General features: G+C 45.5%; 24 protein-coding genes and 1 long non-coding RNA gene across 48 annotated transcripts; 12 read left to right on the top strand and 13 right to left on the bottom strand.

The window, feature by feature from the left end:
* Positions 1-4,291: 4,291 nt before the first annotated feature.
* On the bottom strand, positions 4,292-15,375 carry LOC147234746 (sterol 26-hydroxylase, mitochondrial-like). 2 transcript variants are annotated; one of them, XM_086145378.1, is made up of 9 exons: positions 15,021-15,375; positions 12,414-12,595; positions 9,950-10,149; positions 8,729-8,926; positions 7,691-7,854; positions 7,420-7,598; positions 7,276-7,357; positions 5,930-6,130; positions 4,292-5,395 (listed from the first exon to the last, which is right to left on the bottom strand). In XM_086145378.1, the coding sequence occupies exons 1-9, from the start codon at positions 15,252-15,254 to the stop codon at positions 5,267-5,269; spliced, it is 1,569 nt and encodes a 522-aa protein (XP_086001504.1). In that variant the 5' UTR covers positions 15,255-15,375; the 3' UTR covers positions 4,292-5,266. The 2 variants fall into 2 exon arrangements, with proteins under 2 accessions (XP_086001504.1, XP_086001505.1); XM_086145379.1 differs by having other exon boundaries at positions 7,432-7,598.
* Positions 15,376-15,773: 398 nt separating this feature from the next.
* On the bottom strand, positions 15,774-20,459 carry bcs1l (BCS1 ubiquinol-cytochrome c reductase complex chaperone). Of its 2 annotated transcripts, XM_086144595.1 has the most exons (8): positions 20,289-20,459; positions 19,852-20,158; positions 19,616-19,755; positions 19,330-19,524; positions 18,032-18,095; positions 17,780-17,952; positions 17,063-17,180; positions 15,774-16,088 (listed from the first exon to the last, which is right to left on the bottom strand). In XM_086144595.1, exons 2-8 carry the CDS (start codon positions 20,052-20,054, stop codon positions 15,836-15,838), a joined length of 1,146 nt encoding a protein of 381 aa, XP_086000721.1. In that variant the 5' UTR covers positions 20,055-20,158; positions 20,289-20,459; the 3' UTR covers positions 15,774-15,835. The 2 variants fall into 2 exon arrangements, with proteins under 2 accessions (XP_086000721.1, XP_086000719.1); XM_086144593.1 differs by having other exon boundaries at positions 19,852-20,459.
* Positions 20,460-20,787: 328 nt separating this feature from the next.
* Positions 20,788-29,147, top strand: znf142 (zinc finger protein 142). Of its 4 annotated transcripts, XM_086145374.1 has the most exons (9): positions 20,788-21,014; positions 21,104-21,155; positions 21,581-21,983; positions 23,273-23,458; positions 23,542-24,375; positions 24,771-24,948; positions 25,029-27,723; positions 28,460-28,565; positions 28,666-29,147. In XM_086145374.1, exons 3-9 carry the CDS (start codon positions 21,590-21,592, stop codon positions 29,112-29,114), a joined length of 4,842 nt encoding a protein of 1,613 aa, XP_086001500.1. In that variant the 5' UTR covers positions 20,788-21,014; positions 21,104-21,155; positions 21,581-21,589; the 3' UTR covers positions 29,115-29,147. The 4 variants fall into 4 exon arrangements, with proteins under 4 accessions (XP_086001500.1, XP_086001499.1, XP_086001501.1 ...); XM_086145373.1 differs by having other exon boundaries at positions 20,788-21,155; XM_086145375.1 differs by lacking the exons at positions 20,788-21,014; positions 21,104-21,155 and adding an exon at positions 21,030-21,048.
* Positions 29,148-29,176: 29 nt separating this feature from the next.
* On the bottom strand, positions 29,177-40,247 carry LOC147234743 (1-phosphatidylinositol 4,5-bisphosphate phosphodiesterase delta-4-like). Of its 2 annotated transcripts, XM_086145376.1 has the most exons (15): positions 40,164-40,247; positions 39,433-39,588; positions 39,005-39,233; positions 38,640-38,769; positions 37,938-38,169; positions 37,257-37,458; positions 36,138-36,282; positions 35,695-35,850; positions 35,348-35,512; positions 33,450-33,606; positions 32,439-32,555; positions 31,126-31,310; positions 30,414-30,546; positions 29,979-30,128; positions 29,177-29,858 (listed from the first exon to the last, which is right to left on the bottom strand). In XM_086145376.1, exons 1-15 carry the CDS (start codon positions 40,180-40,182, stop codon positions 29,755-29,757), a joined length of 2,280 nt encoding a protein of 759 aa, XP_086001502.1. In that variant the 5' UTR covers positions 40,183-40,247; the 3' UTR covers positions 29,177-29,754. The 2 variants fall into 2 exon arrangements, with proteins under 2 accessions (XP_086001502.1, XP_086001503.1); XM_086145377.1 differs by lacking the exon at positions 39,005-39,233 and having other exon boundaries at positions 38,640-38,696; positions 39,536-39,588; positions 40,164-40,203.
* A 4,049-nt stretch (positions 40,248-44,296) lies between these two features.
* Positions 44,297-50,479, bottom strand: cnot9 (CCR4-NOT transcription complex subunit 9). Of its 2 annotated transcripts, XM_086145368.1 has the most exons (9): positions 50,421-50,479; positions 50,035-50,106; positions 48,522-48,707; positions 48,327-48,442; positions 47,722-47,831; positions 47,509-47,618; positions 47,250-47,348; positions 45,935-46,026; positions 44,297-45,258 (listed from the first exon to the last, which is right to left on the bottom strand). In XM_086145368.1, the coding sequence occupies exons 2-9, from the start codon at positions 50,035-50,037 to the stop codon at positions 45,090-45,092; spliced, it is 885 nt and encodes a 294-aa protein (XP_086001494.1). In that variant the 5' UTR covers positions 50,038-50,106; positions 50,421-50,479; the 3' UTR covers positions 44,297-45,089. The 2 variants fall into 2 exon arrangements, with proteins under 2 accessions (XP_086001494.1, XP_086001493.1); XM_086145367.1 differs by lacking the exons at positions 50,035-50,106; positions 50,421-50,479 and adding an exon at positions 49,650-50,014.
* Positions 50,061-60,418, top strand: usp37 (ubiquitin specific peptidase 37). The gene is made up of 24 exons (XM_086145365.1): positions 50,061-50,254; positions 51,212-51,444; positions 51,860-52,010; positions 52,652-52,743; positions 52,824-52,951; positions 53,474-53,551; positions 53,635-53,723; positions 53,981-54,074; positions 54,185-54,340; positions 55,178-55,309; positions 55,387-55,510; positions 55,589-55,842; positions 55,925-56,042; positions 56,127-56,206; positions 57,248-57,412; positions 57,506-57,556; positions 57,667-57,808; positions 57,881-58,100; positions 58,177-58,343; positions 58,476-58,536; positions 59,231-59,346; positions 59,438-59,507; positions 59,587-59,725; positions 59,797-60,418. Exons 2-24 carry the CDS (start codon positions 51,271-51,273, stop codon positions 59,882-59,884), a joined length of 2,889 nt encoding a protein of 962 aa, XP_086001491.1. The 5' UTR covers positions 50,061-50,254; positions 51,212-51,270; the 3' UTR covers positions 59,885-60,418.
* A 247-nt stretch (positions 60,419-60,665) lies between these two features.
* On the bottom strand, positions 60,666-63,908 carry ybey (ybeY metalloendoribonuclease). 2 transcript variants are annotated; one of them, XM_086145371.1, is made up of 4 exons: positions 63,294-63,832; positions 62,058-62,189; positions 61,895-61,963; positions 60,666-61,487 (listed from the first exon to the last, which is right to left on the bottom strand). In XM_086145371.1, exons 1-4 carry the CDS (start codon positions 63,501-63,503, stop codon positions 61,392-61,394), a joined length of 507 nt encoding a protein of 168 aa, XP_086001497.1. In that variant the 5' UTR covers positions 63,504-63,832; the 3' UTR covers positions 60,666-61,391. The 2 variants fall into 2 exon arrangements, with proteins under 2 accessions (XP_086001497.1, XP_086001496.1); XM_086145370.1 differs by lacking the exon at positions 60,666-61,487 and having other exon boundaries at positions 61,686-61,963; positions 63,294-63,684; positions 63,770-63,908.
* Positions 63,899-76,074, top strand: mcm3ap (minichromosome maintenance complex component 3 associated protein). Of its 2 annotated transcripts, XM_086145363.1 has the most exons (29): positions 63,899-63,955; positions 64,211-65,685; positions 65,792-66,045; positions 66,129-66,210; positions 66,292-66,439; positions 67,520-67,713; positions 67,800-67,939; positions 68,602-68,799; positions 69,450-69,718; positions 69,806-69,968; positions 70,049-70,203; positions 70,292-70,503; positions 70,729-70,973; positions 71,046-71,146; positions 71,241-71,372; positions 71,457-71,570; positions 71,661-71,813; positions 71,927-72,124; positions 72,239-72,307; positions 72,605-72,739; positions 72,811-72,955; positions 73,056-73,302; positions 73,391-73,488; positions 73,565-73,955; positions 74,031-74,267; positions 74,639-74,771; positions 74,874-75,059; positions 75,165-75,309; positions 75,596-76,074. In XM_086145363.1, exons 1-29 carry the CDS (start codon positions 63,924-63,926, stop codon positions 75,770-75,772), a joined length of 6,228 nt encoding a protein of 2,075 aa, XP_086001489.1. In that variant the 5' UTR covers positions 63,899-63,923; the 3' UTR covers positions 75,773-76,074. The 2 variants fall into 2 exon arrangements, with proteins under 2 accessions (XP_086001489.1, XP_086001490.1); XM_086145364.1 differs by having other exon boundaries at positions 63,911-65,685.
* Positions 76,075-76,494: 420 nt separating this feature from the next.
* lss (lanosterol synthase (2,3-oxidosqualene-lanosterol cyclase)) lies at positions 76,495-86,650 on the top strand. The gene is made up of 22 exons (XM_086145366.1): positions 76,495-76,575; positions 77,559-77,727; positions 77,826-77,964; positions 79,168-79,276; positions 79,535-79,656; positions 79,831-79,927; positions 80,429-80,564; positions 81,075-81,183; positions 81,265-81,383; positions 82,327-82,424; positions 82,521-82,548; positions 83,203-83,259; positions 83,350-83,421; positions 83,504-83,554; positions 83,640-83,789; positions 83,866-83,962; positions 84,058-84,163; positions 84,288-84,353; positions 84,445-84,525; positions 84,619-84,789; positions 85,201-85,279; positions 85,373-86,650. The coding sequence occupies exons 1-22, from the start codon at positions 76,559-76,561 to the stop codon at positions 85,508-85,510; spliced, it is 2,211 nt and encodes a 736-aa protein (XP_086001492.1). The 5' UTR covers positions 76,495-76,558; the 3' UTR covers positions 85,511-86,650.
* Positions 86,651-87,929: 1,279 nt separating this feature from the next.
* Positions 87,930-89,473, top strand: LOC147234737 (uncharacterized). Its single transcript, XR_015106042.1, has 2 exons — positions 87,930-88,131; positions 89,325-89,473. It is a non-coding gene; the product is annotated as an uncharacterized LOC147234737 (long non-coding RNA).
* Positions 89,474-93,107: 3,634 nt separating this feature from the next.
* Positions 93,108-94,671, top strand: LOC147234736 (uncharacterized). 2 transcript variants are annotated; one of them, XM_086144591.1, is made up of 4 exons: positions 93,108-93,214; positions 93,291-93,328; positions 93,417-93,751; positions 94,402-94,671. In XM_086144591.1, the coding sequence occupies exons 2-4, from the start codon at positions 93,310-93,312 to the stop codon at positions 94,435-94,437; spliced, it is 390 nt and encodes a 129-aa protein (XP_086000717.1). In that variant the 5' UTR covers positions 93,108-93,214; positions 93,291-93,309; the 3' UTR covers positions 94,438-94,671. The 2 variants fall into 2 exon arrangements, with proteins under 2 accessions (XP_086000717.1, XP_086000718.1); XM_086144592.1 differs by having other exon boundaries at positions 93,147-93,209.
* Positions 94,672-96,284: 1,613 nt separating this feature from the next.
* hibch (3-hydroxyisobutyryl-CoA hydrolase) lies at positions 96,285-112,243 on the top strand. Of its 2 annotated transcripts, none has more exons than XM_086145362.1 (14): positions 96,285-96,414; positions 97,480-97,522; positions 97,792-97,923; positions 98,721-98,805; positions 98,886-98,966; positions 99,178-99,230; positions 101,368-101,446; positions 107,115-107,260; positions 108,352-108,438; positions 108,518-108,576; positions 108,806-108,887; positions 109,680-109,799; positions 110,443-110,476; positions 111,698-112,243. In XM_086145362.1, the coding sequence occupies exons 1-14, from the start codon at positions 96,383-96,385 to the stop codon at positions 111,811-111,813; spliced, it is 1,149 nt and encodes a 382-aa protein (XP_086001488.1). In that variant the 5' UTR covers positions 96,285-96,382; the 3' UTR covers positions 111,814-112,243. The 2 variants fall into 2 exon arrangements, with proteins under 2 accessions (XP_086001488.1, XP_086001487.1); XM_086145361.1 differs by having other exon boundaries at positions 96,327-96,414; positions 97,477-97,522.
* Positions 112,244-120,014: 7,771 nt separating this feature from the next.
* Positions 120,015-122,296, bottom strand: akap19 (A-kinase anchoring protein 19). Of its 2 annotated transcripts, XM_086145360.1 has the most exons (3): positions 121,974-122,296; positions 121,229-121,273; positions 120,015-121,039 (listed from the first exon to the last, which is right to left on the bottom strand). In XM_086145360.1, the coding sequence occupies exon 3, from the start codon at positions 120,937-120,939 to the stop codon at positions 120,685-120,687; it is 255 nt and encodes an 84-aa protein (XP_086001486.1). In that variant the 5' UTR covers positions 120,940-121,039; positions 121,229-121,273; positions 121,974-122,296; the 3' UTR covers positions 120,015-120,684. The 2 variants fall into 2 exon arrangements, with proteins under 2 accessions (XP_086001486.1, XP_086001485.1); XM_086145359.1 differs by lacking the exon at positions 121,229-121,273.
* A 2,535-nt stretch (positions 122,297-124,831) lies between these two features.
* mstnb (myostatin b) lies at positions 124,832-128,859 on the top strand. Its single transcript, XM_086145358.1, has 3 exons — positions 124,832-125,308; positions 126,199-126,569; positions 128,478-128,859. The coding sequence occupies exons 1-3, from the start codon at positions 124,906-124,908 to the stop codon at positions 128,856-128,858; spliced, it is 1,155 nt and encodes a 384-aa protein (XP_086001484.1). The 5' UTR covers positions 124,832-124,905; the 3' UTR covers position 128,859.
* Positions 128,860-144,404: 15,545 nt separating this feature from the next.
* On the bottom strand, positions 144,405-164,250 carry pms1 (PMS1 homolog 1, mismatch repair system component). Of its 7 annotated transcripts, none has more exons than XM_086145343.1 (13): positions 164,156-164,250; positions 162,262-162,405; positions 161,983-162,165; positions 160,740-160,842; positions 159,592-159,755; positions 155,923-156,039; positions 153,356-153,478; positions 153,128-153,274; positions 152,369-153,051; positions 148,126-148,581; positions 147,890-148,020; positions 145,793-145,941; positions 144,405-144,713 (listed from the first exon to the last, which is right to left on the bottom strand). In XM_086145343.1, exons 2-13 carry the CDS (start codon positions 162,391-162,393, stop codon positions 144,519-144,521), a joined length of 2,583 nt encoding a protein of 860 aa, XP_086001469.1. In that variant the 5' UTR covers positions 162,394-162,405; positions 164,156-164,250; the 3' UTR covers positions 144,405-144,518. The 7 variants fall into 7 exon arrangements, with proteins under 7 accessions (XP_086001469.1, XP_086001466.1, XP_086001470.1 ...); XM_086145340.1 differs by lacking the exon at positions 164,156-164,250 and adding an exon at positions 163,171-163,303; XM_086145344.1 differs by lacking the exon at positions 164,156-164,250 and adding an exon at positions 163,171-163,303 and having other exon boundaries at positions 145,793-145,938.
* ormdl1 (ORMDL sphingolipid biosynthesis regulator 1) lies at positions 163,405-169,528 on the top strand. Its single transcript, XM_086145357.1, has 4 exons — positions 163,405-163,715; positions 164,683-164,862; positions 167,367-167,518; positions 168,562-169,528. The coding sequence occupies exons 2-4, from the start codon at positions 164,689-164,691 to the stop codon at positions 168,695-168,697; spliced, it is 462 nt and encodes a 153-aa protein (XP_086001483.1). The 5' UTR covers positions 163,405-163,715; positions 164,683-164,688; the 3' UTR covers positions 168,698-169,528.
* adat3 (adenosine deaminase tRNA specific 3) lies at positions 168,564-173,683 on the bottom strand. Of its 2 annotated transcripts, none has more exons than XM_086145352.1 (2): positions 173,541-173,683; positions 168,564-170,742 (listed from the first exon to the last, which is right to left on the bottom strand). In XM_086145352.1, the coding sequence occupies exons 1-2, from the start codon at positions 173,574-173,576 to the stop codon at positions 169,717-169,719; spliced, it is 1,062 nt and encodes a 353-aa protein (XP_086001478.1). In that variant the 5' UTR covers positions 173,577-173,683; the 3' UTR covers positions 168,564-169,716. The 2 variants fall into 2 exon arrangements, with proteins under 2 accessions (XP_086001478.1, XP_086001479.1); XM_086145353.1 differs by lacking the exon at positions 173,541-173,683 and adding an exon at positions 172,958-173,051.
* Positions 170,982-173,648, bottom strand: alkbh6 (alkB homolog 6, nucleotide demethylase). Of its 2 annotated transcripts, none has more exons than XM_086145355.1 (2): positions 173,541-173,648; positions 170,982-172,297 (listed from the first exon to the last, which is right to left on the bottom strand). In XM_086145355.1, exon 2 carries the CDS (start codon positions 172,290-172,292, stop codon positions 171,588-171,590), a length of 705 nt encoding a protein of 234 aa, XP_086001481.1. In that variant the 5' UTR covers positions 172,293-172,297; positions 173,541-173,648; the 3' UTR covers positions 170,982-171,587. The 2 variants fall into 2 exon arrangements, with proteins under 2 accessions (XP_086001481.1, XP_086001480.1); XM_086145354.1 differs by lacking the exon at positions 173,541-173,648 and adding an exon at positions 172,958-173,053.
* osgepl1 (O-sialoglycoprotein endopeptidase-like 1) lies at positions 173,274-176,193 on the top strand. Its single transcript, XM_086145351.1, has 8 exons — positions 173,274-173,464; positions 173,501-173,771; positions 174,147-174,534; positions 174,939-175,143; positions 175,442-175,590; positions 175,667-175,797; positions 175,892-175,963; positions 176,055-176,193. Exons 2-8 carry the CDS (start codon positions 173,575-173,577, stop codon positions 176,137-176,139), a joined length of 1,227 nt encoding a protein of 408 aa, XP_086001477.1. The 5' UTR covers positions 173,274-173,464; positions 173,501-173,574; the 3' UTR covers positions 176,140-176,193.
* Positions 176,194-177,315: 1,122 nt separating this feature from the next.
* Positions 177,316-184,678, bottom strand: fkbp7 (FKBP prolyl isomerase 7). Its single transcript, XM_086145356.1, has 5 exons — positions 184,545-184,678; positions 182,547-182,813; positions 181,222-181,373; positions 179,175-179,302; positions 177,316-177,804 (listed from the first exon to the last, which is right to left on the bottom strand). Exons 2-5 carry the CDS (start codon positions 182,750-182,752, stop codon positions 177,643-177,645), a joined length of 648 nt encoding a protein of 215 aa, XP_086001482.1. The 5' UTR covers positions 182,753-182,813; positions 184,545-184,678; the 3' UTR covers positions 177,316-177,642.
* Positions 184,679-184,827: 149 nt separating this feature from the next.
* On the top strand, positions 184,828-215,542 carry LOC147234726 (glutaminase kidney isoform, mitochondrial-like). 3 transcript variants are annotated; one of them, XM_086145348.1, is made up of 18 exons: positions 184,828-185,241; positions 191,849-191,945; positions 193,569-193,690; positions 194,080-194,209; positions 194,735-194,814; positions 195,806-195,969; positions 198,948-199,006; positions 202,517-202,549; positions 203,383-203,441; positions 203,728-203,794; positions 204,229-204,279; positions 204,369-204,545; positions 205,170-205,301; positions 206,255-206,347; positions 211,920-211,981; positions 212,412-212,488; positions 213,311-213,374; positions 214,557-215,542. In XM_086145348.1, the coding sequence occupies exons 1-18, from the start codon at positions 184,937-184,939 to the stop codon at positions 214,702-214,704; spliced, it is 1,920 nt and encodes a 639-aa protein (XP_086001474.1). In that variant the 5' UTR covers positions 184,828-184,936; the 3' UTR covers positions 214,705-215,542. The 3 variants fall into 3 exon arrangements, 2 of the variants coding, with proteins under 2 accessions (XP_086001474.1, XP_086001475.1); XR_015106040.1 differs by lacking the exon at positions 211,920-211,981; XM_086145349.1 differs by lacking the exons at positions 211,920-211,981; positions 212,412-212,488; positions 213,311-213,374; positions 214,557-215,542 and adding an exon at positions 206,745-211,165.
* Positions 215,543-215,683: 141 nt separating this feature from the next.
* Positions 215,684-234,211, bottom strand: LOC147234725 (signal transducer and activator of transcription 1-alpha/beta-like). The gene is made up of 27 exons (XM_086145347.1): positions 234,085-234,211; positions 232,489-232,616; positions 231,958-232,102; positions 230,720-230,815; positions 230,493-230,570; positions 230,311-230,389; positions 230,012-230,100; positions 228,860-229,011; positions 228,162-228,311; positions 227,487-227,579; positions 226,959-227,018; positions 226,816-226,830; positions 226,631-226,721; positions 226,479-226,517; positions 225,235-225,288; positions 225,067-225,108; positions 223,303-223,386; positions 222,750-222,851; positions 221,985-222,126; positions 221,867-221,907; positions 221,661-221,737; positions 221,428-221,567; positions 220,213-220,377; positions 220,030-220,087; positions 219,154-219,232; positions 217,606-217,662; positions 215,684-217,362 (listed from the first exon to the last, which is right to left on the bottom strand). The coding sequence occupies exons 2-27, from the start codon at positions 232,614-232,616 to the stop codon at positions 217,279-217,281; spliced, it is 2,340 nt and encodes a 779-aa protein (XP_086001473.1). The 5' UTR covers positions 234,085-234,211; the 3' UTR covers positions 215,684-217,278.
* A 1,550-nt stretch (positions 234,212-235,761) lies between these two features.
* esyt3 (extended synaptotagmin-like protein 3) lies at positions 235,762-251,122 on the bottom strand. The gene is made up of 23 exons (XM_086145338.1): positions 250,667-251,122; positions 247,795-247,836; positions 246,723-246,857; positions 246,548-246,624; positions 246,408-246,477; positions 245,651-245,740; positions 245,519-245,574; positions 244,981-245,101; positions 243,494-243,670; positions 243,283-243,365; positions 243,126-243,174; positions 242,960-243,049; positions 242,453-242,515; positions 242,303-242,362; positions 241,514-241,582; positions 241,245-241,331; positions 240,623-240,772; positions 239,316-239,647; positions 238,422-238,520; positions 237,471-237,602; positions 237,291-237,396; positions 236,538-236,587; positions 235,762-236,250 (listed from the first exon to the last, which is right to left on the bottom strand). Exons 1-23 carry the CDS (start codon positions 251,000-251,002, stop codon positions 236,211-236,213), a joined length of 2,514 nt encoding a protein of 837 aa, XP_086001464.1. The 5' UTR covers positions 251,003-251,122; the 3' UTR covers positions 235,762-236,210.
* Positions 251,123-252,921: 1,799 nt separating this feature from the next.
* On the top strand, positions 252,922-258,226 carry parp9 (poly(ADP-ribose) polymerase family member 9). 2 transcript variants are annotated; one of them, XM_086144589.1, is made up of 6 exons: positions 252,922-253,032; positions 254,257-255,052; positions 255,298-255,334; positions 255,493-255,926; positions 257,405-257,564; positions 257,672-258,226. In XM_086144589.1, the coding sequence occupies exons 2-6, from the start codon at positions 254,276-254,278 to the stop codon at positions 257,983-257,985; spliced, it is 1,722 nt and encodes a 573-aa protein (XP_086000715.1). In that variant the 5' UTR covers positions 252,922-253,032; positions 254,257-254,275; the 3' UTR covers positions 257,986-258,226. The 2 variants fall into 2 exon arrangements, with proteins under 2 accessions (XP_086000715.1, XP_086000716.1); XM_086144590.1 differs by having other exon boundaries at positions 252,988-253,032; positions 254,271-255,052.
* Positions 258,227-258,669: 443 nt separating this feature from the next.
* LOC147234722 (fas apoptotic inhibitory molecule 1-like) lies at positions 258,670-262,633 on the bottom strand. The gene is made up of 5 exons (XM_086145339.1): positions 262,493-262,633; positions 261,808-261,944; positions 261,467-261,695; positions 259,923-259,972; positions 258,670-259,841 (listed from the first exon to the last, which is right to left on the bottom strand). The coding sequence occupies exons 2-5, from the start codon at positions 261,919-261,921 to the stop codon at positions 259,692-259,694; spliced, it is 543 nt and encodes a 180-aa protein (XP_086001465.1). The 5' UTR covers positions 261,922-261,944; positions 262,493-262,633; the 3' UTR covers positions 258,670-259,691.
* Between the last annotated feature and the right edge of the window lie 6,012 nt (positions 262,634-268,645).

Here is a 268,645-nt window from a genome sequence, read left to right as displayed (position 1 = left end):
CAAACACACACACACACACACACACAGACAGAGGGCCTGTTGTTCCCAGAGTGGTGCAAGGGGTCAGCGGCGGCGGGCCGGAGCCAAATGATAGGCCTCGGCGGGGGCGGCACACAGAGGGCGCACTGTTCCCCCCACATCACCACCGCCACCGCCGGTGGAATGCAACAGGTAACTCTCGGTTCACCACATACCTTTATAAAAAAAAAAAAAATAATAATAATAAAAAAAAGGGCGGGAATTAGAACAGTCTTCATTCGCTCCATCAGGATGCAAAAGATTAAAAGCATAAACATATAAAAGGATGTGGGGAAATAGCAGTCAGAGGATTCATTCATTTATTCATCCATGCATCTTGCACGCAGGGTCACGGGGAGGTGGAGCCAATCAGAGCCAGGAGGCGGGGCTTAACCTGGCCCAGGCAGCTGTCAATCAAATCACAGGGAAAAAATTACAAATAACCAACCATTCAGTCTTCAGTGATGGAGAAGTAGAGGAGAACTCCCCCCCCCATCAGTCCCATGACTTCACCAGTGGATATCGGCCTTTCAGAGATCAATATCAGCGCCACAAGGTCTCCGGGTACTTATTACTGCTTTTGCTAACAGAACTTCATTTTTAGTTCTCTGGAGTGTGTGAGCATCATACCGGAAATTCCTAGAATCATGTCGGATCAATAAGTAATTTATGCCAATCAGTTGAACAATAAAGTTCACAGAAAGTTTTTCTCCAGCAGATGTTTGCATACTGTAACCTCGGGTCGCACCCAGGAGATCCCCCTGCGCATGTACTCACACACAGACACATACACACACACACACACACACACACACACCAACCCCTCCCCTGGTTGAAGGTCTAGGTTGTGTACTGGCTGATTCTTATCACTCCTGAGTGACGCCTAGTCGCTGGGCCACCATGGTGCTTGCTAATAACAGCTGCTAATGTTAGCATCAACACTGTGATCAGCCATGTAAACATTCTCTGACTGTGTGTGTGTGTATGTGTGTGTGAGGGGCCTGCGTATACAAGGCCATCTAGCAACTGCTAGCAAATGCTAGCTAATAGCATTAGCGTTAAACTTGTCTGATAAGTGTTGTCACTAGTATTGTTGTCACTCTCTCCCGCTTTGTGTTCATCCGTGTGTGTGTGTGTGTGTGTGTGTGTGTAGGGGGTGACCATTCCTTCAAAAACCCCGCCTCCAAAGTCAAGGCGCGAACGCTGCCCACTTCACACCCGGTGCCTTCAGCCGTGCCAGACACGCCGGCACCGCCGCTGAGACGGGCACGGCTCGCCATTCTGCCCAACTAAAACCTTCAAAGTACACAGAGTATTACTTTTGAATGCTGTCAAAAATACAAAACAAATACAACCTGCAAAGTACACAAACTAATACCACCATAATATAAAGAGCAGTACTTCTAATACCTCAAAATACACAAACTAATACCTCCAAGCTATACAACCCAATACCTCCTAATATCTTCAAAATACACAAATCAGTACTTTGTAATACCTTCAAAATACACAAAACAGTACTTTGTAATACCTTCAAAATCCACAACCCAGTCCCTCCTAATACCCTGAAAGCACACAGATGTGAATTCAAAAGCTCCAGGCGTTCCCATGGGAACAACTACCACAGGAACACACAGGAAAGCGTGTATTTGCAAGTACAGGTACTCTCTGGCGAGTCATTGACGTCACTTCTGGTGGTTTTCCCGCACACACACACACACACACACACACACACACACACACACACACACACACACACACACACACACACACACACACACACACACTTACCTGCTGCGCTCCGTCCCTCCTCATCCTCTTCCTCCTCTTCCTCCCCTCCTCCTCCTCCTTATCCCGGGGTGCAGCCATCCGTGGGGCGTCCCGGTGGCAGCAGACGAAGCTCACAGTGCAGCCCATCCCGGGGCCCCGGGGCCCCCGCTACCTCCGCCGGGGCCGCCGGTCACGGCAGCGCCATCCACAGAGCCAGAGGCCGAAGGCGGGACGTGTTTTCCCGCGTGGGGAGGACGGACAGGTGGGTCTCTCTCCTTCTCCCTTCACTCTTTCCTTCTCTTTCTCTCTCACATGCAAGTACAAACTCTCCTCCTCCTTTCTCCCTCCCCTCTCTCCTTTTCTATCCCCCAATCACCTTCTCTCTCTCTCTCTCTCTCTCTCTGTCTCCCACGCACTCTTTCTCCTCTTCCTTTCTTTCTCTCACATACACAAGAACAAATTCTCTCTCCTTCTCTATCCCCTGCTTTTTTCTCTCACACTCTCCCCTATCCCTCTATTCACATCTTCTCTCTCCTCACACACACACACACACACACCAAGGGCATGTGTGTCATGAGGTCAAATCTATAATTAACCAATTAATCACTAAATAAGTTAAAATTATGCTTGATTTTAAATCTTAAATAAACCAGAAGCGTTTACATTGTTGTTTTGGATTTTGTTGTTTTTTTTTCCCCTTACAGATTCAAAGACAGAAGTTTGTGAATTTTCCCAAGCAATCAATAAATGCAATCAATTTTATTTTTAGAAATCAATGACAAATTGGTTTTAATAATCCATAATTCCAGTGAGTTTAATTATGTTTTAAGTATATATTTTAAATGTTTAAATGTATTTATTTAACGTTTCCTACGTCCCGGTCTGATGCAGCTAGGTTCGAGGTACGCGGCGATGCTGCCCCCTATCGGCCGGTCGAGGTATTACAGTCCTTTCAACTGCTCCTTAAGACACAAAACATTATTTATAGGCATTTCAAATTCAACACATAACATGTTTGAAGCGTTTGTATATATTTTTTTAAATAATAGAGCGGAAGGAAACCAGTGAAGGTGAGAAAAAAATGACTCTCGAAGTGATGGTTAGAAGATTAAAATTTAAAATGCAAATTTGTTTGTGAACACCGCAAATAACATGAGATAAGATGAACTTTATTGGTCCACATAAGAGAAATTCTTTTGTCACAGCGGATTGTAAATCTAAATAAGAGACAATCAAAATATAGCAAAAGACAACCACAAATAAATAGACAGCAGAGTGAAAAACAACAAGGATAAGAAAAGACAACAGACTGAAAAAAACACAGCAAGGCGTGAGAATAGACAAACAGAATGACAACAACAAGGATAACAACAGAAAAAGAGTGACTATAGCAATGACAAAAAAATAAACATGATGTGAGTGGAGTGACACCAATGAGGATTGAAAAAAATAGACAGTGCGGATGACACGTGTGAATGAGTGAGGTAGTGAGATTGTGGAAGCGGCACAGATGCACCTCCGGTCGGTCAGAGTTGTGCGCTGTTGTGCAGTCTGATGGCCGTGGGCACAATAGAGCGTCTGAAGCCTTGGGTTCTGCACCGGGGTGGGATGAGCCTGAATGAGCTGCTCATCGGCCACAGCTCGTCATGTAGGTGGTGGGAAGGATTGTCCAGGATAGCGATTCAAGATGGTCCGGGTTCAGTCCCACCACTCAGCAGACTTTCCTCACTATCTTGTTGAGCCTGTTGACCTCAGCGGTCCTGGCGCCGCCCCACCAGCACACTATACTGAAGAAGAGTGCACAAGAGTGCGACAGGCGGCAATTGACCTCAGTCTCCTCAGGAAGAACATCACGCTCTGACCCTTCCTGTAAAGTACATAAGTGTTGTGTCCAGACCAGTTTATTGTTAATGTGGATCCCAAGGTACTTGTAGAAGTTCACTATCTCCACCTCCTCATCCCGCACGGTGATTGGCACGTTTCCTCCGATTCTTCCTGAAGTCCACAACTAACTCCTTGGTCTTGGAGATTATGAGTAGAAGGTGGTTCCGGTTGCTCCACTCAACAATACATCGATCCCTCGCTATAACGCGGTTTACTTTTCACGGTTTTGCTACTTCACAGATTTGCATCGTGCATTGTGTTCTGCATTCTGATTGGCTAAAAAGTCACTCCGCTTCTTCTCTACCTATGCGTCAATAACGTTGCAGTTTAATATGTACACGTATGTAAAACAGCTTGCCAAATTTACATTATGCAAATTCTCTTGCAATTTTGAGTTTCTCTAAAACCCATAATGTTGACAAAACGCTCTGGACCGACAAAAGCACCTGCGGCAGGGCCCGAAAGGCAGCGGAAGATGCTATCTATCGCAGATAAAGTTAAACTTCTGGACATGCTAAGGGAAGATAAAAGCTATGCGGCTATAGGTCGGCATCACGGAATTAATGAATCTTCCGTTCGTTCCATAAAGAAGGAAGAAAAAAACATAAGGACGACAGCAGCAATGTATAATAGAGTATTTAATTGTATAATAATTGTAAAAAAAAAATAAAGGTTTCTACCCCACGGATTTTGCCTATCACGGGTTCTTTTTGGAACGTAACCCCCTCGAAAAACAAGGGTATACTGTACTCATAATTGGACCTCTGTACTCCTCCTCTGTGATGCATCCAGCGATGGAAGACTCATCGGAGAACTTCGGAGTTGAACCAGAAGTCGGAGGTTAAGAGGAACGGGGACAGGACAGTACCTTAGGGCAACTCCTGTGCTGCCACGGCCTCAGAAAACACAGCCGTCAACCCTGACATACTGCGAGGTAGTCCAGGATCTAGGCAGTGATGTCAGGGTAAAGTTGCGTACTCAGCAGCTTGTCCTGAAAGAGAGTGGGTTGGACGCTGTTGGAGGCATTGGAGAAGTCAAGGAAAGGTGACTCTCACAGTGCTTCCTGGGATAAATCTTTCCTGCTGAAAGACCCCAATTCCTCTGTCTTAAAACACTTCAAAAAGTCAATTCTATTTATTTTTTTGTGTATTTATCCCATGAGGTACGTCCTCATAGTTCCTGTCACAATCACAAAAGTCGAGTTCCAGTTTGGTCCTTTAAAATAAAAGGACGCAATTGGAATCGTGATCAAAACACAATTCTGAAATGCTCATTATTAGCGGGGCTATTTAGAGAGTGCTTTTTTGGGTATATTTCTGCACAATCCTTGTATTTGCAAAGAAAATCCAAATTAAAGTGCTGAAAAATGTTTAATAACATGTATTTGACCAGTAAAACAGTAGACAGTTCAGTTTTTTTTGTTTTTTTTTTTTTCCTCAAAAAAGCATCCAGAAATAAGATGTTAAACGTGGAAAGAGTTGATTGATAAAAAGGCTGTACCATAATAAGAGTTGAATTATCCCCTGAAAAAGATATTTTTTCTTTATTTAAAATAAAAATAAAAACATCATGCTGCAGAGAGACCAGTCGCGGATCATGAGGCTCCCCGCCGTCTCTCCAGGAAGTGCAGGTTCAGCGGGCGGTCCGGGACCAGTACGATCCGGTTGAGACACTTCACGTCCTCGGCCGACGGGCCTGGTCGGATTTCAAACAGCCGCACCAGCTGGGAGAAAACAAACACAGCGGATGAAAGCCCTCGTCCAGCCTGTCAACAACAATCTGCAAGAGGACCACATGAAAATAAGACCTGGGCCGCGGTAAACGGACGAAGAAGTGACCTGAAATTGAGTGTCAAATCGTAAAAATTTCGAGAAATCATCTAAAAAGGAGAAATAAATGTTTTGTTTGTGGAAATAGTCATCTTATCTGAAAACGAAATGTGAAATCAACGAAACGGAAGCAATTTAAAAAAAAAACAAACTTAAAAACCAACAGAAATTTCATATGAAAGGAATTCGAGACATTTCTTTCAAGAGGTTGGAAATAAAGAAAGTGAGTTATGGGATTATAATACCTTTAGATTAAACTTGAATAAAATGATTCATCATCCATCCCCCTATATTGCTGGAACCTATACCTAACATCATTGGGCGGGAGATGGGGTTCAGCCTGTCCACACGTCATGCAGAGACATAAATGCGGGTGAAATAATAAGCGCCAATGAGTTTCTCATCGCAGCCTTGATTCATGCGCTCACCCGGAACAAGAACGCGTGCATCTCCAGCTCGGCGATCCTACGTCCCACGCAGCCCCTCACGCCGAAGCCGAAGGGGATGGAGCCGAAGGGGTGCGGCCTCCGGCGGCCGTCACGCAGCCACCTCTCCGGCCGGAACACGGACGGCTCAGGGAACGTCCGCTCGTCGTGGCAGACGGCGTAGTGACACAGCGAGAACACCGTCTGAAAGTAAACCGAGCGCTGGTTCGGATATTGCTTTTATAGCTGAAGTTTCTTCCCATATGCAGGAATGTCTCAGAAAATTAGAATATTGTGATAAAGTTCTTTATCTTCTGTAATGCCATTACAAAAACAAAAGTGTCATACATTCTGGATTCATAAATCGACTGAAATATTGCAAGCCTTTTATTATTTTAATATTGGGTGATTATGGCTTACATCTTGAGAAAACTCAAAAATTCTATCTCAAAATATTAGAATATCATGAAAAAGTCTTTTTTGTTTTTTTAATTGCATTACAGAAGATTAAGAACTTTATCACATCATTCTAATTTTCTGAGACAGTCCTGTACAGTAACACCTGGACTTACAAGTTTAATTTGTCCCTCCATTATGCTCATGTATCAATTAAATTTCCCAAATGAAATGAATTAAAACACTATTAATCTGTCCCAGCTGCCCAGTTTTGTGACATGTTTTTAGTAAGAAAAATGCACAAAAAATGACCAACAATTTATGAAAAAATAATACGCAATAAAAGAAGACGTAAAAGAATAAACTGGTTTTATTAAATGTATCGACCTGGAAAATGGGACGGAACTTAATGTCTTCACACTTAATGCTATGATGCATTGCTACATTTAAATCGCACATTTTGCTAAACTTAATCCACCAAAAAATTGAATCCTCTTTTTAAAACGATCAAACCGTTCCCGACCGACTTTGAATGACTGTTCCGATGCCTCGCGTGTTTGCGTTCCCGCCGTCTGCCGCACCAAATCCCCGTAAATATGTCGTGCCTTCTCCCAGACTATACTCTTGATCACGGTATTTCACCGACAACGACTTCTGCATCTCTTCACGGACGAGTCGACAACACGCACGCCTCATTCGTGTTTTTCCATGATTTTCACTGGCCAAGCTAGTGACGACGCTTCCCTCTGTTTTTAAACACCACTTCACTGACACCAAGCCAGATCAGTGTCAAATGCTAATCTCATAGCTGGTAACTAAAATCTTGGCTTGAATTAGAAAGAAGAAAAACGATTAAACCACAGCTCGTATCTCGGAAAACTCCTACGTTGATGCACTTGCAAGTCAAGGTTCCGCGGTGTATTCATTGTTTTTACAAAATCATGCAGACCTACATTCTTTGAGAAGTGGTATCCACCAACAACGACATCCTTCTCAGCAAAGACCCTGGCGTTCAGCGGGACCACTGGATACATCCTAAGAAACAAGGGTTGGTCACACAGTTCCTTGTACGTTGGCGTCACTTGTTTGCAGCTCACTTGGAGTCGCACCTCAGCACCTCCTTGACGACGGCCCTCAGGTACGGCATGGCGGTGACGACCTCAGCGCCGGGGGTCTGGTCGACGGGGACCCCCGCAGAGACCTCCCGGTAGAGCCTGTCCTGGACATCAGGGTTCTTAGAAAGCAGGTGTAATGTCCAGGTGAGGGTGTTGGACGTCTGGACGGGAGTGAGGCGGCGAGTACCGCAGCGTGAAAACAGAGGTTAGCTTAGCTTTCCCTTTGGCGGCAAACGGCAGGTTCAGTCATTACCGTGTCCACGCCGGCTAGCAAGAGTTCCGCGACGCTGCCGTAAACATCTTGAATGCTCATGTTCGTGCTTGAGAGGAGGTATGACAGGTACTCGCCCTCAACCTCACAGTTGTCGTCAACGCGTCGCTGGATGGCCTCCAGTTTCCTGTCGATCAAGGCTTTAGCTGGAGTGGACAAAGAGGTTTCAGGCTGACTGGGACCCGCTGGGAAATTGCGAATTACTCGTTTCTATTTGTCGAACTGCAGTTTCAAATAGATATCTTTAAGACGCAGTTTTCTCTGAGTAATAGTTATCTGTTTTGTATTTGTGTTGCCCACTAGTAGTTTCCAGCCAAGTATTTGTTTTTTTTAAAAATGTAAAACACCGACGATAAGTGGCAATACTGCAGGCGTCGCTATATGCTAATGGTGACCTCATTGTGTATCCATGTGTTCACATTGCGTAACCATCCGCCCTTTGTTTATTCATTGTGGTTTGATTATGGATCCAAAGTGCTTGTTGTTAAACATTTGTTAACTCATCAAGTAACAATTATGCGCATTGTGTTTTAATAGTGTACCCATTGAGTCCATTGTATATTCATTTTTTATCCATAGTATATTTGATTTGTAACCATTACGTATTCATTGTGTATCAATCCTGTATTCATCGTTTCCTATGTATATTAATTGTAGATTCATTGTGTATACATTATGTATCCATTGTGCCAATTGTATATTCTTCATATTTCTTCTGTCCCTATTGTGCAGCCATTTTGAATCCTTTGTATATTTATTGTGGGTCAATTATATCCCTTGCGTGTCGATTTTGCTCTGTTTTGCTAACTTCTGTGGGGGAGGCAGTGCTCTCAGTGTTTGCGGGATTAAGCGAATTCCCACTACCTGGGAAATCCTTCATGAAAGAAAGAGGTGATTCTCGAAGATTATTACAAAAAGGGTTACATTTATAAGGGGAAAAAAGGTTCATGGACACTTTCATGTCATTTACTGGTGAGGTTTCAACGTGACTCCGCCCTCGTGATTCATCGGAGCTCCTACCGAAGCTGAAGATCCCCTCCCAGCCGTCGATGTAGCGTCCCCAGTATGGGAGGAGGCCGCGGCTCCACCGGGGCGTCACCACAACCGCCATGCTGTTGGAGAACATCTGGGCGATGGCGTGGATGAAGCGCTGCGTGCCGGCGGGGATCTCCTCCTCCAGGCACCCGATCCTCGTCTCAAACAGGATGGAGGCGATCCCTGCTCGGAGAGGCCGGAGTTTAGGTGAAAAATGGATAAATGAATGAAAACTAGGGCTGTCAAATGAGCAAACAACCATTCACCCTCTCATGCATCGGTAATACAGAGACCATTCATTCACATCATATTCACCTAACATGTGGAATATTACTGTTCGTTTTCCCTCCACCGTTTACGATGGTTCTCGCACTCCGACTGCGCTATAGTTCGTGTCGGACGACATGTTCCTGTCTGGGCTCACTGGTGAGACGACTACGATGGTTTATCGAGCTATCTGTGGGAGTGTCCAGTAGGCGCCCAGACCTTGACCCCAAGGGACACCATGAAAACAATGTGAGAGACGTATGTTTCTGTGACGTTCCTTTGGTTCATCTTGACAAACAACTTCCTGCGTGAAACTTTAAGAAGCATTCTGATGAGAATATATGTATATCTTCGTGGGTTTGTGGGACGAGCCGCTCTACCGACGAGTCCAGAGACGTTCAGTTGCAGCAGAGGGACCAAACGCATTTAACTCAGCTTTTCTTTGTGCATTTCTTTTTGTAAGTAACGAATTTGGACAGCTTCTGGGATAAGCCCTGTCTGGACAATCCAAGACATCCAAGAAAACACAATGCAAAGCAGAGGCGTAACCTCAACGCGAAATTTTACATTTGGTGCCATGGCCCTAATGCTCAGGAAAGGAATTCCATGCTCTTTCTCTCATGAAGACATCAACTAGAGACTTCCAACCTGGGACCTTCTTGCTATGTGATGGAAGCGCTAACCACTGCTAACAACTGTGAACAGCTGCTAAATACTGTGTTTCCCCAAGCAGATATTACCTAAAAAAACTACTAGAAACTCCCAAAGACCTACAAAAAAATACCTGAGAAGCAGCAAGGAAACCAGCAAAACAAATCAAAAGGGAACTGACTTAATAACAGAAATAACAAACCTTCGGAAACTGAAAAAGTGAACAAGTTAAAACACAGGATATTCGCTGTAGGAATCGGTTCTGGGGCTGGGATGAGTTCCACTCACCCTCCAGGGAGTATCGATACAGCTCATTTGCCAGGTCGTCCACCAGGTCTCCTGTCTGGCTCCGCTCACGGACATGGTAAATCCTCCGGATGAAGTCGGTGACCACGTCGTTGATGACGGCGCCGTACTGGACCGAGTCCTTCGGATGCAGCATTCGCTTGTTGAGCACCGCCCTCAGGTTGTACCACCTCTCCCCTTCCCTGGGGGACACAAACACAGACATACCGTTCCACCAATTAAACATCCAATTCCAACAAAAAATACAGGGACTGATTTCTAAACCTGCGCCACAATCTGATCCGGTCCAACACAACATCCAGCTGCAGCCGATGGTATCGTAATGTCACCGCTCCGTCAAGCACAAAAACCCAGATGTGACCACGGTGAGGGGTTTCCAGCCACCTGGGTTTCGCGCCACGTTAAGCTGGGCGAACACCTTATGATTTACAAAGCTGAAGGTCATGAAGAAATCTTAAGACTCTTACTGGAGTGTCGCTGGAATCGCCGCACACTCCCGGCATCTTGGTCGTCAAGGTGGTAAACCGAGCAGTTTTAGACCAGTCTTTTCCGAGTCTTGGACAATTAAAATGTGTTTGATACTGGGACATAACACAATCAACAACCAAGAGATGAGCACAAAATCGGAAACAAGGAACCTGGTAGACAAACAATCGCCAGAATGGTATTGGCAGCGGAGATAGTGTTTGTTGGTGGTATGGATGAACGGGTCAAAATGGAGCGTCGGGAAAGAGCAGCGGAGGGCTGGGCGGAGGGCAGAACGGCCCGGTTTGGACGTTGTTGACTTGCCAATGTATCACGAGCTAGTGGAGAAGGAAAAGTGATGGCCTGAAATACAAGAGGCTCTGCAAATACCCAGTGGAAATATCGGTAGGTGGGAATCTGTTTGTAGTCTTGGAAATAGTGACTCTGTAAGATTCATAGTCTTTGCAAAAGCTCAAAAAACTAGACTTTAGATGTGAGCAGGTGTGAGATGATTGTCTTTTCCAAAGTCTTTAGATGTATGAGCAATATTAGTTAGCCGACATCATAGCATAAACAAAACTTGAAAGTCTCCCCCCTTTGAATCCATCATCTTGATTCCATCAACTTCCTCTTTAGCTCTGGGCAAATTACACATCCACAAACCATGTAGAATTTTAAAAATATCAACAGCCTGGAAGAAGAAAGGGTCTCTTTAGCACAGCCCTGTGCTTTTAGCGGTAAGACGTAGCGTTAGCTGAGCATGTCTTTAACCAATCAGATGCCTGAGAACAACCGGTGAATGTGAGAAGACGAGAAAATAGCTTGTTAGAAGCAGATGAAAATAGGGCTGTTAAAATGTAGTAATATAGGAATTACATGTATAAGGCGCACTACGCTGCCTGGAGAATAGTGATCAACTAAGATCTTCTACTTTTTTTTCCCCCCTCTTCAACTCGCACTTTGAACGTGAGTTATTGAGCTCCCTGGTCTTGAATTGAAAAAAAGATAAAGCACACTTTAAAACTGATTAAGCAAGATGGTGACCGAGTTTTATCGTCTTGAGAACCGTCTCTGAACAGAGGAGGGGGCCTCAGACACAACCTTTCACAAACATACAACGCCGTACCAAGGCGGATTTGCAGATACGGACCAGGACCATCTACACCCCATAAACAACCAGGAAAGATCCACCACCAGAACAAGCTCCCAGAAACATCCACATATGCCTCAGTTCATGTGATGCAAAAGGTTTCACTCTTTCGTTTCTTTTCCTTTTCACATTCCAATCCAGGTAATCCCACTAAATTGCTCTTTTGTTCCAACGAACGGCACTCATCAGCATAACAACCCCCCCCCACACACACACACACACCTAATTTCTGCAGATCAACTCTTCCACTTACATAACAAGCCACTATAACCTAGACCCATGCCAGAATTATTTTTGTTATTGCCTTTTAGAGTTTTTCCTGTTCATTTAGACAATAAATTTGTTAGCTATACGACTAATTTTTACTAGTCTATTATTTTCATGAGACACCGAAGCCATACCTCTCTCCCGCGCCTAGGAAGATGTTTAGTGCTTACTGGTCCAAGTCGACAAGCGCTATAGTGAGAAGGCAAAAAATAGCTTGTGTTCGACAGAAGCAGAAGCAGACGGACCAGATCTGGATCCAAAATATTGTGAAATGATTTAATTAAATTCAGAAAAGGAAAAAACAACGGGCGCAGTATCATTTATCACTAAAAGTACCGGTGTTTTTTTCTTTGTGTCTTTAAAAAACCCTCTATACAATTAAGTATAGAGGGTATACTTGAATACAATTCTGCAACATTCTAGTAATGATTGCTAAAGATTACACACTACCCACAACAAACATTTGTTTTGTTTCTGGTTTGATGTTTAGTTTGGACAGAATGTTCAGATCCATGGCGGCTCATCACGTCAGACATGAATCTGCATCACTCTCTCAGGACTTACTCCGTGAAGGGCCCGTATCCGAAGCCCCTCATATCACGGTACTCCTTCCAAAAACCCATGTCCCCTCTGGAAGGCAATTTAGCTTCGTTCCTCAGAAGCTCCTCCAGCAGCTCCGGTGTGTTCAAGGACACCGTCTTCAGTCCGTTCCTGAACATCGACCCGTACTTCTTCTTCTCATACAGCTGGAGGCAGAGAAAAACTGGTAAATGTCAGCATTGGTTTTCCTCTGGCTTCTCTAATTTCATCCCAAAGTCCAAAAACATGCAGGAGGTCCAGCTGAGACCCTATATAGCCTAGACGTGTGAATGAGAGGGTGAATGGTTGTATGTCTCTAAGTGTTCATGGTTAAACGTCTCAAAATGATGCTTATATAGTTGTATGTCTCTCTATGTGGCTCTCAGATCAAACCCCCACCTCTCGAATCCCCGTGACCCTGAGTGCAGGATGAGCGCTAGACGATGGATGGATGGATGGATGGATGGATGGATGGATGGATGGATGGATGGATGGATGGATGGATGGGTAGACAGCTAGTCCCTATCCAAGCTAGCTGGGCTAGCTGTCCCTTTCATCTATTTGCCCATTCTTTCAATAGATTGTCATTTGTCCAAAAATACCAATTCTATACATTCATTTTATGATTGGACTATCTTAGCTTTTCTTTTTAATATTTAAATGCCGAAGTTCAAGATTCAAAGCGTTGTCAAAGAAATGTGATTCCCTGTACAGTGAAATTCCTACTTTGCTGTCCACAGTGCATTTGGATATGTGCTGGCAGGAAGAGTGTAAACATTATTATAAATATGATTATAGATATGATTATGAACAGTGCAATAGAACAGTGGCAGTGCAATAAGGCTATGAGTGCAGCTTTGTGTGCAACTCACAAAGTACAGGTACAAGGGTACGTGCTGTTTAAAAGGGCAGTAGACTTTACATATGCAAGAAAAATAAGTGTCAGCTGTTTAAGAGTCTGATAGTAGTCAGGTAAAACTAGTTCTTTTATTGCGTATCTACATTTCCCACTCCTGTACCTCCGGCCAGAGGGTAGGAGTGCAAATAGTCCATGTTGGGCGTGGGTGTGGTCCTTGGCAATAGAGGCAGTTCTCCTGTGGTCTCTGTGTTTGAAGATGCTCTGCAGAGAAGGCAGTGGAGTTCTGGTGATCCTCTCTGAGGTCTTCACCACTCACTGCAGGCGTCTGCGGTCCAGAGCGGTGATTTAGCTGCTCAGGATGCTCTCAACAAGCAACTGTAGAAGTTGCTGAGGATCTTTGGCAGGATCTTCTCAGGAAGTACAGCCACTCTTGAGCCCTCCTGACAGTTTGAGGGGTGTTGAGGGACCAGGCGAGGTCCTCGCTTATGTGGACACCCATGTATTTGAGACATCACACCTTCTAAACCTCAAGACCTTGGAGGAACAGTGGCTGATGAGGTCTCCTCTCTTTCCTCATGTCCACTATCATCTCCTTGAGGGTGAGGTTGTTGTCCTAACACCACTTCTCCAAGACTGGCTACCTCCATCCCGTCAGCCGTTTCATCTTGTCAGTAATGTGTCCAATCACCGCGGTGTCGAACTTCAGGATGATGTTCTCATTGGAGGCAACACAGTCGTTGGTGAACAGGGTGTAGAGGATGGGGCTGAGGACACATCCCTGAGGAGTGCCCGTGTTCATGATGATGCTGGCTGAGGTCCTGTTACCTATCCTGACAGACCGGGTTCTGCCAGTCAGTAAGTCCAGGAGCCAGTCACAGCGGGTGGGGTGCAAGCAAAGGATGGACGTTTTGTTTGTTAGTTTGTGGGGTATGATCGCGTTGAAAGCAGAGCTGTAGTCCACAAAGAGCATCCTGATGTAGGAGTATTTGTTTTGGGACGAGTTAGGAGAGGGAGGAGTGGAGGGTGACAGTTATGGCATCAGAAGTGGACAAGTTGGGCCGGTATGAAAATTGCAGGGGTCTAGGGTTTCTGGGATGTCGCTCTAAATGTAGGCCAGCACCAGTCTCTCAAAGTACTGACCTGTAGTCACTCAGGGAGGTGGACGGGCTCCTCTTGAGGAAGGGACAATGGTTGTGTTCTGTTTTTTTTTCTATTTTAATGCCACATGGTTCTCAGTGAAGTCACCGTAAGACACCTTGTATCTTTATCAAATTGATTTCCATCTTTTATTTGCAATAATATTTCTATTTTTGTCCCATAATTTCCAGGATATTTTTCTGATATACCCATTTAGTTCAGATTCATTTTAATGTACAAGTGGTTTTCTTGTTTTATTTTTGCAGAATGTCTTTTATTTTAATTCATAATTATGCATAATTATATATTCAGCATATTTTTTGATAATTTCTTCATTTATGAGTTCTAAATTGTTGTTCTTTCAAGTGATCTTTTACCAATTTCCAGACAAATGTTTTCTTACTTTTTAGGGAATATTTGTAATTAACATTTATAACGATATTGTAATGATGATATGTAAATGTTATAATCAATTTTTGCTCATTTTACGTCACTCCTTAATTCTTTCCAGTCCAATAGGCATATTTTGAGATCATTTCCACTTTCATTTGTTTGTGTTTTATAGAAATCATAAAACATTAGAAAGACAACTGTACCTGCAACTCATGCAACCGGTTGTAGAAGCCCTGAAAAACCATCCTGTAAAGCATCTCCCAGAGGCTGACGTGAGGGAGGTCCTGCAGGGTCCGAGGCTTTTCCCGTGGAGGTAAGAGGGATCCCGGCCCGGAGACGGACGAGCAGGAGGACTTGGAGGACCGTCCCATCTGGATCCGACTGACGCCGGCGGCCCCGCGCCTCCCCGCCAACCAGCGTGACAGAGGAGCAGACATGACTGCAGAGAAGAGACTACGAGAGGAGCTCCAGGCAGCTGTGTGCCGAGAAGGGAGGGGTTAGGATCGGCCCTCCGAGGTGCCCAGAGGATCCTCGCACAAATGCACGCTTTCACCTTGTCGTGGGTTAACAGCCTGCAGGAAAATATGCGAGTGGATTCCAGGGGCCGCTTCTGGGTTGCGCCAGCCCCTGGTGACTTAACCATTTCAACGGTCTTACATAATAGTTCAGCTGCTGTTCTTGGTGGTCTGGCTTCCTATCACACTCACCAGATGTCATCTTGATGATCTCTGACTTCCTCCCGGCTAATGATTTACCCGCCGCCTCACACGACGTCAGCTGAGGTTCTTCTGGGCAGCCCTGACCCGAGGAGCGGGTCGTGACCTTTGACCCGGTGACATAAACAAATCAAATTTTTTTTTGTCCCGGCTGCTTAAAGACACACGACGGCTTTTTTATTTTTAACGCGGACAAAAACATGACAATAAATAAAACCTCTCCGAACCCCGGAGCAGGAATCTGTGAAAAACATACATTTTTATTTGGTGTGGCGCCCTCACCACCTTCTCCCTCAGTCCCGTCACTGCTTCATCAGCGTGACATTGTCTATGGAGCCTGCCGGGTCCATCTTGTGCAGCAGGAGGTGTCCCTGCACCTGGGCGGCGCTGATGTCACCGTGGGCCGCCAAGGCGCTGGCGGCGAAGCGCTCCGCCTCGGACACGGGCTGGTCAGGGTAGAAGCGTCGGAACATGGCCGCCAACTGAGCGTGGGTGCAGTGTCCGATGTACTGCTTCAGGTCGACGCGACCAGGGCGGATCAGTGCTGCGTCCAGCCTGCGGAGCGTGGGACACCAGGATTTGAGCAAATTACCTAAAACTGACTTAAAATTGCTAAAAATAAGCAGGCGAGCGAGTGGCGTGGTCATCCTTGATTGGATGGCCGCTTTTGCATTTCCTGTAATGGACTAAAAAAAAAGTATTTTAAAAAATTAAAATACCAAAGATGTTATCACACCGCCGATGATGTTCTGAAGCTTCAGACATCAACGTTGCTTGCAACCTTGCATTTGGTTGGTTGGAATTGGTTTGAGCGCTTTGCCCGTTGAGGTCAAAATGTGAATTTTAGGAGTAGCCTCTGGTGTTTGTGAAGAGAACATTACACGGCTAACCAGAGAGAGGTGGCGTGTCGAAGTTTGGGGTCATTTTGAACCTTTACCAACGAAGATAATGAGCTAATTACAGCCTCACAGCAAGAACTAGTTGGATTCCCTCCTGGGGGCTTTTTCAGCATCGAGTCTCAACGTGTCCCACGAGTGCAGGATAAGCAATACAGATAGCGTATGAACTAATAATGCTACAATGGAATTACATTTATACTTTGATTAGTCGGTTGCTACCACTTGACCATTAGATAATAACAACAATTTATCCTTTATTAATCCCTGGTGGCGAAATTTGTTCTGTGCAATGAACCCCTCATGGATGAACGATGAGCAGTAGGCTGCCGTCCATCAGCGTCAGGGGTGCAGTTAGGGGTTCAGGAGCCGGGAATCACCCAGGAATGTTCGGTTCCAAAGACGATTGCTCTACCTCCTGCTCTACACAGCAAGAGATGTCACTCTCGCTTCCCCTGAGGCCCCATAGGCTCACCTACATGTCACTCATCCTCACCGGCTTCAGTTCCTTGAGGACGATGTTTGCAATGTTTTACCCGTAATTAAACGTGCACCTGGGTTTTGTTGTCCGGTTGGACATCTCCAAAAGAGCACAGCGGTGGAAGCGTGGACAGGGGGCCGGGGGTGGGTTACCTGTCGATGAAGTTGGTGGTCATGAAGACGATGCGCGCCTCAGACGAAGCAACTCCGTCCAGAGAGTTCAGCAGGCCGCTGAAGGTCAGCCGGCCCATCCCCTGGTAGGCCATGGGGTCTGAGGTCGAGTCAGACACAAGCTCAGTGTTACGCAAAGGTCATGTTATTGTAAACCCGTCATCTACCTCCACATTCTTCTCTCACACTAACTAAGTTCCTGTCCTCTTTCCCTCCATCCATACGTCTCCTTTCTGGTCTTCTTCTAGAACCTCCTGCCAAAGGGCTCATACCTAAGATGATGCTGGTAAGAGGACATAAGGCGCAAAAAGTAGGGGCTCTAAAATTAACCCCTGTGGAATGCCACAAGTCAAGACGTTGACTTGCAGTGCCTCTCGGATGAGGGGGGGAACGTCTTCCAAGTCAAGAAATTCAAGTCCAGTTGCCACAACAAGAAGATTTCAGCAAGAATCTATCATGACCTGGATGAGTGAGAACCTCCACAGACATGAGGAAGTGAGGACAAATCTCTTTGGTCCTCCTCTAGAACCCCCTGCCTGGCAGCTCCACCCTCAGCATTCTTCTACATCCAAACCATCTCAGACTTTTATCCGCAGAACATCGATCATGTGCCGTCCCTCTAATGTTGTAAACATGCGCCATAATTCAATATATTTCTGCTCCTTCTTCACCCCAGATGTTCCCCCGTGTCCGTCTTACTCTCGGTGGGGAGCAGGTCCCTGCTGACGAAGGCAGCGTCCACGTCCTCCAGCAGGATGATGCTCTGCTGCGGGGCGACGCTCAGCAGGTGGTTGAGACGGTCGTCGGACAGGCTGCGGTCACTAAGGCTCATCAGGCAGATGCTGTAGCCCAGCTCCCCCGCCAGGGCCGTGCTGGAAGAGAGGAAGTGGCGGCGTGAGAGGCGGCGGTGGGAAGGGGGAGGGGCTCCACCAAAATGGGACGTACACTCACATGAAGCTACTCTTCCCGCAGCCCGGGGGTCCGTAGAGCAGGTACCCTCGTCGGTAGGGGATCCCTGGTAAGACGGGAAAACGGCCTCATGTAACACGGCTGCAAAACACGGGCGCCATTTCGTCACCCTCTTAAAATAATCGCCTAAGTCAATTTTTCAGATTTTTCAGGAAACACAAAAAACGGAACCATCTGACACACTCTTGACGTGGGCAATTTCTACTGAAGGGGTAGAATGGCACGATCTGTTTAACTGAGGATGTAGGCAATTTTGCCAGAGGTGGTAAGCATCATGAGGAGATGATTTAGGCAAAAAAGAAAAACATTTTAGTAAAAATATGACTTAGGCGATTATTTTAAGACTGTGACGATTTGTAACTTAACAAACGGCAACAGGAACCGCGGCACGGGCTCGGTCTCGCTTTGACCTCCAGGACACTAGGGGGCGCTGCAGGGTTCTCTGCTTTGGCTTCACTTGCCTGTATTTTACACTCATCGACGGGAACAAATCCAAAGCCTATCCCCATGACCATTTTATTAACTAATTAACTGTTTGTTGTGTTTTTTTTTTAATTCTTCACATTAGCGATTATCAGGCGATCAATTCACAAATTGACAAGCTAAGCAAAAGCAATCAGTGATTTCAGGCGATCTTGTTATGGTGATGGATAACCATGGATTATGTTTGCCAATGACATTGTGAGATGCAGGGAAAGTAAGGAGCAAGTGGAGGAATGACAGTTAGCTGTAGCAAGACAGATTACATGTATTCTGAGCGAGAAGGACCAACATGGAACGACGAGGAGGGGAGGAGGTGGAGGGGTTTAAGCACTTGGATCCAACAGTCCAGCGCAATGGAGAGGGTGAAGAGAAGTGGTGGAGAGACGTTTGCAAGAAGGTTGAACGCGTGGAGGAAAGGGTCAGGGGCGATAGAGGAGAGACAGAAAGGTGTAGAAGACGCAGATGAGAGAGGCCATGTTGTCTGCAGAACCAGAGATGAGGAAGTTCTCTTTGGGAGGAAGAAGGATGGAGAGGATCAAAAAGACAACACAGGTTAGATGCTCTGGCGACAAAGTCACAATGAGATAGTTTGAATATGGACAGAGGGGGATGGAGAAGATCTGGGAAGAAGGATAGTGAGGTTGGAGCTCCCAGGCAGGACGTTCCAGGGAGGAGATGTATGGATGGAGGGAGAGGACAGGAAGTTAGTCAGCGTGCAAGAAGTGTGTTAGATGGAGGCCAATGATCGTCCAGAAGATGTGATTAGAGGTCTAAGTGCAGTCCGAGGAACATCCCACCTCTGTCCGTGTACCACTTGGGGTTCCCGATGAACTCCTTCACGTCGTCCACGATCCTCTCCGCCACGCCGGCCTCCAGCACCACCGAGCCGAGGGGTCTGCGTCGCCTTGGGAACCCAAAGGGCCTCCACTCTGCGCCCATGGCCGTATACATGACGGTGCGCCCCTCCTCCTGCTTCAGGGCCAGCTCCCTAGCTGAGGGATGACAAAAAAAAGGGGACGCCGTTTAGAAACCTGGTGTGGGAGGAGGAGGAGGAGGCAGGAGAAACGCTCCAAGGAAGCCTACCTTCCTGGAGGATGTTGAAGAAGATCTGCCTGTCTCTGCCCAGCGCCGTGAAGGTCACCGACTCCCACGGGGTCCCAGTGTGAAGGTCCACCATCTGCTTCTCCCGGGTCCGCTCCACCCGGATCCACTTCCTGCCGTACCTGTGTCGGTGCAACATCAGTTTTTGGGATCATCTCGAGGAGGCCTTCCAAGAGGCTCAAGAGGAACAACCGTGTGTCGGGTGGAGGCTCTCTGACCAGATGATGTGGTTCCCTGGACTCGGGTGGAAGTCGAACTGCGTGTGCACACGCCCGCTCTCGTGCGCGAGATACGACGTCTCCACGCTCAAGTGTTGCGTGCGCGTTGCGTGCTTGGTGATCCAGCTCAGCAGCCAATGGTAGCTCTTATCCCTGCTGGGTACCTCCAGGGTGATCATATAGTGCCGGCGGAAGAACACCATGCCCACCTGGGCGCTTTTACGGGCCACCGCCAGAGCTGTTCCCACGCCGACCAGTCCGAAGCCCGCGCCAAAGTACGGGTTGTCCTTCAAACCGTCCAAGAAGTCTGACAGCGGCATTTCACGTAGTCAGGAATCACCGATAACCCGTTTGAAAAACAGCGCAGGTCGAAGAACACACTGCGCAAAGTCATCCGCTCATTCGTGTGACATCCCGAACAGACAGGGCTACTTCACCTTTGAAATACACGCCACAGACACAGCCGCGATTTGGAAACCTTCTGCGTGTCTCTTAGTCACCTTGAACGTTTTCCATCTTACTTCGCCTTCTTTACGGGAATAGTTTCTTCTTTCTGCCGGTGACCCATGTGCAGACTGTATGAATGCGTATGTCGCTGGTGAATGGAAAACTTCCTGCTTCGCGACGTTCGAGAGTCGTGATTGGCCGGTCTTCTCTGATCACGTGATTAGAAAAGTCAAATATATATATTTAGAAAAAATATTAGCGTCAAAACCGCAGTGTATTAATTCACCCAGATGATAAGATTTATTTGAATAAATAGCGACGTGAAAAATAAATAACGGTTTTGTATCTCTTGTCGATTTAAAGCGGTCACAGACTGGCCAATCATATCGCCGCGGGGGCGTGTCCATCTCGCAATCGCAAGCTGAAAAGCGAGCGACCTCTACCAAACATCCGGTGTTTGGCAAATACTCTTCCGGCTTGATCCTCGTGCAATAAACATAACGGTTCCGCCGTTTAAATTCGCTACTCATCGTATATTAATGTATATTATTTTATAGTTATGGATTTCCAGACAAAAATACGATCTCATAATAACACAATCAAGTAGCTGCGAAAAAATCATCTCATCCCGGCGAAACGACTCCCTCCAGAGTTTTTATTGCTCTCTAGTCATTAAAAAAGGAAGGATGCTACCGTTAGCTCCGCTAGCAGTGAGGGTATCGCATTATCCAGCTATTTTAAACATTTGAAGTGAGTGATATTTTGGCTTCCGGTGCGCTTAAAACACACCGAATTCTGATTTCAGACCAAACAAAGTGCGGAAACCTTGGGCAGTAGGTCGTGCTTCTGGTTGGAAGGTACAGTATGTAAACAGTGGGATTGCACTTAGTTTTTTTCGGGAGCAGAAATTACTACTCACATGTTATGCCTGCAATGTGTGTGTAACAACTCATTAACAGACATATCTGGGTAATGGAATAATGTTTTGCGTTTATATAGAGCCCACACAGATTGTTTTATTGAATGGTCTTGGACATAAAAAGCTAAATTGAACAAGTTAGTAAAATATAAATGTGAACTGTCAGTCAGGATATGATTGAGGGGCCATTCTCAAACTGAATCAAAGAATTCCTGTAAAATGTTATAACCGTAAAACTATCAATTTTCATTCACCAATTCGAAATGCGCATTAATCATTCAATCAGTGCAATGTCAGATTTGACCGTGTTGACATTTATGCATGAACACAAATGTCATACCTTCCTCTCTCTTTTCCTTCCAGCGGGGGGAAATGGCGCCCCAGAGACGTCCGTCCAGGCGATGCCCACCTGAGGGCTTCAGATGTTCAGGGTGCAGTGAAGTGTTCTCAAAACCAGCCGCCCTGAAACGCCACTTTAAAACCCTGCACGGCGGCCAACATCTCCCCGAGGGCCCGTTCGCCTGTGGTCAGGAAGGGTGTCACTTCACCAGCACAGATCGGAAGGAGTACCAGGCCCACTTGACCTCCACCCACGACCTCTATCTGGTCCCTTGTCCCTTACGCTCATGCACGGCCTCCTTCCTCACTCAGGAAGAGATGCAGAGCCACCGGAGGGGTCACATGCCGTTTGGCTGCTCTCGCTGCCAGTTTGTTTCCCAGAACAGCAAAGAACTGAGCGACCACCTTCTAGAACACAACACTCCAGGTAGATGCCTTGCGACATTCAATGCCTCTGTTTGTTTTTATTTGTGTTGCACTTTCATAGATGCACCTGCAATACTACAGGTGCAGTATTTGCCAAGAAAGAGTAGCAAAGATGCAGTGTTTGCTTTGAGGGTGTCGATAGAGAAATACAGAGAAGGTCAGAGGGAGCTGCATTGCGCTTTTGTGGATTGAGAGGAAGCATACAACAGGGTGCTGTGGTTGTATGAGGAAGTTTGGAGTGGCAGTATGTTATACCGGTGCAGGACATGTATGACAGCTGTGAGAAAGTGTTATGGTGTGATGTAAGTGTGACAGAGTTGAAGGTGGAGACGGGACTACATAAGGGATCAGCTCTGAGCCCCTTCTTGTTCACTATGGTGATGGACAGGATGACAGAGGAGGTTACACAAGAATCTCCAAGTTTGCAGATGACACCGTGATCTTTTGGTAATGCAGGTGAAGGAAAATCCAAAGAGTCAGAGGTATTTCCTGGAAGGGAGAGGTATGAAGGTTAGCCACACCAAGGCAGAATACATTTGTGTGAATGAGAGGGAGCTAAGCGGAACATTGATGCCACTGGAAGTGGAGATAAAGACAGTGAAAGAGTCAAAAGTCCAGAGCCATGAAGAGAGTGGAGAATGTGTGCAAGCAGATTGCTGAAAACATACCTCTTCCCCAAGCACTACCCTACTAATCACACTTTGCCCTCCAACCCCGGAAAAAACAAACCAACAAAAAAGAAAAGATTAAATAATTGTATGTATGTATATGGTTCTGAAATGGCTATTTGGTAGAGAGGTCACTTCTGACTGCCGACTACTGGCACTTCGAATCTTCGGTGACTGAATTGCACTTTTTATAAGTCGCTTTGGATAAAAGCGTCTGCCAACTGACTGTAATGTAATGTAATGGAAGTGGAGGCGAAAGCTGTCAGGGGTGATAATAGAGTACCAGAAAGGTGTAGATGATGGAAATGAGAGCAGCCATGTTGTCTTGTTTAGAGACACTGAGGGAGCGACAGGAGGCAGAGCTGGAGGTGGCAGAGATGAAAATGTTTAGGTTCTCTTTGGGAGTGGGGAGGATAGAGAGGATCAGGTATCTGAGGGATAGTACATGGTTGAAAAAGTCAGACTAAGATGTTTTGGATATGTACAGAGGAGAGATGGTGAAGATCCTTGTAGAAGGATGCTGCGGTTGGAAATGCCAGGCAAGAGAGGAAGTCTAGAAAGGAGGTTTAAAGGCTTTAAATATTCCTTAACTCAAAATTCTGGCGTTATTTTTAATCATCAGGAAGTGAAACGGCGTGCATTGATGGAGACCAGCCTCCCACCTTCACACAGACAGACAGGGAATCACTCAGCCCCTCATCATCATCGCAAAACCTCATGTTGGGGGAACAGCCTACGGGAAGGGGACGGCTGTGGAAGAGGGCCAAGGAGGTGGCCGAAGACGAGGATGAGGCACCATCTCCCAAAGGTATGTCCACCTCAGAGCCAGCGGTCAAACAATGACGAACCAACAAACTTCTGATTCCATTACCCTCATGTTCATATGTCCAGTGGTGGCAGATCATCTGGCCGAGGACGACGAGCTCACATATCGTACGCACACCTGCCCCAAGTGTCGCCGCTGCTTCAAGAAGCGCTCCCACCTGCAGGAGCACCTACACCTTCACTTCCCGGACCCCGCCCTGCAGTGCCCCACCTGTCAGCGCTTCTTCACCAGCAGGAGCAAGCTGCGCATCCACCGGCTCCGGGAGGCCGGCGAGAAGTTGCACCGCTGCCACCTCTGCCAGTACGCCGCCGTTGAGCGGAACGCCGTCCGCCGCCACCTGGTCACCATGCACGCCGACGAGGCTGGGGACGACCCGAGCAGTGGCGGGTACCCCTGTCCCACCTGCGGCCAGCGTTTCTGCCAGAGCAGTTCGCTAAAGGCGCACATGAAGACGCACCGCGTGGTGGCGGGCAGCAGCCCGGTGGCTTGTTTCCAGCAGGGCTGTTCCTTCCGGAGTCCCGTGCACAAGGAGCTGCTCAGGCATGCCACCGAAGTGCACGGGGTCAAGGTGGTAGCGTGCCGGCACCACGCCTGCGCCGCCATCTTCCCCAGCGACCAGGACATGGACGCTCACTACCGCACCCACTTGGCATACCACTGCTCGCAGTGTGACTTCTCCTGCTCCAATAAAGCAGCGTTCCTGCAGCACCGGCGTTTGGGCCACGCCGGCACCACCCGCCTCACCTGCACCTTCTGCACCTTTGTCACCTTCAACCCCGTGGAGTTGGAGCGGCACATCGGGCGCCTGCACGCCAGCGAGAAGACCCACCGCTGTCCGCACTGCAACTACGTGACGGCGCACAAGCGTGGCTTGAAGAGACATATGCTGATGCACAGCGGTGAGGGGCAGAGCTTCGTGGTACATTTCAGTAGCAGACAGGGTTCTTCTTCATGTCATCCTACTTGGTTCCATCCAGGTGCTCCTGCTTAGGTTCTCTCGAAATTCATCTTCCTGGGGTCTCTCCATGTTCTCCTGCCTGGGTTCTCTCTATTTTCTCTGATCAACACAGCAATGGGTCTCTAGAAGACCATGCTGTGAATGTGTAGCGGTATCTATACATGGCCCTGTGATTGACAGCTGACCGATGGGCTTTAGACCCCGCCCCCTTCCCAAAGTCAGCTGGGATTGGCTCCAGCCCCCTTAAGTGACCCTCTAGTGTTAGGTCTTAAACAGGAGACAAGAATCTGCCTCATTACATATTGCAGCCTAATAACAGCGTGCTTCTTCTTGCAGGTGAGAAGCCCCACAAGTGTAGCCTGTGCGAATTCAGGTGTCGAGACGAGTCATACCTGTCCAAGCACATGCTCACGCACTCTGACTGCAAGAACTTCATGTGCGCCGACTGCGGCTACGTCACCAAATGGAAGCACTATCTGAACGTGCACATGAGGAAGCACACCGGCGATCTCAGGTAAATGTAGAACCCGTTGGAAAAAGATGAAGTCGGAAGACAAGGGTCTGATAACCGCCCCACATCCGTCTGTGTGGCAGGTACCAGTGCGACCAGTGCCCGTATCGCTGCCACCGCCTCGACCAGCTCAACAGCCACAAGCTCCGTCACCAGGCCAAGACGCTGATGTGCGAGGTCTGCGCCTACGCCTGCAAGCGCAAATATGAGCTCCACCACCACATGCTGGCCAAACACTCCACCGAAGGTGTGGCGTCCTCTGTCTACCGGTGCAGGTACTGCACCTACACCACTCGCTACCGCCAGGCGCTCCAGAACCACGAGAACTGCAGGCACACCCGGCTGAGGGAGTTCCGTTGCGCCCTCTGCCTCTACACCGCCTTCAGCAGCGTCAGCCTCTTCCTGCACAAGAGGAAGGCACATGGCTACGTACCTGGCGACAAGGCCTGGCTGGAGAACTACGCCGCCAAGGAGAAGGAGAGGAGCTCCACCGGGCTCCTGCAGGGGTTCTACAGTGAGCCCCTCCCTGGGAGCAAGTCGCTTGGTTCAGCCGAAGAGCCTCCGCCGCCCGAGCCTCCTCTCGAGGGAGGCGCCGCTGATGCTCCGCTGTGTCCGGGAGCGAAGGAGGTCACCGTTGTTTGGGATGCGCCATCAGGGAACAGCCCTGAGTACTGCACCCTGGTTCTAACCGCTCTGTCGGCGACTGACTACAAAAAGACAGAGGGAGCGGAGTTTCCAGACCAGGGCGACGCCACTCCGGCTGCAGACCAGAGGGGGGATGACGCCCCATCCGTTCATGAGGAGCGAGAGGGGGAGGTCTTGGAGCCGTCTCGGAGTGACATATGTGGAGCCGCCGAGCCTCAAAAGCCTCAACGGGAACAAGTCGAAGAAGATCAGGCTACAGCCCGTGTGGCGGATGTTCCAGCACCGGAGTCTGGACTCGGTCTGAGCGCCATGAAAAAGCATGACAAGGAGCAGGCGGAGACCATGTTGCTGGAGGGGCGGGTCCAGATGCTGGTGGTGCCCAGCAAGGAAGTGCATTGCCGGCGCAAGCGTGTGTACGCCGCCAGCAGGCCCAGTGCTCAGACGCAACACCGCCCTGCCAGAGAATGCCGTCACAAGTGCCAAGCTTGTGGCACCACATTTCGACAAAAGCGGGGCTTGGACAGCCATCTGGCCAAGAAATGCCCCGCCGTTCCTAGAAAGACCCGGACTTTTGTGGGCTTGCAGGCCTCAGAAGGGTGTGGGGCTACACAGCGAGAACCAGGAGAAGATCAGACAGGAAGCTCAACGGGAGTTTCCGGTGGTTGTCACCATCACGATGCGGAAGTCGGTGCGTCTGATTCTCCCGGGGTTGGGACGACTTCGATACATGGCGACACTCAGATAGCGCCGCCTCTGGAAGATGACGTCAGTAAGACATCACTGAGAAAGCCCCGTTACACCAAAGAAGACGGGGAGTTTAAATGCAGGAGCTGCAGCTTCTCTTCAACCACGATCGCCGCAATCAGGCGCCATATCGCCACTTGCGAAGGTCCAAAATCAGGCGCAGGATATCAGAAGACAGTCGATGTCGACAGAGCAGCTGAGGGACCTCAGATGTTTTCCTGCCCAGACTGTGGGTTTGAGTGCAACCGGAGAAGAGCGCTGGATGTCCACAGAAAGCTTCGCTGCTCCGGATGTCCTTCCAGGTGTACCCCTTCTAGGAGAACAACTCCCTCTGGGGGAAGTCCTTCCAGGACAAGCCCTTCTAGGACGAATCCGACCAAGGAAAATCCTCTTAGAAGAAGTCCTTCTAGAACAAGTTCTTCTAGGGGAAGTCCTTCCAAGAGAAATTCTTCCAAGAAAAGTCCTGTTGGAGGTAAACCCAAACGCCTGAGCTGCAGTAGCTGCGTATTCACCTGCCGGCAGGAGCGCCGCATGACACAACACGTGGCGCTGAAACACAAGGGCGCCCGTCCGCACCGTTGCCCCTACTGTCCCTTCAGCACCACCCGGCGCTACCGGCTGGAGGAGCACCAGTCCCTGCACACGGGGGTCGGCCGCCACGCCTGCGACGACTGTGGCAAGACCTTCGGGGCGGCGGCCAAGCTGCGCCAGCACAAACTTCGCGTCCACGACCGGCAGCCAACACACCTGTGCTCGCTGTGCGACTTCGGTGGCTACACGGCGGACGACGTGCGGCGCCACACGCTGCGCTGCCACACGGGGGAGCTGCGTCACGACTGCGACCGCTGCCCCGCGCGCTTCAGCTCAGAGGCGGCACTGAGGAACCACTGCAGGCGCGCGCACCGGCTCCAGGCTAGCCTCGGCTGCCGCCAGTGCGACTTCACATGCGGCGGGGAGGCGGAACTTAAGGCCCACCGGGAGAGCGTGCATCCTCAGCTCAGGTGCACCACTCGCCAGGAGACGTTCCCCTCGAAGGACGGCCTGGAGCTCCATCAGAGCACCAATCCGGCGCACCGCTGCCCGCTCTGCGCCTTTGCCGCCGGCTCTCGGCGGCTACTAGCGCAGCACCTCGTCAACGAGCACGAGGACGCTTCCGCCCCCGATGGGCCTCTCCGATGCACCAGCTGTCCGTTCGCATGCCGCCACCAGCTGGTGCTGGAGCAGCACCTCCGCTCGCACGGCGGCCGGAGGCTCTACAGGTGCACCGACTGCGCCTACTCCACCCGCAACAGGCAGAAGATCACATGGCACATTCGCACCCACACAGGGGAGAAGCCTTACCACTGCCCGCAGTGCAGCTACGCCTGCAGCGGCCCGTCCAGGCTCAAGGTACCGCCGCTCCACCCGCCATCGCTTTCACGAAATACACACAAATATTGACGAAATCAAATTTAAAGTTTTAAATAGAAGATAAAACATGCGGGCGAATAATTTCACTGACTTCCCTGAGAGAGCACTGGAAGAAGTGTGAAATTCGTCAAATAATTTAAATAATAAAATGAATAATAAAATAATAAATGATTTATATTTATATTTCATTATATTTCTTATTCTTCCTCCTTTCCACTATTATCTATGACTGTTATATTTTTACTTGAAACTCTGGCACAACGATTTCCCTCGGGATTAATAAAGTTGTTCTCATCAAAATTATAGCACTGTTAAAAGTTATATGTTGTAAATGCTTTTATTTTTTTTTTAAAAAATGTATTAAAAAATGGTCATAATATTTATAATAATATAAAAATTATTAAAGATTTATAAAAATTGAAGAAGTCATTACTTCAATTATTTTTTTTCATTTACATGAAAAACGCCATTAAAAAATGTAAGCAAATAATTATCCAAATCAGTTTTTTTTTAGCTAATTTCTTTCATTTCTCCCAAGATTATTATTTTTCCCCAAATTATTCAATGTTAAATATGAAATGAGTAAATTAACCAAATAGTTAGCATCCATGCTACAATGTGGCATCGTTACAAAGCAGTAAAGAGCTCCCCTTTTTGGTGAGCCGTGAACTGCAAATGCGAAACGCGCCTGACATTTAACCTGTTTCCACGGCAGGTGCACATGAGGGTCCACCAGGAGGAGAAGAAGTACCTCTGTCCGGAGTGCGGCTACAAGTGCAAGTGGGCCACCCAGCTCAAGTATCACATGACCAAACACACGGGTATTGATTGGTTTGGGGGTCAGAAGGGTTAATGGACAGGCACATTGATGTGGATATCGGTGAATAACCGATGTAAGATGGTGATATCTGTGTCCCTCAGGCGAGAAGCGTCACGCCTGTGTCGAGTGCGAGTACCGCACCAACCGCGCCGACGCCCTCCGTGCCCACCGGCTGACGCAGCACTGCGACTCGCGGCCCTTCGTTTGCGAAAAGTGCGGCAAGGCCTTCAAGACGGCGTTCATCCTGAAGACGCACCAGCGGCAGCACAGCGACGGCCGGGCGTACGTCTGCGGCACCTGCCACAAGGCCTTCCGCTGGCCGGCAGGCCTGCGACATCACTTCCTGTCGCACACGCAGCAGCGGCCGTTCGGCTGCCGCCACTGCGGCTACCGGGCCAAGCAGAGGTTCCAGGTGGTCAAGCACCTGCAGAGGCACCACCCGCAGGAGGCGGCGGAGGAAGGGGTGGTGCGGGACTCGGACACCGGGGGGTTGACCCTGAAGGAGGCCCTGCGGGGGCTGCCGGAGGACGGAGGCGGCGCAAGAAATTAAAATCTGATGGGCGCCAAAGACTGATCTGATTTGCTCGGGGAAGTAAATAAACAATCTTGTTGTGTTTTCTCATAAATACTTGAATTTATTCTGATAAATCTTTCATTCGCTATCGAGTATAAATATATATTCACAGGCCAAACATTCCCATATTATATGTTCTGCTGAGTAATTGTACAACGGTTACTAGGAAAAAACCCCATGCAGACAGGCACGTCGACTACTTTAAATACTAAGAATTCTGTTTATGCGGCACTTCAGAAGGAAACAGCATCTGAGCTGTATGGCGTTTGGGAGGCATACTACTTATTTCATATTGCTAAGCTAACAAGCAAGGGGCGGTGTTCTGACGCAGTAAAGCGGCAGGATTCACTTTGTCTCGACAAACAGCGACAACAGTGTTTTTCCCGCCATGCTGAAAGAAGATGCTTAACTTCCTGTCTAGACAGGAAGTTTCTCCATGCTGGGAGGCGGAGCGACGAAGAACCAGGCTATTTTTATGCTATTATCATGTTCTAACCAAGCTGGGGATGCGGTTTTCAAGTTCCTCGGGCTGCAGATCAGATCCAAGGCCGCTACCACTGCCATTGTTTTTTTCCCCGAAACTCGTCGCCATAACGACTTTCCGGCGTAGGAGAGCTCAGACCTCGCTGCCCTCCATGGCGCAGATTCTGACATTGACGAAGAGCGACGAGGGAGGGATGGCCATTCCGTCCTTGGAAAGCAGGTGGATGTGACGGTAGCCTGAGGCAGGCAAGCACACACACACACACACACACACACACACACACACACACACCAAAAAGCAGGATTGGGATTAGAACACACCGGTTTGCATTAGTTGGTATTTAATAAATGACTCACCGGTCTGGATGCAGGGGAACGGCAGCGTGAACTGGCCAATGAAGTCGTTCCGGGACGCCGAGTCGTGGTCCTCCACAACGAAGCGGACCAGTGCAAGGGCCGGGACCCGGACCACAAAGTTCAGGGTCTCGTTCCACACCGGGTTGAAGCCTTGCAGGTGCGAATAAATCAAATAAATACTCAGTATTTTTTAAAAGCAATTCTGCCATTGCTTTTCTTTATTATTAACAAAAAAAAAATAAAAAAAAGAATTAAATAATTATATATATTCTTTAATTTTTCCTATTTTAATCATTTACTTTTTCCCTGAAAATTTCTGTAAAATTAACAAATAAATAAAGATTTTTTTCTGCATCGCGTCAGAACTTCATAAACAGGCACTCAAACAACAAAACAATTATCTATTTTGACAACTGGCCTCCCGAGTTGTCCCACCGTTGTTGTTGATGTAGCTAGTCTCTTCCCGGGCCTGATCCTGGGGAACCCCGTAGACCTCCACCCGCACCAGAGGGTCTACGATGGAGCCCTCCTTCTGGTTCACCTTGGGGAGCTGCTGCCCACTGATCACCTGAGGGAGAGTGCAAACACACACACACACACACACAGGATATTAGCCACTGAATCCTGATCATCTGGGAAATATTCGCAAATATTCATGCATGCACTTGCTGCACATACACACACACTATTTGCAACTGACTGCTGAACACCAGGGAAAAAAAAATGCACCCACACACACACAGATTATTCGCTACAGACAGCTGATCACCTGGGAACATATGTATACACACACACACACACACGCACATGCTTTGCACACATGTATGACATTACCCACTGCACAAATAAACATAAATAAAAGACCACACACACTCAAAGGATATTAGGTACAGACAGCTAATTACATGGGGAACTTTTGTACACACACACACACACATTCATAGGCTGATAGCTACTGAAAGCTGATCACCCGAGAAACATGCATACACACTGTACACATGCTCGTGCACAAGCAGACCCGCATGCACACACACACATATGCACACATAGGTTCTTAGATATAGACTGCTGTTCACCTGGGGAATGAAACAAACTCACACACACAGCGTATTAGTCACACACTGCTGAGCGCCTGGAGGTTGTGTACCTGGATGGACAGCCGCAGGGGCTGGACCCCCGGGCCCTCGGGCCCCTCGGGGCCCTCTGGGACGAAACGGGATGCCTCATCTCTCAGGAAGTCGGGTTTGAGGACGAGGCCGCAGCAGCCGTTTTGCCTGAAGAACCCGTCGTTCAGGTCCATCTCCAGCCCGGCTGTCTGGAAGTTCAGGGCCACTGTGGAGGGAGGGCAGACTCAGACTACCGTGACCCTTGACCTCACTGTCGAGGTCAAAGGTCAAGGGCTGAACGGGACAACGTCGCTGATTCACAGTCAGTTATGATAATCACAAATTTCATATTATGGTTCTACTGGCTACATTCAGCCAAGTCCTCCAAATCCCATATAGGCATTAAGTGTGTATGTATGTGATCTATCCATCTATCTATCTATCTATTTACAAATATTTAATTTTTGTTTTCACAATCATTGGATTTTTTTTATTCTAAGTAGAATCAAAATGGTGTAAAAATGATCACAAAAGAAGTCTTAAATATAAATTTATTAATAGATAAAATAGAATAATTAAATTTACAAAGTCTTACTTTGATAAAAACTGAATTTCACTGATAATTAGTGAGACATTTCCAGGAACATTTAAAAAAAAATTACGAGATATAATGAAATAATTAAATTCAAGAAGTCATACTTTAATAAAAAAATGAATTTTACACATAAATACTCATATTTAATTCATATAGTCACAATTTCAAAATGCCCCTTTGAAAAGTAGAATTAAAATGTTTTAAAAATGATCAAGAAAAAGGCTCAAATTATAGATTAACTAATAGATGTAACAAAATAGAATAAAATAACTAAATTAAATAAGTCTTATTTTAATAAAACTCAATTTTACTGATAAGAAGTAAGACGTAACCTGGAAAATAGATATGATGAGATGATAAAAATTAAAGAATATAGTAATACACATACTCAGTTTGTACTTTTACAATTGTTGAAAAGTAGAATAAAAATGGTGTAAAAATGATCAACAAACAGGCTTAATATATGGATTAACTGATAAATAAAATAAAATAACTTAAAGATGCCATATTTTTGCTAACTAGCAAGACCGAAAATTTAAACCAATAGGTTAAAAATAAGTTTGTGCCTTAACAAGGGATGTTAATTTATCACTCACTGTCACCCTTTGCATGGTCACATCAAGATCTCTATCAGATATCAGAATGGGATCGATTGATCGATTGATTGATAACCCCCCCCCCCCCCCCCTTTGGGATCAATATTTATTTTTATTTATTTCCCACCAGTTGTCGCTAAATCCCGGGGCAAGAGGCTCTCACCTATCTGGCAGCCGACGCTCCACATCTCCTGGGGGTTGTAGTTGGAGGAGCCGGTCCTGAGGCCGCTGGGGTAAACCCGGCTCAACTGACGGCTGTTGTACTGGACAAAGTCGTTGCCTGGAGACCGGGAGAAGAGAGCGATCTGATTTTATCCCAGGATTTACACAATTCAGCTTCTCATTCACAGGTAATAGAGAGAAATAAGACCGCCCGGCCTCTCATTCACAAGTTATTTAAAAACATAAATTCACATTCATTGTGAATACATTCATTCACACATCATATAAAGACATTCAATACAATTCCAATTACAATTCATATTGGGACTTGCAACCACCTTCTCACACACTTCACAGAAAAATAGAAGTATTCACCCTCTCATTCACAGATAATATAGAGAAATAAAAACTTACAACCGTTCACTCATTCATTCACCTGTCATTTAGACTTTAAATTGATTCACCCTCTCATTCACGCATCATAAAGAGACACAACCGCTCACCCTTTCATTCAAGTCATAAAGAGACATCCAACAATTCACCCTCTCATTCACAAATCACTGGGAAACATTCAACTATTCACTCATTCAATCACACGTCACATTGAAACATCCAACCATTCACTCTCTCATTGATGCGTCATAAAGACAGATACAACATTCACCCTGTCACTGATACGTCATATAAAAACCTACAACCATTCATTCACTCATTCATTTACCTGTCATATAGAGAAATACAACATTCACTCATTCATTCACATGTTATAGAGATACATCTAACCCTGTCATTCACAAGTTATTTATAAGCATAAAGCATTCACCCCCTCATTCACAGATAATATATAGCAATGCATTAATTCACCCTCTCATTCACAATTCATATAGACATCAAACCATTCACCCTTTCACCGGCACTAAAAAACTATTCACTCATTCATTCACATGTCATAAAGAGACATGATTTATTAAAAATTATTCACCCTTTTCATTCAGGCGTCACCTCCACGCACCTGCTTCCTTGGCGAGCCTCTTGGCCTTGGACTCGGAGAAGGAGGACATCTCGTGGCAGCGGCCGTGGGAACGGGCCTGCTGGAAGCCGGGGAAGTGCACGCTCTTGCAGTAGATCACCAGGTCGGAGAGCTCCCTGGACAGCTTGGACTTGGACTTCTGGAGGCGGGAGATGATGGAGGAGATCAGAATGCCGATCCTTCTCTCACTGAATTCTATTTCCTGTGAGGTATCTGCCGGAAGGTCCCACACTGGAGGTCTTCCTGTGTGGAGTCTCCATGTTCTCCACGTGTCTGCGTGGGGTTCCTCGGGGTTCTCCGGGTTTCTCACACAGTCCAAACCAGGGATGGGCAAACTACGGCCCGCGGGCCACATCCGGCCCGTTGGCCTTTTGAATCCGGCCCGCCAAAGATCGATACTGAATTCATACCTGATGTGAATGATTGAATGATTGGATCAATGAATCTGGGAGCTCAAACAGGAGATAATTTCATTTTTGGAGCTACTTGAGAATTTTCCTGAGCTGAATGTCACAGATTGGCTTTGTGATTTATCCTTTACTGTGGACGAACTGACACACATGAATGAACTGGACATGAAGCTAAAAGGGAAAAACTGGTTTGTGTATGAAATGCAAGTAAACGTCACAGCCTTCAAAACTAAGCTGGTTTTATTTTCAAAGCAAATGTCAAAGTCTGATATGTACTGTTAACTAATGCTCTTTTTTAATTTTTTTTTTTAAATGTATCCTATCTTGTGCTGATCAGGCATGAGTGAATGGTGGAATGTCTGGATGATGTGTGAATGAATGAGTGAAATTTGTCTATATGATGAGTAAATGAGAGGATGAACACTATGCCTCTATATGTCATTTAAATGAATGAGTGTACAGTTTTATTTCTCTACATGAGGGGTGAATGATTGAGTCATTGAATGAATGTTTGAATGTCCAGATGATGTGAATGAACGAGTGAACTAAGAAATGTCTCTAGGCAACGTGTGAGGGATTGTATTTGTCTATATATGACGTGTGAACGTATGACGACTTAAATCCTGTTTGAAGTCTTGTTTCCATGCCGTCACAGCCCTTCCCCCCACCTGTCAATCAACTCCACCACGTCTGCTAGTGATAAAAAAGGTTTGGAATATTGGGATTCTTTTTCTCTCTCTCTCTTTCTCTCTCTCACACACACACACATACACACACACACCCACATACACACACCCACAGAGTGGAAACGAGTGAAAGACCAGATAACCTGATTCTCACGCAGACAGGAACTGCAGCTGGTCCTGTTCTGTGTCTCAGCCAACAGTAGCGACTTTTAAATCCTCATTTCCTGGCATTAGAACACACACACACACACACACACACACACAGACGTCTGGCTCCAGTGCCATCAGTTTCCTGTATTGACGTTTCCTCCATCGAACCTTCGCCCAAATCCCCTGAAGATGTTCGTATAAGAGTAATCTTATGTTTGATAGACTAACTCGAGATGACTCAAAATTAACTCAGTTAACTTTGATTATCTTTTTAAATGGAATAAATCTGAGGTAAACAGTTATTATGCACGCAAACTCACACACATGCACATGCATGACATTCTGGCCCTGTTTCCTGTCTTGAGCCAAATCCCCTGTATGGATTAAATTCTGAAATCTAAAAGTTATCTTATAGATTAACTTGATTAACTTAGATTAATCAGTTTATTTTATTTTTTTAATTAATTTGTATGAGGAAGGTATTACTGTTTTACTACAATGTTTATTACTGTCATGAATGTACCCAATGTGGCACACACACAAACATATGCACACGTGCACGAACACATACCAATTATCTGTTATTAATTCTTTGACATCTCCCATGACAACACATCGCGGCGTAGAGATTCACCTTCTTGTTGTGGCACTGGCCAGGCGGCACCTCAGCAGTCGGGCTCTCGCCATCGCTGTCGCCCACCTCGTCCTCGTCGCTGACATCGCCAGTTGGGGCGTCGTCAGGGCAACCATCTGGCTCGCCAAGCTTCTTCCCCTTCAGCAAGATCTTCCCCTTTAGCTCCTTCAAAATAAAAGCACTTATTCACAATAAACACCTGGAAACATAACATGGATAAACACAACAATAACCTCTTCAAATAATCAATATTCTTATATTTAAATCTATTTTCTATCTATACTTGGGGCTTTTGTGTGTGTGTGTGTGTGTGTGTGTGTGTGTGTGTGTGTGCGTGTCCGCCTCACATTCGGCGAGGGCAGGTGCGTGGAGGTCTTCTCCTCCACCAGGGGGCAGTGTAGCAGCATATCGCCTAGGATGAGGCGGAGATGGTGGGCCATGACCTTCTGCTGCTCCACGCCGCAGTGGTTCTCCAGCGAAAGGATGAGGGGGAAGTCCGACACCTGTGGGACAGCAAGGGAAGGGGGGGTTAAGTCACACAAGCCTGGGATTGGTTGACGTGGGGAGTGGGCGGGGTCATGCAAGCCTGTGATTTGCTGATGTCTTGGCACATGGGGTAGTAGCATCAAAATTGAGAACATCAAGAATGAAATTTAAAAAAAACGTAAAAATTAAAAAAATATTGAATGTATGCAAGACCGCCAACCACGGTCCCACCATTCATTCATTTATTCATCGTCCCCGCATTCAGAACAATGGCCGCCGGGGTCAGAGGTCAAGCTCCGCCCACCTTGAAGGCATACTCTTTCAGGGTTGCCACAACATCCTTGAAGAGGATCTTGGAGGTCAGGGTGTGACCATGATACACCACGGGCTCGCCGTCGCCGCCGTCCCAGCAGTCCACCTCGACGCAGCGACAGCCTCTCTTCAGGGCCCTGCACACACACACACACACACACACACACACATTTTAGTTATCAGAGGCACATATGTACTGTTCCACTTCTCACTGTATTGATTGCAATGGACGGATTAATTTAGTTTTCATATTATGAACAAGAAGTTGTGGAGTCTCCATGTTCTCCACATGCCGGCATTGGTACTCCAGCCTCCCCCAGACAAGTGGATGAGGGTGAACGGTTGGACATCTCCATATTTGGCTTCATGATCGCTAGGCAACCAGTGCTACGGACTCATACTTACACGCTTCTGGCGTGTGTTTGGACCCAGTGGAACCCGGAGAATTGTGGATGGATCATGATTATTATTCTTGTAGAATGAGTTTTTTTACATGTGCACATGCACAGGCCCACGCATGCAAGCACACACAAACACACACACACACACACACACACACACACACACACACACACGGTCCTGTTTTTTGTCTCGACATTTCTTTAATCTGATCTTTGGAGAGCGAAATTACCTCAAGATATTCAGATACAGTTCATCTGTAATTTTGTAATCAAATTAACTCAGTTCACGAGATTAACTTTGATTAATTAATTTTAAATCATTTTACTGGTTATAAGCAGTTATTACTGTTTTACTACAATGTTTATTACCGTCATGAATCTACTCAATTTGTAGTGTGTGTTTTTACGCCCGCACATGCATAAACACACACACTCACACACACACACACACACACACACACACACACACACACACACGCGTTTTGCATGGCTCTCCACCCCTGTTTCCTGTCTGATGTTTGAGAGCCAAATCCCCCGACGATAATAGGATTAAGTTAATGTGTAATTTTGTTTTCAGATTAACTCAGTTTTCAAGATTAACTTTGATTAATTAGTTGATTTCAATAGAATAAGTTGGTAATAAGCAGTTGTTTTACTATTTAACTACAACGTTAATTCCCAGTCCCAGGGATGTGTGTGGCGGCCCTCACTGGATGTAGGCCTCCAGGCTGCTTTGCCCCCGGAGCTGGTCCTCCAGAAGGTAGGTGTTGTGTGAGGATGAGATGAAGTAGTGGCTTAGCGGCCGGTTCATGTCCTGGTGCAGGCTCAGCTTCTCCGGTTTGAAGATGGCGCCGTCCTGGGAGCACAGGTACATCTGGAAGCCGTCCAGGGTCATGACGTCCTGCTTCTTGGCTGCGCCCACCCAGGCCAGGTTGCAGCAGGTGACGCCGCAGAGACGACAACATGGATTTAGAGAAACAAAACGGCTCATGTAGAGTCCCTCAAGGAGCAATGCTGGGGCCTGTGCTGATTCAACCTTTTCCTCACTTCCTGAAACTATAACCGGCTAGAAACATACAGTTTCATGTCACGGTTATCTAGAATATGCGCAAATATATTGAACAGAAACCCATTGCTAAGGAAACGCAACTCTCATTTTCATGAAGTTGTCTTACAGTCCTTTGCATGTTCATGCAAAGAAACCAAATTCCCTTGTCTCACTGTAACTGTTTATGGTGGAGATGCTGGTCCAGACCTCTAAATTCTAATTTCAGCTGTGTTGGATTTTAAAACCAAAGATTTTGTTTAAAGTGTTTCCAAGTTCAATTTAAAAAAAAAATTAAAAAAATAATAAAATACCACACAATATATAGTATATCAAAAGAGGTTACCAGTTTGGGAGGGTTCGTAGAGATGGACCAGCTGGCGGGCGCGCTCTGCACCAGCGCCACCTTCCTCCTGCTCGATCCGCAGGAAGCTCTCCAGCTCGTCCAGCATCAGTCTGTCGCCGTCTCCCGAGTAGTCCTGGAACACCTTCCACACCTCATCCCTCTGAGTCAGCATCTTGTAGAACAGCACGAACTCCTCAATCTCCAAGGAGTCGCTCTCCGACTTGTCAGCCATCTGGGGGCCAGAAGGTCTGGTTCTAATGGAGTGTCCAGTCAAAATATTTCCACCAGAAACCTCTAGCCTGAGGCTTTCCCTCACATCTTCTTTAAGTTGTATTGGGAATTTCGGCATCTTGCATGCTGTAAGTCGCCCCTCTGCTCACCGGCCCGTGGTAAACTTTAATCCGGCCCCATAAAGTTCTCCGGCGTTTCCAGAAACCGCATTGACAAGCGAAGGACTCCTAGCTAACGACACAAAACTGAAAACATGTTTTTTTTTTTTTATTTATTCCAAAAGAGCCATGGATCATGAAGTGAATATTAAAGAGGAACTTAAGCGGTGATGGGTTTTGACGCAACTGCCTACTTCCTCCCTGAAAAACAGTCAGTTCCATTGTACGGCCACGATCCCATCAGCTGTGAATGCGCCATTTTTTTCCAGAGTCAGACCTGAATGCAACACCTTTTTTCCTGCTGTTATCTCACCGTGAAGAGGTGCAGTGTGTACTCCTCGTTCATGTCCACGTTCATCATCTTCAGCAGCTTCCTCACCTCCTTGAAGGTCATCTTGCCATCTTTGTTTTTGTCAGCCTTCTGGAACCAGTCCCGCACCCACCTAGTAGGATCATGGCGTTGAGGGAAAACAGCTAAACTGGGGGAAGAAGACGCTCACACTGTACGCTGACGACACCGTGCTATACGTGGCAAAAGGGTGAAATAACTTTTCCCGGCTGTTTTGAAAGAACCATGGCTCCGGGTCTGGTTTTGAAGTCATGAATGAATTAAACCGTCTGCAAGCTCGGGTACAACCAGGATTGTATTTTTTTTCAGGCGTTGTCAAGGAAGGATACTGGTCCATTCGCTCCTTCTCATCCATGGTCTTGGCCTTGTGAATCAGTTTGCGCACCCCACCTATCCATGCCCGGGCCTCCCCCGGGGTCTCAGCCACGAGGTCCAGGTTGCCCTGGCGACCATGGAACACCAAGGTGAAGCAGAGTTCTGCGGGGAACTCGTCCGCGACGCTCAGCATGACCTCGGACTGGTGGCCCTCGCGCACCGCCTCCACGTCACTGACTGCGACTGAGACACAAACGGTGTTCGTGTGGCGACTAATCACAGCTGTGACGGGCATGATCAATCGATTATGCACCATCTTACATTGTTATTACAGCTTTCATTTAATTAGACGTTGTACAAACAGTTGGTTTGAGTTTTGGAAGGGAAGGAGACGTTCTCAGCCCTTGAATACATCGCAGGCACGCCACCCAAATGGACTTACAGGTGGAGTGGCCCTTCCCCACCCATCTGGACTTGTACCAGATGGTCAGGTTGTCCTCCAGGAGGCGGAAATTCCGCTGCCTCTTCCAAGAGCGGGACTTGACCTTCCTCAGGTTGGAACCAGCCTTCATCACACGGATGTCCTCGTCCTCGACACCTGAGCGGCGTGAATTGACCAGATCGATCAGTCAGTTTGCATAGATTACAAGTGGTCCAATATCTTTGTGAATCTTCTACGCTAAATGCTAACATGCTCAACACTTTTTGCACTCCTCACTCCATTGTGCCACCTGTTTTTCATTTTTATTTTTTATTTTTATTTCTAGCCAGCAAATTCCTTGAACTTGAAAACTACTTGCCAAATACACAATTTCAGGTTCTAATTAAAATCTTTTAGCCATCTAAATAGCTTAAAACTTGATTTAATTAAGAATCATATTTATTTTGTTTTTTTTTGTGGCATTATAATTGTTGCGCTGCTGTGACAAAGGAATTGCCCGTATGGGGATCAATTAAATTTATCTTATCTTATATATACATTACCTATATATGTAAATAACTGTGGATTAAAAAAAAATTAGATTTATATCTAATATCTAATATATTTCAAATATACATATATAAACTGAATACATATGTAAACATTTTTTGATCAAAAGTAGTTTCTGATTTATAGCTACATATGTACATATATATTATATATAAATATGTGTGTGTGCGTGTGTTACTCACGTGGATCCTCAGGCTCCATATTGCCACTGGGGGGGCGGGCCAAGTGTGGTGGGCGGGGCTGCGTATGTGGGGCGGGGCTACATATATGGGGGCGGGGCCATGTGTGGTGGGCGTGGCCACCGGTTGCAGGGGCGGGGCAAATTGGCAGGCTGGAGGCTGAAAACAAATTGTCCAGACTGAATTAATATTGCAGAAAAAGTCAGCCTGGCGAGAGTGGGGCTATTTATGTGAGTGGTTGCTGATTTGCATATTGAGACCACGTGCACACACACACACACACACACACACACACACACACGCACACACACACACACACACACACACACACACACACACACACATACGCACAAGTGTGTTTCCTTGAAGAAGCTGAGCCAGCAGTTCATTAATGGAATTGAACTGAACCGTATCTGGCCCGTTTCCATTTTTTTTTTATTTAAATAATTATTTCTTATTTTCACAATTTTCGGTTCGATTAGCTTCTTCATCTTCATTTCTTTTCCGTCCTCCACCCAGATAGTTTGCCCGCCCGCATTTAAATTGGATTTATTTTGAAAGCTTAACCTTAATTAATTGAGCACATCTTCCGTTTCAATATGGGAGGCTGTAAATGGTCTGGCTCCATTTTCATTCATTATCTCCACTGGATTTCATGCCTTGGTCAGTGGCTTTCTCTCTGCAAGCTAACCACTGCTTGCTCATTATTATTATAATGTATGATTGTATCATTATCATAATAATAATATTATATTATTATTGTTTATAATATAGTTACAATCATGTATAATTTCAGACACACTAGACACAATTTGTTATATACACACACACTCATTGACCGCTTAATTAGATATATCTTTTCAAGTGCTTATGGATGCTAAAGGCAAATCAGCCAATCACACGGCAGCGACTCAACGTATGAGCTTCAAACCAGCATGAGAAGGTGGCGGAGAGGTGACCGAAAGTCTTTGAACATGACTTGGCTGCCGGTCCGATAGTTTCGGGAGGAAACAGGAAGAATGAGAACCCCGCTGTTAGCTAACTCCGGACTTCTCTTTGGTCCAAAATGCTGGTGTTCCTCTGCAAGCCCAGGAGACCCCTCTGAGGAAAAGCAGACCATGAGAGCTCGAACCTACTCACTGACCCTTCTTGCTGCTCCTGTTCATTTTGTCGCAATAAAACAACTGACCAATGACAAATAGGTTTCGATCATGGGTGTGGCTTATGAGGAGCAAGCAACGAAAAACAATGTGCCTCAGAGTAGGAGCTCAGATGGTTCTAGGAGCTGAGGTCCTACTTCCTGGAAAGGTTCCAGGAGGTGCAAGAACTTCCTACATCCTGAAAGCGGCTATGGTTCAAGAAATACAAAGTGCTGAACCGTCTCTTTGTCGCTCCTTTCTTGCTGGTTTTGTCCATCGTGTTGCAAGAAAAGGGCTGACGGGGAACTGAAAAAGGGTTTAAAAAAGGCATACCGCAAGAGGTATTTGGTCATGGGCGTGGCTTATGGGATCCAACCAATCACCAGGCACCTACATGATAGGACCATCACCTGGAACTGGAAAGAGACCCTGCCTGAAGCTGTAGGTCCCTGGTTTCCGCTGCCGTCCCAATACATGACGGATCGGTCTATGTCCAGGAAAGGTTCTCAGAGCTGTAAAGAGTTCCTCCAGTGCTAAAGGGAGTAAAAAAAAAGAGAAGGGGGTGCTGTCCTTCTTCAACGTTGAGCAGAAACGAGCCCCTCGCCCCGGGGTCATGATTGGGTCTGATGACTTTTGACCTCCTGCCATTGAGATACTATGCAGTCGTTGCAGTAATTCATCAGAGATGCAGTCATGGATCTCCCTTTGGCCACCCTCTGTCCATCGGGCAATGGTACCGTCCAGATGAAGAAGAAAACGTAATGGTTTGGACGAAAGTGTGTGTGTGTGTGTGTGTGTGTGTGTGTGTGGGGGGGGGGGGGGGGGGGGGGAGTTACCCATGGAAAAAAAAAACACCGCTGCCAACTGGTCACTTTTCCAAATAAAAACTATTTATCTTTCACAAGAGAAACCGCCTGGTTTTCCAGCCACTCCTTCTCTCTCCTTCTTCTCCTTTCCCCATCAGATCCAAACTTCCTGACCCCGCCCCCCTCACCGACACGGACTTTCATGTAATCCAGCCACGAGACACCACTGACATTTTTTTTTTCTACGCGTCGGGTCGACTCCCTCAGCGCGGTGAGTCACATACGCGGACGCTGCCTCGGGGATTTGACTGACCACACGCACACACACACACACACACACACACACACACATCCGTATCCATGGCGACAGCTGACAGGCAAGAAATGTGAACAACATAGCAAGCTGTTAGGAGTTTATAACACATTTATCAATCCGCTTCTCTTGGAAGGAATTCTATAAACTGGGGAGGAGGCGCCAAGTGGAGGGGTGGGTTAATCACAACCAGACGTCCTCACCATCCGAGCCCCCACCGCAGCGCCAAACTTCCAATTATGGACTACAAACATGCATGTTTAGGAGGAGATGTTCTCACCGGTGCAGGGGGGAGGGGGGTCCTCTCCGCTTGGAGGTGTATTCCAGGACACGTCCACGCAGCGTTTGCCCCGCTCGCCGTCTTCAATCCCTAGGAGTGTCCCGGCAGGGATATGGCTCAGCCTCCTGTCTCCTTGCACTGGAGGAACATGACTCCCCTCCTCCTCTCCCTCCTCTTCCTCCTCGCCAGCCTTCCTTCCTTTGGGCCACTCCCTCCAGCCTCTCCAACCCCTCCCTGCACCAGCCGCCTCTGTCTCCCTCCTCCTCCTCCCGCTGCCTGGCAAAGGATGCTCTGCAGTCCCGCGGCTGACTCTCCTGGGAGAAAAGGGGTCCTGTGTGTGTGTGTGTGTGTGTGTGTGTCTGATTGCAGGGAGTTTATTGCTCACAACGCAACATCTGAACTTCTTGTAAACTCTTAACAAACAGAAATTGAGAACTTTTGTCAACGTTAAGATGCTTGATTCAAATGGGTAGGGGGGGGTTTAAAAAAAAAAAAAAAGGAAAAGGAAGGGGTCAGTTTCCTCTTGACCTGCTGGGGGCATGTCGTCATGGTAACTGACTTTAAAATTGTGGACAAAGTAACAGGAAGTAGGCGGTTTAGAACTCAGCGGGGTTGTAAAAGTGATGATGCTGGGAAAAAAAAAAACAAAACAATGCCATTAACCCTTTCACTTCTGTAATCACACGTCTATCAGCTCCTTTTTCTCAACTTTTTGAACTTACTGAACTTTTATCTTCACGTGGTGTCTGAGGCGGTGGGTGCCACGGGGATTGAGTCTGCCCGGCGCCTCTGCAGCATCCTTGGGAGATAATGGAGGGAGTGGCGTCCTGTTAAATGTTCCGGTGAAAGGAAAGCATTTTAAGTGGTGATGCAGGTAGATTCATCCATCCATTTGAAGCGGCGGGGTCTCAGAGGCCCTCAGCAGGCCAAAATGTTACAACAAAATGCTCACTTTAGTGGATAAGATGCCTATTGCCATGGCAACACATAGATTTTTCACTTGATCTGCCCATAACATACCATCGTTTTTACATAAATGACTACAAATGACCATTTCAATGCATTAACCGAAAAGGGCCATTAGCGCAACCAAATGGTAATTACAGTGTAGTAAATGTGTTTATCTAATGAGTGGTTCATTCACACAGAGCTCCTCCACTGTAAAACCATCTTTCCATCTCTATCCCTGGAGGTGAATACCATTTGTTTAAGAATCGCCTCAAAAACCTTTATTTGTTTACAACTAGTGCTAGGCTAACCCCTAGCTGTTGTAGGCACACTCTGCTGAGGGACATCCCATAATACACCTCTCTTGTTCTGCACTCATCAACAATGAATGACGGCAACCTCCTATCTTCTCCCATCTTGCAGGTTCCTGAGGAGCTGCGGTGTCCACCATTTATATTCCTTTTTTAAATGAATATTAAAGCTATCACTGTGTCATGTCAGCTGTTGGCGCTACTAGTGATATCAGTATGAGAGCACCCATCGGTCTGTGTCTAAACCTGGCTGGTCAAGGCAGAAGTCCTGCCCGATCATCTCGAAGAGCTGTGGTCCAAACCTGCTGTGGTCCAAAAAGTTTGCATGACGTCCGTCAGTTGTCATTACGGTGGTCTTTATTATTCAACGGTAAAATATATTGTTTCACACAATTCTCCGAAACAACGGAGCTCGAAACAACGGAGCTCGAAAAACGGCGAACAACCGACAGGAGGAAAGAAAAAAAAAAGCACATGTAACACCGGCTGATATCCCATAGTTGGATTGAAACAGTTGCCGAGCGTTACAAATGGAAATGGGGGGCGGTGGGGTGAGGTTCATACAGAAGATTCACAAAAATAGGAGTTTGTTAGAAGTTCTCCTGTAGAAAGAACCTTATCTTTTCATTGGACCCAGATTTTCCCAACAATGCCGGGGGCAACAGCGTGGGAATGAAATGGGTCAGAACTACATCTTATCCATAGAAGCAACTGGGATATCTTACATTATAAGGCGCTTGTAGATCTGATTTATTCAAAGTACCAAAGAGAGTATCAGCTGATTCGCCAAAAAACTAGTACTATGGAATACTCGTTCCTCTCTAATGGATGTTGAGAGTATTTTATCCAGTCCTGTCCTGCTGCAGGTCGTCCTCCATGTGAATCTTTGTCCCTGATGCGAACAGGAGGGGGCGGGGTCTCTGGGGGGGGGGGCGGAGCATCCGAGATTGGGGGTGTAGTCAAACAGCAGAGGAGTGAAACGCAGACGTACGAACAGCTATGAAGCCCTTCTCTATGCGGACAGTCTTAGCACCGCGTTTGGTGGGAGTACGAAAAAAAGAACCTAGAGAGCGAGGGGTCCGTCGCCGTGGGATCGCGGATGGCTCCGCCCCCCTACGGCGCCCGCCGCCAGTCACTGCGGCGCCAACGGGATCCCCCGGGCGTCGGTCACCTGGCCCTCCTGCAGGTTCTTCACCAGCTGAGCCAGCCAGCGCTTGGTGGTGGTGTCGTCCTTCAGCACCTGGGCAAAGGTGCTGTCCTTCAGCTGGTCAGGGAGACACTGGCGCAGCGCCTCCCGTGCCCTGAGGGAGCGAGGAGGAAACTTCACGTTAGCAACAGAACGCCTACTTTTACCTCCATTACAACCTTCAGACTGGTCCTTCTGAAGCCTATGGTTTGGGTTTACATCTGCCACAGCTTAACACCCAACTGGGTAGCCTAGCTCAGCTGGAGTAAGGGGGACGGGGTCATTTTGGGAACAGCTGATGGGGAAACAACACAGTACTACCTGGAGACTCTTGGAGAAGAGCTGCCTTGGATTGACAAAGTTCTACGTTATTGGTCTTCGGATTTTATTCATTCATTCATCATCTAAACTGCTCATTCTGCACGGGTTCATGGGGGGGGGGGGTGTTGAAGCCCATCCCAGCTGTCATTGGGCAAAAGGCGGGGGTTCACCATGGATTGATCCTGGGGCTACGTAAAGAGACAAACCGCTCACCTTCCCATTTATACATCACAGACATGCAGCATTCACACGTCATGCTGCGGATTTTATTTATTTCAAATAAAAGTTAACCCCTCCCACACATCCCTAGGACAAGATGCCCTCAAAGCCAGCTCTCGCGGTTGCTCATGCTTCTGGCGCCAGCTTGTGGCGATGAACGGCGATCACACGTCACTGCCTGCCCCGTATCTTTGTCGAGCATCTCAAAAGTCAGGCGACACAGGTGGATTTTTGTATGGGGGGGGGGGTACCTGAGGTTATCTGAGAGGCGGAGGTAGCAGCGGACGACGTGCTTCAGCAGGCGGGCCGAGGGCTCCTTCGACAGCTGCAGTACCATCTTCCCCTGTGGATGGGGGAAAAAAAAAAGACGACATGAAGGTCGCGATCTACTATTCAGTGCCGGGCCATCGGTAAACAGTGGAATCCAAAATTATCCAGAGCCGGCCTGAAAATATGTCAAAAATGATAAGAATCACACAGAAGAGAGGAATGCATTTCAAAGTTATAACTGAAAAGTAGGGCTGCCATGACCAGTTGACAGCCAATTGAAAGTAGGTCAGAGAGAAATGTCTCGCTTTTTCCCCCCAATGCGCTGACGGCACATTAACAGTGGTGGCAAACTACATAATCTGAGTCACTCACAAGACAGATCCGGTTCAGTTGAGCCAGTGTTCTTGGCAACACCCATGCTATGAATCCATGTACACATTGTTAATTTATAGGGGTTTATTTTAAAATTACACTTGCCAAATAAATAAACAGCTCTGACACAAATATGCAAAACAAAAATCCAAAACATGCAAATCAATTAAAGGTGAACCAAAATTAAAAGTGTAAAATGTAGAACAGCAACAAAACAGAACCGTTAAGAAAATGTGCAAAAGTTCTATTTGTTTAATAAATAGGAATCACCTGATCTAGTAATGTTTCTCGTCAAATTTGAGTCAATGAACCGTTGATTTCAGAAAAATCAACTGATTTAGTAGTGTTTCTGTTGAGTCCACTGACTCGAGTTAGTGAACTGATTCAAAAGAATCATCTGTTTCAGCAGTGTCTCCAGTGAATCCGCTGACTATTCGAGTCAGCTAACCCATCCATACAAATCATCTGAATATGTTGTGTTTTTGTTGAGGCCACTTTATCGCCTTGTGCACTTCGCAGCAGTGGATCACAGGACTTGTGACTCAGTACAAAGATTTGAATCGTTAACCAGGGTTATTCAGGAGCTGCGCAGCTCTAACCGGTAAACAGACGTGGATGTACAGGTAGAGGCATTGAGGTGGCTGATGAGGGGCCAACTTTAAAACATATCAAAGTCTGGGAACATCCCTCTGTGTGACCCAGTCAACAAATGTTTATTTTAATTATGATTTGATCTTTGTGCACCCAATTTTCTTATTAAAAGGAGAGAAAATGTATTTTTATTGCTGCAATAAATAAATAAATGCCAGTCTTTTTTCAATGATCACTGGTGAAATAGTCATTTGTTGCTGCCTTGCTGAAATGTCCAAAAAAATTGCATGTCAGTTAAGAGAACGGAAAAAAAGAAAGAAAAGACTGACTCACGAGGATCATGGCAACGTGGGAGAAACGCTCGTACGTCTGGCAGATGTAAGCCAACCCTGTGTCGTCCAGAAGGATCTTCTGAAGTATGAAAGTTGCAACCTGTGGATCAGAAGGGAGGTGTGATATAGGGGTGTTATAATGACAAAGCAAAGGTTAAATAAAAATAAATAAATAAATAAATAAAAAAGCTAAGAAGAATTAGACAGCAGTAATAATGAGAAGATTTTCTGGAACCCTCCTCGACTCAGTGGTCACGTACCGTCTTGGAAAGCTCGCTCCCGGATTCCATGATGCGGAGACACAGCGGGATGATTTCGGTGGTGAGGAGGAAGTTGATCACTTCCTGCTCGTCTGTTTTGACCAAGGCGCCTGTGGCGCGGACAGGAAAAAATACAACAGCTCTGAGAGCGACGTTTCCACAGTGGAGGGTAAAGACGAGGGCAAGGGAACACAGCCAGGAGGGTTTACTCACCGATGACCCCGAGGCTGGTCAGCCGCAGGTACTCGAACGGCCGCGTTTTGCTCACGGTGTGCAGGAACGGGTACAGGAAGAGGGGGATGTGAGCAGCAAGAAATGCCGACCTGGAGGAGGAAAACAAAACACAGCTGACTTTCAATCCACAAATTCACTGATTTTCAAACCCACTCCTTGTGGTCCTCTGTGCATGTCAGTTTGGAGACCTAACGTTGCCACAGTTACTTGAAACATGTCCAAAAGTCATTCCACACCCATCCTGACTGCGGAGTGTTTGGATGTGAAGAAAAATAAAATAAATGCTATGGGCACATCATGTTAATACAAGTCACAACAAAGGTGGGCAGCAATTCTGCAATAATAAAAACGTTGAAAGAATTTATCTACAAAATGTGTGTGTGTGTGTGTGGCATGAAGGTTTCACCACGATGTGTCCTAAACACATGATGTTCCAAAACAACATGTGTACTCTCCCCTGATTGTTGTTGTGCTATTGTTCCACCCCGACAAAATAGTAACAGATGGATTACTTGTTTCTCTCAGAACAAGTGGAACAGCTTCATCATTTAACCCTTCATAGGTGGAGGAGTGGGGGCACTTACCGTGTCTCTGGGTGTGAGGCGACACACTGCAGCAGTGCCAGGGCGTTACACACTCTGTTAGACTGGTGTGCGGTGAGTGTGGGCGGGTTTATAGATGGGTAGATGTTGACAATTTCCTGAAAAGAAGAATATCGAGAGCAGCGTGAGCAAAAACGCAACGGTCCATTCAACATGGGTCGGGGCAAAGCGGCGCACCTGCAGGAGGGCGGCAATGGTGCCACAGGAGTGCCACAGCATGGGGGCCAGATCTGGCACTGACTCGCGCTTCTTGCTGAGCTCCAGCAAGGCGTTTTCTCTGGTCTCGGGGCTGGATAGCTCGTTGATCCATTGGTAAATCTTCTCCCGGTCCACCTGGGCCAGGGCTGTGACGTTTGTTACGGCCTGTGAGGTAGGCAGGGGTCATCACGTGAGGGGGTATCATTTAATCAAAGAATAAAAAAGTGTCAGGAGAGTCAAAATCAGACAGCAATATTGGCTCCCCACACTTGTATCACAAGCGGTGCAGAGAATAAAAAAAGCATGATTCAATAACAATAATTCACTCTGACAATTATAGTTAACAACAAAAGAGTAAATAACAGCTGTTAGAGTCTGTGGCACTAAACATTGATTCATACTGATCTTCTTCCTTTCCTTCAGGAACCTAAGCACCGCCAACTCTCCCTCCTCAGTTTATCCACCAATCCATCCTGGTTGCACATGTTTCATCACCTCTTCTCTGCTTTCTGTTGTTCTCAACTGCTAAACCTAAGTACTGAAAATCCTCCACCTTCTTTAGCTCCACTCCCTGTATCCTCACCATTCATCCTGAGTTCCTCTCGGGTTCCTCTCAAAAACACATGTATTCGATCTTGCCAGGGCTAACCTTCATCCCTCTCCTTTTCAGGCCAAAACCTCCGCCTCCCTAGATTCCCCTCTATCTGCTCTCAATACAGATCATCATTCTGTCATTCCAAATGAGCCTTTAAAAGTGTTATGGTCCACTGTCCCCTATGATTTTTATCATGGTAATTGGCACTTGTAACATGGGAAAAACACTAGGTAAGATTTTTGGACTTCTACCAACCACTGAGCAATAAACACAACGCCAATTTTTAAACGTATGACATGCTTGTCTTTAGTAAAATACGATTAGATGGTTGAAATAGTATATCAAGTCTGGACTGGATGTAAACAACTGTGTCCGGACGCCCTAACGATGGAGACCAATGCAACATGGGGTGTCTGTATGACGGTTGGGTAACTTTGATGCCAATTGAAGGGAAACAAAAGGGGCTAGAGGAATTTTAAAAGGGAACGAAGGGGCTGAAATCGGATACTCACTGCTCCCGTGGCCAGCATCCTCCGACGTCCTTTGTGAAAACTACAGTTTCACCCCGCAAATTCTATGAAGCGTATGTTATTCGGCTGCAACGAGTCAAAGTTTCCGTAGCTAACGCAAGGTTAGCGGCAGCTAGCGCTAGCTAGCGGATAATGACTTGACGGACCCAGCGCGTGCGTGTCATCAGCGTAACAAAACAACAAACCGTCATTAATCTAAAAGGGTTATAAACCGTTATTATTCTCATGCGTGCACGTTTAGGCGCCCTAAACAAGTAAAAACTCAGTATAACCGATCATATCATGATCCAGCGTCGATGCTACGACTGCTAGACTGCAAATTACCCCCAAGTCTCGCGAGAAGTAGTTGGGACGCGCTCCCGCTTACCATTTCCGTGGTGAATTTTCATATTCCCGCCATCATCGCGTAGCGCTGGTGAGGCGTCCGTGTGCGGCTTCACTGTCAACAACACACACACATACATACATACACACACACGGGGAGCAGGTGAATGCCGGCGAAACAAACTTTCGGCCCTCGCAGGACTCACGGAAGCGCCGCTGTGTATTTAAAAAAAAGTTCCGAGACGACCGCGCATCGACCGCAGGTAAGAAGCCCCGACCGAGCGATGCCACCGGTTTCAACCCATCAACCCCCTCCGAAATTACAATCAGGCAAATTAGCCATTTAGCTAGCTCGCCTTAGCTCTTTAGCCGAGCTGCTAATGTCGGCCTCCATCACCATTCAGCGTCTGTAGGTGAAGACGACATTACCCGCATCACACACACCGCCGCTCAAGCGAAAACACCGCTTAACTCCCCCGACGTCGCTCATGTGTCCGCCCGTTCATGTTTATTAGCTTAGCTGTTAGCTACTCGGGTGTAGCTGTAATGACTTCTAGTTCGCAGTGTGTTTCGTCTTTGCTAGCGCGGTACACCGTGGCAATTGGGCTAGTTTTGATAGCTAATACAAACCAACGCTACACGAGCACCGCTAGCAGGCTAACTCAACTAGTGCGACTTTTTGCACTTTATGAAAAAAGAAACACGCACTTTTTGTCGTTTTATTTCACAACATCGGGTTTATGAATGAGCTATAAATGGACCTTTGATGTGTGTTTGTGCTAATACGTGCTAGGTTTCGCTTTACATCATTTCGAGTCGGAAGTTTTGTTGTGTCGAACGGCAACTTCAGTACATTAGCAATTTCTTTCATACATGTAGTTTACATAACGATTAATATTGATGTTTTCAATGCATAGTTCTAGACCGGGGTGTTTGTCAAGGTTTATGAGTGCTGTCAAAGCTGTGAAATCAAAATAAATCTCGGAAAAGATCCAGCTTCCAAGCCTGTGATGTTCCCGGCTTGTGGTGGTGCTAACTCCCTCCTCCATAGACCCAGAATGAACTTTTTATGAGTGAGTGAATTCAGCTGGGTATTTTTAAAGGCTTTTGGGGACATTTGATTGCAGTGGCCGTGATGGAGGTGGTCAGCAGGTGCAACCTTCATCCTCTTACCAACACACCTAATTTAAATGCCCTCCCCCTTTGTTTTTCCTCATCAGCGGGGTTTGATCGACACATCCCGGTGTCCCCCAAAAGTGCACTAACTGGATTGCAAGCCATGGCCACTAAAGTGCCGAAACTCTCCAGTGGCAGCGCTGTGAAGATTCGCCTCACCAGCCTGGACTTGGGCACCACGAGATGGAAAGAAGGAACCTTCGAGATCCTAGAGAAGGACAACAAAGTGAACCTCTGCCTGAGGTTCAGCTGCGGCGGAGCTTCCAAGACCTTCCAGGTACGGTTCGGGTTGACCATGCGTGCAGAGTTGCTCTCAACCCTGCTTTACCTTGATATCGGATCTTCCACACCTTGCATTACACTGCTTCAGTGGTACATTTTCTCTGCTGTTCTGCTGCTTAGAAGCAGATGTTTTGTGACATGTATAAGAGCTTTGGTAGTTCAAAAACAAGCACGCCTTCACCAAAGATTTCTCTCAGTTAGCGTGTTCATGCAGTTTAGCATTATTAATGTCTCAGCTCCTACAACGTACACATTGGGCCCCCTGGCGCAGCAAAATTGTGAAGTAGTTTGTACACGATCATGAAGTGAGTTGTCGAAGTCTAGCTTGGCGTTTTGGCTCTGGAAATTCAGAGGAGAAACAAATGAACGGTTGTTAAATAACTTGTTTTTGGCGTCGCCTGCACTTTTAGCTGAACCAAAATGTGAAGAACGTCAACCAGAACCCACCCCGGATCATCGTGACATTGAAAGACAACAGCGTCATAACCCTGGACAAGATGCCTCTCTCGCTGCTCCAGAAGACTAAAGAATACCTGGACAAGCTGAAGCAGGGGAAGACAAGTAACTATGCTTTGGTTCTTCAATTTGGATTTCTCGAACTATAGCCGCTTTCAGGATGTAGGAAGTTCTTGCAGCTCCTAGAACCTTTCCAGAAAGTAGAACATCAGCTCCGAGAGCCATCTTAGCTTCTACTCCGAGGTGGATTGTTTTTCGGTTTCATAGGAACTAATTTCACATAGGGTATTGGCAGACCTCATAAGCGACCCCCATTATGAGATACTTCTTGCGGAATACAGAATGCATTTTTTAAAAACGTATCACAGTCACTGGTCAGCTGTTTTATTGCGATAAAATGGACAGAAGTAGCAAGGAAGTCCAAGTTCTTCTGCCCTGCCACGCCACAGACAGGTTTCCTGTGACTGTGAGAATACAAAACTAGGAGGCTAATTCCTGGAACCACATTAGACCTGGATACTTCTTGGAAAATTTCGCCTTCAGACTTCTTTGTCTCATTGATGCTAGCTTCTCCGCTTGTGGTTCGTTGCAATTGGTTTCAATTTGTCCCCCCGGGCAATGATTGTTTCATATTACGATGAATAAATCCATTAGCAGCCTTACCAACTGTGTGTTGAGTCCAAGCAGATTAGCGGCGTCGCTGTTTAGTCAAAACAGTGATTTGCTCATGTCTGCTCCCCCTGCAGCTGTCTTGAAATCGTCCCATGGCAGCGCCAACTTCAGCATACTCAGCAGCCGCTCGGTGAAGAGCGAGACCAGCCCTTCTGGGGAGAGACAGGTGAGTGACCCCCCCCCCCCCAAACATTACCTAAGGTTTCTCCTCGTTTTGACTCTCCACTTGAACATCTGCTGCCTCAGAACATCTTCCAGACCACGCCACGGCGGCAGAGCACTGAGGGGCGGGAGGACACCACGCCACGGAAGCCCCTGGGCAGTCCGAGCCGAGCATCGTCCACCCCCACGCGCTCCGGACTCTCTGAGAACAGGTGGGTAGAGCTTTCAAATCAGGTTCTCTTGGCGCCCGTTTGGATTCATTGTAGAATAGTGGATATCAGACATCCTTAAATTTTAGTGACAAAGTGGAACTAGCTATTAGCTGATGTGTTGCTGTTGTGAGACCTACTTCTCCTTTGGGCTTCTCCCTTCAGAGGTCACCACAGCCAGTCTCTCTCCACCTAAGCCTCTTTCCTTGCAGCAAGTAACATCCTATCCTCCATTCCTCCATCAATAAACCTCCTCTCTGGTCTTCCTCTAGTTCTCCTCCAACCTTTGCATCCTTCTACCTACCTTCTTTATTCACCTTCTTTCCTCTATCAATGTCCAAACCATCTCAGTCTGACTTTATCTCCAGAACATCCTCTCTTTCCTTCTCATACTCAATGTCTGCTGCCTCCTGCCCTCTCCTCAGTGTCTCTAGACCAGACTTGTTGTTGCTAGAACATGTTCCACCCCCCACCCCCCACCTCCCCAATTTAAATGATCAATTATGCCTTGTCGTTGAATTCCAGGAGCGAGAAGAGGAAGCGGCTCCTGGCCTCCGAGAGTGACCTGACTGAGGACTACCCCAAGGAGAATGACTCATCGAGGTGACAGCAGTGCCAAGCCAATCATCTTAGGAGGCCGTCTACGTGGTCGTGTAACACACCGTTTTTATTTTATTTTTTGTTAGCAACAACAAGGCAACCTCGGACCCGTCTCGGAAGTTTCTGCTGGGCTGCAAAGACAAGCTGAAGCAGGCGGAAGAGAACAGGAGCTCAGGTAGGTTCCTTTGCTTGGGCAGCGGTCTCCTACCGCCCGTCGTGGATTCTCGTCTTTTCAAACTGTCTTGTTCCCTGATGTTGGCTAACGGAAGCCGGTCCCGAACATCTCTCGTCACCAAAACACATTCTACACTCCCATTTTTTTCCCCGATGTTCTTATTGGGAGATTATCTTATAGATTCTGGGCTTCTTGTCATTGTGGAGTTCTCAATCGTCCTCCTCAGACTTCCTTGTCCCTCTGGACTTTACTCTCAGCTCCCCTCGGCTCGACCCCCCTCCAGCCGTCGTCTTTCTATGGCAGCCGGTCCGTTACAAAAGACTACACCCAGAGCCACTCCTTCCTGGAAAGGTGGGCCTCTCTCACTCTCTCTCACACACACACACACACACACACACACACACACACACACCCTCATACCCGTCTCTGAAAAGTTGAGATGACCTGTTCACACCCGACAGGCCGTCCAGCGCATCGCAGACAACCACGGCGAAGAGGAGCCTGCTCCTGCCCAACCACTCTACGCCCTCGAAGAAGGTGCGCCCCTCCCTGGACTACGGAGGCTGGAACAAACAGAGGCCCTCTGCACTGGCCCAGCCTCAGCCTCCGCTGCAGGGGTAAGCATCCGCCACCCGGGGGCGCTATATTCTGCCGGGCAGCTTGTTTGTGTCATGTTTAGCAAAATAAGAGATGGAAGTAATAACAATCTGAGGTTCCAGAGATATTAACCACTTTTGCGCCGGAGTTGCTATTTGTAGCTGCCTGAGCCCTTCCAGGAACTTGAGAGTTTCCTGGTGCATTTGTACAGCTTAAGAAGCTGAGAGCTTCAGGTCCTGGCACCAATTCAGCTCCTACTCCGAGGCAGGGTCTGTTAGAGGTCATGGAACTACTCGTGATGTAGCTGCTTGGTGATTGGTTGAACTCATAAGCCACACCTATACCAGATACTTCTTGCGGACTAAGAGCATCAACATTTTAGCCAGTGTTGAGTTAGCTAACGGCTAATGATGTTCTTCACACAGTGAAGCAGTGCAGGGCGAAGATAAAAACACTCCAACCCATCTCATATTCCATGGTTATTATTCCAGCTTCCACCTCTTCTTCTTCAGTGGTTTATTTTTGAGCTTGGAGCTTAAGGTGAACATCACACAGGCCCCGATTGTTGTCCCTCACTGCCTACTGGAACACAGAATTAAAAGGTTCATGTTGAGGAGGCTACTTCGTGGAGCCAAAATCGTGCTGGACACTTCTTAGAACTTTTCAGTAACAGATGCTTCATAGCTCCCGCTGCATTTCCAGATCATTTTTGAGACATTTAATGCAAATGCTCGTTTCTTGAATTAGCAGGGACGGTGCGTGCGTGCGTGCGTGCGTGCGTGCGTGCGTGCGTGCGTGCGTGCGTGTGTTGAGGAAGACAGGCACTCATTGTCACTCTCTCCTCTTGCACGTCCCAGATTTTCCAACCTGGGCAACACTTGCTACATGAATGCCATCTTGCAGTCGCTCTTCAGTCTCCCCTCCTTCTCCAGCGACATGCTGAGGCAGAACATTCCCTGGAAGAAGGTGCCCATCAACGCATTGCTCAGGTATCCTGTGCACACATTTTGTGTACGTTGAGATCCCAAAAAATGCTTTATTCAATTTCCAATTTGTCGTCTTCCAGGCGTTTTGCTCACCTCATGGCCAAGAAGGACGTTGGCTGCCCAGAGACTAAGAAAGACCTTCTGAGGAAAGTAAAGAGTGCCATCTCTTCCACCGCAGAGCGATTCTCCGGGAACATGCAGAACGTAAGGTGCCCGTTGATGGGGAGAAAAGTCGAGAGACTCTTCGGGTGTAGTACTCAAATCACATTGCACGTTTCTAAGGATGCCCACGAGTTCCTGAGCCAGTGCCTTGATCAGCTGAAGGAAGATGTGGAGAAAATCAACAGGAGCTTGACGCATGAAGCCACTTCTTCCACCTCTTCTCTAACATTGTGCGACAACGGCCACGAGGCAACCACCCACCCGCTGGCGGCCAGGTCGGAGCCTGGGGAGGAAGCGGACACGTCCCGTGTCTATACTTGTCCCGTGGCCGTCAACATGGAGTTTGAGGTGCAGCACACCATCATCTGCAAAGGGTGAGATCTTGGTGGAATTTACCGGAATCGGGTATGAACAGTAAGGTATTTCAAAAACCAAGTAACTTCCTGTGTGTTGCAGATGTGGCGAGGTGGTGACCAAGCGCGAGCAGTTCAACGACCTGTCCATAGATCTCCCGCGCAGGAAGAAGACCCTCCCACTCCGCTCCATCCAGGACTCCCTAGACCTCTTCTTCAGGGTGCGTCACCAACGGCATACACACACACACACACTCAGCCGTCCCAGGGTTTCAGCTTGTCACAGCAACATGTTTCTCCTACAGATGGAGGAAATCGAGTATTCTTGTGAAAAATGCAACGGGAAGGCTGCGACTGTCACACATAAATTCAGCAAACTACCCAGGTACACACACACACACACACACACATACGGTCCGAAACATCACGCCTTGAAGGAACAGGAGTAACTCATCATGAAAGTATGCGCTTTTCATTTTACAGAGCAATCAGCATGAGCAGAGCATGACAGCGGCGATAATCTGGACTTAACCTCATTGAAAACAAATGGCGATTAAGACAATTTTTTGCATTTAAGCTTATCTGAGTAAAGGTCATAGTAAGCAATAATGGAATTAAGACGTGTTTGGCGTGTTTACTCTTCACCGGCACCAGATTAACAGCATTTTGTGATAATGCGATTTCAAGCAGGGAAAGATGTTGACAGCATCTGATTCTGCTGAGCCAATTCACTCAAATCTTCTGATTCAGTTGAGTTTCCAATAAGTTTCCAATAAGTGTCCTGACCTCATTTGTGAAGTGGTTCCTCCAAATGATCTTGATTCAATAGTGTGTTGGATGATTCCACTGACCCAAGTCATTGAACTGATTCACCCCGATCATCTGATCGTTGAGGCTGCTGACTCTTAACAGTGAACAGGTTCATCAAAATCAACTTGATTCAGTTGTGTTTTACTGTCGATTCCATCGTCCCGAGTCATCTAACCAGTTCAACCGAATCATCTGATTCAGTTTTGTTTACAGTGAGTTCACTCACTTGCGTGAATGGGTTCATCCGAATCACCTGAGTTTACAGCGTTTCCGGCAAGCTCCCAACAGCTACAACAGAAAAGAATATCTGTTGTCGCAGAAGGGGGCAATTAACACCCCTGTTCTCAAGTGATTCCGAGGACTATTTTTGTGCCGGAGCGCTGGTCGGACAGTATAGAGCTAGCATTAAAGCAGTGGAGGGACAGGAGAGGCTGAGAAGGTCCGGCCTGGAGGGCGTCAGATCGGTGCTCAGCTGTTCTAGCTGAGACAAAAAGCGAGTCAGCATACACTTCCTGTTTGTATCTTGGGAATGTTATGACATATAAATCAGTGCAGCAGCTAAGTGTGTCATGGCCATCCTCGACAACTCCAAATTCTTCCTCTTTGCTGCCTTCAGAGTCCTGATCCTGCACCTAAAGAGGTATAGCTTCAATGCCCAGCTATCACTGAACAGCAAGCTGGGCCAGCAGGTGGTGATCCCCCGCTACCTGACCCTGCTCTCCCACTGCACGGATTCCACGCGGCCCCCTGTCTGCCTGGGCTGGAGCTCGCAGGCTTCCCTGTAAGGATAGCTTAAAACCCCCAAAGGAATTATTTAGTCTACTAGTATTTTGTCTGAAGCAGAGATTTACAACCCCTTTTGTTTCCCATGAAGGTCCAGAACTTTGAAATCCTCGCAGTCCATGAATGCCTCAGCACCGCTCCGGTAAGATGGCGTCATGAATGGGACGTTTAGATGCTATGATACAAATGGCGTGCGGTGTTTGATTCCCGACGACCTCTCCCATTCCTTTTTGCCTCGTAAACGCACATAAGGCGTATCGGCGGGAAGGCCATCGCCTCGAGCTGCGCCGCCATCCTGCTCGACTCGGACTGTGAAGACGAGCCCACCAGGAAGGTGTGCCGCAAACGGCGACTCAGCAACTGCCTCCCTGAGGACGAGGAGCGGCCGGAGGAGGTGAGGAGAAGTTTCCGGGAGGGCCTCCAGCTCAGGAGCTATCTGTTTTGATGCGAGTTTATGTGTCCGCAGCGGGGCACAGCCATGGACCCGGCAGACTTCAGCGGCATAAACGATGACGAGATGCTGGACGCCGTGCTGGAGATCAGTCGCCAGGAGGCCGGGCTCTCCGCCGCCCCTCCCGTGGAGGATGAGGCCACCAGCAGCCCGGACACCGGCTTCGGGGACACCGACGCCAATGATCTGGCATATCATGCCGAGCTGATGGACGCCGACAGCAAGCAGCCCGCAGGTTGGGACCGTATCAAGGTGAGATCTGGTACATCTGGCGGGAAATTCTCACTGAATTGTGTGTCCGCCCGGCACAGATGTGCTGGACTCCCTGGACTTGACCATGGATGAGAACAAGGAGAACCAGACCCCAGAGGGGCCACAGCCACAGGGGGAGCTGGACTGGGTTCAGCAGTACAGCCTGGACCAGGAGAGGGAGGAGCAGGAGCTGCAGCAGGCGCTGGCCCAGAGTCTGCAGGAGCATGTAAGTTCAAAGGTCACCATGTTCCCCTTTATCGATGCGGGGCGCGTTTGTGGCCTAATATTGGAATTGCAAGCATGGCGTCGGCTATTCAGTCCAAATCCTTCATGGCTTCATGGTCTCTTCACCTCACAGGAAGCGCAGGAGATGAGAGAGGATGATGATTTGAAGAGAGCTACCGAGCTCAGCCTGCAAGGTACAAAGGAAACAGCTCAATTCATTGTTATGGACTTGGGTTAATCCGAGTCACTCACTGTAGTGATTCGTTTCACCTGAGTAAGTGTTGGTAAAATTTATATTCGTAAGAATAAAATAAGTTTTAGTTCCAAGTATGCAAATTAGAATGTAGACGCAATAATTAAATGTTTTAAATAGTTTAATAAACAAAAACAAACTGAACAAAAATACAAAATGCAAATTGTAAGTCAATTAAAATGCAAAATGTAGAACAGCAAGCGAACAGAACCCAATAATTTCAAAACATTCAGAAGTTCTAGTTGTTAAATTGCTAAGAATCATCAGAGTCGATGGCGTTACCTATGAGTCTGCTGACCTGCGTCAGTGAGCCAATCCGAATTATCTGATTTGTTAATGTTGCCGGTGAGTCTGCTGATTCAAGCCAGTGAGCGGGTTCAAGCCCATTCATTGAAGCCTCCAAATTGCCTGTAGGTGCGGACGATTAGACGTCTCTATATGCTAACCTTGTAATTGACAGGCCCGGGTAAAACCCCGCAGCCAATTAGAGCATCGAAGAAATCCGGCAACGGTCAAAACTTACCGTTAGCTACTTGCTAACTGGGGGATCTCTCGGAACTTTGAGCAGGATCAGAAGTTTTTCATTATTTTATTTTTTTTGTATGATTATTAAGGTATTCATACTTTCCCAACAGAGTTCAACAACTCCCTCCCTGAGCTGCTCTGCTCTGACGATGACTCGGGCAACGAGGACGTGCTGGACATGGAGTACACCGAGGCTGAGGCCGAGAACCTGAAGAGGAACGCAGAGGTGGGTGGGGTGGGGGGGGGCGTGTGTGCGTGTGTGTGTGAGAAACTAGTCTAGGTTGTCATGGCAACGACTAACCCCTCGTCATTCTCAGAGCGGAGACCTGGCCAACTCCTTCCGGCTCATCAGCGTGGTCAGTCACATCGGAAGCAGCTCCTCCTCAGGTCAGCGCCACCCCCACCTCCTTCCCGCCCCGCTGTAGGGCTCTCATTGGCTGACTTAACTGTTGCCCCCTTCCTGCAGGTCACTACATCAGCGACGTGTTTGACATGAAGAAGCAGTCGTGGTTGACCTACAATGACCTGGACGTGTCCCGCACGCAGGAAGCAGCCGTCCAGAGGGACCGTGACCGCAGCGGCTACATCTTCTTCTACATGCACAAGTGAGTTCCTCTCCCTCATGAAATAGACCTGCATGGTAGCCATGTTGCTAACCGGCCCTTGGCCTCCTCAGGGACGTGTTCGAGCAGCTGTCTGAGGTGGAGCGGCTTGGAGCCAGTGGCGCCTCGGAAGTGGGGAGGAATGTCCTGCAGCCCCTCTAACTGCTCCACAAACACACACACATGTTGCAGTAGCCCCGCCCCCTCTACATCAACCCCAGTACTACTGATCAGCTCTTCTGTCAAGTCCTGGCACTTTTTGTCTCCCAAGATGCCAGAAACCCCGTGAAGACGTTCCCGCATCGAATGTTTGTTTGTTCCTTTTTGCCTCTGCGTTCCATTGGGGGTGGGGGTGGGGTGTCTGTCTGTGTGTGCGTGTGTGTGTGGGGGGGGTTCTTTGATTTTATCTAAACTGTTTTTTGTAAAAAAAAAAATTTTTTTTGTTTTTCCCTTTTTTTCCTCCTCGCGCCTGTGACTTTTTGACGCCGGTCACCGAGACTTTAACATATAACACGAAAACATAAACATGGCGGTTGGCCTAATGCCAGACGGACGCCCCACTTCACTTCCCAACCCCCACAGCCATCCACCCACCCAGCAGGACACTTCATCCCATGTAACATTTTGCACCCCCCCCCCCCTTTATTTCCCCATATAAGCTAAATAAAGATATATTCTATGTTGGATTATAAGCTATAATAGAGTTAGAAGGGTCGTGGTATTTAGCGGGTACATTTTGGTGCAATATCTGTGTTCTGGCACAATTCAGCTTCCTGTTCGAGCAGAAACCCCCGACCCCTCCACCCCGCTGCTTGTCTATTGCTCAACATAACCTGGAACCCTTCCTCCTTCTCTTTACTTTGGAGATATGACCTTGTGCCTCCTGAGAGAAACTTTTATAAATGTATGTACAAGCTTTACTTTTAAAGTCGCACAGCCTTTCCTTTGCTTTCGTTGGTTTGCTTGTTTTTCCGGTGGGGGTGGGTCTACTTCACGCAGCGTATGAATTCGGGGTGACTAGGATAGACCGACTGACCGACCGGGGAAATGTTGAAAACGAACAGCAAGCCTAGCTGTAAAAAGAAAAAAAAAATAAACTGCCAGAAACCACCTCACAGCAAGAAGGTCCCTGGTTGGCTTCCCAGGGGAGGGGTCTCCATGCTCTCTCCGGGTTCCTCCAAAAACATGCAACACGTTAATCGGAGACCCTACATCGCCCAGGTGTTTGAATGAGAGGGTAAATGGCTGGATGTCTCTCCAAGCAGCCCTGTGATTGGTCCAGGGTATACCCCGCCGCTCAGCCAATGACAGCCTGCGTAGGCTCCAGCACTGCGACCCAGCTGAGTACAGGACATGCAATGAATAAGTGGATAATTCATAATAAAGGATTCGTTCATTGAATCTGGTCACCAAATGATTCTTTCAAAATGCTCCATTGGATTCTGGAAGGGGTTCAAGATGTATGTCTGAGACCGAAGGGAAAGAACAGCAGTCTGATTTGAGGTTAACACGTGTTCTTAGGGCAGATTTTAATAAAATACAATTGAAGAAAAAAAAGGAAAGGAAATGAAACACTTTTAAATTAGTCATTTAAAAATCAGATATCCCAGTGAGGATCCTGTGGCGAGTCCACTCTGAGGTATGTGTGTGTGTGTGTGTGTGTGCATGGTCATCTGTCCTGAGCACACCGCTTCATCAGCGGTAGCAAGTGGCGCCCCGTCAGCCTGTTGTACTCTGCAAGGATGTAGCTCTCCCTCTGCAGCATCTGCACCAAAACAAAACCTGGTGAACTCCCAACACTCTGAATTCCATTTCTCACCAACACACTTGAACGCATCATCACAATTCAATGTGTATTGTTTCCTGTTCTTTTGTCATCTTTCCAATTGTTGTTGGATAGATTAATCAATTTTATTTAATTGTTTTTATCACCTACATTTGAGAATTTGGCTGATATTTGAGTTATTTTTCACCCATTTCTTTCAGTATTTTCAAGGATTTGTAAACAAATATGACTAGAAAATTCAAATAAATTTAAATTTTTTGCAGGCAGGTTTAGATCAAATTATTTGACTTATACTTTTTAAAGAGGGACAAGATGAGGTTTTCACAGAGATTGTTGGCTTTGCAAGATTTTATATTTTTGGTTGGGGAGGGGTTCCCTGTCCTCACCTCAGCCCACTCCTCTTCCGTCTCGTGCCTGTAACCGAGCAGGTGGCAGATCCCGTGAGTGGTTACAACCTGAAACAGCGGAAAACAAACTTGGCAATCTTGGTCGCAGACATCATGTTAGAAAATTACTTTCTGATTGGGGGTGATGGGGTTGGCGACTCACAGTAAGGGCGCCGTGCAGGTCGCCACCGTCCTCCTGACACTGTCTCATCACGAACTCCACACCCAGGAAAATGTCCCCGAGGTTGAGCTCGTCTCGATGGAGGGGGGAGGGCATCTTCCCAGGACGCAGGTCCTGAACTCAAAAGGTTTGGTTTTCATGAGCCACGGAAGATCATTCATTCACTATCGACTCCACTTGAATGAACCTGTATGTCTACCTGCTGCTGCTGCTGCTGCATAATTGTTGATGCTTCGAGTGAGACATCGACGGTGATGCGCCATGGATAAATATTAAAAAAATAAAGTACTCAATCAGGACCCTCTGGTCCTGAAGAAAATTCTGGCCCAGATGAAGTATGAGTCAGAAGAAAGTAAATCATTGCTAAATCCAAACAGCCACACACCATGGCAGAGATACTACCCGCTAGTGAAATCACCATAGAAGAAATGCTCGGCCCCTGGAGTTGTTAAAGAAATAGCCCAAATCCTGCTCTCAAATAATACAATTTCCAGATGTATTGATGACATGTCTGCACACATTGAAAAGAGTGTTCTGAAAAAGTTGCACAAAGTTGACAACTCTACAGATATTAAATATATTAGATTTCACACTGAGTATGAAAATTGAGACTACAGTTTAATTCTATTTAATTAATAGTGTTTTTGACATTTTTATTAGGTGGTGTGCTGTATGATTTTTCTAATGTTACATATGTGCCGGGGCTCAAAAAAGATTGGGAAATACTTTAGAGAGATACTCTATAGAGAGTATAGAGGGGATACAAGCATGCACCCTCCCACATATCATAGAAACATGTAATCTTTCACATGCGTCAGATAGACATGTAAGCATTCACTCTCTTGTTCAAGAATCATATAGATGGATACGATGATTATCCTTTTATCCACGCATGATAGAAACCATTCACTCCATTCATTTCTTTACTCCTTCACAACCATAAGCTCTATGTGACGTGTGAATGACAGCATGCACAGTTGCATGTCTCTGTATGAGGCCCTCTGATTGGTCCAGGGACCCCACCCCTCGTCCAATGACAGCCTTCCGCGGCTGTCATTGGACGGTTAAGCGGTATAGATAATGAATGACCGAATGAATGAATGTAAATAATAACTATAATCCATGAACCCTGGACATCTCCAAGAGTTGGGGAATGGCGCTGCCAATAATTAAAATGCCCTTATAATAAAGTAATAATAAGGATAATGATGAGTTTACCTCGTAGAATGGAAAGGAGAGGACGTCGGTGGGAACGTTTTTCTTGCGGTAGGTGTTGTTGATGTGCTGAATCCGCCGGTTGTCCACGCATACGATGCCCAAGTCGAACTTCTGGATGCCGAGAATGTGCCGCAGCGTGTCCACGTCGCGGCGCAGCCGGGCGCGGCGGACAGGCACCACCTTCTGGAGGTTCCGCACAACTACACCCATATCCCGGCTCCAAGCGAAGAGCTGTGCGTGTGTGGATCAGTGGACGTGCGGAAAGGGATTGAAAAATAAACAAAAACAAAACCTCAACTCCGGTGCGTGGAAGCCGCCCACCAAAGGGTGGCCGTATTTGAGGCGCTCTTCTCCGGGGCGCATTCAAGGTGACACCGCGGTTAAAGGTTGACTAAGAGACAAAAACAAGAAAAAATATTAACGATATCCGCTGGATTGACAACACCTAGACGTGGATTATATCCGTTGTGATTTACACAGAAAGGCGTAACGTCACGGTTCATCCCTCTCCTCCTCGTCGAGCAAATGAAGTGGTCGCAACGTTGGCGAAAGCGGAACGCCTGTTTAACGGAGGTAGGGGGACACACTTCCGTGTCGGACCGGAACCGGAAGCAATGCCAGCGCCAATAGATGAAAATAAAAGGAACCGTTAGCTATAAAAAGTATGTATTTCTCGCGTCAGAATTGTACGATTTTCAATGATAGAAATGAATGGTTTTGTTGAGTGAGCATGAAACTCGTCAAAACAGTTTTCTAGGAGCACATATATTTTCTTTTAGTGCTTTCTTAGGCGATGTTAGCATTAGCCACCTTTAGCATCGGTTTGTTTTTATACGCGCCTCTGTACATTGTAACAGGGCGCTGAGGGGTGAACTGCGTGATGATTTGGATATAAATTGAAGTCGTATTTTTCCTAGATTGATTTTTACCGACATGAATCCACCCAACCCGTTCGGGAGTCCACAGAGCGGCGCTTTCCAAGCCACGAACAGTACCATCAAAACCGGCTTGTTTGGCCAGTCGTTTGGGCAGCAGAACCCCAGCAGTCTGCCCCCGGCCATGGGCTTCTTCACGCCGTCGGCGTTCGGCCAGCCGGCGTCCCAAGGCGGTGCCATGTTCGGATCGGGGCCCCTCTTCGGGGGGTCCACCAGCTCCTCACTTCCCGGCCAGACTCCAGCCTTCGGACAGCCGCAAGTCGGGGTTGGCAACTCGGGCTTGGGCGGCGACTCTGCGCCCACCTTTGCGCAGATCGGTGGACCCGGCCAGGGTTCAGTGTTCGGACAGAAGCCTGCCTTCGGGCAGCCTTCCGCCTTCGGGCAGGCCTCAGGGTTCGGACAACCACCTCCGGCGTATGGAGAACACTCTGGATTTGGGAAAACGTCGTTGTCTTCTGGCCCGGCCACCACCATGGGTCAGCCTCAGCCGAGGGCTTTCGGGCAACCTCTGTTTGGACAGCCGTCATCTGCTGGCGCCAGCACCGTGTTCAGCTCGTCTTCCACCCAGAGCAAAGACTTCAGCACGGGTTTCGAGTTTAGCTTCAAACCGGCCAACGAAGCACTCTTCAAGCCAATCTTCAACGCCAGTCCTGAGCCCCAGACCACCTCACCTTTCAGCGCCACCAGCGCCCAGACCAAGTCTATCACCATGAGCACCAATACCACCGCCACCAACGCCAGTGGCTTCTCCCTCCCTAAAACGGGATCGCTTGGCTTCAATTTCTCGCAGCCCGCTGCGGTGCCCTCAATCTCTGCCCAAAACAACCCATCCACAACAGGGGATGGCGGTGGCACCGCCACCAGCACTCTGCAGTTCACCTTCTCCCAGCCAGCCACCCTCACCAGCACCACCAAGTCATCCAGCACCCAGCAGCCCACGACCCCATCCACTTTCAGCTTTTCTACCAAAACCCCGCAGACCCAGGCGGCACCTCTCTTTGGGGCAGTTGGCACCGGTACACCAGCAGGTGTCAGTGACGTAAAACCTAAAGAAGAAGAGGAGGGGGCCAAAGGGGACCTCGAGAGCATCGGGGACACCAGCGTGTTCGGACGCTTGGGCAAAGGTACGAAGCGTAAAGAGGACCCGGGGTTCCCCGCCGCCGCAGAGGCTGCTGCAGAGGATGATGAGGTGGCAGAGAGGCAGCCGCCAAAGAGGCCCCTTGTGCGGTCCCGTGGGCCAGCTGGCGCGCCCAGAGGCTTGTTCGGTAAGGCGCTAAGCGACCTGCGTCGGGACATGACCCCCCCGGCTAGGAGGGAGGTGAAGGAGATGGAGGCAGTTCCAGAGCCGGAGGAGGTGCAGGCGGGAGCAGTTGGTGGTCAGGAGGGCCAGCTGACGGCAACGCTTCCCTTAGCTTCAACTCTAGCCCGGGATGGGCCAACAAAAACCGAAGAGTCAGGTGAGCCTTCTGAATCACGTTCGTGTACACACACACACTATATTAGCATTCGCATCCAGTTTTTTCCCCATCCTTCAACAAAAAGTTTACCTCCATCCCTCCATAGAACCAGCACAAACCCTGGAGCCCAAGCTGGAGAACACCGCTACTCCAGCAAAGAGGCGTGATGTCCACAAGGAGAGCACAGAGAGTCTTGGCGGCCTCTCGCCCTCAGACTGCACCGCCATTCAGTGCCGCGACCTCCCACTGGCACTCAACAAGAAGGACATCCTGGACAAGCACTTCTCCCGCTTTGGCAAAGTGCGCCGGGTCTTCTGCCGGCCTGGGAAGAACATGGCCATCGTGCACTTCGACAACCACGTGAGTGGGAAGCGCTCGGGGTCAACTCCACCCGTCTTGCTCAGAAACTCACCTGATCCTCCTCTTGGTGTCCTCTCTTGCAGGTGTCGGCAGCAAAGGCCAAGAAGAGGGGGAAGATGCTGCACAAACACGAGCTCCTCCTCCTGTGGCAGCGAAAGAAGCAAAGTAAACACCGATGTTGTTCGAACAAGTGGAGTCTACGTTGTCGGCATCCGATTAAAACCGCTTCCCCTTCTGGTGCTTCAGGTCCTGGCGACAAAGGCAGCAGGCCCAGGCTGGAGAAGGAGGAGGGGGAGATCGAGGAGGACACCAACACCAAGTCGACATCGTTCCCGCTGAGGAGACCCGCGCTCAGGGTGCCCGCGGCCACCGCCTCATTGGCTTTCAGCCGCAGGTGAACAGTTAGACATTGTCATCACAATGACTCATGGTTAAACATTGGGCTGGTCCCTAATACACAGATGTCTACATCTGGAGTGGGGTGAAGTAACTAAGTAACAGTCAAATCATTGGTAAACTAAAGAGGAATAAATTTAAATGACTGTACAGTGGCTTTATGGGAAAGGGTAGTGGAAAAGGGTAGCAGCAGTATAGTTTCATGCCCAAAAAGAGTATTAATGGTGCAGTGTTTGCCATGAAAGAGTAGCGCAGATGCAGTATGTGCCAAGATAGGGTACTACAGCTGCTGTATTTGCTTTCATGGAGTACTAAAGATGCAGTTCTTGCTTTTAGAGTGTTGAAAGAGAAGTACAGGGGAACTGCAGTGTTCCATTGCGGATCTAGAAGAAGCATACAACAGGGTGCAGAGAGTGGAACAGTGATTTCGTGAGTAATCTGGAGTGGCAGAGAAGTACGTTAGAGTGGTGCAGAACATGTATGACAGCTATGAGAAAGTGGTGAGGTGTGATGGAGGAGACTGTGATTATATGCAGATGATGTTGTGATCCATAGTGAGAGCAGGGAGCAGGTAGAGGAACAGCTAGAGAGGTGGAGGTTGGGTGGTTAGCAGAAGAAGATGGAATACATTTATGTGAATGAGAGGGGCGCAAGTGGAATGGTGAGTGGAGATGAAGAAGGTGGGGGATTTTAAGTACTGAGGGTCAACAGTCCAGGGCAATGGAGAGGGTGGACCAGGTTGGAATGGGTGGAAAAAAGTTGTCAGAGGTGTAGGAGATCCTCTGGGAGTGACGAGGATGGACAGGATCATGAGTGAGTCCATCTGAGGGTCATCACATGTTCTGGAGATAAATTCAGACCGACATGGTTTGGGCATGGGCAGAGGGGGGAGGGTGAAGATTTGGGTAGAAGGATGCTGAGGTTACAGCTGCCCATCAGGAGAACCAGAGAGGAGATGTATGGATGGAGTGAAAGAGGACAGGAAGTTAGTTGGTGTGAGAGGAGAGGGTTAGATGGAGGCAGTCTGAAGGATAAGATTCATGACGACTGAAATGTCATTGCCTTCCATGTCCTTTAGCTCCCCGGTGAAGAAGCAAACTATTGTCAAGAGCCTCCAGTTTGACTCCGACACCCAGAAAGAAGGGCCTGCCGATGCCCAGAGCTCAGAGCACCCCGTCCCATCCTCCCTGCTCCACCTCATCGGACAGGTGGCTGAGACCTCCGAGGACAAGTACCGCTTCTTGGAACAGCGGGACAAGATCCTGCGTCAAGGTAATGTTGGGCGCCGCTTTTCACCAGCACTAGTCCACCTCTGGAATATCACCCTGAATGTAACTCCACCCACTGTCCTCCCTCAGGCAGACCCAAGTGCACAGATTTGGACCTGTCCAAGGTGTTTGTGGGAACTTGTCCCGACATGTGTCCGGAGAAGGAGAGGTACATGAGGGAGACCCAGAACCAGCTCAGCACCTATGAGCTCATCCCAGGAACCGAGAGGGTAAACGAATTTGTCTCATATGATTCTGGACACCGCATCACGTATTACTTCTTGATACATCTTTTTTGTTAAGATGGTACACTAGCTAGCAGCAAGAAGGTCCCTGGTTGGATTCCGACAGGAGGGCGTTCTATGTGGAGCTTACATGATCTTCATGTGTCTGCATGGGTTCTGGTTTCCTACCACGGTCACAAACCGTGCTGGAGGTTCATATTTGAACGGTTGTTTGCTGATGTGATATGTGATTTGTTATCTTTTTATATGACGTGTGAAATGTTGTATGTCTAAAACACGTGAATGAGAGGGTGACCAGAAATATGAGTGTGAATGGTTGTATGTCCCTTCATTTGGCATAGCTTTTGCACATCAAGGCCTTTATTTTAAATTATATGAGTCATTATTTAAGATAATACGATGAAAACACAAATTTTACTCTTAATTCAATTTTGAAATATTATTCTAGTGACATCAATTGTTCTTAAAGTTAATCACATTATATCAAATGTGTGATTCTATTGGTTTGTTTTCATCTGTCACTGCCTATGCTTTCCAATTTTAAAGTTATTTATTTATTTATTATTATTATTATTATTTTTCTTTTTTTTTTTTTTGGTAGTTTTCTGAGCGCCGCATGAACCTTTCTGTTGTCGTTGCCCATCCAGGTGAATCACACGGCCGCCATCAAAGAGTACAGCCGCTCATCGGCCGACCAGGAGGAGCCCCTCCCCCACGAGCTGCGGCCCCTGTTGGTTCTCAGTGTTACCATGGACTACCTGGTCACTCAGATCATGGACCAGGGCCAAGACAACTATCGGGACTGGTACGATTTCGTCTGGAACCGCACCAGAGGGGTCCGCAAGGTAGGCCCCCGCCTGATCGGACCACCTTGCGACATCTGCGAGTTTGGCAAATGGTGTTCGATAGTTTCCTTGTCTCCCGGCTAACCTGGACTGAAGATTAGTTAAACCACTCAGCTGTGAACGCAAGCGAGCCAGGTGACTCGGCAGAAAAGATGGTCAGGCTGACTCAGCAGAATGGTTAGCTGCTAGCTTTTTATGTTTGCAAGATAACATTGCTATCTAGCCACTGTGATCTAGGATAGCTAGCAGTGTCCCCACCGAATGTGCATGTGGGAATGAGTGAATGGAAGCACAGATTTCACCTGGTTGAAGATGAATCAGTCAATTAGTCTGTTTTATCTAGCAATCGGTCTATATCCAGCTATCTCTATCCATCTAGCTATCTATATCTAACTATCTATCTCAGTATATCTATCAGTCTCTGTATGTACAACTGTCCATCTACATATCTATCTATCTGTCTGTCTGTACGTCTATCTGTATCTGTCTAGCTAAGTCAGTCTCTCTGTGCATCAATCTATCGACTTATCTATCTATAATACTATATATATATATATATATATATATATATAAAACATTCCAACTGTTTGCTCTAACTAGCTACAGTGTCGTATCGATCTTCCTGACCTATCCATCCTCTCTCTCTCCAGGACATCACTCAGCAGCGTCTGTGCTGCCCTAGCACTGTGTCGCTCATCGAGAAGTGCACGCGCTTCCACGTGCACTGCGCCCACCATCTCTGCGAGGAGCACATGTCGGTGTTCGACGCCAAGATCAACAACGAGAACATGACCAAGTGCCTGCAGAGCTTGAAGGAGATGTACGAGGATCTGCGCACGCGCCAGATCTACTGCCCGCTGGAGGCCGAGTTCCGCCAGTACAGCGTGCTGCTGAAACTGAACGATAGCGACATCCTGTGGTCAGACGCCGAACGACACCCCATATGAACAGATACTCTGCGCCTCCCCCTAGCCAGGCACTAATGTTCGCATCTCCCACCCCTCAGCGAGGTCCAGCAGTTCCGCGAGGAGGTGCGCAACTCTGCCGAGGTGAAGTTCGCGGTGCAGGCGTTCGCTGCTGTCAACAACAACAACTTTGTGCGCTTCTTCAAGCTGGTGAAGGGAGCCTCTTACCTGGCCGGCTGCTTGCTGCACAGATACTTCAACCAGGTTGGACGCAGCAGGAGTTTTTGTGTTATTTTAAAATGTTTCTTTTTTTAACACTTGGGCGTGTGTGTGTGTGTATGCAGGTTCGTGGCAAGGCCCTGAAGTCCCTGAACATGGCGCACACGGGCCCACGCTCCACTACCTTCCCGGTGGAAGACGTGGTGCGCATGCTGATGTTCCGCGACGCGGCTGAGGCAACAACCTTCATCCAGCAGTACGGCCTCAGCGTGAACGACGGGTGGGTGAATTTTTTGTTTGTTTTTTCTGTGAATGATCTATCACTGAATGTCAAATACTTAAACCCTCACCTCGGTATCCTGTTGTAGCTTGGTTGAGCTGAACCGTGTGGCGTGCCAGGAACCGGACCCGCCGCTGTCGCAGAGGAAGTCAGAGGTGATCATCGCGAAGAAGGCGGTGCTGATCGGCGAAGTGGTGAACGGCGGTTCCCTGCCACGCCCGCCACAGCACACACCCGTCTGCAGCTTCGACAGCCAGCACAAGTACCGAGGCGAAAGTCACCGCCCCGAGCCAGCTAAAAGTGAGTGCGAGTGTGTCTGTCACACCGGCAACGTCCCAGCTGATGTAACTGGTTCTTATTAGATGTTTTATAATTCATAACATAGTGAAACCCTGACTTACGAGTTTTCCGACATACGAGCCATCGCTCTTTTGATTTGTTATTAACAATATTCAAATATAATTTGACTCGAAATATAATAATTAGTAGCTGCCTGTGTTCAAGCTGTTGTCTCTCTTTTCTCAGTCGCCATCACTGAGGTGGCGGTGCGGGTGCTGCCTAGCGCCAAGCCTCTTTCCCAGGCAGGGCCCCCTGTTCTGACTCCGAACCTTCCTGCCGCCGCCGGCTCGGGGTTCTCTGCCGCCGACCCAGCCGAGACCGGGGAGCCGTACGCTGCTCCGGGCCCTGATGGCAAGCCACTTTTCCAGCCGCAGCCTCAGCCTGTCAAGCTGCCGCCAGCGCCCGCACCTCAGCCAGCGTTCAGCGACAAGGTGAAACCCCTCTCACTAATGGCCTGTGCCGCGTTTGTTAGCACGAATGCTAACATATTGGTATCTCCGCAGGACATTATGGCCGAGGTGGACGCCATGATCGACGAGGTGGTGGAGGCAGAGGTGATGGAGGTCGCTGCGGAGGGCGCCAGCTACGCTGCAGCAGCTCTCGAGTACGCACACGTAAACACACATGCACACATACAGTCATACATGCTAGCCTTCCCAACTGACGGGGTTGTGACTTGTCTCCGCCTCCTCGCGTAGGGAAAGCAGCGCGCAGGTGGAGTCTCTGCTGACGGAGGTGACAGGGCGGATGCTGCGGGAGGTGTCCGCTGCTGAGCTCTGCCTGGAGCGGGAGCGCGTCGCCGAGGAAAAACGCAAGCTGGAGGAGGCGAGGTGGGTGGATTTGTAAATATGTTAAGAAGCCAGAGGTTTACTCAGATTCACAATAATAATCTGTTTGCTTCGCTTCTCTGGCAGGAGGAAGCAGGAGCACGAGAACTTCCTGGTCCAGTTCAGCTTCTCGCTGTGCTCCGAGCTTATCAAGGAGGTCCTGGATGAGGCCATCGAGGACACCGCCGCCTCACAGTACCGGTAAAGATTTCACCCGCCATATTTTTTTGCTAGCGTTAGCTAATGGCTTCCGCTGAGCGATGCCCCCTGTTCCCTGCGTCTTTTCTCCAGGGAAGCAGTGGATGAGAAGGCGGAGCGCGTGGCCAGGTGCACGCAGCAGGTTTCGGACGCGCTGTTAGAGGAGACGCTGGCCACAGACATCATGCAGCTGGCGGAGGAGGTCCTGGAAGCGGAGCTGCAGCGGATCCACAAGTACATCAAAAGGTGCAATGGTCATTTTCAGAAGGGTTTTTCGCTCTTCTTTGTTGGCGCTGCACCCGCAGGAAATCCCACACCGTGTGGCCCCCATCCTCAGCTGTAACTCATCTGCCCACCAGGTGGCGCGACGTGGTAGCGGTGCGCCGACAGCTGAAGCGGCAGATGCGGGGCTTCCCGGCCGCCCCTTGCTGCGTGGACCCCCGCTTCAAGCTGAAGGCCCTGGCTCCCAGCGCCCCCACCCGCCACCGCCCGGAACACCTGGCCCGGGGCCTCGTCGACCTGGGGAACGCCGGCACACTGGCGCTGTCAAGCACCAGGTCCTGCCAGGCACACACACACACACACACACACAGAACATCTCTGTCACCCCAGGTGTTCATGCTCACCAAGCACTTCCTGTTTTTTTTTGTTTTTTTTCCATCTCATGATAGGTTGTTGAAAATGAAACAGGAAGTGATTCATCAGATGAGGGTCCACTGCTACTACCAGCAGCTGCTCGAGTGAGTCTCATCAAAACAATTATTTTAAAAATATTATCTATTTATTTTCCACTTTATTGTTTTTAATTTAACTTTTTCCTGTTTATTTTGATTTATTTATTGATTTTATTTTGTCCCTGTTTTCAGTCCCTCCGTCAAACAATCTGGTGTAATTAATTTTCTATAAAATGTTTATATATATATATATATATATATAGATGTATTTCTACTTTTTTTTTTATTATTCTTTATGTATTTTTTTAATTGTAATTTATTTATTTATTTCATTTCCCCCCCAATTTCAATCGCTCCATCAAGCGAGGTGGTGTGGGCACCCCTCGACCTGCCAGCTCTGGTGGCGGAACACCTCCCAGACGCCCCTGAGAGAATCTTCTGGAAGGCCGTCCTCCTTCTTCCCAGCGACGACGAGAGCGTTGCGAGCGTGGCCGACAGGTGGGGGCCGCCGCTGTGTAACAGCCTCTTGAAGACAAGCAAATTTAATTCATCCTTCTAATCTGTCACAGGATCCTGTCTGACTGGCTGGAAGTGAAGTTTGGGGGCGACCCAGGGTCAGAGGCCGCAGGGGATGGTGCGCTGCAGACCCTGGCTGTCTCTAGCGGCCGGCAGGAGAGCAAGCAGTGTTCTCACGCGGTCCATGTCAGCGTCAAGGTTAGACCAGCCAGCAGCCATCTTTAATAAACGCCCCGAGCCCATTTCCCAGTGTTTCGTACCTGTCCGAGCTGCAAATGGACCGCTTACGTTTCCCCAGGCGTCCCGCGGCCCGCTGAGTGAGGACAGCTTGTGCGGGATGGAGGAGCGCTGCGAGCTCCAGGGGACGACGGCCCTGATCATGCTCCTGCCGGCGTTGCGGGCAGGACACGACGAGCACGACGTCCCACTGCTGTCGGCGCTGCTGCAGCTCAAGCAACTACAGCAGGCCAGCGCCTGGCACCACCCGCTACCGCTGGTTGTCTTGGTGCCGGGGCCCGAGGGCGACGACCAGAGACTCTCCGAGGGTGAGGGACTTTTACTTCAATTCACGGGCACGCCATTCCGCCTCAGGTTTGCATTGTGAATACTGAACGGCTGTTCGCCACCCCGCAGACCTGAGGCTACACGCGCTCGTCGACGACGGACTGATCTCTGAGTACTGCTTCCTGTACATCCCCGAGACCACCGGGGACCTGCAGGGCTCCAGACAGGTAACACGCACACTGGCTGTCACTCACACACACAAACACACACACACTCTCACACTGATTGTGTGTGTGTGTCTAGCTGGGCTGTGCTGTGCGCTGGCTGCTGGCCCGGGCGCCACAGTCCTCCTCACTCTGCTGCCGGACGCTGGTGCAGCTGGTGGAAGCGGCCCTGAGCTGCGACTTCAGCCCCAGGATTCTCAGCCAGCGGCAGGAGCGAGCATCCGCTGGCCTCCCGCCACTCAGCCCCGCCCCTGTTATCGGGCTCTACAACGCCATCCTGGCTCGCCTTTCCAATCATGTGGCGTCCTCAGACCTCGCCAATCTCTCCTGGCCGCCTAGCGAGTTCTGCCTGGCCGACACCCGGGAGTCGGTCCCCCCTCTGGGGTGGAACTCGGCACCCCACTTGGCATGGCTGCGCGAGGTCTTCCTCAACCTGCAGCTGCCGCCATGGATTCCGACCTCCCCCACCAGTGGGTGACCCTTCCTCGCAAAAGCATTTTCCCCCGTGGGAAATGCACAGCGATTTACACCTCCCGCTGTTTCAGGCTCTTGGGGCGAGCTCCTCACCGCCGTCCTCAGGTACGCCGGCCAGGTGTCGGTCTCTTGCCAAAGCCGGCCCCTCCTCACGTCACGGCTTGAGAACCTGCTAGAGCGCTGTCGCATTAAGGCACACCGCGCTGGAATGCCGGCTGGCCCCCGCGTTCCCTGGGACGACATCCTGGTGACCTGCATCGATCACAAGCTGAAGGACTGGCAGTTCCCCGGACCTCCTCCCTGTGAAGGTGGGTGGACCCGGTGGTGTGTAGGACTTCTACTGTAACCCAGTCCTACAAATAGTAATTTAAAATAAAAAAAAACTTTTTGGTGGGGCCAGGATTGTAACACAATCATTTTGATTAATTCTAGAAAAATTTGATTAATTAATGATTAATTTGAAACATGGAACAGTGACAGAATGTGCCTCACAATGTTGGATATTTCAAAATATATAATAATAATAATAATAATAATAATACATACGATTTGTATAGCGCTTTTCACGGTACACAAAGACGCTTATACGTTTAAATCCCTTTCTTCCATGACCTGTGATGGTTATTTTCATGTTGAGTTCAAAATCTGATGGAGGCAACTCCCTTGTCGTGATTTGAAGACGCAGTGACGGAGGATGGGGAGATCCTCATCTACTTCCCCACAGAGCCACCCAGTGACTTCCAGCTGCCTGACGAGTGGACCGAGGCTGTGAAGCAAACGCATCAGGAGAGCAAGTGGAAAGACGACGAAGGGTAACGGTCAAATTTATGCTACGTTACAGCTATATCCGTTTGAAACGTTGTTTTTTTATAAGAACTGTTAGAATCAGTGACATGGTACCCCTCTCTTCTCAGGGCCAGTGCAGCCATATCTTTTACAGCCCGCTCCGCCTCCCTGAGACAGCGGCTGTTCCACAGCCTGCTTGAGACCCCCGAGTCCCCCGCTGCCCCACCGGACATCTCCCACAGCCCCTCGGCGGACGAGCGGCTGGTCCACAGGGTCCTCCAGAGCTTGGATGAGGAGAAGGCCAAGAGCAGGAGGTACAATTTGCTGCTTCTCTGGATGGATCTTGTTTATTTACAATGTGGAAACACGTCAAACCAGGGGTTTTGGGTGACATTCACCCTTTCACTGCTCCTCTGCAGGAGCCTGGACCAGCTGCAGCTCTGGCTAGATGGTAACACCCTGGACCACTGGTCCACCTCGCTATTTGTCCCATCGTCCACCCTGCTGTCTGCACCGGGGACTGCCGTCTACTCGCCTGAAGCAGCCGACTCAGCACTCGCAAAGGTGCCAAATGTGTCCCAACAGAAATAATTACTCATTCATTCATTATCCATGATTCTGATTCTGATATCAATCTCGCAAGGGGTGGCACATACTCTTAACATTCGATCACAGGGCCACATATGGTTACATACCACCATTCACCCTCTCATACTGTAGACATACAATGTGAACAGGTGAATGCAATCCACTGTGAAGGGCTTTAAAACGATGTTGTCTCCTGCGGCGACAAAGAAAACTGAAGCCCATTTTCAAGAAAAATTATCAAACCTTAACATTTGCCCTCCAGACTCTTCAGGCAGCAGAGCCCACCGAGGTGCTGGACGTGCCTGGCCGGCCCAGGGCGACCCCCGTATCTCTGGAGAGGCGTCTGAAGGAGCTGGAGCGGCGGATCGCTGCCAGTCGGGAGGAGGAACTCACCTGCCGTCTGAAGCTTAACGGGATGATGAGCATTGTCGACGACTGAGTTGTTGTCGTACAATTAAAAATTTGCTAACTTTGCAAACATTTTAGACACAGGCTGCTTTGGAGCTTATCATGTTTGGATTATGGCCTCATAACGCCAAGCTAGCGTTGACATTTCACAGCATGCTGTGACTCCTTATATATTTGTAAAGAACAAATCTGTGCTGCTTGATTTTATATTTGTATGTTTAGCCTTGAATTTCTTTGAGACAGAAATAGAGTCTAAAAGGGTATAAAAAGCGACTCCAATTTGTACTCAGATTAAATAAGTCTTGAATAAAAAGGTTGAGCTTGTTTTCCATGACTCCTTTGCGTCATATCTCTTTTGATTATTTAAACATCCAATTTATGTTTTGAATTAGATATGGAGTCTATATATGTTTGCTCTTAGCATTTATTTAAAAATGTAAACCATTCAAATTAAGGCAGTATTTCATCGTTAACCAAGTTGCTATTTGAGCATGTTAATCAATGGGTGAGCACATGTGTTGCGTTTATAACTGGACTGTTCTGATTGGTCGGCCTCATTCCGGCACCGTCCACCTTGCCGCCCCCTTGGCACCTAATTGGTCGCCGTGGTCTCTGCTCATGTCTCTCGATGAGGCGCGCTTCTCGTACGGCACGCAAAGAGTGGCTGGGAAATGTAGTTTAAAGATCCCGATAACGCCGGGTCCATTTGATTCAAAAACTACATCTCCCATGAGCCTCGCTTAGTGGGCGTGTCCTCGCGAGCCGCTGAAAAGTTCTCCATCGGGTCAGTGGGCTCCGTTCGAATCTGTCAACCCATATGATGAGTGAGGGCACGTAAGTGTCTTATTTAATTATTTTTGTAAACTTTTCCGTTAAAGAAAACGTCCAAAACTAATGTATGCCTCAAAACAACGTCGTGTCGTGAACCGCGATAAGTTAGCCTGTAACAAATTACTTTTTTTAGTTTAATTTGTTAGCTAGTTGGACACTCCTGACAGTGAGTGTAGTTGCGAATTATCAATTGGTGGTGAAAAATAAACTAAAAGTAAACATTCAGGTCTTTAAACGAACTGTATACTCCTAAAAGATTATTATAATTCACTAATTTGAAGCCAAGGAGCATTATACTATTCTGTTCCATTTTATTTTATTCTTTGTCCATATCTAATGACTTGCCAATGTAAACACATACAATACTTAAAAGTTGGGGAGAAGGTCAGCAAGAAGCAGCCAGAAGGTCCTCGGCTGGATTCCCAGCGGGGGGGACTTTCTGTGTGGAGTCTCCATGTCCACCTTCTGTCTACATGGGGGTTCCTCCAGATTTTTAGGATTTAAAAAAAAAACAACAACCTGTGGCTCGGGAGCACAGGTTGGCCAGGCCAGATCTATACGGTTTATTCTGCAGGCAGGGTTGCTGGATGCTGGATCCTTATCCCAGCTGTCACTGGGCAAGGGGTGGGGCTTGAATTGGATCCATCACATCATAGAGATACAACCATTCACACTTCACATAGAGGCATTCAACTATTCACCCTTTCATTCGCATGTCTGAGAAGTTGGTGTATGTCATATCAATATGACATACACAGTTTTGGACTGTGGGAGGAATCTGTAGGAACCCCATGCAGACACAGGGAGAATATGGAAACTCTTCTTTTTGCTGTGATGAAACAGTGCTAACCAATGTGCCACTTCCTACACAATACTACATGTCCCATACTTTCTGGAAAACAAAACTGTGACTTCTTTGTGAAATTCACTCTAGGTGACAATTAGACTGCGATGATGTTTTATTTTTTATTTGTTTTTAAACTCAGACACCTGCGGAGGCGGGGGGGGCCGTACAGGACGGAAGCTGCCACCGATCTTAGCCGGTGGAGGCTGGCCAATGTGGAGGGCCGGCAGACGTGGAGCTACGTGGAGGACGGCGACGCCCCTGAGCGCGGCCAGACCATGCTGGAGGCTCACTCTCTGGGCTTGGACACGGTGGGGAATGAAACTTCTCCACAGAGAAGGTCCCTCGAGAAGACCTCTGAGTGGGGGCAAATTGATAGTAATAATAATAATAACAATCCCACCTCCAGACCGAGTTCTTCTCAGACTCCCCTCCCGTTCACACGGCAGCGGAGGTGGCTCTGAAGGGAATGCAGTTCTACAGCCACCTCCAGGCCGAGGACGGCCACTGGGCAGGAGACTATGGTGGCCCGCTTTTCCTACTCCCAGGTGAACCTCCGCTTCCTTCTCACCGTGATCCCGTGTTTGCTCCGATCCCTTTCAAAACACTTCTGAGTTTTCCAACGGTGCTTTAAATGTATGTGGTTGCTTTTGAAGGCGGCACGGTCGGCTAACCGCCTCACAGCGAGAAGGTCCCTTTCTGTGTAGGGTCTCCAAGTTCACCATGTGTCTGCGTGAGGTTCCTCCAAGTTCTCTTGGTGCTTCCATCAGTCCAAAAACATGCTGGAGGTGCACTGGGGACACTAAACTGCACAGACGTGTGAATGGGAGGGTAAATGTCTCTAGCAGAGGTCGGCAACCAGCGGCTCTTTGATCCCTCTGATCCTGTTGTACATTCAGAAAATAAAGGCCGGTCCATTCTGTCAATTAGAAAGTGAGTGTTGAATGTCTCCTGTATGGTGTGTGAATGAGAGGATGAATGGTTTTATGTCTCCATGTGTTGCTGTTATTGATTCAAGGTGAACCCTGCCTCTGACTGGGGTAGGCTCAATTCCCTCCGCAACACTGACAGCAGTGTTATTACTAAGTGTTATAAATACTGTAATTTCTGGACTACAAGCAGCTACTATTCACACTTTAATGCTTTTAACACTGCGGCTTAAATAATGATGCGGCTAATTTATGGATTTTTGGGGGGCTGACGAGCTCCATGCTAAGCGAAACATTTTGCCTCGTCATATCGGACCAGTGAAATTACCGTGACATTCTGAGACCATTCAATTACGGCACTGAAGAAGACCGCTTTAATGGTTTTCGTGCACAGGAGGAAAACAAAAATAGCGATCAGCTGGAGTAGGACAAAGCGGGGATAGAAAATGGATGGATAGGCGGACTTTTCATTATGTTATTTATTATCAATCTTTTTCCATCAGCCTTGTTACAGGCATTCAGTGGAATAAGCATTTCCAGTATGTATTTGGGTGTTACCAGTATGTATTTAATACATACCGGAAAAGTCCGGCGCATATATATATATGTGTGTGTGTGTGTGTGTGTGTGTGTGTGTGTGTGTGTGTGTGCATAGACACACACATATCTATATTTATTTTTAGCCGGTGTAGCTTATATTCACATGCGCTCAATAGTCCGGAAGTTATGGTCATGAATGGATTACACAGCCATCACACAGTACATGGTTCACGATGAGGTGTGTGTGTGTGTGTGCTTATTCTGTTCATGTGTGCCTTCTAGGTCTCCTGATCACATGCCATGTGGCGAAGATCCCTCTGCCGGCCGCTTGGAGGAAGGAGATGGTGAGGTACCTGCTCTCCGTCCAGCTGCCAGACGGAGGCTGGGGGCTGTGAGTATTCACCCCTTCCTGCTCAGGGGTCCCAGGTTCTTTAGATGGGAGAGTAAAAGCTTGTTGGGCTCTATATGACTGGTAGTGAAAAGTGAATGGTTGTGTGTCCCTGAGTGACGTCAGATTGAGTCAACACATCCCTGTGATTGACTGGCAACCCTGCGATTGACATGTTTGGCTGAAACCCCGCCTCTTATATGTACCAGCCTACAGTGTGTGTGTGTGTGCGTGCGTGTGCGTGTGCGTGTGCTCACGTAGACACGTGGAGGACAAGTCCACAGTGTTCGGCACAGCCCTGAGCTACACCTCGCTGAGGATCCTGGGTGTGGAGCCGGACCACCCAGACCTGCTGCGCGCCCGGAGCAACCTGCACAGCAAAGGTCTGGAGAAGAACCTCCATGCACACTTTATCATCCAAATAACTTAAATCCAATCAGATTTAACAGTTAATTTTCACTTGTCTTCTTCATTTTATATGTTATTACAATATATTTAATTTTGTTAAATATTAGAGTAGATTTTTAATGGCAAAGCTGTTGTGTATCATCCACCAGGGGGCGCTGTGGGAATTCCCTCCTGGGGTAAATTCTGGCTGGCCGTTCTGAACGTTTACAGTTGGGAGGGGATGAACACGCTCTTCCCAGAGATGTGGTGAGTCTCCTGGCTGGGTTCTCTCTGTGTAGGTTCTCCATGTTCTCTTAACTTTTTTCTCTATCTGAGTTCCCCCAACTCCTGCTGCCCAAGTTCGCTTTCTATGGGTTCTTCTCCTGCCATGGTTCTGTCTGTGTGAGTCCTCTGCCTGGGTTCTTGACATTTTTCCCTCCCTGGATTCTCTCCAGGTTCTCCACCCCACCTCCCCCACAGTCAGCGGGTTCATTGGAGTCTCTAAAGGGTTATACGTGCCTATGTGTGGATCCTGTGATTCACCGGCGGGCAGGCCAGGTTGAGCCCTGCCTTTAACCCCAATATTAGCTGTTTTTGGCTCAAGTCTTGCAGGTTTGGCTCCTGCCAGTGGATCTGAAAACACCTATCCTTCTACAACAAACAAAATAATTAATTAACCCGCTCATCTGTCACCCTCTGCTCATCATGTTGCACAATCCGCCAAACCTGTGTGTTCTTTTGACACTTGTTGTCGTCGCCCATTGCCAGGCTGTTCCCCAGCTGGACGCCCGCCCACCCCTCCACCCTGTGGTGCCACTGCCGCCAGGTCTACCTCCCCATGAGCTACTGCTACGCTGTCCGGCTAGCAGCAGCGGAGGACACCCTGGTGCTCAGCCTCAGACAGGTGCATTTGACACTCCTAGCCACAGGAGGGCGCCAAAACACACTTCCACTATAAAACCCAGAAGCGTTTCACTTCAGTTCCAACTAGAAGTTTTCCAAATACAGGAAATGAATGAATTAATTGAAAAAAACAAAATTACAAATAAACACGAAACGATTAACAAATAAATAAATTTGATTCACAAATACTTATCTTTTAACAAATTAGTTAATGAACTAATACATTGAATTATTCATTGATTAATACATTAATTAATTAATATTCGAGTTGATAAATAAATACATGAATAGATAAATAAAGTAAATGACTGAGGACTCCAGGTCACACAGTAGATAGCCACTCTTAGTAAGTTTTCTTGCCTCTCCCCTTTTCGGGTCGCATTCCAGAGGATCTCGGCAATGAACGTTCCTGTATCTATCATCGGCCTGAAATATGCTGAGGGAGGGGGTGCTCTGCCTCCTGACACCGAGATACTAGATAATCTCGTCTCACTCTTGTGTTTTTCCTCAGGAGCTCTACGTGGAGGACTACCACACCATCGACTGGCTGGCGCAGAGGAACAAAGTGGCGGCCTGTGACATGTACACGCCTCATAGCTCACTGTTGTCCGCCGCCTATTGTTAGTGTTCGCGCCTTTTAAGCTCTGCCCCAAGTCGCGCTATCCGAACCCCCCCTTACCCGCCTCTCCGTCCCACCACAGGGGTGCTGAACCTCTACGAGGCCCATCACAGCACCGCGCTGAGGGGGAAGGCTGTGAAGGAGCTGTACGAGCACATCCAGGCCGACGACCGCTTCACCAAGTGCATCAGTATTGGGCCGGTGAGGGCTTGGGACCGGGAAGAAGGGACAAAATAACGAGAGAACAAAATAACAGAAGCGGGGAAACAGAACGCAGCACATAGCTAAAGGGAGATTTCACCAGGCAAATGTTAACAGTGTCAGCATCACAGACGTGACACAAAAGAGGTCGGAGTCAGTGTGCTCGGGCTGCTTTTCAAGGCCGTTGCGGCTTTATCTATACACTGCTAAATCACAACATTCTCTGATGACAGTTCGGTTAGATTTGAAGAATACTAATACCAACACCACTAACAGTTATGTGCTAATAGCTGTAATCATACATAATAATATTCATTAAAGAAATAAAAGTGATCAACGCCTAGCGAGACATTGCGGTAGATCAAGCTATGCCTCTGGGAACCTGCCCAACGAGGGAAGAAATTAGGCCACTGTTATGCATTTATGATGGGATATGAAAAGTGCATCATAGGATATCCTTCAGCAGAGCTAGCCTTTGGCAGCATTACTAGCAGCGAGCCAGGTGCTAGCTATAACCCTCCTGAAAAAGAACATTTTTAAGCTTGTTGTTAAGCAAAGAGAGGGGGTCCCATATCCACAGGAGAGGAGCTTACGTAATGCTCCGGCTTCCATTCTCCATTGAAGAGGTCTGCCGGGGTCTAGACTCGGTTCACACAAGGGTGTTTTCAGACGTCACGATCAGCCAAACAATCAATCCTTTATTTCAGGACTGAGGTGACCCTATCACTCAGAGAAGCTCTGAGTGACACCTATTATCTCCGCTGTTTATATTTCACTCCAAGCGGAGCACCGGCAAGCTGAAAACAAAAGCATTCACCTTGCGCCTGTTCAACACGCTTGTGCATGCAGAGCACACCCACCTAGTGAATGCAACACTTGTAGCTGAATGGTTTTTTAGTGGGGAAATCTTCCATCAACATGCTCCCTTGGCTCCTTTCCGCAGATCTCAAAGACCATCAACATGCTTGTCCGCTGGTATGTGGACGGACCTTTGTCCCCAGCCTTCCAGGAGCATGTGTCCCGAATCCCGGACTACCTCTGGTCAGTCTCTTGAACACCCAATCACAACTTCTAAAAGGTGGTGATGACGTCTCTCACACACCCACACACACACGATTGACCCTCTCTGTGCTACAGGTTGGGACTGGATGGCATGAAAATGCAGGTGAGTGTTCACTTTCATTAGTAGTGGTAGTGGTAAAAGTCAAAGTGATGTTGAATATTAAGAGTCATCTGATTCTGCTACGTTTCCAATGAGTCCACTGACCTGATTCAGTGAACCGTCCATGGTGTTTCTGATGAGCCTGCTGACATAAGTCAGTGAATTGATTCAAATGAATCGTTTGATTCAGTTTGGATTCTGGTTAGTTCACTGACTCGAGTGGGGGAACCAGTTCAGCCGAATAATCTGACTCATCAGTATTTCCACTGAGTCGTCCGATTTGATTCAGTTAACAGGTTCAGCCAAATCATCTAATTCAGAAGTGTTTCAGTCAGTCTGCCGACTTGAGCAAGCACGTTGGTTCACCCGAATAATCAGATTCTGTACGATATTCAGTGTTTCGGACAATTTGAGGTAACTAACCAGTTCAAACAAATTATTCGAGTCCACGATGTTTCCAATGAGTCTGCTGTCTCGCCTTGTGCAATTAGCAGCAGCCAACCATAGGACTCATTGGATCTGGCCTAATGGAGTCTTCCAACTTGTGATTCAGTACAATGATTTGAAATCTCTGCCCCAGTTATCCAGGAATAGGCCACCTGTAGCATCTACCCTGGATTCCCTTTGTCAGATAATCTTGTCTTGTTTTTTCCGCAGGGCACCAACGGCTCTCAGCTCTGGGACACCTGCTTTGCTGTGCAGGCCTTTTTGGAGGTACCCTCCTTAAAGTAACATCAGAATAAATGAGAAGATACTTCCTGGAAGGCATACTTTACAAAAGTTGTTGATGGTGTTGTTTTTCAGGCTGGAGCCCAGCATCACCCTGACCTTGCTCGGTGCCTCCAGCACGCCCACCGTTTTCTCGCAATCACACAGGTGCGACCCGCCGCCAAGAAACTATTACGATAATAAAGTCTGCTTCCAGCCGATGAGTCAACCGAGCATACAACTCTGCCAGGTGCCCGAGAATCCTCCAGAGTACCAGAAGTTCTACAGGCAGATGAACAAGGTGGAGCCCATTTGCACCCTTCCCTGTTAAAAGATCTAGTAGCCCACCCTATGGGGGTATTCATGGGCGTGTCATTTGCCGACAGGGGGGCTTCCCCTTCAGCACGAGGGACTGCGGTTGGATCGTGGCCGACTGCACGGCCGAGGGCCTGAAGTCAGTGATGCTCCTGCAGGAGCTGTGCACCGCCGTGGGCCAGCCCGTGGCAGCGGAGCGCCTTTACGACGCTGTCAATGTGGTGAGGAAACCTGCATTAGACCAGAACTCATCTGGTCAGAGGAGGTCCGGTCTGAAGCCCCGCCTCCTCCACATAGTTGCTGAGCATGAGGAATGCTGACGGAGGGTTTGCTACGTACGAGACCAAGCGTGGCGGGAGACTCCTGGAGCTGCTCAACCCATCGGAGGTGTTCGGTGAGTTCGCCACCTGCTAGATGCTAACGGGCACCCCTAGCGGTCACCCCCCCACTTTCCCTCCTGATCACCATACGCCGTCTCCTCTGGCGTAGGCGACATCATGATCGACTACACCTACGTGGAGTGCACGTCCGCCGTCATGCAGGCCCTCAAGCACTTCCAGGGGGCCCATCCCGAGCATCGTGCCGAGGAGCTGCGGTACACTTCGCTTATTGTTTTTCAGTTGATGTGCACATTTCCTGGTTTGTAAGGCATCAATTACCCTGTAACAGCATGTGTCTTGTGGTAAAGAGGCTTTTCAGACTGTTTTTTCGCATGGTAGGTCCACCCTGAGGGAGGGGCTCCGGTACTGCAGGAAGGTCCAGCGGCCCGACGGATCCTGGGAAGGGTGAGGCCTGTTTGCGCCTTTTTTTTTTTTTTTCAATTTTTTTTGCCGTCCGGTGCAGCAGAGGCAATAAAACGCCATCTCCCCCGCTCAGCTCCTGGGGTGTGTGTTTCACGTACGGGACATGGTTCGGCCTGGAAGCTTTCGCCTGCATGGGTCACGTCTACAGGGATGGGTGAGAGTGCCGTACACCACGATACTTATTCGTCTCAAAGCACAGCACTGTAAAATGCTTTCTGTGAGTGTATATGTGTGTGTGTGTTATCAGCGTGGCGTGCGAGGAGGTGCAGCGGGCCTGTCGTTTCCTGCTGGATCGCCAGATGCCCGATGGCGGTTGGGGAGAGGACTTTGAGTCGTGTGAGCAGCGCCGCTATGTCCAGAGCGACTCGGCGCAGATCCACAACACCTGCTGGGCTTTGCTGGGCCTCCTCTCCGTCAGGTTTGAGTGGCATGTCTGTAACCCCGACCCCAAGTGTGTGTGTGTTTGTGTGTCCATTTTCTGTCTCCACTTTTTCTCACTCCGGGTGATTGCTATTTTAGTCAGGCTAACAGCCTCAGAATTTCACAGTCATTTCATTGGCCCGACTTGACGAGGCTAAATGTTTTGGCAGCATGAATATCAGTCCAAAAAAATCCATAAATTAGCCGCATCATTGTTTAAGCCACAGTGTTCAAAGCGTGAGAAAAAAGAAGTGCATAGTCTGGAAATACATCTCAAATTAAATTAGATTGAAAATTGCTATCTACATTCTCTAATTTCATGGTTGCTTGCATTTTTTTTTGATCACCCCTCCAGTCCCACCCCCTATAAAATCAGTTTGGTTCAGTCCGCATGCTCTGTCCTCCCCAGGCACCCGGACCATTCAGCCATCGAGAGGGGGGTCCGGCTGCTGATTGACAGGCAACTGCCCAATGGAGACTGGCCTCAGGTGAGAGACACCCAACCTGTCAATCAGACCTGCAACATGGGAGATATTGATATTGATATTGATATTGATATTGATATTGATCTGCCTGTCCAGGAGAACATTGCAGGCGTGTTCAACAAGAGCTGCGCCATCAGCTACACGTCCTACAGGAACGTCTTCCCAATATGGACCCTCGGACGCTTCTCTGCCCTGCACCCTTCCAGCCCACTGGCGGGGAAGCCTAGGCCCTGAGCAGGTCGTGGGGCCGTCACACACACACGCACACACACACACACACACACACACACACACACACACACACACACACAGTCCATGGAAACAGAGGAACGTTCCCATCTGTTCTTTTAGCATTCACGAGAGAAGCTCCATGTCGGGATTCAGCGAAGTAACTTGAGATGATGGCCGCTGCCACCGGGGGTCACGTGATCCAATCAGCACTGGCAGCACCGTTCTTTTCAAAGTTTTAAACTTTAAAAGTTTCTAAAAGTAGGAGCAGGGGCACATTCCTTATTTTTCTTTCAAAATACCACGCCCGCTTTCGATCGTCTGACAAAGATAAGAACGACAATAGTCAACGGGTTCTTCTTGCTACCTGATCTGCCTGTTTCCGTGGATACACCTGATCGGATGATTTGCCACGGAGGTGGAGAAGATGAAGAATCACGATAAAGACCAATAATCTGTCAAACCTGAAGGCCGTGAAGTAACTGAAGCAGAACTGGCTGTGACAAAGGCTGTGTGTGTGTGTGTGTGTGTGTGTGTGTGTGTGTGTGTGACCCCTGGACACACATAAAGGGGTGGGAACAATTTTTTATCGCTTTTCAATCTGTGAATAATCCACGTCATTGGAAAGGCATGCCTGCATACACACAAACAGACAAATGTACACACACACCTGCACACACACACACGCTCATACACACGTACACACTCGAAGAGCATCTGTAGATATACACTTGCACTTACACACCTGAAGATCAATGTTAGAACTGACTATGTAATGACGGGCCCTGTCGTGTGTGTGTGTGTGTGTGTGTGTGTGTGTGTGTGTGTGTGTGTGTGTGTGTGTGTGTGAGAACATGCAGAGTCAATAGAGTTTCACCGGGACCATGGCAAACAAACAGGAGAGACTTTTGTAGCTTTCCATCAGTATTGATCAGTTTTTCATAGATTAACAGTAATCGATCAGCTCCAGGATATGTGTTTTCAATCGTTTCTTGTTTTATCTGTGTAGCTTTATATCATCTGTCTAACGGGGATGGTGTCAAATGAAAGACTCAACCCTACACACACACAAACGCACACACATGGACGTCCTTGTGTTCAAAGATGTTGAAATAAAGCTGTCAACATTTATTCAACAGCCAATTCTTGAGAAGCATTTGGCCCTGGTTCTTGGTGATGGGAGTGTGTTATTGTGTTTGTGTGTTTGTGCTTGTGCGTGCACGCACCGGGCGAGGGGGTGTCGTCACGCCAACAGCCGCCCCATTGTTCCTCCTGAGCAGAACATTCAGCGCCAATTCGTTCAGGTGACGAACTGTCAGCCGTCACCTGTCAGCTCTGACATTCACACACACCCCAGATGACTGAAAACAACAAGGAAAGAGTTAAAATAATCATAATAGTGATGATTATTGTAATAAAACAATGATTATGATATTAACAGCAATAATTATGATGACAATTGTAATTATAAAGAGTTTTTGCAATGATAGTAATAATGATATTATTCAAAGTACTATTATATTAATATTAAAAATAACACCACCAAAATGACACCAATGTTAATGATCCTATAATGACGATAACAATAACGATCTAATAACAGTGATTGTAATGACGATACTGAAAATGACAATATTAATAATGTCAATGTAATCATTCTAATGACAACATTAATTATGGTAATATTGTTATTAAAAGAAATAGAAACAGTAACAAAACTACTATAATGGTGATAAAAATCAATATTAACAAATGTATTGATGTTGATAATAAATGTTTTTAGCATTTGTTATTATTAATATAATAATTGTGATACCACAGTATTATAATAATAATATCTAACAAAATCACAATAATAGTGATTGTCACGAAAACAATTATAACAATGCTATTTATAATGTTTATCATGTTCATTATAACAACAAGAACCATAATCAGCAGGTAATGAATCTATAGAACATCGCAGGATATAAAATCTGTATCAAGATTAATTTAATCTTAATGTATTTCACATTTTATCTGTGCTTAAAAACAATGTATTACTGCAGGGGTTGAAAGCGGTTTGAAAGTGTTCAGTTTAAAGTGGAAATATAGATACAGAGATGTTTTTTGGCATTTGTGAGCATACACCCGCACACACACACACACACACACACCTCCAGCGACGCCCATACCCCTACGACGACACCCTTCCATCGCACATCAGGGACATAAAACCAGCGTATTCTGGGATGGCGGCAGACTCCAGAGCCAGTACACAGCAACTGAGGATGGACAGAGGTAACCTCACACTCTCCCATGCATGTGTGTGAATGTGTGTGTGCAACTCTTGATTGTTTTTTTGTTTTTTTCCATCAACAGGTTGCAAAGACAGGCATGGTCACGGCAAATGTGGCGGCCAAGGGCAGTGCGGCGGCCACGGGCACGGCCACGGGCACTGCGGCGGCCACGGGCACGGGCATTGCGGCGGCCACGGGCATGGGCATTGTGGCGGCCACGGGCACGGGCAATGTGGTGGCCACGGGCACGGGCAATGTGGCCACGGGCATGGACCGTGTCGCAGACGCCGACACAAGCGTGGCCACAAGCACAGGAAGTGTCACAAGAAAGGGCGTGACTGTCACGGGGTAAGACGACACTATTAACGGGTTATTATCATAACACGCTTATTACGCTATTTTGGCCAATGCAAATTAAAGTGTCACTATATTTTTTTATATTGCTACGTAGACATATCAGATATTAATAATTATTTGTCATTAATTATGACCGTTTGATGAATATAATGTGAGGTTAAATTGTGGTTTGCAAAATTTTTCCTGTTTTTTTTTTTTTTAATTTACCCATCTTTTTTAAGTCTTCTTTCACCAAAGTGACTACCAGGGATGATAAAAGTCTCATTAAACATTTATAGACAGCTTATTAATCTTTTTGATGGTGTTGGTTTTATAACGTTGAAAGGTTTATAATCAGATAAATTAAAAGAGTTATATCCCGACAGATACCAAAGCTGAGCTATCACATCATTGTTATTTAGTCATTAGTAGACCTTATTACAACCTTAATGTAGAATTATTACATTCTTGTAATTATATAGCGGTTATTACATCGGGACCTGTCAGAGTTTTGTAACTTTATTGTAACCTTTTTATAACCTTAGTACACCTGTACTACAACCTTAATATAGAGCAGTGCTTATTACAGAGAGACCCTCCGTTTTTTGTAATTTTCTTATAAATTTTATTACAACTTCCTCATAACTTTATTGTAACTTTATTACAGCCTTATTACTATATGAAAGCACTTATTACCAAGAGACCTATCAGGTTTTTGCAACTTTATCATAACCTTATTACAATCTTATTACTATTGAACAGCGCTTACTACATACGGACCTGTGGGGGTTTTTGTCACTTTATTACAACCTCATTACAGCCTTATTAACCACATCACTAACCATATTATGTAAAGACCTATCAAATTTTTTAAAATTTAATACAACCTTTGCTACAGCCTGATTATAATCCTATTACAACTTTATCACACTCTTATTACACCTGTAATACGACCTTATTACTATGTAATAGTACATTACATAAGTTACCTGTTGGGTTTTTTTGTGGATAAAAAAAAAAAAAAACTTAAAAAGCCAAATGTAGCCACGATCTTCCCAACCGTCCCTCCAACCAAAAAGATCATATCCCAAAAGTCGAGTTGTCAAACCAGGCAAGGAGGACGTTGCATGAGTAGCATGCCCGTGTGTGTGTGTGCGTGCGCATGCATGTTGGTGTTCATGCTCCTCTTCTCTCCTCTGCTGCAGTCATCCAGCAGCTCTTGCAGCAGCAGCAGCAGCAGCGACTCAGACTAGGCGTGGAGGCCAGGCGGCTTCCTGTCCCTCACGACCTCGGCGAAGATCACAAGCGTGTGACCTTTGACCCCTGAAAACCAAAATAAACAAACTAAAACTCGGCTCTCTTTCTGGGTGATTGATGGGGCAGAGAGTGATTGACATGAACAGAGCACGAGCCTTGGGAGGAACCTCCTCCAGGAAGGTCTGGAGAAGTGGTGAACCTGGATGTTTTTCTTTAAATCAGGAGTTTAATCCCCTTGATAAAGAAAAAAAAAATGTATTTCTTTCATGTGAGAGCTGGTTGGAGCTCCTTACATAGGCGTCCACATGGGTACAGGCCAGAGAGGTGGAGAACTTGGATGTTATAACATGATAATAACAAATTAATAACAATAATAACAGTAACAACATAGTAATAACACAATATGCTACAATGCAATATGTGAGATGGCGGTGTGAGGGAGTGTTGTGCGAGGAGGATGAAGCTCTCCAGGAAGACTTCCTCTCACCTGCCCTTAGTCTCTAGTACCACCTTGTGGCTGGGTGTGGAGGACACAGTTGTGGCTCTCTGGAGATGAACATGGACCATGGTGTAGATGTTCACATGGACATGCCATGCCTGGACAAGAACAGGGCATGGAGATAACCATGAGCGTAGACATAGACATGGTCGTGGTGATGGACCAGAACTCGGTCATGGACCAAGGTATGATCAAAGACCAGGACATGGTGTTGGTCTTGGTTGGACTGGGGCTTGGAGATGGTCTTGGTCTTTGTCATCATCAAACACACCACAAGGTCCGTTCTCGGTGTCATTCTCCAGCCCTGGCAATAAGGAAGTGAGTTTACAAGACTATTAGCCATTAATGATCACTTTTATTGGGACTTCGGCTTCCGCCCATCGTTCACTATATCAAAGTCCACCGGCCAATCAGGCGCCTCAAGCCAACCGGTGATTGTTCTTCAATATGTAAACTTAAAAGGTACAAACTTAAAACTACCCCTGAAAATATACCAATACATTTACACAGTTTGCATGTTTTATTTTTTCCTGAAATACAATTTTAATAAAAATATATTCATCAGCCCTGCCTCCCCAAGTAAACATCACAAGCTTGGAACCAGGAGGGTTCCTTTCATAATCCAGCTCATGACAAAATTCATCATTTATTTGTTCATTCATCCATTCATTCCGCCATTCACTCTTTTTTTCCATTGATTCGTTCATTCATCCATCTCTCTGTCCATCAATTCATTTAAATCATCCATCCATCCATTATTCCATTCCACTATTCACTCTTTGTTCCATTCAACCATCCATCCATTCATCCAACCATTCATTCATCTGTCCATTCATTCATCTATCCATTCATTTACGAATCCACCCTTTATTCCATTTATTCATTCCTCAATTCACTCATTTATCCATACATCTATCCATTCATTCATCTATCCATGAATCCATTTCATTTTTACATTCATCCATCTATTCATTCACCCATTCCTCCATTCATTCATTCATCCACTCCTCCGTGCATTCATCCATCCATTCATTCATTCTTCCATCCATCCATTCATTCATGATTCAATTAATCATTACGTGCATCCATCCATTCATTCACACATTTCTCGATTCATTCAGTCATTCATCAATCCATCTATTTCTTCATATTTACTTGTAAATCCATTCATTCGTTCGTATAATTATCCATCCATCATTCATTCCACACAATCACATCATTCAGTCCATTAAATTCTTCATCAATCTTCTATTCATTCATCCATTCATCCACTTGCAATCACAGGACCACATGTAGCCTTCCAACCGTTCACCCTCTCCTTGACATATCTGAGCCATTGTTGGGTGTCCAGTGAACCTCCTGCATGTGTTTGAACCCGGAAAACCCTGAGGAACCCCACACATGGAGAACATGGAGGCTCCACACAGGAAGACCTCCTGCAGGAATCCAAGCAGGACCTTCTGGCTGCGAGGCTGAGGTGCTTAATTTCTCTTCTTAATTTATCTTTCTACAATCTATATTTATATTTGCTCTCATCTCAGTGGGAGCCATCATTTAATCCGGAGTGGTGAAGATTTTTTTTGCTGAGATGTTTTGTAACATTCTTACATACACACGCCCTGCAAAACACACACACACACGGTAAAGTAAACCGCATCCTATAAGCTGTGGGATCTTCATCTTCTGTGTGAAGCCTCAGGCCTCGCTGGAGAAGATCTCCGTCACCTGACTTTCCCTCCTCCGCCGGTCCACCATCCCCACAATCGCTGTTTGTCCAGGGTGGAGACCGGGTTGGACTTTGTCCTCAAAGTTGTCCTAGTCACCGGGCGTCGCGTTGCCGGGCAGATAAGCCCGGTCGGGCGTGACCGGGAGCAAAATTCATAAAAACACGCAGACAGTGTTTCCACGTGGAGTAGTTTCACCCAAACATAATGCTATTTCCTGAGTTTAAACCCTCACAGTGAGCGCGACTTGTGAATGCTTGAATGTATCTTTATGCAGTCAGTGAGGGGGTGAATGGTTGTGTCTCTATGATGTGTAAATATGTGAATTATTGCATGTCACTGTAAGATGAGTGAGCGAAAGAGAGAATAGTTGTATGTATTTCTGCAGCGAATGAATGTTTATATGTATCTATATGATATATGAATGTCTGGTTGTATGTCTATATGAGGTTAGAATGAAATGGTGAGTGGTTGTGTGTCTCTTTATCATGTGTGAATTATTATAAGTTAAGTGAGTGAAAGAGTGAATGGCTGCATGTATATATGCAGTGAATGAGAGGGTGAATGTCGTCTGTCTCTTTATGATGTGTGAATAAGTGAATTAGAGCGTGTCATTACAAGACAAGTAAATGAAAGGGTGAATGGCTGCAAGTCTATATGATGTGAATGTGTCTATAAGAAATGTGAATGAGAGGGTGAATTGTTTGTCTATTTATGATGTGTGAATAAGTGCGTTATTGGCTGTCACTATAAGATAAGTGTGTGGAAGAGTGAATGGCAGCATGTATCTTTAAGACGTGTGAATGGGGGGGTGAATGATTGCGTGTATTTCTGCAGTAAATGACAGGGTGAGTGTTGCAGACATTGCAATATGCACACGAAAGGGTGAATGAAAGGGTGAATGGTTGTATCTATATGTGGTGAATGAGAGGGTGAATGGTAGTGTATATGTATGTGAGGCCCTTTGATTGGCCCATGTTGAACCCCACCTCTCGCCCATTTACAGATAGGCTCCAGCCACCCTGACAGCAGGATAACTGTTACGGATCACAAATGAATGAATGAAAAGTGTTTGCAAACACCACCCATAAATGTGCTCTTACAGATATGGCCTTTTTAAAATTAATAATCAACCATCATCTTAACAAAGGTCTTTCCCATAGATCACATTCTTCCAGTGCATGTGAGCCACCTCTGCACTCGGATACATATGTCTTTTCTCTTTTCTCTTCATCTTCTTGTTTTCCTGAATCACATGACCCTCTGGTGAAAACAAAACGCCGCTCCCTGTGACCGACCCATGAACAGCTTTATTGTCGGCGGTCATGTGGACCAACATGTCTGCCGGTCATCGGGTAAAAATAAATCTCCCTTCAATGAGCACCGTTGAGGGGAAGTGTGTTTGCGTATGGGCGTAATGTGTGTGTGTGTTTGTGTTCACTGGCGGAGGCCACAGTGTGATGCGTTTACTGACACGCCCTTGGGGTCAGACGAGGTCTGCGTCCACCCCCCCTCAATGAGCTTGGCATTTCATTGCAGGGGCGTGGTTTTCGGATAAAAAGCAACAACAGCGGGGGGAAGCTGGAGGTACTGCTGGAGATCAGCTCAGAGTAAGGTGTGTGTGAGTGTGTGTGTAAATGTGTGTGTGCAATTCAATGGATTGTGTAAAATACAGTTTCCCTCTCTTTCAGGATCCCCTGAAGCTTTGACATGTACGGCCATAACCAAGGTACATGGTGCCGCCACCGCCGCCTGCCGATGCTCCCGTTTCCGCCGCTGCATTATTATTAACCCAGCTCTTTTCTCTGTTGGTCAAGGAAACCCCGCGTTCCCCCCCGGTTACCCCAACCAACCCGGGGGGTATCCTCAGTGTCCCCCAGGTGGCGTCCCACCTGGTTGCTGCCCTCCCCAGCCTCACGGAGGTCAAGGTCCCTGCCAGGGGCAAGGTCATGGACATGACCACGGACACGGACACGGACACGGACACGGCCACGGCCACGGCCACGGCCACGACCACGGCCACGGCCACGGCGGCCACGGCCACGGCCATGGGTGTGGGCAAGGCCACGGACACGGTCACGGACACAAGCATAAGCACAAGAACGGTCACAAGCACAACAAGTGCCATAAGAAAGGGAAAGACTGCAAAGGGGTGAGTGTCGGCTTTTTTTTTTTCCCTCTGAAAGGGCGGTTTTTAAATCTGACAAATAAATCAAAATTTGTGGGAGAAGACAAAAATGTTCCCTCATTTTCTTTGACCATTGATTCATAAATGTAATTGTTAATCGATAATTTGATGTAATTTAATCATTTATTAATTGAATTTGAATTACAAAACTATCGTATTTTATGAGTAAATCATAAAATTGATGAAATGTAATCATTCTTTAATTTAATTCATGTATTTTTTATTATTATTTTGCTATTGATTCATAAATAATATTGTTAATCATGAATTTAATGTAATTTAATCATTTATTAATTGAATTTACTCGATTCTATTTTATTTTATGAGTAATTCATAAAATGAATGAAATGCAATAATTCTTTAATTTAATTTCATTTTATTTTAATCTACTTTTATGATTTTACCATTAATTCATAAATGTAATTGTTAATAATGAATTTAATGTCATTTGATCATTTATTAATTAAATTGTATTCTATTCTATTTTATTTTATGAGTAATTCATAAAATGAATAATATTAAATCATTCTCTTATTTAATTTAATTTAATTTAATGTAATTTATTCCACATTCTTTGACACCTACAATCTCTGTGACTGTTTTCCTGATTGCAGTCCTCCAGCAGCTCCTGCAGCAGTGACTCCGACTAGACGAAGATCTCCCCAGATGGAGGAAGAGTCCACCTCTATCACTAATACAGATTAGCAGCGCTACATTTATCTCACATTCACATATCTTTCTCACTGCTGCTTTTTGTTTCTACTACTAGTGCACAAATAAATAAGAGGTTGTTGTAGTAACTCCTATCAGGCTTGTTGGAAAAGTTATGACACGCATGATCACCTCCAGCACCCGTAATGAATGAATAAATAAACTGAACGTCACCAATCTGTGGCCTTGGTTTTTGTGCTTCATTATCAGGCGTCTCAAGGTTCGAGACAGAAACAACCTTCTGTAATACGTTTCTGAAAATGTACACATAATTCAGTTTTATTTGTTGCTAACCCGCTTCATGAGCACCAAGCTAACTTCAATAAGAGAAGGTACAACAACGTGCCTTCCCGATGTGGTCCTGGGGGAAGTTGACTGAAAAAGCAGAAACATAACAGCACATCATCAGCAAATAAAGTCAGAGACGAAATTCCCTCTCCCTTCCGGACAAACTATTCTGAACCCTATCTGACCTAACCTCATGTGGACTGAGAACTAACAGAGACAACAAGAACTGGGTAAGTAACTGATACCACTGTTGGTGACCTTTCAAAAAGGCATGAACTTCACTGTCAGACCTGATCACGGACGCAGAAACCAATCGTATCGGCTACTGGGAAGCTGGACAATTGTCTCAGTGCGCCACAACAAGTGGTAACTTTGGTGAGTGATAGCGCCACAAGTGAAAGTATTCATGTGGTTAATAAGAGTTTGTTTTTTCCCCTTGTGTTGTGTAACAAAAGCACTTCCGTGTGAAATCTGAGATTGTCGATACACGACTGCCTAAAACCAACTCAGGCTTCTCAGACACAAAATCTTGAATCGGGAGCCAGCAGATGCAAGACAGGAGCGGTTGAAAACAATTTTGACAAACCGGTTCACTACTAACCATAACCAGGAGAATTGATGCTGTGCATGTACGCACAAACCAAAAGGTTACAAGGAGGTACGTGCTTTGTACATATTCAACTTATACTTGATTGACCCTCATCACTCCCTTGACTACAAACTAGAGGTACATCAGAAGCCTCCAAAGGTGATAGAACAGAGCAGAATGTGTCCGACATGTGGAGAAAGCGCTAAAATCTTGTGCCTACTCTAATTGGCCAAAACAGGATCACCAGGTACCATTACTGCTATTTCGGGAAAAACTCAGAAGAGTTTTCAACAAACACCGAATCCCGCTGCGTTTCAAACTCCACAACTCTCAAAGTGTTGTGGCGTTTGTTTGTTCCCCAAGCAACAACCATACAACGACACCCACATTAGCGTAACAACCTCATTCAACTGAGTTCCTGTAAATCAACTCGCTCTTTATCGAAACGAGGCTTCGATGCACGACCCCAACGTCTCGGATAAGAAGTGAAAACTCTTGAGGAGAAACAAAACTCAAGTCCAGTCACAATCACGACTAACCAGGATGACCAAAACCTCACACTGAAATAGAATTAGTATTATATAAACTAAAAAAAAGAATATAGAGAATAGGATTAGATGTAGAAGGTCGATTCGCTGTGGCGACCCCTGAAGGGAAAAGCTGAAAGGTGAAGAAGATTATGTAAACTAAAAAAATAATAATAAAATTAAAGAAATTAAATTAAATTACCAATAATTAAAATTAATAAATAAACATAAATAAAACATATTTATTTTTATATATTGGAGACACACAGTGATTGCAGTTTTTTTATAAGATACCAGCAGGGGGCAGTGCTGCATCCTTCGGCTGCCTGGACCGGCCTCCCGTGACGTCACAAACACTGTCCAATCGCGAAGAGGCTTGGTGAACCTGACAGGAAGTAAACTCTGAAGTTAGAGAGCGTCCAAAGCCGAGCGAGTGAGGTGAAAGTCAGTGCCAAGAGGACGGCAGTCCCGGGTCGGAAGATGTCCCTCACGCTGCTAATATCCGCTAGCCGGTATGTCTTCACGGACAAAAATATCTCGGACCTCCCCTTTCTATTGTGAGACTAGACTCCGCTTACATTTAGCTTCTGTCAAAAGGCTACTCATGCTAGCGACAAACTGAGCACAGAGCTCGTTGGCGTGCTGATGCTGCGGTGCGTTCACGCAACCCGAAGTGGGCCTATTGTTGAGGATTTTAATTTAAAGTTAAATGAAAGTTAAAACCCCCGAACACCTGTTTAATTTTCAAGCTTTGCGAAAGAATGGCGACAACGCGAAGCCGGCATTGTTTCAGCTGAACTAGCTTTATATTCCCATGCGATAGCCCGTTTTGATGCCCCCCCCCCCCCCCCAGAGTCCCAAAATACAGATATAATTTAGATATTAATAAATACAAACTAAGCTCGATTAGTGATACCTTTCTGATAACGAAGAGAGCATCCCATAATGTCTATAGTACTATAATACAGGCGCTGTCACTGCCTACTCATGAGCGCATCAAAACGGCAAGATAATCCACCCGCGAGGCTCATCGGCGACGCGTTACCATGGCAACGTGGCTCTATTGTGTCACGAATTTAGTTTATTTGGTGTTTTCCTTTTTATTGTAAATGAAATGATCTTGTGCATAAGTACAACTGAAGACCCTAAATTGCCCCTATGTGTAAATGACAGAGTGAATTGTTGCATGTGAATGAGTGAACGGTATTTGTATATGAAACATTGTGTGTCTCTTGATGACGTGTGACAGAGAGGATGAATTGTTGTGTCTCTGTATGAGAGGGTGAATGGTGGGGTTGGTTAGTGTGATGTGGGAATGATTGTATGTCCATATGATCTGTGAATGAGAGGGTGAATGGTTGTATGCTCCCATATGAGGCCCCTGTGATTAATCCAGGCCGAGCCCTCACTTCTCGCCCAGTGACCACTGGATAAGTGGTAAAGTGAGTAATGAATTAATGAATATATCTCTAAAACTCAGAGGAGCTCAATCGGCTTTATTTTCATTCGACGCCATTTGAGTGTTTCATGCGATGGCTTCACGCTTGTTAACATTTGCGTCTTCTCTGTGCCGGCAGGCTGAGGTCCGTCTGCAGGCTGCGGCGAATCCAGGGACACATGGTGGGGGTTTTGGCTTCTTCCTCGCTGATCTTTTACCTCAGCTTAATTCTGAGAACAGTTTTGTCCAAAAGCCGAAGCCATTGAGCGATACTGAAAATAAAAAGTCAATTTCTATTGCAATAGATTTTAAAGACCGGTAGCGGGTGTGAATTCAGTTCCCGTCTCTAATTGGTTAAATATGGCTTTTTAGTTTGTTGTGTTTCCGCACACTGAAATTCTTCAGGATTTATTTCACTGCTGGTGATTCTAAATCCCACTTCAACATCCAGATGTCAAGTCAGGCCGAGGCAGACGTCCTCCTGCAGAAGGTGGGCTCAGCTGGGGTGATCACCATGAACAGACCCAAAGTCCTTAATGCCCTCAACCTCACCATGATCCGGCGGATGTACCCTCAGCTCAAGGTACAATTCGGAGCCACACCGGCTTCGTGGGGGCAAAGGTTGTGGGCCACAGCGGGTTAAGGGTTGTAAAAGCGTCCCACCCTCCTGTCCCCGACCTCAGCTTCCTACCACCGATAGCCTAGCTGGTGATTATGATCACTATGAAACACTTTGACACAGTTACCTGACAGACAGACAGATGGATGGATAGGTCCCATAGTCACAGATTATAAAAGGTAGCATAATTTAAAGTAAACAGAGTTGAACCGGCAAAAGATATATAGTCCAAAAATATGCAGGAGGTTAAATGGAAACCTGGAGTTACCAAGATGAGTAAATGAGAGGAAGAATTTAAATTTAAATTAATGACACTAAATTCAATGACTATTTTTTTTTCCAATTTATGTATGTCTATGACATGTAAATGAGAGAGTGAATGTCTTATGGGTATTTGAGATGATATGTACTATATTGATCCCAGGATTAGGAAATTATAGGGCAGCAGCAGCATTACACGCACAGAACAGACAGTGACCAGTTTAAAATAAAATGAAATGAAATAGAATGAGGTAAAATGAAATAAGAACAGAAATAAAAAGTATAAAAGTATTATCTGTATTAATCAGTATTATAAATGTCAATACATATTTACCTGCTAAAGATGTCTCTCATACGTCGGTGAACACGAGTGAATGTCTAAATGATGTGAATGAGAAAGTGAACAGTTGCATACGATTTTGTCATATGAATGATGGCGGATGAAAGAAATGAAGAAATATATATATACTTTTAGAATTCAGTTATTCTTGTCTCTCCAGGAGTGGGAGGAGGATGGCGAGACGGACCTGGTGATCATCAGAGGGGCGGGCGGGAAAGCCTTCTGTGCCGGCGGAGACATCCGAGGTACGGCGCTTGGCTTGCTTTTCAGGGGCCAAATTCACACCAAACCCGCTGCCTCAGCAGCATTTGTGTTTCCTCCGCAGCTGTGACCGAAGCAGGGAAGACCGGAGACCCGCTCGCACAAGATTTCTTCCGAGAGGAGTACATTTTGAACAATGCCATCGGTGAGTGAGTTTCTTCCTTTTTTTTTTTTTGCTGATTTTTACGTCCATGTCCGATCATCTTCTGTATCTGTAGATTTCTGCTTCAAATCAGAGAAATATTCACTTTAAAAACACTTGAATATTTACGACTTAAATGCGCCGCCGCTCCCATTCAATGTATTTTCCCTACATCACTCTTATTGTTGCAATTAATATCAAGTCATCTTCTCAGGATCGTACAGGAAACCATATATCGCCCTCATCGACGGAATTACAATGGGAGGGGTGAGTATGGCCTTTTTTAATATTTGTAATGCAGGATTTAATCCAGATTCCCTTTCTTTCTTGAAGATTTTCAGGTCATCGCTGATTTTATACAAGTTTTGGTCATACGTTGATTTCAGAGATGATACACTATTATTAACATTTTATTTGAAATGATTTTAACAATAACTGCTACTACTATTAATGCCTGTTTTTAGAATGTGGTGGCTGCCAAGGCTTTTGTTTATTTTACTTTTTCGATCTCCATCAATTGTTATTGCATAATCAGGGATGTGATACCAAAAGCTACCACAGGGGGGCAGCAGAGAGCCGCCCTCCACTGTCACCTGGCTGGATGGTGACGCGGCATCCCATTGGATGACATGCAACATGACATAGCATGTTGCCGCCGCAGCTTCTGGCCTCCAGGGGTCAGAGGCGTCCTTATAGTGAACAAGGACCTTTTAGCTTTTATTTATTTATTTTTAACATACACATTTCCCTCTGAGAAAGTGTGTGTCCCCATTTCTGGTCATGTGACCTTCAGTGTTGCTCCTGAGGCCACTGTCAGTCATGAGTACATGCAGGGTACACGATTATTCATCCTGCATTTGTGTTGTGTGTGTGTGTGTGTGTGTGTGTGTGTGTGTGTGTGTGTGTGTGTGTGTGTGTGTGTGTGTGTGTGTGTGTGTGTGTGTGTGTGTGTGTGTGTATTTTCCCCATGACATGTGATCGGAGTGCAGGGTTTTGCAACTGTGGGTCCGCTATAAAATGTGAGACGAGAAAAAGAATATAATGTCACTGAAAGTGTCTCTGGTCAGTGCCTGCTGTGGGCGCATGTTGTTTCCCCTCTATTTGTTTTGCATCAGAAACATGTTTTAAGATAAGGGACGTGTTGAGATGATTTTTGGCAATAATTTGTGTAACCGTGGCAACCGAATTAGTCACAAACATTTGGAAAAAAATATACATTCCCATAGGAACGAATCCGAATGGAATTGGAATGTGACCCATGTTAGCAAAGAAAACCTCTTGATGGGAAAGGAGCAGATATATACTCTGTAACCTTTCAAGTAACCATGGCGACAGAAATCCCAACCACCACCACCACCCAAAAAAACCTCTCGCGGGACCGAATTGCTGGGACGGCCTTGAAAGCGCTGCGATGCAATGCAGCTGCTTTTGACGTTTCCCTGGGAGTTTTTCAAACTTCTTCTGCCGGAGCTGCAAAAACCAGGGGAGGCAACAAGTCACCATGGCGACACTGGATCCCAATTCTAAGAAGACAAAAAAAAAAAAAATCAATACACATTGAAAAAATGTTTTCACTAACATCAGAAACAAGATACTTGATTTGGTTAAGTGACCTGAAAACTGGAAGGATTAACCTCGCTAGCGAATGCTACTACAAGAGCTAGTATTGCTTTACTGCTAGTAACATTTCCACCAGTACCACATCTCTGCCTGCTGACTGCTTATGTATGAGAATAACAAATAAGTTTTAAATAGTAATTGCAATCAAAACATCTTAATGGGCTCGTGTTTCAGTTGAGAGGCCTGCCCCCTTTGCCAAGCCCGATCCTCAGGTTCGAGGAGAGTGGTGGGGGGGTTCATAGCTCGTATTGCTGAGCGCAGCCTGGCTCTATATATGGAGAAATCCTGGGTCTATGATTGCCTAGGAAGCTAGATCTGCTCTCAGAACTCCCACGATGAGCGAACGCCATGGCGATCCGGCAGTAGTGTATGTGTGTGTGTGTGGATTTCATCTCGTGCACATCACTCTCTGCTCTCGAAGTTTGAAAATCCCTGGAATTAAGACCCGCCATTAATCCGCGTCTGCTCCGCTTTTAGCATTGGACTTGCTTCCCCCTGCGATGTGCTCCGGAGCGCCGGGAATCCAAATATTTACACGAGAGCGGCAGCCGCCCTCCTGAGGTTTATCCGGAGCGGCGTGACGTTTATCTGCTTTCACTCAAAAACAGAGTTTCACTGATGCCTTGGACCTTTACACAAATATACACATTTTATTTGTTAGACAATCAGAATGACATACTGTATTGATTGCCCTTGATGGTGTGTGTTTTATTTCTATATATGTTCCTCTTCATCATTGTCCACAAATACTCTTGCTGACTCCACTTCCGTTCTCTGCCTGCAGGGCGTGGGCCTGTCAGTTCACGGACGCTTCAGAGTGGCCACTGAGAAGACCCTGTTCGCCATGCCCGAGACCGCCATCGGTGAGTCTGCCGCCTGCCCACTTTCCTCTGGATCAGTCGTCCTCAAGGGGAGGTCATTTCTGAAGTCCTTGTCAGGGTTGGGCATGAATCGGTGCACGCTGTGTCCTAATATGGAATGGCAAATATGTGCGAGTCCAGACTGCAGTTCAACCTTGGTCAGGAAATTGTGTCAAACATATCAAAAAACATTTCTGTCATTCCGTGTTTCCAGTTTTATCTCAAAGCATCCCAAATGGTGGATGCCACTGGATGGGGACGGAGTCAAATGTCTGAACGCGGCTGAGCAGCGAAAGCACGATCACTTAACACGACGATCAGTTTGCCATCGAAGTGACCAGCCTTGCACACAGTGCTGTTAACGATATTACAGGGTGGACGAAATGAAGCAAGAATGAATCCCTAATCCAATTCCCAAAGGCGACCAGGTGGTTTATCAGTCCGCCTGTCGTAAACTTTACCACTGTTAGGTCTATCAGGGTTTGCCGAGGCGTAGATCAGAATTTTCACCAGATGCCACCTCCCACTCAGCGTTGCATACGAACTGCAAGAAAACACAATGAAGATAAAAAAAACAACTAACCACATACCAGCCATGTTTTCTCTGGAGTGTCCCTCTGGGACAGATGGTCCTGTCCTGAGGCCCCCTCCGAGGAGATTAGTGACAAATCTCAAAACAACAAACTAATTACAGCTGACATCATGGAATAAACTTGCTCATTGTCACTGTAATCCGATGGCCCGTGACAGCAATGTGATAATCTCAGTGTTTTTGTGCGGCGGGATTGAGCCTGCAAATGAGCCGCCGCTGTCAGCCAAAGGACTTAATCTAGTGTCACATTAGTGTCATTGATGTCAAATGTCCTACTGTTGTGCTTCCGCACTTGTCATTGTTGCTGGGTCTTAATGTTATGGTTTTGTTATTGTTGTTGCAGGGTCGTAATGCTGCAGCTCCATAGCTGTTGCTGTTTTCATAGACTCACTGTTGTGGCGGTGTTGGTACTGTAATGGTTGTTGCAGGATCTACATTTTTTGGTCTTATTGTTGTCAAGGGCTCCTGTTTTTTTACGGAGTGTGAATGCTGTAGTCCTTGTCGTAGATGTTTCAGCGTTTCATATGAATAGAATACAGTTATTTGACAGACGCTTTTTATCCAAAGCAACTTACAGAGAAGTTTCCAGTATTGAACCCAGGACCTCATACATGTGAAGTACTCTACCATTGAGCTACACGTTCACGTTATATTGTTGTTGCAGGGTCTTCATGCTGTCCGTCTAGTTGCTGTTGATGTTATCAGGCATTAATGTTGGGGTTTTATTCTTGTTGTTGCAGGGTTTAATATTGGAGATCTGTAGCTATAGTTTTTGCTGTTGTTGTTATAGGGTGTTGAAGTTGTGTTGTCGTTGTATGCTGTTAATGTTGCGCGTTGTGGCAGGGTCATAATGTTGTAGTTGTTGAGAGATCGTTATTGTTGTTGTCGTCACAGGATGTTAATGTTGTGTTTTTATTATTGTTGTTGTAGCAATTGTTGGTGTTGAAATTGTCATCCTGGCTTAATTGTTGTCATCCTGGGTTGTTTTTACTGTAAAGTCACTTCACAAATGACGGTAAACAAAGTCACACGACACATTAGCTCAGCCACTAATGCGTATCAGAACTGGAAAAAAAGGCTAATGAGTATAATTATGCTAATGTTTTCCTCCATTCGATCTATTTCCGACACGGCAGTGGATAAAGGCACGGTTTTTCAGGCTCGATTGCAGCTTCCACTCCTGCCCCCAGCACAGCCTCCTCTCTATTTATACACCTGATATCTTTATAAAAGGCTTTTTTATTTTTGGAACTGGAGAATGTCTGAAATCCACTTTTCCAGCAAAGCGGGTTTTGGTTTTGCACCAAACACCCCGACTGACCTTGGATTTTTCAAGTTCCTCAGAGTGCCGGAGTCATAAAGTGCCTCACAAATATGATCCCGGAGCTGTGCAGAGACAGGTATGAGTAATTGGTGTACTTTGCCCGTTGGTACCAAGGTGGGTAAACAGTGGGGTGCTGTAAATCTATAATAAATATATCCACGTTTGAGGCTGGCAGGCGTGTCCTAGTTTCTCCTCAGCAGCGGAGCCACTGGGTGAACGTCCTCAGGTGGTGCGTCACGGATTGTCGGAAAGGCAGCTCAGGACGCGGCTCATTAAGAGGCCCGAGTTACCTAGCTATGAGGGGGGAGGCCGTCTGACACCTTTAGGTGGGTCAGTGGGGGGGGATGAAGGTCGTTAGTGTGTTTTATAGAGAAGAAGGTACAGTTAATACCTGATTAGCATTGAGAGACGCAACGATTTCATCTACACCGTTATCAATCCCATGAGATCTGGATTATCTGTCTACCTCTTTGTCCATTTCCTTATTAATCCCTTATCAGTTGTCAGGCGGTGAAAGGCCATCCTGTGTCATTTATGGCGCAATCACACACACTTAACGGCACGACTTGGTTTGGTTGTTTTTCCATTACTTTGTAGTATCTCGTCGTCAAGGCACGGCAGCCAGAAATTGCCACTAAACAATAGAGGACAATGGCTGCTTCTTGTTTCGCAGAGAAGAGCCAGAGAAGTAGAGTTGTGCTAACATGTAGTGGGCCTGTAGGTTTTTTTTTTTTAATCATTTTTTTAAATGGCGGGTTTGATTCTTGTGTCAGGGAAAGTGCTCAGTGATAACACCCTCTTGTCAAGCAGGAGCTAAAAGCCACGCTTGGCTTGATTGGAACCTCACAGGCAAAGGTATCAGAAAAATGCCAGGCACCAGGTAGTATCCCTGCTGGACACCCAAAAACAGCCCAGTGGAGTCCAGCGGAACTGTGTGGTAGAAAATGGCCACCAGTGTCCAAGTCAGACTTTAACAACAACTATTTCCCCCTTCTTTGAGGGCAGGTGACTCAGATGTGTAGTTAGGGATGCATGCAGCCCTGATATCCCCGTGCACATTGCCCATGGCGCGCTTTCATTTTGAAATCATCATTTTGGGAACACTGGAACGAGGCACACTATGGTTTGAGCGTCCAATCACCTCTGTAGATGACTCAGAACAAAATACAAACTACGGCCCAGCCACAGACGGCATACCTGCAGTTCCATGGTTTGGCCACTGTGAAATATTTACCACACTCTTTCTGTATCTAGTTCTCTTTATCAATACATTTATTTGACTCCATTACTTCGTCTGACCATCCAAAGGCCCATTTATTCTCTGCCGCCTCTCCCCGTGTTCATTTCCTGCATAATCCTGTACTTTCTTGGGAAGTTTGTTCATAAGTAACATCCATAAGTAACCTTATGCAACAAGTGGAGCAGCACCATCGGAAGCTTGGAGGGGCAGTGTTGCGTGGTATGCTCACGTGTGACTGGCGAAAGGAACAAAGTAGACGGAGAAAACAGAGAAGAAGAAGACAGCATGGTGCCGGTATAACTAGGGAAAATTCTCCACTCCCATTTACTGCCCTGCCTCTTTGTTAGTGTACATTATCATCAGCTCTTTCGCCATCACCAGGTTTGTTGTACCTGGAACTGGGAAGTGAACTCTGAACTCACTGTCCTCTAGTGGATGCATTGCTCAACCAGGTAAAGCACGCGTAAAAATTACGTCGTTGGTGACGTTTGACATTTGAAATGGAAGTACCTTTAGCGTAAATTACCCTTAAAGGTAATTCTGATACATTGATTGATTGTCTGATCTGGTTCACAACAATAGCATTGGCAGCTCATAACCGCAGCCCGTCGTACACTTTTTGGATTCCCTAAATCTGGTAATCCCTCTGTGTGCAGATTAACAGATTTAACCGCCAACGCTCAGAACAGCAGCCATAATCTGCCGCATTTATGATATTGCGTTTTTCCAGACGTGAATCAGGTCAACTCTTATAATCCACCCCTCCCCCTCCTCGCCATGCCGCAACTCCAGCCAACAACCCCACAGTGAAAGCGTCATCGAAAAACACACTCCACTCTGCGCAGATTAAGGCCGCAGGCTGGGGTGAAATATTTGATTCACATGAGTCTCGAAAAAAAAACGCATGCCTGATGTGTCGCAGTGTGTCTGGAATAATTCTATTTTATATTTTCCAGACGTTTAGTTGAGGTTGTCGTTCGGCGGTGATATTTTGCTCGCCCCTCGTTTTATGAATTACAGAAAAAAGTCAGTTGTCTAGGAATTTCTCACTATTTTAATGGCCTTTATTGGCTCAGTTTGAATTGCATTTTCACCCAACCCCCCCAATTCATATGTAACATCAAGGCACATTTGGAATATAATCATAATTTTACAAATTTTAATTATATATTTTCTTCTTCTTCTCCTGTGGCTTTTCCCTTCAGGGGTCGCCACAGCGAATCGACCTTCTCCATCTAACCCTATTCTCTGTATCCTCCTCTCTCACACCAACTACCTTCATATCCTCCCTCACTACGTCCATAAATCTTCTCTTTGGTCTTCCTCTTGACTCTTCTGCCTGGCAGCTTCAATTCCAGCATCTAGATACCAATACCAATATATTCTCTATCCCTCCTCTGTACATGACCGAATCATCTCAGTCTGGCTTCTCTGACCTTCTCTCCAAAACATCTAACATGTGCTGTCCCTCTGATAGACTCATTCCTGATCCTATCCATCCTGGTCACTCCCAAAGAGAAGCTTAGCATCTTCATCTCAGTGACCTCTAGCTCTGCCTCCTGTCTTTTCGTCATTGGTACTGCTTCTAGGCCACGCAGCATCGCTGGTCTCACCACTGTCTTGTACACTTTTCTCCATTCATTCCAACCTGCTTGAATCCCATCTCTTCACCTCTTTTCCACATTCCCCGCTGCTATGGACTGTTGACCCCAAGTACCTGAAATTCTCCAACTTCTTGATCTTCATTACTTGTAGCCTCACAGTTCCACATGGGTTCCTCTCATTCACACACATATACTCTATCTTGCTGTGGCAAACCTTCAATCCTCTCCTTTCCGGCGCATACCTCCACCTCTTTAGATGTTCCTCAACCCGTTATCTGCTCTCACTATAGATCACAATGTCATTTGCAAATATCATAGTTCATGGAGATTCCGTGTCTAACCTGTCAGCCTGTCCATCACCACTGCAAACACGAAGGGGCTCAGAGCTGATCCCTGATGGAGTCCCACCTCCACCTTGAACTTCTCTGTTACGCCTACAGCACACCTCACCATTGTCTCACAGCTAGCATACATGTCTTGCACCAGGCTAACATACTTCTCTGCTACTCCAGACTTCTTCATACAATACCAGAGTGCCTTTCTTGGTACCCTGTCATATGCTGTCTCTAGGACTACAAAAACACAATGCAGCTCCCTCTGCCCTTCTCTATTAGCATTCTGAAAGCAAACACTGCATCTGTAGTACTCTTTCTAGGCATGAAGCCATACTGCTGTTCACAAATGCTGACTTCTCCTCTCAGTCTAGTTTCCACTACTCTTTCCCATAACTAGTATTTACATGTTACATATTTCTGGTATATTTTTTTACTCCGTTGATTGTCAACAGAGTAAAACAAATGTGTGTGTGTGTTTGTGTGTGCACCCTCACCCTTCTCATCTATGTATATATAAAATACATGTAATTACAAGCACAAAGTGACGTGGCTCTATTTGATTTCCCCCCCTCCCAGGGCTTTTCCCCGACGTTGGGGGAGGATATTTTCTGCCAAGGCTTCAAGGAAAGCTGGGACTCTTCCTGGCCCTGACGGGCTTCCGCCTCAAAGGACGCGACGTGCAGAGAGCCGGCGTGGCCACTCACTTTGTCGAGTCCAAGAAGGTACGGAGAGTTCCAACGTCCCTCCAGTGTAACCGGAAAATGACCAAAAACTACAAAAATGGACACTAGCAGTTTGCAAACAAGCAGCAATGATAAATTGAAATAAAACGATCCCCTCGTTTTGCTGGAGACTCACGGCCTCTGGCACATGACGAGGGCGCAGGGTCAAAGCTGAGTCACCAGCTGCACAGACACACACACACACGCTGGTCCAGAGTGTGTGTATATGTGTGTATGTGTGTGCACACCTTCCTCATCAGTAGCCAGGGGCGACAGATGTTGTTCGACCTTGATTTTTGAGGTTGCAGTCCTTTTTTTAGCTTTTACCAAAGAGTCACAAAAGGTGAAAAAATGAATGAATGAATAAAGGGTGAAATGAATGGCTGAATTCTCAGAGAAGATGCACTGATGCAGCTATCATGATTACCCAGAAGGTGGAATATCCTCTGAGAGGTTATTACCCATTAATTGCATCTGACGGAGGGCTTTGTCCGTGGTTGCCATGGTGACAATGACCACCCATGTGATTCCTCACATTCCTCAGATTCTCAGTCATCCAGGTCATGGTCGATTCTTGTCAAAATCTTCTTCTCGCAGCAAATGGATTTGATTTTCGGAAGAGGCTTTTTCAATCCAACGTCATCAATGGAAGAAAATCAAGTCCAGTTGCTACGAGATGAAAATCTTGAGATGTGCTTCGAACTCTCACTTAAAAGTAAGAGAGTTACATGTGCTAAGTCACTGTTATGCTCGGACCTCTCTGGGTGGGCTCTCCATCTTCTGCCACCTGGGTTCTCCAGGTTTTCCGTCTTCCCCTCTCAGCTCAAACACAGTCAGCAGGTTCATCTAAGATGAATTTGTCCGTTGGTGTGAATAAGAGGAGGTTGACTTGTGATTGACAGGCATCCCGTCGTGCTTAAACTTCGCTTCCTGCCCAGTGTCATCTGTGATTGGTTGTAGTGCCCTGACTGAAGAAACGCTCTTGTTTTTCTTCACGTGCCAACATGAAAAGACTAAATTAAACTGAAAAGGAAGTTCTGTATCTGGACCTTTTTTGAGCACGTGCTCATCAAACTCTATCCTTCAATAAGATCTCCGACCTGGAGAAGCAGCTGATGGACCTGAAGCGACCCTCTGTGGACGACGTCTCCCGGCTGCTGGACTCTTTTCAGGATGAGGTCAGGAACCTGCTCCGTGGAACCAACCTGTTCCATGGAAGTTCTTGGCTCCGCTCAGACATGTGTTTTGTCACTGCAGAGTCGCCTGGATGCCGAGAAGCCCTTTGTCCTGGAGAAGCACATAGCTGACATCAACAGGTGGGTTTGGTCCACACAGCAGGTCCTGCCTTGTCCCATTTGCAGTCATGGAATGAAGGTCAGGGTTGGTTTGAAACCATCAGAGAATGGCTCCTCCGCCGATTCCAGGAGCTTCGACCTCAAACGTCACCCCTTCTGCTTCTGCTCACATCCCCGATGTTGTTGGTAGTACCACCTCGATGTTCTGATGGTGAGATGACAACAAGGTCTTGTCTTTTCCGTCCCTCAGGCTGTTCGGTTCCAGCAGCGTGGAGGAGATCGTGCGCAACCTGAAGGCAGACGACTCAGATTTTGCCAGGAAGCAGGCGGAGGTGCGTATCTCTGGGGAAATATATCCCTATTGCTACGCACTAGCACTGATGCTAACCACTACCCTGCAGCTTCACTGCACTGGAGGAAGATAATCCCAATATTTAGATCTGGATATTTTTTTTCTGAGCCTGAATTAAATCCCCCACCCAAAAAAGTACCTATTTTTGTATTATTTTACGTAAAGTGCCTGGAAAGGTTCTGGAAGCGGGTCAAGGGGTTCCTAAATGTCCTGAAGAAATGTCATGTCAAATTGTCCTTTATTTATACGGCGCCTAATCACAACACAGTTGTTTCCCGTAGCCTTCCATTAGACCTGGTCTGAATCATACACTTTAAAATGATAAAGAAATCCAACGTTCACAGAGGAGCGAGCAGGTTCGGGGATCCAAGCTCAATGTGGGCCGCCTTCTGCCTCAACCACATGTGATAGAAAGAGAGATCTCATACCACCAATACCAGCATCGCTTACGGTTATATGCTGATAACTGAAATTTTATCATAATAGCTTTTAACATTCATAAACAATGGTGGATGAAAAAAAAGTTGTAAATAATTTAATACATCTTTGCATAATCTCTGAATATAAAGATCCCTGAGACGCTGCCCTGGTGAACCCCACCTGCCATGCCGTTAGCAGTTAGCCACTAGGCAAGTTTGGGAACTTAATGGGGTTAGTCTTTTGCTTCTCAGCTGGATGCTCACAGATCCATATCAAACTATATTTATCCTAAAGTGTAAACGTTACTCGAGCATCAGCCTGACCTTTGAAGGTCATCCGTCTCGTCCCCCAGACCCTGTCCCGGATGTCCCCCACCTCCCTGAAGATCACCCTCAAGCAGCTGCAGGCGGGGCAGTCGCTAAGCCTGGAGGAGGTGCTGGTGATGGAGTACCGGCTAAGCCAGGCCTGCATGGTAAAGACCACACACCCTCCAACATCCACTGGAACCACCAACATTTACGAACACCCACCAGGAGCCTCAGACATTCACTTACATCTACCAGAAACCTCCAACATCCACCAGCATCCATCTACACATGTCAACATCTACTGATATTCACTAGCATCCACTCGTAACCTCCAACAATCACTAATATTCACTAACATCCACTAGGAACCTCAAACATTCACAAATTTCCACCAGCATCCATCTACATGTTTCAACATTCACTAATATCCATTCACTAGAAACCTCCAACATCCATTAATATTCAGAGATCCACCAGGTACCCCAATACCCACCAAGAACCTGCAATATCTACTAACATCCTCCAGGAACCTCATCAAGAAAATCCTCCAACATCCACCAGCATGCAGCCATATTTCATATTTTGAACTGTTTTTAATTGAAAAAGAAGTATTAAAATGATTAAAAAAAATAAATTAAATTAAGAAACTTGTTGCACCAAAAAACAACTGGGCAGATGTTTCCTCGCCAGAGGAAGCAGAGCTTGTTTGGAAACCGGGAAGGAGGAGCGAGTGACTGATTGCGGCGAGCGAGATGGCGCTGTGAGCCAGTGACGTCAGCATGTCTGACGGCTGTGTTTGTGTTTCAGCGGGGTCGTGACTTCTACGAAGGCGTCCGAGCTGGTGAGTCTTCTTCTTCTGCATGTCTGGCAGAGGGTCGGAGGGTGGACTTTCAGTCGCATCACAATTAGTTCAGGGGTTTTAAATTCAAATATTTTAGTATTTTTTGTAGATTTTTTTTGCTCAGTCTGGAAAGGTACAATGGAATTCTTGTTGTGCTGCCCGATAAGTAATAAGCATGTTATTGCGACGAGATGTAAACGCGACAGAGAAATGTAAACAGTATTAACAGGATGTGCAAGCTGAAAGGAAGACTGCAAATTGAAATGTAAACAGTTGTCAAGTTGTATTTTTATTCGTACAGCCCTGCATCACAACCCATGGAGAGCTATTCTGGAACGTTCTTTTTTTAAAAAGATCTGCAGAAACCCAGCGTTCCCCCATCAGCAAGCACTTTTTGACATCAGTGAGGACACAACTTCTGCCTTGAGTGTCTGGAGTTAAAAAAAAAAAAGATGTGTGATAGTGATGGAGACAAAGAGAGTAGGAGGCAAAAAGTATCTTACTACTAATACTAGTAGCGCTAATAGTTACATGCTAATAGCTGAAATTATACAATGAATAACTTAATATTCATTAAATAAATAATGATAGACGCCTGGCAAGAAGCTGCAGTACATCAAGCCATGCCCCCTGGAATCTTGCAAGATGTGAAATAAAAGCACTTGGATTGTTTTTTTCTGTTTTGTATTTTTCTCCCTAATTGTTCTTTATTTTTGTCTTTTAACCCCATCATGGTTCTTTTTTTTTTTTACATTAAGCCAGTCTAGATAATTCTTTCCTTTTAGTAATTCAGTTTGACCTGACTTTTAAGTTGCTGTTTTTTTTTTTTTTCTTTTCTAAAGCAATTTTTGGATATTTTTTCTCCCTATTTAAGCATGGCTTTTTCACAATTCTGAAACCCTGCAACTCATTGGTTGTGGATTTTAGGCGTTTAATGTGGCAGTTATTCAGACTTTTTTTTTTTTACATCCAGCCAGTCATTAGATAATTCTTTGCTTTTACTACGTCATTTGACCTGATTTTAAAGTTGTTTTGTTGTTTTTTTCTCAAGACGCTGAAAACATGCAGCTCAATAGGGTGTGGATTTTAGGCATTAAATGTGGCATTTGGACTATTATTGCTGTATTTCTCTGTTATGCAGTACAAAGGGCTGAAGCTGGTTATATCTATTTTCATAGCTCATCCCGTCAGTCAGTCTCTAATGTGTCCTTGTGTTTCCAGTGTTGGTCGACAAGGACCAGAGCCCCAAGTGGAGCCCATCGACCCTCGAGGAAGTGTTGGAGGAGAGCGTGGAGCAGTGCTTCGGCTCCCTGGGGGACAAAGACCTGACGTTCTGACGCCCCCAATGTCAGATGCCAACCCCCAGCAAAGCAGGACAACACACCTGAGCAGAGATCAGGGTGAGAAGGCAAGGTGTTCACGTGTAGGTTAAGATCTTCCTGAAGGAATCTGGGCTTGTTGTCCACCGGACAATAATAAAAATCGGATTCTGTAACACCGTCAAGCTCAAGTGCCTTAGCAGCCGGATTCTTCGTCGCGGTCCTGCAGAGGGTTTTCCACAATGGTTGCAGAAGACAACGAGAAGATGAACCTTGTATTACTGGATTTTCTGCCTGTTATTATTTACATAGACTGAAAATAAACTGTTCTATTAGTAAAATATTCCTCATTAAACTTAGGGGAGCCGGTGGTTATTCACTACTTTCACTCAACATGAAAAAAAGAGGAACTGGAAAGTCTGAATAAAAGATAACCGGTGACATCTAACTAAACTGTGACTCTGTTTTATTAAAGTGTGTGAGGGTAGGATATTTTCTTTTTTCATGGTCAATTTTATAATATTTGTAAAACACAAATCTGTATTAAACAAAGGGATGTGTTCCAAGAAGGTTTGCTCATTGAAGGTCTTTAATTACCATGTATTGCTGCTGTTTCTCCTTACATTTGAAATAATCTACAGTGCTGAAGCTGAGGAAGGATGCAAGGTTTTTGTTTTACTTTTACATTTATTACAGTTTTTGCTGCAAACTGGGTCCGGTGCGGCTCATTGCATAATTAGCAACATGAGCTTCGACTGGTGATAGCATCGACCTGATTTAGCTTAAAAGCTTAGCTAATGTGTGTAAGTCTGCCATTGCTATTGCCTAAGACACTTAGTGACATTTTAACCATCTATTTAGCACTACAGCATCTTAAAAGTTAATTTCTCCGCTAAGTTTTCCCTACTTTGATGGCACTTATGTTACTGTACCATAGCTAAAAACTAGCTTAATCAATTAACCATGCTCTAGCGGGCTACCGCCATAGCCCAAAACACTTAATCGAGGTAATATTAGCGTTCAGTTAGTTAGCGTTCAGTTAGCACATTGTTGGCAGTGAAAAAACACGATTTAAGTTTCGTTAGCCATGTGCTAGCAATCATCTGTAATTGGCTAGGACACTTAGCTAAGGTAGTATAGGGGACTCAAGGATTCAAAGTGTTTGTCATTCATACAGTCAGGAATATGTTTCTGTATACAATGACATTCTTGGTTTTTGCCTCCCACAGTGAAGCCAGATAGCTTAGCCAGTTATTAAGTTACTGTGGAGATTAGTGGCTTAACATTAGCTGTGTGTTAGTATGCTAATGCAGTTAACAGAGACTTGGCTGAGGCAGTGATTACCTGAAACGCCTGGCTTTAACCTCCATTTTCTGGCAGATTATAAAAGTCCCTGTTTTTGCAGTTTTTGATTCTTGCATAGGTTACCTGCTAGTGGAAATGCAGAATAGGGCTTTTCTGTGTAAACTATAAGGGAAAATGCTTGTCTGATATGTTAAAGTCCATCACGAGCCCAAGGAATGTTGTTTAGAAACATCCAGTTATCCATGTTTGGCTTGCCTCGGGTGACACGCATTTCTACGGTGCTAAATTTAGCCGTCTCTATACACAATTTTTTTTTTAAGTTAAAACTACAAGAGGACGTGTTACGACATGCACCAGTGTAACAGTGATCCTAAACCTTGCTTTAACGCTGAACCTGTCACTTAATTGTAAAACCCAAACCCACTCCTAACCTCAAAGCTGAATTTAAGGCTGATTGTAAGCACTTAGCCCTAAATCCTAACCCTAATCCCAAACCTTACCCTTAACGCCAATCCTAATTCTGAAGGTGCTTCGCCTGAAAGAGGAATATTTGTTTCCCCTTTGGAGAAATGTTACCAGCATGAATCCTCAAGGTTTGTTGAAGCAGTGTTTTTTTTTCCTCCTAATCCAGATCCCTTATCACTTCCTGCAGTTTACTGCAGGGCTTTTCCCTTCTCCCCAGCTGCTGTCACTTTTCTGTGAAATGTCAAATAGATAAACTAATACCCCCGTAACTATTTAGATGTGCATTAATATTTAATGTTCCTCCACATGTCCAAACGATGCCTTTTGGATATTAAATCTGGTGAATCAGATCTTCTCTCCAAACATTAGCCCTGAGTGGATCCATTATTTATGAGTGGTAGGGGTTTGGGTGGGGTTGCAGGGCAGATGGCAGTAAAAAGGCTCGTAACGTCAGACAAGGAGAGACGCTTGTACATCTTGTGCATGGTGTCGAAGCACCGGTGGTTTTTATGAGCCGTTTGGAAAGTAAACAAAGTGCTTTCCTTATCAGCATGAAAGTGGAGAGTTTCTGGTCTGAAGCAGGGCTAGTGCAACCGAAACCCCAAGGGCCCGGGGCCAGGCCGCTCCCGCCCTGCCCTATTGAAATAATGTGACTAATTTAAGAAAAAAAAAAAAGAAACAATGAGATGATGAAAGTTCTGCAAATCTAATTTCAGCGCTTTCAGAGAAAACCACATGAAGCATTGCCATAATGTGCATTTAAAGATTAGAAAATGTTATTCCCATGCCACCTTTGAATAATAAATTTTTCAGTCTCTGCTAATTAAAAAATAATTAGCAATTAAAGATTGAATTGTGATTAATTATTCAAAGAATAATAAAAAGTAGTACAAATAGTACATTATTCATAAAAAATACCCAGAGCAATATATTTGTGATTAAATCACCAGTGTATATATATATATATTTATCATCCCATTCTTTGTATATATATACACACACACACGCATATCTATATATATGTGTGCATGTATATAAATACATACGCATATATTTCAATATTAATTAAATTATATATATATGTTTCATACCTTTCCCATTTGGATATATATATATTGATATATCCATATAATTCAGTAATATAATATACAGATTGAGGTGGGACATATATATATTTATACAAAATGGAATGATCATACATACATACATATTTACATATATACATTCACTGAATTATATGGATATATCAGTATATCCAAAAGGGAAAGGGAGTTCATGGGCCAGTGTCTCCCTGAGATGGTTCCACGCCCAGATAAATGCAGAGGATTGCGTCAGGAAAGGCATCTGGTGTAAAACCAAACATGCAAATCAAACCTAATGATCACATACCTGATCGGTCGAGGACCGGGTTAACAACGACCGCCATTGGTACCAATGACCTACAGGGTACCAGTGGAAACTGGGCTGCTGTGGGTAAAAGAAGGAGAGGAGGAAGGCGTGTTTGGAAGCAGAGAGAAAAGAGGAAAGGCAAGAGTCGGGGACTGAGAGTAGAAACTTTGAATATTGAGACTGAAAGGAAAAGATAGAGTTGGTCGACATGATGCAGAGAAGGAAGGTGGTTATACTGGGTGTCCAGGAGACCAGGTGGAAAGGTAGTAATGCTAGGAGTTTAGGAGCAGGCTTTAAGTTGTACTATTATGGTAGTGACAAGAAGAGAAATGGAGTAAGAGTTATCTTGAAGGGGGAGTTTGTTAGGAACGTTCAGGAGGTGAAAAGAATGTCAGATTGACTTATGAGTCTGAAACTGGAAATTGAAGGTGTGATGCTCAATGTTAGTGGCTATGCTGCGCAAGTGGGATGTGAATTTGAGGAGAAGGAGAAGTTCTGGAATGAGGTAGATCAACAGTCGGGAACCTATGGCCCACGAGCCATATATGGCTCTTCTGGTGACGGCATATAGCTCCCAGACAATATTGAGTTTAAAAAAAAAAAAGACATTTGGAACTGATTTTAAAAATACTTGATATTTTTTCATAATATTGTCATTTTAAAGTAAACAGAAATTAGAGTTGAAGATAAATTTCACTTGTTGGTCGGATCGGGAACCAATGGCTTCTGAGCATGTCGGGGTCATTGAAAAGGTGAACAAATGAATTTTATCAGATAGCCAACTAGTTTATCCTTGTAACAGAACAGAAAAGAAAAAGACAATGATTCCCGTGCATTCCGGGCTAGGTGGACAAAGAAATTTGCATTTTGATCTGCGGTATGACTAATATGCAGTGATAAAATTGGATCGATGAAAAAGTCAAATATAAAGCGACACTTCGAACAAAATCCATGCAGGACCAGAAGTCACATTAAAAGTAATACATCTTGAATTTATCATACGTTAAAAATACTATATGGCTCAGTGAAATATATTTCGAAATATCTGGCTTTTATGGCTCTCTCAGTCACAAAGGTTCCTGACCCCTGAGCTAGACGAAGGGATGCAGAATATCCCCAGAGATGAGAGAGAGGGAATCTGTGCAGACTTCAATGGGCATGTTGGTGCAGATAATAGAGGGGGATGAACAAGTGATGGCAAATTTGGTACACAGGATAGAAATGCAGAGGGACAGATGGTGGCAGACTTTGCAAAAGGATGGATATGGCGGTAGCAAACACTTTTTTATAGAAATGGCAGGAACATAGGGTAACTAACAAGAGCGGAGGTTGGAGCACACAGGTAGACTACATCTTGTATAGACGAGGTAACCTGAAAGAGATCAGTGACTGCAAAGTAAGTGAGAGAGTAGCCAGACAGCATAGGATTGTGGTTTGTAGGATGACTCTGGTGACAAGGAAGATCAAGAGGACAAAGGCAGAGCAGAGGACAAAGTGGTGGAAGCTGAAAAAGGAGGAGTTGAGAGAAAGGCAGTGAGGGTGAGCTTCCAGATGACTGGACAACTACAGTTAATGTCATGAGGGAGACAGGACAGAGTACTTGGTGTATCATCTGGAAGGAAAGTAGATAAGGGGAAGTAGCTGTGGAATGAGGAAGTGCAGAGAAAGCGATTAGCAAAGAAGAAGCGGGACACTGAGGGAACAGACAGGAGTACAGGGAGATACAACGTAAGGTAAAGATAGAGGTAGCAAAGTTAAAACAAAGGGTGTACGATGACTTGTATGCTCAGTTGGATAGTAAGGAGGGAGAGAATGATCTATACAGGTTGGAGAAACAGAGAGATAGAAAGGATGTACAACAGGTCTGGGTGACTAAAGGTCGAGACGGAAACATATTGACAGATACTGGAAGAGGGATTGGAAGATGCAAAGAATACTTTTAAGAGTTGAAGAAAATGAAAGAGGCAAGGTTAGAAGAGGTGACTATTGTAGACCACAAAGTAGCACAAATTAATAAGTGAAGTGAGGAAGGCATTGAAGAGGATGAAGAGTGGAAAGGCAGTTGATCCTGATGATATACCTGTGGAGGTGTGGAAGTGTCTAGGAGAGGCAGCAGTAGATTTTCTGACAGGAAACTGTTATTCAACAGGATCGTAGAGTGAGAAGATGCCTGAAGTATGGAGGCGAAGTGTGATGGTGCCTAGTTCTAAGAATAAGTGGGATATGCAGAATTGCAGCAACTATAGAGGGATAAAGTTGATGAGCTTTGTTTGCATTGCGTTTTTGCTTTGCATTGGTACCAACGCAGGGTACCAAGAAAGGTATTGTATGAAGAAGTCTGGAGTGGCGGAGAAGTAAGTTAGTCTGGTGCAGGACATGTATGCTCGCTGAGAGACAGTGGTGTGCTGTAGGAGTAACGGAGAAGTTCAAGGTGGGACTCTAGAGATCAACTCTGAGGTCTGTCTTGTTCGTGATGGACAGGCTGACAGATGAGGTTAAACAGGAATCTCCATGAACCATAAAGACAAGAGGCAGAACTGGAGGTTGCAAAGATGTTAAGGTTCTCTTTGGGAGTGATCAGGATGGATAGGATCAGGAATGAGTTGATCAGAGGAACAGCACATGTTAAATGTTTTGGAGAGAAGGTCAGAGAAGCCAGACTGAGATGGTTTGGTCATGTACAGAAGAGTGACAGTGAATATATTGGTAGACCAAAGAAAAGACTTATGGACTTAACGAGGATATGAAGGTAATTGGTGTGAGAGAGGAGGATACTGTCACGGAGCGGGGGGGCGGACTCTGGCAGGGAACCACACCTCAGAGCAGGGATCTGGGTTGAAAGCGCTTTATTTGGATTGAACGGCAGGTATGGTAGGACGGGTTGCAGGACGGACCCCCAGGCAGGAAGGACTGGGTCTCACCAGGACGGGTCCCAGGCAGGATCTCGGGCTGGGTCAAGGCAGGATGATCCACCAGGGGGTCCCGGTCTACACGCAGGGTCTGGTGGCTCACCTGGGTCAAGGCAGGATCTCGGGCTGGGTCAAGGCAGGATCTCGGGCTGGGTCAAGGCAGGATCTCGGGCTGGGTCAAGGCAGGATCTCGGGCTGGGTCAGGGTCCAATGGTCCACCAGGGGGTCCCGGTCTACACGCAGGATCTGGTGGCTCACCTGGGTCAAGGCAGGATCTCGGGCTGGGTCAGAGTTACACCGGCCGGCTGGGTCCGGTCATGGCATGGGTCAGGTCCTGGCAGGGTAGGGGTCCGGTGCGACAGGGGTCTGGGACATCCTCGATCCTCCGGAGTGTCCCGCTGCCCTCTATAGGGATCTTGATTAGCGGCAGCTGCTGCAGATTGCGAATTAATCTCAGCAGTGTCTCCTCTCGGCAGCCGAGAGGAGATCCTGACAGTACCCCCACCCCCAATGGGCACCTCCTGGCACCCCATGGAGCCGGTCTGGGTTGGCGTGGTTCCCTGAGTCCATGGTGGCCGGAGGATTCTGTCACGGAGCGGGGGGGCGGACTCGGGCAGGGAACCACACCTCAGAGCAGGGATCTGGGTTGAAAGCGCTTTATTTGGATTGAACAGCAGGTATGGTAGGACGGGTTGCAGGACGGACCCCCAGGCAGGGTGATGGCAGGAAGGACTGGGTCTCACCAGGACGGGTCAAGACATGATCAAGGCAGGATCAAGGTCCGATGGTCCACCAGGGGGTCACCTGGGTCAAGGCAGGATCTCGGGCTGGGTCAGTTACATCGGCCAGCTGGGTCCGGTCGCAATGGGGTAGGGGTCTGGTCCTGGTAGGGTAGGGGTCCGGTGCGACAGGGGTCTGGGACATCCTCGATCCTCCGGCGCCAGGCAGAGTGTCCCGCTGCCCTTTATAGGGATCTTGATTAGCGGCAGCTGCTGCAGTTGGCGCCGATTGCAAATTAATCTCAGCCGTGTCTCCTCTCGGCAGCCGAGAGGAGATCCTGACAGATACAGAGAATAGGGTTCGATGGAGAAGGTTGATTCGCTGTGGCGACACCTGAAGGGACCCGTGAAGACGTTATTTAACGTCATATAGACATATAACCATTCACCATTTACATATTTTTTTTTCTTGCTATATTAACATTGACATTGTTTTCCAGACATCAGCCCAACCCTTCCAGACACCAAAGCCGCCTGACAGCTAATACGTCTATTGTGATCAGATCAGTGTGGGCGCGGGGTCTCGGACAAATCTCTAGATAAAATCATATAAATCTGTCACAGTAAAAAAAAAAAAACCTTATATAACCCATTGAAATCCTCTTGGCGTTCGCTGGCGGCGGGCGTGTCTTCATCACCCGCAGACGTGTGACCTCTGTGCAGCGGAGCGGTGGAAACACAGTCGACATGGAAGATAAAGCCGCTCATTTCATTTGCTGTGGCACAAACCCTCGGACGGCTGCATATTAAACCTCCTCTGTGTTTGTGTGTGTGTGTGTGTCTCACTACTGTCAGGGTGTGACCATGTGTGTGTTTCAATGTCCCTATTTTTATTACAGCCCCGGCAGCTAGTCAGAGGTCAAAGGTCACGAGACACAGCTGTTGGGGGGGATTTGACATGAGCGAAATAAGATTGTTTTTTAAATAGGCTCATTATAACAGAGGGTACAGTTATATTTCAAATTTATTTAGTCGAGCAGGCAATTTCATGGGGCAGAGGTTAGTGCTTCCTCGTCGCAGCGAAAAGGTCCCTGTTTGGAGTCCAAAAACATAGAGGAGGTTCATTGGAGACCATAAAGTGATGAACGTCTCTGCACGATGCACGAATGAGTGAATGGTCGTAAGTCTATGGCGTGCGAGTGAGAGAGTGACTGTTTCTAAATGCGGTCCTCTAATGGTTGAACCCAAACTCTCGCCTGCGATCGAAAGCCCAAAAACCGAGCCCAGGGTCAACAGCGTCAATGACGAATGAATGAATATTCAGTCATCCTGAGTAAGACCACTTGGAGGCGGTGTCAATAAAAAGTCATTTTAGGCCACTGAATTTACAACAAAGGACAGTGTTTTACTAAGTATACTAAGAAGAAAATGCTTCCTTTTAAAATCAGATTTTTAATAGACATTTTGGAAAGAGCAACTTTTGTTCGTGTGTGTTTTCCAAATGCTGCCTGAATCCGGAGACGATCACAAGCATTTTCACCCTGACATCAATGATCTGACATTTAAATATCGAATATAATAAATTACAAACAGAACCCCGGACTCTGTCAGCAAAGTCTTTCCTTAATGGACGACATCAAACTTCCAAATTATAGAAAAAGTGAAATAAAAAGAGGGCAGGGAAGTTAAAGCCACGTTCTGATGATTTTTCGATGTTTTTGAGAAAAACGGCGCCGAACACTCTGAACATAGTGGCGGCGTTTCAGCTGAAATGCTTCACGTTGAGTTTCAGTCCAGGAAGTGTGTGTGTGTGAAGATGGTCAATGGTGGGCGGAGCAACAGCGAGGTCACGCCCTCTCGGAGGGAGGAGCCGCCGCCACGACGACAACAAGGCTTCCAAAGTGCTGAGACCTTAGACATCAGTTACGAGAGCGACATCCTAGAATATTCCATGAACGGTTTCCTCTTCCTCCTGGGAACCCCGGGGATAGTTTGAGGGCTCCGTCTTTCCGTCCGCCTCTAACCCGGCTTGCAAGTAGGTCAAAGATGAATTAGCGTGGTGGCACATGGCGGCGTCGTCGTCATGTCGCCGTCACGGCGGGTCACGGCACGTCGCACTCAATGTACGGTATGTCGCAGTAGCGGCGGTCCACCTCCACCCACTGCTGCACGGCGCGGGCCATGATCTCCTCGGAGAGCCGGTGGGCGTACTCCAACAGCGCCGGATTGATGGGCGGCGAGCCGTCGTCCGACGCCACCAGGGGCGCCTTTTCGTCCCGCCCCCTCCCGGCTCCGCCCCCCTTCTCCGTGGAGTTGCGGTCCACCGGGTCGCTCCGCTTGGATTTGACGCAGCCCATCAGGAGGCATCCAGGACTCTCGGGCGGGGGAGGAGGGGGGGCTCAGGGGGCTACGAGGTGCATCTCCTCTGCTGGGTGGTTGGATTCATCCCTTCTTCATCTGCAGGGGATGGAGGAGGGGGTGAAAGAGAGCAGGAGGGGTTCAGTGATTTATGTCCGGTGCTCTGAAAATCCCAGATGGCGGGACGGTGAAAGGATTGAAGGATTTTTTCACCGTCGCCCTGACAACCGTGTGACCCCCCTCCTGGCCCCCCCCCCCCCCAGGAATGACAGCAGGTTAAAGGCTTACCTTCTTCACGGTTGTAAAAACACACATCCAAAGATGGCTCCGCCCCTATGGACAGTTTGCATTGGTTCAATAAACCTCTAGTGGCTGCAGAGAAAACTGCATGTAGGGTCTTCCTGTCACCCACTTCCATGAACCCCAAAATGAAAAAAGAAATCAGAGCTGCCGGCAGGAAAAAAAAAACAACCAGAAAAAACTTTTTGTTTTTAAAAGAAATTAAAAAATTGCAATGAATTTGTTCAAAAAAATAAATCCAGAAAAGACTACTTTTTTTGGCTCAAACATTCATATATTTAAAAAAAAATACAAAAATTAAATTATAGTAGAGAAGGGAATATCTGATTTCCTTGCGAGGGCGGCATTTTAAAAAAATAGAAAATGAAAAGTCCTAATCTCAGATTAAATGTGGGTTCAAATCCGAGGGAGCGTCTTCTCCCTCCGCCGTGTTTATGACTCACTGCTTCGGCCTGCTCTGCAGCTCGACAGGCACGTCCGGTCCGCCAGACATTTTTTTAAATAAATTTATACAAATAAATTAATTTATAGTTAAAAAAATCAGGATTGAAAGGGAAAAGCCGCGCCTTCACTCATTGAGAAAAGACAAGACAAGATTGACAGACGCATGCACACGCACACGCGTTTTTACGTCACTGACCCGTGCACGCGAGGGAAAAAAAAAACAACAAAAAACAACAAAAAAAAAAAAAACAAAAAAAAACCTGCGGAGACACGACGACTTGGGACATACTTTCCAAACCGCGCCGGTCCTCCATCCCCGGGATGCAAATCCATCCGCCGAGCAAAGAAATAAACCCCCGGCGCTCCCTCCGGCCAGGTGATCATCCGGGCATCATCCGCCGGACGTCCGCCGCGGAAGTGTGAGGGAACGCGGGAAACCGCCTCCCGTGTCGCGGCTTCTCGGGACGTGGGGATCCTCCCGGCTCCCCGCCTCACTCACACCGCGCGGACAGGCTGGGGTATCCGGCTGAGAGGCGAGAACCCCCGGGCTCTGAGGACCGGAGCGTCCGCCCTGCTGCCTCCGCGTCGGTCCGGCGACTGGAGCTCCTCTGCCGGCCGCCGGCGGAGGGCTGAGCGCTGAGGAGGCGGTGCTCGCAGCAATGGCGCCATCTAGCGGACATTTGAAGAATTGCAACCGAGGCGGCCCCTGAAGGAAGTGACAACAAAATATGAGAGAGATGAGATGAGAACAACTTTATTAATCCCGAAGGAAATTGTTGTGCCAGAGTTTCAAGTAAAAAACATAACAGTAATAGATAATAGTAGAAAGGAGGAAGAATAAGAAATACAATGAAATATGAATTGTCTTAACTGTTAACTGTAACTACAAAGATTGATTTGAATCTGTAAATACAGGACTGTCTCAGACAATTAGAATATTGTGATAAAGTTCTTTATCTTCTGTAATGCAATTACAAAACAAGAATTACTTTTTCATGATATTCTAATATTTTGTGAAAGCATTTTTGAGTTTTCTTAAGTTGTAAGCCATAATCAGCAATATTAAAATAATAAAAGGCTTGCAATATTTCAGTTGATTTGTAATGAATCCAGAATGTATAACATGTTTGTTTTTGTAATTGCATTACAGAAGATAAAGAACTTCATCACAATATTCTAATTTTCGGAGACAGTCCTGTATTTACAGATTCATTCAATAAAGCAACGACATTCTTACTTTTTTAAAGTTCTACCTGTCCTTGTTATTTTTCTTTCAATTTCTTATCAATAAAAATTAATAAAAAAAAATATTTATTCATTCGCATTTAGCTTCCCGTTTCATTTTCCTGTTTTGAAACTCTTTATGACATGGCAACAAATAAAGAATAAGATAAATAGGACTTTTTTTTACCGCTTTGTCTCTTTTATTGCTTTTCTATTTAATTTTTCCTTAAAATCTATATCTTTGGTTTACGTCTGTATGGTGTCCTTGAGTATCAAGTAAGACGCCGTCAATAAAATTTCTTATTAATGAACAGAAATAAGTTTTACATCTATAGATGCAATCATGGCGCAGAAAAATGAAATGAAATGAAAGAAAATCATCTTAAAAAGCAAACGATATAAAAGAAATAATAGACTTAAGGAAACTAAACTGGGTGAAATTAAAATATTTTTTTTTTTAGTTATGATTACAGGGTTCTGAATTCGGTATTAAGATATGAAAACTTTATTGAGCCCTATAGGGGAGATTCCTTTGTCACAGCAGCGTAACAGTTATAATGTCAAAAAAAAAAGGAAAATAAATATGAATACAAATAGAAATAGAAAGGCATATGACTGATGATAACAAGACCAAAACATTTTCCACAAATAAATAGACCCCAGACAACAACAACATCAGGGATAATAATGGGCAACATCAAGGAACAGTGAAGACGAAAAATATAAACAATATAAATAGTGACAAATATAGGCAGAGTGTGCAGGCTGGGACCAACAAAGATAAGAGAGGCAGCAGTGGGGACCTGATGTGTGAATGGGTGTGTTACTGTTAATAGATGTCTGCAAAACTGACGGGATTTAATCTTAAATGCATTCACGTATATTTTTTTGTTTTCATAACAATTTCTACACACACAAATGAAAGATCCATAATACAAGTAAGTTCCAGATGTGGCCACAAGGTGGCGCCACCGCCACGCCTTCTCCTCAGGCGGGACGTTTTACTCACCTTCGCTGGAACTGTAAAATCTGACCATCTCCAAGCCGAGTTGAATAAAATTAATGAAAATAAGACAATATAAATGATTCAATATAAGAATGAATGAATATAATTCAGTAAAATATAGTAGTTGAGAAACATGACCAAGTGAATAGGGCGTTTGATTAATTTTCCTTGTGAAAAATCAATCAATAAATAAAATCAAGTTCAATTCATGAATACATTATATTCGCAGACTCGAACTTTTACTATGGAATAAGAAAAAGTAAAGAAAAAAACATATGAATATACAAACATGATTAAAAACAAAATAATTGTTGAGACCCAAGAAATAAAAAACACAACCTTTCAATTGGACCATCCTTATGAATAAATAAATCATTCACCTATCAAACAAATGATTAAATAAATAGATACATCCCATTCTCTAGGTTGAATCTTTATTATGTCAGATGAGTTTTTCCTCAGTCCATCCAACCATAAGTGTTTAAAATGAATGATTTTATTATCCTTTCCGATATCCGGGAAAGTTGACCATTTTAAAATTTACGTCCCAGACAAGGAAACAGAAAATAACTTTTATGTGATTATTATCAATAGCAATGTATCACTATATCATCATTCACTCATCCATTCATTTATTTATGACGTGTGAATCCGTTCACTCGCATCCGAGGTTAAATAGAATAAATTAATAGCTACATAAATAAATGAGATAAACGGATGAATGACGCCTTTTACTATGGTTTGGCAAGAGAAGAGGAGGAAGAGGAGGGAAGAAAAAAAAAGAAGTGTATCTGTCAGTCTTCCGGACGTGCTCGCCGCGCGTCAGCCAATCAAAAATCCCGACGCCACCAAACCTGCTAAAGTTGCAGTATAAAAACGCGCGCTAATAAGGCGTGATGCCTGTCAGTGCGGGACTTGAACGCAACACACGCAACGCGGGATCTGTCTTCACTGCGCACACGCACGCACGCACGCACACGCACGCGGAGACATGCATCTGTCTCAGGTCGCGCTGTACCTCAGCTTGCTGCTCGTCCTGGTGGCTCCGGCGGCGCGCAGCGACCAGGACGCGCAGCCCGCAGCCCCCGCGTCCCCCGCAGCCGCCGGCGCCGCGCCGGAGGACGCCGAGCCGCCGTGCGCCACCTGCGAGGTGCGCCAGCACATCAAGACCATGCGTCTGAACGCCATCAAGAGCCAGATCCTGAGCAAGCTGCGGATGAAGGAGGCGCCGAACATCAGCCGCGACGCGGTGAAACAGCTCCTTCCGCGGGCGCCGCCGCTGCAGCAGCTGCTCGACCCGTACGACGTGCTGGGCGACGACAACCGGGACGCGGTGGCGGAGGACGACGACGAGCACGCCGTCACCGAGACGGTGATGATGATGGCGACCGAACGTGAGTCGGTGTTTTTTTTTTTTAAATATATAATTTATTTTGTTCATAAAAAAAAAAAAAAAAAGACAGAGTGCGTCCTGAACGCGCGGTGGGGGACTTTTACGCGCCGGTTCCTGGAGGAACCGGAAACATGTTCATTTTAATTTCAAATTATTTTGAATTTTAAAATGTGTTTTAAAATGTGTTTTTCAATTTCAAAAATGTTTAGCTATTGCATTAAAAAAAAAAAAAAAATCAAGGAGGACAAGGTTCCTGAGGGGACCGGAAACAGGCGTGACGTCATGTTTCATTTTAATTTTTAAAATTGTTTTGAAATTAAAAATGCGTAAAATCGTTTTGAATAAAAAAAAAAAAAAAGCAACAAAAGGGTGGACAGGGTTCCTGGTGGGACCGGAAAAAATTTAATTTGATTGTCTTTTTTAATTGTTTTGAATTTTAAAATGTGTAAACTAGTGTTGAATTGAAAAAAACAAACACAAAAAAACAAACAAGGAGGACAAGGTTCCTGGGGGGACCGGAAACAGGCGTGACGTCAGGTTTCATTTTATTTTCAATTTTTCATAAATTCTTTTGAATTTTAAAATGTGAAAAATAATGTTTAGGTATTGAATTTAAAAAAAAAAACCTCGAGGACAGGGTTGGTTTATCCGCGATTTTTCATTGACTGCAATTTTATCAGTTTGTGTCCCATAATTGACACTTATTATGATGTAATTACATTCTACACTCATGACTTTCGTGTGTTCTCACCAAGCGTGGTGCGTTCTCGCTCCCCACCTGCTCTGCTGAACTTCCGGTTGTGAACCCGTGCACTTGCACGTGCGTGCGTGCGTGTGTGTGCGTCTGTGTGTGTGTGTGTGTGTGTGTGTGTGTGTGTGTGTCCATTGCAGCAGACCCAGCGGTCCAGCAGGACGGGGAGCCAAAGTGCTGCTACTTCTCCTTCCACCAGAAGCTCCAAGCCAACCGGATATTCCGCGCGCAGCTGTGGGTCCACCTGCGCGCCGCCGCCGAGCCAACCACCGTCTTCCTGCAGATCTCCCGCCTGACGCCGGCCGCCGACGGGAGCCGGCACGTCCGCATCCGCTCGTTGAAGATCGACGTGGGCGCGGGCGCCGCCTCATGGCAGAGCATCGACGTGAAGCAGGTCCTGGCCGTGTGGCTGCGGCAGCCCGAGACCAACTGGGGCATCGAGGTCAACGCCTACGACGCGCGGGGCAACGACCTGGCCGTGACCTCCAGGGAGCCCGGAGAGGAAGGACTGGTGAGCGGGTCCGGAGGGTCCTCGGTTCTATTCCCCGTCCGGATGTTCTCCTTGCGTCCCCCTCGGGTTCTTCGGGTTCCTCCCACAGTCCAAGAACGCCCAGGTGTAGCTTGGAGGGTATAAATGGAGAATCCGAAACTGCCCGAGTGTGTGAGCAAGAAGGTGAACGGTTGCACGTCTCTAAAAGTGGCCCTGTGAGGGATCCAGGTTGAACCCCACCTGTCGCCCAATGACTGCCTGGACAGCCTCTATTAAGGGCCTAAAGACCCAAAGTTTTTTAAAAGTTCCAAATGTTGTTTTTAAATGAGACAGACTTGGAGGAAATTACTTAGATGTCAGAAATATAAGAAATCTAAAATCTAAAAAAGTCAGATCATTTCCAATCGATCAGCGTGAAAAAATTATAATTGTGATATAAACATATTTTTAGAAAATACATAAAAATATAAAGTAAGCAAAACTGCAAACAGCAAAGAAAATAACTTTCTGGAAATGAAAAAAAAGACAAAAAAAAACACGGAAATTGTAATATAATCAATTGAGATGATTAAAAAATTCTGAAATTCATTTACTAACTAGAATATACTTCGAGAAATAAAAAAGTTGAAAATATAATAAAGAAATAACAAAAAGCAGGAGTCCCTTCAATCCGAAGCGCAACAACTTCATGAAAATATGATTTGGGCATTAAGGTTTTGAGGCGATCGCACACACTCCGGCAAACATGCATGCGTGATTACACACTACAGTGCGTGCGTGTGTGTGAACACGCACTCTCGGGTCGTCGATTCGTACGATTAACCGGTGCAATCCAAGCCTTTGGTTCCAGACGGGCAGAACTAGGTTTTGCGGTGTCATGCGTTTCCTTGCTGGAAGGACGGGCGGAGGGATGGATGGATGGATGGAGTGACGGGCGGAGGTGGAAGAGGAGTCTTTGAAACACTGACTGCATGAAGGCCCAATGCCCGCCGTGAAGTCCAGCCACACCGGCCTTTGCATAACCTTCCTGCAAGCCCGCATTCCTCTGCATTACTCTGCTAATCAGACTAATTGACTGAACACGCGTTCTCGGGACCGTGCCGCGGCAATGAAGAGATGCCGGCCACGTCGGCATGCCAACGCCAAATGACCCCAAGATACCGGCGGGACGTCTCGCGCTGGGAAATGTCAAAATAAACTTCCCGGCGATCAGGAGGGGAAAAACAAAACACGAGATGAAGTCAGGAAGTGATGTAATAATGAAGGAGCAATCAGGTTCAAATAGATATATATATTTATATATAAAAAATGGATTAAATATACCTGAAAAAAACCTTAATCTAGAATAAGATATACAAAATCTAAGCTAAAAAGAAAATAACTAGAAATGACATAATAGAAAAAAAGATAAAACAAAAACAAACAAATGAAATAAAATATAATTAAATAAATTAACAACTAATCACTTCAGTGAATCAATGAAAACTATTAGTAAGAAATCATATGATAGAAATCCTCCAGAAATCTGCTGAGAATTTAAAAATAAATAAATAAGAATTTAAAGCCAAACAGAAACTGCTTAGTACTGATGAAAGAAAAAAACAATGATATAAAATTACATTGAATTTACCCAAATAATAATTACTAAGTAATCCTTAAAATATGAATCATGAAAAATAAGACAGAGTCAGGAAGTGATGTAATCATTAAGGAGAAATTACGTAAAAATTTCGACGAGAAAACAGTCTTAACTATCGGCTGAGAAATAAAAAAACAAACAAATAAAGGCCAAACGAAACAACATAGTAATGACGTAAAAAAAAACAAAAAAAAAAACAATTGAAAACAATAAAAATAAAATATAACTAAAATAATATGACTTAAAAAAAAAGTAAAAATAAATACAAATATCTCTGCTTGTCGTTGCAGCAACCCTTCATGGAGGTCAAGCTGTCGGAGGGGCCCCGGCGGGCCCGCCGGGACTCGGGGCTGGACTGCGACGAGAACTCGTCCGAGTCCCGCTGCTGCCGCTACCCGCTCACCGTCGACTTCGAGGACTTTGGCTGGGACTGGATTATCGCCCCCAAGCGCTACAAGGCCAACTACTGCTCCGGGGAGTGCGAGTACATGCACCTGCAGAAGTACCCCCACACCCACCTGGTGAACAAGGCCAACCCCCGGGGGTCGGCCGGCCCCTGCTGCACCCCCACCAAGATGTCGCCCATCAACATGCTCTACTTCAACCGCAAGGAGCAGATCATCTACGGCAAGATCCCCTCCATGGTGGTGGACCGATGTGGGTGCTCCTGAGTCGGGGACTGGCGGGGGAAGGGTGGGGGTGGGCTGGGGGTGGGGGGGGCAGGACGGAGGGGGAAGGGGGAGGGGGGCGGGGGTCCCCTTCCTTTCGGACTTTCTGACCCGATCCAGCAGTTTCAGTGGTTTTCCCGCAAAAAACGGTGCAATAGAAGGTTCTCCATAGATGGTGCCCGTCCACTGGGTCACTTCACGTCGCCGCCGGGAGCGGACGCTCGACGGGCGCGTTACCCCCGGTGACCACGTCAAACACGTCTCCACGTCACCGCTGGGGGATCAGCTCAAGGCTTTGTCAGGATGGCGTTCCTTTTTTTTAAAAAAAAAATCTGTCAAAACTCGGCGAGGCCACTGGATTCGAGATCGCCGGGTCGTTTTAACCGTTTCAAAGCACTCTCGGCCAATCAGCATCGGTTGTGCTCCTGTTGGCGTTGGGGGGGTCGTCGTCACGGCGACGGCTTAAGGAACCGTTCGTCGGAGGTGTAAAAACGTCCCGTTCGGAGCCTCGAAAAACTACTTCGGGAGAAAATATGACGTAGCAAAAACAGTCTCTCGACCAATCAGGCGCGACCAGGATATCGTTGGCTTGGCAACGACAGGATTCCGGAAAGGCGGCGCAAATCCACCAAAAAATGAATAAAAACGTCCTAGTGGACGAGTACCATTATGCTTGAATGTCTCACACACACACATACACAGACACACACACACACACACGCTGGACTTGGGAGTAAACGTAGGAAATATAACCAAAGCCCTCTTTTCCTTTAGTCTTGAGTTTTTTTCTCCGCTCTGTTCCATTTCAGTCGCTTTGACGACAGAATTTCCTCTCACACTCCGCTTGCCTCTGCCGAGCTGCGCGACCCAACCAAAGTTCTTTTATTTTGTAAAGTCGCCGGTGTGAAACCCGGGAATCCTCATGGACTTTGTTATTTGATGAAAAGGGCTTCAGCTCAGAGGGACTTTTTTTTTTTTTTTTTTTTTTTTTCTTAGCTGGGAGGAAATGAAAAGATGGAAAGAACCGATGGTGCGGTCGTTTCGGGCGATTTCAAGCTCAGTCGAGAATCCAAATCGGTCAAAACGATCTTTCGCTCAGGTCGGAAAATGGGAAGTCTGCGGTGAATCCTGGGAGAAAAATCAGCAAATTTACGCGAGTGCTTTTCAAAAACAAGGGAAAATGATGGTTTTAAATAGAAAACAATTCCAAAAAGGCCTCTAAATTTGTCTAAAAAGAAAACTCGAGTTTACAGAAGTTTTTTTGGACTTTTGCAAAATCCCATTCAAAGAAATATAAACATTTATATTCATGTTTAATTGAAGCTAATTCGCTAACAGGAAGCGCGACCAGTGGACTGCCCTGTTACTTCGCCTGAAACTATTCGAATAAATTTAAAACCTAAAACGACAAATCCTTTTTTTTTCCCCCTTCATGCACTTTGGATTCTCGACGGAGCGTGAAAAGATCTGCATCGGACGTGACCTTTAATCATCGTCGTGATTATTATAATTATTTTTATTATTATTGTTCTTTTAAAATCCAATGGTAGGGTCTATTTCCTGGGAAGCGTCCTCACTCAGTGGGATGTTACACCCCGGTTCTCCACGCACGGCACACTTGAACAGTCCCGATCGGAAAACCCACGCCAGGCGGAGGAGGAGGAGCAGGAGGACTGAAGGGACGAAGAACCGACGGGTGAAATTTGAGAAAAGAAAAAAAAAAACAAAAACAAAAAAAAAAAACAGATAGCGGAGTCGCGCCGCGATCACGCCGGAACTCTGCACGATGCAGTTTGCACTATGGCGCACCAACGGAGGGGACTGGTGGCTACTAAAGTTGTAAAAACTGATTTTGATATGTTTTTGCTCGTTTGTATTTTATGCCGTTGTTTCTGGGAGGAATTGCCTTTGTATTTTATTCTTTTTTTTTTTTTTTTTTCCTGAAACACTTTTGGTGAATATGTCTAAAAAAACAAAACAAACAAACAAACAAAAAAAAAACACAACCTGGCAGGACGACGGATGTAATGCAGCGACTCTATACACCTATTTTAACAAATAAATTTTATAGCTTGTTTGTCAACTCGAGTCCTTTTGTGTTCTGTTGTCATGGACAACTAGGAAGAAGAAAAGGGGTTTGAATCCCCGCCATTCCCTTAGCAGGGCCAACCGTCCAAAAACATGCAGGGGGTTCATCGGAGCCCCTAAAGTGCCCAAACGTGTGAACGCTAGCACGCATTTTATATGAATCAGAGTGGATATCCGATATCCAGGTGTAAACGATTGAAAGTTTTTAATATCACATTCGAATGAGAGTGTGTACATCTCTGTATGATGTGCGAATGGATGAACGGTTGCTTATCTATGGTACCTTAATGAGAGGGTGAATTATCATGCATCTGTATATGACGCGTGAATGCGAGTGAACAGATGTCTCTCAATGACGTGAATGAAAGATTGAATGCTAGTGCTAACAGGGAATTGGGGACCTCTAAATTTACAGTAAGAAGGTCCTCCGCTTGGATTCTGGTGGGTCTCTGTGTTCTCCCAAAGGTCCAAATACATGCAGGAGGTTCACTGGACACCCAAAATTGTAGGCACGAGAAAAAGAGGTTGAAAGGTTGTAAGTTTCTAAATCAGGGGTGGCAAGTCATTTTCACTGAGGGCCACATCAGCATAATGGTTGCCCTCAAAGGCCCATATTTAACAGTATAAATGTAACTAAATGTAACCAAATGTAATATAAAATAAATGTAACTACTCCTTAATGTTAAATAAATCATTTAAATCCAAAATGTTACATAGGCATTCCCATCGTTCTCAAAACAGCCTTCCATCTGCATCGACTATTCTCTTCCTGGACATTTAGGGATCGTTTGTATTTTTCAATGCCACTTGTTGAAAATTGCATTGATGTGAATCATTTTAATGGTGGGATGCCGTCACTTTGCGGGTAACATGATCAGTGTGAATTGTAGGATATGTAGTTTATTGTCAATGTAGACGTTTGACTTTTCTATTTTAAGACAATCAGACCTTTTAAGACGTTCTTGCAGGCCACAGAAAATGCCATGACGGGCCACATTTGGCCCGCGGACCTTGAGTTTGACACATTTGCTCTAAATGATATATGAACGGTTGAACGTCTCGATATGCAGCCCTGTGATTGGTCCAGGGTGAACCCCATCTCTCACCCGATGACAGCTGGGATAGGCTGCAATCCCACTGGAACCCCGAGTGCAGAATAACCAGTATAGATAATACATAGATGAAGGAATTAATGTAAATAAGAGCCGATGACTATATTGATCGGCATTAGCGGTTGACTTTTGGGTGGAGACCCCGGGGGGGGTCTAGACCGCTGGTACCTGGCTACACCTGCATGGCCTGGACCCCTTGGTCCAATGACGGGATGTGAACTGACAGCCTGACCCACTCTGCCTGGCGGCCCCCCACCCCACCCCCAGTACCCTTTGAGGGCCACTTCCTTTCCCGCTGGGAGCTGGACAGTTGCCATGACGATCAGCCACAGCAGAGCCAGCTTCCAGCTTCGCAGGGGCGAGAGGGAGCTGAGAGCCACTTCAAACTTGCAAAGTGTCAGATTATAATCCTGATTATTGACATTCCACGTTGACACTGAAATTCTTGACATTGCATTTCGGGTCCCGGTGTTAAAATCCTTCCGAGCCCCAATGTGGCCGTCTGTACGTCAACGGCTCCGATTAACTCCGACACCGCTTGCAAAATTGGCACCAAAAAGGCATACAAGGTTACTGATCCCAGTTTCCTGTTCATAAAGTTCTCTTCCTCCCAGAGTTTTATCATCAATCCTTGCCAACAAACCTCACAAGGTTTATTTATAGATTCCCCAATCAATTAATTCGATATAAGATCAATTATTCGATTTTTTTAACGTTGGAACGACCCCCGGTGAAATGAGTGCTAGCACTAGCAGCTAACCCTACCCAGGCAGACAGGTATCAGCATCACTTCGGTTGCTAGGGGAGTCTTGGCATGTCTATTATGGGATGGCTGCATTTTTTTGGTCGTCTTGTAGTTTATCTCCGGTGTTTTCTTGGAGCGCATCGGCACAATGGGCGGGAAAGTTGAGATCCCCAGAGTTGGACATTCTCAAAGGAGCCGCTTTTCAATTTTCAGGAACTAGAAACCGTGGACCTTTACAGTCCCATGGACTTTCGTGCTTGGTGGAATTCTTAGGCCATGCCTGTTACAAGGTACTTCTTGCAGACCGCCATTTTTGAAACCTATTGTTTTAAAACAATGGGTTACCTGCTGAAGGCTGTTTTCTCGCAACAAAATGGACAAAACCAGCGGGAGATGGAGGTCCAGGGTCTTGTGGCCTGCTACGCCACAGAGGGGTTTCTACGGCTCGCAGAGAAACGTCAACATTTTGGCCGAAATAAGTCCCGAGTTACCTAACAGGGTTCTTCTCGTGGCAAAGCAGTGCAGGGAGAAGATAAAAACACTTCAACCCATCTGATAGTCCCTGGTACTTATTCTCGTCATGCAGAACATAAACGCTGCGGCAGCTTCGCTCTCCATGTTGTCCGTGTCGTCGTCCTCTTCTTCGGTGGGTTGGATTTGAATGTGGTGCCGAAGGTGCACGTCTCAGATGCTTGTGTCACACCGGGATCCCTTACGGCAGTGTTTCCCAACCACTGTGCCGCGGCACATTAGTGTGCCGTGAGAGATCATCAGGTGTGCCGTGGAAAAATGCCCACTTTCACCTGATTGGCCCGAAAATTTTTTATCCAACGCAAATAATGTGTCTTCCTATGTCTATGTGGGCAGCGCGCCCATTCGATGGCAACGGGTAGTGAATTAACCTGTGCATCTGTGTATCAGACTGATTAGGGACGCTTTGCATGATACCTTTTTAAAATAAAAAGTACTTGTATCTGTGTAAACAAACAGGCAGAAAAACTACCAAGACGAGTGAGAAAGCAGTGAAAGCTTGCTACAAAGTTGCTGAACTCATCTCTGAATCCAAACAGCCACACATCGTAGCAAAACATTAATACTACCTGCCGACAAAATCATTGTAGAAGAAATGCTCGGCTCTGGCGTTGATAAAGAAATAGCCAGAGTTCTCTCAAATAATACCATTTCCAAACATATTGATGACATGTCTTCAGACACTGAAAAAAGTGTTATGGAAAAGTTGCACATCAGTGGGGAATTTGCATTGCAACTTGACGAATCTACAGATACTAGATATATTAGATTTCACACTAAGTAAATTGAGACTACGATTTCATTCTAATTCATTCAAAAATGTTTTTGACACATTTATTTGATGTTGCGCCTCGTGATTTTTCTCATGTAAAATATGTGCCGTGGCTCAAAAAAGGTTGGGAAACACTGCCTTACTGCTGGGGAGAAGGGAAAGCTAAAAGGTTCCCCTGGAGGAGGCTACTTCCTGGAACCAAATTTGACACTTCGCTTTGTCCAAAAGCAGCTAGAAGGACAAACGGTCAGAAAGGACCATCTAGGTTACCACAGGTGAGCCACAGGGCGCCGTCCCGGGCCCCCTTCCAGACACAAGACTGCACCGGCGGACTAACTAGCATTAGCTCGATTAGGTTTGCTGGAGACGCAATGGTTCTGTGGTCCCTGAGCGGAGGGATCACCGAGGGACGCCTGTGGAAACCATTGATCACCTCCACCTGGGATGGCGCACAAAAAGTACTTTCCCTCCAGAGTGAGCCTGTGCGGACGTGTAACCCGTACGTCAGCCCCGCCTCTTTAAAGCGTAAAAATAACCGAGTAGCGACGGTTTATGACAAACCCATCAGCGTTATTCTTTCCACTGCAAACGCCCTGGACGGCATGGCTGCGACCCGCCGATGCCTCATTGTCCTGCAGTGGCTCCTTTGCGTTTGAGGGGGGGGGAGGAGGAGGTCGGGGGGACGTTTCGACGGCAGCATCGCTGTGCCTGTTGACAGCTGGACCCCGGAGGATCGCGTCCGCCAGCGACATTCCACGCCTGACAGGTGAGGAAATGAGAGTGAGAGAACAGGGAAGGATGTTGGGGGGTGCGGGAGAAGTCCAGGACAGCTGGAGACCCCGTTATTGGACGGCATCCCTGTTGTGTAAGGTCAACGGCGCTGGAGTGGATACAACCTGTATTCCTCTTCAAGACGGTTATTGATGGACGGTGTTAAACAGCGAGAGGCGACACTGCTGGAGGGAGCTCCACAAATCCGCTAAAGGATCAGCGTGACTAATTGATATGATGAGTTCATTTATCACATTTGCAAAGTCAGATTGGAAGCATAATTTCCCATCACACATACATACAGGACTGTCTCCGAAAATTAGAATATTGTGATAAAGTTCTTTATCTTCTGTAATGCAATTAAAAAAAATAAATTACTTTTTCATGATATTCCAATATTTTGAGATAGGATTTTCGAGTGTTCTTAAAATGTAAGTCATAATCAGCAATACTAAAATAATAAAAGGCTTGCAATATTTCAGTTGATTTGAAATAAATCCAGAATTTATGATATTTTTGTTTTTGTAATTGCATTACAGAAGATAAAGAACTTTATCACAATATTCTAATTTTCAGAGACAGTCCTGTATAAGTAAATATGAGGGTGAACATGACCATCACTGGTCTCGATGAAATTAGGAAGTACAATGTCGTCCCAAGAAACTTGAAGAAATTGCTGCGGCAGGCTAACCCTGCTAAGGGATATCCCATACCTCTCTTGTTCCTCTGCAGTCCTGTCTCTTCATCAATGCCTGATAGCAACCTCCTATCTTCTTCTGAGTCTTTGGACTCTTTAATTTTGCAGGTTCCCAGGGGGCCAATATAATCTCCTTTACAGTCTCTCCAGGTATCCACCATTGTTGTTTCTTGTTATGAATATTAAAGCTATCGTTGTATCTTTACACCTATTAGCGTGTAACTGTTAGCGCCACTGCTCTTAATAGTAGTAAGTGCCCGTCCCTCCCAACCCTCTTACCACCTGTCATAACTCTGTCTCTATCACACCCGTACTTTCTATCGCCGTCCTTTTATTTCTTTCTCTCCCGGTCGAAGCAGAAGGCCGCCACACGGAAAGCGTCATCAGAAATCCAGGTCGTTATTTGCCGCCGTCTAAATAAAATCGGCAGGTTAAAAAATAAGGGCGTAACCCGCAAACGGGTTCGAGGCGACTCGATTGCTTTTAAAATGAGCTTAAAGTGACAGCTGGAAGTTGCCAGGCTAATCTATGCTTAAAGAACAAGTACGGGTCAGGTGTGCGAGCCACTTCAGCAGGGCAGCCACGGCTATGGATGATTCCCCGCTGTTTTTGGTTTTGTCCAACTGTAAAATACGGTCACGGTGCCCCCCTGCCGTGCTAACCCCGCAGGTGAGCTAATTCTAAAAAGGTCTGTCTGGTGGATTGCGGAAGGTCACCGGCGTTCCTTCTCTGGAATGGACAGCCTGTCCGCAGAAATTTTTATCTACACATTCCTGAGTGCACGGAATACAAGAGACACGGGGCCCGGGTTTATTTAAGGAGGGCTTGATGGGTCTCCGGAGGAGGTTGGATTAAGGCACCTGATGTTTCTGCTGTATCGGGAAAAAACATCTGGAGCTAACAGATGTGCAAATCATACGGTCTGGACGAGCGCTGCTGCTGACAGACAACCCAAAACACGCCACCCCTCCTCCCGCCCCCCTCGGCAGGAGTGACGACAAGACGAAGCTGCAGATGACAACGTTGAACCGATGAAACAATGACAGGAACCTAAAAGCCTCTCACAGCCATCGTACACTCTCAGGTACCCATTCGCTAACAAACTACTGAGGTGATATTAAGACGTTCCTCTTGGAACGTTTAGTTCAGCATTGCAGATCATGAATAAATGAGTGACTAAATGAGGCGTCCTCGCAACGCAAGGAAATATCTGTGTCCAATCTGCGCCGCTGAAGTCCCAGTGATTTTAGTAAAGGTGCTCTGATTGGACGGCGGGCCGCTTTCAAGGCTTCTAGCTGCGAAAAGTGCGCACATGCATCACGGCAAGTCGAATCTGTGGCCTCGGAACATTTAGAAGAATAAATAAAAACACGGGACGACGCTCTGACGGTGCAGCCACGCGCTGTTCGTCTCCGAACGTATCGGTTTCGGGGGGCCTTCGCTCCGGCAAACCCTTGAGCGAATCACTTGCTGGTGTTTTGGCAGGAATCTGGCGCGTCTCGATGACGGAGACCATGATCACTTAAACAACCAGCGGAGGACGACGATCGCCGCGGGCCAGATTGACAGCCCGCTTGCGAAAGTCCCTCTTGGGTCGACGGAAAGCAATGAAAAGCAATAAAATCGGACAGTCTAGGACACGATAATGGCCAGATGGCCGGCCGCTGAATGCTGCCTGTCATCAGCTGTCCGCTGATTTATCCTTTCCGTCTGCGCTCCGCTTGCTTTTTCACTTAGGCTTGAGGGATCGCTACTCCTACCCGAAAACTGACAGCCACCTCTGGGAAGCGGACACGTGATTAATGGCTTCGTGGAGCTACTGGAAGTTTGGAGGCCGGACAACATTCGCTGTCTGCTCCAGACCTGTTTTCGAGGATTCGTCAACATCGGCCGTTTTGTTTGCGCGGAGGGGCAAGAGCGGCGGGCGGAAAACACTGGACCCAAAGCCACGCTGGGTCCCAGGTAGCTGAGTCCCCTCCGCCCCCCCCCCGCGCCTCTCCGTCCACCTCCTCCCGAGGGACGGCGCTGACAGTGATGGAGAGGAGATGTTCCTCGGAGGAGGCACGGGGAGGGCAGATTATGGAAACCTCCGGTCTCCAGATGATTCGGTATGCTCCAAACACAGATGGATGTAGAGCAGTGTCAGGTATGTGTCAGAGGACTGGATGGATTCTGACATCTCGAGAAAATAACGCTTATGGTACATTTTTACAGATTACGCCACGCTTATCGAGTTGCCGAGGGTATCCGGGCGGGAGCCCGCCTTCCCTGTCCGATACAGGAGGAAACTCAAAACAAAAATCCACTCGTTTATGGCAAAAGATATCTTTAATATCAAGTTTGTTCGAAAGGTGTCTCACTCTGGAGTAACAAGTGAATATTTATCGAATGTACGTTTTCCCCTTTTCAACCCGTGAATGTCACAATCTTGACAAAACGTGCTATTTCCTTTCGTTTACCCCCAAATTTGTTCATTTTTCAAATTGGTTAATATAAGCTGAACTAGCAGCAAATTGCTGATTTTTATTTCTTAAATCTACTAGTCAACAATTCGTTAATTTGTTATCTAAACCATTTATAGCCGGCATACCATTCACTCACTCGTGACAAACATTCACCCCTTTCATTGACACATGGGCAACCGGAGGAAACCCCCGCAGATGTGCCTTTGGGGTGAATCAACAATCAAAAAAATAATTGAATAAATTCCGTGATTCAGGTTAAGTATTTTTCACTTTGGCATAAAAAAATTGTTTAGGGAATTAAGACGCAGAGAGATTAAATGTTTCGAGAATATTTTTTTCCCCTCTCAACAAACAAGTCCCAAGGTGTGCAACAGGGCATGATCTGGGGGTCCCACATGTTCAAGAAATACCCTTGTCATCAGATTTTCTTTGAGGGTATCTAATGTGGCCAAGAGATTTTGCAGACATGGTCAATGGGGCTGCTTGGACGGCGCAAAGAAGCGAGAGTTGGCATGGCTAGCTAGCTTGTTTTCAGGCACTTCAATGTGATGCTGTTAGTTAGCTAAGTAGCATGGTGGCGCACTTCCACTTCCACTTCCACAGCAAGAAGTTTCCTGCTTTGATTCCCACTGGGGAGAAGTTCTTCCTGTGTCTGCATGAGGTTCCTCTAGATTCTCCGGTTTGCATCTACTGCTTAACAAAAAGAAGAAGATTCATTGGAGATGCTAGGGCATGTGAATGACCGGGAGAATGGTTTGTACGTCTCCACATGTGGCCCTGTGACTGGCAGGCAGATGATCCGGGATGAGCTCCACCTCTTGCCCGATGTCAGATCCAGCCCTCGCCCCCCAAAACGGCTCAGATAACAAATGAACGGACACTCCGTTATGTCAGCGCAAGATTTGTAGCCCCTTTGCTCACATCGGTTAGCCAGTTCGTTAAAGGAAAGGCTCAAATGCAGCAAACGGCAGTGGTTCGATCACCTACATTCGCCGGGGAAATCAGGCCTGAGGCTTTGACGCATTGGGTACCTTTAAAATGCAGCAAAAAAAAAACCAAAACTTCAACAACCCCCTCCTCCCCCCCAATAAAACGAGACTCCGTAAATGACGACTTTCGAAAGTGTGACTTGTATTCATGCGTACCCCCAGGGGGACACATAAACCGCCTCCTAACTGGTTTCATATTTCTAAACAGAAACAGGTGCTTGTACCAGCAGCGGACAAGGTACGTGACTTCTTCTCATAACAGTTCCAAAAATAGAGAGGGGAAGGGGTTAAATATAGTTCATTGCATTTTATTTTGAATTTGACGACTCTGTCAAAGTGTGCAGTTACACCTACGGTTGTGAGTGCGGTGTGCGGTTACGCAGGGAACTCCGGCAAAATTAATATCTCGATGATGGCGGACGCGAAACTAGCATTCCGCTATAGACGTTTGGACGCGGGTGAGTCAAAGACTGGCTGATTTGACGAAATTTGCAAATAAGCGGCAAATACTGCAGTTTTGGTCGTAAGGAAAAAAACAAAAAAACAAAAAAAAAAAACATGTATACACACATATATATATATATATATATATTTGCAACAGGTGTTTTGAGAGACAGCTGGCAAAACGAACCGCTGCTGACCTTTTAATGGTCACATAGTCAAAAGATGATCATCCGCTAATCCGCCCCAATTACTCTCATATGCCTCCTGGGTGCTAAGGGCAGCATGTACGGGGCAGATTCTGCTGCTGCAAACATTTCTTGACACGAGAAACTGAGCAGCCTGTATAAAAACAGTGAGAAGTTTCACACAGGAGTCCATGTAGGAGCGCAGGGAAGGCATTTAGGCATTCGCCCCTCCTCCTCCTCCTCCTTTCCAGAGGCACTTTGCATAGCATTCGCCCGGCAGCAATGCCGAAGCCATCTGTGGTTTGACCTTTCGCTGTCCTAACTATAATATTATCATAAGATGAGCGCTCGGCTTGCACTCGAGGCAATGAGTGAAAACCTCTGGTGGTAGTATCCGCTGTCCAAAACCAGCCCTGGAATATGAGCATTAAAATGCGGGCCTTCGGAAAATCGGCGAAGGGAACGACGAACAGTCGCGTGATTCGTTTGGGTTCGTTCAAGGGCCGTCGGTTCGTTTGGTCAAAGCAGAAGCCGAACTCGGTTGCCGTGACACCCACTGTGGGAGAGGAGGGTACTTGCAAAAACTTGGATTAAGGAAGAAAAGGTCCAAGAGGTGGTTACAAGTGTTGTGTTGGTCACATCTTGCATGTGGGCCCCAAAAAAAAAGAAGATTTTGAAAGGAATTTTTTTCTCCCTCAATGGCCAGAAGAGCCTGAGACCAAAAGCAAACGTCCAGCAATTTAATTTTGCATCACTTAGCGACTTGTCGCAGAAATAAATGTCCAAGCCCTTCAAATTCCATTACTGCCAGCTTGTTTATCATGGGATGGTTGCATTATTTTGCTCATCTGGTAGTTTATCTTGGGAAGAAGATTAATGGATATGAAGTTAGTTGGTGTGACAGACGAGGACACGGAGAATAGGGTTAGATGGAGAAAGTCGATTTGCTGTGGTGACCGCTGACGGGAAAAGCCCAGAGGAAACAAAGAAGGTAATTTACCTTAGGTGTGTTCTTGGAGCGCATCAACACAATGGGCCAGAAAGTTGAGATCCCCAGAGGTGGACGCTGGAACCTGTGGATGGATCCTGGATGTTTTTGAAGAAGCCTCTTCACTGTGGGAACTTTTTGCAGCTCCTAGAAACCTATGAAAGAACTAGGTCGTTTTTTGGTGCATGGGGGAAGCATTGGAACCAAGGGGGATGTTGGGTGGAACTCGTAACCCAGGTACTTTTTAAAAGCATAGTGGTCATTTGTTTTCTTGCGATTACAATGGACAGAACCAGCAAGAAATGGAGCGACAAAGAGGTCTAAGCTCCTCTGACCTGCAACGCCACAGAAGGGGCTCCAAAGTCTCGCAGAGGGACATCAACATTTTGGACAAAATAAGTTCAGAGTTCACTAACAGCGGGTTACTTTACACAGCAAATCAGTGCTGGGAGAAGATGAATACAGTTCAACCCATCTGATGGTCTGCTGTTATTATTCCCGCCATGCAGAACATGAACGCTGTGGCAGCTTCGCTGTCCACGTTGTCCGTGTCATCTTCCTCTTCTTTGCGATGGTTTGTTTTTGAGTGTGGCGCAAGTTCTTGGATTTCAGTTCTAGCTGGACACTTTTTAGAACCGTTCTGCCCAAAAGCAGCTATGGACGAGGCAGACAATGAGAGTGAGTGATGTCCAACTGTGTATCCTTGTTTCATGGATAAACTTTACTGACCCCCACAGGCGAAATTATTTTGTCACAGTAGCCTAACAGTTATAGTGTCAATAAATATGAATAAAAATAGAGATACAATTAGAAGAGCCACAAATAAATAGACTGCAGAGAGGACAACATCAACATCAAGGATAAGAATGGACGACAGAATTTAAAAAAAAAAAAAAAAAAAGAGTAAGGGTGAAAATAGACAACCAAAACACCAAAAGGGATTGGAACATAAACTGAGTGACAATAGCAATGATGAAAATAAACAAAAATAAGCAGGATGTGAATGGGCTGAGATCAACAAGGATAAAATAGACTGAGTTAGTAAGTTAGTCACACATGACACGTGTGAATGGGTGAGGTGGTGAGGTTGTGGTAGCAGAGATGCACCTCTGGCCGCTCAGAGTTGTGTGCCGTCCAGACTGCTGTTATACAGAAGTCAGCTGAGAGCTGTTGAGAAAACAACTCACGTATCTTCGGCTTTCCGTGGGGGTCGCCTAATTTAAAGCTCAATTGTTTCCCCCCAGGAGACGAAGCGGGCTGTTTCGGAAGTGTCGCCCGCTACAAGTTAGCTCGGTGTCAAGAATTCGCCAAACTTTGCGGTTGAAGTTACAGCGCAAATCTCCCAAGCATTTAATGCATCCAGGGATTACAAACAACTATCTGTCAATCCTGAAGGCCGAGCAGCAGCTGGCACTAATTGAGCTGAAAAGAATTATGGGTTGTCGCTGGCACGGCGACGGATCCGACCCTGCCAATGCCATTCCGATGGTTCTCCGGTCAGGCTTAGGAGCAGTAAAAATACTTTGGTTTTCAGGTGTCACTCAGCATTTCAGAGGCCGGTGTTGTTAATCTGAGGAAATGCAAAGTAACTGTCAAATATCTGGACGACCCCGTGGACTGCAGGCATTATGGAAAAAATAACTCCCTCCTCTTGTTGCCGTAAAGTGAGTCCTTCCATTTACAGCCACAGTTCTACATGAGGACCCGGAGAGAGGGGGGTTCCTCTTGCGTTTCACTTTACGCAGAACTTGTGTTTTTTTTTTTTTTACCAGGTGACACACAGGCAACCTTTTCAACTGCTTTTCTAGGCTTCAAGCTGGAAGACAAGTGGGTCAGTGGCCAGAAGGACACAAATCAAAAAGGAAAGATTGATTTTTATACTCGCAGCGCAGTGGCGCCTCAGGGTTCCTGGTTGGATTCTCACATGGGAGCTTTTTTCCGTGGAGTCTCCCAAGTTCTCCCCGTTTCTTCCCACAATCCAAAAACATGCAGGGGGTTCACTGGCGATCCTACATTGTCCAGATGAGTGAATGATTGCATGTCTAAATGATGTAAGGGTGAATGGTTGGATGTCTCTATATGTGGCCCAGTGATTGGCTTGCGACCGGTCCAGGGTGAATCGCGCCTCTTCACCCTCAGCTGGGATTGGCTCCCGTCACCTCTGCGACCCTCAGTGCAGGATAAGCGGTATGGATAATAAATAAATGAATGAATGGAATGGATGGATGGAATTAAAAACAAGTCAGGGAGGAGAGCAAAACACCAACCAATCCAGAGTTGGCTGACAGCGTTGCAAATAGAGCACTTATTTTCCAATGCTCCACATTTGTTTTGGTCAACCTTTGCCTCCTGCAGCTGTGCAACCTCCCCATTGGGCGACCAATAAAGGATTATTGTATTTTTGCATCACTTTCGATTAAATTACGAATAACTGGGGCAATTAGCCCAACGGCTTTTATGCACATAACTAAAGATGCTAGCTATCTAAAGTCTGTGCCGAGTAGCAGGTACATTCCTGCTAGAACGTCTTGCTACCTCGATGTACCCTGACTTGTGTTTAATTGCGGACAATATGAATTACACATCCATTCGTATCATTCAGGCCTGCAGCACATTCCCGAAAAAGTTGGCACTGAGAGGGGGGGCAACTCAGGGCGAGTAATGAGGTGAAATAATTTAATTACGCAGTTATTCGAAACAGGTGATGTTGACAGCTGATTGCGACCATGACTTGGTAGCATAGCAGGATCCAGGAGAGGCCTAATCCCATTGGAACGAAAAAATGGTCCGAGTGTCGTCAGTGCGCCGACAAAGTTGTGGGAAAACCGTTGAAACGTTTAATGGACATGGTCCTTCGAACAAATCTTAAGGACAGTCAGAAGAAAATTTAGCTTAATTCTGCTCTCGGGACAGCACTGCATCAACAACTGTGACTATTCCAGATCCGTGCTGAACCGCTCGGGTTCTGGCTGACGTCGGAAAATGAGCGTCCGGCGCAAAGATGCGGTCGCATCTGCAATTAAAAGCGGGGAGAATGTGAGGGAACCCTGTTGCGCACCTTCACGCTGGATTTCACAGCTGCCAGGCAAGGCGCTATCCAAACAGACGGGGGGGGGGGCAACTCGGGGTTCGGCATCTTGCCCGTGGACATATCGACGCACAGACAGGAGGTGGAGCCGGGGATTGAACCGCCAACCTCCCAATCGGAAGGGCTCTACCCGCTGAGCCGCGGGAGCCCCTTAAAGACTTGTTGGTAGGAAGAACTGGACAAAATGACACCTGAGACACTTCATCACCTGCTGTCCTCAGCCCTACAGGTTCTGACTTTACACTACATGGTCTCCGTGACCCCATTCTGCCCCCCCCCATATGGCAAAGATCAGATGTGCATCACAAATGTGCGGATCTGGAAGGAGCGTATGGAATACTCTGACATCTGTGAATACTCTTGGATGTTTTCAAAAACAGCTAAGATAATGATTGGAATATGATATCCGATATGAATCCGCCATCCAGGGCCGATCGAATATTTCCTGACATTTGGAGGGGAACATCATTGACGATTCAGAGATTCCGCATTTTCCAAATATATAGATTCACATTCAGGGGTCTTGTTCTTTTCTCCAGCAAAAACTCAAGATTTCCAAGTCTACGAAGGGTCAGGGGAAATCATGACCTGATTACTTGAAAAGTGTTGCAACAAAAAGGGGAACGCATATTTGGCTGTGGTGTCAAAATGAGTGTGAAAACCACAAAGAAAAAGTGTGGAAAATATATTTATTGTTTGTATCTGTAGGAGGTGGTGGGAGAGAGCAGTTCTTAAGCAAAAAACGCCACGGCGTTTGTCGTAATCGTGATGCGCGTCTGTTTTAGAGCTCAAAGGTTCGCGAGCAGAGCGCGGGCTTCCTGGTCGGTGCGCGGCACGTCCGAGAGCGGCTCCAGGAACGGCCGCCCGTGGAAACACGTCCGGTTGTTCTCACCGAGCTGCTGCTCCATCCGCCGGAGGAGTCCCTGCACGTCGTCTCGGGAGAGGCGGGCCGGCAGCTGTCGGGCCAGGCGCACCGCCTCGCTCTGGAAAGTTCCCCCCGGCGTGGAAAAGATAAGGAGGCTGAATTTAATTTAGTCCATTATCGTGTGTGATACATTCCTCGGCGGGGGCTTTAAGCAGCTCCATCAGCAGCAGATTGCCGCATCTGCTCTGGAAGAAGGAACGCTACCACAGGTCCTTCATCCCATCTCCTACCAGATTGTTGAATATCGCACACTTATTAGCATTTACTTTAATATTGCACAGTGTAGATGCCGCTAACAGGCATTGGCGAAATAGTTATTTTTTGCACCACACTTCTACCTCCTTTTTCAATCTATCACCGCCCCCATTCGTGTAATTAATATTACGATGCATTCTATCCAGAACAGAGCTTCAATTTGTTATTGAATTTCCTGTGCGTTCCTCTGTATTTTTTTTTTTGCTGTCAAATTTTGCACTACACGATAGTGCGAAAACCAACAACCGTGGTTTATACACATGATTACTACATGTAATCATATGTATGTGTACTTGTAAATATACATGTATATATGTTACAAATATTTTTACAAACCTTCAACTTTGTAGGTTTTTTTTTTTTTTTTAATTTTTATTATTTGCTATTTTATTCTTTATTTTTACACACAGTTCTATTTTGATTCTTCCCACTTAACTCTGTGTCAGGAGCTTCTGTCAACAAAAAGTAACGTCCCCCTGGGGATCAATAAAGTATTCTGATTCTCTGATTATGATATATTGTATCCATTTCCTACACATTCTTCCATGCTGATGTGAAAATTGCATTTCCCTGTCGAGGGATCAATAGCCTATCATATCCTATCCTAATGTCGGGTTTTATTTCTAATGTGCAATATTTTTTTAAATTCACTGTCATGTGCAATATCACTTTTTCCAGATTTAGAGCAAAACAATTTCCTTCGGGATTGATAAAGTTTTTATCTTAGCTTATCTTCATGGTGCTGGTTAATTCGCTCGCTCTTTTTTCCGTCGTTTTATGTTCACCCCGCATCTGCGTGCGGGAGCGTCCGTCACACTGAGACGGAGCCCGACGGATCGTGGATTTAAAAATTTCAAAACTACAACTGGCCGAGCCTCTCACCTGGAGGTAGTTGGTCACTTTAAGCGGCCGGCAGTCGCGCGCACTCCTGGCCTTCCCATGCAGGACAGCGGTCAGGATCTCCCTCAGGTCCTCCACGCCAAGGAAAGGCACGCAGTCTGCCATTGCCGTCACTTCCAGATGTCCCTCTGCTGACGCCGGGCCCGGCCAAAGCAAGCAGAAAAACAAGGATTAATATACTCCAGGCGCCACTACTATCTCCAGGAAAGAATAATAAATAAATATTGTGGTTTACGGCCAGACCGGCGACCAAGTCAAACAAGCAAAGGCCAAATGGAGTGTTAAATGACGAGAATAGAAGCCCCAGCAGACGGACAGGAAGCCCTCTTGTAAAGGTGGAAGAATGATAGCTTGTAATTTCATGAGGAAATACCATAAATCACGCGCAATTTTAGCGTCTGATTTATGGACAGTGGAAGTGAAAAGAGAGAGGGATGAAAAAAAAAAAAGATGAAGATATCCAGGGGGGACAGCAGTCGGACTAGATTTACGTGTCTTGTTATTCCTCTTATCGGCTTTCTTTACAATCCTTATTATTGCTATTACTTATCTGACTATATATATACATATATATATATATGCTTATACAGGATATAGATTTTTGTCCCCCCCCAATTATCTGGCTAAGCTTTGCTCTTTCTGTCAAAGTAGTTGGAGAGTGGCTTTAAATAAATAATTACATTTTCATATTTATCAGGAGCAACCCCCCCTTATTTGAGATTGGTAACAATAATTAAATGTAACAAATAAGAAGAACAGAGAAGAATATCAGTGTCGAGAAAATAACAAAATCACAAATGAAATGAGCAATAAAATCCTGATTATTATAAACCAGTAGACTTACACAAAATACATTTAGCAATTTTTTTTTTGTGTTTCTTGTTGTTGCTCCATGTTAAGACATTGTTGCTGCTCACACATTAAACACACTTATCACTTATTCATCATCTATAGCGCTTATCCTGCACGGAGTCGCCGGGGAGGCGGAGCCTATCCCTGCTGTCCTGCGGCGAGAGGCGGGGTCGACCCTGGACAGGTCAATCACGGGGTCGCGTGTGGAGACATGCAACCATTCATGACTTTGTAACGGGTATTTTTACATGAGCGGGATGGCATGGAGGTCACCGACAATAAAGGAAGTTAAAAATGTCTGCAGGTGTGCGGTCACGATGGAGCCCTAAAATTCATAACTTCAATAATATAACTATATGATGTATAATAAAACCGACAACTACCTATGTGGTACTGTGTCACCGCCACCATGCCGAGCGTTGCTTGTTTTCCCTTCTGAGACGGTTCACCTCACTAGACGCTGGCCCTCCTCCTGGCGGCGTGGCCCCGCGGCGGGCCAGTACCCCGGCGGGCGGGTGAACGGGAACGATGGCTGCCCTTTTGAGAAATTCGAGGAATTTTCATTCGCTGCTGCCAGCCTCGGCGGGGGAGGGACGGCCCCGGAGGCCGGAAGCATGAGATTGCTTCGCCATTCGGCCTCTGCCCGGATCACTCAGAAATACTCGACTGTAGATATAATATCTAACATATAGGTACAGATATGGGCTGCGAGGGGTTTCTCCTTGCTCCTGCTACAGCCTGAAAATACGCAGGAGGTTCGTTGGAGATACTAAATGGCTCAGATTTGTGAATGACACGTTGTTAGTCTACATGACGAGAGGATGAATGGTCTCTATATGACTGGATTATTGTACAGCATGCCTTCACGTCAGTGGAAGCTCTCTGTCATCCCTGTCATGGTGAATACTTGTGAAAATCTTCTTGTTGTGGCAACTGGACTAGAATTTCTTCACTCAAAGATGTTTCACCCCTCATCCGAGAGGCTTCTCCTGTTCTAACGGCCTGTGGGGAGCGTCGATGTGAGGTAGGAATGAGATAGTGAACAGATGAAAATCTGTATACCAAGTGTGATTGAAAGAGGGAATAATTTGGGTCTAAAAGACGTGTAAGTGAGAGGGTGAATGGTTGTATGTCTCTCTTCGTGGCCCTGTGTTAGACTGGCGACCGGTCCAGGGTGAACCCCGCCCCTCACCCGATGGCAGGTGGGATAGTGCAGGCTATAAGTACCTTGAATGAGTCTTATTTTGAAGCCGTTGGCCACGAGCCTGGGGTCGGAGAGGATCGCGCTTCCGTCCAGCTCAGGGCTCTGCCGCTCCATGCTGCGGAGTGCCCGGGTGTACTCGGCTCCTCCCAGACTCCTGTGGAACACACAACCGCGGAGGATTCGGGGGTTTGGGATTTGTCGGCGCTTGGGGGGGGGGGAAAGTTCCCGGCGCGCCGCCGTTCGGGCAGGGATACGTTACCCGTCTGTTAATTGTATAGGGCTCTGCAGACTCACTGCCGGGAGTATATTATCCTCTAGAAGTCTCTTAAACAGCAAGGTCTCCTCCACCCTAAATGGGTTTAACAACATGAGCCTCCAACCACATAAAATGACCCAGGCGCTCTGAGAGGCCAGCCGGTTTACAAGGCGGAGGCCCCGCGGCGCTGCGTCGCTCTGGGAGGAGAGGCGCTGGAGCCGCATCCGGAGGGCAGGCAGGTTGCAGGGGAGGGGCTGCGACGGCCTCTGGTTCCTTGTCTTCTTCTGGGGCTGAGCGGAGAAGAGCTGGTCCAGCAGCTGCTGATTGGACGACGGGGCCTTGCGCTTCTGGCCGGGGCTCCTCAGGCTGCAGCCGCCCTTCTCTTGAGGGTGCTCCGCAAAGGCTTTCTTGGTCCTGCGCTCGTGGAGCTCCTGCTGCTTCTGTGCTTTCTCTTCGTATCTGCAGGGTTTAGACAAGAGCAGTAGTTAGAGCAGCGAGAAGACCCCCCCCCCCCAATGGTCTTTCAAACCCACAGACTGGGAATAAGGTAGCAAATCCAAATACCAATCGTCCGCCTCCATCCAACCCTCTCCTCTCACACCAAATAACTTCCCGTCCTCTTTCCCTGCATCCATAAATCTCCTCTCTGGTCTTCCTCTAGAACCTCCTGCCTGGTAGTTCCAACCTCAGCATCCTCCTACCAAGATCTGCACCATCCCTCCTCTGTCCATGTGGAAACCATCCAATGTGCTGTTCCCTCTGGTGGACTCATTCCTGATCCTCTTCATCCTCCTCACTCCCACAGAGAACCTCCACATCTTCACCTCTGCTTCCTGCCTTCTCCTAAGTGTCTCTAAACCAGACAACATGGTTGCTCTCACCTCTGTCTACTCTCATCACCCTCTGACACTTTTCTCCACCTGTTCCAACTGGATCACACATATTTCTTCGCCTCATCTCTACCCTCTCCATTGCTCTGGACTCTTGACCCCAAGTACTTAAAACTGCCACCCTCTTTACCTCTTCTCCACGAAGCCTCACTGCTCCAACTGCTGCAGCTAACCTTCATTCCCCTCCTTTCCAGAGCATACCTCCAGCTTTCCAGACGTTCCTCTGTCTGTTCCCTGTTCTCACTACAGATCACAATGTCATCTGCAAACATCCTGGTCCATGGAGATTCCTATCTAACCTCATCTGTCAGCCTGTCCATCACCACTGAAAACACGAAGGGGCTCAGAGCTGAACCCTGATGCATTCCCACCTTCAACTTCTCCATCACACCTACGTCAAAGCTCTCAAACATGTCCTGCACCACTCTAACGTACTTCTCTGCTACTCAAGGTGCAACCGGCGAGTACAGGCGTCGGACACAACGGAAGCTGATGTGAGGCTTCACGGACCTTCAGGTTGTTCAGAGGGTGTTGAATTTTGGTCAGAGAACAAAACAGAAACAAACAAAACCAAACGTCAACATCTAGATCACTGCGGCGTCCGATTCTTCAATGCAACGTATAGATCCGTTTTTCTTTCGCGAAAGGTCGTATCGAAAATAATTCGAGCCTCAAACACGCCTGTGCACCTCTGGAGGCCGACACAGATGCCGTCTGTTGTTGACTAGTTAGAAGAAAAAAGTCACGAAAGCAGTGCTTTCTAAGATAAGAACTCTGGCACCGAGTTCCACCTTGTTCCCACTGGACATGTCAAGACGATGATATTGAATTTGAAACATGGCACATGGCCTGCTTTCCTCAGCAGGAGAGGCAACTGCCAACTCCTGTTTCCAAACAGCTTCATGCATTAAGCATTAAGGCTAAACATAACACCCTGTTAATCAAGCAGCCGGTTTGGTGGACTGGCGCAATTCCTAGAAGTGCAGTGCCACGAAAACGGTGGCGGCGAGCTGGAGGCCGAGGGCCTGCCACGTCTTGATTTTTCACGTTTACAAAGATAGCTGGACGGCAAAGGGTCGGGCTCCGAGCAGATGTCTTTTTCCATACTCACTTTTTGTAACTTATATGAGGCCCTGGGTGCCGCTGATGCACATTTTCCAAAAGCGCAATTACTTTCAATTGGCACGTGGTGATTAGAGGAATCAGGTCGAAGTTCTTGAAGCGCGGTGTGAGTCCCTGATGCTTTAGCGGCGGCCGAGCGGAGAACAGAGGGCCTTCGTAAAAGGTCATGGAGGCCTTGGCTGTGTGCAAGGACAAGGTACTGGGTAAGCTTACCCAGAGGGTACTACGCTACAGAAATACTCCACGCTACATTATCCACTCAGCAGTGATAAAACAGGCTAATGTGTCTTTCAGCTTTTCAAAAATAGCAATCAGCCTATACTATGGTTGATTTAAGAACTTTCCAGGAAACATCTGGTATTTAGGATGAATGAATAATGAATGTCTTTATTGTCATCGCTCAGAGGTACAATGAAATTTGGATGTGATGGATATCTAAGCCTAAACGATCTATTTTTATGAGTTGTTTATAGGATTTTTTTTTTGCTATTTTTTTTCATTCTTCTACTTTGAAAGTTTACATCACTATTTCCTTTGAACACATCCAGCCAATTTTTTATTTTGTAGTTGGGAAAAGCTCCAGCAGCACCGCGACCCTGAGTGCAGGATGAGTTGTATGGCTAATGAATGACTGTTTGCAAAAGACGAAACACCCGAGCAATCTACACTAAACTCAACGTTAAAATTTGTATGCGTGAACCACACCTGGGGGGCCAAGAGGTGTCCATGGAGCGCCTTTTTATTTTTAAAAATCGAAAGAAACCCATCTTAACTCCAACCCCGAGACAATGAGCGGAAGATTATCGGCGCTCCTGCAAGAAGAAATAGCGGGGCCAGTTATCCATCCCATTGCCTTGTTTTTGTTTTTTTTCCCCTCGTCTCCGAGTGACTCCATCCCTCTGTCTTACCTTCATTAATGTAAATCCTCCGGCTGCGCCGGGGGGCCAGAGGGGAGGAGGAGGTCGAACAAAAACGCTCATTACCTCCATCTGCTTGCTGCCAAATCTGGGGCTGACTGGCCAACTATGTGTCACTCCGGCTCTGCACAACTCTTATGAAGTCACTGTGGGCCACATTTTTTAAACTTTTTTTTTTTTTTTTTTTTTTAGAAAAGGGACACAAAGTCTTCTGAGAACGTCGGGTCGGACACACTTGACTCCGCTGCTTCTGCTTGATTAGGGAATAAGGCCCATTCGTGCGGCAGCGGTGATCGGACGCTCCAGGAGCGATAGGAAACTGCGACTGACTCGGTGGTGCGAATTTATTTCCGTTCCATATATTTCCAGCAAGGGAGGACGGTGATGGCGTCCTTAATGGGTTTTTAGCGCGGGATCGATCACACAAACGCAGCTGCTCTCGGCGAGCCGCTGCCAGGGAAACCGGATCGCGGCGCGCCGGTCCCTGAGCTCGGCGCCGGTTTCCAGTGTGTCACAAGGATAGATAGGAAAAGCCTTCGTGATGGCCCGCGAGCGACAGATACGCACCTGGATTACCTATGAGCGAGGCGTCGGGATTTGAGAAACTCGACCATACGGACGGTGAAACTAGAAAAATGTGTCACGGCATCGGGCCGCTTCAAATGTGAGCCTCCAGAACACAAGAGGGCGCTGTAGACTTTGGGGTTTACAGACAGTCTGTCTTACTGGAAAAGGAATCATATGACGATTTCTGTCTGAATAAGACAATGAATGGTTGCATGTCTTTATATGGCATGTCAGAGGATGAATGGTTGGCCCTGTGATTGGTTCAGGTTGAACCCCACCTCTCACCCAATGGCAGCTTGGACAGGCTCCAGCGCCTTTGCGACCCTGGCTAGATAGTGAATGAAAATAAACAGCAAAGCCCATATCTATCAATATTAATCATTTCATCGGTGGAGGTCGGATACAATCTGTTAGGTCCCTGGGGACGTAACAGATCTGTCCATGTTGATTTTGGTCTTCATTTTGTCTGATAAATACTCCGTTCTTAGGGATCGTGAATGAGGGCTCAAACTGTCTAAACCGGCGGTAAATCAAATCTGGCACAAAGGATGCGCTCGCCTGGCCTGTCCGTCACTCCGAGAACGCCGTCAGCCTGACCCCCCGATCAGGCGCAGGCGTCTGGAAATGCGAGACTAAATTTCCAGGCTGTTTCACATGTCAAGTGACAGGTCAGACCCTCCTCTCCGCCTCACGAATAACAAGAAATGGAAACGAGTGCCTGGAAAAGGCGCCGGGGTCTGGAAAACTCACTTCTGCCGCTCTTCCTCCCTCAAATTTTTCCACCGCTGGTTAACGGCGACGCTGATATCCTGCAAGCTGGCTGCCGGCTGCTCCCGCAGGACCTCGGCCCTGGCCTCCTTCTCGAAGAGGGCGGCGGGGGACAGCGGTGCCCTCACGGTGCGGTTGCTGATCAGGTCGAATGCGGTCAGTGCAGCCTTCTTCTCCGTGATGATGTTGAAGGGCTTCCTGCCCGGGTCTCTGCTCTCGTCCGGGTCCAAGCAACCTGGCTGGAGGATTCTCACGGGCTGCAGCGGTTTCCCCGTCGCCGGGTCGGTCAGCGCCGTCCCCCTGCTCCAGCTCTCTGCCGATAGCCGTCCGCGGTCGGAAGCGCCGACCCCATCGGGGGGCGCGGAGTCCTCGGTGGAGAACGAGAAGCAGGGCTCCAGGGCGCCCGGGATCGGGTTCACCAGCCAGTCCTCGGCCACCGAGGACGAGGAGCTGGTGTTGGAGGGTGGGCGGCTGAGCGGGGCCGCCGCAGGGGAATCGCTCCGTTCGGGTGCGGCGCCAAGGTCAGCGTCAGGGGTAACATCATTGTCCAGGTGTAAATCATCAGGGGTGCGAGCCGAGGGACACGCGCCGGCGGCGGGCTGATTCTCCGTCCGGTAGCCATAGAGAGAAACCAGCAGGGCCTCCACTGCGGTCAACACGGCCTCCTGGAGACAGAAACATCAGCACCTCCAAGCTTTGGTACATGTCCCCCTCCCTCCTCCTCCAAGATGGCGAAGCTACCTTCTCATGCAGCAGGACCTGGGTCTTGTCTGGCGTCAGGTTGACGTCTAACGAGGACGGCGGAACAGCGACTTTCAGCACAAGGATGGGATATCGGTTGCGCGTGGCGTCCTGCGGATACTGAGCGGTGTAGTGCCGGCGCACCAGCTGAGGGACAACCGCATGCGACAGGCATCAGAGAAACCCCAAAGACGCGAGACCACTCGGAATAAAAAAAGAAATCGTCACCTTGAGTATTTCCTTCTGGCTGACGGGGCGGCCGTTGATGAATATGAACAGCTTGTCTGGGGCTGACGTGCTCGTGGTTGAGTAGTCTGCGCCGGGCTTCGGGAGAAAGGCCTCCAGAACTATCTGGGTGGCACACAAGGAGGTGGTATGTGACATGGTAGCCAGGTGTGGTACAGGAGCACGCATGAGAGCAGGTACATAGTTATTGTTGTTGATTGGGCAACAGTGCATGTCGGACGCCGCAGAGATGTAAAATCATGTTGTCATTGGCGCATGACATGGCTCGGCTAGTGCGGCACGTTGTTTGTTATGATTAGCGGTTAGCCCTGTGAGGACACAGGAAGAACCCCACTTTGGTAGTGCTACGCTAGCAATGAGCGACGATGGTAGGGTCCCGAGTCAGTGCCAAATGCTGTTTGTCCCGTTCGTAGGAATTAGAATTTTTTTTTTTTAAAGGATAAAGGGCCTTCGGGACACGACGCAGTGCAATAAAGCGATGCGAACAGCCGCCTCCTGGATGACCAATAAAAGTAAACCTCCAGTCGGGGGGGACTTGCCATTTGCGGCCGTGCAGCCTGCGATTATGCCACATCAATTTCACCCAAGCGCGCCTAATAAACTGGCGAAGTGAGCCGAGAACTTTTTTCTTTCTTTTTCTTTTAAATCGATGACTGCGCAAAGCTGAACGATCACGCTTTAAAACTCCATTATGGAGGCAAAGCTTGTAAGAAATGATGGAAAGCTATTAACGCGATGCAGGACCGGCTTCTTGTTTTTTTTTTGTTTTTTTTTTTCCACACAGCCTCAGGCTCATTATTAGCGGCGGCGTGCGCCAAAGCAGTTATTAGCCCGCTGTTTCGGGTTCGGGGCACATATGCTTCTCTCTACTCCTGCTCATTAGGGTCACTTTATGGGGGTGCGCGAATGGCAACTCTGGCCCTGGAGGGCGGCGGCTTCGTGTAGCTGCGCAGCCGTTTTTTTTTTTTTTTTTTTCTGAAATAACTCTGAAAGTAGTGGCGAAAGCGTACCGCGGCAGCTCCCCTTGATCACATGAGCTCGGGGACAGAAGTTCTTCTTACATTTGTGACAGGAAGTAAGAGGAAGGGGTGAAAGGTGGCTCACATAACTGGGCGCCAAGGAACGGCGGCCAAACAACAACAACAGCGGAGAAACGGGGGTGAAAAGGGCTGCTCAATATCTGTCAGGCCGCGTTAGCCTCGGTGCTCGGCAGCAGGTACGCGCCGCATGACGCCTACCGTGACCAAGCAGAAAGTCGCAACTCGGCGGTAATTCGATTAACAGCAGCACAACAAAGCTTAGCTAACCGAAAAAAGGTAAAAAAAAAAAAAGAAGTAGGGAACTGGAGGGGAAAGGGCGAGGGAACGGTTGGCCAGCGACCAGCTGACCACATTCGCTGGCTCAGGACCAGGCATTCACTATGAGGCCATTAGCTCACGGTCCAATGTAACGTGCGCATTTTCATTCGCCCGGCGGAAAGTATCCGTCTTAACGAGCGGCCGTGAAATCGGACCTTCTCAGAAACACGTAAAAGCAAAGAGACCACGGCCCCAGTGCTTCTGCTTGGGGCAGGGTGTAATCGGAGGGGAGGCGGGGGGCCAGATTCTTAATATTAACAATTAAGGATGTAACAATAATGTTGTTATTGTTTAAGTTACAAGCCGGCTCTGGCCAAGACGCCAAAGAACCACAGCCACGGCAGGCGGGAAAATGACCGTCGGACAGCAAAAATGGTGCCATCAATCTGTCCGCCCCGGAAGAAACAGGAATTGGAAGCGGACGTTTGTCCTCTAAGGATCCTATAAAGGACGGGCAGTGGTTGGCGTGTTCGCCTCTCGGCAAGAAGGTCACTGAAGGTCCAAAAACATTCATTCATTCATTGGAGACCTCAATTCCCAGACTTCTGAACGACAGAGTGAACAGTTGAACGTGTCCATATATGGCCCTGTGTTTGGTCCAGGGTCAACCCCGCCTCTTCCCCAATGACCGCTTGGATAGGCTCCAGCCATACCCACGACCTTGAGTGCATGGATAATGAATGAATGAATGAATTACATGACTGATGGGCACTGAAAATGGTGGCATCCATCACTTCACCTTGGAAGGAAAAGGAAGTGGACTTTAGCCTTGAAGAGTCCGCTAAAGAACATCGATTTTGTATTCCGACACCTAAAGCTCGATTGTTTCAAACATGGATTCGGCTTTGGGATGTGTGCAACGTGAGGAAGGGCACGGCCAAATCATCCCTGTAATGACGGGTGGGGAGGGAGGGAGCTCGCCGCTTCCGTGCCAGATCCCTGTGACGCTCATCCATCATAGTGCAAAGGTGAGCAATCGTCATGTGAGACCCGCAAATGTGAGCTCCACGCTCAGATGGGAGGCAGCATAGCTGACATCGCTGTTTACACCGCCTGCTGGCAGCGGGCATGACTGACGCCCGGAGGGAACCCGACACTTTAATTATCCACCGGCGCGCCAACGGAAACAACCAATCTCCGGTATCTCCTCCGTTTCTGGATGGTTATTCAGCTAAATCGAAATTCACTGACCTCTGGGTCCTCCTGGCGATGGTGGCACGGGAGCAGGCTGGCGGCGGCGCCGGCCCCAAGTACGGCGTTGAGCGCGCTCCTTAGGTCAGCCACTTTCGGCTTCTGCCAGATGGCTACCTGGAACGAGACGGACGGCAACGTCTCAACAAACGTCCAAGCCCGGGCACGCTAGTCAGCTAGATTGATCGATTTCTGATAAATCAATACAGTGTGGCTGATGACAACGGAAGGGCGATGTGACACGTTCAAGCGCGACTTCCCCTGATGGTGCTTGGCTTAGGGGGGCCCTTAAACGCATCACCACGTCATCCAAACATTACTGGACGCAGGATACATGTTTACTTTGCGTGTCGAAACACAGGAAAGCTTGGGCACGCCGTCCCCGTATCGCCATGACGACAGAAACAGCGTCAGACACAGCTGCCCCACATTCAACCGAACATCGACAGTATAACAAATTTAACTGATCTTTATTTGTTGGTTTTTGATCTATCGGGTTTTCATAGCAGCCAAATTCAGTACCTCCATCTATACGGTCATACATAAACATATACATATATATTGATTTATACACACACGTAAGTTTATATATATGTAAATATGTATTTATACAGATCACTGTTCCCTCTGAGCCACGCATTTGCACAATCGTGCACTGCTCCACTGTCTCCGCGCACAACAAAGCTGAACTGTAAATAAATTAAACACATTTATTTTATTTACAGTTCAGCTTGGATTTTATTTTGTGCGCAGCATAGATTCGCTGTGCTCGGTGAACGCTGGAGCAGTGCGCGATTGCGCAAACGCACGGCATCGGTGATACAGATGCACGTCGGCCATTAAATCGTCCATTGGGCTCATATTTCTTGAGTAAAACCAAAGGAATTTGAAAATATATTTTGCTGAAACATGTTGACATCCATAGGCAGTTTGTCTAGTGGTGATTACACCCCCACACTCTGCACACACACACACACACACACATACACACACACCAACCGGGGTGTTCATTTCTAGAAGCATGCGCTCGGCCGCAGGTCAGGTCTCAGCCATTAAACCCGCAATCTGGCACATGTAAGCGGATCAGCCCCCACGAGCAGCTCTTGAAGAAGCTGTGAAAGACGACACGGGCCGAATAGCGGGGCTGACGAGCGGAGGGGTGGTGGCGGTGGCGGGGGGTAAAGGGTAGGGGGGCAACTGAGTGCTGATGGCACAGAACTCTGGGCGCGACTCCCCCCTTTAGCATGGAAGCTGATTTTCTACGAAAAGCAGCGCGGTGGTCGTGTGCCCCCTCGCCGACTGGCCTACACACACACACACGCACGCACGCACGCACACACACGCACGCACAAGTCCGGGTCCGTGAAACACAACCCGTGCCCGGTGCTGAGTTCAGCAGCTTACTCGGGCGTCATAATCGGCCAAATCAGAGTTCACGGTCAGTATTTTGTGTTTGCGGTGCCCGCAAGAAGAACGGAGAGGCCAGTAGGGACGAGGAGGTTCGGCTCCAAACACACACCTGATTAATTTAATCTTATGTAATGGAACAAACCAAACATGACCGGCAGTTTGTGCATGTGTGTGTGTGTGTGTGTGTGTGTGTGTGTGATGCACGACCCTCCCCCCGCCAAGGTGGCACAGAAAACACAGAACAACGGAAAAGTGAGCGTGAACACAAACGACATCTTGCGGCCTCGCGTGGAAGTGGACGAGGGTGCATTTTCCACGAAATGCGGAGAAGAAAAAAAGCGCGTGGAAGCAAGAGGAAAGAAACGGGGGGAGAGAACGGGTAGAATGAAAAAAATGCCAAAGTCAAAGGCAGGAGGAGGAAACGTGCACTGCAGGAAAGGAAAAAAGGAAAGGAAAGGTGGAGAAAAAAAAGGAAAGGAAACTAAGAAAGGAAAAGGAAAGGAGGAGACAGTAAGGAAAGGAAATGAAGTAAGAAAAGTAAAGGTAAGGAAAGGAAGAGAAAGGAAGAAATGGAAAGAAAAGGAAAGGAACCAAAGTAAGGAAAGGAGGTAAGAAAAGGAAAGGAAAGGTGGAGAAAGTAAGGAAAGTAAGAAAGGAAAGGATGAGAAGAGAAAGAAAGGAAAATAAGAGAAGGAAAGGTAAGGAAAGGAGAAGACAGTAAGGAAAGGAAAGGAAAGGAAAGGAAAGGAAAGAAAGAAGGAAAGGACAGGAAAGGAGGACACAGTAAGGGAAGGGAAGGAAAGGAAAGGAAAGGAAAGGAAAGGAAAGGAAAGGAGAAGACAGTGAGGAAAGGGAGTAAGAAAAGGAAAAGTAAGTAAAATTGTGAAGGAAATGAAATAAAGGGAAGGGAAGGAGGGGAAGGAACGGAAAAGGAAAGGGGAGAAGGTGCGGTGCAGCATGAAGCAGTAAAAACGGAGGAGCGGCTGATTTACGGGCAAGTGAGTTAAAGTGAGGGGGTGAAAGAGAGGAGCGGCGGGAGGAGGCCCCGGGGCCGAGGGGCCCGGCACCCGAGGACCCGCTCCCTCTCGCCCCTTTGGCTTTTCCAGCCATGGCTCGGGAATTAGTGCCGTCCCTCGGGGCCTCTGGGACCGGCGGGGGGCGCCGGAGGTCGAGGTCGTGATCGGGGGTCAAACGCAAACGGCCTTTAAAAGTAATCAGCGGTGTTTTAAAGATGCCCTTCGACGCGTGCAGGCGACCCGCCGGCCAGGAATTACACCGCTGGCGAGAGAGCGACAACACGCAACCTTCGGCTTCGGACATTAAATAGAACATTTAACAAAGGCGGCTAATTTAAGATTGTACCAAAAAACATTTGGTGGTGGTGGTTGGTAGGGGGGGTTGATTCTCATGCCGGCGGCCATTTTTAACCACAGGTGCGCAGATGATGCGCTTCATCTTCAGTTTGTTTCTGGGACTCGTTTCTCGTTTGTAGGAAGCTGCCGAAACCTCATCGGATGACGCCCTGCAGGCGCCATTTTTGCCGGGTCTCCCGTGCCACCAGTAATTTCCACTGGTGGTGTAGAAAGGAAGGAAGAAAGGAAGGAACGGAAGGGAAAGGAAGGGAAAGGAAGGGAAAGGAAGGGAAAGGAAGGGAAGGAAATGAAATGAAAAGAAAGGCAAGACTGGTAAGTTGCAGCCTTGCAAAGGGTGCGGATTGGAACGAAAAGAAAGTAAGGTAAGGAAAGAAAGGGAGGAGAGGACTTAAGGAAAGGAGGTATGGAAAGGAAAGTATTTGCAACCTCTTTTCTCCGATCTGCAAAGGATGCTGATTGGAGAGGAGAGGAAGGACAAGGAAAGGACTTAAGGAAAGGAAGGAAAGTATGAAAAGGAGTGAAAGAAAGGGAATGATTGCAAGTCAGGAAAGGAAGGAAAGGAAAAGAAAGTTCAGAGTTCAAGGCTTTTCTGCAGGGGGCGGGACTGAATATCTAAATCCTGGGCAATTTTCCACCTGATCTCCTAAAAGATTATTGATCTGATGCAGCAAGGAGCTCAGGGGAGTAAATCCTCTGGCAAATATTGGAGGTCGGAGCTTCATCGGAAGTGGCGTTGGAGATGTTCAGCAGTGACTTTAAGGACCTGCCGGACTTCACAACCGATCGACCCACGATCATCTGAGGACGGATGAGGACACCTGGTGGTCGCCGTGTACAGCGGCGTCCATCCTGTGTGTGACGTGAGAGCGCCACAGCGAGCACGGACCTTGTTGTGCACGAGTGTGAGCCTCAGCTCGGGTCTGACCAGGGCGTACGCCGACAGCAGGTCCTGCACCTTCTTCAGTTCCTCCTTGCACTTCTTGGCCGAGGAGTAGTACTGCCGCCTCACAGGGAGGTTGCGGAAGAGCTTGAGGGCGCTCACTGTCGTGCCTATATCGCATGCGTACACACACACACACGCACACGCACACGCACACGCACACGCACACGCACACGCACACACACGATTAATTTTGCTGATGTTAAGGTGAACATTTGTCTCTTTGAATGAGAGTGAATGGATGTCTATATGTGTGAAGGAAAGGGTGAATGGTTGAAAGTCTTGATATGTGGCCCCGTTATTGATCGGGGTGAACCCCGCCTCCCGTACGATGACAGCTGTATAGGCTCCGGCATCCCGGTGACCCTGAAAATTGAATGAACGAATGAATGTTTACCCTTTGTGTCATTCGTTCATTCATTATCTATACCCCTTATCCTGCACTTGAGTTGTTGGAGCCTATCCCAGCTGTCGTTGGGTGAGAGGCGGGATTTACCTGGTACACATCAAGCGATCGCAGGGCCACAAAAACAGACACACAACCATCTATTAGGCACGGCGTGACACATGAGGTAGAGCAATCGTCTTTGGAATCGAAGATTCCTGGTTTGATTCCCGGCTCCTCCTTGTGCGTCGAAGTGTTGTTGAGCAAGACACTGAACCCATGACATTATATTACCTTACAGTCATTTGACAGATGCTTCTATCCAAAGCTACTTACAAAACCCTAACCGCTCCCCTGGCACTAGTGGACGGCAGCCTACTGCTCATGGTTCATCCATGATTGGTTCATTGCAGAGAACTACTTCCCCCAAGGGGATTAATGAAGAATAAATAATCTGCTCAGTCACAGGTCATAGACATACAGCCATTCACTTCCTCATTTACATGGTCATTCACCCCCTGAACCTCCTGAGTGTTTCTGGACTGTCAGAGGAAACTGGAGAACCGGAATCAAATTTGTTTTTAAAAGCAAGGCAGTGAAATAAAAATGGATCACAAATGAGTCACCTTGAGGTCAATGTAAAAGTAGGAAGTAATGAGAAAGGAGCCTGAGTGGGTAGCCTACGGCAGCCTGCGCGACGGACGCCCACCTTGTCCGTGGTGAGATGGCTTCTGGGAAACGACATTCCCTGTAAAATCCAACATGTACTGGGTGCTGACGTCGTCGTCCTGCGTCTTGGTGGTGACGGACACCTGGAGGACGAACAGCAATGCGGGACATCAGCGTTCATAAACAATTCATAAAGCAGGAAGTACATGTTCTGCGTCAGCTGTAAATATGACTTAAGAACTCCGACTTGGTAGCATCAGAAATAGAACCTCAAAATTGTTAGTCTGAATTGTAGTATGATGGGCCAAATGCATTTTATGTCAAGAGTGACCTTAGAAAACTGAAACTTCAGTCTTCTTCTCCAAACATCTTCCTCCATCTAAACCTATACTCTCACACCAACCTCCTTCACGATCTCTCAATATAGAAGTCAAATACCAAAAGAGCCATTTAAGGAAACTGTTTTGGGGTTATGTATTTTTAGTTTGGGTAAAATGAGGAAGGGTGGAAAACCTCATGTAATGCATTGCTATTTTACAAAGTAGATATTCCAAGGGGACCTGGCTTGATTTGCGCAGCGTCTTGCCAGACACTCACCGTTATTGTTTATTCTATGAATATTAAAAGTTATCAATGTATTGTTTTGGCTATTAGCATGTAAGTGTTAGCGCTACTGTATAGCATTGCTTATCATCTGTACATTTCTACTTAAAAATGATGTCCATAGTTCCTGTCTACTACATTTAATACACATATCTATCGGTATATGTTCATAGCACCCTATCTGGAAATACCTTGTAAATTATTGCTGTAATATACCATGTACATCCTGTTAATTTATTTATCATATACGCACCTCCTGCTTTTTTCACTTCTGGTTGGATGCTAAAATGCATTTTGTTTTCTTGTACACGTGAAATAACAGTAAAGTTAATTTAAAAATCAAATCGACTGTTTTAATTAGCACAAGATCATTTGTGCCTGTACCTCTCCACCAGGAATGTGTCGATCACCCCTTTCTATTACTCTATTCACTTGCTTTCACTCTCCCCGACCCGGTCAAGGCAGAAGGCCGCCCATATTGAGCTGGGATCTATCCGACATTTGTGCATCGCTAAAAGGCACCTGGGGAGGAATTTGGGGTTTCTGTAAATCACCATAAAGACTGGTGGTTCAGATTTGCTCGATGTGGGAAGGGTCATTGGACAACTCTGTTGGGATTTGATGCTATATCAATAAAATCCGCCAAAAATAACTGCATCAGCGTTTGTCATCAGCGTTACCTCAGCGACGGCGCAGATGGAGCCCAGCGCCTCCCCTCTGAAGCCGTATGTCTGCAGACGCTCCAAGTCCTCGTGGCTGCAGATCTTCGAGGTGAAGTGTCTGACGGCCATGACAGGAGCGTCCGCCGCTTTGATCCCGTGGCCGTTGTCGCGGATCTCTATCCGGTCCAAGCCGTAGTTCTCCTGCAGCGGGAAAAACAAAATGTTCTCATTATCGCTTGTTTATATTCAGGTGCTTTTCACAATTGAAAAAAAAAAAAAACCCAAGAGGCTCAGTACCAGCTTCACGTCAATGTTGGAGGCCTCGGCATCTAGCGAGTTTTCCATCAATTCCTTCACAACGTTGGCCACGGAGGTGATGACCTGTGAGCTGGACAGCAGCCGCACGGTGGCAGCAGGCAGCTGCTTCATGTTTTCAGCTACCTTATAAAGAAGGGGAAGAGGAATTAATTATGTATATATGTAAAATTTAATTTCTGAATTGAGTCATTTAATAAAAAGAGTAACATTAAAGACAACTTATTACATTTTTAATAACCACAGCTTTCTTTAATTTCGGTTCGTTTTGAATTGTACTTTATTTTATTTATTTGTACCTATATCCTTATTTGCATATTCTTTCTATCATTCCTTTTTGCACACTGTAGCCTGTAATGCTGCTTTGACAATTTAATTTCACCGTTGTGGGATACATAAAGCCTTAATTCTCTGCAAAATATTCTGGTCCCTTACTGTTTCTGTTAACTACCCGATGTTTAAGTTTATTTCCCCAATTTTCCTATTCAAATCTTTAGGACACGTCTGGAAATATCTGAATAAAAGGCATTCTTATTTCTGCCTGGAATTACCACAGCTCTTTCTGTCGGTGTGCTGATTTTATCCATTTTGATGTTTGCATAATAAGCATAAATTTTCTTTTTCCGATTTAATCTTGGCCCCTTCGCTTCGACTGAAACACCGGAATGAATTCAGTTTTTTTTTTCAAGCGACAGGCAAAACATTAAAATGAACTATAAAGAAAGGCACTTTATTATGACACTTTTGATTTCTTGAAATAAACGCGTTTTCATGAGTACATAACGGTGGTGATTCATTGCACAGACCAGGACTAGCTAGCTGTTGTGCGTGTTTTTAAACGCCTTAAAAGCAAATTCCCACACCATGACGAATCCCGATCGACGCACTTACGGGAACAAATGTGATCTCATGGCAAACCAAATATCAAGATTAGAGTCAAGATCGAAAATGTTTAAAATTCAGTCAGAATCCCTGTGGATATTTGCTGAACAACTCACAGGAACGACAAGCCGGAAGTGATCCGATTCCCGCCCCCTGTGTTGAATGGTGATTGGTCAGAAGTGTCACGAGGGCAGACTTCCGGGTTTATTCCGAAGAAATTTGCCCTGGGGTATGTTTAAAGGGCCCAGATTATTTACGAGGCGGCCGCACTCGAGTATTTTCCCCGATAAATCTGTTATTTTTCAGGACTTTATTTACCGTGAAAACCTCTTCGTTCACATTCATGCGTCAAACGACTTTGTTCAGGTTGTGTCTCGATCCTGAGAAGACAACGGACGGGCAAAGTCCGCTTCGAACACGACGATAACACGTCGCCACACGTCTCCTTCCGCTCGGGTCAGTTCACCGTGAACTGCACACATCAACAGGGAGGCAGACCTCGTCTATCCGTGGGAGCTCGGCTCTGCAAATACCTCCACTGATCGCCGCTACCTGTAAGTGAGATTCCGTTGGGACGGTTCCGATCGAACACCTCGGACCGCAAAACGTATTATCAACGCCGATCGTCAGCCTCTCAGACGCGTGGTGCTGCGGTTCGTCCGGTGGAACAACAACAATAACAACAACAAAAAATAGGTCCAAAGAGGACGCTTATCAGTCACTCCTTTAACCGAGACGGGACGCATATTGAAGGAAAGAAAAATGAAACGTTTTGTCGTGTCAGTATTACAGCAGCTGTCCCGACGACAATTCATCAGCAAATAGACCGGGACGACCGGTGCAGGGGCTCGACCTATATCTCTGCAGCCCCAGGGCCGATACTAAGCGTGCATAAGGGTGGCCAGTCAAAATGCCAATGCAGGGAATCTAACAAAATCGCATTCCATGGAGATGAGGAAGTGTTAAGTTCCTTCAGGATGAAAATGTGCCCAACCTTGGGTTTTGTCTGCAATGGGAACGTCTTATCAGCCCTGGCCTTGGCATCTCACTGGCCTCTTGGCTACGCTGACACGCCATCGCTGCCTCCATGACGTCCATCCATCCTCGATCAAATCCGAAAAACGGAGTAAAGTCGTAGGGGGTCGAGGGCGCCACGGTGCTCCTCTCACGTGCAAAAGTCTGGAATATCGAAGGGTGTTGTCAGCTCACGCTGGTTTTGGATGGGCTAACTTTTATCCAATCCCCAACTTGAACTTTGACCGTCCTCGGGGATCCGGTCTGGAGCAAAGCACGGTCCACGGGGCAGAGTTCGCCGTTGTTGCGCAAGCCGACGACGCTGTTTGAGTCACCCGTCGGCCTCTGCTGATTTCCACACGCTGTAAGAAGCGGCGTTCCACATCATTTTTTTTTTTTCGTCCGAAAACGGTCCGGGTCGTCTTTGAAACAATAGTTCTTCTTCTCGCTTGTTCCAAGCGCTCTGTGACAGAATTGTTGTTTTTTTTTTTCGTCTGTTGTCCACAGGCCAGGATGAATGTGGGTGTGGCTCACAGTGAGGTGAACCCCAACACCCGGGTCATGAACAGCCGGGGGATCTGGCTGACCTACGCCCTCGGGGTGGGGATCCTCCACATCGTGCTGCTCAGCATGCCCTTCTTCAGCGTCCCGGTGGTCTGGACCCTCACCAACGTCATACACAACTTCGTAAGTTGCCCCTTTCCCCACTGGGTATCTCGATACACACCTGCCCGCTGTTTATCTTGAAACAACAGGTGTGTTAAACTGACAAGGCCCCGTGTTTATTTTAAAGCATTTAAATGCAATTGAAACTGTGCTGTTGGTTTCTTTTTGGCGTATTTCTTATTTTGGGACGCCTGTGTCCGCCCCCTCCCGCCGAACTGTCAGATGAAACTCAAGATTTGTCCAGACGTTCAATGGATCGGGAGGCGCTGATCATTTGCAATGTATTTTTGGGGTGCTACTGTTGCTGCGGTTACCAGCAAGGGCCCGTGAGACATTCCGTCAGGCGCACGTCTTCCTGAGTACACACTCCAGGTTTGCACAGAGCAATGGGAGGAGCTCAACGCCAGAGCAAATATTAAGTTTTTCCACTGAGGCCCTGCTCACGCCGGCGTCCTCCCTGGGATAAGAACGTGACCCCACGCAGGCGGGACCCCCCCCCCCCGACCTGAGTCGAAATCCGCGCCCCGCTGCATGACGAAAACCCTCCGCCAAACCTGTCACTCAGATAAGCGCTATTTTTGGCCTGTAGCTGTTTACCGGTTGGTCAATCACTGTAAAGGGTTCTGCCTTTGACCTGAATTGAAATATCACAGCAAGGCTGAGATTTTTTTTTATTGACTGAATGTTATCAGGTTATTTATTATAAGTCATTCCTTCATTATTACATGTGGTGGCGTGGCTCAGGGGATTATCGTGATTGTCCTTGGAACCGAACATTCCTGGTTTGATTTCCGCACTCGTCCTCGCCCAGAGGTCGGCAACCTTTAGCACTTGAACAGCTATTTGGACCTGTTTCCCCACAGTAAGGAAAACATTGGGAGCTGCACAACCATTTTGAAATTTAATAATAAATGATGAATTATAATTAATATGTTTTTTTGCCTTTAGGCTATGTATAAACAAATGTGCTGCAATTTATTTAAATCTATGAACAGCTGCAGAGACAGCAAAATTACATTTCTGCATGCAACAACACGTTTCAAACTCCGAAAAAAAGACATTGGGTAGACTGTTACTTTTAAGAAAAATACTCAGCCCATTTGAGTCCTTCTTGTATTAAATAGAAAAAAAATGCTGCACTTAAATTATCCACCAGCAGCAAACCAAAAATGCTATCAGAGCAACAAATTATTTTAAAACACATTTTATTTAGGTGTTTCAAGATCGCCATAATCTTCAAATTTAAAATGACCTTTTAAAAAAACCCAAGTAAAATAGAATACATTCTAATTAAATACACGTTCATAATGGCAGGGGGACAATAATGGTATTTTCTTTGAATATTTTAACAAGTATTTTCAAACAATATAGAGTTTAGAAACTCCTTTTCTTTTACCCTTTGCTTGTTTGATTTTCTATGTATTATTACATTCAAAATAATGTCAGGACATTTCTATGATCATTAACAATTCTCAAGTTGACATAATATGCCAAGAAATTCAAATATTTAAATTGCAATTTTCATTTTGTTTTATTCACATGATACCGAGTTAGCCCGCGCATAAAAATTAAATATAAAACGTGGCCCGCCAGCCAAAATAATTGCCCACCCATGCTCTGGACCAATCACAGGGCAACATAAGATACAATCATTCATACTTATACAGACAAACAGTCTCATTCAAGTCCCATGGTGACGCACATGCATTGACACATCTTAGAAAGATGAACAACTATTCACCCTCTCTTCATTCAACCTCTTATTCATGTCGTACGGAGACGTACGGCCATTCACTCTTCTATCCATGCTTCGTTTACAATCATACAACTATTCACCCTCTCATTCAGGCGTCATCTAGAGCAGTGGTCCCCGGATGGTTACCGGTCCGCAAAGAAAATTGTTCTTAGTACAAAGCAGTACATCTTATTTTGAAAAACTACTGTTCCCACCAAACGTAACTTTTTTTGCACCATTTCACACATCAGCTTTTCAAGCTAGCCCTTGAAAAAAAATGAGCCAGAAACTAAAATCGCCAGAGAGCTTTTTCGGGAGGAAACGAGTAAACGATGAGTCCGCATAACCGTCAGCAAAAAGAACACTGCATTTAAAAGAATATATCAACATTCCTACCTCAGTTACGGGTTCCTCACAACAGGGGATACACAAGCTACACGCCCGCTATGTTTTATTTGCGGTGAACGCAAAAATTTTGAAATTGCCTGATATGAAGTCTGCAGAAACATTTTCATGCATCAGAGTGGTCCCTGGTGCAAAAAAGTTTTGAGACCACTGATTTAGACACTCGGCACAGAAAGGCCCCCTGTTGGAATCCAACCAGGGACCTTCTTGCTCACCACTGCTCCACTATGCCGCTCCAATAATTATCAGTTTGATCATTGTCATTTCAAGATTTCTTGTCCCCTGCTATCACTCTTAAGAACTTATCTTCTTCATGCTCAGTTACTTTCTTCACACCCTGTTTGTGTGTGTGTGTGTGTGTGTGTGTGTGTGTGTCCGCCCCCAGGGAATGTACGTGTTCATGCACGCCGTGAAAGGAACTCCCTTTGAGACCCCTGACCAGGGTAAAGCCAGGCTCCTTACCCACTGGGAGCAGCTGGATTACGGCGTCCAGTTCACGTCGTCCAGGAAGTTCTTCACCATCTCCCCGATCATCCTGTACGTGTTTCCCCGCCGCCTCTTTGGTTCAGTGTTACCGCAGCAACATTCGGGGTCTGTAGAAACACCGTCCACCAAAAGATTAGCAGAACGAGAATCACGGGAAATGGATCAAATAAAGTTTCCCGTCATTCTCAATCACACCATAAAGAATTTGACACATCTTACTGATACATACAAACATTCACCCTCCCATTTACGTCAAATACCAAAACGTGCATACTCTCATTCACTCATCATATAAATCATTGTTTCCCAACCTTTTTTGAGCCACAGCGCATATTTTACATTAGAAAAATCACATGGCACACCACCAAATAAACATGTCAAAAATGTATTTAATGACAGAATTAAACTGAAGTCTTGGGCTATTTGAACAGCTCCAGGGCCGAGAATTTCTTCTACAATAATTTTGCAGGCGGGTAGTATTAATGTCTCTGCCACGGTGTGTGGCTGTTGGATTGATCGGTGAGTTCAGCAACTTTGTAGCAAGCTTTCAGACTTTCTCACTCATCTTGGTGGTTTTCATCAACAATGCTCATTCAAAACATAGAAGTTCATAGTGAGCATTTAAAAGTGAATGGTATGAAATGTTTAAAATGAACCTAGATTTGTTTAATCTTTCTTAAAGTTTTATTTTTCCCTCATTTTATGTGGTATTCAAATATGAAAGACAGATATGAGTGATATTAGATTTGGGTAAAAACTTTAAATTTGTGTTCTGTATTAAGACATGAAAAGTATGCCATTTGGAATGAAAAAATCATGAAATAGTTCATTTTCATTTCATGTTAATGGTTCAAAAAGTGTCCAACTGAATAGTTGGCTCACACACATTTTCACCTCACCAAATATGGCACTCTTTGCAGAAAGTTTGGACAACCCTGTATTGAAACTGAAGGTGACGTTTCATTGAGTAACTCTTGTTGTAGGAGTTGATATGACATTGTAAATGAATCCCATAATAACCTGGAAACAATCTAATATCTGCGGATGTGAAGGCTCCATTGTTTCTGACCCCTCATCCTGCTTCTAATTCTCAGCTACTTCCTGGCCAGCTTCTACACCAAATACGACGCAACGCACTTCTTCATCAACACGGCGTCCCTGCTGAGCGTGTTGATCCCCAAGCTGCCGCAGCTGCACGGCGTCCGCATCCTCGGCATCAACAAGTATTAATTCCCCCGCCCGGTTGACACCGATGCAATCCCACCCCTAAACCCCTCACCCCATTCTCGCGTAGCCCGCCCCAAAGAAGACGCGTCGTGCAGTTTGTGTGAACCCCGCCGTCGCCACAGAGGAGTCTTTTTTTTTTTTTAATGTAGAGGGAAGGGGTTGGGGGGGTGAACCGGTTCGTAGACGACTTATGTGAATATTTAATGGTGTGTGTGCGTGTGTGTGATTTTACAGCCCGCGCCAGACCCGGGCTGGCCCGGGGATCGGCGGGGCTGGGGCTGTCCGGTTCCCCCTCTGTTCACCCTGTTGCCGCGGCATCCCCGGATCCATTTCCCAGAGGTGTTTACTCCCGCTGAGCCCTCTCTCCCTCCCGGTACGGAATCTTATTTACACCGTTTCCTCTTTTGCTGTCCAATCAAAAAAAAATGGGGGCAAGACATGTAGTTTTTCCTTTAGTTTTGGGCCGTGAATGCGGTTAGAAACGCCCTGTACTCGGAGACGGTGGGGGTGGGGGGTTACCATGGCGATGAAAAGCTCGACGTGCGATGGACTTACATTCCTGCAGCCACTCTTGGGAGCGTTCCCGATATTTCCCCCCGTTGTTGATTAATCTGATTAGATCCCTGGCACCGTCTCCAGGCCACGACCCCCCCCTCCCCTCCTTACCCGCCTGATGTGGTTCTGCAGGGATGATCGTGGACCTTGTGTCGCAGGGGGGGGGCAGTGTTCGGTGAGCTGAAAGGTAACTCCGTTGAAATATTGGGAACAGTTTTATAAAAAGTTGACTTTTCCTAATGAAAACGATGTCTGATTAATAAAGATGGAAGTAACACCTCTGCTTGCCTGTCATTCGTATGAAAACACCAGCAGCTAAAAAAAGGCGACAAGAAGTGAAGATCGACCTGCCAACATTTTAATAAACAAGAAAATTTTTCTCATTTGTGATGAATCGTAAAAAAACTTGAAAAACTTTAAAAAATTAAAAAAAACGTGCAGGCCATTAACGTCACTTTGCCCACTTCCTAGCTTCGGCTTGTGGCCTGGAGCTCCTGGCACTGCTCTCCCAGGACGCCTTCAAAGACCTGGAAGCGGTGGTTGAGCTCCTTCATCGTGTGGATTTTGTACTTGCTTCCCAAGGCGCCGTCGGCGAACGGCGTCCCATAGAAGACACGGCCGATGCGTGCGTGCACCAGCGCCATGGCGCACATGACACACGGCTCCCGGGTCACGTAAAGGTCATAGCCTGTGCAGATGTACGCCCGGGCGCTTGCAGTCTCTTCGAGGGGCGTCTGTGTGAATCGACAAGCGGGGAAATCGTCAAAGCCGTAGCGTCCGCCGCCCTGTCGCCGCGCCACCAGGTCGATGCAGACCAAGACGGCATGGTGGAGCGGGTGGGCACCGCGGCAGTCGTGACCCGCCGCGACAATGGTGTCCGTCGCCGGATCGACGACGGCCGCCCCCACCGCCTCCATTCCCAAATCCCTTCCCTGCTTGGCGGCGGCCAGCGCCACCAACATGTGTGCGTGCATGCTGGCCCTCTGTGACGAGCTGAAGAGCGCGCCCCTCAGGGCCACACTTAGCTGCTTGTCCTCATGGAAGGACGTGGGCCAGTGTCGGCTCGCCACCTCAAACTGGGGTCTGGTCAGAGGGGGTCGCGAGGGGACCCTGACAACGAAGGGCTCACCGAGTCCTTCAAGGCCGAGTCGGTCCGGTGGCAAAAGAGACTTGACGCCCTCCGCCGTCCCGCCTGGCGCCCCTGCGACAAGGCACAGCAGCACCTCCAGCGGGTGGGGGCTGCTTTTCTCTGTCACCGGTCGCACCCTCTTGACGTGCTGGAGGTCACTCAAGGGCAGGAGCTCATTGAGCCGGCGGACCAGACCAGATGTCAGCTTCTTGTCCACGACGGGGGCGGCGAACGCCTCCACCAGCTCCACCTCGTCCGACTGCTCGTCCGACAGGACGGGGAGGGCCACCCACGAGTCCAGGCTGCCACTGTGGCCGGGCCCTCTGCGGCGCTTCGCCTGCGGCTCCATTCCATCCATGTCCTCCTGGGGAGTCATGACAGCACAACCGGGTGACAAGATTAGCCTTCGACATCCCCTGTGCTGTGAATCCGACCCGTGGGAGAGTCTTGGCGTAATCTGACGGGTCCTGAGCAAAACATGCAAGGTTATGGAAATGTTTGTGTATATATTGTACCAACATCAAAAAGCACAACATGGAAATACATTATATAATAGCAGATTATGTCCTAATCTTTTTTTTTTTGCTAAATGAGAGACATGAATTTCCCCCAGAAACATCGAGTTTTATTGAAGAAAAAAAAAAAAAAAAAAAGATGTCGGTTTCGGCAAAATCAGTGGGTTATAATCACATGTATTAAGTGAAAAGACATTTGATTCTCATTTTTTTTTCCCATGTGATTTTGCCCTTCAAACTCATATATAAAATCTTCAAATTGACAAAATTCAATTATTTTAATTTATCCCTTTAAAGTGGGATGTAGCTTTAACCCTGTCTGTTCTACAAAGACCTGGAAATAACAGTTTCTATTTAAAAAAGTAATGTAAAAAAGGCAAAACCATTGAGGAAACTCAAAGACACAGGTAAATAAAGAATTTTCTGGTCATGATGCAAATGTATGCACTCTTCCTATATTTGAAGACCGATAAATTATCAAACAAATGAATGTAGTGACAAAACCAATAATAAATTTCACCAATTTGTAGATTGTTGTAGCAGGAAGAGCATCTTATTACATTTGTTATGTTGAATAATTATTATTATAATCATAAGACACAGTTCTGTAGAGATTTCCCCAGATCTGGACATTGCAGTTCATCAGTCATGTCCCTCTAGGCTGGTGGAGATCTTGAAAGTCCCAAATGTTCCTTCATTTGTGCCCCAGGAGGAGTTTGGTCTTCATGACTTTGGGCACGTGGCGGATGGTAAGTGACACCCGTGTCCCACGGGTCAGCGTCTCCCCCACAGATGCTCTGGCGGTGGCCATGTTCAGCACTCGGTCCGTCACGGCGTCCTGCCTGTGCGGCTGGATGCCGTGCAGGAGGTTCCGGTACATGTAGTCCTGCATGATGAAGAGGCTCCGCGGCCTCAGCAGCAGCGAGAAGATGCGGCGGCTGCCCTCGGCCAGCGGGGCCTCGCCCTCCAGGCTGCCGACAGGCGTGTAGAAGTCGAGCAGGGCGTGGGAACCCAGCGTGACAGTTGTGACGGTGGGGTGGTACAACGGGCCGTCCTCATGCGGCATGATCCCCTCGCCCTCTTTATACTCATTCACCAACACATGATTGGCCGTTTTCCCGCCGAACGCCCCGTAAGAGGAGATTCTCTCGCAGTAGGTCTCGAGCCAGTCCGGCATCTTTTCAGCCAACATGCCCTTAGGGTGGGGAGACCCTCCCCAGTTCTGGAGGCGCCGACCCGACAGCTGGGTCCACTTAGGTTTGGGAGACTTGTAGACCTGTCGGAGGAGGTACGACTCCTCCTCCTCAGATATGAAATCGGGGATGTAATACGCCGTGGGAGGGGCGTTGCTCACGACAAACTGCTTCAGTTCCTCCGAAATACACGCAGGGTGTTCCATGTCTCCTTTAGGAAAGGAGGCAACATAAAATTTGGTTAAAACCTGGAGGGGCTGCAGCACAGGCAGGCAGGCCGTCCCTGTGGCCTGCTGGAGGTCACGCTACCGTCACTGACGATGACACAGGCAACTCTGGGTTGATAAAAGGCTCAAAATCATGGAAACATGATTTGTGGTGTTTAAAAGACCGTTCTCTCCTCCTTACCTTTGTTAACATCAAATGAAACACTTCTATTACGTTTTCTAATAACCAGAACACCTTACCCCCTGTGCCACCATTTTGGGCAGTTATATTTTTGAATTTGCGTATTTTAAAAGGTACTCTGGATAAAATAAAAATAAATAAATTTTTTTGACCTGCACACCGAGGGGTTAACACAGGTGTCGTTTTTCTGTTTTGTGGCTAGTCATCTCCTCTCTTCAATCTCGGGTTAATGCCATTTTTGGCTTAAGCTACTAAGCAATTTTATAAGAATTATATTTAATCTGTGAATATTATTTATGAGAGGAGTGGATGTATTCATTGACGCTGACCGTGATTCTCGTTGCGGACGCGTGTGAAGTGGGGACACCACAAACCTTAACAATGATTTAACGCTATCATAAAGACGTGATAACCTTAGAAAAACACAGGATGTTACATCAAGTGATTATTTAATATACTTTACCTCTTCAAATATCAAGAATTTGGTAAGAATATCTCTGCGTGCCACAGGCCGTCAGCAGCTCCCCTCCATGTTTGATTCTGTGTCCAACCCACTAAGGCTTCCCCAACAAAGCGTGTACTTTTATTCGTCTTTATTTTTGAACCAAGCCTCGAATTACTATATTTTTATTTATCGTGGTGTTTAATGTTCAACTGTATTTTTGATGCGATACAATTGCGGGTCCTTGGGGATAATTCTTAGTATCGTTTTTTCGTGTCGTACTTGCAATTACACGAATTTATTTACATGCGACACCAGCGGATGGCGAGCTAGCATCTGATAGCTATCATCTGATAGCGTTTGGTAGCTAACTAGCCAGCTAGCGTCCGGTCGTTAGCGGGTCGGATAGCATCTGATAGCGTCTGATAGCTAATTAGCAGGCTAGTGTCTGATGGCTAGCTAGCAAGCTAGCGCCTGCTAGCGAGCTAGCTAGCAGGCTCGCATCGGATGTCCTTGCAGCCTGAAAGTCCCGCGGCTCGTCAGTGTGTCCCCTGTTTTTTATCTAAATTGTGTTCAAATTAACAATGAGGTGACGCCAGCCTACCAAGTGTGGATCCGCAAAGCCAGGGTTAAGCGCCATGTTCTCGTTCAAAGTCGCGGCGAGGCTGTTCCGGTTAGCGTCCCCGAGTCGCCTCTCTTCTCAGGGGAAGGTGTCCGGGCCCAGGCTGGTTCTAGGCATTGAGACCAGCTGCGATGACACCGGGGCCGCCGTCCTGGACGAAACCGGGACCATCCTGGGGGAGTCTCTGCACTCCCAGAAAGATGTGCATCTCAGGTGGGCATAACCCAAAACACCCAGAAATAAGTGTATAGTTTAAAGTTTCAAGTTTTGATCTTAGGACATCCGGGTCATTCAAGTCCGTCATTTTAATAAAGCACCCAGGAAAAGCAACCCCGCACCAATGTCTAATTTAGAAAATAAATACACTCAAAATTTCTGGCGCATTACATTCGCTTTTCGCGTAAATTTCTTCCGAATTTTCCAACCCCCACCAACCTACGATTCAACTGTTTCAAGAATTGTTTTAATGTATTAGCATGTACTTCCAACCGCCGCCAATTGAGGGTGCACTGAGCCGAGTGAGGGAGGGTAAACAACCTCCTCCAGATGATCTGAAGCTTCTTCATCTCCTGTGAATTGCTGCATCAGCACCGGGGGCATCATCCCCACCGTGGCTCAGCAGCTTCACAGGGAGAACATTGACCGTGTGGTCCAGGAGGCCCTCAGAGGGGCAGGCGTGGACCCAGCCCAGCTGTCGGCCGTGGCGACCACCGTGATGCCGGGCCTTGCGCTGAGCCTGGGTGTCGGCCTGGAGTTCACTCGGAGGTTCGTGAGGCTCCACAGTAAGCCCTTTATCCCCATCCACCACATGGAGGCCCACGCCCTCACCGTCAGGATGCTACAGCCCGTCCAATTTCCGTTCCTGGTCCTGCTGGTGTCTGGTGGTCACTCACTACTCGCCATGGCCAAGGGGGTCGATGATTTCCTGCTCCTGGGTCGCACCCTGGACGAGGCTCCTGGAGACACACTGGATAAAGTAAGAACCAGCATCGAAAGTTCATATTTGTACCAAAGAACGGGGCCGGTTGTGGCTCAGTTGGTGGAGCGGGGGTCCCTCCGATCGGAAGGTTGGCAGTTGGATTCCCAGCTCCTGGGTGTTTCCTCGCCCCCGTCACCAAGTGCTCGCTCAGGGGTTGTGTTTCTGCAAATCACCTTAAAGAGCGGTCCAGACCTGCTCCACGTGGAAAGAGTCATCAGACAGCTGTGCTGATCTGACTTGAAGAAATAAATAAAACCATCATGATCCACACAGGGTTTCATGTTATTTAAGAACAACCTACGTAACATAAACAATTTACACAATCAGGGAAAGGTTTATATTACAAGGATACAATTTGATACAGTTTAAATGACGTGTTTAACGACCTATTTGCTATGCAGATCGCCAGGCGCCTGTCTCTCTCCAAACACCCACTGTGCTCCGGCCTGAGCGGCGGGCAGGCGGTGGAGCTGCTGGCCCGGGATGGGGACCGTGCACGCTTCACCTTCAGGACCCCCATGGGGCAGACTTACGACTGCTGCTTCTCCTTCTCCGGCCTGCGGAATCAGGTCAACATGGCAATCGCAAAGGAGGAGGCAGCGGAAGGTATGGGAGAAAATGGCTCATCTTTGGATTTTAAAAATGAAAAACTTGGATTTTGGAAATAAAACACATGGAAACACCCTGAAGATTTCTTCCCAGAGTCCCAAAACTTTTATTGGAGGCCCTAAATTGCCCAGTGAGCAAGTGTACCTGAATGCAGGAGCGGCAGTAACAAATGAATTTCCCCCTTGAAGAAATCAGGCTAATACCTTGGAGCGCAAGTTGGTTAAAGTGTGTTTTGAAATGTGAAAGAAACCTCATCGATTCATTTTGGTAAATCCTCCCTCGGCCTCCCCCGCAGGTGTGGAACCGGGGACCGTGCTGTCACGCGTGAGCGACATCGCCGCAGCTGCCCAGCACGCGGTGGCCTCCCATCTCGCCAAGCGCACACACCGTGCTGTCCTGTTCTGCCGGGCGGAGGGGCTGCTCCCCTCCCACAATCCCACCCTGGTGAGACCAGATGGGCTGGACTCTGCTGGAGGGTTTGTCTCATGAATGACTAAATGCAGGCATGCCGCCCCGCCAGGTTGTGTCCGGAGGAGTAGCGAGCAACCAGTACATCCGAGGTGCCTTGAGCATTGTCGCCCAGGCGACGGGGCTGCGCCTAGTCTGCCCCCCGGCCAGGTTCTGCACAGACAATGGCGTGATGATAGCCTGGTGCGTCAGGTGACCTCAGGACATCCCTGGTTTCAGCCGTCTTTGACTTCACGCTGAATTAATGGTGACTCCCAATCGATCGGTTTTGTTTCAGGAACGGCGTGGAGCGGCTGAGGGAGGGGAAGGGGATCCTGCCCCCGCACGTGGACGTCCGCTATGAGCCCAGGTAAGTCACAACCGAGAAAGGATGGAGGTTGTTGGGGGTGGAAGGGAGGGGTCACAGCGACGGACGCTCTCACACCTATGTTGCGTTCCAGGGCTCCGCTGGGCGTGGACATCAGCGCGCAGGTGGCCGAGGCGGCCATCAAGTTGCCGCCTGTCCGGCTCAGGATCCCCAAATGATCCCCATCGACCTGCGGCGAGACTAATAGTCAATAAATACCTATTTTTCTACAACTCTTTTCACTCGTTTCTCAATGGCAACCCACTGAAAAAAAGTTTATCTATATACCATCACCTTCTTGACATAATTATTTTTTGACTTTTTTTTCACCCAAATCAACTACTTATTCAACATATTTCTGTTGTTTTTTTTTTCTTAAAAAAACATGAGAAACATATTTTACGCAGACAACAACATAGTTCTATACAGTTAATGTAGCATACTATAATTTTATGTCATCATTGTGGCTCTACTCCAAACTCCTCTCGGATGATTGAACTTCTTACCCTATCTCTAAAGGAGAGTCCGGCCACTCCGCGGTGGAAACTCATTTCAGATGCTTATATCTGCAATCTCATGCTTTTGGTCTCTAACCATAGCTCATATACATACATATATACATATATTTTAAGTGAAGAAAATCAAGTCCTGTTGCCACGACAAGAAGATTTTGACAAGAACTTACCATGACCTGAATGACTGAGAACCTCTACCTTCTCATTCACACACCTGGGCAATTTTGGACCCCCAAAGAACCTCCTGTGTGCTATTGGACCATGGGAGGAGGAAACCAAGGAGAATGTGAATCCTCTAGAAAGGCAACCCCTGTCGGAATCCAACTATGAACCTTCTGGCTACTTGTCTGAACAAACATTGCATGTAATTTCATGTGGAAACAACACCAGCTAGTGGTTGGATTGTGGTTCTGTTGCTCTGCTGACATCTGGAAGTGGACGAGGGCTAGACATTCAAGCTAAAGTGACATTGTTGAAGTGCAAGTTCTCGCGAAAGGCGTCTTCCTTTTCAGCGGTAATCTTCTACAGCTTAAAAATAATGCGTTTGAGCAGGTAGAAAACCTTTATCACAATCGATCTAAATTCTGATGCAATAATAAAATACAGCAAATCTTAAGCGAACATATTTATCCTTGGGTTTTTACAAACGTTTGATAAACTCACCTTCATTTGACCATCAAAACTTGTTTGGGAGGAAAGGTGTGGCAGCAACCTCTGGCTGTAGAAGATGCAGATGTCTTGGTGTCCCTCCGTCAGCTCCCTTTACACCTTCTGAAAGGCTAAATGCTTGCAAAACCCCTCCGGACTCCACAGAGGGACTCTTTCTTCCAAAATAAAACTTTATTGAGAACAAAGAAGTGCCTAAATCTCGCCGTTTGCAGGAGCATCAAATCACAACGAGAACATCACAACACAGGGACGAGGGGAAGGTCATCCTCCGATCAAGGGTGAGGAACTCTTGATTTCAGGTGTCAGTGCCTTTTATTTAAAAAAAAGTCTCTTCACAATTGTCTCATCGCACCAAAGTTGAGAATCCAAATTTAAAAGAAAAGGAAAAAAAAAGAACCCACAAAAAATTTCAAAATAAAAGCCCAGGCTCCATTGAAAACTCACTGGGGATCCTCCATGCGCTTCTCAGACGCGTCTCCCTGGAAACGACCTCTGACCCTAGAGCTCGTCGTGCTGGTAGATGTTGTACTCATTGACGCTGATCTTTCCGTCTTGGTCGTTGTCGCTCTTTTTGAAGATGTCATCCAGGATCTTCTCGTAGAAGGTCTCCTCGCGCTCCTTCCCATCCTTCTGAAACTCGATCTTTAAGTAATCTCTTATCTGCGGGGGGGGTGGGGGGAAACAGAACCTCAAATCAAATTATCATCATAATATTAAAAATATAGCAAGTGGAATCTTAAAATGAAAGATGGGTATTGTGTGTGTGCGTGTATATACATACACACACACACACACACACACACATAGACGCACACACACACATTCATATGTCATAAAGACCAGCGGCTACGGCTCCCTGTGGCTTTGGAAAATAAATGATATTATTAAAATTCATCAATTTTAATTCCTTTTAATGTAATAGTGAATTTAAAGAAGATTGTGGTGATCTCGAAATACTAAAATGCAATGTTTATAAAAATGCTGTTAGAACGACAGTTGCAAGATAGTGACATGACTCATGCGTTTCCTAATATGGGGAGTCAAACAGGCATTGATTATTTTATCTGAACGTGACATTCACATTTTTTCAAAGATTCAAACTGTTTTTGTTGCATGCATGGATGGAGTTTAATTTTCTCTGTGGCAGTTTATCAATTCTATGACTGCAACACACAAGATCAAGACAGTTTGATCTTCACTGGGTACGAATGGCTCTTTGAGCATTGAAGGCTGTTCATGGAGTTGATTTGAAATAATCGAAAACAAAGAGTGGAACAGTTAGGTTGAAAAGTGTATCGTAATTTCTGGACTATAAAGCGCTATTTTAATCACACGCTTTGATCACTGCGGCTTTAACAATGATGCGGTTAATTTATGGATTTTTTTTTTTGGACTAATGTATTTCATACCACCAAAACATTTAGCCTGGTCACATCGGACCAATGAAATGACCGTGAAATTCTGAGGTGTTCAATTTCGACACCAAAGGAAACGACTTAGATAATTTTAGTGCGTAGGAGGAGGACCAAGATAGTAATCAGCTGGAGTAGGACAAAGCGGGGATAGAAAATGGACTGATTGATGGACTTTTCCTTATGTTATTTATTATGAATCTTTTTCATCAGTGTTACAGGCACTGTTTGGGGAAAAAAAGCATTTCCATTACATATTAATGGATGTTACTGGCATGTATTAAACGTGAAAAAAATGTTTCCGTCTTACATTTTTCTATGAAAACATCTCATGTTAGAATGTGGACACCTGCGGCTTCTAGACAAGTGCAGCATATATATCATTTATTTTTAGCCGGCACGGCACATATTCAGGCGGGTTCAAAAGCCTGGAAATTACGGTCGTTTTGTCACCTTCTTTGCTTTCAGGATAATGATGGCATTTGGAATAAAATATTTTTGAAGGCTAAACATTCTCAGAAGTGCCTCATGGAGGATAATCATCTGACAAGCGCTGGATACTTTCACAAAGTGAACCCTCGGGAGAAAAGTGGTGCTTGACAACAAAACTGACGTCACCTCTGTCTTTGAAAGGACTTTGTCCTGGTTGGTGTCCACCTTGGTGAAGGCCTCCAGGCTGCGGGGTCCCCGCGACACGGAGAAGACCTCCACCTCGAACACCACCGTGGCGTTGGGCGGCACCGGGCCTGGGAAGAGGACGAAGGAAGTTTGAGACGGAAACAACAGGCCATGTTTGCACGGTGTCCGCCTGACCCGCCTGACCGCCAAGTTGCGGGAACTGTTTTGGTTGGTCTCTGCGTTTCTTTATCGGCCAAAAACATTCAAATAGCAAATAGCCGGGATTAGAATGAGAGCTTTTCAGGTTTCGACATTCCAGTTGCTCATTTTGTTCCCGCGGGGACTCTTTGCCCCAAGATTTTAAATCACAGTTTGATTTGGGTTAGGAAATTAGTAGGCCGGCCAAATAAACAAAACAGGGAGTGTCGGGAGACTGGACGAGTAAAGACATGTGCGTAATAGGACCATTCATTCATTTATAATATTTTATGATAAGGCGGGGTTCACCCTTTATCATCACCAGTCTATCAGTGGGCCACATAAGACTAAATATCCATTCACTCACTCATTCACACATCATGCAGCAATGTAAACTGTTCATTCTCTCATTCAAGCAACAGGTTTCTCCAGTTTCCACCCACAGTCCAAAAACCTGCAGCAGGTTCATTGGAGGAAATGGGAATAAATGAACCATTCACTCAGTCATTTGCACGTCTGGACAATGTAAGGTCTCCAATGAACCTCCTGCATGTTTTTGGTCTGGTGGAGGGAACCGAAGAACCTAGAGGAACCCCACACAGAACCAGGGAGACAATGCAAACTCCACACAGAAAGGCGCCAGCGTAGCGCTAACATGCTAACATGCCAACATGCCAAAAATGTATTAAATAGCAATTCATGCTAAACCCAAGCTCACGCATGCAATAAAAGAAACGCCACCAGCTGAGGATAGAGCGTGAAAACCGACGAGAAGTTTCCGGGAGGCGGCACGCCGCTCGGCTGTTAGTTCTGGAAAAGGTGCACGGGTGAAGTGGAGAACCTGGGAGTTTGACGCATGCTGACGGCCGCATGCCGGGCAGGTGCAAACACTGCGAGGAGGCGCTGTGTTGGTTTAAACAGCTGCGAAGAGAAGACAGGACAACGTGAAGGCCGTGGTCGGTGACCCCACCAAGCACTCGCTTTCCTCCGTCGCCATTGGTCGATACTATAATGAAACCCTTCCTGTTGATGAGAGTGACTAAGCGGCTGGGTTTTTGCCAAATGGTGGGATTAGGCTGAGCGAGACGGGCCCACATGAACTGAGCTGGTTGCCAGGATACTTATATTTAGCCCGTAGAAGTAGAAAATACACCGCTACTTTGATATTACATGTTATTTTGGCCAATATCCTGAAAAGAACCGCAAACCAGAGTGCTGTTTGCACACCCAAAGACAGAGTAACGTCCGACGGAATCGCAAATTTGGAGCGAGCATTAATTCCAAATGGAGCGGGACGTTTAAATAACAGGTAATAGATGGAATAAACTGAAACCGCTCGAAGGCTGATTTCAAATCAGTGTGTTTCACTGCTTCTACACAGGTGATGTTAAATAAAAAAAACATTGATTCTACCACAGTTATTCTAATTGTATTTTTTTCTTGTATCTTGTATCTATCTACATTTTCCTTACTTAATTGCCTTTCGGCTGCTATGACAATTTAATTCCTCCCTGGGGATTGATAAACTCATCTATCTAAGATAAGATAAGTTTATTTATAAGTTTATACTTTATTGATCCCCATGGGGGAAATTCGTTTGTCACAGCAGCACAACAATAACAATATCAATACATATAAATACAAATATAAATAGAAGAGACAATTAAAAGGACGAAGACAATAATGAGGATAGGAATAAGAATAACAGAATGACAAGGATAAAATATACAGGATGAGAATGGAATGACAACAAGGGTAAAAAAAAAAAAAATCTGTCTCTTCAATGATCTACCTACATATAACATTTTATCCAGCTTTCTATCTATGACTCCTTGCGGCATCGCTGTACCTTTCCCTTCCGTCCCAAAGGCCAGCGAGGGTGGAATGGTGAGTTTTCGCTTCTCGCCGATGCACATGCCCATCATGCCGATGTCGAGGCCCTTGATGACCTGTCCCACGCCGAGGACAAACCACTGGGGATGTCCAGCCTTGTCAGACCGGCTGGAACAGAAGGGCAAGACAGTAAGAAATTGTTAGGCTGCGTGAATTTTATCCGTCCAAAGGGGTTCCTGAAACACAACCATTCACTCTGTCATTCACCCGTCTGGGCAACTACAGGTGAACCGACTGTGGGGGGAAACCAATGCAGACAAGTGATGCTAATGGAATGGCATCAAGGAAGTATTAGCCACTGTTTTCTTAAAAAAAAAAAAAAAAAAAAAGTTTGAAAAGACTGCCATTAACATTACATTTAACTTTGGAACCGTATATATATTTATATGACATCGGGTGGATCGATGTCATATTGACCCCTAAGGATTAGGACCTGATAATCCTCACGCGCACACATACCGCACATGTATCTACACATGTAACGTGTGTGTGATAATTATTATTATATATGAGCTGATGAGCTTAACACAATAGTAAGATCATTTATATATACACACACAAAAAAATCTATAGATGTGTGTATAATTAAAAATATATAATAATGATGATCATATATGAGGCTAAAACACAATATCCGCGTCATTCATATATATATATATATATACAGGTGTGTGTGTACATATGATGTATATATACAAATAAAGTGTGTGACACACCACACTATATATATAAACACTTTATAGCCTTGACTTTGACACTTTATAGTTTTATTTGTATTTCTTCTCCCCTGTTTTTTACTGTTTATACAATTTCCTACTATTATTTATTATTGTTATGTTTTACTTGAAACAATTTCCTCCGGGATAAATAAAGTTGTTTTTATTCTTATATATATATACATATATACACACACACATACACACACACACATATATATATATATATATATATATATATATAGAATTAAAAGTGACAGAGGGCCTTCAAGAAGAAGAGATGATGGTACCCCCCTCCCCAACCTGGACTCTTAGAGCCCTATAAACGTGTACAGTCTTATTATATGTAAGTAAAATTGTGTTTTATCTACATTTATTAAGAATCACAAGAAAGAAAGGCCTCACACCCTGGAGGCATGATTCAGAGTGAAGTTACTTAGTGAAATAAGTCTATAAAACTCCTCAGGACCCTGTGATTTTCTTTGCATTGATCCTAAAAAAAAAAAAAAAAAAAAATTAATCGGGAAAAAACCCCTCTGTAAAACTCAGCAGAAGCCTTGCAGACCTGCAGTAGAACTGGGAGCCGTCCTGGTCCAGGAAGCCGTCGTAGTGGACGTTCATCAGGTCGCCTCTCTTGCTTTTCTTCTCGCACTGGTCGGGCATGAACACGACCTCGATCTTCACCTCCCCGTCGTGCTCCTCCGCCGCGGATCCGAGCCGGAGCAGCCCGGGCGCCAGGAGGCACAGGGTGCAGACCGCCAGCTTCCACATCACCGCCGCCCGCTGCAGTCGTGGCAACTTCGTGGTCCTCCGAGGACGTGGAGCCGTGGAGCTGCAGGAGAAGCGTGGGTATATTGAGGCCCTCAATTTAGACTGTCAGGTGTGACACCCCCCCCCCCCCCCGACCCCTTTCTCCGTGTTTTTTCATTCACGAATCTCTATCTGCACTCGAACAGCGTCGTCAATAAAACACCGCCAGTTCGACCCGGGAAAGTTCGGCGGTGGTTGGCGTCCCGGGCACAAAGCGCGAAAAAGTTCAGTGCCTGACAGACAAAATTCGCGGCGAATTTACCCATGATCATGACCGCTTGAGGAAAAACCTTACAAACCCACTTCAAATTCAAGATTAACCTTTGGGTATTTTGGTTAGGTTTGGCAAATTCTTCATGATTTGGAGTTGTTCCATTGGTTTATTTTAAAGTTTAGACCCTTTTCTATTTCCACTTTATTCTACATTTTGTGAATGTGTTATCTTGACCTTTAACATACATTCCCACTCTTCTGGTCCTTTCTTTTCACTTTCAGGAAACTTCCACGTGTTGTTAAATTGACATCTATTTATTGAATTGCATCATCATTGTCTGCAGTATCTTTCAAAGTTTGGTGCCCTTCTTGGAAAAATGAGTTGTTACGTTCCGTGTGGGCTTTAACAGGAAATTTCTTGAGGATTTTACATGCATCATTTCATCTTTGTTTACTTCCTACATCTCAAAAGAAGCCACTTATCTATCAAGGCCTGTATTGACACGTTATGCAAATGAATTTGCATTTCTATTCCATTGTGTTCCCTGTGTAGAGACAATAATGTGCGTGATATACTAATATTATCTTAAGATTTTGAATGTGAAGAAACAACTTTGTTTGCTTGTGTAATCACTTGGTATTGCAATCGGTGTGTCCCTTAGGGGACTTGGTCGTCCTTGTGTAATTAATTGATGGTGACGATTACATTATTAATTTAGTTCTTAGTAGTTAATAATATGTTGTTATGTTGCTGCTCAAGCATTGAGCTGACATGGTTACAAAAGTACCTGAGGCTTCAGTTGTGCTTGATACATTATTATGTTGTACATTAACAAGTGTTGGTGCTGGACGCAGGGATCACAAAAATATCCTTTTGCACGACACCACTACCACTACCACCACTCTCATCTGTGCTGTATATATATTTTTATGTATACTTCCTTCAGGAAACCTTTCCTGTTACCTATTAGCATTTGATTGTTCCGGCCTCATCATGATCACTGTTCCCCCGGTATCCTCTAACCATGTGCAATGATTTTATGTGTAAATATTTATTTATTTTCCATAGAATTTTATAGATTTTGATGCTTTTTTTAAATTTTGTGCCCTTTGAGAAGGAGCCGCTACTTCAACAAAAAGGACTTTCCCCTTGGGGATCAATTCTGATTGTGATTTCCTCATCCCCTGTACAAGGCATTTCTGTACATCTTAACTTCTTCTTGTTAGATTTTTTTATCCTAGTGTATATAATAGCCATAGTCTTCGTAGTGTTCATTTTGTATCCATATCCTTATTTACATATTCTTATTACTATTTGCACACTTTTTGTGATAATTGAATTTCCCACCCGTGGGATCAATAAAGTCTATCTTATCACTTCGATGTGTATTGAGAAGTAGGTAATATCTGAGATGCAGATGTTACGTAAATAACAACAATAATAATAATAATGACAACAGCAACAACAGAACAGCCATATACACTGTAATAGAAGAAAACTGCGTAGTAATTCAGGAAGTGAGTTGTTATGGCAACGTACCAAATCTGTCAGAAGCCAATCGGCTGGCATTAACAAATCAATATTCAGTTGGTATATTTAGAGAGTCCTACATATTTAGTAAATGACTAACTAGAGATAAAAACTATGTAAATACAGTCGTTTTACTCGAGTACTCAGGAAATACTGCAAGCAGACGCGCTGTCGACCGCGCTCCACAACAGGAAGTAGCGCATACGTCATCAGCACCAGCCAATCAGAGCGGCCAGGGCGTGAGCGTGCGCCCATATTTATAGCTGGATGCCGGTATCTATGAGTCATCGCCCGTCAGACATTCGCCGCGCTGGTCTCTCTTTCCCCAAACCTTAGCTTACGCCACTCGGACGGGTTTTGAACCCATAGTTTTTCTTCCCCGACCGCTCGACGGGATTGAAATGTTACAATTTAGGTTCTCGACAGTACTGAAGGAGTTGTTTGAAGCCCATCTCAAGCGTCCCTTCCCCGGCTCCAGACGGGAAGCGACGTGGTTACCGACGTGCCGCCGCTCCTTCGGCGCCGCCTCCGTCGGACCCCGCAGATCCGCGTCGAGCCGACCGGAGCACCCCTATGCCGCCGCCGCGCACCGCCCGCCTCTCCGCGCCGCGCAGTTCCGCTCCTACTGCGCGAAAACCGAGGGCGCCGTGGTGCTGGACGAGCAGCTGAAGAAGGATGTGGTCGACAGCGAGGCAACCGGTGACAAGTATGTTACATTTAATTTTTTAATATGCTAACCGTCGGTATGGGCGGTATATGATCCCAAACTCGGCGTTGATATCGAATCATGACGCATACCCTCCCCTCCGCCCCCGCATCCACCAACACCCACTTTAAAAACCGCTAAAAGGAGACCAGAAACTACCCAGTGACGACGGGGACCCTCAAAAAACTCAAAAATGACTTATTCGGAATGTCCCAAGAGGGCAGCTAGCTTAACAGTGACGCACCAACGGCGCAGGCACGGAGATTGGGACGGTGTTGCGCTGCCTGCCTAAAGTGGTTTAAATAGCTAAATAAACAACACACTTACCAGGCTTTTGGGATATTAACGTCGAGGTTGGCCATTTTTAAACATTTTTAAATTCAACCCATTTATCAATGATGAAGCGATAAAAAACGCAAGCGGTTCTATTCGCCTACAGTGGCCGGGAGGTCTCAAATCAATGACACTCAACAATTCATGACAGTGAAAAAATGTTATAGCATGAAAGTGCTTGAAAGCAGACACACACATTATGAAAAGCATTCTTAACTAAACTTAAAATTTAAGTTCTAATGTGTCCGGTAAATTGCCTGAATCTACTTTTGTTACAGTGTGTGTAGTGTGGATTTGACATTCATAGCCCTTCAACAATTTTTATGCTATGGTACTGACACTGGCCTTTATTTATTTTTTCTTCACAATGACTATGAAAGGAACTGTTTACTGTAGATTTAAAAGTGATCTCTGTGTTGCAATAGGAGTCCTGCAGGCACTGTTTCTGGCAGTTTCTGTGACCTCTCCTATTTCTTACTGAGTTGCTGCTTATGGTCAGAAAGGGGCCTCTCTTCAGAAATGACAGTATCTTCTTTCTGCCCTCCAAAGCAAAAGACAAGCCATAGCTACCGTATGTGCTTTTCTAGGTTATTAGCTATCTGCTATACAGACATATAATATTCAATTTTACACTGACAGAACCTAATCCTCTTTGCATCTACAGCCTCTGATCCAGTAGTAATTCCACTTGCTCTTGTGATCCAGAGGCTTTGGCAAAAACTCCACGTGTCCATAGACCTCAAAAGTAGCAGTCATTATTTTAGATAGAACTACCTGGGAAGTTCATTCGTCAAAAATGCGAGGTGAAGTGAGGTTAGGGCGTGTTCACGGTGAATCTCACAAACAAGAAAATCATACCAGAGAACAATGAGTCAAGCTGGCAAAGAAGAACATAAACAGTCACAGCAGTATTACAAACTGTTAAAATATTTGACCTTTTGACAAAGGTGGAAAAACAGGGACAAGTCTTGACACCACCTGAGGATTGTAATTTAGTGTATCAAACAAAATGTACAGAAGAAAAAAATAATTGAATTCTTAAAATCCTTAATCAGATAAAGATAAACAAGATAAACACCAATGAATAGACCTGAATATTACAAGGTTATTTAACATCAATATTGAATTTACAAAAGTGTACTTTGAGAAAGCATCTATTATGTTTGTATTTTCCATTTCATTGAGGTTTCTTTGTTCAAGGTGCCACAGGAGTACGGCATTAATCCTGCACTGAAATGAGTAGAGCACCATCGGTCTGTTAATTACTTGGCTAGTATTTTGCAAAGGGTTTGAAGCAAATTGCGTAATACTTGAAGGGAGTTCTGCTAGGCAGAGGCATCATACTGTCCTGCAACGATTACCGTGCAAATATCTCTGGGCTGGACTTGTGAGATGTTCAGCAAATGGGGGATTTTTCTGTTTTCATTCAGTCGACGTTTAATCGCTGCAACTTAAAATGCATGGACATCCCTTTTTTGGGGAAAAGTCCTAGCTTGGGTCATCACACTCAGTGATTCATTCAGCTTTTTTTAGCACAAAGGTGCTGCTGAAGATGACTCAGAGGCACAGGACACACGCCGGGAGGAAGTGTCACCGACTAATCATGCTTTCACTGCTCTTAGATATTTCTCAAAGTATGAAAACCATGGCAGGACGTCCACTTTGATGTATTGTATAAAATTTCCTCCATTTTGCAGTATTGTGGAGCAGTATTACATTATCTTTTATTCATCTGCTACGCCATACAGACACGCAACCATCGGCCTCTTTAAGACAGAACCAAGCCCCTTCTAATTTAACAATATTTTATTGTGTATTGAATTTGCAGTGGTTCCTCGAAACACAATAAAGTAATTCCATGCTTTACTCAGTTGAGATGCATGGCACACAAAGCTATCGCAGGAGTAGTTAACCAAAATACATTTTGGAGAACATAAGTTTGTATTTGCTCTGCCTGCACATGGTCTTGTGTATTTTCTTATCAAATCTCTGCCCTTTTATAGTTGACAGGATCAGATAAAATCCATGTAACCAGAGATCGTAAAACCTTTGGAACTTAAATACCAACAGACCTCCCCCTCCACTGATATGGAATTCATGAATAAAACTGAAAGTAAAAGTAAAAAATGTTACTTCACACACACACATGCCTGCTATTAATCAGTTGCTGAAAAGCACAAGATAGTATAATGGCAAACATTCCCAATTCTAGTGCGGCCGGGGCTGTTGGTCCGTTTTGTCTTCTGACCTGGAAGCTCGGTACTGGTCTTTATGGGATGCCTCGGCGAACTAAAAAAAAAGAAAAGCTGCCTCCAGCAGCCGTCTGGATTTCACTTTGAATCAAACTATTGTCATTGTACCAGTTTTGGTGGTGTCTGACAGCCCAAAGTGTGTTTACTCAATAGTTTACCTAATTTATAATGGCACATCAGTGGGATGAAATGATGCGGTGATCTATCCCATTTACAAGTATGTATTTCTTCTGTCTGCTTCAGTCTTTCCGTCGGTATTTCGGACAGTCTTGATAAATAGCTCACAGCCGAGTGTCCTCTGTTGTTGTGACGCATAACAAAAAAGCCAGTGTGGGTGATGTAGCTGCTGGGTTACCGGAGTCAAGTTACCAAAAATGTCTGCTAACGCTGCCTTAAGATGTTTAACCTTGGGGATGCCAGTGCATTCCGGGATGATGTTCTGTTGGAACTGAAGAAGCCTCTCAGATGAGATATGAAAATGTCTTCTGTAGGAGACACTCAGTCCAAGAACCAGATAAGATTTGACACCCGATCCATGATGATAAGGTTCATTGGTTAGTTGGAGAAAAATTCCCTATTGGTCATCTTTAAACAGTCATGATAGATGTGATTATTTTAACTATTATTATTATGATTATTATTATTAACTTCAAACTACATCAATTTTGCATATATGAAGTCACAGAATAACTTGATTATTTCAACATGACTTCATTAAAAAAAAAAAAAGAATACAGTAGGCATTGGGGTTGTAACCCCATGCTTAGACTCTGCAAAGTTTACTGTACAATTATGGGTATGTTAAAACTAATAAGTCTTTGTAAGTTGACAGCTTGCGAAAATCAAAGTGAGTCAATCCAAACCAAAAAAAAGGACTTTGAGAAACCACACCAAGTCTCAGGTTGCTCAAAAGGGAACCCAGTAAACCAGTCTTCTCGGTGATGCGCGTTCACTCCAGCCCTCGACTCTGCAGCTCCTTCACTCATGCTCGTGATACGCCAGTATGACAAGCACCTCGGCACAGACCATTCTATGAGCGTCTGTTTTCTTTGCAACCGATCAAAGTATCGCCATGAGAGTAGGAGGTGGCTGCTTCAGAAGTACAAACACATTTCCGCCCACAAAGTGCAACCTGTTGGCGCTTAATGAGTCTTTCGCGAGGCTGAAGTTTGTTTTTCACAGTACTTTGAGCCAGAGCCCCCCTCCGGTTCTTGCAGATCCCGTTAACTGTCCATGGAAACGCATCGTTTACACAAATACCTGACTGCTAAGTTGCAAGTCTGAGTGCCTCCTTGTTGACTCAAGAAGCAGATGTCTGATCAATCTTTTTGCATTAGGCATGCCTGACGAGCTGCATTTTAGCCCATCTTTGTGTGTTTGTACATGTTCAGGGACAGTTACCCCAGTGGTACGTGGAGTGTTTGTTCTGTTAAGAGCAGATGATGGTGGGGGCGGTAGGGTCAGTGAAATTTTGAAATTTCAAAAAGCTGATGTGGGAAATGTGCCTCCAGCCCTGTTTTGAAACAAACACTCAGAAACTGAACAAACTGACTTCGCTGGTTGTCCGTGTTTGAAAGTCTACTGGAACTCTACTTGTCAAATCTCTGACTGCCTGTTTTTAAAATGCAAGGCCGGTCCTCTGAAAATCCCTCAGCTGGAAATGAAGTACGGTGAGTGGTTGCTATGGAAACTGTCCCATCTAATAACAGTACTGTGTATGCGTCACAATGTTCCCGACGAGCTGCAGGTAGTTGCAAGTTTCAACTCTCAATAAATCTCTGGTATGAGCGGTTTGTTACAGAGAATATTAAGACAGATTTATGACTCTGCAGAATAACCATCAGTTCACCTTCACACACTTGTAACTTAATGTCACTGCGACCTGCTTCATATGATAAGCTTTCCTCCGAGAGGGGGAGATCGATGCTTTCCATTTCAGTAACAACATAGATCTGTACAGCGCCTTCACATTTTAACTGCAGAAATATACAGTATGGCCAAAGCTCATCTTTCTGAACGAAAAAAGTTCTTTACGTTGACTTAGCTGGGCTGGAGAGTCCTGTTCCGCCTCAGGCCCCAAGGGGTCTTGGGACACATTCAAGCCCCGCCGGCTCGTTCACTTAATCCGACTTGGCTCATAAATGGTGGTGAACATGAAGTGAGGAAGTCATGTCAAACATGATGTTCAATGTCATATGACACCACCCTGTTTCCTCACGTGTATTTCCAACTCCTTGGTTTTCACGCCATCTCCAGCTCTGGTCTAAGGTGTTCTACGGTGCTTCCATTTTTTCCAGACTTGATAAAATAAATTGATCTGTCACAACTGTCGCAAGAATCCAAGATGGCAGACAAACCCTGACACTTGCTAGCTTTTCCATGGCGACTACTTATGGACTGTAATGATGGGTTCTGTATTCCACACAACCAGAAACAGTTAGTTTACATTTTGTGAAGAAAGCTAATCACCCACTTGCTATCATGTGGAGGTATGAAAATTAGTTCGCCCCCACACAGGTGACTCATAGTGATTGAGCATTCATGGGGAACACACAAAATCAGTTTACATTTATTTTTCTAGGGAAACTGAGAGGACCGTCTGCTATTTAAGCAGCACATATCTAACAGTAAACCTTCTGACCACAGCCATCAAATCTACAGGACAGAAATTATTTAGATTGGACAGGAAATCTTGGCCTTTGGTCACTTGTGGAATCACATCAGGGATAAACTGAGGTTTTCATTCAAGTAAGACGAACTAATAAATTGCTTATTGAAAGAAAGTTGACTTTGTTTGATGGGATGAGCTGAGAAGGATCTTTCACCTGTTGCAGTTTGACCGTTGTTCAAAGCTGCAAGGTATACGTGATCTTTGTGAGGCCACAGCAGGATGTCCCGGAAAACCCGCCTGGATTTTGACCTGATTTTGAAGCCTGTCTTGTTGTCCTTTCGGATTTAGGAGCCTCCTCTGCACTGAGCAGGGGTCGTTCCATTTCAAACAGCGCTGCTGTGTCACATCCAGCGTGTGAACAGACCTTCGCTGTTGGCTTTATTAATCCTTGCGTCACGTCGCGCCAGGCAGGGCCAAGGACAAGAGAATCCCAGGAATTCAGCTCTGGTCTGTCTGGGCTCCTGACTCTGACCGCCAAACACCGTGGTTTCATGCTGACCTTCCTTTAGTTTGCCAGTTTGAACACATGTGAACCCCTCTTTCGTGTCTATCTGACAAATGTGGACATCTTGCCTTGCACTTGACTTTGAGAAAGGATTAGGACAGCTTTGAGAATCAGGCTGCTGACAGTGACACCGGTTAGTGTCCAACTAACCGATCAGATATTCAAGAGTTATTTTATCGATCTAATACAGAACCTTCTGAAGGGACGGTTAGATCCCACCTAAGCACGGCATCAGGCAATCTCTGAACAATACTTAATCCCTCAGTTTTTGGCTGTCAAATGCGCAGGTTTTCATCTCCATTTTGTAAACACACCCCCTCAGTGTCTAATGCCTCCACTTGTCCAGTATATAGTCAGTGAGACTCACTGAGGTCTGACGTTAATGTGATAAGACTGTATCAACAGCTCCAGATAAGCTTCGTGTTTACTCTGGCAACAAGGCTGGGAAACTGTTTTATTGCTGCTCGTGCCGAAGAACAGCTCCGCGGCTTTCAAAAGTAATGTTGAGGTGTCACAGTCTGTGCTCATCTCAACATTAGATAGAGGATAGAAGGACAGGAGATAAAGGAGAGAAGTTTCTTTGTTTGTTTTTTTTCTTTATCAAAATTTGTTATTGACATCTTTCACAGCAAATAGACTAAATATTATGCTAATATTACACTGGTTTTAAGGTGTTTAAATACTGGCAAGAAATAATCAGTGAAGAGGCTTGAAAGTGGTTTAATTTAAAAAGGATATCTAAAAAAACCCAAACCTCTTGTTTAAGTGGCTGTGAGAGGCTTCAGGGGTTCAGAAAGAAAATCTAACATGGGTAACATGAGTCTGCTTATGTGCTTTCCTGCCCAGGAGGAGAAACGCAGGCATCCTGCCCAGTCTGGAGGATCTGCTCTTCTACACGGTCGCAGAAGGTCAAGAGACGATTCCAGCTCACAAGTTTCTCACTGTAAGTTGTTTTTGTTGCGATACCAAGTGATGATTTTTGTCATGAAACCAAGAGGGGCATGTTGGATGTTACCGGGTCCTTGATAATGACCCACCTGTCATATTGATTGTTCAGATGCAGGCTTAACAGCATGGAATTTGGTTATAAATCACCTAGATGGAGGATCTCCACTGTCAAAAATCAAAGTCAGCTTTATTGTCAATTTCTCCACATCTACCTGACATCCAGAGGAATCCAAAAGACATTTCTCACAATCCCAAGGTGACATGAAATTAATGATATAATAATAGAGTCCAAATTAAAAAGTAAAAAAAACTAGGAGGTATAAAGGGCAAACAGATACCAACTGCAGACAGTTTGGATTTCGACCTTGACAACTGATGACGTAGACATCGCGTTAACCAGCCAAAGTCCTCCAAACATCTACACCATGATTTAGGCCAGTTCTGAGTCCCGATGCAGAAGAAGAAAACCCTTTCCAGGGTTTCTGTGGGTCATTAAAAAGGTTTAAAGTCATTAAGTAGATTTAAAAAAAATTAAGGCCTTAAAGAGCATTAAAATGCATACATTGCATTGCATACATACGAATTTTAAATGCACTTGAACACGTTGTTTTTCATAATTTGTTTATATGAGGCTATGTAAACATTTAATCATTCTGATTGGAATTGTATGATGATCAGTGGTGATTGAAAGGCAGAACACTTAAAATGGCTATTGTTTACAGAGGGTGTTCTGACTGTACACAAAGTTACAACACCAGAGTTGGAGCAAAAAGGAACCAAACTAAGAAATATGCACTAATAATCATACACAAAGATCACATGTACATATCTACTACTGTGCTATTCTAAGCAAATAATTGACATTATTATAAATAAACATATCTGCAGTTGGACATTGTCATTAAATTTGTTTAAAGTGGCATTAAAAAGGTTTAAATTAGATGAGCTAATAACCGCAGACAACCTTGCTTTTATTCACTTTCAATTGAACGTGAAGCTGCACATAAGCAAATTCGATGGCTGCGTTAAACCCACCATGGATAAACCTGGAGTAGCAGGCAGCCGCACCGCGGCATTTAGGGAGAAGTTAGGGCTTCAGTGTCATGTGGCAGCACTTGAACAGACTAGGGGGAGCTTGGGAATGGATCCGGGAATGTTCAGTTCCAAGATGACTAAGGCTACATATTTTGGGTGTCTGGCCCTGCTGCTCCAGGCAGAACAGCCAAACCTTTCCACCAAACCGAGGTCTTCACAATACCTAGAGGTAATGGTTTTAGTACTCCAGAAATTGACACATTGGCTTAAGGATTCATGTTGATAGTCCAAAAGTCAAGGGGCCTCTGATTTAACCCCCCAAGGGCTAAGCAGGTTGAATCACTTCATATCCCAAAGCTCAACGTCCATTTGACGTTGTAATTTTTGACAAGAACTCTTTCCTGGCCACTTCTGAGCCATGGCAACAACACCTTAAGGCAGAAATGGTTCAAATTCACTGAGACTCACTTGTGACTGTTCAATTCCAATAATATCAGCTTTGCTAACAATGCTAACTCCAGGTTGACCAGTAAGCAGATTCTTCAAACTACACCATTTTCATCACGGTTTCATTTCAATTCAGGCTCTTAAGACCACCGGGCTTCGCACCGGAGATCCCCGCCTAAAGGAATGCATGGAGACCCTCAAGGAAACCTTGAAAAACACATCGGATGGTGTCACGCTGGACAGACACCTTTTCAAGAAGTGAGTCATGTCACCGTGTATTCAGTACACAAGGCCATTTCTTTTAAATAAAGGAGATAATCTGCATGGAAGTTGAACAGGAATTCATTTTCCTTGAAATTATGTTGTTAGCATTCCACTTCCTTTGTGGAATAGATACATTTCCCTGAAAACCTTGGATGCTGCGATGCCATCCAAGGTTTTCTTCAGCTTGAGGGTCGAGAGCGATCACCGCTATAAGGTTCACACTGCACGGATGAAACGTGATAGTGATGCGAATCTTCCTCAAGCCCAAACACCTCCTCCAACAAGAAGTTTGCCAAGACACCCCAGGCTGGATTGGCAAACTTGTCCCGTTTGTTGCATGCCACCGCTCGATCTGAGCATGCTCTCTGTGGTCTGTCTATCAGGTGTGTCCAGAGCAACATTGTCCTGCTCACTCAGGCTTTCCGAAAGAAGTTCGTCATCCCAGACTTCCAGTCCTTCTCCTCCCACATTGACGAGCTGTACGATAATGCTAAAGACCTCTCTGGAGGACAGGTGTGTCCTTGGACCCAGCACTCCATTCATGTTTCACCCAAGCCGCCGTCATCAGATCCATTGTAATCCGCTGCTATCCAGGTGTAGATCAGCCCTCCTTTAGCCTCCAGGGCTAAGTTCATGAATTCATGTCTCAATTCTAAGTTAAGAGTTCAGTATCAGTGTTTTTTCATATATGAGCTGATCATTTGGCCCTCGAAGTCCTCACAGCAAGGAGGTTCCTGGTCCGATTCTGACCAGAGACTTCCTGTGTGGCGTTTGCATGTATGCTGGGCGTACTGAAGTTTCCTCCCGCAATCCACAAAACACTTATTAATAGATATTGTAAGACTAAAATTGCACCCTGAGTGCAAGCTAAGCGGCACAGACAATGAATCACATCACACACACGCACACCTATTTCCATCACGCAGGCATTAGTTCCACACTGTTGTGAATGTTGTGGGCTACCTTGAAACAAACAAAAAAAAAAAAACAACAGCTGCAGCTAAGACCTCCACTCAGCGCTGCAGTTTTCTCTTTCAGGTTGCAGACTACATTCCTCAGCTGGCCAAGTTCAGTCCTGACCTGTGGGCTGTGTCTCTGTGCACAGTGGACGGACAGAGGTGAGGAAACACTGTGGTGTCACGTCTAGCATTTCCGTTCCAATAGAGCATGTCTGCTGTTTTCCCAGCAAAGGTCAGATCATTCCTGATCTGCGCCGGATTACACACACAACTCATAAATTTGTCTCAACATTTCAATTTGTAATGGTATATAAAATAAATTGATGATTTTGTGCAAACAGAAATGCCTGAAATTGGTAAGCCAATACAAATTAAAACCCCAAAAAACATGAAAAACTGTGACTGTATGCAAACAAACTGCAGCGCAGTTCCAAAAATAAAAGTAATAAATAAAGGAAATAAATAGCATATTTACATAATAAGCAACAGGGACCTTGTGCAAACAGACTGGAATTAAAACATTAAAATAACCATTAATTGAAAAAGGTGAGACTAAAGCTGTTCAAATAAATGGCCAGTTGAAAGCAGAAAAAAAAAAAAAAAATCTTGGAAACATAAGAGGATGTCCATAAATCCATAAAAATCTTTTAAATAGGTAATTATTCAAATGTCCAAGGCTCTGCTAAACAAATGCATATGGCAGTTTGTTTCATATATAGCCCCCCCATTTAGAATTAACGGTCAGAAGATTCATTGACTTCAGTGAAAAATGATATGGGATTATGTTTATTGGCCGAGCAAGCTCGCCACGTTCTCTCCGATAATATTCGCAGTAAAATGGTAACCTTGAAATGTTGCACCAGAACCTGTACCTTTCTGACTCACAACTTCAAAAGATGTCCTCGCAGAACGGGTTGTTCCCCTCGCCGCCTGCTGTGAAATTCCGAAGCTTCTGCGAACATATTTTGTTTGTGCAAGAGCGGAAGCCATAAAGATAAAACCAGTATTTGTGTTATCGTGCCATCGCAGGGGCTGATGGTGTACAGTCATATTATGCGCTTGTTTACATTCTTGTCTTCCCGAGTTGCTCGGCGCTCCAGTTTCTCATGGGAGTCTCCTTATTTTGTTTACGTGGCGTTGTGTTGTTCAGGCACACGGTGGGCGACACCAAAGTCCCCTTCTGCCTCCAGTCCTGCGTCAAGCCCCTGAAGTACGCCATTGCCGTTCACGACCACGGCACCGAATACGTGCACAGCTTCATCGGGAAGGAGCCCAGCGGCCTGCGCTTTAACAAGCTTTTCCTGAACGAAGAAGGTGAGCTTCTTTTCTCCTGCCCTCCATTTAGGTGCATGACCCTCGGGGTCCCTGAGGCCCGGATGATGTCAGTGATCACAACAAGTAAATCCAGTCAAACATACTGATCCCACATAATGATAAGGAGTACAATGCGGTCATTCTCAGGAATCTTTGTTTCTAAATATAACTTATTATCCCAATTTTTAATATATAAAAAAACAATGGGACAGAGAGATTTAATGGGACCCAATAGTGATAGTCTATGTTTGGAGAGGGCTTGTTTCAACTATCTGACATTATTCTGGGGTCGCCCTTCATGGCCGCCAGCATGAAAGTTAGAAAATAAAGCAGACGTCAAGATTCAAATGGAAAAAAAGAGAAAATCAGCCAACTCGTGACAACTGGGCAGCAAATCCGATGGCTCAAAGGTCATTTCGGGTGATGGCGAAGTGGCAAACAATAAAAATATGATCGGGCACCACGCTGGCCTAGGGGTTAGTGCTTTGGCCTCATAGCAAGAAGGTCTACCGGTTCAACAAGGGTTCCTCCCACAATCCGAAAACATGCGGGAGGTTCATCGGAGACCCTATATCTGCCCAGATTTGTGAACAGGAGGACGAATGTCTTCATACTTGGCTATGAGATCAACTGCGTGGAAGATAAATGGTGTAGTATGGGTGAACTGTAAAATCAAGGATGCTTCTTCTCTCGGCTGCAGTCGGTTCACTTACAGAGTAGAGACGTACAGTGTGTATATGGGTCAACAGGAAAGGGGGGGAAACTGAATAAATCAAAGCCTCTCCAGTTCAGTACGTGTTCTTTTTGCACCAGAATTATAAAGGAGTACATCATTATTAATATCAGAAATATTAGGCAATATCTGGACATGAGCTGCGTTTAGTCATGGAATGGGTTACCGTGATTCCTCAACGCCGGTCTTGAAAAAGGTCTGAGTTTGAATTCCCTAAGCTTGGGAACCCTGAACAGGTTTACGATGTGGATTACACAAGACAGGCTACATCTCACAGCTGCTATAGAAGGAATGGGCTGTGTTTTAAAGATGAACCTGGGTTTTGCTTGGTCGGATAGAGTACCTGGAAGATCTTGCTACACCCTACGTTGTTGGCCCGTTTTGCAGCTGGTTCCCCGTGAGATGACACAAGGCGTGTCAGTATCTACCTGTCCGTTCACTCGTCCTCTTGCCCTCTTCTCCCAGCAAGAATTTTGGCCGCATGTTGGTTGTCACGTCAAAACTGGTTGGAACCAGCTGAGATCCTGCTCTTTTTGCTATAAAAATTGCAAAAGGATCCAGATATTAGTCAAACTGTCAACCAGTTATAAAACCCTTTAAAAATTTAAGAACTAACTAAAATTCAAAGACATCTCATCTCAAGCAAGGAATGACTTCTAGATAATTAGGATACTTCACATTCACAGAAACTCCTTAGTAAACAGTGGCAAACTATATGTAAATGTGCTGTAGTTTCCACAAGACAATCTGTGTAACCTGAAGGAATTAGCAAGAAGCAACAAAAGACTCCAAACTGGACATTTCCAATTGTTTTGAAAAAAATATCCCCTGACAAACATATATTATCAAAACAAACCATGCCTTGCAACATTTGTACCAAGACAAATGGGTCAGTGTGAGGTTGCAGGTGGATGAGATTTTGAACCCTACTGGCTCCGAACTGTCTGTCCGTCAGTTAATCTGAGCGTGGCTGTGGCATCCATGGTGGTGTTGTGTAAGCATGCTGTGCAACCTGGAAGAATTAACTGTCCCACAGGAGCCCCCCCCCCAATGAGTTTACCTACAGACGCTGTAACTTAGGCTTGTTTCCCCCGTAAATATTACTGAGAAAGTAGCCGAAACAGTCCTTGGCCTCTAATGATAATTACAATTAGAATGCATTGGCAGAATGCCTTGACATTTTTCAGAATGAGGCAGCATAAAAACTGATAAAAAAAAACCAATTTGACACTGGGATGTGGAAACACATACTGTAGTTATCATAATTAAAAGAAAAAGCATTACCAGAATGCTTTTTCATTTTCAGAATATGACCGTGTATTTTGACTCAAAACCAAAATGACTCATTTGGATCCATGCTGCATTTTAATCTTTGAAAATTAAAATCCATTAGCAGACAGGTTTTTTTTTTTTTTTCATTTTCAGAATGTGATTTTACATTGTGACTATGAAGAACACTGCTTCCTCATTTTCATGTCTCACCCTGCCATGGCACTCCCTAACGCTGCCCGTTCTAGGCACCCCCTTAAGTTAGTGAAGAACTGAAAGAGGCTCGCTAGGCCAATGTCATTGATAACAGTATTTGTTAGGGGAGATCTGCTGAAGTCTGTCACAGCATCCCATTCACCATCCACAGAAATGGTCAGGAAATCTATGTGGTTCCGCAACTATAAGTCTTGCGTGACAGCATTAGCCATGCTAACAAGTATCAGTATCAGCTTGCAGGTAAACTGCTGAGTGTGTGCCACATTAAAGTGGCCAAACAAGCTGCCAGGAAGAAGATAGGTCACTGAGTTTTTGTCACAGCAACATTATAGGGTAGATAAATACATAAAAGTCTTCATATCATCTGTGAATCTATCTATCTATCTATCTATCTATCTATCTATACATACATATGTACATGTATACACACACACATATATATATATATATTTATGTATGTGTATGTACATATAGATGGATAGATAGATTCACAGATGATATAGGGATCAGTTAGTAGGTTCAATAGACAGCATGGGGAAGAGTGGTAAGGTCACACTGAACCCAAAGAAAGTTCCTATGGACATAAACATCTGGTTAAAAAGTGAAACCCTACATGTTAACATCTTCCTCTACTTCATTTGTATTATTGCATTTCATATTTCATCTGCTGTATCTCGGCCACGTGTATTTGTGTGGAATAGAAGTTTACATTTTTTATCGTCCGCAGTGTGTTAAAGGCACTAACCTGTTTTTTTGGCAGATAAACCCCACAACCCCATGGTGAACGCCGGCGCCATTGTTTGCACCTCACTGATAAAGGTAAGAGCACTCTCCCCCCCCTTCCTCCGTGTGTGTTTGTGTCACTGAGCTGCTTTATCAAAGTGGTTTAAATAAAGGTTGGCCAAAATATTTATGGTAGGTAAGACCCAGTTAACCCACTTTTAAGGTCTGAAACCTGTTTAGATAAGGGAATACACACATTCCTGAAAACTTTAGAAGATTAGCCATCATGTTGCTGTTAATAATTTTTGATAATTTGCCGGCCTCTTGAAGGGGCCGCTGAGGTCATGACTTTCTACAGCCGCGTGTGTTGTTGCTGCGGTGATTAAGATTTATGTTAATCCCGTAGGCCAATAAGCCTTCCCTCCTCCTCCTCTTCCCACCCACTCCCTTGACATGCTGTTAAAAGCGGTGTCGAGAGGGTTTGAAATCGGTCACTCGCCTTTTTTTTTGTTTAATTCCCCTTGCGGTCGACGCTAACTCCTCCTCAACATCACCTCTATCCTGTCACAGAATTGGATTGAGGACGAGTCCAACAAGGCAATACCAGGTCTGGTTCAGCCAAAACTAGCCCAAGACGCTGGAACACAAACGGAAATCTGTTGGGTTTTTTTCTTGTTTGAAGCCCTGGAAATAAGCCTCTTTAATTTTACTCAGTGACGCCATTTCTGGTTCACCGCTGGCTCAGCCAGAGTGCTACAAACCCCAGATCTGGCTTTTACAGTGGAAACATAACACAGGAATTCCTAAAGCTTCACATGTCAATCACCATAATGTACCTGAAGTCCTCATCTTCCAAAGGCTGATGAGACGTTTGTTTATTTACTGAAATGCAAAATATAACTGGTTGATACGGCTAACCGGCTGAGGGGTTCGACGTTCGTTCCACAAAGCTAATGGTTAACTCCCGGAGCGCTGCAACAACCTACCTGTGAATAATCAACCGGCGGGCCATCAAAACAACGGGCTGTTTTCATTTCTATTCTACTCGCATTCCTGGCGGTATGTGACTAACACCGCTCTTTATCAGTGGGACACACAAACGCACGCACATGTGAATATTTCTGATAAGCTTTTTGTCAATGGATGAGTCACTGCTGTTTGCGACAATGCTTATTGTTGTTCTATAAGCACTAGGTTTGCAGTTGTCCCGCTACAGGCATTTCTCAATTTACGATGTCCTCGACCCCGTTGTGGTTATGTCACTATCACCAATAAATTAAGAAAGTCTTGTTCCGTCTTTATGATGTCTAAACAAATCTTGCGCGGGAATTAGTTGTGGAGCGGATGAATATGCCACCATGAAGAGCTATATGAAGAATACGGCTTAATTTACAAATTTAAGGTTCTACGCCATATTAGGCTATGCTTTATTCGCTTCCTCCTTTTCCTTCAGATCGTTGTCCTTGTCAACTCCAGAGTCACCGGACTACTTGTTAGCCGGGCATACTTTTTGCCTGTATGTGAGTTCCGACTTACAGTAAAAATTGCGTTATATGGCACTGCAGGAAGCGAAATCTGACAAGCCGATGCAAAACTAACCAAGTAAGTCGGCAAAATTGTAAAATCGTTGCGATTTGGAGGAGTTTGCAGTATGTCGATAACGTGCACATTAAAACAATTGGTCGCTGCTAGCATGGCGACCCCTGCAGCGCCACCTGCAGCAGAAGAATACACATTACAGAGGGTAGCATTAGACTGGATGTGGAAATAGGAGTGGGATGATGCCAAGATGGCCAGATGGCGCAGCAGTCAACAATTTAATGTGTGAAGTCAGAGTGAAAAAAAACAGATATTAATTCTAATGCATGAAACAGACTTGATTATTGGTTTGTTTGCCTCTTCGTGCCTCATATGACTAAATTTCCACAAAAGATACAAGATATTCCCCTGTTTTGATGCAGAATAAGGCTAAAGGACATCTTTGTCTGACTTTTAGGTTAAACTTTAACAATTCCGAGGCACCCTGTTCATATCCTGCAAATGTTCAGGTGACTCTGCGAGCATGATTTTTAACAAAGTTCTTAAACACATCCCGGCAGACTCTTCATGGGAAATAGCAAATCGTATAAAACTACCTGATTGTAACCCACCCTTGAATGCTTCAGGGTTTAGCTCTAACCTGTGCTGGGGAGACTGTGGGATGTTTGCCCCCCCCAACCCCAACCCCCTTTTGTTAACATGGTGCTTGAAGGCTACATGTTGTTGCTGTTTTTGTATGTTGTTGCATATTTTCCAGACGTAGGAACTGTGGGAAATAATGACTGCTGCTGCAGGTCAAATGACGTTGGTAATTTTTTCTTCCTTTTCCATATCTATCTCCTCGCACTCTCCCACCCCACTCCCCCTTGGCCCCCCTCCTCGTCCTCTCCTTCTCCGCTCCAATCAGCCCCATAGAAAACCCATGTAGTAACTCTAACACCTCCATCAGTTTATTTATTCATTTTTGTCTATTCTTCTGCACAGTTAAGTGTAGAATTTTAAAATGTTCTGTCATCCATATGAGACGTAAGCCTCTTAAAAAAAACAAAAAAACAAGTTCAGCATTTTGAACGTCTCTTCTAGCACTAAATGTGCATGTGTGTCCATCTTTATCTGTGTGTTTTTCTTTTGTGGGACGAGGCAGCGTCAGTGATCCTCTGTCTTAAATATGTAGCAATTTTTTTTTTTTTTTTTTAGATCGCACATGTTGACAGAGTAGCTCTAAAAGCACACACACACGAAAATTCACACCATATTATTTGAAACACAACAATCCCCGGTAGAGGTCATCACGGCTCTGAAACATCAAACCTGAACCCCCCAAAACATGCCCCCCTCCCCGATTTGGAAACCACACATCATTGTAAGATTTATAAGAAAAGATCTCTGCAGAACCATGAGATTCTCGACGATAGCATTTTTCAGAGGTGATGGCTAGAAGCAAGTAAATGTAATTTTGGACCACACACACACACACACACACACACACACACACGCACGCACGCTGGATGATGCCAAAAAGAACAACACCCTATGGCAAGAGACTAAACATGAAACTGGACAGCAGGGTCTCGTGGACCTGCAGGTTCTAGTGGACCCGTGGAAACCTCTAGTCACACGCTCTGCTACCAAAGCTTACACACTCACGTACCTCTCACGTACGTCCTTAATGTGGCGACACGTGCTGAAAGCCATCTCAGAGCAATGCTAGTTTCTTTAGAGCAAAATGGACTCCGACTGAATCAGTAAGACACATTTCTCAGTTTAATAATGGCTAAGCTTAACTGATCACCATACGTCTACTAAATCGCCCTTAAGATTTCTCTCTTTGTAACCTTAATGCAAAAGCCAATCTCGTTGATATTTTGTATCTATACTCATGTGATTTTGTTTTACTTTAATTTCTTTTCTTTTTTTTTACTGTTATTATAAAAATCTGCTCACATCTGCTAATTCTTTAGAGTTTTAATTTATCAACAGTAAAATGGTCATTGTTGCTCTTGTGATGCTGAGCTGGACCTCTGCTCAGACGAATGAGCTAACAGCGTTTGTTTTTTTTCTCCTCAGCAAGGTGCGGGCAACGCTGAGAAGTTTGACTATGTGAGTATTGTCAGTGGAATCGTATACAATTTGCAAAAAGGCCTTGTAAGAAAATGGACGATTGTAGATCTTCAATGATATACTGATTATGTAAAGAATTTTATGTAAATATATTGATATAAAGCAAGGTGTGAGGAAGCCTGGATAGAAGTACGTAAAGGGGTGCAGGACATGTATGCATACTGACAGTGGTAGGGTGTGACAGAATTCAAGGTGGAGGTGGGAGTGCATCAGGGTCAGACTCTGAGTCCCCACTTGTTTGCTATTGGCTGACAAATGATGTTGGAGACATTGACGTGACATTGTGATCTGGAGTGAGAGGATGGGAATGAGGTGGATGGATAGGATCAGGAATGAATCAATCATAGGGACAGCAAGTGTTAGATTTCAGACTGAGATGATTTGGACATGGACAAAGGAGGGTTTGTGAAGATCTGAGTAGAAGATACTGAGGTTGGAACTGCCACACAGGAGGTTCTAGAGGAAGACCAGAGAGGAGATGTATGGATGAAGAGAAAGAGAACAGGAGTTAGCTGTTCAGAGAGAGGAAGATGCAGAGTGGGTTAGACAGGAGAAGATGATTCCCTGTGAAGGCAGCAGCCCAAAAGAGCAGAAGCAAATTAAATGACAGTATACTGTAAACTACTCATTAATGTTATTCCTTTTTTTTTTTTTTAAAATGACAGATTTTGTCTCAATGCGAGAGGTGTAGATGTGAGTGTGTGTGTGTGTGTAAACACTAGCCTGTTAATTCAGTTTTACACACTGGTCAAATCTGTATTTATAGCTCTCCAACCTCCCCCCTGCTTTTTTTTCCCCCCTATTTCTTTCAGGTCATGAACTTCCTGAAACAGATGGCGGGGAACGAGTATGTGGGTTTCAGTAATGCCACGTAAGTCCCTCCGGGTTCATGACAGTTCCTGTGTTTTAAATGTTTGGAGGGTTTTCGCCATGTCACCGGAACGGCCCAGCAACCAGCAGAGGGGAAGGGGTCAGGGTGACTTTGTGCTAAAAGGTTGCCAGCGTGTTCAGACATACTGATGATCACATGATACCGTTAGGCATGCCAGCGACACTGTACATGCACACATGACGTGCTGGAATTTCAACACACGCATTGCAGACGCCTCCTTCCCCGGCTCAACAGGGCGTGATGTGATCTGCTCTTTATGTGACAGATTCCAGTCCGAGCGGGAGTCAGGAGACAGGAACTTCGCCATTGGCTACTACCTGAAAGAAAAAAAGGTCTGACCTAGTCTTGACTAACACTTCACTAGCTCTATTTTTTTATTTTTTTTTTTTTCTGTTTTCACAAGCAATACTTAGCGTTAACCAGAGAGAGAACATCAACTTGATAACTGGTAAAAATCTGTAAGCCTGTAATTTGAATAAAGAATGACAAAAAAGGGACGCAAAGAAATTAGAGACTGCATTATGGAATGGTGAAATAGAATATCGAGAACAAGTCAGCTCTAAGACCATGTCATTTTTAAATGGACGGAAAGGGCTGAGTTGTGAAGGCATTGTTATGAAGATCCTTAACCTGTGTTTCAGTTCCTCTGTGACGCTGACCTACCGTGTGTGTGTGTGTGTGTGTGTGTGTGTGTGTGTGTGTGTGTGTGTGTGTGTGTGTGTGTGTATGTGTGTGTGTGTGTGTGTGTATGTGTATGTGTCTGCAGTGTTTCCCAGAGGGGACGGACATGACGTCAGTGCTGGACCTCTACTTCCAGGTCAGTATGAGCTCCACTTCCAGCGGTGTCATGCCTTCAAACCAGAGTGTCAAAATGGGGCATTCCCTGATCTCTCCCTGTTCTCTCAGTTCTGCTCCATTGAGGTCACCTGCGAGAGCGCCAGCGTCATGGCCGCCACAATGGCCAATGGCGGCATCTGCCCGATAAGTGGCGAGCGTGTGCTGAGCCCTGAGGCCGTGAGGAACACACTGAGCCTCATGCACTCATGCGGCATGTATGACTTTTCGGGGCAGTTTGCTTTCCATGTGAGTTCCTTTCTTTGTTGGATGTTTGAGACACAGATTAGAAAATGGTGCGGAACATATAGACATGAATGCATTAGGTGTGACTCATGAAGTTCTACAACGGATGATTGAGTCTGTACCAAAAAGAAAGGGGAAAAAAAAATCCTCAGAGGTAAGATTGAATATATGCGTGTTTGCGTTCACATGTGGTCTTGGATTCATTCACCAGGACCGACAGTGGATGGTTGCTGGTTTTCTAGTCACTCATCATCATCTAATGCCTTAAGTGAGAACAGTGTCCGTCTCAAATTTAGTTCCAGGATTGAGCCTTTAAGCTTCGCGTTCCCACAGGCACTGGTGAAAACCAGAAGTTCCCCAAATATCAACCATTGGTCCGCCTGCCCACACCGTTAGAAGTAGTTTTGTTCCCGATTAAAAGCACCATCCTGCGGCTACTTCGGATGTCCTTCAGCGGTATCCAATGTGTCGCCGAAGCACAATCATGAGATGCAAATGGCGTCACAGCACAACAATCATAAAACATAAAGGGAGCGTGCACCCAAGCCACCTGTTTACCAGAGTGCTCTTACCTGCTGAGATCTGCTCATCCTACATTGTACAACTGCTCTGTCTTCTGTGTCTCAGGTGGGTCTTCCAGCCAAGTCTGGGGTGGCGGGTGGCATCCTGCTGGTGGTGCCAAACGTGATGGGTATCGTATGCTGGTCGCCTCCGCTGGACAAGCTGGGCAACTCGGTCAGAGGAATCCAGTTCTGCACGGTGCGTAATAGACCTGCAAACCAAAAGGCAAAAAGTATGGGCTCATAACTCAACCGGGGACAGGACTTGATTCGTGCATCGCTTTTTACTGTTTTCAAATCACAGAGATGGAGGATTTAATGTTGCTCTTGGATTCCCTCGGGGTTGAAAGGAAAACTAAAAGTCGACCAGTGATAAAGAAATATTCTGATTCTGTTAACGGCAAAAACATTGATCATCGTTGTCTGTTCGCAAAATAGTCTAACCACTAAGTCCTGAAAGCATTTCTGCTTTCATCAAACATTCATTCATTCATTATCTGTGCACCTTCAAGTCAAAGTCAGTCAGCTTTATTGTCAATTTCTCCACATGTACAAGACATACAGAGGTTTCTCCCTTTCCCACGGTGACATAAGATAAACAGTTAAGTGCACAATAAACAAACAAACAAACTGTAAAATTCACACTGATACAATCTACTGGTACTGAGGTGGACGACATAAAATCCGGAAATGGATAAATATATTTGATTTGAATAAAGAGTACCTACCTACCTACCTACCTACCTACCTACCATACATACATACATACATACAGTCATACAACTGTTCACCCTGTCAGTCACGCGTCATATAGATACACAACGCCCTTAGCTGCTAAACTAAGCAGTGAAGAGTAGGCGCAAGCACTGTTTTCCCAGATCTGTGAGTGAAACATGGGAGGGGTGAGATGATTTTAAAACCAACCAATCGCTGGCTTCCTTCAAATGTTATCTGGGAGTTTTCCAGTCGCTGAAAATTGTGTAACAGCGTCCTTGAAGGCGTAACTCACTCAGTATATGACAGCGATCAATGATTAGCCGGTTGTCCCAAACACTGCCTGGTTTTGTTTTTGACTTGCAACAAGTGATCTGTCGGATATTCAGAAATGATGCGACTCTAACTCCAACATGTTTTGCCTTTGCGATCCCACAGGAGCTCGTGGAGCTTTTCAACTTCCACAACTATGACAACCTCAGACACTTTGCCAAGAAGCATGACCCCCGCAGGGAAGGGGGGGACCAGCGGGTAAGAACAGGCAGTGGATAGTTCATATGTGCGTGCATGTGTTTGAATGTAGGTCACATCGTACTGCGATAGAGTGCAATACCGGAAATTTATTGACTATTCCTTCAGTTTTATATTTTATGCAAATTGCTGACCGTGTCGTTTGCTTACCTTTTTCAAAATAAAGGGGAAAATTGGTAAAGTTGGTCCCACCGTCCTTGCAACTAACGATAGGAAATGCAAGGCTCGTATTATTAGTCTTCGGGGTGACATCTGACCTTTTCACAAGTAGGACTGGGATTCGTCACCCTCCTGTCGCAAGGTGGTGACGCTGCTCGCCTTAGACATACTTTGAATTCAGACGTAGCGCGTGCACAGGGGAAGGAGACTAATGTGTCATTCGTGTACATTGAAACAGCAACACTCCTTCGGACCTATGGATTACGAGAGTCTGCAGCAGGAGCTAGCTCTGAAAGCCCCCCTTTGGAAAAAGGTGTCTCCCACAGAGTCTCACCAGGACAGCTCCACCACTGTAGTCTATAGGATGGACAATGTTGCCGAGTGAATCCCATCCTCTCCCCAATCTCTTGCAGCAAAGCCCCTAGTGTATTTATGTAAATTATTTAGAGAATTATTTATTTCTGTGACGCTGTTACTGTGTCGACTGAGCGGGAAGTTTCCTTGTGGATTTTATTTTTATTTTGTGATGGAAAAATGGGAAACGCATGTTGTTTTTTTCCTTTCTCTAAAATCTAAATGAAGGTGTAGCCTCTTGCCTGCTGTCTGTCTGGTAGCATCCCATGTACAGTGTACAGGTTGATTTGTTTGTTTTTTTGTGTTTTTACTCTCGACTTGCAAAACGCAACTCCTCCCAGGAGAGGCGGCGCACTGAGTGGGGATTCAGTTTTTAATTGAACCAAAGGAAAGAGTGCGTGTGCGTGTGTGTGTGTGTGGGGACATAGACACTTACAGTGGTTTATTAGCATGTAACACAGATGAGAAGTGAACTCTGTGTCGGTAACAATGCTATGCTTCAGGGGAAAGGATTAGCTGTGAAACCGTTTTCTTTTAAGTCAGCTAAAAATAATGAGCTCTGATTTTTTTTATTGCTGAATCACCTTTTCCAGTAATAAATATTTTGATTAAAAATTAAATAAATACATTTAAAAAAATTGAGTAAAAAAAAATTGAAAGTTTCTCAGTCTTCCATTCCAAATGGAAACAGTTCTGACTTGCTTCTACGGTTCAAGATAATGAAAACGTTGTTATTTTATTTTTATTAATGTTAAGGCTGTTTATTAAGAAAATTCAGAGTTTCTTTTTCTGTTTCCCATTTTATACAAATGCTGTCCCTCTTTAGTAATAGTTAGCTGCAAGCCCAACACGGACTAACAGAATGTTCTGGAGAAGGGCAGGAACTAACCGGCATGGGAGGTGACATTATCGATCCGATCCGAACCTCTCGATTGATTTCTCTGTGTTCGCTAAACACAACAAGGTGTCACAGAACCAGCAGTGTGACCACCTGAACCAGAGGTTTTCTCAAATCTGCCAGATCACTGGAATTGAGGTTGATGCTCATTTTTCTTTATATTTTTATTTGCTATATTTCTGAGTGGTGCCAGGGGTCACCAGTTTATAGTTTGTCCACCTGAGGGCGTTAACACAGTCAATAAATCAGCTGTGGATAGTGACTGACAGATGGAAAACTCCCATGTTGACTCTCCAGTTAAAAATAAGGGTCTTTCCCATTTTTTATTAAAAGGAAACTTGTACTTTTATTTATTCTAATGAGGGTTCAAACAGGAGTGTGTGACTGTGTGTCTTTGTTGTTTCTATCCCGCTGCAGAGCTTCGCAGTAAAGTCTCGGTTTCACAAGCCTCCGCTGACAAATAGGTTAAAGCACGGAGTGACTGAAACCAGGAATTCTAACTCGTATTATTTTCCAAACCTCATACATTTTTAAAAATAAATTAAGGCAAGGTCTTAGTTTGGTCTGACTGTAACACATCAGGAACATGTGGTCATATGACTACCCACAGCAAAGCAGGAAGTCACATAATAGATATGATGTGATTGGGAAACAAAACAGTACTCTGTTTCTCACATTGAGTTTTACTGAGGCCCATTCATCCTGCATGTGAGGAAGGTACCTTGTGGTCTGCCAGGATTAATCAAATTCAAAAGGTTCTTGTCGATGTATTTTTCACGCTTTTAATTATTCACTACTTTCAAAATAGATGTGCTGTTTATTTGTGAACGTAGAACATTATAATATTAATATAAAGGCAGGTTTGAATAACTTCTTTTTGAACATTTAATTTTTTTTTCCAATATTTTTTAATTCAATACTGACATTTTTTTCTCAGTATCTCAATAAAGTAAAAATTAAATTGGGCAAATCATCTTGAAGAGTTTGCTTACAAACCTCTGCTAAGAGAAAATCAGAGAGTAGGTAACGCTGACCCAAAAGAAATGGAGGACTCAAAGTATTTTTTAACATTCCTTAAGTGAAACTCATGGAAACTTTTTTGGGTTTGTGTTTGTCTGCATGCAGGAAGTCCAGCTCAAAACATTTTGACTATCTGATATAACAGAATACTCCACCACAATTAAAAAAACAAAAGTCACATCAGACAGAATAGAACATCAGAATTTGATGTAAACAAATACTACAGTGAGTAGAGATACATCCTGATTGGACCTGATTGGATGAACACTTTTTGACAATCTGTGTGTGTGTGTATATATATATATATATATATATATATATATGTGTGTGTGTGTGTGTGTGTGTGTGTGCGTGTGCGCGCACACAGTGACTGGAGAGTTAACTTGCAAATAGAATTTAAAAAAATACATGAAATTGACAAAAGCCACTTTGAGAATGTACAATTCAGAATTAAGAATTCAATGGAATAAATGTAAATATAAAATAATTTGATTTACTAATATATTTTCTGTTTGGATTTTCAGTTCATCTCTGGCTTTTATCAGTTTTGATTGTTTTTGCAAAGATCTCCCCCACGAGACCCTGATTTTACCCCATTGCATTTTGAGAAGCATATTATTATCACTATTAACTGTTTCTTAAGATGATATTATGAAATGATTGAAAAGCCTTGTTACTAAGGACTCTTGGAAAAGGTTGGAAAGTGTGATACCGGTTTCCTTCTGGTTATTGTAGGATGCGTCGCTCCACAGCCATGGGTTGCATAGCTAAATGTCTGGTGAATTGGGTGGGTATTAGAAAGTGTCATAATGTGTGTGTGTGTGTGTGTTATTATATTTAAGGCTGGTATTTAATCCACACAGTCATTACATGTATTTCTATGTGTTTCTGTTATTTACCTGGAGGCTGCATTCAAACGGTGTCTATAAGTCCAACGATATCTAATAATCATATGCTCAGCTGTAATATTCAGGTTTGCCTTGCAAGGCGCTACCTGACCATCAGAAACACCATCAACCACGACAATTCCATGCCATTTAGGCAGCGAGGTCATTACTGTGCAATAAACCCAGACAGTTTGGTGTTTAGAAGAAGTAAAAGTTGTTTGGGATAAATAAACTCTGGCAAAGCTGCAAAACTGACGTGTCAAATGAAGTGTAAATTAAGTTTAAGATTTAGGGCAAATTCCAAAATGAGAATGCCTGTAAGTGAGGTTTTCAAATGTTTAAAAACATTGAAAAAAGGGGGGATTCCAATTTTGTGAATTTTAAAAAAAGGTTTTAAGAAAAAAATTATTCTATTGGCCAGTCTGTCTTTCCAACTTGAGTCTTTCAGTGTTAAGTCCCACCCACCAGACAAGGCTCAACAGGAAGTCAACCTTAACCTTTTATTTGTCACTCCCTCCCACTTCCTCTCGGCAAGCCAGATGCTCGTCTTTTATCTCCCGCCGCCGCGGCATCAAACTCCTTAAAAATAAGGCTGCTGCATGTGTTTCTTACGGCTGGACTTGGCTGATCTCGCCTTCATGCCACTAATCGGGGCTGACTGCATCCACCCCACCCCCTCATCTTGCTGAAAATCGAATGTGATTTAACGCCAAGGCGTCGCCATCGATCGAATGTTACTTTATGCCATGATTGTATTTGTCCTCATTACCCCTCTCATGCATGTACGATTGAATAAATGTGACCATGTAATCACCTTGTATGACTTCCCATATCTTTTTTTACATTATTTTTATCTGCATTGCTTTCTTTTCATTTTGTTATAAAGTGAATTTTCTTTCCTGTGTGACACTGAATTGAAAAATCACTGCATACATTTGTTTAGTGGCCTTGGAATTCTAAGGTTCACCCCCTGCCTGCAGCCCCCTCCGGTGATGCTATTTACTTGAGCGGCTTTTTGAAGCAAAGAAAAAAGCTAGATAAATCCAAATGAGGTATCAAAAGTACAAAACCATACAATTCCAAGCTGCCGCTATCCAACACTTCCCTGTTTTTATGTTGTTTTTCTTTCTGGCTCCTGTAAATAGAAAGTCTCCACAATGTGGGACATGTTTGTCTGACCACTTTTATTCTTGTACTAAATCTAATAAAAGCCTTTTTATCCATTGCCATTGCTCGTCTGTGACCATGGCACCAACTTTCAAGCCTCCTAACCCTCCTCAGCTGCTACCATCTTCATCAATTCCGTTACATATGATAATGAAAAATCAAAAAAAAACTTGAAAATTAGCAAGAGAAAAATAAATTCAAATTCACTGCCAAAATCTCAATTCAATTTTGGATTGTTCTTTAATTTTGCTATTATTATTGCAAACAGTTTTAGAAAATTGAGTGAACGTGTTGGTTCAGTAAGAAAAAAAAAACTACAAATTTACAAGAAATTAAGTAGAAAATGTCCGAAAAGAGCATGGAATCTAAAATACACTCCTTGATTCTTTATAACATGGGAATGAGAGTGAATAGTTGTATGTCACTATATATGGCATTGTGATTGGTGCAGGCCCCCACTTGCTGCCGTTTACCAGCTCAGGCTACGTGTTTTCAGGAAAACGCCTTGTTTTGTGCCTTGACGGCGCTGTTGTGGCTCCAGCAAGTCCGGACAGACACGGCAGCCATTACCAAATGTGCTGTGAATGCGCTTGCTGTTAAAAAGTCTGCAGAGAATTGCTTTGCTTTATAAAAAAAAAAAAAAAAGACCCAAAAAGGAATGAACTGCTCCTGAACCAGAAACTTCACATAACATACATACAATATATCTCAATGCCAGATATATATTGGTTATATGCAGACACAGAAAGACCCAGCACTAGGTTACATCTTAGTTAGCCCAGTAACTAGTGATGCTGTGTCAGCATCCTTGGGTGGATGCAGGGCTGACACATGATGTGTTAGAGGACAGTTGGACAATTTTCTGTTCTTCCCTTTGAGTCCACAAATGGTCAAATGTGGCACCAGCAACCTCTTTTAGATGTGGATACAATTATTTCCTCGCTCCTGCAAGGCTTTTAGCATTTCTGTCGTCATGGTGAGTAAAAAAAATTAAAAAAAATAAATAAAAAATGTAGGGTACGTAGCTGAGGAGTCGCAGGCCCCCGTCAAAAAAACAGAATGAGTGTCTGTCTGTCTGTGTCTCCAGGTGAAGTCTGTTATCAACCTGCTGTTCGCGGCCTACACAGGAGACGTCTCCGCCCTCAGGAGGTCAACCTCTCCCTTCTTTCCATTATTTTACGCCCCCCCCCCCCCGATCAACTTTGGTCTTCTTCTTGGCATATTTATTGTTTCCCCAAAAATGAAAAGATCACTATTAAAAAAAGCAGATTAAAAAAATTTTAATCAAGAAATCAGCCAAAACGAAGACTTGAAAGTCAAGTGAATGCCTTTTAAAGATCAAGACATTCCTAAAAAATATATAAATGAAATTAAGAAAAATTAAATAAGAAATAATCAAAAATCAGCAAGTGCTTGCCTTCATATTTCCAATTAAGTGTCCAAAACAAAAGAAACATCTTAATTAAAAAAAAAAAAAAAAAAAAACCTTAATAAAGGCTCGACAAATAAATTAAGCCATGTTGACGCAATTGTTTTGTTGTTTGTTTGTTTTTTTTTCCATTTTTTAAAACGTCTGCAGGTTTGCGTTGTCGGCCATGGACATGGAGCAGAGGGACTACGACTCCAGGACAGCGCTCCACGTGGCGGCAGCTGAAGGTAACATTTCCATTGTCGCACAATGTCACCCCTTAATCAGCTATGTTAAACCTAATAAGTCTGCGTTTCTATCTTTTTCTGTCCTACCGGCCCGCTTTCGTCCTCTTGGGTTTTTAGTTCAGCTTTTCACTGGCTACCTTAAACGTGGACTGAGAAATGACAGGGTGAATGGTTGTATCTTTCTGCATGCAATGTGGATGAGAGGGTAAATGGTTGCATATCTACATCTGAGGTATGAATGAGAGAGAAATATTGTATATTGCTACAAAAAGTAGGAATGAGAGGGTGAATGGCTATATTCCTCTACATGAGATGTGAATGAGAGGGTGAGTGGTTGCATGTCTCTATAAATCCAGGGTGAAACCCGCCTCTCGCCCAATGACAGTTGGGATAGGCCCCAGCCTCTCATGAAAATAAATACAAAAAATGCAAATTTGCAAAAAGGATCAGAAAAAAGGGTGTTAAAATTTCGCCTAAGTCTTAATCAACTGGAAAAATCTGCATGATTATACGTTAATATCAGTAATATTCATCACTGAATATGAGCAGGAAATTACTCAAAAATAGAAAGGAAACGTCAGTGTGCGTAAGTGATCGTTTCAACATGCAATCAAGAAGTCCAACTCACCAAATAAGTCATTAAAGTAAAAGAAAACAGGAAAGATATTGAATCACCATAAGGTGATCACCAAAGTATTATCCAGTCCGGTTTGCACTACATCATCAGATGAGTTTGGTAATTTTAATCGCTCTGTGTGTGTGTGTGTGTGTGTGTGTGTGTGTGGGTGTGTGTGTGTGTGTGTGTGTGTGTGTGTGTTGCAGGGCATACAGAGGTCGTACGCTTCCTGCTGGATGCATGCAGGGTGAACCCCGTGCCCAGAGACAGGTCAGTGTCGGCCCTACAACCACAGCAGATGGCAAGAGAGGCAACACTAATAACCCGCAGGGACGATAGAGAATCCAAAGCACCTGGATGAAGGGGATTTAACTTAACTTATTCCCCTTGGATTGAACGTTTTTATCGAAAACACACACAATTAAAAAAGTTGCAAACTGTTCCATCATTGAGCCAGAGTGCAGGTCATATTAAACTAGCTAAAGCAAATCTCGCGTAGATAAACGTTTTAAAGACGGGGAATGACAGGAGACGTACAGAAAGAGACGGATTACAGACAACTCGACATTCAATCAGTGATATTTGAGACAGACAGTCGCACAAACATAGTTTGTCCACAATAAAGTGCACATCTGATATGTTTAACATCTGGGACTTTGTTGAACAGCAGCAACTCAAAGGCGGGAAAATCGCCTGATGTTCCACAGTGCAGATAGCGGTGTCTATTCGCGATAATAGAACAAACACACTTACCAAGGCTGTTTTCACCCAGCGGCGTTTTGAATTTTATCCTATAGGATTCCACGGTATTCGCTGCTCCCGCCGTATATTCACATCTTGCCCGCTGCGCCGTCGCCTTCATCGGTCCGTCCACTAGCGGCTCCTCCTGACTTCTATTGAGATCCCAGCTAGCAAATATGCTGGCTCGTTAGCATTCGCTAGACTAGCTTGCGTCGTTGGAAAGCCCAGCTAGAATTCGCCCGCGTCGTTCGAAAACCGTTAGCAACTGTGCTAGCTATTTATCATTAGCTTGCGTCCTTACAAGATCCGATTAGCAATTACACTAGCTGGCGTTCGCTTGCGTTGTTAGACGACTCGGTTAGCAATTATGTTAGCTAGCAAGTTCGCAACGATGCTAGTGACTTGGCTAGCGAGTGGGTAAGGGGTTATGCTAGGAGGAGTTCAAGTGCTGTCAGCAAGCCATAGGATTTTCCTTCTTCAATTCTGAAACAGCCCTTTCCTTTTTTTAAGAAACAGTGTATTGGAATTGGGAACAACTCTGGCTTCAAGCATTAATTTTTATACATATAAATAATGTATATACAGTATATGCATACAAACCACTCTTCCAATGGACCTCTGGTCAGAGGTCCCCGTTTTATCACATCTTACACACCATGTACTGTCTTACAATGAAAGTTGAATCAGAACCTCTACAAACTATTTTTCCAGATGGGGGAACACGCCGATGGATGAGGCGGTGCACTTCGGCCACCACGACGTGGTCACCATCTTGCAGGAGCACAGCGACAGACACAAACCCCTCGCAGGCTCCGAGGGCCAAGGGAGCTCCGGGCAGAGCCTGGACAACCTGCTGTAGACCTCCTGCATCGGCCCTCCACATGCTGCAGTTTCCCAGTGATCATAGTGTGCTGTCTCTACGCTGTATATCACTGCTCTATAGTGTGTGTGTAAAACAGTGTGAATGTGTGTGTGTGTGTGTGTCTTAATGTTTTACTTTGAGCAAAGCTTTTCAGGTTCCTGGTTGTTTTGTTCCATAGCTGCAACGATCCATTGATTAGTTGGCGGCAGTTAAATTAATCGCCAGCTGCTTTTGTTGTAAATCATAATTATAAGGACCAAAATAAGATTGATAAAACAACAATGAAGTTCTGAATCATTAATAATATGTGTTAATGATCATACATAAAAACTGGTATGAAAATGCCTAAACGTTATTGCTTTATCATTCAAAAAACACTTGTTTCTGATTTTTTTTTTATAAATCTATCAAACAATATTTTATACTTTTTTGCTTTTACCTTGTTCATTTTAAATATTTATTTTCTACAGTTATAAGTTGCCACAAGAGTATTTTTTTTTCATTAGCAAGGATTAATGTTTATTTCATTCAACTGGATGTTGTTCTCTGGGTGAAATAGGGGCTGCCTCATCATTTTGACATCTTCAAGCAAATATTTATGACTTTTCCTCCTCACACTTCTGACTGTCTTTGCTGAAGTGATGCGCCAAGGCAATACTGTTTCAATTCTTGTACATATTTTATTTGTTTAGAAGTCGGTAAATTAGATTAAAAAGCATAATGACATATAAAAGTAAAAAAGCCTTTTTTTCATCATTATTTTGTCCAAACATTGTCACTCCAAATAATGAAAAATCTCATGGATAACTGGAAAACAAATAAATAGATAAATCCATGTCTTGAGTTTTGAAAATAAAAATCCACATTTGTAGTTTTATCCTGTTGAAAATAAGCATTTACACTTCAAATATGAAAACAATTGGTGATGAATAAAAGACCCGGTGACTAAATCGATGAATGTTGAGACTTTGGGAACCTTGGTGACCACAAGCCACACCCACAGATGGATGGATCTAGAAAAGACATGTGATTTTCAAAACGTATTTCATAGAATTGTGTGTATTTTTTCTTGTGATGACAGACAGAAAAATAGAAGGTGACCTGGAGGCTTTATAAAATGCAAGATTGTCCACCCCAATCATCTTGCACGCCGTGCAGCAGAGCCCCCCTGCTGGTGAAAGTGGTGGAGTAATGCTGATTTCTGATCAAACGCCTCCTGAAAACCTTTGTTTTGTGTGAGATACAGTGCATGGCACATTTCTATTAACTACTAATGATCCGGCCCCTTACAATGAGGCACTGTAGCTTAGGCTTTGCTAAGGTGGATGTAGAAGAAAAAGATCTGCGTTCTGTGATCCCCCTCCCTAACTGGACAGTAGCTTAAACTACCACGTCTGACAATAAACCAAAGTGAGATCCAAGCCGTGAGATTTATTGGAAACAAAGGTAAATGACCCCAAAAAAAAAACAAAAAAAAAACTGACAGTTCAAGAATAGCATCTCCTTGGCTTTAACACGATCACTTAATGCAAGGGGCTGCCTTCGCTTATTCACTGGTCACGTTGTGAGGACAGCAGCTGTAGGAAAGCACCAGACTTCCCTACAACCTAACAGACGTCCCTGGATAGCCCTTCAACATACAGAGCCTTATGGCACAATCCAAAAGCAAAGAAAAAAAAAAAAAAGACATTTCTGTTCATATTACAGTATATAAATACACACAGCGCTTGTGACTTGATTTGCTTTGTTATATCAAATTCTCGTCAAATTAATTGAAGAGATATTAATCCATTCCAGCCAAGTGATTTTCTGACAAGGGTTCAAATAAGATAAATGCACTTTAAAAATCACAAGTAATGAAAAAATTATAATCCATAAGAGAAAGTAAGGAAATGAACTGGTTTGATTAAGTAATTCATCCTGAGGATCTGACAAAGATGCCGGCGGAATAAGTTGGGGGAGTTTTTCATTTGGTACTTGATCCTAACTTAACTTAATAGGTAAACACTTAATTGTACAACGTGTTGCTGAATGTGACCTGCACACTTTGCGACACTTTTTAGCTAAAGTGCATTCATTGACAGAGTGAATGCCACTCCTTTTTTTAAAATGATCAAACCGTCCCCGACCGACTGATATTGGAGATGACTCTTCCGATGGCTTGTCTGTTGCCGACAACTTCTCCGTCTCTTCACAGAAGAGTCTACAACACGCACACCTCGGTTGAGTTTTTACATGATTTTATCTGGGCTAGCTGGCGACAGATCCAACTGTTTTTAAATGCTACTTCGCGGACAGTTGCAGATACATCAATGTCAAACACTCATCAACTCTGATCCTGGCTCTTATTATGACGCAGAGAAAAATAATTAACAACAACAACAGGGCCATAGCTCGAATCTCTCCGTAGCTCGTGTATCAACTTTGACGCACTTGTCAGGCAAGGTTCCAGTGTTATTTCATTTTTGACGGTTCTTTTCAAGCTACTTTCCACGATAGTGGGAAGAATTGCCATGGAGGTCAGAAAAATAAGAATAGTAACAGTGCGATTTTTTTTTTTTCTTTTTTCTTTTAAAAGAAGCCACTTTGGAGATCGTGTTCCTCCAGCAATGGAGAGAGATCACTGTTGAAGTCCGGAAGACATGTCAGAGAGTGCTGAGAGACAAAAAGACACACATAAAAACTATGATTAAAACACTCTTACTTTCAGAGGACGGCCCCCCCAGAGGCCCACAAGAGAGCCAGTGGTTCATTCACTATAATTGTACATGAAAAGGCAGCAAAGTTTAACCACACATCAGTCAGCTGTCAATCACAGGGCCACATCCGGACACATCCAACCATTCACCCACTCTAATAACTTTTTATGATTCTTTTTCTAGCAGCGGGTGGACTCACCTCAAATTGAGCGAAATCCCCCCCGTTGAAGATAGGGTCCGCCGTGGTCATCAGAACCTGTCGATGAGAAGTCGAAGAGGTCACGGTGACGTGGTGTTTAGCGCTTCGTTCCCGGTTGGATTTGCCGTGGGGCCTTCCTGTGCGGAGTCTCCATGTTCTGTCCGTGCCATGTTCTGTCCGTGTCTGCCTGTTTTTTATTCCTTTTTCTTTTTAGATACTTCGTTGATCCTGGCGTTAGAGGCGACGTGGGTCGGGGGGTTAGAGCAGTTCATTTCCACCACTCCACCAAGCCTGTTAGTGGGCTGTTGAGCGAGAACATCGAACCCCCGCTGCTCCCCTGATGCCACCAAGTGGCTGCCGATTGCTCACGGTTCATCCATGATGGGTTAAATCCAGAGGGAAATGTCCCAAAAGGGACCATCGCTGAACAGGGGAGGAGGCCTCCGACACAACTTATCACAAACGTAGAACGGCATACAGGGATCTATACAGAGACGGATTTTCACATACGGACCAGGACCATCTGCACCCCACAAACAACCAGGAACGATTCACCACCAGAACCAGCTCCCGGTAACTTCCACAGGAGCCTTAGTCCATGTGATCCAACAGGTTTCACTCCTTTATCTGGCTGCACTTTTTCACATTCCAATCCATGGAATCCCCAAAAGTTGCCTCTTGGTCCCAAACAAACAACACCCCGGATAGCGAAACAACCCCCTTAGACCTAGTTTATACCAATCACCTCTTACATTTACATAACAAGCCACCATAATCTAGACCCGTCCAAAACCCTGGCAGTTACATTGGGAAACTCCCCAAGGTTGTCAGAACTTAAGAATCCTCTCAGACGAGGGGGTGGAACATCTTCGAGTGAAAGAAATTCAAGTCCAGTTGTCACGACAAGAAGATTTTCACGAAAGTCCCACAGGAGAATAATAATAACATTCTCGAATCAAACTGGGGACATTTGATTTCCTTGGCGCAAGGGGTGGGTTAAAAAATGGCCCTGATGTGTGAATGAATGAGATTTAAATGCTGGTGAACTCTCGCCCAATCACAGCTGGGGAGGGCTCCCGCATCACTGGGTGCAGGTGCCATGTAGACACTCAGTGAATGAATGAATGAATGAATGAATGGATGAATGAATGGATTCTGGGGGGAGTGAGTCAGCAGCTTATGGGTTTTGGAATTACACAGGGACTTTTGCTGGGTAAAAGGGTCACCGGTTCATTGGAACACAGGGTCTTGGGGTGGGTGGGGCTTAGAGACGGAAGGCGGGACAAAACTCCCGGCCATTCACACCGATGGATAGTCTTCCAGACTGTCTGTGGACGATGGAGAACCTGGGGAGGACCCAGGTCTCAAAGATGCAAAGAGCCAAGACAGAGGGAGCCCATTGGACCTCAGGGTTCAATTGGTAACCATGGGCAACATTTTCCCAGTGAGGCGGGACTGCTAGCCACCAGAAGAAAGGATACAGCTGCAACTTCGCTTACGATACCTGAAGAGCATAAAGGACGACGAGAGGACACGTTTTGGACTTACGGACTGGGATTCAGGTGGGTTGGGGATGTCCACGTTCATCAACTCCGGGGAAACAGGCAGTTGTGCATCTGTTGCGAGACTACGGGACAAATAAAAAAAAATATACTTATGTTTTTGGGCCCAGGACTCCACCACTTTCTGGAGAAACTGCTGTTCTAATTTTAATTTATATTTCCCATTTAACGCTTGCATCCTGCTTGCTTACTTGTGATTTGGCCCTTAAATAAGTAATAAATAAAATTGTATTGAAAGAAAAAGAAATGAGAAGCGTTTTTAGCGTGTTTTGGGGGTCACGTTACACTTTACAATTGTTTCACAACACTTCCGTTTTGGGGATCGTTTGCTTGAACTTCATTCGGTAAATTCTCGTGAAAACAATTTTTTAGCCTGTTCTTCGGACGATATCCGTCTTCTCTTTTTTAAATTATTTTTCTTGCTAATTTGCGGGAACGCATCAGAGATCTGCTCTGAGCCCCTTCTTGTTCTTGATGGTGATGGACATGCTGACAGATGGGGTTTGGCAGGAATCTCCTTGGATTGTGAGGTGTGTAGAGGACACTGATATATAGCTGGCGGAGGAATGTCGAGAGAGGTGCAGGTACAGACAGTCCAAAGGAGAGGGTGGAGAGGTAAAGAAATGTATACAAGCAGGTTTGAAACGGGTGGAGAAAAAAAACTGTCAGGGGATGATAAGAGAATCAGAAAGGTGTAGAAGACGGAGGTGAGAGCAGTCATATTTGGTTTGGGTTAATTCCAGAGAACAAATTTCTCCATGCGTGAATTATAATTAGTATAGTATCATATACAGTATTATCATGCCAGACACTTAGTATCTTTGGACATCCCTGAAGTTTCTTGTTCCCATGGCCTACTTACCTCGAAACCACGACCATCTTTTTACTCAAGTAACCGTTCTGCATCGGGGGCATCTCGACTGAAAGGGATGAAGGTCGCATTCAGGAATAGGTTAGGAAAAACAAAACACAGGAAATGTGTCACTGTCAATGTGATCCGATCAGATTGGACAATTTCAGCGGGAAACCGAACCAGAGGAGATACCTATGGGGGTGGGGAATGGTCCAAAAGCTTGCTCGATGGGGATGTCCGGGTAGAGATAGTGTAGGGGCTTGCGGTCGTTCATTTTGTAGTCGTACAGGCTGCTTGGCAACGGGCTCCTGAGCAGCTCGACCTTGGAGAAGGGCTGGATGGCATGGACCAACTTCTCTGGAAAGGGGAAAACACATTCAGTTACCACATGAATAAAAGGTTTAAAAAAAAAAAAACAGAGGAGAATTCCGATCCCCAAGTAACCTCCTGTTTCATTCTCTAAAGAAACGAGGTCCAGCGGCAGGGAGGGCCTTATGATGTGACAAAGTGTTCATTGATCTTTATCACTGACCCTGCTTTCAGGGTGGTGGGGGCTCCCAGCTGGGATTGGATGAGAGATGGGGCTTCAACTGATCAGGAGAACCACCTAATATAGTGTGATGAGACTGATACTTTCCATACTTTGTGTACTTGGGACGTAAATATCGGCCCCAGCACCGCCCCTTATGTCCCACACAATACTTTATTTCTTTATGTTTGATTTTTTTTTTAATATTTATATTCATTTATTCTACATTTTACCAGTTTTTGTTTTTTGGGTGAATTACTCAAACACATTTTGTGCTTGAGAAAAAAGATATCTTAAATGTGTTATAGTATTTACTGTTGAGTGATAATTTTGAACAACCTGCTTATTGAAGGTAAAATAAAATCCAGAAAAAGAGAGTAGAATTTGTATATAATTTTTGAATCAAAGTTTCTAAGCATTTATTTAACATTAATTAACTGAGCATTAATTTATTATGTTACAGATGGGTGGCTTGCGGAAAAAAAAACATTTTGATAAGAAACTTTTATATCTATATACTTACAATAGAATAGAATATGTGTTATTCGTCTCACAGCAGAACATTTCAAACTCTCATAATTCTGTCCTGGGTTTTAACTATTTAGTGATAAAATAGGAAAAAAAAAACACAAAAACTTTTACTAATCCCAACAATTAATTGAGATTAAGCAATATGGTGGTGCATCCATCTTACTTGTTGAAAAGAATCAATACTGTTAACTGGGTCTGTATTTACTAGGTATTGGATCCATACCAGAGCATGCAGTATTGCACTACACAAATAGACATGCAACCATTTACACTTCATCCACACATCATATAGAAACAACTACTGACTTGTTTATTATTCTTAAATTTGTGTGTGTGTGTAAACGCACTTGTGCCGTCATTCTCCACCCAGCTGAAGGTGATGGCTCCCTCAGACTTGCTCTCGCTGAAGCGCAGTAGGAACGTCCCCGTGCACTTCTCCTGCAACAGGGCCTGGGTCTTCTCTTTGCTCACGAAGCCCATGATGCGACTGACAGGCAAAAGTCGAGGAACGGTTAGTTGTTCCCTAGAAGGATGTGGCACACCTGCTGATTGATCTCTGGCCTTCAGGGTTTTTGCTTACTTTTGTTTCCAAAGATCCCCCAGGCACTTTTTGATCAAATCCAGGATCCCGTAAATCCATGTCCACGTTTGCTTGTTCTGTTCACATCAAGATCATTATTTTTTTCCTCCATGGAATAATATACCTAAATTTCCCAAAAAATATATGGGACAAAAAAAAAAAAATACGCAGAGAGAGAAGAGTTCTGAGTCCCGCTCGCCACACACCTTAGAGAAGTTTTCCCAGGTGACGAAACCCTGAGGGTCATCTGGAAGGGAAACAGAATGTTAACTTTTTTTGTTAAATGTTAAAGCTTTTTAAGTGTGTAGTTTGAATCCTCCTCACCCATGAATCTGTCTCTCAGCCCCTCCAGCTGGTCCTGGTTCAGCCCTCTCTCTCCCATTGTCTGGAACTGCCAGCTCAGGACCTGCCCAACATCCATCCACGACAGTTTGGGAGGCCTGAGGAATAGCTGCAGTTGCTCTTTCTATTGGCGGCGGAGAAATAAATAAAAATAAAACTAGGCCTGCTGCGGAGTATGAAAAGGCTGTGCAACTTGCTTGGAGAAAGATGAAGAATAGATAGAGGGGGAAAAAAACTCTCAAAAATACATCTACATTTTATATTTATATTTATTGACACTAACTCTTAGGCTGCTTTGACAAAAGAACTTCCCCTATGGGGATCAATGAAGTTTATCTTATCTAGGGGAGAAAATTAATGCAATTAAATTAATATCATTCAGATCAGTCAATTAGATAAACAGCTGATCATAAATTCAAATAAATGATAGAATTCGAATTTTAATTCCCTAAAATAATATTTCTGCTAATGTTTTATCAAAAAAATTCTAATGACGAAGCTGATGCGTATTATTTGTATCTGTTTCTCTGTAGCTCTTCCACAATTTCCACTTTATATAATAACTTCTATTCCACATAAATGAGAACGCTTATATTCAAAGATTATGCCTTATAAAGAAGAAAAATATATATGAGTGAACAAACTATAAATAATAACACCTTGTGTAATTTATTGAAAATCTATGAGAAAAAAATTAAACTGAATCTGGGAAACAAAATCCAAAAGTGTTGGCAGTGCAGCTCTTACCGTGGGGTCAGCGGGGGGCAGCATGTTGTACCACATGATTGTGGCCCAGGCATCGCTGTACTGGTTGGCACTGGTGACAACCACCACTGGCAGGGAGTTGGCCTGCATCAACAAGGGGTTGGGCAGTTATCGTGCCTGCTCGCATAGACCAGCGTTTGACATTCGTTTTACTTCAAAATGAGAATATCATACAGGGTCTTGCTATGATGGCATCCCCGAGGTCTGGATGTTTAACATCATGCAAAGCCATATCAAAATAGCTGCGAGACATTGGAATGAGAATGTAATTCAAATACATCTATAAATGCATATACCGTATTAATTAAGTGATTTTCATCTTTGAATCAATAATCTCTTTCCAGTTGTCCCAGGGCTGAATACTCTCTGTTACATTACCACGGCAGAGAGCTCCCAGACGATGAACGAGCAAACGGGGAAGCGGAACCAAGAAGTGGTTGGGAATAAATCTGAATCTGGTCCACGGAGGCATTAAACATTGTCTTGTGATGGTGGGTGAAACTCTGATTTTCTGCACAAAGGTTTGCTGGCTCACCTGGATGCTCAACTCCAGCCCATCCAACCTCAGGTTCATCACAAATTTGAGGAGGTGGAGCTCCTCCATGACTGTCAGATTACTCTGGAGAAGAGAGAAGGCCAGGTTGAGCATGTATAGGTATGATTTAATATTAATCATGTGTAAATTACAATTTCAACAGAATGGCTTTTGGAATTTCCACCGGGCGGCGGAGACGGGATTCTGGGGTAGAGTTTGAGACACACTCTTAACTCGATTTACCTGTATATCAAATTAAATTTCCCCAACTGAAAGGAATTTAAAGGCTATCAATCTGTTACAGCCCACCACGGCTCTTTTGTGACGGGTTTTCGAATCAGAAAAATATACTTTGCAAATAAGTAATGTATAAAAAATAATAATACATAATAGAAGAGAATTTAAAGAAATAAACTAGTTTTATTAAGTGTATTTACCTTGAAGATTAAACGTAGATGCTGGCAGCGTTTGGAGGACTTTTTCATTTAGTGCTCTATCGCTCAAGTTTGGTGAGTCGCTACACACATAATGCTAAAATGTATTGTTAAATGTTCACTGTACTACATTTTATAGCAAAGTAAAATGTAATGACAGCGTGAACGGGACTCCTCTTTTAAAAATGATCTAACTGGTCCCGACTGGCTTTTGATGATTGATCTCACATACAATGCTATCCGTCACATTATCTCACCAACAACAACTTTTCCATCTCTTCATGGACGAGTCTACAACACGCACACCTCGCTCACATTTTTAAAGTGATTTTCACTTACCATGGATGGGTATGTACAGCATCGTGTATTTGCAAGTGTATTTGCAGTCCCTATGTCCTCTATTGTAAGTCACTTTGGATAAAAGCGTCTGCCAAATGCAATGTAATGTAATGTAATTTTCTTTGGGAAAAAGTTGGGCCCAGAATTTGTATTGTGTAACAGGCAGAAAGTGTGTTCTTACCTTATCGCAGCCTTTACTTGCTTAAGCTGCCTTGGTTAAGAGGGAAACATTTAAGACGTTCACCTCATTTTGTGTGACAATGATGCACGTTTTGACGAGGCGGCGAACACGTCATGCCGGATTATAACCTTATTCAACATGAACTTGCTACAGGTTTTCCAGAAATGACTCATACGCTCAAAAAAAAAAAAAAAAACTGTATCGTCAAGAACTGTCCCTTACCAACGCCAGCGACTGTTTCTCCATACGGTGGGAACTCTCAACAAACCTTGGCATTTTCTTCTGGCCCCAGGTTTTGCGGAGAACAATGCGCAGGCTGCTGACTCAATCTTGGGAAATTAAAAAAGCTTCTCTGGGCAGAACTATTGTTTTTTTATTTATTTTTTTTATTTTGAGCGAGAGCTGCTGTGATTAGGCGAAATTTTGAAGTGGGCATTGGTTGATAATGCGGATAAGCAGACACGTCATTCCCGCTTTTGCTGCTGGTGTTGAAAGGCTGTACATTGGTGGATAGATTTGAGGATGAGCCGTATAAAGTCTTGGACAGAGGTGACAAACCACTGAAGGACTGCACAAAAAACCTGTGCAGTTGAAGACGAGTGACGGGAGGAAATCCAATCTGTCTCTAGTGTCACTGTGTCAACTGCTCCTTTTCCACCCTCTGCTCATGTGCTGATATTGTCGTCTGTGTATAACTAAATGTGACAATAGAAAAGTCTTCGCACAAGGTGCAACATGGCCAGCTTCTGGCTCTTGCCACATCAAGAAAAAGGAGAACTTTCCACATCTTGCGGCACATTGACTACTTACTTTATCGGTTCCTTTTTTCCCGACTATCCTTTTCGCCAGAGGCTGGGTAAAGAAAGGGGCTTGTGAGAAAACTGGGTCGGGAAAGTGTCAGCGATCAGCGATCAGTGGTCAGTGACATGACAAAGTTAAACTGGATTTTTGGGGGGGCGGCGGCCCAGGTGGACTTACCTCAGGTTGGCAACCTCCCCCATTCACAACCGGCTCCGTGTCAGTCGTCAGCGCCTGCCGGCCAGAGGTTACAATGCTGAGGGAACAACTTGTTGGAGCATAATTTACTATTCTGGGGTTGGGGGAGCTGAGTCAGGAGCGTGTTCAATAGTTTGTGCGGCTACAAGGGAGCGGGAGCCAATGGTGGGCTTTAACCTGGGGGAGAATCTTCTCTCAATGACCCTGCTGGTTGTTTTAAAACCTGGAGAGAACCCAGGGGACCAGCGGGAAAGGAACCCAATGGATAAGTTGATTCAAGAGCATGTAGAAAAAGGTCAATGGGACACGGGGTGATGACAAAATGGCCACATGTCACGGTGACAACTTACCAAACCTACCACTGTACAGTAATACTCTGACTTACAAGTTTAGTTTTTCCTTGACCGAGCTTGTAATATAATTTGCATGTCTATCAAATTAAACTTAACCATTGAAATGAACTGATGCAATATCAATTTGCTCCAGCCCCGCAGTGTTTTATCTTAAAATAAGAAAACTACAAATGTCGGCTCCTCCAAAAAATAATGCAATACTAATGTTTAACTTACCGGCTACCCACTTAATGCTACGATGTATTGCTAAATGGTACTTGTACACTTGACTATACCTTCAGGCGAAACTTAATTTAGCGGCAAAGTGAACACTGGCCCTCTTCTTAAATGATCAGACTGTTCCCAACTGGCTTTGAATGTCCATTCCGATACATCTTCCGCTGACATTCTCGCCGTCCGCTGCCCCGAATCCCCGAAAAATGTCAGATGATGCTCTCGGTCACGTTATCTTATCTACAACAACTTCTCCATCTGTACATGGACAAGTCCACAACACGCACGCCTTGCACATAAATTTCCATGATTATCACTGGGTGCCACCTTGTGATGGGCGGTGTGTCCGACGGTTTTTAAATGCCACCTCATGAACAGCGGCCTGCCACATCAGTGTGAAACTTTATAAGTGGCTTTGGATAAAAGCGTCTGCCAAATGACTGTAATGTAATGGAATGGAATGTAAAGAAACGCTCCTCCCGCTCACTCTCAGCTCATATTATGAAAATATAAATACCTTTTTTTAATTTAAAATAAATACAATTTTAAATCAATTAATTTAAAGAAAAAATCAACTGAGTGGAGCAATGGCTCGAATCTCAGATGACACGTGAGTTGATGCATTCAGAGATCAAGTCATATTCATAATTCGCCACTTACCCTTTTTGACGCCACCTTTAGTGAGGCTGCCTTGAGTTCCTGCATGAAGAAGGGAGCAAAAAGTGCAGCGTAAAAAATGCGTTTACAGTGCAGTGTTCTAATTTCAGAGCAACTCGAAGCATTGTTGTGTGGACATCTGTTGGGCTTCGTACCATGTTGATGAACTCAGCCACGAGGCTGTTGTTCTGCTGGTCTTTGCATAGTTTCTTTGGGCAGCTGTTGGCCAATTTGAAGTGACGGAACCTGCAGCATCACATGGGTGGGTGTTAACGCGGGTGTTTGGCATTAATAAGACAATTTATGACTAAAATAAAAGGTCGATTCACACGCCACCTACCCGTCAATCCTCTCGCTTTAGTCAATGTCCGCGATTGTCCCAAAGACAGGGGAGGGATAAAAAATGAGAGATCATTTTCATTAATGTAGAATAAGTAGATAAACAATCACATATCTAAACCGGGGGTGTTTTCTTTGACGTACCTGTCAAACACAGGTTGAACTTTCAGCTGCAAGTTTAACATCTGGGAGTTCACCAGGAACCTGGTGGGAAGCGGGGAAGACAAAGGATATGATAGGTAAGGAAAATTAACATTCATTCATTCGTTCATTACTGATAAAATTTATCTTGCAACCAGGATGGCAGGGGGTTGGACGGGGTTCATTGTACAACAATTCACCCTCTCACACGTCATACAGACAAAATTCCATTCACGTCATGTAGATAAACAATCGTTCGCTCTCTCATTCACATGTCATGTGGAGACAACTGACCCTCTCATTTACACATAATTTAGGAATATACGATATTCTTAATTTGCCTTCTGCAGTCGCATGTTATATAGAGTTCTTGTCATGGCAACTGGAGTTGAGGACCTTTCAGAACTGAAGGACCCCTCCCAGATGAGGGGTGAAAAGTCTTCAAGTGAAGAAATTCAAATCCAGTTGCCACAACAAGAAGATTTTGACAGAAATTCACCATGACCTGGATGACTGAGAACCTCCACGTACCTGACTTTGGCGGAGAAGGCAACTTCGGTCTTCAATGTCAGGGGCCGATGGAGGTTCTTGGAAGAGACTGGTTGCTTCTCAACCACCAGGGCGCTGCAATGACACACCACCGCTCAACATGAACGGGAGATTCAGCAGTTGAAGCAACAGGCAACCGTAACTTCTCCGCTTCCGGTGTTTTGGTTTTATTTTTGGAAGATTTCTTTGCCAGTGCCATTCCAGAAGGGCAGGTTTATTCCTCTCTGCAGCCATGTTCCGGCAAACCCGCTCTGGAGATGATTTCCTGTCTGTCATGCTTCGACTTGGTTTCAGGTCGTTCATTCACTATCTATTACTGCTTGTCCTGCACTCAGGGGAGTAGGCGTTGCTGTAGCCTATCCCAGCTGTCACTTGGCGAGAGGAATTCAGAGAACCCGGTTCTGCAGGGAACCTTCTTGCCAAATGCTGCCCATTTGTCGGGTTTTAAAACACATTTTAAACATATCTTCACTTTTTTTGTTCAGTGGACTGTCAAGGTGATATACTAACAATTTAACACAAAGGTGGATACATGGAATCTATTTTGGTGTTATGTCTAAAAGGAGATTGACCATTTAAAACAAATATTCAGTTCATTGACATCAAGTTTTCAGGGTGATGCATTTTACGTTATTTTCAAAGCGTGATCATGCTCACCTGGAGAGGATCCGCACCAACAGGCGATTGGTGAGACTCTCTGTGTTCACAATGTAGATGTTGGCAATGTCAGCGCTGCTAACCGGCTGATCTTTCAGGCTCTGCAGGTGTTTGGAGATTTGATAGAGAACTTCAAACACGGTCGTGAACCTGGGAGATAATGGAAAACAAAATCAGTGTGAGGCACAGGGGCCGCCCGGAAGAGGTGGAGATGAAGGTCAAAACATGGCAGAAAGCACAGGAGGCTTCAGGATTTAGGCAAAAGCCAAGGTCAGTTAATTCCTTCTATTTTTCAGGAATCCAACAATGAAAAACCTGTAAACAATCACATAGTGACATACAAGTGTTCACATGTTAGGGCAATTTATCGTCTCCAGTGAATGTCATGTGTGTTTTTGGACTGTGGGATGAAACGGGAGAACCCCTGGGAAACTAATGGGAAACATGGGAGACTCCACACAGAAAGGCGCCCTGTCGGAATCCAACCAGGGACTTACTTACCCTGACGTGGAAGCGCGAACCATAGTTCATTTTCTGTTATTTTCAGCTAATTCAGAGGGTAAATCAGTTTGTCTGGTGAATTTTGACCACTACTTCCTTGCTACTGCAACTGATTTAAGAAATTTCCTGTCAAATGTTGAGTGACTCTGGTAGAACGAAATATTGGGTTTCTGTTCCAACCTGCACAAGGCTCTTACCATGTCTGGAGCCGGTTCAGGCAGGCATCAACGGGACATCCAATGCAAGCCAGCTGCTGCTTCCTCTTCCATGCCGGAAGATTCACGCCAACGAGAGCCTCTGTGATTTGCTCGGCAAGCTTGACCGCCGACTTTATCTGCTCCAAAACCTCCTGTTGGGAAAGACAGGAAATCCAAAGTTCTCGCACTGCACTGCAAGTGAGTCTCAAGAGACATGAGAAAAGGGGAGAAGATTATATAAAACAATGCGCTTTCACCATCTAACCCCGGGGTGAGCAAACTTTTTGGCTCAGGGGCCGCGTTGACTTTTAAAATTTGACAGACGGGCCGGGTCACCACAAGATACGATACATATCTATGTGTCAGTATGTCCACAGTAAAGGCTAAATCACAAAGCCAATATGTGTCATTCAGCTCAGGAAAAGTGTTCTCAAGTATCTCCAAAAATGAAATAATCTCCTGTTTGAGCCCCCACATTCAATCATTCACATCAAGTATGAATTCTGTACCAATCTTTGGCGGGCCGGATTAAAAATGCATGTTCAGTTTGATTTTTTTTGCCATGTGATACGAACCAAGCTCTATGTGACTAGCGAGCAGAATAAGCTTTTGACACTGACATGGCCGCCGCTTAAAAACAGTGGGCGGGTCAGTGAAGACACGGAGAAGTTGTCGTCAGTGAGATACCGTGATGCCCTTCGGGGAGGGTTTGATCATTCTGAAAAAAAAAAAATAAAGGACTGGCATTCACTCCATTGCTGAATTAAGGTTTGCGATAAAATGTAGCATAGCGTACTAGTTACATTTAGCAATAATTATATCATTAAGTGTATAATGATAGAGAGAAATTATGAAACTCCCCTCTACTTCCTACGCCCTTCTCTGCCGCCGCCAGCATCTTCGCCCAACACTCAAGGTAAATACACCTAAAAATGGCAGTTTATTTATTTCTTACATTCTCTTTCATTCTGTATTAAACTGCCATTTTTCCTTTCTTAAAACGAATCACAAAAATGGGGCTCGAACGAATTTATGGCATTTCAATTCATTTCTTGAATTTGTTACATGAGCGACTTGAGTTAGGAGCGCGGTCACGGGAATAATTAAAACTTGCAAATCAAGGTTTGGCAGTAATCAGAACAACCGTGTCACCTGTCTCTTGTGACTGATGGCATTGAGCAGGTCTTCACACGCCTTATCCTTGGCGAGCTGAGATGGCGCCCCCCAGGACTGCAGCTCCCCTGCGAACGACAACAGTCACTGGATCAAGCATCTTCCCGGCAACTGTTCATATTTTGGCATCTCCCTGACGCAAACGTCGATGCCAGAGCAGGGGGTTGTGTGTGAGTGATCAAATAGGGAGAAACATTATATTCACTACGTGCATATTTGAGGAAGACCACGTGGGGACTTTGGACCAGCCGCTAAACCCTGAACATCTCCTAACAAACCTTGGGCCTTGGATATGTCCTCCTGGACGTGCAACTCCATGTCCAGATTCTGCAGAGACTGGATGCCATCCACCACATTCTGGAACAAATGACCGGGAAACACACACACTGAGGTGATGCACAGACACACAAATATAACAGCAATAAACAAAAAGAAAAGGTGGTAATGAGCGTGGGCGTACCGAGCTCAGCATCCTCAGATGTTTAATTTCATCGTCCAACTTGTTCGAGTTCTCATCCCAGTCGTCATGGCTGTAGCTCTGACAAAACCCCCCCCACCGAAAAAAGGAATTTCTCACAATCTTGCTTCCACTGTTGCATTTTCAGACACAAAGTTGACAGAGATAATGAGGGTGTAACTTTTGAGAAAATGGCAAGAAGATGCGAGGAGGCAGCCTTTCCACGGTACCTGCTTCTGAACAGTAGAAGCCAGGATATTCCTCTCCTCTTGCAGACACTGGGAGATGGTCACAGCCAGGCTGAGGGGATTGGGGCCGTGGAATTTCTGCGTACGAAAACGAGCGCAATGGGCGGAACCTTAAGATTTTGCACCGGTTACAGGATGACAGAGTGTGCTCGGACTGCAACTGAGGCAGTGTGCCTCAAGAAAAATGGCCCGGTCCCCCACTGACACACTACCAATCCATCTAACACCTTCCGCTGCTTTGCACACCTTGCCATTTTGCACAACCAACCTTGATCACCATGATCTCACTTTTACTTTTCACTTATTTAATGCCTGTTACATGTTGTCTGTTTAGCACATTCACACAAAGCAAATTCCTTGTAGTTGCAAAATCACTTGACCGTTAAACTAAATTGATTTTTTGATTCTGATCTTCGTGTGGTGTGGAGGATGCAGCGCCTCTGAGTGGAAGGAGAGGAGAGAAAATAATTGGAATCCCTCTTCTCTTGCAAAAAAACAAAAACAAAAGCACCAGCGACTCATGGACTGTTCATCCTGCTTGGCCACCTGGGAAAGAGTTTTTTTTTTGCAGGATCAAGAGCACCATTGAGTCATCAAACTGACTTTTCAGCTGACCTCGAAATGAAACATGCAGCACATTCTTGTGCTGGTGATCACGTCAGGAGTCTCTGACTGAATCTTTATATTTAGATGCAGCCACACATACACTTGCACGCACACACACACACACGCACACACACGCGCACACACGCACGTTTTGTGTTTAGGACCCTTGTGAGTACTTCGTAGTATATTGTGAAAATATATTTTTTACAGATTTTGTGTTGGTCATTGAATGAGAGAAATAAAGATTTCATTTTTTATGAATTTATTACTATTATTTGATTTATATTTATTTCAAGCTCCCCAAGGTGACAATGCGTCTTGTATTCGCCAACTTCGTTCATGCATGCCTTATCACTGGATCAATCACAGGATCATACACACAAGCATAAAACCAGTCACTCCCTTATTTGGTGAAAATTTGGGCTGCGGGGGAATTTCAGTTGGTTTCTAGAATGCTAGATAAACAACATATAGCTGCCTTGCCTACAAGAGAGAGTCCAGTTCCAGATTTTTTGTTGGTTCAACCTCACTGTGGTGGTGCACTGACACACACACACACACTATGTTAAAGGGCAAAGTAGTAACAAGGGGAAAGGAAACCCAGACAGGCGTACCTGCATGTCAGTTTTGATCCTGTGATAATCTGGACTCTGCAGGATGTTGTTCTGGTGGATGGAAGCAAGGTGCATGTTTTCCAAATACACCATCAGCTCACTGAAACAACTCCTGGCTTTGGATTCGTCGCTAGCCGCAGAGTTCCTGAAAAATAACGCCGATGTTTAAATGGAACGACTGGCAATTTGCATAGCCCACCTAACAGGTCCAAAGTCTGCCACCAGTGGACGCTATACCAGGAACAGAGGAATTCTAACAGGGCTACAATCCAACTGGAAAGGTGATCCCAGTTTTGAGCTATTTGAGATTATTCCCCAAATGTGTTTCATATCAGACAAGATAATGCAGCCAGTAAAGAGCGGAAAGAAAGTCTGCAAATTTGAAAAATATAAATCAGCAAGAAATGACTAAGTAAATAAGAAAAAAGAAATTGATTAGAAACATAAAACTGATATCCCTGAATTTTACCAAACATATAATAAGGCTCGGATTGTAAAACGAATGCATCGCGTCTCAACTCTTCAACATACCAGTCCTGGTTCTCGATCCATTCGCTCAGAATGTTGCGGTACTCTCGCGGGAACGTTGTTGAGTATACACGGCACACTTTTAACTGGAGCTCAGGGTCCAGGCTCTGTAGCTTCTGCCACTGAGACATCTAGAAGAACCAACAAACAGTGAGTGAGGGGGCGAGCGCGGTCACCAGCCAAGAACACTCAGGGCCCCAACATAGTCTTGATGATTCTGATGGTTGACGATCTATTTCGAGATGCAGCAACTAACACAACACTATGCCGGCAACCAGTTTCCTTTCTTTTTGCAGATCCAGGCCCACTGCGATAGATGAATTGATAATAGTTCAACCACAGCAAAGCCAAGTCTACAAGTCAAAAAAGAAATTTCAGTGAAATTATTAAAAGATCATCTGAAAATTTTCAAGAGATCACCTGGAATGAAACAACCTATATGAAAAAAAAAAGGTGGGAAATTATATAACAAGGCGCAACTGCTCTCCAGCCATTTTACTTTTTTGTTTTCCTACAAACCACATCATGTTCGCTTTTCACCTGCTATTCTATATCATTCTAGAACTGTGGACAAGGCATTTTTATATTAATTATATTTCTTCTTTAATTTCTTAATTTGCCCTCTTTATATTATTTAGATTTTGTTTTTTGTGTATATATTGCACAGTCTTTGTTCACTCATCCATACATGCTGCTGTGACAATTTCCCCATCGCAGGACAAATAAAGTCTATCTTATCTTAACCATTTGTCTAATTAAATATCCAGGAAATAAATGTAAAAGTCGATACTGTCGCCAGACAATAAATCACAAAACAAACCTTCACTCCCTGTAGCCTTCCCTTGGGTTACTCAGCATCAATAAACATATTACTATATGTAAGAAATGAATAACGGAATTTCAACGGAAATGAATAACGGCAATAAATCATAATGGAAATATCATTAATAATCAGAATTAACGACCTTAAAGTCAGAGCTTTACCAGGAAAATAATAAAAAAAATCTCCGGAAATGAGAAGAAAAAAAATGGCAGAAGTGAGCATATCAAGTTGAAATGACTGAATAAATCAGGGCGGTGTGTGTAAGATACGTTGGGAGGACATAAAGCTTCATTTTCTGACAAGACGTGTCTTTTATATATATATATATATATATATATATATATATATTTATTTATTTAATTCAGTTTTTAATAAACTTGCAGTACAATTTGAAACCGAAGACGTATAACCGGGACCCGTCTATTGCTGGGATATGTCCTAACATGAACGCCGCGTCGATAAATACTTATTTACGTACCAAATAAGTAATAAACCGAGTGTTAATTGAGCATCGTGAATTGTGTGTTTATTTTTTATTGATATCGGCGTCAGTTTTGGAGGAAGAAAAGGACTTCTGGGATCATATTATTTGGGTAAATGTCAATCGATCGCTGACACTTAACGCGCTGATTAGCATAATTCATTAAAGGAGTTTCGGCTCTTGCAAGCTAAACACGAAAAGAACTCGGGCGGACGGTGGACCGCCAGCGAACGACGACATACAATAAATTCGAGAAATTTTCCTTCTGGGTGTCGTACGAAACACCGACACTCACCGTGTTGCTTCGCGTCCTCGTCGGTCTCAAGAATGCCGTAGGGATTCTCTGCCCACCTCTTTTGCTACTTCAGCTCACTGTACCTCTTCCGAATAACGTGAGACGTTTGCGGGAAACGATATTGAGACCAAGAGCAGCGGCATTGAGACTGCCGCTTCCGTTTTTTTCCGCCTTTAAAATAAGAGCCGCGCTTTTATTTTGTAGACTTCCGGTCAGTACTATTATCGTGCAATTTACAACACTTGAATTCTGTATGTTCTGACATTTTTTTTACCACTTTTATTGTTTTTTTTTTTTTAATTGTTTCTTTTCTGTATATGCCTGAACGGTGTCTGTGAGTGTCAAGAAAGGAGGCTTGATTAAAATTGATTATTATAATAATTGTTTCTAACGCAGCCTCAGGGCAGCACTGGACGGGGTCTCCCTGAGCCAGTCCCAAGCATGGATAAATGTAGAGGGTTGCGTCAGGAAGGGTATCCAGAGTAAAACTTTTGCAAAAATCAAATATGCGAATCAACCATATCAACCAGATCATAACGGATTGGTTGAGGACCGGGTTAACAACGACCACCATTGGTGCCGATGATCTACAGGGTACCAGTGGAAACTGGGCTACTGTAGGTCAGAGGAGGAGGAAGACGTGTTTGGAAGCAGAGAGAGAAGAGGCAAGGCTAGAGTCTGGGACTGAGAGTTGGGACTTTGAATATTGGGACTGACAGGAAAAGGTAGAGAGTTGGTCGACATGATGCAGAGAAGGAAGGTGGTTATACTATGTGTCCAGGAGACCAGGTGGAAAGGTAGTAATGCTAGGAGTTTAGGAGCAGGCTTTAAGTTGTACTAATATGGTAGTGACAAAAATAGAAATGGAGTAAGAGTTATCTTGAAGGAGGAGTTTGTTAGGAATGTTCTGGAGGTGAAAAGAATGTCAGATAGACTTATGAGTCTGAAACTGGAAATTGAAGGTGTGATGCTGAAGGCTGTTAGCGGCTATGCCGCGCAAGTGGGATGTGAATTTGAGGAGGAGAAGTTCTGGGATGAGTTAGATGAAGTGATGCAGAATATTCCCAGAAATGAGAGAGCGGTAATTGGTGCAGACTTCAATGGACATGTTGGTGAAGGCAATAGAGGGGATGAAGAAGTGATGGGCAGATTTGGTATCCAGGATAGGAATGCAGAGGGACAGATGGTGGTAGATTTTGCAAAAAGGATGGAAATGGCTGTAGTGAACACTTTATGGACGTAGTGAGAGAAGATATGAAGGTAGTTGGTGTGAGAGAGGAGGATACAGTAAATAGAGTTAGATGGAGATGGTTGATTCACTGTGGCGACGCCCCGGAAGGGAAAACCCGAAAGGAGGAGAAGAAGAAGAACGCACATCATACGTACTAGAATCACTGCTGATGTATTAATTTTAAATATCATGCAACACAGTGAAAGGAATCCTTACCGCTGAATGCAATTTAGACTATGATTGACTTAAAGAATTCACTTTAAATAAAATATATGGTGCTTCTGCCTCATAGCAAGATGTTATATAACATCTTTGGGGGTGGGAATGGTTGTTTGTCTTGAGATGATAAGCAGTATAGTTTGTGAATGAATGATTCACGTTCCTGTAATTTGGTGAATAGAAGACTCATTCCGGCCATGGGGAGCAAGAAATAAAGTAACATTAAATCATTTTTGAAACCTTTATTTCCCACATTAAATGACCTACACAGTATCAGTAAAAAAATATATTTGCAAGATACCACAGCATACTCATAGACTCCCCCCAAAACAAGCTTGCAACTCAATAACAGTAACAACAAAACAAACATATAAAATGGAAATAAAGTTTTTGGTATTGTTAAATAAAAACTGGATACTGGGGGATTGTTTCGCGCTTATACCAAATAACACAAACAACAAATTGCTATCGATAACACCAAAAATAAACAAAAACAACATAATTTAATACATCAGCTAAAAATAATTAAAAGACCATTTTTTAAATAATTTGCTTAATCATTAGTGATATTTGTAAGCCTGTCGCTCAAAATTGCTAATTGCACAAAAGACCTTCACTGTCGTAGATATGGTCCTGTCGGTGAGTGAGAGGAAGTGATTCAGGTCAATAGCGCAACCTAGTCACATTTCTTCAGCCCTGGTAGTGTGAGCTCATACCTTTCAGGGAAGGAGAAAAAAACGCAATTAAAGTTCTTAAATGTGAAATGGCTTGATTTTTTATTTTTTTTACTAATTCTAAATTATTGCCTCAGAGTGATCTATAAAATGACAGACAATCTGACCTAAGATTCTTCTTGGAATGAGTTAAACTACAATTAGGAAAAAAAAAAAAAAAAAAAAAAAAAAAACGTGATGTGAAAACGAGGTAGGAATTACAAAGAAAAAACACTGCTTGAATTTATTCATACATAGATATATACATATATATTTCCCACCCTGCATACCATTCGGTGGAGCCTTTGATGAGATCAATCTGGGACAAATCTATCGTCACCTGGTAGAAAGAAGCAACAGTTCAGACATTTATACAGAAACATTATTCTTTCATTCATCCATTCACTCTGTCATACACACTTCCTGGTGATTTAGGGTCACCAATAAACCTGCTGCAAATTTTTTAGACAGCTATACTTAAATACAACGGGGCAGCGTTAACATTTCGTTCTCAGACTCATTTCACGATCCTGTCGAGTATCTGCCACGGGTATCAGAACACGTTGCGTTTCCGGGGTTAGCTAACGAAGCAATGAACAGCATTTGCACAGCAAACAACTCTGACAGGCCGAGGGGGTTTTCCACAACCACTACCTCAGAGTTGTGGGGGGGATGCTGGAGCCTATCCCAGCTATCATTTGGCAAGAGGCAGGGTACACTAGACTGGTTGCCAGTCAGTCACGGGGCCAAATATACAGACATTTACTTACTCAATTTTTCCCAGTTCTTTCCAAGGAACCTACTGCATGTTTTTTGGACTGTGGGAGGAAACCAGAGGACCCGGAGGAAACCCGTGCAGAGAACATACAAACTCCACACAGGAAGGTTGGAATCGAACCGTGCGTTCAATTTTATTGAATTTTCACTCTGGGGATCAATAACGTATTGTCTTCTCCGATCTGATCTGAACATCATCGCAAGAATTTGATGGTGCATCGCATTCGAATACCGATATCCGCACGCCTGCCCCGGTCGGCGCCTACCATCCCGATGTCCTTTCTCTCCCGACTGATGAGCATCTTGTTGTTCTTCACCGACACATCCAGAGCGCGGTGCTGTGCCTCCATGAGCGACACGTCGAACTCTAACCTGGAAGACGCAGGAGTGTTTAGACGCAGAGCGATCTACCCGGACGTGACCATCCGTGAATCTGAGTCCCCTACCTGTCATTGTGGATGGGATTAACCGTTCTCTTCTTGACGTGCGTCCTCTTGCGGTGAATCCAGGACTGATCGGGCAGAAGGTACATCCGGACGTAAGAGTCCGTGCCGTTTTCACTGCAGGGGAATAAATTCCTGAAACAGGGGGCGTGGACAGGAATAAAAATGAGTATCGTGTAATTCTGCCATTTGTCGTGTTATAACTTCTGCTGAGGTGCGGAATCATGTGAAACAGGAGGGGAAAAAAAAAACAGACATTGCTTAAACTTTGTCAAAGTTATCAGGGAATGGTGGATAAATCAGTTTGCAGATGACACTGTGATGTGTAGTGAGAGCAGGGAACAGGTGCAGGAAAGTCTAAAGAGGTGGCGGTACGCTCTGGAAAGGAGGAATGAAGGTTAGCTGCGAGAAGATAGAATAAATGTGTGTGGATAAGAGGAACCCAAGTGGAAGGGTGAGGCTACGGGGAGTAGTGATGAAGAAGGTGCAAGGTATCAAGGACCACAGAGGGTGGAGAAGAAGTGGAGAGACGTGTACGATAAGGTTGGAACGGGTGGAGAAAAGAGTATCAGAAAGGTGGAGAAGACCAGGTTGTCCGGTTCGGAGACACTGAAGAGAAGACAGGAAGCAGAGCTGGAGGCAGCAGAGGTGGAGAAGTGGAGGTTCTCTTTGGGAGGGGATGTTCTGGAGATAAAGTCAGACTGGGATGGCTTGGACATGGACAGAGCAGAGTGGGAAGGATCTGGGTAGAAGGATACGGAGGTTGGAAGGGTCAACCAGGAAGTTCTAGAGGAAGACCAGCGAAAAGATGAATGGATGGACGGAGAGAGAACAGGAGGTTAGTTGGTGCGAGAGGAGAAAGTGAGAGGGAAGCAGATAAATGGCTGTGGTGACCCATGACGGGAGCAGCCCAAAAATAAAGAGTACCTTCTTACTGTAGGAAAGAGGAGTTACCTGCAGGAGTTGACAAGGACGATGAGTCTGTCCTTCAGCCTGTCGTAGCGTATCGTCAGGCTGATCTCCCCGAAGGACCCCTGGTGTTTCCTCAGGGCCCTGCAGCCGTCACACGTTTGAAACGTAAACACGAGGTTCTCCCAGGGTTCCCTGAGCCTCATATATTTTTCCCCAATCCCTGGGTTCTCTTTCTTCGCGTGTCCCCAGAGGTGTTGGGCTTGATCTACCGCAGCGTCTCGCTAGGGTTCCACCATTATTTTTCATTTTATGAATTTAAATCTACTATTGTACCATGTCAGCTATTAGCATGCAACTGTTAGCGCTACCGGTGTACCGCCATCGTTTCCAAGCGCTTGCTGATGGTGGAATGTTGGGTTTCTGTAAGTCATCTTAAAAAGCGAGCCGGACCTGATCTAGATAGAGTGTCATCACTGTGATTTTGGTGCCCTTATTATAAATAAAAATCTGACTTAATTTTATTTTCACTGATATTTTCATTTTCATTTATTTGGGTGATGTCATCAAGATATTTGTTGCTGTTGTTATTTCTCGGCTTTATTTTGGGCACGTCTGACAGTGTTGTGTGGGTGTTGAGGACGTTTGTTAAACTTCGGGTTGTTTCGTGCTTGTTTTTAGAAAAATTTCAGAGAATATTTATCAGTCGGATTTGAACCTTAATCTGATTTGTATTACTTTTATTGTATTTCCTGCCTCTTTTTGGTAATTTGTGTCAAATCATGAATCCCCAGAGATCATTTCTGGTCACTGTGCTGCTTTGGTGCGCTAAATTTGAGACGTTAAAGCGAAATTTCAGATCATTTCTTGACGATTGTTGGGATTATCGTAGTGCCTCCGGTGACCCGCACACGAACACGCTCACACACACTCGCTCACTCTGGGTACGAAGCTCCTTTGGAAAGGTCGAATCGCGAGGAGGTGATGGAGTTCTCCGACAGCAGGCTGTGGGAGTCGTAGCGCCGCATGTGAGCCACCGAGTCGGGCGGCCGCCGGGTGTCCGACGGCAGGAAGGAGCCACGGCGGTGGGCGGGAAAGTCTGCGTTGGTGGCGTTCTGGGGGGCGTTCGACGATGAAAACTTCACAGAGGGTTGTTTTGGAGAGGACGCCGTGGAGGGCGCAACTCCTGGGCCGCTCAGTGGCGCCTCTTGTGTAGCTGCTGGATCAGGGCTGGTGGCCATCTTGGGCAGAGGCTGTTTCACCGTTAGAACCTGCAGAACCGCAGAGCCTTGTTAGGAGTTTGTGTTTGTGCGTGTGTCAAGTGCATTCTTTCCGTGTGAGTGTATGTGTTTGTGCATTTCTGTTTGTGCAAGTATTTGTTTGTGTTTATGCCGATTGTTTGTATCTGTGCATGAGTGCACATGACCATGCGTGTGTTAGTGTGTAAGCGTGTGTGTGTGTACCTTTGTTTTCTATTTTTATTTGTGTGCATGCATGAGAGTGTATGCATACGTGTGTACTTGTTTCTTTACGTATTTCTTTGCGTGTGTGTCTGCCTCCGTTTCTTTGTGAATTTCTGTACATATGTGTGTTCATATGTGTGTATGCATTTGCATGTGTACATATAATTGTGTGTCTTTGTCTATTTCTTTGCAGGTTTGTGTGCCTGTATTTCTTTGTGTATTTCTTCACATTTTTGAGTGTGTTAGCCTGTATTTCTGTGCATGTGTGTGAATGTGCACTTGTGCTTCTTTGTGTGTGTGTGTGTGTGTGTATGTGTATGGTGTTGTGTATGCGTGTGTGGGAGTGGATTATTGTGTTTCCTATTGTATACCCTCACCCATGTGTGCACCTGTGTTTCTTTGTGTATTTTTTCACGTGTGTGTTTGTGTGTGTGTGTGTGTGCGCACACCTGTGTATCTTTGTGTATTTTTTCACGTGTGTGTGTGTGCACGCCTGTGTTTCTTTGTATTGTGTTTTTATATATGTGCATATGTATGGTGTGTGTACATGTAATAGTGCTTCTTTATGTATTTGTTCATATGTGTGTGTGTACCTGTTTACATCGAAATTTCTGAGTATGGGCGTGTGTGCAAATGTGTATGTGTGTATGTTATTGTGTTTCTTTTTGTATTTCTTCAAATATATGTGTTTGTTTACCTGTATATTGTAGGTATATTTCTATGCATGTGTGTGAATGTGCACATGCGTTTCTTTGTGTATGTGTTTGTGTGTGTCTGTCAAACCCTGAGCGTGGCCTTCAGTTTGATCTTGCTGTTGGCCCCTGAGTGCTCCAGCAAGAAGCTCTGGTCCAGCACCATGTTGGAGATGTTGAGGAGGCGGCTGAGGGGCAGGACAAGGACGCCCAGAGGAGTCTTGTGGTCCAATTGTTTGACCTGCATGAACACACACACACACACACACACACACACAGACACAAACACACACACACACACACACACACACAGCATTGGATGGAAGTGTGTGTGTGTGTGTGTGTGTGTGTGTGTGTGTGTGTGTGTGCATGTATCTGATACAACAGTCCAGACTTACACTCATCTCATGGATCTGACCTGTGTTTTGGTTATTTTTAATTCATTTATATGAAAATGAAGATGGATGGATGATATATGACAAAACTTTTCATTGACTTTCCACGTAAATCTTAATTTTTTTTTGGCGATACGTTTTTTTTTTTTTTTTTTTTTTTAAGATTTCTTGATTATTGCTTTTATTATCTCCTGTTTTTTTTTCTTCCAATGCTAACCCACTAACCCGCTAACCCAAATTAGCAAAGTACTTTCTTTGTCTATATTACTCCACTTTTGGAGACATATGTTCATATAAAACCAAATAAAGCATGCTGACCTGAACCAGAAGCTGCTGGGTTTTCACGTCGTGCACAAAGAAGGTGAAGCCTTCCTCCCACGCTGGGTTGTTGGAGCCGTAAACGATCTGAGAACACAGAGAAGACATTATGGGTAGACAGATCGAGCCGCTGGCGCCTGCATTGGGTTTTCAAAAATATAAGCGCTGGACAACCAGTCACAGCGCTGGATCAGACACAGGCAACGGGAAGTTAAACATCCGCTGACTCTTATGTAAGACACTAAAAAGACCATTGGCTGGGGTGGCACCTTGCTTTTATGAACAGCCTTGTTGACAGCCAGTTCCACAAAGGAGTTGAGCTTGGATTTCTTTGTGAGCTGGAAGAACAGAGAAAAATTATAGCAGTCGGATTATAATCCAACACATACTGACAAATAGGGGAGAAAGGTCAAAATGTATAGGCCATAAAAAAATAATAAAAAAAATGAAAATTTTATGCAAAAAATACAATAAAGCTCCGATTTTATGATAACTCTTGATTTAAATCACAGCAAAGGTATTATGTTTTAAATAAAATATTCAAAATTAAACAGGAATGAATCAATAATACTTCAAAGTAGGAATAACCATGACTTTGGTTGGCAAGCAGATGGCAAGCAGGGGCTGAACCAGTCTGAGTAACTATGACAACGGAAGCAGCAGTAGATGGTAAGTAAGTAAATAAATAAAAACACACCCCATAACAATGTCAGGTATTTTCCGAACGAGCAGGAAATGCTCTGCCTCCATGACCGGGCGAAATGTTTAAGGTTTGCAAAAATGGAGCCCTCTCTTAAAGTGAGGCTCTGCGTCGTATATATCATGCAATCCCAGAACTTGCCCCGAACAAACCCGATATGCACAGTCATGATCAAATGTTTTGAGAATGACACAACCACAGAAACATCTGGCAAACACCTAAAAATCCTGAAGGAACAGACTTTGTGAAAGTGTCATTCTCAAAACTTTTGGGCATGACTGTACCGCCGTCCTGCCACCTTTCTCACGTCAAAAGAACTGCTATGTGAGTATGTCTTCGACAAAAACTGCAATCTCACCCGAGATTCCTCCGTTGTCACCCCGTGTTTGTGATGCTGTGTGATCTCAGAGTGGTTGTTCTGTGGACACACACACACACACTCTCATTAGCTCATGTGTCGCCTCACGGGCGCTAACTAGCGGGACGCCACTCACGGGACGCCACTCACGGGTAGTCTGGAGGCACAGTCCAGATACACCGCCAGCATGGCGCAGGCGTAGCCATCATCGGACTGGAAGACAAAGAGATAGCGAGCTTGAACACACTGCAGGGGCTAGGTGACAAACACACACTCACACACACACACACACACACACAAAAACTGTAAACTCTCTGCCATGATTCTTGCAGGGATACAAGATCAGAGGTACCGTCTCTGCCCCCCTCAGTTAGCATAGCACAACAAGCTAACCTATGCCAGGGCACCATGTTCTTTTGCCCACCAAATGATTTAGTAATAAAAAATAAAATGAAAAAAAACTGACACTTCTTTCTGAATCATACTGAATGCAACGGACAAACAAAGGGAATTCGGAAGTGACGCCATCACGCCAGTTCCGACAGAATATACGTTTATATCCCTCTGGGTGACGACAACATTAAACAGCTTTTAAAACGACCATTTCCTGAATGGAGTTCTGCATAGAGCTGTCGGACGCTGTCGCAAGTGACGCACCTCCTCCAGCAGGCTGGCGTCACTCTGCGGGGAAAGCCAGACAAGCTTCAGGTGGATCTCTCCGCTCTCGACGCCCGTGAGAGGAAACCACTGCGGTGGAGAGATTCATCAGCATCCGTAAGACAAAAGCTAACAGGAATGCAATAAATAAAAGAAAAGACCTCACTTGATCTAATTCTTTCTCCTTCTTTACTTCTCCCAGGTCCAGCTGAAACCTAATACGGGATATCACATGGAAATCATGTAGTCGGACCTCTGATATCACCATGTGAGAGAAAGACAGAAATAAAATCGAGCTCCTCTATAGCTAGGCGTTCATTTACCTGCCGATAAAATCGTCTTTGTCGGTGTCCTGGTCGTAGCATTCCACCTCCAGTTCCTGGCCTGGGGCCTCGTGGACCACAAACTGCAAAGAGATGACAAGGGAGGGGACGTTTTTGCTTTAAAACGCGACCGAGATTAAAACCTAGCGGGTTGAACATTTTCAAAAGATCTAAAAATCGAACAAAGACTCGAGGAATGGGCTTACACTACCTCGTACACTTCATTCCACACCGGGTCCAGGTTCTCCTTGATGGTCTTGCTCTGGAACTCCTGGTCACCGACTTGGACCTTCGCGTACGGGTCCGACTTGCCCTTCACCAATCCCAACATGTACGTGTCCTTGGCCACCAGGTTCCGGGCCTCCAGCAGGTGGACCCGCACCACGCCCTGATGGCCCAAAACCAAAAACAATCACACATGCAAATAACGACCTCAACAAAGAGCGTTCACATGACGACGGTGGCCATTGGGTGTGACTTGTATGTCGTGTATCAAACCGCCAACCTTCCAATTGGACAGACTCCTACTCCATCAACCGAGCCACGACCACGTAAGTAAGAAACATGCACACTCAGGATTCCCTGGGAATGACGTGTAACCAGGTAGTCCTCACCCAGGTAGATCTCAGTGCTTACTCCGGATCCTCGCAGGACTATCCGCGAGAGAAACGTAATGGTTTTCAGGTCATATTTGGTTCCAGGAACCAGCCCCCTGCAGGGGAACCTTTTAGTTTTGCTTTCCCAGTGGTGGTACGGGACCATGGTAAGGACTAGCATGACGCAAGCGTCCAAGACATGCACCTTAAGCACCGCACTCAAAAACAAACCACCGAAGAAGAAGACGAAAAGGAAGAGAACACGGACAACTTGGAGTGTGAAGAATCAAGAGCTATCAAATGGTTTGAAGTGGTTTTACCTTCTCCCTAAGCTGCTTCGCTCTGTGAAGAACCCAGCGGTTAGCTAATTCCACACTTGTTTAGCAGAAAATGTTGATGTTCCTCCGCAAGTCCTGCAACCCTCTCTGTGATGTAGCAGGCCCCAAGAGCTTGGATCTCTTAGTCCCTCGATGTCATGCCAGTTTTGTCCATTTTGTCGCAAGAAAACAGCTGACCGGTGACCGTGGTAGGTTTTAAAAATGGAGATTCAGAACTTTTTGCAGTTCCTAAAACCTTTTTAGGAGCGCGGCTGTATCTTGAATCCAGGGACCATGGACCTCAGCTCCTAGAATCATTTTAGCTCCTACACTGAGGCATGGTCTTTTTACAGTTCTCTAGGATCTCACATGATGCTGGTACTTGGTGATATATGGAACTCATAAGCCACGCACATTACCAGATTCTTCTTGTGGACCGTTTTTATAGGCTATCCTGGTCACCGCTCACCTGTTTTCTGACAGCAAAATGGACAGAAATAGCAAAAAAAGCGAGTTCCACGCTTTTCTGGCCAGCTATGGTGCATAACTGTAATTACATTGGCCAAAATAAGTACAGTTAGCTAACCAGTACGGGTTTCTTCACACGGAGAAGCGGCACAGGGGGAAAATCAAAACACTTGAACCCATCTGATACCCACGAACACCGCTGCACCTTTGCTCCCCAAGTTGTCTGTGTCATTGTCCTCTTCTTCTTCACGTTGGTTTGTTTTTGAGCACGGACCCGATCAAGTGTCCCTGCATTTATACAAAGGCAGCTTTCGTACCCGAGGGAGCAGGAACCGCATCTGGTCCACTTTGACCTGGTCTATGAGGGGGAAACACATGCGGTTGGGCAGCACCATCATGGAGGCGATGGTCTTCATGATGGCCTCGTCGGACACCGAACTAAGAGAAGACAGACAGACCGGGTCAGGTCCCTCCAAGAACCAATAGTACCCCCTTGTGTCATGAAGGTCCTACTTCAATTCACACCATCCGATGACATACTTTATTTTCCCGAATCGTAACGACTTTGTAAATGTAACGACGTGACAACCCTTGTTTTTTCCAGAAAGAAAAAAAAAGTTCAATTTTTATCTATTTTTTAACATTTGGAAATACTCTTTTGTTCGTTTTACATGTACACAATATAAAAATTGCTAAGCTAAGACTAACAGGCTCTTAATCCCAGGTTTAACTAGAAAGCTCCTAAATTGGTCTGTTCCTGTTAAAGAAAGCGCACCGGGTAAAACATTTTAACTGATCATCAATAATTCATCATCAATAATTAATAATCAGTTAATGATAAAGCTCCAAACGGACCTGAAGACTGGACTGTCCAGCAGGTTGGTCATCCCCGTCCAGTTGATTTCAAGGGTCTGAAAGATATGGATCAGGTGAGCGGACATTGTGGCCGCACACACACACACACAGCTGTGGATAGGAGGCACTCACGGGGCGGCGAAAGAAAAAGAAGGTGACCCCTCCCACCAGTGGCACTTGACCAATCAGAGGCTCCAGAATGACCCTTAGCATCCCGTGGAGCTGCGGAGAGTTGAGACAAGGTCACGTCCAGATGCCCCTGGTGGCCTTGTGAGGTATTGCAACAATGACGCAATAATCAGATCAGGTAAAGCTTATATTATCTTCACAAATCAAAATATTTCACATTATTACCATGTCAAGAAAACACACTTCCTCTTGTCACCGATAACATCATACATTTGTTTTTTTAAGCGTCGAGAAACATTTTCAAGATATGTATTTTGGCGGCGCGAGAAGATCCCTGGTCAAATACAGGAGGTTCATTGGAGACACTAAATAGCCCAGACGTGTGCATGGTTGTATGTCTATGTATACATGTCAATGGTTGGACATCTGAATGACATATGAATGAGAGGGTGAATGGTTGAACGGATCTATATAACATGTAAATGAGCGGGTGAATGGTTGTGTGTCTCTGTATGTGACTGTTCCAGGAGGAAACCCTACCTCCTGGCGTTCCTCCAGGTGAGAAAGAGGTGGGGTTTAACCACCTGTCAATCACAGGGCCGCATATAGGCATCCAAAACATTCACTCTCTAAGGCATTTCAGAGTCTTCACTTCAACAAACCTACTTTTTGCATTGTGGTAGGATGATGGAGAACCTGGAGAGCCCCTCGGAAGGCCCGTTTTATCTTTTTTTAACAACAGGAAGAACAAGCTGCTCACCGCCATCCCCTTGATCCCCGCCTTGATGGAAGCCTGCACGTCGGCGTCGATGTCCACATCACCTTCGTAGCTGCAAAGCGAACACCGAGCGTCAGAGGCAGCGCTTGGCTCGGAGGTCAGAGAAGAGCGTCACGCCAAACCTGATGTCCATGTCCAGGATCACCTCCCTGTGGTCGACCTCGTGGGTGTAGGCTTTTATTCCGGTGATCCGTGGAGGCTGCGGACGAAGCCGAGAGTCCACCCGCGTTACGAACACGTATATGAAAACAAAGATCAACCTCGAAGGTGCGCGAATCCATCGGGTGTCGGACTCACGATGTGTCCGAAGTGGACTTTGGTGAAGGTGAAGGTGTTGAGCGCCGAGCTGGAGTTTCTGACCGCCGTCTGGATGGTTCCCTTCAGGAGCTTCTCCATGAACATGCCAAAGAAAGGCCAGGCCTGGTCCAGCACCTGCACATGCGACGCACACAAGGACACACACAGTAAACACACAGGAATCAAAAGGGACGCACAAGTGATACACATACGCAGGGATCACATTCATACAGTACACACACTGGACACACAGGGGACACACACACGAAGTGGTGGGGGGGGGGGGGAAACATAAAGGATACACGCAGGAAACATCAAGAATACACACAAACACACACAGTAAACTCATGGAACACACACATGTACACACACACAGTAAACACGCAGAAAAATGTGGCTCACAAACACACAAGAATACACACACACCAGCAGTAAACATATGGAACACACACATGTACGCACACAGTAAACACACAAGAAAATGTAACTCGCAAACACACAAGAGTGCACACACACCGGCAGTAAACACATGGAACACACACATGCACACACACAGTAAACACACAAGAAAATGTAACTCGCAAACACACAAAAGAAACAAAAAAAACATGCAACACTAGGGACACACATGGCATACACAATATACACACAGAGGTCACAATACACACACGGTAAACACAAAGGACCCACACAGGAAACATAACGGATACACACAAGAAATACGTGACACACAGGAAAAAGAACGCGCACACACACACACACACACAAGAAACACAAAGGAAACACAGGGTTTCCACACGAGGAAACAGAAGGAAAATGGCGAGGAGGAGAAACGGCACCTTCTCCCTTGGTCTCAGCTGACGTGAGAAGGAAAAAGTTGAACAAAGAGTTTGATAAAGAAAGGCCTTCTCCTGCTGACGAAGGTCTCAGCTAAGATACTCGCGGTTTCATGTGGACCCAGAGAAACACCAAAACGCCCTCCTGATGTTTCCACACGGATGTCGAGACGGCGGCGAGAAACATTTGAAAGCGTTTTAGCGCCGCAGGGAGTGACTTCTATCTGGAAATTTACCTTGTTCACCCAGTCGACCTTCTCGACTTCAGGGAAGTTAACCTTTTGGGAGAAAAATAAAATAAAAGATCTGTATCAGGCATGTTTTGTCCGTACCACATGGAGGGATTTTGTACTCATCGTAGTCATTCAAATTATTGTTCGAATTATTATGCGATAATTACCGTGTAATTATACTTTTTTGGGTTTAATTCCGACAGGTCTTATGTACAACAAAGTATTGGAACCACATTGAGAGGAGAAGGAAAAAAATACCGGATTAATCTTGTCAAGTTATATTTCAGTAAATGATTCCCCATTAGTATGATATGATCTCAAAGAAAATTAAAAAATAAAAATAAATAAAATAAAACTAATTAATTAAAAAAATCGAACTATTTCCAGATTCTCTGGTTTCCTCACACCTGAGTGCAGGAAAAGCATTTTAGATATTGAATAAATTAATGTTTTTTTTTTTTCTTTTTCTTCCCTTAAACTGTTACAACTTTACACTCCCCATATCAGAACTCTCGGGTGGGGCCCCATTACTTTATTGTACTTCAATATTTCATAGTAATCTGGGGTGACAAGTAGTATTCTGGCATTCCAAAATAGAAAGTATGTCATTTTTGAATTGATTTTAAAAATTGATACATTTATTGAATAATATATCAAAGCAGGGAGGGATTGCAGAGCTGCGTCGGTCTTACCCGTGATCCTCGGCGGGATCAAAACTGTAACAGAAGTTACAGTGTTTAAAATTGAATAACAAAAACATAACACAAACGCAAAATAAGCTAAAATACAATTGGCACCTTGCTGCTTGGTCAAACTGATCGGAAGAGTCTCGGCAAAAAGTGAATTTCAACCTGCGTGGTTTCCTTTTTTTAGCTAACACACAAAGAGCAAGCTCCAACAAGGTCTTTTTGTTGATTAAGAAATCTGCGACTGGACATACTCATTTTGGATTTAACGGCCCTTTATTCATGTTTTTTTTTTTTTTTACTGTGGCGTGGGCCATGATTTGGATGTAGCAGACTGATTTTGATAAAAAGCAACCTTCTTGCCCCATCCGGGCAGTGTTGTGCTACTTGGGTCCTCTACCAGATGTCTGGGAGCTTGAGGTTCTGCGTAGGATCCTTGCTTTTAGCAACACTGTGTTCTTCTGGCCCACGGATGTTTCTCCCGGAATCTGTGCCATTCTCCAAGCTTTGGAGATGACTGCTCCAGGAGATCCCATCACCATTGACACCATTTTTGCCTTTGTGTTCCTGATCTTTCTGATCTTGCGGTCACTTGGGATTGCTACATCGACCGCTGCAGCTATCTTCTGTTGCTTTTCCATCACCACTATGTCCGGTTGGAGCCACGATTTGTCCATCTGGAAGTGGATGTCCCATAGGAGTGGATCAACCTAAGAAGTGTCTTCCACCTTGATCCTGAGACCTGTACGGATGTCCCTGCAGCCACCTTCATCATGTAAGCTTTTCCTGCCGGCATCTTAAACCACCCTGTTTTGTGCTGGAATGTCTCGGGAGCATCTCTGCAAAACCTGAACCTAGGTAGACTGCTGCAGGAGAACCCAGACCTCAATCGTTTTTGTGTTCCGGGCTTGCTCTTGTGCGCCTCTGTGGACTCCGTTGGTCCGGCCTCAGGTATGTCGGCCAATCTGTCAAGCCTCCGATGGTACACGCCAAGCTGCCGATGGTGCAAGCCACAAGAGGCCTTCTCTGTCCATGAAAGTCCTTCTGGGTCCTTCTTACTGGCCTTCTGCTGTTTGAGGCATTCAACCTCAAGTACTTGCAGTTACCTCCTAGACACTGGCTCTGACCCTAGCTAGTCTGCGGCCTCCTGCTTTTCCCCCTCGTGTTAGCGTATCCTCAGGATGCTGGACTTAGGTGAAACCCTTGTCTTGACACCGGTAGCTTCCATTTCTTCCTGGGTATTATACCAGAGGGGTGTCCGATCACTGGCCGGAGGAAAAAACAAACAAACAAACAAACAAAGCACACTCATTGGAAGCTGAACCCGTCAATCCCACAAGCCTTTGCGGTCACCGATCACTGAATCACCAGTCCAACAGGATGGGTAGTCCACTTCTACATGGCTCCACCTCCCAAGACTCAGCAAAAGTGAAGCTTTTCCAGCCCAACAGTCCGAGTGACGTTCCTCTCGTACTCTGAGAAACTCGCCTGTCCTGTTGGGAGCCGCGCCTGGGGAGGGTGCGGCGTACGCCGAGCCTTCTCGCTGGTGTGCGACTAACAAGATTTATCGCCACGGGAACAAGGAACTCACTTTAAGGAGTTCCACATACTGCAGTTCATTTCATCTATATGGCTGATCAGTCTGCTCCAGAAATATGTAAATACACAGTATTTACATATATGTGATACAAATAAGCAGTGTTACAGAAACATGTTTACTGACTTATTTGAAATAATACTTGATGGATGCCGGCTGGATTGAATCCACTCGGTCACATGACATCGCAGCTTAGTGATGAATGTCAACATGTCCACTTTGTGACCCAGAGTGTCAAGCAATGCACATCAAATAAAACATATTATTGCTTATATACATTTAAATGATTTTTTCATGTATTTAATGACTTATACACAGAAGGTGAGTTATTATTTTTTCTCCAAACAAATAAATCGATCATTTTTTAGGTACTCAAATAGCAATTTGCATTGTTAAGCGGTCTATTATTTTAAACCCCCCACCTTGTCTATACTGACATAACAGGTTGCTTTTATTTTGAATACTTCGGATTTGTCTTCCCAACCCTTGCAGCAACTGACTTTTACACACACACACACACACACACACACACACACACACACACACACACACACACACACACACACACACACACACACACTTGGTGCCTCACCCACGACGCCATCGGCAAGTGGCTCTCCAGCTGCCTGTTGATCACATGGAGCTCGTTGTCCACAAAGTCGATGGCGGTTCCGATCCGGGCGTCCTTCCAGAGGCGGTTCCGACTCCACCAGCAGACCAGGACCATGCCGAGCAGCACCCAGCTGATGCTCAAGCCCAGGTACCCGCTCACGTACACCGGATAACAGACCAGGACGGTCCGGCCCAGATACACGAGGAGCTCCATGAGGAGCCGGTTGACAGCGGATGGGGTCAACCTCGCCTCGCCGCCGCCCTCGGTCGAGGATCCGGCGAGCCCCGCCGCGTCCGCCTCGCCGCCGGGTGCCATTAGCTCGCCTCCCCCGTCGGTTCCGATCCGAATCCCGCGTCCTGGTTCGGGTTACTTCCAGCCGGACGCGTACCGAGGGCGCAGCCGTGAAGGTGGTCCCACTTCCGCGTTTGTGCCTCAAACAGGTAAGCGGAGACTCACCTGCGGTCGTGGGCGGGGCCCGAATTACGCCCTAGAAAATAAACGTGTCACTCGGCATTGTTTGGAAAAAATAAAATTAATTTTGTGAACGTCAAATGTCTGCATTCTTGAATATTATTATTATTATTTTTCTTATTATATTTACTTTTAAGTTGCCAGAGGTGCTCTTACTCAGGCTGAGATTTCATTGGTGCGCTTTGTCGCCCCCTAGTGGTATAAACTATAGCTGCTAAAATAAAAATGTGTTTATCTAAAAAATGATTAACGTGTCAGTCGGTGCTGTTTGGAAAAATGAAATTAATTTTGTGAACGTGAAATGCCGACATTCTTGTGTATTATTATTATTTTTTATTATATTTACTTATAAGTTACCAGAGAGATGCTCCTGCTCAGGCTGATATTTCATTGGTGCCCTTTTTTCGTCCCCTATTGGTATAGACTATAGCTGCTAAATTAAAAATGTCTTCATCTAAAAAATTAAAATAAAAAAGAGAGAATATTAGCAAGGAAGAGAAGGTGAAAAATTAGCTTCCAAACCAGGAGGAACAGACTTGACTTAGATATATTCATTCGTTATTCGTGCGCTTACGCTGCGCTCCCGATCGCGAGTGGGGATGTTGGTGGGATTCACCCTGGATACATCACAGGACCACATGGAACAATGAACAAACATTCACTTTCTCATTTACATGTCACATAAAATACACTATTCACACGTTTGGACAAACCAGGGAACCTGGAGGAATCCCATGCGTACACGTGGAGAACTACCAACATGGCGGGGGTGGCCATTTTTGTCGTACACGTAGCTTCTTGTTGCTTCTTCACTGTGTCCCGATTCCCCCCCTGGTGAAATCTCCTGTCGGCACGCAGGCGTGATACATGCACCTCCAACCCCTGCTGGTCTGGCGCGAAGTAGGTGCTTTTGGTTGAGTACGAGGCGTCTGCAGCGAAGTATGTGCCCTCTCCATAGGCAGCATCTGAAATACAAATCAGCAAGATGAAATATGACAAGCTAGTTGCCATTTTTTTAACAGAAACTAATCAGAGATAAGCGTGTCATAAATACACCGCAGTACTCGATCTGCTCCAAAGCTGTCATAAAGAGCCTGTCATTTCAATATCCCTTAAAAATTCTTCATAGTTAATTTCCTACATTTGGAGTTTTATTGATGACTCTCCAACTTCTACCTTTTACATATCATTATATGAGTTTCTGACAAATTATGAAGTAAATAATACTATCCTTATCAAATAAAGCCATTAAAAACTTTTAATTCATTTCAATTATATGTGCTTTCTTAAGCATGCTTTCTTCAGTAGAACTTGTGTTGCTCTTGGGAATATTTCATATTCACTAAAAGGAAACGTTTGAACAGCGGACCACACTTAACAGTCAGGAAGTGGATCACTACAGCACCCCAATAAATGGCCTTCAGAATCAGATGGCAGTACGAACGAATTTTATTTAAAATTTGTTTAAATATTTTGGGTGTATGTATATCAGCATAGAACGTGTTTGTATTTATACTCTTCATAGGTTTTTGTATCCATGTATATTTTTGCGTTTCCTGCTGGCTACAGAGTTTTTGTGTATAAATATTTGTAAATAAAAAAATAATAATAAAAAAAAAAAAAAAAAAAAAGAAAAGCTTTCCTTACTACTGTCTGACGTATGCATTCCCACTCTCTGACCCGGAAGTGAAACACGGCTTCGGGTCCGACCTCCAGCTCCGCCGTCGGGACGCCGGTTCGGTCCAACTCCGGAAGCCCGTAACTGTCAAGCACACTTCCGGCCGGCCGACTTTACTTTCACTTTCGTTTTTCCTGAAATCAGAGTTGGGGAGGACGCTTTCGGTGCAGAAGTTCAGCTGCGAACGGGAAAGCAGGTGAGCGGCTTCGCAAACGCGTGTTTTCGATTATTTTGTTAAATGAATTGATCTTTTCTTTACATTTTTATTCGAAGGCGGCATCCGCTCGCGTTTCCGGGGTGCGCCATCAAGTTAAAGTAATAATCAAAAAACTGCGTAATTTGCGTCGGATTTCGGTTGCAAGTGTTTACCTGGTTATGACGAACGTGTATTTGTGTGTGTGTGTGTGTGTGTGTGTGTGTGTGTGTGTGTGTGTGTAGGGGGAGGGGGCGTTTTGATTCACTTTTTGAAGATTTTACTTTCTAATTTGCTTTCGCTTCCAGGCAAAACTTTAGCAAACTCCTAAAGGCGTTAGAGTGAAGAAAGTAGTTAGAAAAGACAATGAATATTTGATATTTTAATATGAGACAGGATGTAAGAAACTTTATGAAGCCATATGAAAAGTGTGTGTGTGTGTGTGTGAAAGAGAGAGAGAGAGAGAGAGAGAGAGAGAGAGAGAGAGAGAGAGAGAGAGAGAGAGAGGGCGTGAGACATGGAATGTTCTCCTAATTCAAGATTGAACTTTAAGAGTTAATAATACTGGTAACAGTACCAGAGCACTTCTGAATCATTCGAACCCTCCTACTGAATCAGGAATCACTAAACTGATGTTCGGAGTCATCTGTCTGATGACAAGTTTGGGAGTTAGCGGACGAAATACGACTGACTAAGATGATTTCGGGGGAATCAGTTCACAGACTCAAGTTAGCATACACTTCAGAAACATTTCAGATTTAGATGATTCATTTCAATTGATTCTTTGAACTCAAATGATTTGTTTTAAACTCTCCAGTTAGCATACTCACTGCAAACATTGCAGATTCATATGATTTGATTGAATTGGTTCTGGGGCCGAAACATGCTTCAGATGAATCATTTCAGACTCCGATCAGCATACTCACCGGAAGCATTGCAGATTCAGATGATTCGTTTGAACCGGTTCTGGGGACTAAAAGGTTTTGGATGAATTGGTTTTTACAAACGCCAGTTTGTGGGTTCACCGGAAACACTGCAGATTCAGATGTTTCAGTTGAATCGGTTCCCCGGACTCAAATTATTAGGTTGACTGACATATCTTAGGCTCATGCTATCATGACAATGATGATGATGATGATTGTTAAAACCTTTACATTCATTTGACAGAATTAGTCACTTTAATAGAAAGAGCTGCCAGAACATGTGTATTAATATGTTTATTTGTAGCATCCCGTCTCCAGGAACCATGACCAGCACACTGGACTTTCCTCTCAACGAAGCTTCCATCGCCATCATCAGGCAGTGTGAATACAAGCTGAGCCAAGTCCTCCGAGACAAGTTCGACTGCGAGGCCTCCTTCGACGGGGTGGAATCGATGAGGGTCGGCGCCGTCTCGAGCCAGACAGGCGGTGAGGCTGCCGGGGCGGAGAGGTTTTTCACCAAGCTTGCGTCGGGTGTCCAGGTGCATGTGTGGAAGATGGATCTCACCGAGTTCAAGGTGCAAGCCGTGGTGAATGCCGCCAACAGATCTCTGAACCACTGTGGTGGACTCGCCCATGCTTTGTCCATAGCCGGAGGCCCCGAAATCAAAAAAGAGAGCATAGCTTATGTTGAAAGTCATGGTTCCTTGAAAACTGGAGAAGCCGTCATGCTTGGTGCCGGGAGGCTACAGTGCCAGAAGATAATCCACGCCGTGGGCCCGCAATTGGCCTCTTCCTCCTTAGACGAGTTTTTTGAGGCTGAACAGAAGCTAGAGATGGTGATCCAGAGCGTCCTGGAGATTGTAGAGAAACATCAGCTGCAGTCGGTGGCCATTCCAGCTATCAGCTCAGGGATTTTCGGTTTTCCCCGGCGGCGGTGTGCAGACATCATCGTGTCCACGATCAAACGCTTCTACGCTTCTAAAAGGCCGCATCTCCCGAGACACATCCACCTGGTGAACCACGACGAACCGACGACCTTCGAAATGGAGAGAGCCTGCCGTCACATCTTGAACCCTGGTGCCCTGGAGGCCGAGAGGACGGTACTCACGATTTCCTTGTCTTTCGGCTGAGGAGAATCTTCTGTTGGTTCGTCTAAAACGGTTTGCTCGTATTTCTTTTGCCGCGTCATTGGAGACTTGCGTGACTGGATTGTTGGGCGTGTGACTGGTTAGTCCTTTGATTGACAGATGACCTGCCTTGGTTAAGCCCCGCCCCTCACCCAGTTAATAGCTGTGCACCTTTGTGGAAACAATGAAGGCACTTATCCATTCCTCTCTCCTTCCAGGCAACGAAGAACAAGCAGAGATCTTACCCCAATGAAGGTAATTACACGTTTACATTTAGAAATCCAATGGCCTTGCAGCTTGGACTTCTTTCCTCTGTGACGTGGATGCAGACCACGGACGACCTTCACCTCTGACCTCCAAAAGTTCCCCTCCGGTCATTTTCTTGTGCGTGAATGCATTTGCATTAATTTCAGCGGCGGTCGGGTCCAAACACCCGAGGTTAAGGCTGTCCGGCTCGTCCAAAAACGCGGCCAAACGATGGCTTCAAAAGCTTTTTGACTCCAAAGGCACGGTCGTCATCCAGAACAACTTCCTGCTGCACATGGGCAAGCAGGACTTCCAGCACCTGTTAGAGCTGAACCTCAAAAATGTTAACATCCAAGAGATCTTCAACCAAGGTCGCGCGGTTATGGCCGTGATCGGGGATTCCGCTGAAGCTGTGCTGGCCGCCGTGGAGGTGGAGGCCCTGCTCTGCCACCTCCAGAAAGAGTTTATGATGAAGGAGTATGCGGAGCTGCATCGGAATTCTCCCAAGATAGTGGTCTCGCGGACGGTGATCGAGAAAACGTCTGATGACTTCCTGAGCCACCAGGATATCTTTGGCAAGGAGCAGCTACGCATACTGAAGGTGCCGGTTGTTTTTTATTTCAAATATTCTTCTTCTTCTTCTTCTTCTTCTTCTTCTTTCGGCTTTTCCCGTCAGGGGTCGCCACAGCGAGTCAACTTTCTCCATCTAACCCTATTCTCTGTATCTTCCTCTCTCACACCAACTACCTTCATACCCTCTCTCACTGTGTCCATGAATCTTCTCTTTGGTCTTCCTCGAGACCTCTTGCCTGGCAGCTCCAATTCCAGCATCCGTCTACCAATATATTCACTATCTCTTCTCTGTACATGACCGAACCATCTCAGTCTGGCTTCTCTGACCTTCTCTCCAAAACATCGAACATGTGCCGTCCCTCTGATAGACTCATTCCTGATCCTATCCATCCTGGTCACTCCCAAAGAGAACCTCAACATCTTCATCTCTGCAACCTCTAGTTCTGCCTGCTGTCTTTTGGTCATTGGAACAGTTTCTAGTCCAAACATCATCGCTGGTCTCACCACTGTCTTGTACACCTTTCCTTTTATTCTGGCCGATAGTCTTCTATCACATAGTACCCCTGACACTTTTCTCCACCCATTCCAACCTGCTCGGACCCGTCTCTTCACCTCTTTTCCGCACTCTCCGTTGCTCTGGACTGTTGACCCTAAGTACCTGAAATCCTCCAGCTTCTTGATCTCCACTCCCTGTAGCCTCACCGCTCCACCCGAGTTCCTCTCGTTCACACACATATATTCTGTCTTGCTGCGACTAACTTTCATTCCTCTCCTTTCCAGAGCATACCTCCACCTCTCTAGATTCTCCTCTACCTGTTGTCTGCTCTCACTACAGATCACAATGTCATCCGCAAACATCATGGTCCATGGGGATTCCATGGGGTCTCTAAAAGCAGGCTGGGGGCTGGAGCAACTAGTTATCAACCCCCCTCTTCTTTGGAACCATCTTCCCTAAGAGTAGGCTTGAAACCACTCTTTAGCACCTCTGTCTTTCCTACCTGAGGCTATCAGACTTTTTAATTCCTCTTCCCTCAGCTGCAGGGAATCTTCAATCTTTGTAGTTACAGTTAACAGTTAGGACATTTCATGTTTCATTGTATTTCTTATTCTTCCTCCTTTCTACTATTATCTATTACTGTTATGTTTTTTACTTGAAACTCTGGCACAACAATTTCCTTCGGGATTAATAAAGTTGTTCTCATCTCACCAGGCTAGCCCCTAGTTCTGCAGATATAGACTTGTGGACCTGAGGGATATCCCATGATGCACTTCTCTCACTCTTCCTGTCCTGTTTTGCACTCCTATCCCATCATTGAAGCGTGACAGTAACTTCATATATTCACTTTTGTAACCAAAGCGGTTGAGGTAGGAGGGCGCCCACGTCAAGTTCTGTCTCTTCCCTGCCCTGGGAAAAGACAGCCGTGTCCTCACCGAGCACTTGCTCACTTATGACGGGTTACCGTGGGTCATTTTAAGAGTTTGACTCCGTGACCTCTTTCCTTCCAGATGGAAAAACTGGAGAACTCAGCGTTGGGGCACCTCTTTAATCTCAAATGCAACCAGCTGGAGTGCAAATCTTTCCGCAATCTGTATCAGTGCATTCCTGCCCACTTCTTCCAGGTGGTCGCCCACGTTGGATTCCATGCAGAGTTGGCACCACCTACGGGTACGCTGGCGCAACTACACAATTCTGCCACGTCTTGTTGAATCAGCCCACGGCTGTAGGTGAAGTTAACGTTTACAGAATCCTTTTTTTTGTTTGTTTTAACGCAGACCCGGCTTATGGAGAAGGAATTTACTTTACTGGCAGCGTGAAAAGTGCGTTGGAGGTGTGGCAGGAGCAAGGGGAGGAGTATCTGTACTTCGTGGAGGCAATTGGGCTGACGGAACCGTCCACCCGGGGTGAGCGTGGCCTCATCTTGCCCCCTGCTGTGCAGTCAGAGCCGCGCAAACTGTACAGCAGCGTGACGGGGCCTGACGTCTGGGTCATATTCAACGGTTACCAAGCCCTGCCCTGCTACCTCATCACCTGCATGAGGATGCAAGCAGCCAGCTCCCGTACTTCCTGCCATGTTTGTAGTTACTAGTTACAGGGATTTTTTTTAAGACCAAATGACCTTTTTATATATATTTTTTTGCCTTTTCCAATTTCTTTTCTATGGATGACAGTTTCTATTAACACGATTGTTTCTTACAACACTCTTGTAATCGGAAGGGTAGCCCGACAGTGCTAGCCTGTTCGGGGGAAAGCAGTGTATGAAATCAAGTGCTTCCTCCTGCTTTTGTGTAATTCTCATTATAATTCAACAAATAAAAATGCTAATGCTCTCTGTTGATGTCTAAATTCTCTCCAAAAAGAAGTAGGCCATCGGTGGTCATCACTTCCACCTCACAGCAAGAAGGAACCCTGGCTGGATTAGTGCAGGGAGGCCTTCCTGTGTGGCGCCTCCCCGTGTGTGGGGTTCCTCCAGGTTCTTTTGGTTCCCTGCACAGTTCAAAAACATGCAGGAGGTTCTTTGGAAACTCCAAATTGCCCAGATGTTTGAATGGGCGAATTAACGGTCATGTCCGGGGTGATCTGCCTCTCGCCCAATCACAGAGGGGATAGGCTCCAGTAGCCCCTGGCGACACCGACTGCAGGATATGCTGTAGAAAACGGATGAATGAGGTTTCTCGGTAAATTCACGTCAGGGCTCCTCAAAAACGTTACAAAAAAATACGTGTGCGTTTTGTATGTAATGCAGGTAAAGTGAAAACAATAACACGTTGAGTAAAATGGAATTGTTTTACTTAAATATAATTTTACACATAAGACTGTAACAATTAGACGTATACAGTATATACAGTAAACGCAGACTTTTTATCAAAATGTTTCCCTTGTATTCTCTAATATACAGCGTCACAAAAACCTAGTGAGGTGGTACATATTGTAAGAAACAAACACCTGCAGGTTCATTCAGAGCCTCGAACTGCACGGGGGTTGGCGTTGCCAGCCGACAGTTGACAAAGCGAAACTACTTGAAAGTGGAGTTGAGATGCACGTGCTTTTATCCAGGACCAGGGTTATATAACAGTGAAGTGAACTCACACACACACACACACACACACACACACACACACACACACTGTGTGCGGTGCGATGTATTTCCGGTGGCGACTGTCTGCTAAAGTATGGACGATGCTACGACTGCTAAAAGCTGATTGTGCATTACAGTGATATCCGACCAGTCACAAGTACCGATTGATAATCAATATTAAACCTGTATCTCCTTTACGATCATTACAAGGCGGAAAGAGTCTCTCGCCTGTAAGGACTTCCAATCCAATCGGAGATGCCGTACGCTCGAAAGAAATAGTGCCAGCCATAACAGTTCAGAAAGGATGAGGTCCACCGTGGCCTAAAAAGTCTGAGGACACTAACATCTGTCAACCTGTGTGAGACAAACTGAGCTGAGTAGTGTGTGTGTGTGTGTGTGTGTGTGTGTGTGTGTGTGAAGGGTACATTAGCTGCATTCTGTTTAGCAGAACAAATATGGCACCTGCTCTCCACCGATGTTACTAAAAACCAAAAGTGCAGAGACAAATATTACAAGTGAGCGTAAAACTCACGGGAGGCGCCATTTCAAGATCCTCCCTTTTAGACTGAAACTATGGTTTCACCTGCTCAGCTAAAAAAAAACCCTTCTGCAAGTCTGAAACATCCAGACAGACGGCTAAAAAAAATCCACCGTTACACATACTCATCACACACACACACACACACAGTCACCCGGGGATGGTGGGGCGGGGGAGGTCACTCCACGCACTCGGCGATCTCCGTCCCGTCCACAAGGAGGGTGTGTATGATCCCGTCGCGTCTTTTGCCGCTGCTCACGGCCTTCACGCAGCAGCCGTGATCACCAAGGGTGAAGTGTGTCTCCGTGCCGTCGTCCACGAACTCTCCCTGCAGGGGATTATCAGTTCGGTATTTCAAAGTTTGTCCCCAGATTTGTGTGTCTGTGTGTATATATATAGGTTTACTCACCGCCGTCTCGATCTTCTCTCCGTTACACCAGACGTCCATAGTGTCTTTCTCTGGAAAGGCAAGGACAAGAGATTTAAACATTCTTTGGGGAAAATGAAAAAAAATTTTGGTTCAAAACGAGCTTCTATGTTTATATGCATTGTCAGCTTGCTTTCATAGTCCTTTTTAATTCAGTAAATCTTTATGCTGAGCTAAATTCGTGTTTGCTGAATCTCGTGGCAAAAGGAAAAAATGCTAGTCGCAGGATAGATCTCAGAATCACCAATCTGCAGAGTAATCGCCTCCAAAAAAATCATTATTGTAGATTCTAATGTCAAAGTCAGGGTTTGTCACACATCCAATAAAAAGTCAATTGTCCTGGAAAATGAACCCTCTTTCTCAGCTTTGACATCGAAAACCCTGGTAAGGACTTCTCTATTCAAAAGAACTGTCTGGATCCATGATGGCGGCTTAAGGATTCGGGTAGAGGCTTTTGCCTCTCCTTCTGTATTTCTTGACGGACCACAAATCTTTACTATTCTATCCTAGAGACAAAACCAGCTACTTTCATATGAAAACCGTTACTAGTATTTGCTCTGTGAGATGTGAATTTATCATAATTTCATAGATTAAGATATGATTCTCATTTTCACAGACAGCTTCGTGCCACAAACTAGACATTTTTTAAATCAGACCTCTAACGTGGGGATATCTGATTAAATGTACAAAATGGCAAGTAGAAAAGGATATTGTTGCAACACACGTCTGAGTTTGATATTCAATTGGTGTTTTTTTGCATGTTCATTCGTAAAATATCTCTATTTCCATTCTATCACAGGGCCACTTAGGGGAAACAACCATTCACTCTCACCAATACATCACAATGAGAAACTCAACCATTCATTCTGTCATTCACGTATCATATAGACATATAACCACCTCTCTCATTCACATATCTGGACATTTGGAGTTTTCAATGTGAGAGGAAACTGGAGGACTCGCAGAAAAACAGCTCAGATACTGGGAGAACAGGGAAAGCCCTCCTGTCAGAATCCAACCAGGGAGCTTTTTGCTGCATCACCATTGTGTTGTGCTAGTGTTGTATGCCCCATGCTGTTTTAATTAATGGGATGATAATTTGTCACACATCCTGGAAAATAATTCCAAGGGAGGAATTGGAACCCCGTAAGCGATTCTGCCAATGAGGAGCTTGGATCTCACATGGCAGCGGTGCGAGTTGACGAGGGATTAACCTGCCCAGGTGACTCCCTTGCCAGAGGATGGCGTGGTGCTGAAAGCGGTTTAAGAGCTTAGCCCAGCTTGGGCATCATATTAGCGCAGCGCTCTTCTCAGGCAGCAGCAGAAGTCGCCAACGCACAAGTGGGGCAACAGGTGGGTCAATCGTGACCTTGACACTACCTGTGCTGTTCACAAAATCACATCTGCTATTAGTCAACACACTGCTGTGTGTCTGCAGGTTGTTGTTTGTCTCTTTTCCATAATTTTAGTTCTCCTAGTTTAACAAAACATGAACTGATGCAGGGGATGCACACATACATACTCACCTAACACCACCCTGCAGTCGGCTCCATCCAGGTTAAGGACCCAGGTGCTGGTGACCTTTGACCTGTTCTCCATGTACTTCTTCAGGCTCTTGCCGTTGATCTCCAGCGTGTATTCATAGGCAAAGCCGCTCACCGCGTCGATGTTGATCGTAGCCTTGGTGTCCGACTGGCCGACGTTAAAAGTCTCCTTCCCGACCAGTTTGAACATCCAGTCGCGCCGCAGGACTTCCTGCAGCGTGGCGTGGGAGGTAAAACAATAACAAGTCAATGCTAACATCGGGGGACTACAAGTCAAGCTAGCCGTGGGTCATCAGTCATGATTCCATCCCGCCCGCCTTTACCTTTCCATCAACGTGTATGACCCTTTTCCCGGTGGTCGTGCCGTGTTCGAACTCTATCCGGTGGACCCCGTCGCTCAGGGCGACCTCCCACACGCCGGCGAGGTCGTTCGACATCCTTGGAACCTTCTGGAGATCTGCTGCTAGCACAGGAACATTTCAGAAACACCAAAGTGGGAACCCGGAGCCGAGTTACCTGGCTAATTAGGTCAAGCTAACGAGGCTAGCCGGTAAGTAGCATTGTAACATGATGAATAGTACGATTTTACAGAAGGTTTTGCGTCTGTGTTTGTAAGTTCATCTCTCTAGATTAAAACAAAAAAGGAAAAAGAGTTGCGACGAGGCTGGGAACATGGGCAATGCCGTTATTTTAACACTTTTTAACATCCGATTTCACCTCCATTTCAAAATAAAAGCATGTATCGGAGTCAGAATCTCTTCAAACGCCAAATGTACGCAGGAGTTTGTCATGGTATGACAATGTTAACCGTGGACTCTACCAAGATATTTTCCCATCTACAAAAAACCCCTTTTGAGTATTTACATCAGTTCACTTAGATAAAAGTATATTTATTGTGAAAACCCCAAAGGAAACGCAGTCACGCAACACGCCGTATCACCGAGTTAGCTCCAGATGCTAACAACAAACTACCCTCCTCCCGCGATACAAACTCGCAGAACACGCTACCTCGGTCGTCGGGATTACCGGCGGGGTTCCTTCAATCCGTGCCCCCGCAAAGTGAACGCACGGTGGGTCACTTTGCGGGAGTTTATCCACAGATTGATAGCAGAGGGTGCGCAAACAAGGTAGGGGGATGTGATTATTCTGTAACCATGGCAACATGACATCCGCCTACGCAACAATAGACCACGCCCCTTAGACCCCTCATCCAATGGCGTGCTAGAAAGCGACTAATCCAAGAGGAAGGGAAAAGAGAGCAGAAGTCAGAATAAATGTAAAAAAAAAATCACAAGTCAATTAAATCATACCATAAATAAGAATAAATTGCTCTATAGGTCTTATAGTATATTTGTCATTTGAAGGTTCATTGTGATGCCCGTGTATATGTATTTTAGTCGAGTTTCTGTAAACATGTTGATTATTAACATTATTTTATATTGTTCATGTAAAAACCTAATTAAGGAGTAAGAGTTGAAAATTAGCAATAGTAATATACTTTTTGTGTATGACAACTGCTGCATTGTTTATCATGAAGCTGTTCAACTGTATGGTCCCCTATCTAAAATTCTATTCTGTGTTAAGAAATGACCATTAAAATGTGAAATTCACAGATGAAAAAAACGTTTGCTCATGATTTCATTTACAACTATCTGAGACGGATAATTCCATAAGAATAGATCTACCTGATGCATCATATTAAAATTATTTCTACATTGTTTATTTTTGTGTCTTTCACATCTTTTTTTATTTGTCTTTCCTTTTCCAAATAAAGACATTATGTCATTGTTTTTTTTTTTTTTACTTACATCAAATCAATTTGCTTGTTTTGTATCACATGGTCACAAGACCCCCCCCCCCAAAAAAAAACAAATTTCAAAATTAAAGTACTTCCCGTCATAGTAAATATCATTTCATTGTTCATAGCTGTCAATCATCCACAAATCCCATTTGTTTTGTTTTGTTTTTTTTCGTAATCAGAAGTTAACATTGTTAAAGGCTTTTGAGAAATGTTTAATGCTAGATGGAAACGAAAGTAAAATGAAATAAATAAATAGATAAATAAACAAATAAATAAATACAATTAAAAAGAAAAAAAAAACAAACATGAATTGAACTTGGTGGTTCACAAGGAATCTCAGACATCAAACTGTATATTTTTTGTTTTTTTGGATTTTTCCATGAGTTTTAAGGATTTTTTATAGAATTCAAAATCGTTTATAAAGAACTTAATATCGGGGGAACATATTTGCATTCTGTTTTTGTGACCATTATGTTATTGTTTGTTTGTACACTGAGATTTTTTTTTCCGCTGGGATTCTGTTTTTGTCCACTAGAGGGAAGCAGCCGTGGTTTATTGAGGTCAAAACGTTAAAAGAGAAACGCAACAGAAGTTATCAGTGCATAACAGTCCATCTAACGGGAGTCTCCTGTTCTTGATGTGAACTTCAGCTGTCCAATCTCCAGGGAGACTGTACAATATCTCCTTTAGCCGAGCAGCTTTGGAGAGTCTGGGGGAAAGAAAAAAAAAAACGTTATCTGGATCCAGGGTTGAGTCTTTGGCCTTTGTAACAGAAAGCCTGCAAAAACAAACCAGAGGTACGGGCTTTGGAAGAAAAAGGGCATTAAGGAAGGGCTGGAGGATCTCATGAAAGACCCTGTTGAGATGCCCGTGAGAGAAAGTCGGGTTTCACAACAGGGAATGAAAGCAGCTCGGTTTGGTTTAGCAGGAGATTCGAGAGCAAAACAAAGATACAGAGTGAAAGAACGAAGCAAACACTTAGATGTTTGAAACCGTGTTTGTTTAAAACGAACTTTGAAGGTAATATGTCACAGTTTTAGCATTCATTGTGCAAAAACTGACACACACTATATATGTATATATGTGTGTATATATATATCGTTTATAGATAAATATATGTTGCACGCAAACAAATGCTCTTTAAACATCTTTCTAATGTTTTTTACATTTTTTTTTGCGACACCTTTCATTAGCAAATCAGGATGCTAACTTTAGGCTTTTTGACTTGTCATTCATTGAGTCATTCATTCTCAATAGAGCCTATCCCAGCTGTCACGGGCGAGAGGCAGGGTTCATCCTGGACTGCTCACCAGTAAATCACAGGGTCATATAGAGACGACCATTCAGCCACTCATTCACGGATCATGAAGACAATCAACTATTCACACGCCACAGAGAGACATTATGTAGGTAACCGACTAACCTACTCCATGTTTTCGGAGAACGTGGAGACTCCGAATAAATAAACAAACCCTCTAGCTTTGCAGCCAAAGTGCTGATTTCACAAAGTTCACATTAAGGTTCCTAAACTCCCTTTCAAGTATCTTTTAACCGCAGCAGCTGCTTCTGGCTGAGAACCTCAAAATTCGTGAAAGGAAAAGCCAGATGAGCAAGGGCGTGAATGCACTCAGGGTGATCCACTCTGCTCCTCCCTCCACAGATGTTACCGTGACCGGCAGAAGGTCCGGGTGACCCTGGAGGACCCCGAGCCACCTCTGGTGGCAGAGCTGCTAGCAAGGCACTGACCAGTGGGTCCGGAAGCTTCCCTTTTCCGTTGAAGTCCTTCCTCCCGTCCGTTTGCAGAGACGGCTCTTAATCGGCTGGACTAGAGGACTAGGCGTAGGGATTTAGTGCGTCCGTTGGGCCTTTTTGCAGACGAAAAGGGACTCCGCTTCTGCAAGTTAGCGCTAGCAGAGGACCAATGACCATCTCCAATCGCAAGCCCTTCAACTGCACCTTCCCTGACATCCTCGCCTGTGTGGCGTGCTGTTTCTGAGGGCCACGGCGACCAAACAGATTGCAAACAAATTGCTTGCTCCGAAAAGCATCATGTGGAAGGAAGCTGAAGAAGCCTGACGTGCTGCAAGTGTCATTTTTTTTTTTTGACGTGTGAATGGTTGCATGTCTCCAAATGATGTGTGAAAGAGGGAGTGATAAGTTGTAGGTCTCGGTATGTGGCCCCGTGATGGATCCAGGGTGAACCCCTTGACAGCCGGGATAGGCTCCGGAGTGCAGGATAAGAAGCGATAGACAATTAATGACATAGCATGAGCCTTATTTAACCCTTTATTTAGCTCAAGCATCATCTGGAGGAAGTTCAGAAAGCCAGAGAGACCGAGAGCGTGGGCTTATGTTGTTCTTTTTCGACGTCTGAGCCGACTGAGACCGCAGTGAATGTCCACTGGCGTCAGCATGACAAAGGAGCGCTTGTTTAAAAAAAAACGTCATCCCACCGCACTCTCCACACCGGAAAGATTTTCAAAGGAGACGCCGACTCTTCGGGCGGTGCGCGTAAGTGTGGAAAAAAAAAAAAAGCATGCCACAAAATGCGTCAGCCTGGCGCGGGGGCAAAACGCAACGTGAGCTCAGGAAAATGAAGTAGCCCGAAACACAACATCCTCATGGGGATTCGGGGGGAGGGTGATGCAGACTTTAAACGCCCCTTTGCAAAGCGTTCGAAGGCTATCACAGGTGGCTCTGTGTAAATAAGGCAACGCTAAAGCTGCGCCGTCGCTGTAGAAACACCCTAGAAAGGCTTTTCTGGTGTTTGTTCGCCAGTAACCGCAGAGCATCTTATTTGTTTTGACGCCTCCTGAGATTAATGTGATCAAGAGGAAAGAAAAGCATTGAGGACAACAAAACCAACAACAACAAAAGGAGTTACCAACCTAAATTCCTTTATGTTTGCACTACAGGTGTTTTCGTGTGTGTCAGTGAAGGGCGGAGGGGTGGATGGTTTGGAATTTTACCGTATATCTTTCAGAAGAGCGGTGGCGCAGTGCTGAGCGATGAGACGGCGAGAAGGCCGCTGGTTTGATTCGGGTAGTGGCGATGGCTATCTCCATGTTCTCCCCATGTCTGCGTGGGGCTTTTCCCGCTTCCCCGCTTTCCTTTCACAGTCCAAAAACATGCAGGAGGTTCATTGGAGACCAGAAATTGCCCTGACTAGCAAAGGAGAGGAGGAATAGTTGCCTTTTTCTATATGATGCAAATGAAACAATGAATGGCTGTTTGTCGATTTATGGCGTATGAATGAGGGAGTGAATATCTGTATGCCTCCATATGATAATGAATGAAAAGTCCTGTGAATCACAAAATGAACAGCTGTTTGTCTAAATTATCTGTGAATGAGAGTGAATGGTAGTGTCTTTATATTCGGCCCTGTGATTGATGGGTAAGCGTTATAGATAATGGACGAATGATAACGGTTGTATGTCAATATGGTGTGTTAATGAGAGGTCGCCATCATCGAACCCTCCCCTTTAATACGTTTTCAACCGTCAGATGAATCCGGCCGATTCTTATCTGCGTTTTTTTTTTTCCACTGTTTTCTTTCCACGAGACCGGTCCGAGTTTTTTAGGCATAACTCACCGCGACAGCCAGCAGGGCGGCCCCGGCTCTGGACCCCACTGAGTTGAGTCACAGAGATTAAGATCTCCGCCGACAATCCGGCAGTTTAAACCGGCTACTGTTTTCTCATCAGTCTGAGTACACAATGGTACAGAGGCGCTCGGCGGTGTGTCCATATCCTAATCTCCCGCCATCAGCAGCCAAATCTAGAGCAAACACCAGGGAGCAGGGAGGCGGGGGTCTTATTTCAAACAGAAAGGCCGGGTAGTTAGCCGGAGCCGGTTGACCGCGCGGATCTTCTTTTGCAACCTGTTACAGAAGACTCGGTGACATAACCGACAACTGAATTCCATCGGGCCGCTCTGGTCTCGGTGCGCTGGGAGCGTGCACGCCTCGGCATAGTTGGCTTCCATACAAATATCATGTAATCTCATCACATTTGTGTGCGGGCAGTTACGAGATTGCATCGTGGTGATGTAATACTTTGAGATGATCACGTTTGTCTGATCTACATTAAATAAAACAGTCTATGAACCCATCTATACTTTTAATGTTCATGCATTTATTCATTCATAATCTATGTAGCTAACAGATTCGGTAATCCCAAGTGTCACTTGGCGAGAGGCGGGGTTCACCCTGGATTGATCCTGGGACCACATATAAAGACTTACAACCATTCACTCGCTCGATCAAACGTCTGCAATGGACCTAATGAACGTATTGCCTGCTTTTTGACGGCGTGGGGAAACACGCGGAGAAACGTCGAGTCTCCGACCCTGTTGTGATCGAACCCGGGACCTTCTCTCCGTGCGGCGGAAGCTGCGCCACCACTGAATAAATCGTTTCTGCGCAGTTAAAGTCAATTTCGCCGTGCCGCCGACGCCAGCTCTCCCTCGAGGCCCTCCCCGATTATCGTGTTATTTCATAACTGACCGCTGTTATAACTCATGTAGAATCTAAAATAAATAAAAAATCTTTCACACAAGGCATTATAAACATTAAATTTCAGGGAAAGTGACAACCACTGCTGTTTCAGTGGGAAAAACAGCCCGTGGTGCTTCATTACCCTGCAGATCTAATTATGTAATGCACGGCTGAAAGCATCCAGTCATAAAAGCATCAAAAAAATACGAGGTGAAATTTGAATAATCAGGATAGTGCCGTTTGCTGGCATTCAGTGTGTTGTAAAAAAAAAAAAGATTAAAAAGTGTCAATGATGAGAGGCAGCACTGAGATGGCCTCGTCTTACAGCGAAATCCAGCGGCTGTAATTCATTTGTATGGCCCCGGGGGCTGACGCACCCCAGGCGACAGCGCCTGCGGCTCCACGAAGGGCCTTCCAGGACACTGCGTCCGGAAATACACACTAACGTAACAGGCGGTTACCTAAAACGCTTGTCATTACCTAACAGCGCTAATGCGCGCATCTACGCCCCCCCTCGGTTGACTCCTCCTGCGATACTGCACGAACTTTTATAATGTTCGAAACCCACGTGCGGAGAATGATGCCATTTCCCTCAGCAGGTGGGAGGGTGGGGTTTCGTGATTTTCGAGGCCCGGTGAATTGCAGGTGATTCAGGGAAATGTCGCCGCGGTTTTAAGGAAGAGGTCAATTCAGAGTGAGTTCAGCATAAACAGCACCGAAGCTTTAAGATAGGAGGTTTCCTGCTTGCTGATGACCCATTCAGCACGTTTGTGTGTGTGTGTGTGTGTGTGTGTGCATTTTAACCGACCACATAACTGTCCTGTAATTACGGGGAAGAGGATGGGGGTTTGGGCTATGAGGAAGA

The sequence above is a fragment of the Fistularia commersonii genome, chromosome 4 (assembly GCF_037954325.1).
Source record: "Fistularia commersonii isolate RoL2024-O1a breed Wild chromosome 4, RoL_Fcom_v1.0, whole genome shotgun sequence".
In the NCBI taxonomy this organism is placed as follows: Eukaryota; Metazoa; Chordata; class Actinopteri; order Syngnathiformes; family Fistulariidae; genus Fistularia; species Fistularia commersonii.
The sequence above is the reverse complement of the archived record's forward strand: the minus strand, read 5'-3'. Positions and strand labels throughout refer to the sequence as shown.

What these genes read in the sequence shown, in the direction of transcription:
- akap19 (XM_086145360.1), bottom strand. Translation starts at nt 120,939, where the DNA reads ATGGGCTGCGTCAAATCCAAGCGGAGCGACCCGGTGGACCGCAACTCC.
- osgepl1 (XM_086145351.1), top strand. Translation starts at nt 173,575, where the DNA reads ATGTTCTCGTTCAAAGTCGCGGCGAGGCTGTTCCGGTTAGCGTCCCCG. An exon ending in CCTCCCACAATCCCACCCTG is followed by an intron (nt 175,591 to 175,666) that starts GTGAGACCAGAT and finishes CCGCCCCGCCAG; the next exon opens with GTTGTGTCCGGAGGAGTAGC. An exon ending in GACGTCCGCTATGAGCCCAG is followed by an intron (nt 175,964 to 176,054) that starts GTAAGTCACAAC and finishes GTTGCGTTCCAG; the next exon opens with GGCTCCGCTGGGCGTGGACA.
- esyt3 (XM_086145338.1), bottom strand. Translation starts at nt 251,002, where the DNA reads ATGGCACCCGGCGGCGAGGCGGACGCGGCGGGGCTCGCCGGATCCTCG. An exon ending in AACTGAAGGCCACGCTCAGG is followed by an intron (nt 239,648 to 240,622) that starts GTTTGACAGACA and finishes GCGGTTCTGCAG; the next exon opens with GTTCTAACGGTGAAACAGCC. An exon ending in GTCCTTGTCAACTCCTGCAG is followed by an intron (nt 237,603 to 238,421) that starts GTAACTCCTCTT and finishes CCCCTGTTTCAG; the next exon opens with GAATTTATTCCCCTGCAGTG.
- fkbp7 (XM_086145356.1), bottom strand. Translation starts at nt 182,752, where the DNA reads ATGTGGAAGCTGGCGGTCTGCACCCTGTGCCTCCTGGCGCCCGGGCTG. An exon ending in GGCTCCCAGTTCTACTGCAG is followed by an intron (nt 181,374 to 182,546) that starts GTCTGCAAGGCT and finishes CTTCTGTTCCAG; the next exon opens with CCGGTCTGACAAGGCTGGAC. An exon ending in CTTTGGGACGGAAGGGAAAG is followed by an intron (nt 179,303 to 181,221) that starts GTACAGCGATGC and finishes TCCTCTTCCCAG; the next exon opens with GCCCGGTGCCGCCCAACGCC.
- mcm3ap (XM_086145363.1), top strand. Translation starts at nt 63,924, where the DNA reads ATGAAAATAAAAGGAACCGTTAGCTATAAAAA. An exon ending in TACGCTGCAGCAGCTCTCGA is followed by an intron (nt 71,147 to 71,240) that starts GTACGCACACGT and finishes CTCCTCGCGTAG; the next exon opens with GGAAAGCAGCGCGCAGGTGG. An exon ending in CGCAAGCTGGAGGAGGCGAG is followed by an intron (nt 71,373 to 71,456) that starts GTGGGTGGATTT and finishes CTTCTCTGGCAG; the next exon opens with GAGGAAGCAGGAGCACGAGA.
- mstnb (XM_086145358.1), top strand. Translation starts at nt 124,906, where the DNA reads ATGCATCTGTCTCAGGTCGCGCTGTACCTCAGCTTGCTGCTCGTCCTG. An exon ending in GATGATGATGGCGACCGAAC is followed by an intron (nt 125,309 to 126,198) that starts GTGAGTCGGTGT and finishes TGTCCATTGCAG; the next exon opens with CAGACCCAGCGGTCCAGCAG. An exon ending in AGCCCGGAGAGGAAGGACTG is followed by an intron (nt 126,570 to 128,477) that starts GTGAGCGGGTCC and finishes TTGTCGTTGCAG; the next exon opens with CAACCCTTCATGGAGGTCAA.
- usp37 (XM_086145365.1), top strand. Translation starts at nt 51,271, where the DNA reads ATGGCCACTAAAGTGCCGAAACTCTCCAGTGGCAGCGCTGTGAAGATT. An exon ending in CCCATCAACGCATTGCTCAG is followed by an intron (nt 55,310 to 55,386) that starts GTATCCTGTGCA and finishes GTCGTCTTCCAG; the next exon opens with GCGTTTTGCTCACCTCATGG. An exon ending in CACACCATCATCTGCAAAGG is followed by an intron (nt 55,843 to 55,924) that starts GTGAGATCTTGG and finishes TGTGTGTTGCAG; the next exon opens with ATGTGGCGAGGTGGTGACCA.
- adat3 (XM_086145352.1), bottom strand. Translation starts at nt 173,576, where the DNA reads ATGGCGCTTAACCCTGGCTTTGCGGATCCACACTTG. An exon ending in GCTTTGCGGATCCACACTTG is followed by an intron (nt 170,743 to 173,540) that starts GTAGGCTGGCGT and finishes ATGACTCCCCAG; the next exon opens with GAGGACATGGATGGAATGGA.
- znf142 (XM_086145372.1), top strand. Translation starts at nt 21,539, where the DNA reads ATGAACACAAATGTCATACCTTCCTCTCTCTTTTCCTTCCAGCGGGGG. An exon ending in TCTAGAACACAACACTCCAG is followed by an intron (nt 21,984 to 23,272) that starts GTAGATGCCTTG and finishes TTTAATCATCAG; the next exon opens with GAAGTGAAACGGCGTGCATT. An exon ending in GCGGCCCGTCCAGGCTCAAG is followed by an intron (nt 27,724 to 28,459) that starts GTACCGCCGCTC and finishes TTTCCACGGCAG; the next exon opens with GTGCACATGAGGGTCCACCA.
- LOC147234743 (XM_086145376.1), bottom strand. An exon ending in GGGGAAGGGCCACTCCACCT is followed by an intron (nt 39,234 to 39,432) that starts GTAAGTCCATTT and finishes TTTGTGTCTCAG; the next exon opens with TCGCAGTCAGTGACGTGGAG. An exon ending in AGCCTGGAGGCCTACATCCA is followed by an intron (nt 36,283 to 37,256) that starts GTGAGGGCCGCC and finishes GTGTGTGTGCAG; the next exon opens with GGCCCTGAAGAGAGGCTGTC.
- bcs1l (XM_086144593.1), bottom strand. Translation starts at nt 20,171, where the DNA reads ATGCCGCTGTCAGACTTCTTGGACGGTTTGAAGGACAACCCGTACTTT. An exon ending in CTTCAACATCCTCCAGGAAG is followed by an intron (nt 19,525 to 19,615) that starts GTAGGCTTCCTT and finishes GTCATCCCTCAG; the next exon opens with CTAGGGAGCTGGCCCTGAAG. An exon ending in GGACCTGCTCCCCACCGAGA is followed by an intron (nt 17,181 to 17,779) that starts GTAAGACGGACA and finishes ACTCGACCTCAG; the next exon opens with ACCCCATGGCCTACCAGGGG.
- parp9 (XM_086144589.1), top strand. Translation starts at nt 254,276, where the DNA reads ATGACCAGCACACTGGACTTTCCTCTCAACGAAGCTTCCATCGCCATC. An exon ending in CCCTGGAGGCCGAGAGGACG is followed by an intron (nt 255,053 to 255,297) that starts GTACTCACGATT and finishes CTCTCCTTCCAG; the next exon opens with GCAACGAAGAACAAGCAGAG. An exon ending in AGCAGCTACGCATACTGAAG is followed by an intron (nt 255,927 to 257,404) that starts GTGCCGGTTGTT and finishes CTTTCCTTCCAG; the next exon opens with ATGGAAAAACTGGAGAACTC.
- LOC147234725 (XM_086145347.1), bottom strand. Translation starts at nt 232,616, where the DNA reads ATGTCTCAGTGGCAGAAGCTACAGAGCCTGGACCCTGAGCTCCAGTTA. An exon ending in TTGGTGCGGATCCTCTCCAG is followed by an intron (nt 227,580 to 228,161) that starts GTGAGCATGATC and finishes GTGTCATTGCAG; the next exon opens with CGCCCTGGTGGTTGAGAAGC. An exon ending in GGCTGGAGTTGAGCATCCAG is followed by an intron (nt 222,852 to 223,302) that starts GTGAGCCAGCAA and finishes TTGTTGATGCAG; the next exon opens with GCCAACTCCCTGCCAGTGGT.
- lss (XM_086145366.1), top strand. An exon ending in GTTTTCTCGCAATCACACAG is followed by an intron (nt 83,422 to 83,503) that starts GTGCGACCCGCC and finishes CAACTCTGCCAG; the next exon opens with GTGCCCGAGAATCCTCCAGA. An exon ending in TCTACAGGCAGATGAACAAG is followed by an intron (nt 83,555 to 83,639) that starts GTGGAGCCCATT and finishes ATTTGCCGACAG; the next exon opens with GGGGGCTTCCCCTTCAGCAC.
- LOC147234736 (XM_086144591.1), top strand. An exon ending in AAGGGAAAGACTGCAAAGGG is followed by an intron (nt 93,752 to 94,401) that starts GTGAGTGTCGGC and finishes TCCTGATTGCAG; the next exon opens with TCCTCCAGCAGCTCCTGCAG.
- ybey (XM_086145370.1), bottom strand. Translation starts at nt 63,503, where the DNA reads ATGGGTGTAGTTGTGCGGAACCTCCAGAAGGTGGTGCCTGTCCGCCGC. An exon ending in TCTCCTTTCCATTCTACGAG is followed by an intron (nt 62,190 to 63,293) that starts GTAAACTCATCA and finishes TTTTGAGTTCAG; the next exon opens with GACCTGCGTCCTGGGAAGAT. An exon ending in ACCTGCACGGCGCCCTTACT is followed by an intron (nt 61,964 to 62,057) that starts GTGAGTCGCCAA and finishes CCGCTGTTTCAG; the next exon opens with GTTGTAACCACTCACGGGAT.
- cnot9 (XM_086145367.1), bottom strand. An exon ending in CCATTGCCGCCCTCCTGCAG is followed by an intron (nt 48,443 to 48,521) that starts GTGCGCCGCTTT and finishes TCTTCTTTTCAG; the next exon opens with GAAATTGTCAACATCTACCC. An exon ending in GACCAGCCTCGGGGTCATCG is followed by an intron (nt 47,619 to 47,721) that starts GTGAGTAAACCC and finishes TCCGCGCCACAG; the next exon opens with GCGCCTTGGTCAAAACAGAC.
- pms1 (XM_086145343.1), bottom strand. Translation starts at nt 162,393, where the DNA reads ATGAAGCAGCTGCCTGCTGCCACCGTGCGGCTGCTGTCCAGCTCACAG. An exon ending in AGGTCCTGCTGCATGAGAAG is followed by an intron (nt 153,052 to 153,127) that starts GTAGCTTCGCCA and finishes TTCTGTCTCCAG; the next exon opens with GAGGCCGTGTTGACCGCAGT. An exon ending in AAGTGACCAACTACCTCCAG is followed by an intron (nt 144,714 to 145,792) that starts GTGAGAGGCTCG and finishes GGAACTTTCCAG; the next exon opens with AGCGAGGCGGTGCGCCTGGC.
- LOC147234722 (XM_086145339.1), bottom strand. Translation starts at nt 261,921, where the DNA reads ATGTCGAACGACCTCGCCGGCGTGTGGGAGGTCGCCCTGAGCGACGGG. An exon ending in TCATACACGTTGATGGAAAG is followed by an intron (nt 261,696 to 261,807) that starts GTAAAGGCGGGC and finishes GCCACGCTGCAG; the next exon opens with GAAGTCCTGCGGCGCGACTG. An exon ending in CGACTGCAGGGTGGTGTTAG is followed by an intron (nt 259,973 to 261,466) that starts GTGAGTATGTAT and finishes TTGCCTTTCCAG; the next exon opens with AGAAAGACACTATGGACGTC.
- LOC147234726 (XM_086145348.1), top strand. Translation starts at nt 184,937, where the DNA reads ATGTTACAATTTAGGTTCTCGACAGTACTGAAGGAGTTGTTTGAAGCC. An exon ending in AAGACCTCTCTGGAGGACAG is followed by an intron (nt 194,210 to 194,734) that starts GTGTGTCCTTGG and finishes TTTCTCTTTCAG; the next exon opens with GTTGCAGACTACATTCCTCA. An exon ending in CCACGTGGCGGCAGCTGAAG is followed by an intron (nt 212,489 to 213,310) that starts GTAACATTTCCA and finishes TGTGTGTTGCAG; the next exon opens with GGCATACAGAGGTCGTACGC.
- ormdl1 (XM_086145357.1), top strand. Translation starts at nt 164,689, where the DNA reads ATGAATGTGGGTGTGGCTCACAGTGAGGTGAACCCCAACACCCGGGTC. An exon ending in CCAACGTCATACACAACTTC is followed by an intron (nt 164,863 to 167,366) that starts GTAAGTTGCCCC and finishes GTCCGCCCCCAG; the next exon opens with GGAATGTACGTGTTCATGCA. An exon ending in ACCATCTCCCCGATCATCCT is followed by an intron (nt 167,519 to 168,561) that starts GTACGTGTTTCC and finishes TCTAATTCTCAG; the next exon opens with CTACTTCCTGGCCAGCTTCT.
- hibch (XM_086145361.1), top strand. Translation starts at nt 96,383, where the DNA reads ATGTCCCTCACGCTGCTAATATCCGCTAGCCG. An exon ending in ACGGAATTACAATGGGAGGG is followed by an intron (nt 99,231 to 101,367) that starts GTGAGTATGGCC and finishes CTCTGCCTGCAG; the next exon opens with GGCGTGGGCCTGTCAGTTCA. An exon ending in TGGACTCTTTTCAGGATGAG is followed by an intron (nt 108,439 to 108,517) that starts GTCAGGAACCTG and finishes TTGTCACTGCAG; the next exon opens with AGTCGCCTGGATGCCGAGAA.
- LOC147234746 (XM_086145378.1), bottom strand. Translation starts at nt 15,254, where the DNA reads ATGTCTGCTCCTCTGTCACGCTGGTTGGCGGGGAGGCGCGGGGCCGCC. An exon ending in ACCGGTTGCATGAGTTGCAG is followed by an intron (nt 12,596 to 15,020) that starts GTACAGTTGTCT and finishes CTCTGCCTCCAG; the next exon opens with CTGTATGAGAAGAAGAAGTA. An exon ending in TGCACGCGTTCTTGTTCCGG is followed by an intron (nt 5,396 to 5,929) that starts GTGAGCGCATGA and finishes GTTTTCTCCCAG; the next exon opens with CTGGTGCGGCTGTTTGAAAT.
- alkbh6 (XM_086145355.1), bottom strand. Translation starts at nt 172,292, where the DNA reads ATGGAACACCCTGCGTGTATTTCGGAGGAACTGAAGCAGTTTGTCGTG.